At 43.3% G+C, this 288,358-nt stretch overlaps 3 protein-coding genes, 4 long non-coding RNA genes and 3 pseudogenes across 13 annotated transcripts; 5 read left to right on the top strand and 5 right to left on the bottom strand.

Annotated features, from left to right (window-relative positions):
* On the bottom strand, positions 6,014–90,156 carry SWAP70 (SWAP switching B-cell complex subunit 70). Its single transcript, XM_003122981.6, has 12 exons — positions 89,605–90,156; positions 64,785–64,925; positions 44,677–44,850; positions 32,015–32,242; positions 30,083–30,229; positions 28,198–28,306; positions 25,105–25,286; positions 17,978–18,085; positions 15,635–15,801; positions 9,070–9,268; positions 7,716–7,812; positions 6,014–7,192 (listed from the first exon to the last, which is right to left on the bottom strand). Exons 1-12 carry the CDS (start codon positions 89,701–89,703, stop codon positions 7,086–7,088), a joined length of 1,758 nt encoding a protein of 585 aa, XP_003123029.2. The 5' UTR covers positions 89,704–90,156; the 3' UTR covers positions 6,014–7,085.
* LOC106509419 lies at positions 88,146–99,635 on the top strand. 3 transcript variants are annotated; one of them, XR_002341577.1, is made up of 3 exons: positions 88,146–89,212; positions 96,114–96,300; positions 99,536–99,635. It is a non-coding gene; the product is annotated as an uncharacterized LOC106509419 (long non-coding RNA). The 3 variants fall into 3 exon arrangements; XR_002341578.1 differs by lacking the exon at positions 99,536–99,635 and adding an exon at positions 99,208–99,266; XR_001306963.2 differs by lacking the exon at positions 99,536–99,635 and adding an exon at positions 96,760–98,070.
* Positions 98,882–142,306, bottom strand: LOC106509418 (40S ribosomal protein S4, X isoform-like). Of its 2 annotated transcripts, none has more exons than XM_021083337.1 (3): positions 142,173–142,306; positions 127,629–127,768; positions 98,882–100,010 (listed from the first exon to the last, which is right to left on the bottom strand). In XM_021083337.1, exons 2-3 carry the CDS (start codon positions 127,730–127,732, stop codon positions 99,473–99,475), a joined length of 642 nt encoding a protein of 213 aa, XP_020938996.1. In that variant the 5' UTR covers positions 127,733–127,768; positions 142,173–142,306; the 3' UTR covers positions 98,882–99,472. The 2 variants fall into 2 exon arrangements, with proteins under 2 accessions (XP_020938996.1, XP_013850028.1); XM_013994574.2 differs by lacking the exon at positions 142,173–142,306 and adding an exon at positions 130,353–130,530.
* On the top strand, positions 99,933–102,095 carry LOC110259303. The gene is made up of 2 exons (XR_002341579.1): positions 99,933–100,024; positions 101,125–102,095. It is a non-coding gene; the product is annotated as an uncharacterized LOC110259303 (long non-coding RNA).
* On the top strand, positions 131,057–133,000 carry LOC110259567 (annotated as a pseudogene).
* LOC106509420 lies at positions 140,277–143,443 on the top strand. The gene is made up of 3 exons (XR_001306964.2): positions 140,277–141,309; positions 141,774–141,859; positions 142,197–143,443. It is a non-coding gene; the product is annotated as an uncharacterized LOC106509420 (long non-coding RNA).
* WEE1 (WEE1 G2 checkpoint kinase) lies at positions 165,310–179,403 on the bottom strand. 4 transcript variants are annotated; one of them, XM_003122982.4, is made up of 11 exons: positions 178,545–179,403; positions 176,903–177,108; positions 176,375–176,438; positions 176,025–176,197; positions 175,433–175,554; positions 171,153–171,299; positions 169,707–169,802; positions 169,522–169,607; positions 168,250–168,420; positions 168,014–168,159; positions 165,310–166,639 (listed from the first exon to the last, which is right to left on the bottom strand). In XM_003122982.4, the coding sequence occupies exons 1-11, from the start codon at positions 179,118–179,120 to the stop codon at positions 166,486–166,488; spliced, it is 1,941 nt and encodes a 646-aa protein (XP_003123030.1). In that variant the 5' UTR covers positions 179,121–179,403; the 3' UTR covers positions 165,310–166,485. The 4 variants fall into 4 exon arrangements, with proteins under 4 accessions (XP_003123030.1, XP_013850030.1, XP_013850029.1 ...); XM_013994576.2 differs by lacking the exon at positions 178,545–179,403 and adding an exon at positions 177,882–178,494; XM_013994575.2 differs by lacking the exon at positions 178,545–179,403 and adding an exon at positions 177,285–177,846.
* Positions 185,080–204,089, top strand: LOC110259304. The gene is made up of 2 exons (XR_002341580.1): positions 185,080–186,408; positions 202,175–204,089. It is a non-coding gene; the product is annotated as an uncharacterized LOC110259304 (long non-coding RNA).
* On the bottom strand, positions 242,489–254,093 carry LOC110259568 (annotated as a pseudogene).
* Positions 287,130–288,358, bottom strand: part of LOC100511117 — a 1,241-nt pseudogene continuing 12 nt past the window's right edge.

Raw genomic sequence — 288,358 nt, forward strand, 5'->3', positions numbered from 1 at the left:
ACACTAGAAATTAATTACACTTCAAGTCTAAAAGATTTTTTTTAAAAAAAAAATGTTACTAGAGCTGTTCCAAGTCCTTGCCCAGAAACTTCTAACCCCCACTTCTACCAGGAGTGAACAGAAATCTTAAGTTAAAGGGTCCAAAGATAAGAAAGGAAGCTACCAAAACCAAAATAAAACAAATAAAACACACACACACACACAAGGCACCTCAGATGGAACCAGCTGGGACCAAGATGGAGATGAACCTGACCGGCGACAGCTGAGCCTCATTATACATTTTTTTTTACTCTGTTAGCATATTGGATAACACTTACCAGGGACCATGAACAGACATTAAGGATGAATAAGGGATAAAAAGGGGGTGGTACCCCACCCCCAGGAAAAGGCCCTGCCGCTTCCCCAGCAGACTGATGTATAAGCTTCCCCATCATTAACCTCACTCTTCCTCCCTTTGTCTTTACTCTTTAAAATCTAACCCCTCTTGCCGAGTGGGTGAGAAGTTGACTGTGAAATTAGTTCCCGCTTTTCCTTTCTTTGGCCATTGAAAAAAGCTTGCGCTGTGTCAATCTCAGCTTTGGTTTCATTACTGGCTGCCCCAACCAGAACAGAAAAAGAAACTCCCCCTGCCAAGACAGAGAGCCTCAGCCACCAAGTGGGGGCCATATGACTTAATTTGGTAACAGAAGGAACCACAACACAATGGGTCTGAGGAGGGGAGCCATGATTTAATCAAACCCCATACCTCCCAGATGGACAACCCATAAACTGGAGAATAATTGTATTGCAAAGATTCTCCCACAGGAGTGAGAGTTCTGAGTCCCACATCAGGCTCCCCAGCCCGGGGTCCGGCCCTGTGAATATAAGTCTCCAAAGCATTTGGCTTTGAAGGCCCTGAGCGGGGTGGGGGCAGTAACTGCAGGAGCTGCACAGGCCTGGGGGAAACAGAGACTCCACTCTTAACAGGCACACAAAATCCCACACGCAGCAGGACGCAGGGCAAAGCAGTAATCTGATAGAAGCGTGGGCCAGACCTACCTGCTGGTCTTGGAGAGTCTCCTGGAGAGGCCGCTCTGGCTTGCCCTGGGGACACAGCAGTGGCAGCAGCCTTTCCTATGAGCTGCTTCTACAGCCTGGATGTGAATCCAGGGCTGGCGGGCGCCATTTTGAAAATCTCCCTCCAGCTCATTAGCCCAACAGCCTGCAGGTGCTGGGATGCTTCAGGCCAAACAACTAAGTGGGTGGGGACACTGGCCCAGACATCGGCAGGCAGGCTGCCTAACAGCCTCTAGAGCCCACAATTGCCTCTAGACAAAGTCTGTACAGGGCCCTACCCACCAGAGAGCCAGGATTGAGCTCTACCCACCAGGAGGCAGGCACCAGCCTTTCCCACCAGGGAGCCTGCACAGGTTTCTAGACCAGCCTCAGCCACCGATGGGTAGATACCAGCCACTGAGCCCACCGCTGGCAAGATAGGCCCTACCCTGGGACAGCTGGGCCCTGGCCCTGCCCACTAGCAGGCCAATGCAAACTTTGGGATACCCAGGATCCTATCTCCATCTGCCAGGAACTGGTACCCATCTCCCCCCTCCACCCCCCGCACCAATCTAAAACAAGCTCTGAGATCCCTGGATCCTGCAGCCAGACTCCAGGAACCAGCTCTGCCTGCCAGTAGCCCAGCACTAGCCCCAGAATATTCAGGACGCTGGCTCCACCCACCAGTGAGTCAGCACCAGCCCCAAGGTCCCCAGAATTCCAGAACAGCCATGTTATAACCAGGCCCCACTATACAGCAGCCAGCAGCATCCACACAAGGCAGAGCGTGGCAACCAAACAGACCAGGCACCCACCAAGCCTACCAGACCACCCACATGGTCAGCCTGCTACAATGGAAGGACCCACGCCACCCTCTTAGGGGGATTCCCTACAGCATATAGCTTAGGTGACAAGAGGGGAGTGCACCATTGGGACACATAGGACACCTCCTACAGAGGCTACTTCTCCAAGATCAGGAAACATAACTAACCTGCCACAGACATAAAAAATACAAATAGCAACGGAGACAGAACGAGGGGGCAGAGGAACATGTTCCACATGAAGGAACAAGATAAAGCTCCAGAAGAACTAACTGAAGTGGAGACTGGCAATCTACCCCAAAGAGTTCAGAGTAATGATTGTAAAGATGATCAAAGAACTCAGGAGAACAGATGCAGAGAGTGAGGAGTTAGAAGTTTTTAACAGAGTTAGAAAATAAAAGAGAACAGAGATGGAGAATACAAATCTGAAATGAAAAAAAAAAATACACTAGAAGAAATCAAAAGTAAACTAAAATCAAAATCAAAAGTAAAAGTGATTGAGAAGAATGGACAAATAAGCTGGAAGACAGACCCATGGAAATCATTGCCAAGGAATAGAAGAAAAAAAAAGAATGAAAAGAGGACTTCCTGCTGTGGTGCACTGAGTTAATGACCCAGCTTGTCTCTGTGGCGGTGCAGGTTCCATCCCCAGCCTGGCTGGTTTAAGGATCTGGCACGGCTGTGGCTCAGCTTCGATCCCCGGCCCAGGAACTTCCATATGCCATGAGTGCAGCAGCAACAACAACAACCAAAAAAAAAAAAAAAAAAAAAAAAAAGAAATGAGGACAATTTGACACCTGAGATATCAAATGCACTAATATTCATGTTATAGGGGTCCCAGAAGGAGAAGAGAAAGGGCCTGAGAAAATATTTAAAGAGATAATAGCAGAAAACATTCCTAACCTGGGAAAGGGAACAGTCACCTAAGTCCAGGAAGTGCAGTGTTCACACAGGATAAACCCACAGAGGAACACACGGAGACATACAGTAATCAAGAGACCCATCGTGGGCTGTTTGCTGGTCAAAGTAGAGAGTGTTGGCGGAGGGGAAGAGGTGGGGGCAGGAAATGAGAGATTCAGATGGGGAGGAGGGACAGGCTGCTGGGCTCAGAGCTGAACAGAAAGGGAGCTGCTAGACAAAGCCCCCCTCTCCCCACTGCTCACATCCTGCTGGCCCTCAGCCAGGCCCTGAGGACTGCCGTTGAGGAGGTGGAGAGAAACAGGGAGGAGGGCTGTCATTCCTGTGGGTGCACTCGTGTAAGTGCCATGTCTATGTGGCAGGCATGGAAAAGGAGTCTGAGGCTAGCCCTGGAGGGAATTTAGAGTCCGCCACAGATGTGCCCACTGCCCAAGCCCAAAAACTCATCAACCTCAGGAAGGTCAGCGGAAGCTGAGCACAGGACTAGATGGAGTCAAGGCTCCCCCCTCCCCACAGGGTGAAGCAAGGACATGCGACCCCCTGGGTGTTGGGACATGGCAACATGATGAGTTAAAACATGTGACCTCAAATACAAAGGACCCACAAAAAGGACAGTTCTGCTGTCACAACCACGTCCCAGAAGAGGGTCAGGTGTTCCTGAGTAGATGTGGCTCAACCCTTTCCAGGTCCTTCTCTGCAAAGTGAAGGCTTTGTACCAGTGGGCCCCCAGGGACAGGGCAGTCCATCGTTCTAGAGGCACAAGTCACAAACAGCAAACTGTACACATTTTGAGTGTAAAGTTGATATATTTTACTTATGTAACCACTGCCCATTTCCAGGATCTGAGAAAGTTCCCTTGTTTCCAGTCAATCACCACCCTTCCCACCCTGAGGTCACCACAAGCCTGACTTCGAAACCCACAGATTAGCTTTGCGGGTTCTGGAAATTAATATCAATGGTATCACAGAGTATGGTCTGTGGCTCCTTTGCTCAACATCCTATCTGTGAGATTCATCCATGATGCTGCCTCTCTCAGGGACCGTATTTTTAATTAAAAGTATAGTATCCTTGGTCTGAATATTCCACATTCATTGATCTATTCTCTGCTGATAACTTGGGGTGTTGCTGGCTGGGGCCATCCTGAACAAAGCTGCTGTGAACCTCCTTGCAGGGTCTTTTGGTGGCCACGTGCCTCATTTCCCCAGGGGGAACTGCTGCCCCGTAGGGTCTTTAGCCTGAGGAGCTATCATCATATAGCTTCCTAAAGTTGAGGGGGGACTTTACAAGTCTCAAAATGAATATAAAAGCAGAGAAAGTAGAGAGAGAGCAAGAGGAAAGAAACAGATCTTAAAGTATTCGCGAGACTGATTCTTTTACAGAGTCCCTACTATGAAGCGGCAAAAGCTAGGCCATGCCTCTTGTCCATCTCTCTGAGGCCTGAGGTCACCTGATCTCTGCTCCAGGACGGCAGCTGTGCCTCGCTGGCATGACCCCCAAGGCATGATGGAGGCTTTGCCAAGTGGGACAAGGCACCAGCGCTCCACAAAGCACATCCCAGCAGGGCCATAAATCTAAGCGCTCCTTCCTCACCAGCTGCCGAATGGTTCCAGCGGCGCCTCCCTGAGCTGAGCCACTCGTGGGAAGAAATCAAGGTCACGGCAGCTTTCCATTTCATGCCTCAGCAACCTGCATCCCAGGAGGACATTAAAGCACATCCAAAGCAATTCCCTTCGCACCTATGTCAAAAAGGCACTTAAGAGAGTTTCTTTTTTTTTTTTTTTGTCTTTTGTATTTTCAGGGCTGTGCCCGAGGCATATGGAGGTTCCCAGGCTAGGGGTCCAGTTGGAGCTATAGCTGCCAGCCTACAGCACAGCCACAGCCACACGGATCCAAGGCTCTTCTGTGACCTACATCACAGCTCACGGTAACACTGGGTCCTTAACCCACAGAGCAAGTCCAGGGGTCAAACATGTATCCTCATGGCACTAGCTGGGTTCGTTAACCACTGAGCCATGAGGGGAACTCCTAGAGAGTTTCTTAAGCACAAGGCCCCACACAGGGTGAGCCAGGGCTCCTCCCACTTGTGCCCCATTTATACCAAAGAGGTCAACTCCTGGTGCTGCTCCAGGGAAAACCCTGATTCCAAGAGCCTACTGCTTTCTGGACCTAGAACTTGCCTTTCTGCAGAGGCGGCTTTCTCAGCCTGGGCACTATCCACATCTCAGGCCAGATGATTCTTTGTTGCAGGGACTATCTCATGAATTGTAGGATATTTAGCAGCATCTCTGGCCCCCACCCTCCAGGTGACAGAATCACTTCCTTTAGTGACAACCAAAAATGTCTCCGAACATCACCCTTCCAGACATCTGCTAGGGCAAAGGAAAGGCAAAACCATCTCTGGTCGAGAACTACCACATGAGAGAAACAAGTTAGCAAAACACCAACCGATGCGTTCTCTCCTCTAGAAGGAAAAGATCAGCTTTCCAAGACACAATCAGGCTGGACTGAGTGGGCCTGCTTGGTCCACAAGAGGCATTATAATCTTGGCAACTGTATAAAACCCAAACAAAAAAACCCGCACTGTTTACTCTGGGAAAAACCAAAAGAAAATCGAAAGGAATAAAAAGAAGATTCGGGGAAAAGCAGAGGTAAGAGGATTTGGAGGTAAGAGCAACAATGAGGGAGAAGTCATTTGTAAGTTCCCGTTTGTGAGCTGACACATCCGCCATGGTTTCCCACAGGAGTGACTCAAACACCAAACTTGAGGCCATAACTAACGGCGTGATGGCCTTGGTTTGGGGGTCCGAACTGCAAACCCAGTGTTTTCAGGAAGTGTCCCTAAACCCAAGTCCCTCTCATTATGTGAAAATATGCACACAAACACACACACTTATCCTCCTGTTCTATTAAATCAGGTTTTGTGGGGTTTTTTGTTCTTTCGTCTTTTTAGAGAAACATAGGGGTCGAATCGGAGCTGTAGCTGCTCACCTATACCACAGCCACAGCAATGCCAGATCCAAGCCACGTCTGCGACCTACACCACAGATCATGACAACACTGGATCCCACTGAGTGAGGCCAGGGATCAAACCTGTGTCCTCATAAATGCTAGTTGGGTTCATTAACCACTGAGCCACAATGGGAACTCCTCCTATTAAATCTGTTTAAAATGTATGCTCTCTGGTATCTTTTATTTTCTTCTTGAGTTCATTTTGCTAAAAAAAGCAAAAACCAAACAAAACCCATACAAAAGATTTTTAATATATCTTAGAAAATGAGCCAAAAAATTAAGGAAGTTCAGCATATTACATTGTACAATATTTAGGTAGAAATGTTTGAAAAATTATAAATACTTGTTCCCTCTCAACACAGCATGTCACAAAAATACATTTTAAAACTTTTCATGTGTAATTCCTAGAAATGATCAAATCCCTATTTATGAAGGAAAAGGCCTGATGAGGACCAGTGCTCACACACTCCTGAAACGTTCTGTACAGTAACTACAAAACTAAAATCAAAGGGTCTGCCAGCCTCCTGACAGTTGACACCACTTTAAATATTAGGAAGAATTCAGTTAGTATCAAAACATCGTTCCAAAGGGGATTTACTTAGTTCACTTCTGTGTCCTTTGATTCCTAAGTATCTATCTCAGCCAAAGCACTATTTAAAAGACTTCTGCCTCTCTGAGATAGTGCTGCTGGAGCCAGGATGCCAATCAGTCACACTGCACTAGAGAGAAACCTGCACAACCAAACACACAGATTGCAACCACTCAGAGCAGGCTCCACGTGTTGGAGAAGGCGCTTCTCCAGCCGAGCAGCAATGGTCCGAGGCATTCCAGGTCAACCGTGGCCATGGCAGGCAAACCGGCCTCTTTAGAAACAATCACTCGGAGGAGGAAACAGCTGCCAAAAAAGCAACTGCCCCAGCCTGCAGGGGTTCTGATACCCAGGGACCTGAGCACCTCCCCGCTCCTGGCCACAGGCTGCGACGGACGGATGGATGCGGGCACCACTGTACTGTCTGTGCGCTGCCTCCTTCCGACAAGAATCTGCAGGAGCTAAGGGGCATCTTCAGAAGCTGAAGTTTTCAGAGAGAGAGGAAAAGAAAGAGCTTGCCGAGGTTGCCTTTTTTGTTCTTTTCAGGTAAGCCCTGATTTGCAGGCAGATAAATAAAAAGCCTTCTTTACTATACTGAGCCCATAGGAGGCGCTGGAGGAAGAAGAGTTAGAAGCAGCAAAGCCAGGTCCTCTTGCCTTTAGCATAAAGCTTTCCAGCTACACTGGAACCTACATAAGTGACGTGACTTCTGCTCACTCCGTGGTCTTCTTTCCTTTCCAGCTCTTCTCTCTCTCTTCAAGCTCTGCCTGAGTGAAAGCTGCAGGGCCCCAGTTAGTGATCAGGTGAGGGTTTTTTGAACCTAAGAGGCAAACATGCATTAGACACAGGAAGAATTATATTCTTCAGTGAACATTACTATTTTCTCACAGACAAAAGATTACTTTTTTTGTCTTTTTTTTTTTTTTTTTGGTCTTTTTAGGGCCACACCCAAGGCATATGGAGGTTTGCAGGCTAGGGTTCAAATCAGAGCTACAGCTGCCAGCCTACACCCGAGCCACAGCAACGCCAGATCCAAGCCGCGTCTGCAACCTACACCACAACTCACGGCAATGCCGGATCCTTAACCCACTGAGCGAGGCCAGGGATCGAACCTGCAATCTCATGGTTCCCAGTCGGATTCATTTCCATTGTGCCAGGACTGGAACTCCCCCAAAAGATTAACTTTACGACTTTTTTTTCTTCTCTATGAAACATCCATAAAGGTCATGCCAGCCTTTATACAACTGAAGATGTATACAAAGGAGATTAACCAGGCCTCCTTATCTGTCAGAGGGCAGGTTTTTCAAGAAAAACTTATCCAAGTGCTTCCAAGAGTGTGTTACCTGGTTCTATCAATCGAATTAATCCTTCATGCTGGGCCACTTTGTCCTTCCAGCTCTTGGTTTTATTCGTCGCCAACTCAAGCTTCTTTTTAACCCCCTGGAACAAAAGCAGCTTTTAGGTTAGGCAAATGCACAAGCAGCTTAAGACCCAAGTTATAATGTCTGGGCACTTCCCATATACACGGGGGGTTATCTCATTAAATTGTCACCGCCACAAGAAGCAGGAACTATTATTACCCCCAATTGACAGATGTGGAAGCTAGGGCTCAGAGCAGTTAAGTAACCCCCCACATTCCCCAGTCACTCAGAGGACCTAATTCACACAAACTGTAGATGAATGTGTAAGATCCCTGTGTGCTAGTCACGGCTTACTGCCTCTCAACTCCCAATCCACTCTTGGCTGTCCTGCCTGTGACGCCAGGACAGCTCTCCCTTGCCAGCTGGCACCATTTAGGCTTCACCGGTGGAGGGGCTGGCAGGACCCTGGAGGAGGCAGGGGCTTTGCCCCTGGGTTCCACGGTGCTCTTTGCGGCAGCTCCTGTGACACACGGGACACACGTGGTACCCACTCCAGTGGGTTTTCTCAGCACCACCCCTGTGGGGAGCTTCCATCAGTGCCCCAGGGGGTGGATTCTGCGTCAATGGCACCTCGCTGAGCTTTTCTGCCATTCCCTAGGCCAAGGCCATACCCTCTGCAAGGAAGACTGGACCACAGAGCTGGACTTAAGGGGCACAGAGCCAGGGGGACCCTCTTCCAGAGGCATTTCTTCCCCGGGTACTTGGCCTCAGCCCTCCAGGCAGTGGCAGCCTCCTGGGCCTGCCCTCCCTGCATTCTTAGTTTTCTTTGCTGCTTAGCAGGTAATTCCCTGTGGTAGTGAACTGTTGTTTAGATTAAACTTTCCCTGTTTAAATGACCATGTGGTTTCAGTCTCCTGAATTGGACTCTGTGACACCTCAATGCCTGTAAAAACTTCTTACTTAAAGCTAAGCAAAATTCTTACACAGCTTCTTACAGCAAACCAAACATTCCTCTGTTTTAAAACATGTGCGTTGGAGTTCCCTTCGTGGCTCAGCAGTTAATGAATCCGATTAGAATCCATGAGGATATGGGTTCAATCCCTTGCCTCACTCAGTGGGCCAAGGATCTGGCATTGCTGTCAGCGGCTGTGCAGGTCGCAGATGCAGCTCGGATCCTGCGTTGCTGTGGCTGTGGTGTAGGCTGGTAGCTGTAGCAATTCGACCCCTAGCCTGGGAACTTCCATATGTCGCAGGTGTGGCCCTAAAAAGCAGAAAAAAAAAAAAAGTTTGCGTTAAGAATTTCCATGTACAGGTTTGCAGGGATTGGCTTAATGACCTCGTACTGCTCCAGTGCTTGTTTCCGCTCCAGCTCGAGCTGCTGCAGCTGCTCCATGGCTTCCTGAAGGGCCTGCTCTTTGATGACGCGCTGGTTCTCCAGCTCCTGCTTCTCTGCTTCCGTTGTCCGAATAGCCTGCTGCTGCTCCAAGTGCCACTTCTCCAGTTCAGCCCTCTTGGACGACTCTTCCTCCAGCAACCTGCAATGCAGAGAGATCAGGACCAGACCCTCCAAGTCACCACACCTGGCCAGCAGGTGACAAAGCCAGTCAGAGCAGCAGAGAAGGCTGTAGGTCATCTAACCCACTTCTCATTTTTTTTTCCCCCTTTTTTGATCACCCCCGAGGCATATGGAGCTCCCACGCCAGGGATCAAATCCAAGCCACAGTTGCAACCTAAGCCACAGCTCTGACAACACCAGATCCTTAACCTGCATTGCTGTGCAGGGGACTGAACCCCCGCATCCCAGCATTCCCACAATGCCTCCAATCCTATTATGGGAACTCCCCACCTTTCATTTTACAGGAAGGAAACTAGGAGCTGGAGAGGCCCATATTCACAAAGCAGGCAAGGTTCCACTCTATGTTCTGTTTCACCCTTTATTGGAAAAAAAAATTATAAATATAACATTTATGGATGCCTTAATGGGCCCAGAGCAAAGTGTATTTTCTCCATTAATCCTTAAGTACTATGATTATTATTGTTGTTATTATTTTTGTCTTTTTAGGGCTGCACCCATGGTATATGGAGGTTCTCAGGCTAGGGGTCAAATCAGAGCTACAGCCATCGGTTTACACCACAGCCACAGCAACTAGGGATCTGAGCTGCATCTGCAACCTACACCTCAGCTCACGGCAATGCCAGATCCTTAACCCACTGAACGAAGCCAGGGATTGAACCCACAACCTCATGGATACTAGTCAGGTTTGTTAACCACTGAACCATGATGGGAGCTCCTCCTTAAGTACTATTATTATTATTATTATTATTATTATTATTATTTTGTCTTTTCTGGGGCCACACCAGGGCATATGTAGGTTCCCAGGCCAGGGGTCCAATCGAAACTGTAGCAGCTGGCCTGTGTCAGAACCATAGCAATGCCAGATGCAAGCCAAGTCTGCAACCTACACCACAGCTCACTGCAATGCTGAATCCTTAACCCACCGAGCAAGGCCAGGGATTGAACCCGCAACCTCATGGTTTCTAGTCGGATTCATTAACCACTGAGCCACAACAGGAACTCCTTAAGCACTATTATTATTCAGTTGAGAGATGGAGAAAGTGAGGCACAAAGGTAAAGTGACCTGGACTAGGTCATTCACCTGACAGGCACTTCAAAAGGGCCACTTTTGAAGTTTGCCTGGCTGCTACAACATTGAAACATTTTTCATCTAGTAAAAACCTATTACCAAAGAAAAAGCTGACAATTTAACTACAGTGAGAGAAGAAGGAGCTGATAAGAGATAGAATAAAACCAGACACCATTTACTGACCGAGTACCGCATATCAGGCTGTATATCTTCATTAGCACTAACCTCTCACTATTCTGCAAGGTATTATTATCCTTACACAGATGAAGTCCAAGGGTTTAAAAGTATGACGCACAGGTAATAGCGGATTTCAACCTAGGCTTGTGTGACTTCAACATATTATCTTTAATAACAAGCTACCTATCTGAGAATATCTAGCTATGCAGGTATTAAAAAAACTAACATGCAGCCCAAGCCCAAAGTATAGACAACGCCCCCCCCCCCGCCCCGCCCCCTGCTCAGGACAGGACGTATCTCTGCTGGCTTGACAGTCAGAACTACAGTGACAAACCAGTTACCACTACCCAAGAGCATTTGCATTTCTAAAACCAACACCCAGAGAAGTTAAGCACCAGACTCTACAACCCCTATTTGACTCCCTCAACTCCCCACCTCTATAAAAATTCCCTCTGCAGCATCCTGCAGGGTGGTTCTCCAACTCTGTGCAATGGGCTACTGCTTCACAAACCAGGCTGGTTTATTTCTGGGAAGTCTTGATCCTTACAAAGTTCTTCCTCAGCTAAGATGCACTCTCCCTCCCTTTATCCTGAGCTCCACAAAGGGCCAGTCTGCTCCCTTGGAGACATCTCTCGGAGCGTGACATCCACAGTGAACACGACCCTGCCAGTACAGGCTGACCAGCACACAGGGCATTCACTCACTCAGTGTGTAAATAGTCTGCACCTTTCATGTGCTTTTCTTTTTTTTCTTTTTTTGCCTTTTAGAGCTGCACTCACGGCATGTGGCAGTTCCCAGGCTAGGAGTCGAATCAGAGCTGCAGCTGCCAGCCTACACCACAGCTAGAGCAACACAGGATCTGAGCAGTGTCTGCGACCTACACCTCAGCTCATGGCAATGCCCACTGAAAGAGTCCAGGGATTGAACCTGAATCCTCATGGATCCTAGTCGGGTTTGCTAACCGCTGAGCCATGAAGGGAGCTCCCCCGTGTGCTTTTCTACACTGAACAGAGACTGGAAGGACCCGTTTCTGGAAGTCTTAAGGGCAGTGGACATTTGCAGGAGGTTAGGCTGCCCAGCACTGAACCCCCCTTCATGTGTCTGGGGACTCTGCCACCAGTGGGAGTCTTGATGGAAAGTAGTACCCATCTCCCACCCCAAAAGCCAGAGGCCAGGAGTTCTCATTGTGGCTCAGTGAGTTAAGGACCCAACATAGTGTCTTGGGGATGTGGGTTCAATCCCTGGCCTTGCTCAGTGGGTTAAGGACCTGGCATTGCCGTGAGCTGTGGTGCAGGTCACAGATGCAGCTTGGATCCCGCATTGCTATGGCTGTGGTATAGGCTGGCAGCTGTAGTTCTGATTTGACCCCTAGCCTGGCAACTTCCATATGCCACAGGTACGGCCCTAAAACAAAGAAAAACAAAACAAAACCACAGGCCAGACCCCTGCCCTCCTGCCCTGGGCAGTCAGGGTGTGTGGAAGTCTGAGCTAGGCTTGGCTAAGCAGGTGTCCTTCCTGGAACTTAGAGTCCAAAGCAACTGACACAAAGCAGCAGAGACAGTGGAGAATTCATCTTGCTGGCGTCAGCAACATCTAGTGCCAAGTGATGGCAGGAATGACCAGCCGACTGCTGGTGCCCAGCATTAGTGGCACCCTGGCTGGACTCCTCCTGTGCCCTGGTTTGGGCTGCTCAGCTCCCTTGGCTTCTGCCTGTGTTCAAGGCCTGGCCACCTGCCTTTCTGAGGAACTGGCAAACTTCTCAAGAACCATCCAACAAATTCTTTTATTGCTTTAGCTAACCCAGCTAATCCAGTTTCTGTGACTAGCAAACAAGACCCCTGACTAAAGACTTGAACCTCTCTGCCTCAGTTCCTCATTTATGGTAAAGGAACAAGGGACTATGACCACTATCAAAGGTTTACTGATCCATTAAATGTGATGATGCACATAAAGTACTTAGAAAAATACCTAAAATGTTGTAAGTGCTGAACAATATCAGCTCGTATTATTACAGGGGGATTATTACCGCCTTTGCTCTGGATATTTCATGAAGGCTGCTTGAGAGTATATGAGGATGGATAAGCAATGAGATCCTGCTGTGTAGCACTGGGAACTATATCTAGTCACCTGTAATGGAGCATGATGGAGGATCATGTGAGACAAAGAATGCATATATGTATGTATGACTGGGTCACTTTGCTGTACAGTAGAAAATTGACAGGACACTGTAAACCAGCTATAATGGAAAAAATAAAAATCATTTAAAAGAATGACCGCTAGAGGGGGCACATCTGTCCATTTCAAGTTCCAAACACTAGGCGGAAAGAAAAACAATTTAAAGTACTAAAATTCATAAAATGGCCTTACCGCACCAAGAAAAAGTAGTTCGTTTTTGTGCAGTAATTTCAGCTTATTGGAGCAGAGCTGTATGTAGTAATTACACTTGCATTCAAAAGGTTGACACCACTTTGCCATTTACTTAAATTGCTGCGCAAAATAATTAGCCAGAGCTTTTTAAATGACAATACTCATGCCTGGACTCCTACCCACAGATATTTTGATTCAGCAAATTTGTGACAGGCCCTACCTATGTATTTTTTTAAAGCTTTATAGGTGATTCTGATATTTACCACTGGTTAAAAACTATTGGTGTCAATTATCCAAAACTGTCTTACTCAAAACATCACTCAGGAGTTCCTGCTATGGCACAGGGGGTTAAAAATCTGACTGCAGCAGCTCGGATCTCTGTGGAGGCATGGTTTCAACTGTCAGCCGGGTGTAGTGGGTTACAGGATCCAGCACTGCCACAGCTGCAGCTCATATTCAATCCCTGCCCTGGGAACTGCCACATACCACAGGTGTGGCCATTAAAAAATTTTTTTAAATAAATAAGTGCAGTGGTATATGTATACAGTGCATTATTATAAAAAAAATTCACTCATTCTGTAAACAGGAGATACTAAAAGTTTAATCAATTTCTAGAGTTAATTGGTTCTCGCTGTGATCTAATTTCTGCTGTCATAATTAATCTCCCTCAAAACTTCAGAGAAGTAAATATATATAGTGAATTCTGTGAATTCCCTGCATAATGGCCATCTATAAACTCTTGACATGGAGTTCCGGTCATGGCACAGTGGTTAACGAATCCAAATAGGATTCATGAGGACGAGGGTTCGATCCCTGGCTTCGCTCAGTGGGTTGGGGATCCGGTGTTACCGTGAGCTGTGATGTAGGTTGCAGATGCTGCTCAGACCCCATGCTGCTGTGGCTGTGGTGTAGGCCGGAGGCTACAGCCCTGGTTTGATCCTTAGCCTGGGAACCTCCATATGTCTTGGGTGTGGCCCTAAAAAGACAAAATAAATAAACTCTTTACATATCACAGAAGATGAGAAGGCTCAAAACCATCTAGTGCCCCTTGGAATGTCTCTCTTTAGAAGTCACATGGGATCAAACTCTCCTGGGCAAAGGATGATGTGTGAACATCGCTGCCCAGGAATGACTGGGTGGTGGTGCCCAACCCCTGTTTAACACCACAGGACAGAAAACGCACACTCGTGGGACCCATAAGTGCCAGGCAACAGGCCAAGCATTTAATTTTCTACCTAGAAGATCATTTTTTCCTTAACAGAATAAAATTAAAATGTTCAAAACCTAGGTGATTTATTTTTGAAGTCATTTTTGGCAACATATGTAACGAAGAAACCTCCTTCCTCCTTCCCACCTAAAGATTCAAAGAACATTTTTTGCTGCTCCCTGTGTGGAACTGCAGCCACGGAAAATCTACCCCAGGTCATCCCACAGCTGGTCCCCAAAAGGGGGGCACAGCTCAAAGCCTAAGCTGTGTCTGCACTGACAGCTGCTGCCTAGGGAACACAGCTTTTAGTGCTGCCTCCCTTGACCAGATGTCTGGAAAAAAGCAAGTGGGGAAGCACGTTAACTGGGAGAGGGGGGAGTTCCCGCTGTGGCTGGTGGGTTAAGAACCCAACTAGTATTCATGAGGATGTGGGTTCAAGCTCTGGCTTCGCTCAGTGGGTTAAGGATCTGGCGTTGCCATAAGCCATGGTGTAGGTTGCAGATGTGGCTCGGATTCCATGTTGCTGTGTTTGTGGTCAGGCCGGCAGTTGCAGCTCCAATTGGACCCCTAGCCTGGGAGCTTCTGTACGCCATGAGTTTGGCCTGAAAAAAAAAAAAAAACTGGGAGAGGGGAGATCAAATTTGTTCTTTGGGGAGTTCCCATCGTGGCGCAGTGGTTAACGAATCTGACTAGGAACCATGAGGCTGCAGGTTCGATCCCTGGCCTTGCTCAGTGGGTTAAGGATCTGGCATTGCCGTGAGCTGTGGTGTAGGTTGCAGACGCAGCTTGGATTCCGCGTTGCTGTGGCTCTGGCATAGGCCGGTGGCTACAGCTCTGATTCGACCCCTAGCCTGGGAACCTCCATATGCCGCAGGAGTGGCCCTAGAAAAGGCAAAAAGACAAACAAATAAATAAATATTAAAAAAAAAATTTTTGTTCTTTGGGGTCTTCTTTCTACTTTTTCCTCCCTACTGCTCCAAAGACCAAACACCGGGTGTGCTCATCTGAGATCATGACTATTACATAGTACACCTGACTTTAAAAGTTCTAAGAAAAAAAAGAACCTCTTTCAAGGAATAATTATTTAAGGCATGTCACCAATCCTGAAATACCAAATGAAAACTGATTAGTTCTTCATTATCCTGCACAGTGGCTGCAGCTCTGGCCTAAAGAGGGCCCTACCTCCACACAAGGGCCTTCTGGGGCCTGGAACGTGTGGAAGAAAGCAGGTTCTCACCAGGGCTGAGCCTGGGTCCACGGACATTCTAGAATATGACTAAGGGTAACCACCAAACATATCCATCTGACTGCTCTGAAATAGATTAGAGGCCTTTCTTTAGCCCAGAAGTAACGGAGTGGGAATAAATAACCCAGCCAGCCCAGCCTCCGGGATCTCTCCAATCTGGCAGAGCTGCCCCTCCCTCTCCAGCAGAGTCAGTCAATCTGAGAAAGTGTAGGAGCCCAGGCAAAGCACACAAAGCACAGCAGACGGGCTGATCCGGCACCTGGCCTGAAGCTTTCGCACAGTCTCTTCATCTTGCCGGGCCTGCCTCTCATCTTCGAGGGCCTCCTGCAGCTTGAGGTACATGTCTTCCAGCTCCCGGACTCGCTGCAAATACTGTTCCAGTTCAGAGGATTTCTGGGCAACCTGCTCTTCCATCTGCTGCCTGATCTGATGGTATAAAAGGGTTTGATGTTTAAGCTGGGGTTGACTTTGCCCTCAGGGAAAGCCTCCCGCTCCACCACCATCCATCATCCAGAGTAAGGCCACAGCACAGAGCTCCAGCCCATCAGGGTGGGCTGGGCCCTGCCCTTCACTCCTGGAAGCTGAAGGAAGCGAGAGCATCATACCTAAGACCTAAGACCACAACCAAAGAGTCTGGCCACATAAACCACAACCCACACGCTGTTCTCCTGCCCTGGTCTCCCTCTCATTCCCTTCATTCCACATTTCAGACTCAAGAAACAAGTATTTCCCTGTGTAATTTCTCTTTAAAGTCCATCCTGTCTTAAAGCCACAATCTCTTTGCCAGCAGAGTCTTCTCTAAAAGGAATGAAACATTTCCCAGTCAGAACAGTCAACAGGTTAAAACAGAGGGGAAAGGAAAGACTGACTGGGCTGTAGTGAGTCCCCCTACACTTAGCTGGCTGCCTGGCACCCCGTTCTCCCTCCCTAGGGCACCTCCAGCCCTGAGGGACCTCAAGCATGTAACTAGTGTTCGAACAAGTTTATGGTTTCTCTATCTGGATTACGGAGTTCTGAATCTCTGCCTTAAAAGTTAAAAGCCAAAGGAGTTCCCATTGTGGCTCAGCAGTTAATGAATCCGACTAGCATCCATGAGGATGCAGATCTGATCCCTGGCCTCGCTCTGTGGGTTAAGGATCTGGCATTGCTGTGAGCTATGGAGTAGCTTGGATCCTGTGTTGCTGTGGCTGTGGTGTAAGCCAGTGGCTACAGCTCCATTTCAACCCCTAGCCTGGGAACCTCCATATGCTGCAGGTGTGGCCCAAAAAAGACAAAAAGCCAAAAAAGAAAAAAAAAAAAAAAGTTAAAAGCCAAGGACATCCTAAAGGTAGTATCTTACACGATGTTATATGTTTCACTTGCATTAGTGTACTTTACCCTCATAAGCAACACAAGTAGCCACAAGATCATGAGTGATGATGTGGCTACTACCCCCCTCCAATATGAAAAAGAGAAACTCATGCTCATGAGAAGCAGTGAGGACACGAACCCAGATCTTCTGGCCACACAGCGAGGACCCTCTCCCCATCACCTGCAGCTCCCTCTCTCAACATAAACGCCCCTACTTCAAGCCTAAGCAGCACAAAGTTGCTGAAGGAACTGTCACGGCCCCTGTTTAACAGGCCCTGGGCTCAGCCCTCTCCCACACGCTGAACTCAGTGTGAGGAGACCTGGGTTCCAATTGACCAGCTCACCACCTGAAGCAGCATGGCCCTTGGTGATGAGAACCCCTCGGATGAGTCAGAGCTGCCAGCAGCAGCAGTCCAGCTGCATGTGTTTTCATGACTTCAGAACCCCCTCTCTGGCTTATCACAGAGGAGAACTGTCATGGAACTTAGCTTGCTTTTTCCAGAGCTATTGCTTTTCCAAGCCTGGACTCTGAGGGATGAAAGGGATGCTATTAATAATTATACCAGGATGGGAGTTCCTTTTGTGGCTCAGTGGTTAACGAACCCGACTAGCATCCATGAGGATGCAGGTGCGATTCCTGGCCCCGCTCAGTGAGTTAAGGATCCAGCACTGCCATGAGCTGTGGTGTAGGTCACAGATGTGGCCCGGATCCAGCATTGGTATGGCTGTGGCAAAGGCTGGTGGCTATAGCTCCAATTGGACTCCTAGCCTGGGAACCTCCCTATGCTGCGGTGTGGCCCTAAAAAGACAAAAAAGACAAAAAAAAAAAAAAAGAAAAAAAAAAAAGAAAATTATACCAGGATGGCAGGGACAGCCCCAGATAAACCAGGACATATGGTTTCCCTACCCCCATCACATATCACCCCATTCCGTAAATGTCTACTTGGGAGTCTCAAGAGCAAGGTTTACCTTCGCATCCTTTGCAGAGTGCCTAGCACACAGCAGGTGCTCGATAAACTGGTAGTGAATGCATAACAAACGTAACTTCCCCAACAGCCCACTGCCAGCCAGCAGCAGATCCAAGCTAGCAACACGGCCTCACTCCAGCCTCCCAGGTCTTTACCCTCCACCAATTCAGACTGGCTTTGGGTGGCTGGCCCCTTCACCCCCACAGGCTGGCCTCTGCCCCTCTGCCAACCTGGCTGGCTCTGCGAGTTAAAGCAGCAAGTGTCCCCTGGTGTATGGTACTCACAAGCTTCTCCCGCTCCAGCTCCGTGCTGAATCTGGCCTGAAGTTCCACTTGAGTCTGAAGGCGTTTCTTTTCTTCTTCTGCTGCCCGAGATGCTGCTTCTTCCAGTTTCTATCCAAAAACCCATCCAAAGAAAAGCAGGAAATGTTACAGAGGAAATGTGTCTGGAGAGAAATGATCACACCTTAAATATTATGGGGGAAACCAGACATTCTCAAGGTTCAATAAAGAGGGAATTAAAAACGGGCGGATCCATTGGAATTCCACTGCAACAATTTCCCCAGTCAACACGCGAAACAAACTGGGTAACTGAATGACTCCTAATAGGTCTGAACATCTTTCAGGGAAAATTTTAGTCATTTAGTACAGTTATTAAGTTACATTCACTTGCAAATCATTCGTAAGGTCGAATCTACTGCTTGAGCTGGTCCTAAACAATTCTGTCATCTTCCGATCACTCCTTAAAACTATTCCCAGAGCTTGACTTTCCAAAGGGTGGCAAAACAACCACTTAAAGTTTCTGGGAATTATCTGAACAAGAACATTTTTTGCAAGAAAATCAACTAGATCTCAGCAAGAACAGTAAAAGTCTGTGTCACCTGAGCCACACTGCAGCTCCATCTCTGCCCCTCCCACGTCAGTGAGAAGGAGGCGCCACCCCATGGCCACAGAACCAAGGACACAGGGCTCCCTCTCTCCTCAGTTCTCAGTCTAGGGCTATGGTATCTCGAGGAGGGTGCAGGCAGAAAAATGTTGCCTTCCATCAAGCCATCGGCCACTGTAGCTGCCCCAGTGGCACATGCATCCTGAGGGGAACTTAGGATGGAGAAAAAGAGGATACCAGCCCTAAGTAGTTAAGATGCATACCTAAGAAATAATCTTAATGAGCCCAGATCTGTATCTTCCCAAATACAGAAAGCACTCAGATCATTAACTCGAAATATCTTCTATGTGATCAGCAGTTAACTATTCTTTTTTCCCCAACCAAAACTCCTATATATCTAGGCTCTCTCCTTACTTCTTTGGAACCAACCATTCCTGGGGGCTGAGGCTGTCTCCCAGACCAGAGTCCTCAGTAAGGTCCCCAAATAAAATATAACCCTCAACTTTCAGGTTGTGTATATATTCTTTTTCCATTGACAAAACCAACAAACTAAACCACAGGCCAGCTAGAAGTTTTGACAGGGGAAACCAACAGAAGGAAGCAAAGAAGAGGCCCCAAGTAGAAACAAGTCTCAAAGACAGGCCTCCAGGACTATGGGTGGGCCAGAATTTAAGTATCATTCTGTGGGGCAAGTTTAGGCTCCAGGGCATTGTCAAAAACAAAAGAGCAATCGCTGCGCAATCACTGCGAGATGCACAGCAGGGTGTGATACCAACAAAGGCAGCCAGCTTAACCAGGAGATCCGAGACAGAGCCCTGCTGCCATACACAAAAATAAACTCAAACTGGATTAAAGACTGAAATCCAAGACCAGATACTATAAAACACCTAGAGGAAAACATAGGCAGGACACTCTTTGACATAAACCACAGAAACATTTTTTTGGCTTCATCTCCCAGAGTAAAGGCAATAAAAAATTAATGAATGGGGAGTGCCCTTTGTGGCTCAGTGGTTAACAAACCAGACTAGGAACCATAAGGATGTGGGTTTGATCCCTGGCCTTGCTCAGTGGGTTAAGGATCTGGCGGCATGGCTGTGAGCTCTAGCTGACACGGCTCGGATCCCGTGCTGTGGTGGCTGTGCCATAGACCAGCGGCTGGAGCTCTGATTTGACCCCTAGCCTGGGAACCGCCACATGCTTCAAGTGTGGCCTGAAAAAACCAAAAAAATAAATAAATAAACAAATGGGACCTAATTAAACTTAAAAGCTTTTACACAGCAAAGAAAACCATTGACAAAATGAAATGACAACCTACTGAATGAGAGAAAATATTTGCAAATGATACGACCAATAAGGGATTGAAGCCAACATTATACAAACAGCTCATGGAACTCAATATCAAAAAACCAAACCAAACCCTTGTACACAGTAAATTGATGAATGTAAGTTGGTGGGAATGTAAATTCGTGAAGCCACTTTGCAAAGCAGTATGGAAGTTTCTCGGAAAACTAAAAACAGAACTATCATATGAACCAGCAATCCCACTCCTGGATATATACCCAAGAAAAACAAAAATATTAATGCATTCCAATGTTCATAGCAGCATTATTTACAACTGCCAAGATATGGAAGCAACCGAAGACTGGATAATGAAGATAGGGTGTACACACACACACACACACACACACACACACACCCCAGAATACTACTTAATACACTGTATGATATCACTCTGATGTGGAATCTAAAACATACAACTAGCGAATACAACAGAAAAGAGGAAGGCTCACAGATATACTGAACAAACTCACAGTTACCAGTGGGGAGACAGAAGGAGGGGCAATATAGGGGTGATGGAGTGGGAAATAACAAATTACTGGATGTAAGATAGGCTTAGGGATGTACTGTACAACACAGGGAATATAGCCAATATTCTGTAATAACTGTAAATGGAGTGTAACCTTTAAAAATTGTACTTAAGAATACAAGAAAAACATGGAAACAACCTAAATGTCCATCAACAGATGATTGGATTAAGAAGTTGCAGCAACATGGATGGAACTAGAGACTCTCATACTAAGTGAAGTAAGTCAGAAAGAGAAGGACAAATACCATATGATATCGCTTATATCTGGAATCTAATATACAGCACAAATGAACCTTTCCATAGAAAAGAAAATCATGGACTTGGAGAATAGACTTGTGGTTGCCAAGGGAGAGGGGGAAGGAGTGGGATGGATTGGGAATTTGGGGTTAATAGATGCAAACTATTGCTTTTGGAGTGAATAGGCAATGAGATTCTGCAGTATAGCATTGGGAACTGTATCTAATCCCTTATGATGGAGCATGATAATGTGAGAAAAAAGAATGTATACATGTATGTTTGACTGGGTCACCTTGCTATACGGTAGAAAATCGACAGAAAACTATACACCAGTGTTGGAAAAAATAAAAATCATTATAAAAATTTTAAAAAGGAAGAAAAAATCATTTTAAAATCATTATAAAATTAAAAGAAAAGAATATGCAAAAACAAACAAAAAAAAGCCCTGCTGACACCTTGGCCATCCCACGGCATTGTGTACATGCCTGAGATTGGACTTCAGAGGACAGACAGAGGCTACATACCATGAGGAGAACAGGCTTCCCTGAAAGAGCCCAGCCAAGTCACTAAACAAATGAGCAAATAATGACAACCCCTTTGGGGAGGGGAGGACGCTATGAGTCGCTACAATATACCATCTAAAATGTCCAGTTTTGGAGTTCCCGTTGTGGCACAGCGGAAATAAGTCTGACTAGGCACCATGAGGTTGCGGGTTCGATCCCTGGCCTTGTTCAGTGGGTTAAAGATCCAGTGTTGCTGTGAGCCAAGGTGTAGGTCCCAGAGGTGGCTCGGATCTGGTGTTGGTATGGCTGTGGTATAGGCCGGAAGCTACAGCTCCGATAAGACCCCTAGCCTAGGAACCTCCATATGCCTTGGGTGCAGCCCTAAAAAAAAAGACAAAAAAATCAAAATATCCAGTTTTCAGAGTTCCTGCAGTTGTCATAGCTGCGGCTCGTATTCAATCTCTGGCCCAGAAACTTCTATGTGCCATGGGCATGGCCATAAAATTAAAAAAAAAAAAAAAAAAAAAAAGTCCAGTTTTCAACAAGAACTTTTGAGATGTGCAAAGCAAAAGAAAAGTGACTCATACACAAGGGAAAAAAAACAAGCAATATAAAAATGCCTTTTTTGGGGGGCTGCGCCCATGGCATGAGGAAGCTCCCTGCACCACAGCAATAACCAGAGCCGCAGCAGTGGCAATGCTGAGTCCTTAACCCACTGAGCCACCAAGGAACTCCTAGAAACCGCCTTTGATGGGGCCCAGATGCTGGATTTAGTAAAGACTTCAAAGAAGTTATTATATGTTCAAAGAGCTTAAGAAACCATTCTTAAGGAAGGCATAGTTGACATGATGATATCCCATCAAACAGATGACACAACAGTAAAAAAAAAAAAAACAAACAAAAAAAAAACACATTTTAAAAAATACCAAATGGAAATTCTGGAGATAAAAAGTAATTGAAATGAAAAATTCACTAGAGGTCCTCACCCATACATTTGGGCTATAAGAATCAAAGACAGGAGTTTCTGTTGTGGCTCAACAAACCTGACTAGGATCCATGAGGATGAGGGTTAGCTCCCTGGCCTCGCTCAGTGGGTTAAGTATCTGGTGCTGCCCTGTGTGGTGTAGGTCACAGACACAACTTGGATCCCTCGTTGCTGTGGCTGTGGTGTATGCCAGCAGGTGCAGCTCCGATTTGACCCCTAACCTGGGAACCTCCATATGCCACACTTGTGGCCCTTAAAAAAATAAAGAACTAAAAAAGAATCAATCAAAGATAGAGTGATAGAAATTATGTATTCTCAAGAACAGAAAAGAAAGTTCCCTCAGAAAAATGTGGGACACTGTTAAGGACATCAACATTCACGTAACAGGAGTATCTAAAGGAGAAGAAAGAGGGAAAAGAGTAGGAAAAATATTGGAAGAAATAACGACTGAATACTTTTCCAGTTTGATTGAAAACATTACCCTACAAAACTGGCAGACAGGATCAGAACTGAGTTCAATTCTCTGACACCCAGCTAGTGTCTGGGGCACCCCCCCACAAACACACATGTTGGAATTGGTACTACGGCCAATTTATATACATAAACCATGAATCTTACTGTTTGTACTGTCTGTACTGATTTTTTTTTTTTTTTTTTTTTGCTATTTCTTTGGGCCGCTCCCACGGCATATAGAGGTTCCCAGGCTAGGGGTTGAATCGGAGCTGTAGCCCCCAGCCTAAGCCAGAGCCACAGCAACACAGGATCCAAGCCTCGTCTGCGACCTATGCTATACCACAGCTCACAGCAACGCCAGATTGTTAACCCACTGAGCAAGGGCAGGGACCGAACCCGCAACCTCATGGTTCCTAGTCGGATTCGTTAACCACTGCGCCACGACGGGAACTCCCTGATTTTTTTTTTTTTTTTAATTAAAAAGAAAGAAAGAGGAGTTCCTGTCATAGCTCAGTGGTTAATGAACCCGAGTAGTATCCATGAGGATGCAGGATGGATCCCTGGCCTCCCTCGCTCAGTGGGTTAAGAATCTTGCAGTTGCTGTGAGCTGTGATGTAGGTTGCAGACTCGGCTCAGATCCCGAGTTGTTGTGGCTGTGGCTGTGGCACAGGCCAGCACTACAGCTCTGATTCAACCCCTAGACTGGGAACCTCCATATGCTGCAGGTATAGCCCTAAAAACACAAAAGAAAGAAAGACAAAAAAGGGTACCAGAGCTTCTAAAACACTGGCAATATTCTATTTAACCTGGATTAGACGTTTCAGGGGTCTTCACTTGATAATTATTTGTATATGCAATTTGTATATGCAATTATTTGTATATGTATATTTCATTCTCTCCTCTGTTATGACCTACTTCCTAATTTTTCAAAATCACCAAAGAAGGACACCAAGCCCAGCTCCCCATCCCACTCCTCTCCATAACACTTCTGCTATATGCACAGTGGATGGAGGAGGCGTGTTTATCCCAGCCCATTAAGGGAGTTTTTAAAGAAAATGTAAGGCAGTGTAAAGAGGCAAGGTGCAAGAGAGGGGAGAGCACAAGACCTGGGAGCTGTTTTTAGAAAGTAGGTGTGCTAAACAGGAACCACCGTTTCTAAGATTGTACACCCATATGGCTCCTAAGGCTGTAAAACTAGTAGAAAAATATTTTTTTGGCCACACCTGTGGCATATAGAAGTTCCCAGGCCAGGGATCAAATCTGAGCCACAACTGCAACCTATGCTGCAGCTGCAGCAATGCAGATTCTTAACCCACTATGCCATGTCGGGGTTCAAACCCATGTTGTGGCAGAAACGCCAGATCCTTAACCCACTGCGGGGAAAAGGCTTTATTTTCTGGAGATCCTGCTGTGATCAGCAGTGTTGCAATTTCAGGGGCTGCAAAGGGAGAACCCCACCAGGAATGTGGGGTCTTAAACTATGAAGAATCCCCACATCCCAGGGCACAGGTGCTACACAGGAAGACATAAGAGCGTACCTGAGCTTGTGGTTAGCAGGTGCACACTAATTCAAGGCAGACAGGCTCAACCTAAAGGTGCCCCACATAAAGACCATGCCCAGAACCATGACATACACAAGCAAGAACAAGATTTCCCAGTGAATGTCAACTATCCCACACACCCGGTGGTACCTGGCCTCCTAGCCCTGATATGGAAGAAGCAGCTGACCCAGAAAGTATCTTTGACTCCAAATAATAAGTAAAACCCATTATTTCTTCCTTCCCTCCTTTTTTTTTTTTTTTTTGTCTTTTTAGAGCCGTGAGCAAGTCACCGAACCTCTTCTTTTGTTTTGTCTTATGTCTTTTTAGGGCCGCAACCATGGCATGTGGAAGTTTCCAGGCTAGGGATGGAATCGGAGCTATAGCCTCTGGCCTATGCCACAGTCACAGCAACACCAGATCCGAGCCGCCTCTGCGACCTACACCACAGCTCATGGCAACTCTGGATCCTTATCCCATTGAGCAAGGCCAGGGATCGAGCCTGCATTCTCATGGATGTTAGTTCCTGCTGAGCCACGACAGGAACTCCAAAACCCACAATTCCAACACTAAGGGTCTTCCAAGATCCTCATGAGTCAAGATGGGAGCTAAGGGGGAAAACTGAAAAAAGCAATCGATCCCGTCCAGTTCACCGAAAGGGACCTTGACATCCTGAGGGGATTATAATTCCTCGTCTTTCTCTGACAAAATTCATATACTGTCTTCTCTAATCAATGAAAGGCTGCCCTGAGACCCTCATACTCTCAAGGGTTGAGAAACCAGCGTGTCCCAGTAGTGGTCTAGATACACTTCCTGCGAGCACAGTTTACTCAAAACATCTCCCTACAGCTGCATTAACTAGTCTTGGCAGAACCAAAGCTGGTAGATAAGGCAGCTGTGGCTTCAGCAGTGAAGTGAGAGCCCGGCTGAGGTCCACCCCTACCTTCCTCACTGCCTCCAGCTCCTGCTGCTTGTTTTCGTTTGCCACCTGGAGCTCCTTCATTTGTCGCTCCAGCTCCTCCTGCTCAGCCAGCAGCTTCTTCCGGAGTTCTTTTCGACGCTGGCGGGCTTCTTTGTGTGGTGGGGGGCTGCCCAGCTTCAGCAGATGGATGGTAGACTGGATGGCTGTGAAAGATGTAGGAGAAAAAAGAGGAGGACCCCTTAGTCTCTGTGAGCCTAACAATAAATGGCATAGTGGGAAGAAAATCAAAGCCCCAGGATAGATTCTGATCTAGCCACTAAGCAGTGGTGTGGCTGTGAGCAAGTCACAGAACCTCTTTTTTTTTTTTTTTTTTGGCGTATGTCTTTTTAGGGCCGCAACCGTGGCAGATGGAGGTTCCCAGGCTAGGGGTTGAATCAGAACTGTAGCTCAGGCCTGCACCACAGCCACAGCAACTCAGGATCCGAGCTGTGACCTACACCACAGCTCACGACAATGCCAGGTCCTTAACCCACTGAGCAAGGCCAGGGATCCAACCTGCATCCTCAAGGATCCTAGTCAGGATCATTATGCACTGAGCCATGACGGGAACTCCCAAGACACAGAACTTCTTAACAGAATTGGCTTCTCATCTCTAAAATCAGAGAGATCATCTCTGAGGTCCCTCCTGGCTCCAGGGTTCCATAACTGCCTGTCTGTGCTTAAACCGTTGTTTGATTTGAGAAAATCTGACACACATGTGAGGAACTTAAAACAATACTTTCAACTCCCTTCTCTCAACTTCCCAAAAGGCCAAATAAGAACAAGACGTAGAAAGGACTAGGATTCAGAGTTCCTGGTATCTGATTTGCTACCTGCTGTGTTTACCTGCTTCTCATCAAAGCCTTATGAAACCATCTGCCTCTACACTCCCTCCCTGAGGTGATAATGATACCTGCAGTTACCATTAGCACTTGCTATCCCCATTCTTCTCCTATCACCCCAGTACTGGGCTCCCCATTCCACAACTAATGCTAAAAATTTCTTGCGTATCTTTCCTGAGATATTTAAGGGCTATACAAATATGTATATACACACACACACACACACACACACACACCCTTTATATGCATTATTTAGTTTCTAATGGCCACACCTGTGGCATATGGAAATTCCCGGGCTAGGGGCTGAATCAGAGTTGCAGGTGATGGCTACACCACAGCCAGGCAGCACTGGATCTGAACCACATCTGCAACCTATGCCGCAGCTTGCTGCAACACTGGATCCTTAACCTACTGAGCGAGGCCAGGGATGGTACCCACATCCTCATGGATACTATGCCAGGTTCCTAACTCAGTGAGCCACACTGGGATCTCCCGCATTATCTAATCCTCATATGAAGTCTGATTTCTTTCCTGCTTGTTTCAATTTCTCTCTCTCTTTTTTTTTTTTCTTTCCAGTTGTGCCTGAGACATGCAGAAGGTCCCAAGCCAGGGATCAAATCCATGCCACAGCAGTGATCCATGCTGCAGCAGTGACAACACTGGATCCTTAACCTGCTGAGCCACCAAGAAACCCTTCAATTATTTAAATAGGGAATAATTTCACACTCTTCAAATCTAAAAATGTGAAGGGACATAGATGAAGTCTCCATTCTACTATCCCCAAGGACTGAACTCCCCACTCCACAACTAATGCTAAAAATTTCTTGTGTATCTTTCCTGAGGTATTTAAAGGCTACACAAATAAACATATGCATATGCCCTCCACCTTCTGTGGACACATATGTTGGCATAACACACCCTCAGACCTTTGCTTTGCCCACTTACTTTATCTTGGAGAGCTGTCCATATCAGCACATACAGCACTAGATATAAAGTACTATGCCATTCTCCATTGTGTAGCTGTACCAGAAACTGTTCAACCATTCCCCAATTAAGGGACATTTAAGTTATTTGCACTCTATTACAAACATTTTTGCAATGCTGTGTCATTTTTTAAAGATATGCAAGCATATCTTCATTATCTAGTTACTAACCTTCACAACAACCCTAAGAGGTAGCTCCTGTTATTAGCCCCATTCCACAGAGGAGGAAAGCTGACACAGAAGTCCCAACTCACCCACAGCAACACAGAAAAGAGGATTCAGAACCAGGTAGATTTGCCTTAAACTCTGAAACCACATCAAAATGACCACAATTTTTCAATAGAACAATTTTATCTATGTTCAAGAATATAATATTCAGACTCCCCTTCCATGATGAAAAAAGAAAACCACGAATGCAGAGTTTCATTCTTCTCTAATTTTGGAGTGGTACTTTAGTTTAAAAATCATGAAATCAAAAGATTTTATGTTGATTTGTTCAATTATTTGAAAAAAAATTGTTCAATTATTTGAAATAAAAGTTTAGGTAAAAGTTGAATTATTTGAAACTAGTGATTTCTTTTGAAAGCAACAGATCTTGAAAAGTACTTGAAGTAGGTCAAAAGCTACTGCATAATTCCTCTTTTGTTTTACATAATTACTAAATACTCAAAAGGGCCATTTTAAAATTCTTTATGGTCTTTAAAAGGGCAAATTCCAGGAGTTCCCGTCGTGTCGCAGTGGTTAACGAATACGACTAGGAACCATGAGGTTCCGGGTTCGGTCCCTGCCCTTGCTCAGTGGGTTAAGGACCCGGCGTTGCCGTGAGCTGTGGTGTAGGTCGAGGACGCGGCTCGGATCCAGCATTGCTGTGGCTCTGGCGTAGGCTGGTGGCCGCAGCTCCGATTAGACCCCTAGCCTGGGACCCTCCATATGCCGCGGGAGTGGCCCAAGAAATAGCAAAAAAAGACAAAAAAAAAAGGGGGGGGGCAAATTCCATATTCTTTAAATAGTAAGAGTAAATAAAACCTAAAATGTCCATTTTATAACTTCTCCACAAGTTCATTAGACAAACGATATCGACGAAAAATTTGAGAACTCCTCTCAATTTTTTTTTTTTTTTTTTAGCTACTATGTTTCACATAGAAATAACTATAGACTATGAGGAAACAATGCTACATATCTTTAATGAGATTCAAAACCAAGTCAGAGCTCTCAAGTTATATCATGACAGATAATAAAAATTACCTTACCCTGAATCCACTCTTGCTTTTTCTTCTTATCTGAAGCACTGATTTCGAAGGTCTTATCAAAACATTTTATGAGAAAAAGGCACTTCTTTCCATCTCTGTCAGGCAAGGACTAAAATAGAAAGCAAGATGAGTCTTTAGCATTTTTTCCAGGAGTTCCCATAGTGGCTCAGCAGTTAATGAACCCTACTAGTATCCATGAGGACGTGGGTTGGATCTCTGGCTTTGCTCAGTGGATTAAGCATCTGGCGATGCCATGAGCTGTAGTGTAGGTTGCACATGTGGCTCAGATCCCCAAGTTGCTGTGGTTGCGGTGTAGGCCAGCAGCTGTAGCTCTGATTCGACTCCCTAGCCTGGGAACTTCCATATGCTTCAAGTGTGGTGCTAAAAAGACCACACTTAGATTAATTTCAGTCTTGATTATTTACACAAGAAGCACCTAGAAAGGAGTTATTACTGATTTACTACTGCTGCCCCCAGGACATTATTTACAATAAAAATGTCCCCTGGTTAGTATATTACATCTAGACTGGGAGAATCAGCAACACCTGATGGGCCAGGCTTTGGGCCTTCCTGAGTGCAACAACCTTCGTACCTGAGCACACCTCTTACAAGAACCCTGGAGGATACACCCATGTACCTGTCACAGTAGGTACTGACTCCCATGAGAAATGAGGCTTCTAACCCAGGGTGATTCCCACACCTTCCAGATGCGTCTCTCCTATCCTTGCACCAGGGATGCTGTGGCAGACCAGCTCTGGCTCCCATGCCATATCCTTATAAGCAGACTGGTACGGCTTATGGTAATCTTGTATGAGTCTCCATGTTTAGCTGAATCTAAGACCCCTGACTGGGCACTGCACACCCTATGACATTAATACAGAACCATTTCATCCACCAAAACATCTTATCATTTATGAATGGGATCTTAGGTATTTCAAATGTTTTTCAACAAATACAGATGTGGTCATAGATCAGACATAAATTAAAAACTCGGAGTTCCCTTGTGCAGGAGGTTAAGGATCCAGTGTTGTCACTGCAGCAGCTTGGGTTGCTGCTATGGGCGAGGGTTCAATCCCTGGCCCAGGAACTTCCATAAGCCATGGCAAGGCCAAATAAATAAATAAAAATAAAAATTCTAAACTTTATGTTCTTGAGGACTTCACTTCTTTACAGAATTAGCCCCTGTGAATAAAGTATCCTAAAGTCACTCTAACCATTCGAAGGCAACGCTCACATCTTCTTTTGTTCTATTTATTACGCTCAAAAATGGTCCAGATTTTCTGGCATATTCATGATTTCAAATACTGTCTTACTAAAATTTTTCTTTCTTTCTTTCTTTCTTTTTTTTTGCTTTTTTAGGGCCACACCTGTGGCATATGGAGGTTCCCAGGCTAGGGGTCTAATCAGGGGTCACATCTGCAACAACACAGGAACCAAGCCACGTCTGCGACCTACACCACAGCTCAAGGCAACACCAGATCCTTAATCCACTGAGTGAGGCCAGGGATCGAACCTGAAACCTCATGGTTCTTAGTCAGATTCGTTTCTGCTGCACCAAAATGGGAAATCCTGAAATTTTTTTCTTTACTTCCTTTTTTATGACTCCATTTATTCAATAAATGATTCCTTAAATGTACAAATAAATGAGATTAATCACTATACCTTGTCCTCAAGTATAAGACAAAAAAATAAATTCACATTAGAAAAAAAGTTTTTGTCAGGTATCTTTAAGTTTTGGTTCAGAAATTATAGCAACCGTAAGCATATATTATTTTGGAAATGCAAATTTTAAGATTACTTTTAAGGCTCTAGCGTCTAGAAGATGGAAGATAAACTACTTGAACAGCAGGGGGCAGCACTGGACAGAGGTTAACAGTTGACTCACCTCCACACAGCAGTTCTCATCCAAGAGAATGTCTCCCTTCTTATCTTTCAGATCCTCACTCACATAGTAAGAAATTATGTTGGGTTTTAGTACAAACCAGCGTTCGGTCCAGTTTTTCCGTCTATGGCCTTTTTTCATCATGTAACCCTATGAAAGATTAAATCTGATATGAATGCCTGTCCTTTTATTTATAAGAGCTAATACCTCTTCCTTGATATTCTTGCCTACTCCATGATCTGATGTAGGGTCACCAATACATGAATATCAATGGTTCTTACCCTTTGCGGATCATAAACCCTTTGAGGAGCTATGAAGGCAGGGCACTGCACTCAAATTCACGCAAGCACATGCAGAGGCAAACTACTGCATTTGGAGTGGATAAGCAATGAGGTCCTGCTGTATAGCACAGGGAAATGTATCTAGTCACTTGTGATGGAGCATGATGGAGGATAATGTGAGAAAAAGAATGTGTGTGTGTGTATACACATACACACATATATATGACTCAGTCACTTTATTGTATAGCTGAAATTGGCAGGACATTGTAAATCAACTTATAATGAAAAAATAAAAATCTTTAAAGAAAAAAAAAAGTTTACAGGAGTTCCCGTCGTGGCTTAGCAGAAATGAATCCGACCAGGAACCATGAGGTTTCGGGTTCGATTCCTGGCCTTGCTCAGTGGGTAAAGGATGCGGCATTGCTGTGAGCTGTGGTATAGGTCATAGACTCAGCTAGATCCTGCATTGCTGTGGCTCTGGCGTAGGCTGGCAGCAACAGCTCCGATTAGACCCCTAGCCTGGAAACCTCCATATGCTTCAGGTGCAGCCCTAAAAAGACAAAAAGACAAAAAAAAAAAAAAAAAAAAGAAAAAGAAAAAAGAAAAAAAAAGTTTACAGAGACATTTCGACACTCTGAGATAGCCACTCCCCACTTCCCCACCAAAAGCTATACAAAGATAATAAGAGACTCAGGACTCCGAACATTAATAGCACTGTGAGGGTTTTTTAATTCCTTATCATTTAGGGATACCTACTGGAATATTTTTAGATAAAATAAAATGCCTGGGATTTGTTCCAAGATAATAACAGGAGGCAAAAGTAGGTGGGGAGGATTAACTGGGTGTGGCAAAAAACCTCCAAAAAAAAAAAAAAATGCAACTTTACTATATAAAGGTATTTTTTTCCCAAAAGTAAAGGGTATCTTTCTGATTTTATAAAAATAATATATAGGAGTTCCCGTTGTGACTCAGCAGAAACGAATTGACTAGCAACCATGAGGATGCAGGTTTGATCCTTGGCCTCACTCAGTGGGTTAAGGATCCAGCGTTGCTGTGACCTGTGGTGTAGGCTGCAGACATGGCTCGGATCCCACGTTGCTGTGGCTGTAGTGTAGGCCAGCAATTATAGCTTCGATTCGACCCCTAGCCTGGGAACCTCCAAATGCCACAGAGGTGGCCCTAAAAAGATGAAATAATAATAATAATAGATAAAAATAATATATAATAATTATAATACAATAACACTTTGGCACTCATCCTCTGGGCAGCACTATACACAAGTTATTCCATAAAAGGGGCCACAAGAACTTGCTGCTCCATCTGTTTTTTTCACTCAACAACAACACACTATGGGATCTTTAAGGTGAATGAGTATGGATATACACATGAAATCAAAGTACTTTTAGAAATGTGATCATTTAAGCAGGTCTTCAAAAGACGAACTTCTCAAAGTTAACTGTACTTGAAAACGGCACTGGTGATTCTTTATAAAGAGAGTCTAACACAAGACAAGGAAAATGAGAAGCTTTATTCCTATCCTAAATCAGTATAAAAGCATAAGTGACTTATACTCATCTTTGTGATGAAAAATTTGTTTTATTTCAAACACGTCAAAGTCGAAAGGTGAGGAGAAACGGTGTTACAGGACTCTTACCTGTTTCAAAACATCTAATATAAGCTCATTAAAAACTTCATTAATTGCCATGGACACCGTCTGCCGATCCATGCCTTTGCTAAACTGTCCATTTCCAATGAGCTCAATCAGTTCCCATGCAGAAAGGCCATCTTTACTGTCATCAAAGTTGATTTTATAATGTTCAAATTGTTCTTGTTGCCAACCTCCTCCCATAGCTTCTGTAAGTTTCTTAAGCAGGTATTCAATCTATATAAAGATTAAAAAAGTATTATTTCCTAGCCAAAAAAATTGTTTTAACTTAGGTATGTATCTTTATTATTTATACTGATATGGTGAATTCAGGAAATATTCTTTTATAATTCCAAAATATGTCTTTAAAGAATGATGATACTACCAGGGAGAAGGATATGGAAAAAATGCTACTGATTTCTATATTACCTTCAAGTAAAGGAATTTTTAAAAAGGAGGACCCCTTTAACAGTACCACGTATTTGTATATAGAACTAAAGCAAACCACACACATACACTATCATACATAAACTGATGTGATCTGATTACCCTCTGCTGAATTTCAACATATCAGAATATTAATTTTACTGAATCAATATTTGTCTTTTGTGTTTTTAGAGCCACACCGCGGCATATGGAAGTTCCCAAGCTAGGGGTCAAATCAGAGCTGTAGCTGTTGGCCTACACCACAGCCACAGCTCGATCTGAGCTGTATTTGCAACCTACACTATAGCTCATGGCAACACTGGATCTTTAACCCACTGAGCAAGGCCAGGATTGAACCCTCGTCCTCATGGATACTAGTCGGGTTCATTAACCACTGAGCCACAAAAGGAACTCCCCTGAACCAATATTGACACACTAAAATAAATAAGCATCTCAAAGCAGTATGTACAAGTTAGTCCTCAATTTACAAATTTTTGAAATTCATGTTGCTTCTTCCCACTAGAACACTGACAATGTTGTAAAGAAGGAGGAATTACTAGCCCAGGCTGGAAAGGCTTATTAAATCCTGAAACACACAGCTGTGTACAGTAAAATAGTAGAAAATACTGCTATTGAGGAGTTCCCATTGTGGTGCAGTGGTTAACAATTCTGACGAGAAACCATGAGGTTGCGGGTTCGATCCCTGGCCTTGCTCAGTGGGTTAAGGATCTGGCATTGCTGTGAGCTGTGGTGTGGGTCACAGATGCGGCTCAGATCCTGCGTTGCTGTGGCTGTGGTGTAGGCCGGTGGCTACACCTCCGATTAGACCCCTAGCCTGGGAACCTCCATATGCCATGGGAGTGGCTCAAGAAAAGGCAAAAAGACAAAAAAAAAAAAAAAAAAAGACAAGAAAAAAAAAGAAAATACTGCTATTGAAATAATAATAGAGAAAACAGTGAGGCAATAATACTGAAAAGAACTAATTTTCTGAAAAGTCTGGGGTAGTCTACATTGTTCTCTCAAACTCAACATGTCCAAAATTGAAAAAATCATCTCTACCTTCCAAATGGCTTGTCCTATTATTGATTTCAATTGGGAGTAACATGATTCATCCATGCCAGGATCCTTTTCCCCAATCCCTTACATCAAATCAGTGACAAAAAGCCTCCTGTTTTGACTTCCCCTTCATAAACCCCGCCCTGGTTCCCTGCCGCCTAAAGGGCACAGGTCAAGTCTCTGTGTCCTCTGGTCCCTGATAAGCATCCCCTGCCTACTACGTCTAGCATGTTTCTGGCCAAGTTCCACTATAGATTTCACACTCCCATACCACCATCACCACAGATCCCAAGCATGCTCTGTAAAGGGCTGGCTAGAAAACAGTTAAGCCTGAGGAGTTCCTGTTGTGGTGCAGTGGAAGGGAACCTGAATAGTATCCATGAGGATGCTGGTTTGATCCCTGGCCTTGCTCTCAGTGGGTTAAGGATCTGACGTTGCCGTGAGCTGTGGTGTAGGTCTCAGATGTGGCTCAGATCCCACATTGCTGTGGCTGTGACGTAGGCCGGCAGCTGCAGCTCAGATTCGACTCCTAGCCTGGGAACTTCCATATGCCGCAGGTGCAGCCCCCCCCCCAAAAAAAACAAATAAAAGAAAGAAAGAAAAGAAAATAGTTAAGCCTGTGCACATCGCTGGTACATGTTCTTCATTTAGGGGTGTTGTTAGCTTGTTTGTTTTAACAACCCTTTAAACATGTAAGAACTATTCTTAGCATGTGGGCTATCCAGAAACAGGCTATGGGCTGCATTCAGCCAGCAAGCTGTAGTTTGCCAATACCTGCTACAGATTAAAGTACTTTACCCATTTAACACACTTTCTTATGCTTCTGTGCCTTTCCCCAAGCTGTCCTGAATGTCTAGATTACCTTTCCCCATTTCTCTACCTGGCTAACTGGTATTTGTTCAAATCCTACATCATCTAGAATATTCCCCCTCAAAGTGGTTCAAAATGTGGAACAGCAGCATTAGCATCACCTGGAAGGCTGTTGGAAATGAAGGATCTCATACTCCCCCCAAAGACCCCAAAAGGAGAATCTGCATTTTAACAGGAATCCCACATATTTCCAGATGCACATTTAAGTTGCAGAAGCTCTGTTCTAGTAAAACTGCTCTGACCCAGGTCAAGTGTTCCTTTTCTATGTCACTGCACTCAGCATACTGTATCAAAGTTACTGCTACACTTAACATAGTGGCCGCTGGCTAATTTTTCCGAATTCCTTTATAGGAGGGATGATGTCCCATTCATTTCTGAACCTCCAGAACTCAGCATTGTACAGAGAATGCAGTGGAGCTCAATTAATGAAACAGAAATAAACTAAGCTAAGCCTCAGTTTTCTCATCTATCAAATGAGCATAATACTCACATAGAACTACTACGGGAATAAAATAGGACAAATACTGAACATTGTGCACAATGTCTGGCCTACTAGGTACTCCATCAATGTTACTTCTTTCTTTCTGGACATTTAAAAGGAGTTCACTCTGTGACAGTGGGCTAAGAATCTGACTACAGTGGTTTGGGTTGCTGTGGAGGTGAGGGTTCAATCGCCGGCCCGGTGTGGTGGGTTGAAGGATCCAGCATTGCTGCAGCTGTGGCGTAGGTAGCAGATGCAGCTCAGATCCAGTGTTGCCATGGCTGTGGCGAAGACCTCAGCTGCAGCTCCGATTCAGCCCCTACCCTGGGAACTTCCATATGCTACAGGTACAGCCATAAAAAGAAAAAAGAAAGAAAGGGAAGAGGGAAGAAGAGAATGGGACAGAAAAGAGAAGACGGTAAAAAAGAAACAAAGAGAAAAAAGAAAGTCAGTTACATAAATGACCAAAGCAAAACACCTTAGAGGCATTATGATGCACAGAAGTTCAGTCTCTCAAGGGCCAAAAAGAAGGCCCATGCTGCCTGATCAATAACCTGGGATAAAGGTTGTATAAGCACTACTAGAAGTTTTAGTAGTGAGGTCACGGGTGTGACCGCATGGACGGAGAGGATGACAACAAGTAGGCGTGACAAGCTGTTGCATTCAACGGACCATTAGCAGTAGTCCAAGTCAGGAAATAGCTTTGACTTTTCCTCACCCACCCCTGGGAATGAACTCGGGCCCCTCACACTCGGAGCTTCAATTCCTCGTAGTTTTTCACAATGTTTCCTGGTAGAAGCAAGCTCAGCTGTAGAGGCAGCTTCCCAGGCTCATCCTGAACCTTCTGAAGGTGCTCTCCCCAACCCTTCAGAGTCTGCCACCAGCACCCAGCATCTGCTCAGCATTTCCAGGGACTGCAGAGCAACTAATCGAGATTCACTTCCTGTTGACTTCAAACACAAACATATACTTATCATAACCAAATAACTTACGGACCTCTTAGTTCATTCTGTTGGGCCAAGGGGAGACAAACATTCCCATTCTCAACTATTGGAGTATACTAAATAATAAACCACGTGCTGCTGTGTTGGTCTGAGTGGGCTGCATCAATTCTAAGAGCTCATTCAGTTTCAGGAAGCAGCTTACTTCCTCCTTCCAAGGCTAGTTGAACCAAAAATAACAAAGAATAAACTTTCGAGCTGCATGTGGTTTTTCAGGCCTCTGGCTCCAAAATTAACTTGTTAAAAGTTCTTTCCCTATAATGATGAAAGAAGGCCTTTAATGACTAATAACAGTTCGGACTTTATTATACTAAAGATCGCCTAAAACTATTTCAGGTTTTGATATTTAATTGCATAAAGGCAATTCTTCCAAATAAGCAATGGTCACGTCCTGTTTTGTTCTTGGCACTGTAGGAAATGTATACTAATGTAAAAACTACACTTCACAGACACGCATTTTCAGGAATATCATTTGACAAAAATTACATAACCATCTCAAATGGTGACATGCTATTTCTTGACATTTGTATAGGAAGTCACTTTATTTATTCATTATTTTTGATACTACTTTCTAGGTGGTGGGAAACTGAATCAAAAGCAAACTTATTTATACCACCTGTTATTCACATAACTACCACTTATATCTTCCATAGTATTAATTAAAGTTGGAGGATAAAGTCTGAAGTAATGAAAAAAATTAATAAAAATTTAAAAAAGAGAAACACTTTGGACTTAAAATGCAAATAATTATTATGATAAATGACTGAAAACCTAAAAATTGCTTTAAATTAACAAAACCTAAAAATTTTTAGTAATAGGACAAAACAAACTCATGTCAAGTTGAGACATACTTCAAAATTTATTTTTAAATGTATCTGTTTTCATACCAACTTTCATTAAAATCTGTAAGTCTAAAACTAGTTGAAAATACCGTTTTTTTTTTTAAATACTATTAAAGTATTTAGGAAGGAAGCAAAATCTAAGAAAGAATGGACACCTTAAAGAAACACTCTAGTGTTTTTCACAAAATGTGTGACCTTGAATTTTCAGTGATTGAGCAAAGGCCAGGAGATGTGCTAAGAGCTCAATAAATACAAGGCCATATTTTAAACCTTAGGAGGCTGGTTCAACAGCCAGACAAAGCAATTCCACATAAATCTGTTTGTATAATCCCTTCTTTCCCCACAGAAGTACTCCTGAATAATCTCTACAACTCACTCTAATTCCACTTCTAATCAGAAGAAATGCTGAAGGAGTTAAGGACTTCAAAACAACAGAATAGGGAGTTCCTGTTGTGGCTCAGTGGGTTACGAACCTGACTAGTATCAATGAGGATGTGGGTTTGATCCCTGGCCTTGCTTAGTGGGTTAAGGATCTGGCATTGCCACAAGATGCAGCTCAAATCCCGAGTTGCTGTGGTTGTGGTGTAGGCCAGCAGCTGTAGCTCCAATTCCACTCCTAGCCCAAGAACTTCCGCATGCCGAGGGTGTGGCCAAAAAAGAAAAACAAACAAACAAACACAGTAAGTCCAAACAATGACATGACAAGGTATGCTCCCTGGCTATCCTGACTAGGCAAAAAGAGGCTATTCTCAAATGAGATTAACTTGTTTAGGAGAGGACCAGAAATTCCTGATAGCCTGAAAAGACAAAGGCAAGCAAGCTTGGAGCCTTGGCTTGGGCTCTAGGTGGGAACATAAAGTCATGGCCCACATCAAGTCTTATGTGGGTCTCAGTTTTGCAGGTCACCTGGAGCAGCAATGTTTCGAGTGTCTTAAGCACAGGAGTCAGGAAGCTGATACTGACTGGCTCTCTCCACAGCCTGTGACCCAGTGATGATGTAAAATCAAAGACAAGGAGCTCCCTTGTGGTGTGGCAGATTAAGGATCAGGTGTGGTCACTGCAGTGGCTCGGGCTGCTACTGTGGCATGGGTTTGATCTCTGGCACAGGAACTTCCACAAGCCACAGGGGCAGCCAATAAATACATAAGTAAATAAAGCCAGTGACAAGACCTTCACGTCAAGTAAGGGCTGCTTCGAGGAATAAGGTAAGTCTCCTTGCTCACTAATTTCTAATTCTGAAATCAGGACAAAGTCACTTTCAAGTCCACCATGAATATTTTAGTGATGGAAAGAACCAAAAGATGACAAGAGACCCACCCCATCTCCAGTTCCAAAGAAAACACAAATTTTGAACACTGGGTGTAATTACAAAATGCCTTTAAAAATGGAGTTCCCCTAGAGGTTCAGCAGAAACAAATCTGACTAGTATCCATGCCGATCCAGGTTTAAACCCTGGCCTCACTCAGTGGGTTAAGGATCCGGTGCTGCTATGAGCTGCGGTGTTGGTCACAGATGTGGCTCGAATCTGGCTGTGGCATAGGCCGGTGGCAGGGGCTCCAATCTGACCCCTAGCCCAGGAACCTCCATATACCTCAAGTGCAACCCTAAAAAGACCAAAAAAATAAGTCTTAAGAAAAAGACACTAGCAATTTTACTAACGAATTCTTCCAACAGCAGCTAGGTTTTTAAAATACCACTGGTACATCTTTTTCGACATCTAGCAATATTCTATTCCCTTCTACTTCTTTTTTCTTTATTTTTTTCCACTGTACAGCATGGGGACCAAGTTACACATACATGTATACATAATTTTCCTCCCATTGTCCTGTTGCGATGTAAGTATCTAGACATAGTTCTCAGTGCTACACAGCAGGATCTCGTTGTAAATCCATTCCAAGAGCAATAGTTTGCATCTGTTAACCCCAAGCTCCCGATCCCTCCCACCCCTTCCCTCTCCCCCGGGGCAGCCACAAGTCTATTCTCCAAGTCCATGATTTTCTTTTCTGTGGAAAGGTTCATTTGTGCCATATATTAGATTCCAGTTATAAAGGATATCATATGGTATTTGTCTTTCTCTTTCTGACTTATTTCACTCAGTATGAGAGTCTTTAGTTCCATCCATGTTGCCGCAAATGGCATTATGTCATTCTTTTTTATGGCTGAGTAGTATTCCATTGTGTACATATACCACTTCTTCCTAATCCAATTGTCTTTTAATGGACATTTGGGTTGATTTAATGTCTTGGCTACTGTGAATAGAGCTGCAATGAACATGCCGGTGCATGTGTCTTTTTTAAGGAAAATTTTGTCTGGATATATGCCCAAGAGTGGGACTGCTGGGTCATATGGTAGTTCTATGTACAGATTTCTAAGGTACCTTCATACTGTTCTCCATAGTGGCTGTACCAGCTTACATTCCCAACAACAGTGCAGGAGGGCTCCCTTTTCTCCACAACCCCTCCAGCACTTATTTGTGGACTTATTAATGATGGCCATTCTGACTGGTGTGCAGTGGTATCTCATGGTAGTTTTGATTTGCATTTCTCTAATAATCAGGGATGTTGAGCAGTTTTTCATGTGCTTGTTGGCCATCTGTATATCTTCCCTGGAGAAATGTCTATTCAGGTCTTTTGCCCATTTTTCCATTGGGTGGTTGGCTTTTTTGCTGTTGAGTTGTATAAGTTGCTTGTATATTCTAGAGATTAAGCCTTTGTCTGTTGCATCATTTGAAACTATTTTCTCCCATTCTGTAAGTTGTCTTTTTGGTTTCTTTTTGGTTTCTTTTGCTGTGCAAAAGCTTGTCAGTTTGATTAGGTCCCATTGGTTTATTTTTGCTTTTATTTTTGTTGCTTTGGGAGACTGACCTAAGAAAATATTCATGAGGTTGATATCAGAGAATGTTTTGCCTCTGTTCTCTTCCAGAAGTTTGATGGTGTCTTGCTTTACCTGATGAGTGAGGCCAGGGATCGAACCCACAACCTCATGGTTCCTAGTCAGATTCACTTCTGCTGCACCACAACGGGAACTCCTGGCACCTAGATTTTTAAAATACCACTGGTATATCTTTTTCTACATCTAGCAATATTCTATTCCCTTCTATACACCTCCGTATTAAATAAGGCAATTTTCAAGAACAAAAATTCCATAGAATATTTTATTTTTTATTTCCCCTTTAACGTAAGTGCATAATTACATCATCATTATTATTAAGCACTAAGAAAACTGTTCTTACCACAGTAGTGAAACTGCCTTCTCCTTGATTGCCAATGACCACCTTTCTGTTAGATCTAAGTGCAACTTCTCACTCGCTAATTTTTCTATAGCATCTAATGCCTGTAGCTACTTTTCCACTTCTTAGAACTATTTCTTTCTTTGGCACCTGTGACTCAACACTCTCCCACCTCAGGCTATTCGATTCAGCTTCCTTTATCAAATTGACTTCCTTCCTCTGTTACAGAAACGGGCCCAAGATTCTGTCCTCAGCTCTCGCTTCTCCCAAATCCATTGCATCCAACCTACTCCCATGGCTTCCCTGCCCCTGTCTCTAGCCCTGGTCCCTCACACCTCTAGACATGCTCTTCTGGTTGAAACTGGGCAGCTCCACTCAAAATCCCAAAGGTACCAAACCCATCAGCATACAGCATATCCCCAAACTGCTCATCACCCTGCCGTTCATTCACATCCACAGACACATGCTGTTAGTAACCATTTATCATGAGGCCAGACACTAAGTTAAATGCTTCACATACATCAACTATTTTAGTCCTCACAAGAGTCCAAGGAAGGAAGTGGTTATCCCCAATTTCCATAGGGGGAAACCCAAACAGAGAGATAAAGTAATCTGTTCAAGGTCATGGAACTGAAAAGTGGTTGAGGAGGGATTGAAACTTGGCAGTCTGATTTCAAAGACCATGCTTTAAACAACTCTACTACATCAGTGCATCCCACTCGCCCAGATCTGAAACATGTCTCTTCTGCACAGCCATCATGTTCTAGTTAGAAGGGACATGTGTCCTTCTTCTTTTTTTTTTTTTTTTTTTGGTTTTTAGGGCCACACTCATGGCATATGGAGGTTCCCAGGCTAGGGGTCTAACTGAAGCTACAGATGCCGGCCTACACCACAGCCACAGCAACGCAGGATCCGAGCCGCATCTGCAACCTACACCACAGCTCATGGCAATGCCAGATCCTTAACTCACTGAGCAAGGACAAGGGATGGAACCCGAAACCTCATGGTTACTGGTCAGATTCATTTCCGCTGCACCACAGTGAGAACTCCTGTCCTTCTTTTTGACTGCTCAGCATCTAACCCCCTTCTCATGTTTGGGGAATTCCCAATGTGGAAGCTAAAAACACAAATAGATTCTTTCCAGGCCTCCTTAGCAGCCAGCTCATGGCACCTAACCTGGGGCATAAAAATTAGATGCATCAGGCCCTGTGACTGGGAAGCAGGCATAGAAAACGATCTGTGGCACCAAGAACAGTTGCAGAAGATCTGAGTTCCTGGGCAGCACCGGTGTGCAGGGCCAGAGGTACAAGTACAGGGTCCATGGTACAAGCATAACATCCATTTTCCCTGTGATTCCTCACTGGAGTCATTCCAGGCTGCACAGCCTCCACACCTGGTTTTTCAGCCATCTTAGCCATTCTGTAAGCTACCCAGTATCTTTTTTTTTGGGGGGGTGTTAGGAGGTTCCCAGGCTAGGGGTCAAATTGGAGCTATAGCTGCTGTCCTACACCACAGCTCACAGCAATGCCAGATCCTTAACCCATTGAATGAGGCCAGGGATCAAACCTGCAACCTCATGGTTCCTAGTCAGATTCATTTCCGCTGTGCCATGACGGGAATTCCTACCCACTATCTTCTTAAAAAAAATCCTTTTTGGCTTAAATCAGTCAGTCTAGCTGTTTCTAAGATGGGCAATTCAGTCAAGCTGGATACCTCATTCATCTCAGGTATGAGCTTGCTTTGCTTTCCTGCCACATAAAACCTTGCTCACTTTTCCTTCCACCCAGAAATCTTCTCCTCTGCCTTCTCCATTAGTCAAAATTATTCCCATCCCTTAAAGCCTAGGATAAGTGCTATCTTCCCCTAAATATAATAGCTGACACTTAATGAGCACTTTCTAAGGTCAGGCATTCTTCTCATTTGATCTTCACAAACACAGTAGGAGAGAGACACTATCATTAGCCTTATTTCACAGCTGAGGAAAACTGCAGCAAAAACTAATTAAGTAAATTGCCCAAGGTCACACAGCTAGTAGAATTATGGAGCCAAAATTCAAACCCAAGAAACCTGACTCCATACTCTTAATTAGGAAATTCCAAATTACAGCCCATGAGTCAAATCCAGCTCAGCAGCCAAATCTGGCTCTTAGCCTATTTTTATACACCATGCTGTAAGGATAATTCCTACATTTATTTATTTTGTCTTTTTAGGGCCACACCCACGGCATATGGAGGTCCCCAGGCTAGGGGTCGAATCGGAGCTGTAGCGGCTGGCCTACACCACAGCCATAGCAAGGCCAGATTTGAGCTGCATCTACAACCTATACCACAGCTCATGGCAACACCGGATCCTTAATACACTGAGCAAGGCCAGGGATCAAACCTGAGTCCTCATGGATAGGATCCAGATTCGTTTCTGCTGAGCCACAGTGGGAACTCTTTATTTTTTGATATGATTTTTATTTTTTTCGATTATAGTTGATTTACGGTGTTCTGTCAATTTCTACTATCTAGCAAGGTGACCCAGTCGTACATAGATAGATATTCTTTTTCTCACATTATCCTCTATTATGTTCCGTAACAAGTGACTAGATATAGTTCCCTGTGCTATACAGCAGGATAGTTTTTACATTTTTAAGTGGCTGGGTGATGGGAGGAGAATCAAAAGAACAATACTTCACAGTCCATGAAAATTATGCAAAATTCAAACTTCAACATCCATAAATAAAAATCCTATTAAAGTACAACAATATACTGTGGCCTATAGCTGCTTTCACTCTAGTAACAGCAGAGCTGAGTGTCTGTGTCTGCAACAGACACAATATGGCCCAGAAAGCCCACAAAGTCTCAAAAATTTACCGGCTGGCCCTTTACAGAAAAAGGTTAGGACCCTGCTTTTAACCACTACACTATATTGCCTCTCTTAAAAAGCCTTCCCTGATCCCTGACTTTTCCCCAAGCTGGAATAAAGCCTTCCCTTCTCGGTATCTGCATGGTATTTGCATCTCTTATAAGAGGTAGTTCATTTTGCTTTGAACGACACTTGACTTTTTTCTTTTTCTTGAGCAGACTGCAGATTCCTTGAGGGCAGGAAGTCATCTTTTTCACTTTGTATTCCTCTTGCCTCATTTACTCTTGCTAGTCAATAAATGCTTGCTAATTTGAAATAAAATGCTGCAGTGTGAACTTTTAAATGGATTTTCCTAACCTGGACATGAATCGCAGACCAGATTGCTTATTGGCAGGATCGGTAATAACAGGCACCCTCAATCACTGCTCACAGGTGCATAAATTGGTACAGTCTTTCTGAAGGGCAATGCTGCCTCGTTCATCTCTTACCTTGCAAGTGTGCATTTCTTAAGACAGAATTCCATTGCTAGAAATTTATCCTACAGAAATGAGCAGATCAGTATACAAAAATGTACACAATAATATCATAGGAGCTAAGTATATATTACCTGCCAGGAACTAAGCTAAATTCTTCATTTATTTTTTCCCCTCGTCACAATTTTATTTAATTATTATTTTTTTTAATTTCAGATTTCATATTGAGGCAACACTGGTTTATAATATTATATAAGTTTCGTGTATACAATATTGTATTTCTACTTCTGTATACACTAGAGTGTGTTCACCAAAAATTTAGATTCATCATCACCATACAGCTGACCTCTACCTATTTCCCCCTCCCCACCCCCACTTCCCATCTGGTAACCACTACTCTGTTCCCTGTAGCTACATGTTTTTGTTTGGCTTGTTCAGTTATTTTATTTGTTCCACATATGAATGAAATCATATGGTATTCATCTTTCTCTGACTTACTTCATTTACTAAGTCCTATAAATGCAGAGCCCCACAATCCTTAAACACTGTTATGAGCCCTATCTACTTTTTTTGGCCACACCCATGGTGTGTGAAAGTTCCCAGGCCTGGGATCGAACCATACCACTGCAGCAACCTGAGCCGCTGCAGGGACAACACCAGATCCTTAACCTATGGTGCCACAGGTGAACTCCAGGAGCGCTATTTTATGGAGGAGAAAATTAAAACTCAAGAGGTTAAATAATCTGTCCAAGGTTAGGGGATTACAGATCACTTTTTTAAGGGGAGGACAGCAGCTGATTAATCTGTATATTATAGTCTTTTCTAAACTTACTACTGTAATAAGCATGTATTAAATGTATCATTTTTTAGCACAGGAAGGGCACAGAAACTTTACACCTTTATTTTTTTTCCCTCCTTTGGAAGCTCAGGGAAAATAACCCAGAACAAAATAAGCAAATGTCCTTTTTGCATTTACTTTGGGAAGTATTTTTAAAAAGTCTTCATCCTAGATTTTGAAACAAGGGTAGTATTTCCTCTTGCAAAGCAGCTTTGGGGGCAGCATTTTGGATCCTATGTGTTTCCTATGTAGCTTGACTCAGCCAGCTCTTGTGGTTTTGCCAATATGTAAGTCGACAGAAAATTATGTTGTCTTTTATGCTGAATAAAGACTCCTTGAGCATGACTATGGATTCATCCATAATTATAGACATTTAGAAAGGAAGAGTCCCACCCTGTCTGCAATCTTGAGGGTTACTGGGTTATTGCATGACCCCAAATCACTAAGTTTTGGACTTTTTTGGATTTAAGCTATTTTCCCCTTGATCCCAAAACACTAGTACAGGATTTCCTTCCATAACTACAGTGAATTAACACAAATACTTCGAAGTGAGATCTACTGAATGCTAAGATGGCCATGATAAACTTCCCAAAGTCACATCTTACCTCTTCTGGCACAATCACTAGTGGATACTTGTCTTCAGATAAAAAGTTGAAAATAACCCATATTTTAAATGCATCATCTTCCGTAATGAGCAGGGGACTCTTCGTGAGGTTTTTTTTGACACAGAGGGTCCAACACATCCTATTGAATTCAATCTTGTCAAAATTGTCTTGGACCTAAAAAGGAGTGAGGAAAAATTCCAATGAACCAGTCCCGAATAAGCAGTATATAAACCAAGCAAAACAAAAAGACAAAGCCAACTACAGGCTTCCATTTAAATCAATCCGATCAACCAATAACCATTTCCTAAGTAGTTGCTTAGGAAATTCCACTTCCAAAGGCTTAATTAAGAATGTTATATTTAGGGGGAGTTCCCGTTGTGGCTCAGTGGTTAACGAATCTGACTAGGAACCATGAGGTTTCGGGTTCGATCCCCCGCCTTGCTCAGTGGGTTAAGGATCCGGTGTTGCCATGAGCTGTGGTGTAGGTTGCAGACGCAGCTCGGATCCCTTGTTGCTGTGGCTCTGGCGTAGGCCATCGGCTACAGCTCCAATTAGACCCCTAGCCTGGGAACCTCCATATGCCGAGGGAGCAGCCCTAAGAAAGACAAAAAAAAGACAAAAAGAAAAAAGAATGTTATATTTAGGAGTTCCCATCGTGGCTCAGCGGTAACAAACCCAACTAGCAACCATGAGGACACAGGTTTGATCCCTGGCCTTGCTCAGTGGGTTAAGGATCTGGCGTTGCCTTGAGCTGTGGTGTAGGTCTCAGATGTGGCTTGGATCCCATGTTGCTGTGGCAGTGACGTAGGTTAGCAGCTGCAGCTCCCATCTGACTCCTAGTCTGGGAACTTCCATGTGCTGCGGGTACAGTCTTAAAAAGCCAAAAAAAAAAAAAAAAAAAAAAAAAAGAATGCTATATTTAGTCTAACACTGAAGCAACAGCTGCCCATATTACTCATCTGGCACATATTTACTGGCTTGTGAAATAGCTATTTTTTTCATGCATAAACATTATCTTCTAAAGAGATCACCAATTCTAGCACAGAAGAGTTGAGAATGTCAATTACTCAATATCAGCCACATGCAGATATCTCATCATTACCTATATGGTAAATAAGATACCACATATCTTCCCCAAGGAAGATACTTACTTTGGGGAAGAGCTGTTTAACTGAAATTCTAAAAAGACAGCTCTGCCACTCAGTCATTCAATCGTGCATACAACATTCCCTCAATATCAATTATGAGCCAAATAAATCTTGCTACAAATTAAGGCTATAAAGATGAAGAAGAACTGATCCCTACTCTTAGAACATTCAGAGTTCATTAGGAAAAATAGACGTGCAAATAGACAAATATTAATATAACAGTGTATAATTCAATAGTTTTCCACTCATTCAGCAGATAACATTTAGACAGTAATTATTATCTACCAGGGACAAAGCAAAGACACTTAATATACTGCTAGCCCACATCACCAAGGAATGTCAGGACAATTACAATATAGTGTGATAAGTATTATAATAGAGGCAAGCAGAGGATTCTGTGGGAACACTGAGGAGCTAACCAAATCTTAAGAATTTGGGGAGGATTTGCAGAAAAAGTGACATAATAGAGCAAAGTCCTAAAGGACCATAAAGAATCAAAACAGTTTGAGAATGGGGTAAAGAACCTTCCAGGTAGAACTGAATAAGAGAAAGCTCATAGGTGGAAGCTCATGGTTGGTTTGGAAGAACTGCAGAAAGATTAATGTGAATGGGGCACTTGGTACTGCAGGGCAGTATGACTCAAGGCTCTAAGTGCAAATAATCGAAACTCAAGGTCAACAGAATCTTGAGTTCCTTTAAACAGATAAGGAATTTATTGAAAGAGCAATGGGTGACCTCAAAGATCCAACACCAGGGCTGAAAAATCTAGACTCTGAAACTAAGCCATTATTACCAATCCAGGCTAGGAAGTTGGCACTGCCATTGAAACCACTCATGGGATCAGCGGGGGGGAGGCGCCACTGCCAATATAACACAATATAATACTGATGCCTCTGACCCAGTCCTTGATCCTCTGTATCCTCTGTGTCGTTCACTGGAGATTCAAAGTCCCACTGGCTAAGACTGGGTCACATTCCTATGCCCTAGTTGCCAGGGAGCAGGGAGAATGGGTATCTAAACTTTTCAATATCTGAGATGTGAGACAGGTCCTGTCCTCTAACAAGACACTGTGGAATTTCCCAAACACAAGAAAAGAGTTTGGATCCTGGACAGACCCAAAAAATGACAAACGTCCACTGCATGGGGCACAGTGACAAACTGGGTTAGAGAAGTAGGTGAAGACCAGATCATGAAGAGCTTTATAATTCATATTCAGGAGTTAGGATTTATCTCTACTGAAAGAGTAGAAGGGAGAAACATACACAACCTACACTTTAACAGCCATATTGAGAGTTTCCATTGTGGTGCAGTGGAATCAAATCTGACCAGGAACCATGAGGCTGCAGGTTCAATACCTGGCCTTGCTTAGTGGGTAAAGGATCTGGTGTTGCCTCGAGGTGTGGTGTAGGTCACAGAAGTGACTCGGATCTGACATTGCTGCGGCTGTGGCGTACGTCGGCAGCTGTAGCTCCGATTCAACTCCTAGCCTAGGAACCTCTATATGCTGCAGGCGCGACTCTAAAAAGCAAAAAAAATTAAAAATAAAAAACAAAAGCGACATTGAGGATAATACGGAAAATGTACAGGAGGAGGCAGAGGGGGCGACAGGTCAACATGAGCAAAGCAGTTTCTTTTGAGAGAGAGATGAATAAGGTGTGTGTGTACTATAAGGAAATCACTAGTTGGCTGCAAGAAGTAGTTTCTCTCATTCTCTAGGTAGAATTGGTGGTTGGCAAGCCAGTTCCCTTGGAGAGGAAGCTATCCTTTGTGCTCTGCCTTCAGCACCTGTCTCAGCCTGACACCATTTCCCACGCCACCTTCATACACAAATGACCCCACGAAGATAAAGTAATGGCTGCTGCTGCTTTTCTTTTTTCTTTTCTCTTCATTTCCTTTTTTAAAATTAAAAAAAAATTTTAATTAAAAGATTTAAAAAAATTTTTTAAATTATTTTGCTTTTTAGGGCTGCACCCACGGCACATCAAAGTTCCCAGGCTAGAAGTCGCATCAGAGCTACAGCTGCCAGCCTACACCACAGCCACAGCCACAGCCACACAAGATCCGAGCTGCGTCTGTGACCTACACCACAACTCACCTCAACACTGGATCCTTAACCCACTGAGCAAGGGCAGGGATCAAACCTACAACCTCATGGTTACTAGTCGAATTCTTTTCCACTGCGCCATAACGGGATCTCCTACAGGACTAGTTTCAAAAGCCACCATCTTCAACTCTATCCACCCACACTCCTAAGATGCATTAAGTGGAGGACAGGCTACTCTGGGGAAATGACATGTGCACAAAAGCATACAGCCAGAAAGACAAAGACAAATACCATATGATATCACTTATAACTGGAATCTAATATCCAGCACAAATGAACATCTCCTCAGAAAAGAAAATCATGGACTTGGAGAAGAGACTTGTGGTTGCCTGATGGGAGGGGGAGGGAGTGGGAGGGATCGGGAGCTTGGGCTTATCAGACACAACCTAGAATAGATTTATAAGGAGATCCTGCTGAATAGCATTGAGAACTATGTCTAGATACTTATGTCGCAACAGAAGAAAGGGTGGGGGAAAAAACTGTAACTGCAATGTATACATGTAAGGATGACCTGACCCCCTTGCTGTACAGTGGGAAAATAAAAAAAAAAAAAAAAAAAAAAAAAAAAAAAAAGCATACAGCCTTGTCCTGAGGAAGAAGTGATTCTATGTGGATTATGGGTAAATTTTAGAGTTCCTGAGGGGGAGTGGCTGGCTTTATGTCTAGAAAAGCAAACAGATGAAATCACAAAGAGTTTTATAATTTAAAAAAAATGGCCTGGAGGGTACTTACTTGAGCATCACATATACTAAAACTGGAACCATACAGAGAAAATTAGCATGGCCCCTGGGCAAGGATGACATTAATATTTGTGAAGCATTCCATATTTAAAAAAAAAAAGGAGTTCCCTTTGTGGCTCGGCAGAAACGAATCTGACTAGCGTCCATGAGGACACAGGTTTGACCTCTGGCCGTGCTCAGTGGGTTAAGGATCCGGTGTTGCCATGACCTGTGGTGTAGGTCGCAGATGAGGCTCAGATCCCTCATAGCTGTGGCTGTGGTGTAGGCCAGCAGCTATAGCTTCAACTCCCTAGCCTGGGAACTTCCATATGCCTCAGGTGCAGCCCTAAAAAGACAATCAATCAATCAGTATAAAAAATAAAAGAAATATAGCCTGTAGGAAACCCTCAATTTTATTTTATTAAGAATTTATTTTTTGGAGTTCCCGTTGTGGCACAGTGGTTAACGAATCCGACTAGGAACCATGAGGTTGCGGGTTCAATCCCCAGCCTCATTCAGTGATCCGGCGTTGCTGTGAGCTTTGGTGTAGGTTGCAGATGCGGCTCGGATCCTGCATTGCTATGGCTCTGGTATAGGCTGGTGGCTATAGCTCTGACTGGACCCCTAACCTAGGAACCTCCATATGCTGCAGGAGCGGCCCTAGAAAAGGGCAAAAAGAAAAAAAAAAAAATAGAATTTATTTTTTAAAATTACTTAATGAATTTTATTACATTTATAAGTGTATAACAATCATCACAACCCAATTTTATAGCATTTCCATCCCAAACCCTCAGTGCATTCTCCCCCCCCACAACCTGTCTCATTTAGAAACTACAGGTTTTTCAAGGTCTGTGAGTCAGTATCTGTTCTGCAAAGAAATTCATTGTGTCCTTATTTTAGATTCCACATGTAAGTGATAGCATTTGAAGTCAGTCTCATTGTCTGACTGACTTCACTTAGCATGATAGTTTCTAGGTCCATCCATGTTGCTGCAAATGCCATTATTTCTTTCCTTTTAATGGCTGAGTAATATTCCATTGTGTATATGTACCACATCTTCTTGATCGACTCTCTGTTGATGGACATTTAGGTTGTTTCTATGTCTTGGCTATTGCATGTAGTGCTGCAATGCTCAATTTTAGAACAAAGAACAAACAGATCATCTGCAGCCCAGATTAGTACTTTGAAGAAAAGATGGCATTTGAAGCAGACCTTGAAGTATATTGAAGAATACAGGGACAACTATTCCGAAGGATAGGAAAGGAAATGGCATGAGCCAAAGCACAGGAAGAGCAGCATACCAACCACGTTTGGGGAACAGCCACTGGAGGAAGAGGACAAAAAAACAAGGAAGAAAGAAAGCTCAGGTGTTCAGTTATGTGAATCTTCAAGCTGTAGTTCTGCTAAGACACAGAGATGGAGGCGTCCAGAGATCATCTGTAACCTAAGAGGAGAGGCAGATTTGTGAATCAGCTAAATGACTGAAGCCACGATGGTCAATGAGATCACCAAGAGAAAACATAAAATGAGAAAAGAAATGGAATCAAAAACAGAACCTCAAGGGATCGGCATACTTACAAAGAGAGAAGGAGGAAGAGGAATTATGAAGACTGGAAAAAACAGTCAGAGTGGTAGGAAAACCACAAAGCCTGAAAACTGAGTGAGGAAACAGTAAGGGGAAGGTTTGATCAACCCAGTAGTGTCCACTTATCCATGAGTGGTAAGTTCCAAGACCCCCAGTGGACGCCTGAAATCGCAGGTAATTACGAACCCTATACATCCATGTTTTTTCCTGTACATACACATCTAGGATAAAGTTTAATTTATAAATTAGGCCCAGTAAGAGATGAGGGCAATAATCAATAATGAAACAGAACAATTATAAACAATGTAATAAAATTTATGTGCATGTGGTCTCTCTCTCATTATACAAGTTTAATGCCTCTTCCATCCTTAAGCACTTATCCATGTGGCCATAACTTCTGCAGTCTCAAGTGCAACAGCAAAACAAGCAGAATTTCCTTTTCCTTCTTCACAACTTTATGGATAGAAGAATCATTCTTACTATAGACATTAGCAATCTCAGCATACAATGTTTTTTCTTTCCTTATGAAGTGGAGGAGTTTGACCTTTTCACTTAAAGGAAGCACTTTACAGCTTCTCCTTGGTCTATCCAAATTGATGGCATCACTACTCTTGGGCTTTAGGTCCATTTTTAGGTAAAATAAGAGTTACTTGAACACAAGGACTGCAATCCCATGACAGTCAATCTGATAATCCAAGTGGCTGATAATTAAGTGACTAATGGGTGGGATACACTGAACAAAGGGACAATTCATGTCCTAGGCCTGACGAAACAGAAAGGCACAAGGTTTCCTCACACTACTCAGAATACACAATTAAAAGTTTTATGAATTCTTTATTTCTGGAATTTTCTATTTCATATTTTTAGACCACGGTTGACCACAGGTAACTGAACCCATGGAAAGAGAAACTACGAATAAGGAAGGGTTAATGAAGTGCCAAGTGCTACAGAGACATTAAGAAAATCTTTTAAACGTTTTAAGGGAGTTCCCAGGTGGCACAGTGGGTTAAGGATCCAGCATTGTCACTGCTATAGCTTAGATTTGTTCCCTAGCTCCAGAACTTCCACATGCTATAGGCACAGCCAAAAAAAAAAAAAAAAAAAAAAAAAAAAAAAAAAAAAAAGAAAAAAGAAAAGAAAAGAAAAGGAAAAGACTGTTGGTGTTGTAATTCAGTGGTCATTAGTTAGTTACCTTCAAGACAGCCAAGAGGTCTGGGTATAAGTCAGACTGCAATGGGATCCGAACTGCAAATTCTCCATAAGCTAGTTTTCCCAAGAAATAGGTAGTGGCTTTTTGATCTAAGTTTTGTCTTACTTGATTTTAATAAGTTGTCTATTCCGCTTGTTCTCCAAATTCTAATCTTCTATTCCTTAGTTTAATCATACTCAAAGGTAAAAGCATATTAAATGATGACATTTATACCTTTTAAAAAAAGTACAGGAGTTCCCGTCGTGGTGCAGGGGAAATGAAGCTGACTGATATCCATGAGGATGTGGGTTCGTTCCCCGGCTTTACTCAGTGGGTCAGGGATCCAGAGCTGCCATGAGCTGTGGTGTAGGTCACAGACGAGGATTGGATCCTGATTTGCTGTGGCTGTGGCATAGGCTGGCAGCTATAGCTCCAATTCAACCCCTAGCTTGGGAACATCCATATGCCACAGGTGCAGCCCTAAAAAGCAAAACAAAAACAAACAAAAAAAAACAAAAAACAAAACAAAAAACAAACAAAAAACCAAAATCAGATCATATATGAAAAGTCCACAACTAACACAACTAATATTATACTCAACAGAGGGAAACTGAAAGCTTTTCTTCCAAGACCAGGAATAATACAAGGATGCTCACTCTCACCATTTCTATTTAATATGGCTCTGAAAGTCCTAGCCAGAATAACTAGGCAAGAAAAAGAAATAAAGTCATCCAAATTGGAAAGAAAGAAAGAAGTAAAATTAACTGCAGATAAAATATTCTTTCTTATGTAGAAAACTCTAGAGATTCCACCAAAAAACCCCCCCCCCCAAAAAAAACCTATTACAACTAATAAATTCAGAAAACCTGCAGGATACAAAGTCAATACTCAAAAACCAGTGTTTCTATATGCTAACAATGACATTCTGAAAAGAATATTAAGAAAATAATCCCATTTGCAATAGCATCAAAAAGAATAAAATAGTAAGTTCCCTGGTGGCCTAGTGGTTAGGATTCATCACTTTCACTGCTACGGCCCAGATTCAATCCATGGTCTGGGAACTGAGATCCCACATTAAGCCACTGTACACCACGGACAAAATAAATAAATAAATAAATTTTTAAAAAGAATAAAATACTCAGGAATAAACTTAACCAAGGAGGCAAGACTCATTCATTAAAAACTACAAACCATTACTCAAAGAAATTAAAGACAACACAAATAAATGGAAAGACATCCTATGTTCACAGAGTGGAAGGCTTAATATTATTAAAATGTTCATACTACACAAAGCAATTTACAGATTCAGTGGAACCCCTGTCAAAATCCCAATGACATTTTTTTCTGCAGAAACAAAACAGCTCATCCTAAAATTCACATGGAATTTCAAAGATCCATAATAGTCAAAATAATCTTGAGAAGTATGAGGTTGGGGGTCTCATACTTCTTGATTTCAAAACTTATTACAAAGATACAGTAATCAAAACAGTATGTCACTGGACTAGAGAAAGACATATAGGCCAATAAAACAGAATAAAGAGCAGAGAAATAAACCCTCATGTATACAGTTAAATGATCTTTAAGAAGGGTGCCAAGACCACGCAATGATAAAAGGAGAGTCTCTTCAACAAATTGTGTTGGGAATCCTGAGTATCTACATGCAACAGAATGAAGATGGACCCTTATCTTATACCATATACAAAAATTAAGTCAAAATGGAATAAAGATCTAAATGTATGACCTGAAAGCATAAAACTCCTAGAAAAAAATATGGGGGGGAATCCATGACATTAGAATGGACAATGACTTCTTAGATATGATACTAAAAGCATAAGCAACAGAAGCAAAAATAAACAAAACTACATCAAACCTAAAAACTTCTGCACATGAAGGAATAAAAATCAACAGAGTTAGACAGTGGTAAACCAGTCCTTCTCATCACAGAACTCACACTCCTGGGGGATAAGATATGAAACAATACCGCAGTAACACAATCACCTATACGATGAAAATTGTGGTAAGAAGGCAAAGTGCGAAAGGTTGTAAGCATACGTTACAGGAAAGCTGGTTAGGTCTGGAATGGGTGGGGTGCTATGTGGAGAAACCTCCCTGAGAAGTGACAATCAAAACGAGACCTAAAGGATGAACAGGAATTAGCTGCATGTTAAAGGTGGGGGAAACTTAACAGCAGAGGAAGAGCATGTCTGAAGGCTGTGCAGCAGGAAGAGTCTTGGTTATCTGAGGAAGGCCAAGGTAGTCTCACTGAATTAAACAAGAAGGTGAGAGGAAGAAGAAGGTAGAGGTTGCAAAAGCCAAATTGAATATGGCCTTCTGTGCCCTGATAACAAGGGGAGAGGAAGAAGAGGAGGCTAGAGAGGTTGCAGAGGCCAAAGTGAACAGGGGCTTCTGTGCCCTGATAAGGATGCTGGACTTACTTAAAAACAATAGCAAGCCATTGAAGGGTGCAAATTCAACATTTAATGCTACCTCAATTAAAATAAATCTGTAAAGTGAAATGGTCTCCAGGTCCATTCTAACTATAAAAGGTCTAGAAATCCATGATTCCATTCAGCACCTCATCTACAATTACAAACAGTGCTCCGACTTAAAATTCCAGTTTATTTCACACCTATTAAGTCAACAGTCTCATATCTATTAATAATGGCTGCTAGTAGTTTCAAGGTATCCAGAAGGAAGTTAATTTCCTAGAAAGAAATGCGTCAAGTTGTTTTTATTTTTAACATATAATTACTTGACCTCAAAATCATACATATGAAGAGTAAGATATCACCTCAACTTCGACTCAAAGTACTAAAAGTATTTACAAAACTAAATTCATTTGTGTCTCTAAAACTAGACATTTCAAGACACAGAGATAATTCTCAGAAGACAGGGAAATTGGCCAATTTGATGCTTTAGAAATTGATTACAGATTTTTTCCCTCAGAAATTATGAATTAATTCTACTTCAAATCATCTATGCTAACAAGAGAATCGGAGTTAGATAAAAATTTACCTAACATACCTGCTATTATTTATAAGAGTGGGGAAAAAATTAAAAGTCCACCAAAAAGGGAATGGTTATAAAGTCATGGTACAAAGCTATTATACAGTCACTGAATACCACTTAGTAGCTGGGTGACCTTAAGCAAGCAAATTAACCCATGATCCATCTCTTCATCTTTAAAATGGTGGTAATGATAATATTTAACTTACAGAGTTGACATAAAGTAGTAAACCAATCTTGCCTCCCAAGGATTTTACTGCACTTGATTGTGATATATTATCATTTTACATATTGTTAGATTCACTGACCTAATAGTTGTTGTGTATTTTTAAACCTATGTTCATGAGGAATATTGTTCTGTACTTTTTGGTAATGGCTCATCTCATATTTTCATATCAGGGTTATGCTGGCCTTATGAAACAAATCTGCAATTGTTCACTTTTCCTCGTTTTCTGATGGAGTTTGTGTAAGATAGGTGTCATTTCTTCCTTAAATGACTTAGAGTATTCACCAGTGAAACCATCTGGACTTGGAGTTTTCTTTGCATGAATGTTTTGATAATTAATTTATTTAATAGACATAGGGTTATGCAGGTTTTATATTCTGTCCTGTGTCAACTCTGGTAAATTCTATTTCTCAAGTAATTTGTCTATCTCATTTAAGTTCTCAAACTGTTGGCATAAATTTGTCCACAGCATTCTCTTACTATCCTTTTAATATCTGTTAGACCTTTAGGGATGAGCCCACTTTCACTCTTGACACTAGTAACTTGTTTACTTTCCCTTTTTTCTTAATTAGCCAAAATAGAGGTTAATCAATTTTACTGATATTTTAAAATAAATAACTTTTGACTTGGCAACAACGACAAAAAGACTTAATTAGAACACTTGTTTAAAACATTTGGCATAGCACCTGATATACAATAGACTCTAAACAAATGTTAGCATCCTTATAAAGTTTTTTGTAATTGAATGACATGAAACAGGCAATATTATTATCAAGTGTTCAACATGATCCCAACTTAAAAAAATATATATATACAAATGTATTTTTAAAAATAAAAACTCAGGGAGTTGCCTAGTGGTCTAGTTGCCTAGGATTTGGCTCTTTCACCTCTGAGGCCAGAGTCCAGTCCATGGTCTGGGAACTGAAATTCCACATCAAGCCACTGTATAACCTTGGACCCCCTCTCCCTCCCCCCAAAAAAACCAACCCTCAAAGCAAACATATCAAAATGTGAACAGTGACTGCATCTCCTACGGTACAGTTATAGGTGATACAAATTTTCTTAATAAGGTTCTTTTTTCCTTAATTTCAACAACATCCTTTATTACCTTTATGATTAAAAAAAAAAAAAAAGGATCTTTGTTTTTGTGGGGCTGTGCCCTTGGCATATTGAGGTTCCCAGGCTAGGGGTCCAACTGGCGCTATAGCCACCAACCTATGCCACAGCCACAGCAACAGCAACTAGGGGATCTGAGCTGCGTCTGCAACCTACACCACAGCTCATGGCAATGCTGGATCCTTAACCCACTGAGAGGCCAGGGATCGAATCCACGTCCTTCTGCATTCGTTAACCACTGAGGCATGACTCGAACTCCAAAAAATAGGATCTTTAAAAATAGTATTTTACATTAATCATCAGGGAGATACAAATCAAAACACACTAAGATACATACTTCACACCCATGGGAATGGCTATAATAAAAAGAATGTTTGTGAGGATATGAAGAAATTAGAACCCTTATCCACTGCTGATAGAAAACTAAAATGCACAGCTGTTTTGGAAAATAGTTTGGCAGTTCTTCAAAAGGTTAAACAAAGAGTTGGCACATGACCCAACAATTCCACTCCTAGGTATATAGCGGAGAATTGAAAATATACATCCATACAAAAATTTGAACATGCATGCTCACAGCAATAAATTCATAATAATCAAAAAGTAGAAAAACGCAAATGTCTATCACCTAATAAATATGCAAACAAAATGTGGTATAACTACAATGGTATATTATTCAGCCATAAAAAGAAATGAAGTACCATTATGTGCTACAGACATGAATGAACCTTGAAAACATGATGCTAAGTGAAAGAAGACATATATATGTATATATATGTATGATATATATATATTTTGTCCTTTGTCTTTTCAGGGCCGCACCCACAGCATATGGAGGTTTCCCGGCTAGGGCCTGAACTGAAGCCACAGCTGCCAGCCTATGCCACAGCCACAGCAGGTCTGAGCCACGTCTGTGACCTACATCACAGCTTAGGGCAACACCAAATCCTCAACCCACTGAGCAAGGCCAGGGAGTGAACCCAAGTCCTCATGGATACTAGTCGGGTTCATTAACCACTGAGCCACAAAGGGAACGCCAAGACAGATCATATATTATGATTGCAGTCATAGTGTATGAGTCCAGAATAGGCAAATCCATAGAGGCAGAAAGCAGATTAATAGTTGCCTAGGGCCGTGGGGGAGGAAAGAGTAAGTGCTGGTAGGTACGGTTTTTTTGAGGGACAGTAATGAAAATATTCTGAAATTGATTGTAGTGATGGTTGCACAAAAACACGACTATACTAAAAATCACCAAATTGATTTTTGGCGATTGTACACCAAATTGTACACCTTTGTTTTCTTTTTTGGACTCACCCGCAGCATATGGAAGTTCTTGGGCCAGGGATCGAACCTAAGCCACCACTGCGACTTATGCCACTTTAACACACTGCCACTTTAACACACTGTGCCAAAGCAGGAACTGCAAATCTTCTCTGTTTTGTCTAGCTTTTCCAAATTGTACACTTTAAATAGCTAAATTGTATGGTATATGAATTATATCTATTATATCTAATTATATCTAAAGAAAGCTACTATTTTTTAAAACAATAGTTCTTTAAACTACATCGCTCTTAGAGTTACAGTGCTGGCCAAAGTGTTAAATGGTGTTAAGGTCATCCACAGTGCCCAGCATGGAACCTCTCTAATCACTCAGAAGTTTTTAGTTCCGTATAACTTCACAAATATGATGACAATGTTGAATCCAATCCGGCCACTGTATCAAATTAATAATTTTCAAGCAACAGGGAAAGAAAAAATAACATAGACTAAAGGACAATAATAGAGAACCAGGCAAAAGCATTGGTTTGGGGTGTTTAAGAGCAGTACCACTTTCTATTAAACAATACTTGTCAGGCATACATTTGACAATATTTTTAGTGCTGAAGATATACTCATTCCACAAACAGAAAATCTGAAAACTCATTTTATGGAAGAACTATAACTAACACAGGAACGGCAAGCATCTGATAAGAAAGTATAAATGCCCAGCCTAGGAAAACAGAATGCAGAAACTGCTAGACTCTAGAAAAGAGACATTATACTGAAAAAAAAAAAGTTTCTGTGCTTTTCTTTTGAGTGTGTATATGTATGTTCCCCCCCATCAACAAAAAAAAAAAAGAAAAAAAAAAGATTATGTTAGAAAGCAGTGGATTCCCCAATTAGGACTTGGTACTGCCAACAGATTTTTGGTTTTTAATCATATAGCTCAGGCCAACCTTTAATGTGTAGAATCAGGGAAAAGAACTGACAGTGCTTTGGACCAAAAAAGCCTACTAGGCTATTAAATCTCCTGAAAGACTAAGACTGCCTCATAAACATGCAAAAGCATAACACGTTTTTTATGTAGCCTATTTGGGCTCAACAGCAAAAAGGTAACAATATACCACTTTCCTCAATTATTCATTCTCAGATAATCCAGGCATAGTGGGGTTTTTTTGCTCAAAAGGAGGTGGGAAAAGCTAACGAAAAAATTCTTCATAGATATTTACAGAATTCCATTCTTTACTAAAGAAGGAATTTAACAGACAAGCAACAAAAAAAGTTAACAATCAGCGGTCAAAATATTTGATACAAAAACTGACATGTTTATCATCTGACATCTCAGGAAAGCCAAAAACAATTCTGTCAATGTGAAGAACAAGAGGAATTATTCTCTGTGAAGAAGCAAATATAGAAACCAAAAGGGAAAATTTACTTTTTGCAAAGCAAGTTTCACTATAATTTTGCTCTTAGTCTCAACCCCTTCAAAGTAATTCTCCTAGGCAAAGGCAGATAACCTTTCAAATAACCTGGGGAAAAAATGACTAAAATAAACACTAAGGAATACCAAGTACTAATTAAGAGGAAAAAAAAAATCATCTTAAAACACTGGAAGTGAGTTCCCGTTGTGGTGCAGGGGAAACAAATCCGACTAGGAACCATGAGGTTGTGGGTTTGATCCCTGGCTTTGCTCAGTGGGTTAAGGATCTGGCGTTGCCGTGAGCTGTGGTTCAGGTCACAGACTCGGCTTGGATCTGGCGTGGCTGTGGCTGTGGCTGTGGCTGTGGCTCAGGCTAGCAGGTACAGCTCCGATTAGACCCCTAGCCTGGGAACCTCCATATGCCACGAGTGTAGCCCTCAAAAGACAAAAAGGGCAACAAACAAACAAATAAAAAACACTGGAGGAAAAAACTTAGAGAACCAGACAGAAACTCAGATAGTTTGAGATGATCAGAACGGCTCTTAAACCACTCCACCCCTGCCGACACATCCAGGAAAAAAATATTAATTCTGGAAGGGAGTAACTAATCCCTCAATAGTACATAGAGTTAAATGAACACTAGGCTAGAAGTTAAATGGCTCAGGTTCAAAATCTATCTGCCCCTTATTAGCTAGGTAACCTTATGCTCTATTTCCTCCTGAGTTAAATGGGGATAAGAACTCCAGTTACGCATCATAGAATTACCATGAGGCTCAAATGAAACACTGTATATATGAAAGCACCTCTTGTAAGTGTTTGATCATTATTTCATATTTTCTTTGCATAACTGATGACAATCACTAAGTTTTATGCTAACATTCTTCAGTTACTCTTGGCATTTTTTTCAACCAAGTTTCAAAACAAGGCAGTAATCTTTGCTCATTTTAAACCCACACCATGGAAACCTTGGCTGCTTTATTTGGATTGAAGGTCTGGCAAAATTCCACTCCAGGTGGCTAAGCAATAATAAACAAGGGCTCACTGTTTGAGCACATCCTTACTCACTGTGTGAATAAGTTTTTCTCCAAATTTAGTGACTAATTTTGGATTTGTTAAATATTGCTATATTTCCCCCCAGTTACAGAACTTTTAAATACCTAAATACTGAAACAAAAGATACTCTAAAACTTTAAAATTCAAGATGTTTAAAGAAAGTGACATCAAGGAGAACAAAATGTGGTATCAGGGTACAGCACTGTGAGATATTAAACCATGTTTCTCTGTTCACCAGCCAATACAAATTCTAGCACTGAAAAACAAGCAATTTCTAGACTTCTGAGAAGTTCCCGGGATGTTCCATATATTTTAATAGCAGATATAACTCTACTTATTGTCCTTAAATTTCTTTTTTTTTTTTTCTTTTGAGGGCGCACCCGAGGCACATGGAAGTTCTTGGGCCAGGGGCTGAGTGGAGCTGCAGCTAAGGCCCACGCCACAGCCACAGCAACACCAGATCAGAGCCGTATCCATGACCTACACCGCAGCTCACAGCAACACTGTATCCTTAACCCACTTGGCCAGGGACCAAACCCAGGTCCTCACGCAGACCATGTTGGGTCCCTAAACTGCTGAGCCTAATGGGGACATCAATTTTTAAGATTAAATACATGCAAACAGTAGCTCATCAAATAGTTGCTGAATATAAGACATATTTACTGAGTGAACTGATTTTGGTTTTGATTTTAGTTTAAATAAACTGAAGTTTTTTTTAAAAAAAGTAAAAATACAATGAGGTCATAGTATATGTTTTAAATATGTTTTTATATTTTAAAAAGTAGGGAAGACAACAAGTTTTTGTTTTTATTTATTTAAAGTCCATGATGCCAGTGTGCTAATACATACCTTAAAGGGAAAAAATTAGGGAAGTAGATGTTATTTATCCTAAAGACAGAGAGAAAAGGAGTCCCTGGGTTTGACACTCCATTGTAGACTGTCTTGTTTCTAGGTCATAAGGCCTAAATTTGATTAAAATAGGTATTGAGAGAAAAAAAAAATGGGGATATACCTACTTTTGACCCCTTCTGTGGGATCTTGGCATACATCATGCATTAACCACTTGTCTTAAGGGTTGTTAATAGAGTTTAAATGTTCTCACCACTATGATTGTATTCAAAACTTCTAGGCTTCTATTTAAATTAATGGAGAAATATCAGATGGTATACTCAAGAATTCTGAAGCTGTTATAACTAATCATGTTTAAAAGAATTTCTTTAAGATAAAGACAAATACTATACGTTCTCAGTTACATGTAGAATGTATAAAAAAATGAAAGAAATGTGAGAGTAGAATGGTGGTGGTTGTCAGGGGCTGATGAGTAGGGGAAATGGGGAGATGCTGGTCAAAGGGTACAAGTTCTAGCTTTTTTTTTTTTTTTTTGCTTTTTAGGCCACACCCACAGCATATGGAAGTTCCCAGGCTAGGGGTCAAATGGGAGCTACAGCTGCCGGCCTATACCACAGCCAGAGCAATATGGGGTCTGACCTGCATCTGCGACCCACACCACAGCTCACGGCAATGCCAGATCCATACTCCACTGAGCAAAGCCAGGGATCAAACCCGCATCCTCACGGTTCCTAGTTGGATTTATTTCCACTACACCCCAACAGGAACTCCAAGTTCCAGCTTTAAGATGAGTAAGTTTTGGAGTTCCTGTTGTGGCAAAGTGGAAACAAATCCAACTAGGAACCATGAGGTTGCAGGTTTGATCCCTGGGCTTACTCAGTGGGTTAAGGATCTAGGGCGTTGCCATGAGATGTGGTGTAGGTCGCAGACGTGGCTCAGATCTGGCATTGCCATGGCTGTGGTGTAGGCTGGCAATTATAGCTCAGACTCAACTCCTAGCCTGAGAACCTCCATATGCCACGGATGTGGCTCTAAAAAGACAAAAGACAAAACAAAAAAGATGAGAAAATTTTAGGGATCTAGTGCATAGCATTGTTACGATAGTTAACAATATTGTATTACATACTTGAACGTTGTAAGAGAGTAGATCTTAAAAGTTATCACCAGTGGAGAAAAAAGTGATTAATGGGAGGCAATTTAACACAACTAACTTTAATGTGATAATCACTTCAGAATACATACATGTATCAAATCATCACATTGTATATCTTACACTTGCATACATACATTAAGTGTCAATAATATCTCAATAAAGCTGGGGAACACTTTGCTAAATAAAAAGAATTTCTTCACAAACATAATAAAGATGTATTTACTTATAATGCAACCACAGAACACAAATGAGCTACCTAACAATAAACAGCAGCCCAAAGAAGCTCCAAAAAATAGTACAGCATCATGAAACTTTGAAATCTCACACATCAGTATTTTTATAATTTAAGGTTTTTTTTTTTACCATGATACAATTCATATACTATAAAGTTCACCCTTAAAGTGTACAATTTAGCAGTTTTTAGTACATTCACAAGATTTTGCAACCATAGTCACTAACGCTAAAACATTTTCATCACCCCTAAAAGAAATCCCAAAGCCATGAGTCATCACTCACCATTCCCACTTTCTCTCAGCCTCTGAAAACTACTAATCTATTTTGTATTTCTATGTGTTTGCCTATTATGAACATGTCACATAAAATGGATCACACAGTATGTGGCTTTTGTGAGTTTGATTAAGCCTTACATTTCATTATGGTGTGGTTTCTCCCTCTGCAGTCTATTCTAATTAAAGCATGACCAAGGCAATCTCTGCAGAGGAAATACTTAAAAATATATGTTATACATATGTATGTGTATATATATATATATATATATATATACGCATGACATACATACATACAAAACACACACACACAGACACAAATAAAGAATAAAAAAATGGGAGTTCCCGTCGTGGCGCAGTGGTTAACGAATCCGACTAGGAACCATGAGGTTGCGGGTTCAGTCCCTGCCCTTGCTCAGTGGGTTAACAATCCGGCGTTGCCGTGAGCTGTGGTGTAGGTTGCAGATGCGGCTCGGATCCCGAGATGCTGTGGCTCTGGTTAGGCCGGTGGCTACAGCTCCGATTAGACCCCTAGCCTGGGAACCTCCATATGCCGTGGAAGCGGCCCAAGAAATGGCAAAAAGACAAAACAAACAAACAAACAAACAAAAAAAAAAAGAATAAAAAAATGTACTGTGAGGCTGATATGGAATAAAAGACCAAGAATACTATCTAAGGGAACACACTGTAATTTTGACAATCTTTGCTGCAAATTTTCTGAAAAATATAATGTGATTTTTAAAAAGAATGCTGACCAGGAGTTCCCACCGTGGCTCAGTGGTTAACGAATCTGACTAGGAACCATGAGGTTGTGGGTTTGATCCCTGGCTTGCTCAGTGAGTTAAGGATCTGGCATTGCTGTGAGCTGTGGTGTAGGTTGCAGAGGCGGCTCGGATCCCACGTTGCTGTGGCTCTGGTTAGGCCTGTGGCTACAGCTCCGATTAGACCCCTAGCCTGGGAACCTCCATATGCTGTGGGAGTGGCCCCAGAAATGGCAAAAAGACAAAAAAAAATGCTGACCAAATTTTGGCATTTTCCAAACCACTACCTTAAATTATTACTATAAAGTTTAATGACTGTACTTTGCTATTACAAAAAGACAATAAATTATAAAAAGACTTATACGAGTTCCTGCTGTGACGCAGCAGGTTAAGGACCCAATATTGTCTCTGCAGTGGCACAGATTCAATCCCCAGTCTGGCACAGTGGGCTAAGGATCCAGTGTTGCCATAGCTGTGGTGTAAGTTGCAGAAGCAGCTCAGATTCAATCCCTGGCCCAGGAATCTCTATATGCTGCAGGTGCAGGAAAAAGAAACAAACAAACAAAACATAAAAATAGCTACAAAAATCCCCAAAAAGATATAGAAAAAAATGTCAATAGTTACGGTATTTAGGTGATGGAAAAATAGGCACCTTTTTTTTTTTTCTTTTTTTCTTTTTTTTTGGCTGCAGTATGCAGCAGCTTGATGTGGGATCTCAGTTCCCAGACCAGGGACAGAACACAGGCCACAGTGGTGAAAGTGCTAAATTCTAACCACCTGACCACCAGGCAACTCCTGAAAATAAGCTTTTTTAGTTGTTCTGTTTTATTTTGGCTGCCCCCTTGGCATACAAAAGTTCCCAGGACATGGATGAAACTCACACCACAGCAGTAACCATGGCCACAGCAGTGACATCACCAGATCCTTAACCTGCTGAGCCACCAGGAAAAAATTAAAATATATTTTATTTTTAATTTTAAAATATCATCACTGTCGCTTTTTGAAAGCCATTTTTGACAAATATCCAGTATTTCATGCTTGGTGTTACAAATAAGCAAAAGCAGGAATTCCCAACCCTTCACGTCTATCTATGATGACTTTCATATCTAAACTAAATGTACAGGATATGGAAAGATGACACTGATATATCGTTCAGTTAAAAAAATTAAGTTGAACTATATGTAGCATGATCCTAATCGCACAGAAACAAAATACTATGTATTGTATAGGTGTGAGTTTGCATGTATATAAAAAGGTCAGCAAATATATTCATCAAATGGTTAACAGTGGTTACTTCTGGAGAGTCAGACTAAAAAGAGTAAAGACTTTTTCTTTCATATATTTCTGTATTAATTTCCTATTTAATAACAAGCTACCTTTGGTAATTTTTTCACCACCAATGTTTGTAATTAAATGTACCATCAATTTAGATAAGTTCCTTTAAAAAATAAAAGAACATTAAATTCAACACTTTAATGTGTCAATTTCTAATTATCCAAACCAAGAAGAAAACTGAACCCAGCAGAAAATACCAATAGGTTATATTTGACTTCCAAACACATAAGAGGTCTTTGAAGCATCTTTACTTATACCCCAGAGGAAAATCCCAGTGGTACCTGGAAGAGTCTAGGATAAAAACTTTGCTGTATAATATCTATATAAAGACATCACACTTTACCCCATCATAGCTTTAACAATCACTGCCAGTACAGGTGGAACTAGAAATTAAAAAGAAACAAAAGGTTCCTGAGAAAAGAAAGATACAGACTAATACAAAACACAGTTCTATATTTCAAAATATGAGCCAAGGTGCAAAAATGTCAAACCACGTTTTAGAAGACACTGGAGAGGGATCTGGGAAGCACTGTCAGTCTCTCATTCTTTCTTTCCTTTCTGATTTATCCCGTGATACTTTACACCCAAACTGCTTAGTGAACTCACCAACAAGCGGCCATGGGGCCCACTTGAAACGGCAAATCGAACAACACTGTAAGCAGGAAGAGGTTCGAAGCATACCTTTTCCAAAATGAACTTGTTTAAATATGGCATGTAGCCCTGATTGGAGACGGGCCCCTCATCATCATCCCTGAAGTGCTCTTCAAGGGCAACGGGGTCATGCGGAACCTTCAGCACCGTGCACAGGTTATGGGAGAGGACCTAAGAGGGAAAGAGAGTAGGTTAGAGGCATCCACTAACCAGCACTAGGCACCGTCACTGTCCGAACACAACTGGCTGCTCCCTGCTGGGAGAGAGAAAGACGGAGAATGAACTAGCAAACATGGGGAGACCACTGCTCAGATGCCAGCTTCCTACTTGATAGCCACAGTGTCTGTCCTTCCCTCCCCAGTTCAGGTTCACTTCAAATGAGTCTCTCTTACATGCCTACAATGAGCCAGGCTCCATGCAAGACCTGGGACTATCCCACTCCTTGTAGTCTTTTATTAATTGGCCCACACTGGAAAGAAAAAGGGAGGAGAGAGCAAGAGAATGTGTTTAAAATTAAATTTCGGAGTTCCCATCGTGGCGCAGTGGTTAACGAATCCGACTAGGAACCATGAGGTTGCTGGTTCGGTCCCTGCCCTTGCTCAGTGGGTTAACAATCCGGCGTTGCCGTGAGCTGTGGTGTAGGTTGCAGATGCGGCTCGGATCCCGCGTTGCTGTGGCTCTGGCGTAGGCCGGTGGCTACAGCTCCGATTAGACCCCTAGCCTGGGACCCTCCATATGCCGCGGGAGCGGCCCAAGAAATGGCAAAAAGACCAAAAAAAAAAAAAAAAAAAAAGGTTCTGTGATTTGCTCACAGCCACACCACTGCGCAGCCCAAGAAATAGCCACACCACTGCGGCTCAAGAAATAGCAAAAAAAGACCAAAAAAAAAAAAATTATAAAAATAAATAAATAAATAAAATTAAATTAAATTTCCCCTCAGAGCAGTGTCAGGTGATTAGAGCTGTTAGAGAAAAGAGCTACAGCCAGGGCTTCTGGACAAGTGGCTGACCTGAGCCAGCTACCAGCTCTCTGGGCCTCAGCTTCCTCTTTTTGTTGAATATAAAGAGCCAAGTTAATATATAAATATATCAAATATTAATTAGGACTCTCTAAACGTCCAAACATCTCTACAATTCTATGACACCAGGTTAGTTTTCAGAATGAGTATAAAAGAGTATAAATATAAAAAGAGAAAGAAATCAAGGGCCCAGTTTAGAATTATGAGAAAAATCAATAGCAGAAATATGTCAGGAGTCACCAAAGTGGCTGAAAACATTCTGCAGAAAATTTGCATTCTTGTATTTCATAAGCCAAGCGCATACTTCAACATGCAGGCAGCCGAGTGTGAGCAGCCTGGGCTATTTCAGGACTAGTCTTGTTTCACGTGAAGTGAAAATTAAAAAATAAAACTTAAATCCCTTCCATTTCATGTGTGCATTCTAAATAGGTCAAATTACATAGCTAAGGCTATACTTCCTCTAACTGAGAATCTTTGTTAAATCCCTATTCAATATTTTGTTAAATCCCTATTCAATATTTCATTAAATCCCTAGGTTAAAAGACTCCCTATTTTTCTTAGCCCTAGTCATTTAAATCACTTAAGGAGCTACATTCATCTTAATGAACACTTTGAATTCCATTAAGCAAGTCACTTTTTTCTGTACAAACATATTTCGGTTAGAGTTTTTTAAGATGAAAAAATAATCTATAAAAAGAACATTTGCATATCTTCTTTCTACATTTGTTTCTCAAAGCTTCATTTATGTAGAGATCTTTTTCTACATGCTCTACTGGTTTTAAGGAAGTAAGTAAAGTGAAGGAAGTAAACTCACAAATGGTTATAAATGAAGTAATGAAGACTTTTATCAGCCCCTACAAAGCCGGCTGTGTTTCTCAAGAAAACCCTCCATTTGCGAATAGTAGAGCACAGGAAAAGGGCACTGGGCAGCTTGTATTGAATCTTGCATCAGAATCAGCAAAATCCTAAACAGGTATCTCCTTTCTCTATTTAAACTTATACAGTAATTATCTGCCCCCAAAGAAGTTTTGTGAGGATCGACTTCAAGAACGTCAAGTGTTTAAAGACTGCAACATACTATAGAAATATAAGTTTTTAGAGAAATGAGGAAATATAGAGCACAGTCTTCAGATAAGGCTCAAAGGTCATTCAAATTTTAAAATTATTTGGGACTTTACCCACATAAAAATTCCCAACCATTGGTTAACCTATGGTACCTCCATAAAACATGAAGAGCAAAGAGGAACTCGCTGTGTTGTGATAGAAAAAGATCTCCAAGATAAATTAAGTGAAAAAAGCAATGTCGCTAAGACTGAATAGAGTATCTCAACTTTTATGTAAAAGAAAAGGGAAGAATAAATAGAAAGATATATAAGAAATGAATAACTGGCAGGAAAAGCTAGTTTGATTGCAGGCCCGGAGCAAAAGATTTCTCACTAAACCTCCCTTTTTATTAAGTTTTTGAAAAACAATTTACCTATGCAAAACATATAATACCTATTTAAAAAACTGAATATATATACATATTTTTTAAATGGCCAGCTCAAGATCACACAGCTAAATCTACTTATCCTCCAATTCCATACTCTTTCTGCTACATGAACTTACTCCCTAAAGATTTAGGTATAAAAGGAAGACTTAGTCCACAGCAAAGTAACATGATTAACAGAGGAGTAATATGTAAAGGCAATAAATGAGTCCAGAAAGAATCGTGTTGCTACAGTGACTTCGCAGAGGAAGTGAAGTATAACCTAGGCCTTAAAATAAGGAGAACTTTTGGACAGGAAAAGGGCAATGGGAAGGCTCTCCATATAGAGGAAAAACATGAGGAAAGTAATTGATTAATACAAAATCCTCAGGGTACAAAAGGCAGACACCAATCTCTACCCCCACCCTCTTTCTCTTTAAGTATCTTAGATCCTCAACTAAAAACATAGTGTTATTCTTCTTAGCCTCACAGATGGTGAGTACTGGCTCAAAGAGATTAAATTTGTTTTTCTTGACTAAGGTTACTTCACAGTACTGAGATTAGAACTCAGGTTTTGTAATCTTTGGCCCAATACTCTCCAGGAGTAAGGAGCATTATGTTTCTAGTTTTCTAAAGTCAACATCTTTGTGACAAGTGCTTTAGTTCAATCCGGTGATCCCAATGAGGATTGAAACTCCAGACTTTAGCCTTGAACAGTTCAACAGCACTTTTTAAAAATTATTTTTATTTTTTCCATTATAGCTGGTTTACAGTGTTCTGTCAATTTTTGACTGTACAGCAAGGTGACCCAGTCTCTCTCTCACACACGCATTCTTTTTCTCACATTATCCTCCACCATGTTCCATCACAAGTGACTAGATATAGTTCCCAGTGCTATGCAGCAGGATCTCATTGTTTATCCACTCCAAATGCAACAGTTTGCATCTATTGACCCCAGATTCCCAGTCCATCCCCCACCCCAGCAACCACAAGTCTCTTCTCCAAGTCCATGAGTTTCTTTTCCTAAATAGCACTTTTGTTAAATACAGGGGTAACTGAATTCAGTGATCATTTCCTTAACCACCTTTAGTTAGTTGAGCAAATTGTGAGGAAGGCAGCAGATTACAGTAAAGGACCCTGAAGGAGAAGACCTGAGTACCAGCCCTATTCGTCTGTTCCTGTGCAGTGGTCTGCCATTTCCCTTTTTAAAATACTGGAATATTTCACTCCTTTCTGGCTTAGTCTCTGTATCCTCAGTGCAAAATGAAGAGTTGGGGATTTGTCTCTAAAAAAAAAGTTTTTAAGCCCAATCCTTAACTGTCAACCCAAACTCATTTCATGAATTCAGCAGAAGGAACTACAGCTCAGATCAGAAATTCAGCCTTTTTCATCGCTAGTAAGACCTAGAACAAGGAAGTCTTCTTCAAACAAAATAACAACTGAATAACAGCTAATTGGAAAAGGTTTGTAACTAAAAGAGAAAAGAAAAGAAAAAAAAAAAACCCAACAGCAACTGTGTGCTATCTATAAACACTTTAAACAAAAATTATCAGCAATTTTTTTAAAAAGCCTAGACAGAATCTCAACTTTTTTTCAAATTCAAAAGTAGAGGAGTTCCCTTTGTGGCACAGCAGAAACAAATCTGACTAGGAACCATGAGGCTGCAGATTCAATCCCTGGCCTCGCTCAGGGGGTTAAGAATCGGGCACTGCTGTGAGCTGTGGTATCAGCTGCAGACGAGGCTCGGATCTGGTGGCTGTGGTATAGGCCAGCAGCTACAGCTCTGATTCGACCCCTAGCCTGGGAACCTCCATATGCTGCTGGCGAGGCCCTAAAAAGACAAAAAAAGACGACCAAAAAAAAAAAAAAAGTAAAGTTGGAATTTCCACTGTGGGTCAGTGGGTTAAAGACCCAACGTAGTGTCGGTGAGGATTCGGGTTCCATCCCTGGCCTCACTCAGTGGATTAAGGATCCATGTTGCTGCAAGCTGAGGCACAGGTCACAGATGTGGCCTGGATCCCAAGTTGTTGTGGCTGTGGCTGTGGCCTGCAGCTGCAGCTCTGATTCAACCCCTAGCCTGGGAACTTCCATATGCCGCAGGTGCGGCCATTAAAAAAAAAAAAAAAAAGTAAACTGTATGAAGAAAAAAATCCTTGAAGCCCAGAATATAAACCAATAACAAGAAGTCAAAGCTCCATAAGCTTATATAGTAGTTTGTGTTTTTTAAAGTAGACTCACATCACCCATTAGTTGGTATGGTCTTGCCCCTGGAGAGTAGCTATCACTGCTGCTTTATAGATGGTGCGGTTGAGTCAGAGATGAGGTGATGTCCCCCAGTCACAGGGTTTTACGTGCAGTGAAACCAGGAGTAGAACCCAAACCTTGTACTTTGGTGCCCTTTCCATGCCCTGCCACCTTCCTTCTCCTTCTGGAAAAAGAGCCCTGCCTATACAAAAGTGACTGGCCAACCATGCATGTTGCTGCTGAGGTGCAGTGATGGGCTGGTGTCCCTCAGCTCACCCAGTCAGCTCTCCAGCACCCAACAAGATGGCTGGAGCTCTTTAGTGGAGCCAAATTCAATCAGTGGTGAAGAACTACTCTGCCTAGAAATCTGGGACCATTCACTTTCTGGAAGCCCTCACCTCCCAGCAGCCACCTTTGGGCAAAACTGTTCCAAGAAACGCACTGGTCTTCTCCCCAGATGAGGACGCTGGAAAGCAGATGAGGAGCAAAGAGGACCTCAAGTTCTTGATTTGTCCAAGGACTGTGCCTGAATCACTCTAATCAGTGTTCACAAGTTTCTTGAGAAAGTTGAATTTATCCCACTTCAAATGCCTGCTCCTCCTCCAAAGGCCATTCTTTTGGCGCCTACATAATTGCTAGGCAACTTTGCTCTCATTCCCCGATTTGAAGAATAAACTATTGTTACTTTAATAAAAGATCCATGTCCATGCCAGACCCTCATTGCTCCAGTTCCTTCACAGCTGTCTGCTACTGCCGTTGCAGGGCCCCCACTGACAAGAGATGACTAATTAACCGCTCGTGTGGTCTGTTCCTGTTCCGTGGTTTGCCATTTACCCTTTTTTAAGCATTTCGCTCCAACTATCGTGAAAAGAAATCAAGGATGATGAACGACTAAACAGTGTTTGAACACATGTGAGTGCATGATGCTTAACCTCCTCCCTCCCAAAGATGTAGAGATTACAAAAGTTTTCTGACATGAGCCCTCCTCCCCAGTCACACGCTGTTTCCCTTTACAGGATGTGCGTAATGGTTAAAACTCAACACTGAGAAAAAGGGGGTGGGGATCTCTATTCCAACGAGCTTATCTGAACCAACACAATTACAGAACTATAATTCATAATGGGCGATGTTTTCTTAAAACGTGAAAATTCCTGTTGGATTCATAAAATTTCAAGCTAATGGCAAATTACCAGAAAACTCTTCCCAACAATGAACCAGAATGACCAATTTCCTACCAGCGCTATGCCCTGCCTTAAGAGCATTGTCTTCATAGAAGTCCCGCCCCTCATCACAGCACTCCTTTTCCCCTTCCCGACAAATGACAAATGCCTTTGTCCTGTCACCACTTAAGGCTTGCCTTCTCCTATGTTATCTTTATTGTATTCAGCCTCAGAAATCTCAAAGTCATCTTTGACTCAGTCCTTGAATGCAGTCACCATCCTAGACACTTTTACCAAATTACTCTGCAAGCATGGCTAACCTATCACCTTGTCTAAGTCATCAGAAGTCTACAGCAGGAAAAACCAAGAAGGTCGAGTTCCCTTCGTGGTTCAGCAGTTAGCAAACCCGACTAGCATCCATGGGGATATGGGTTCGATCCCTGGCCTCCCTTGGATTCCAAGTTGCTGTGGCAGTGGTGTAGCCCGGAGGCTTCAGCTCTGATTTGACCCCTAGCCTGGGAACCTCCGCATGTCGTGGCTGTGGCCCTAAAAAGACAAAAAGACAAAAACAAAGAAGCAAAAAACCAAGATGGTATTAATCTCCGCTCTGGAGTTAAGTCACTTGGCAAGCCAGCCCCACTTTACCTTTCTAGCCTTATTTTTTCCTTCTGTCCCTACTGTACAAATCCAGCCCAACTAGTGTATTCACTGCACCCCCAAATAAGCCCTGTACCACCCTTCTGCCCCTTCCAAGGCTCTGCTCCAATAAGCCCTACCGTTTCTACCTAATATAAACGCCATCCTTTTCTGACCACCACTCAAAATCAAGATAGTCTGCATTTCCCAAAAACACTGTGTTTCAGGTTTTACACCAGCGCACAAGATTTTTTTGCTCCCATTAGGACTATAAATTTCTAAAAAGCCCATGGTTTACCTACCTTTGCATTCCCACAGCACCTAGCATGCTACTCAGAATGCAGAAAGCTTTCAATACATGCTGAACAAATTCTAAAAATTCTCTTTTAACAGTAAAACCATAATATGTTAATAATGACAATACTCTGAGGCAATATCCTACTCCTATCTTCTTATTTCACAGATAAAAGGACTGGGGCCTGAGACTTGCTTCAGGCCCACACTGATAAGTAACAAATCAGAAGCAAGAGCCCAAATCTCCTAACTGCCCAGCCCACAACCTGGCCCTGTGCTTGGAAACATTCTCTTTTGCCTGGAGTCGTCACAACCTTCAAGTCTGGGTTATTCTGCATAAACTTCAGGAAATCTTTATCACCCTCTCTGTCCACTGAATTCCTATTCAACACTTAAGTGAATTCTGTTTCATATACTAGTAATAGCTCAAATAACTAACTGCAGCTCAATGAGGAAGGAAGCCCTGCCTAACGCTTTTTTTCCATATCCTTCACAGTGACTAGCATATGGCTAAGAGAAGACTCAGGACCATAACAGTTATAGACACATTAAGGCAGGATATCTAACTCGAAACCATCTGCTGTGGGGAGTTCTCCTGTGGCACAGCAGGTTAAGGATCCAGCATTGTCACAGCAGTGGCTCAGGTCGCTACTGTGGTGTGGGTTTAGTCCTTGGTCTGAGAACTTTCACAAGCGGTGGGTGCAGCAAAACAAAACAAAAACCTATCTGCTGTGATGCTATCCACAGAAGAGATGCCACTAAACTACCTTATATGCCACTGGATTACATTTTAAATAGACCACCTTTAATAAGTTATTTTGGATGATTCTCTAATTTAGCCCTCTTTAGGAATCAAAAAGAAAAAAACTGGTAAATTTGACCACATAAAAATTCTTAAATTTCCCTTTAAAAAGAGACACCTTTGGAGTTCCCGTCGTGGTGCAGTGGTTAACGAATCTGACTAGGAACCATGAGGTTGCAGGTTCAATCCCTGGCCTTGCTCAGCAGGTTAAGGATCCGGCGTTGTTGTGAGTTGTGGTGTAGGTTGCAGATGCGGCTCAGATCCCGCGTTGCTGTGGCTCTAATATAGGCTGGTGGCTGCAGCTCTGATTCGACCGCCAGCCTGGGAACCTCCATATGCTGCGGGGGTGGCCCTAGAAAAGACAAAAAAAAAAAAAGAGAGAGAGACACCATAGGGAGTTCCCATGTGGCTCAACAGGTTCAATATCCAGCATTGTTACTACAGGGGCTTGAGTCACTGCTATGGCAAGGGTTCGATCCCTGGCCCAGGAACTTCTAGATTCCATGGGCATGGCCAAAAAATAAATAAAAAGAGACACCATAGAAAAACAAACAAAAAAGACTAAGAGCTCAAATATTCAAATTACTCCTAGGATAAAAATAAAAGATGAACACCTGATTTTAAAAATGGACAAGAGGAGTTCCCATAGTGGCTCAGTGGTTAACAAATCCGACTAGGAACCATGAAGTTGCAGGTTCAATCCCTGGCCTTGCTCAGTAGGTTAAGGATCCAGTGTTGCCATGAGCTGTGGTGTAGGTTACAGACGCGGCTCGGATTCCACGTTGCTGTGGCTCTGGTGGAGGCCTGTGGCTACAGCTCTGATTGGTCCTCTAGCCTGGGACCCTCCATATACTGCAGGAGTGGCCCTAGAAATGGCAAAAGAAAAAAAAAAGACAAATAAAATAAAATAAATTAAAAAAAATGGACAAGAGATGTGAATAGAAAATTTCACAAAAGAAGCTAATGACTAATAGATATAGGAAAAGATGCTTAACCTCACTAGTAATTAATATAACGTAAATTAAAATAGCTACTTTTTTTTTTTGTCTGTACCCACAGCAAATGGAAGTTTTGGGGCCAGGGGTCAAATCTGAGCTACAGCTGCAACCTATGCCACAAATGCCACCTATGTCACAGTTGCAGCAATGCCAGATCCTTAACACGCTCTGCTGCAGTGGGAACTCCAAAGCTACTACTTTTTGTGTGAGAAACAATACCTGGTATTTGAGCAGATATAGGGGAGTTAAAATTGCCAAACCCCCAACACTGGAGAAGGTATAGAGCAGGTTTTCTTCATCACTACTGACATTTTAGGCCAAATAATTCTTTGTTTGGGAAATTGGGGTGGTGTTCTACCCGTTGTAGGAAGTTTAGCAGCAACCCTGGCTGAAAACATCAAAACATCTCAAATATCCGAGAATAGGCAAGTACTTAAATAAAGCATGATTCATCAACACACTGAAATAGCTCTCAGCCGTTATAAAGGATGACGGTGTCTGCATCCATGGGCATTAATATGGAAACATGACCCTAACACTGTTTAAGCGAAGAGGTTACAAAGGCAGATGAAACAGCACCCCATTTATATAAAAGGATATATATCTATGTGTATATACACATGTGTGCATGCATGTGTACGCATGGAGGCAGCAAGGGAGATAAAGGAAAGAGAGGAAGAAAGGATGGGGAAGGAGTGAGAGAAAGATGTTAGCAAGATAATCACTGCAAAGTTAACTGCATCTGCTGTTGGTGGCTGAATTTCAGGTGATAGAATTTATCTTTGTCTCTACACTTTAAAGCATTGTTTGACTATCCTATGCATTATCTTTACAACTGGAAAAAGTGACGGTTTTATATTTATGGAAAAAAAATGTTTTTGTCTTTTTTTTAGGGCCGCCCCTGTGGCATACCAAGGTTCCCAGGCTAGGGGTCGAATTGGAGCTGTAGCTGCTGGCCTATGCCACACTTAACAGCAACGTCAGATCCGAGCCGCATCTGTTACCTACACCACAGCTCACGGCAATGCCGGATCCTCAACCCACTGAGCGAGGCCAGGGATCAAACCCATAATCTCATGGTTCCTAGTCAGATTCGTTTCCACTGTGCCACGATGGGAACTCCAAGAAGATTTAACTCCAGTAAGCTTCTGTATCTCCTTCTCCCACCATTCTATAAGATGTCTCATTAGTTAACACTACCAGAACTAGCAGGCATGACTCATTTGACTTGAGATCTAGTAAAGCCGTCCAGTTTCTCAAGATCCCAGTAAAGATTTTTGAGGAAAGGACTCAAGATGAATAACAAGTATATGGGAGAGAATTCTACAGTAGAAGATGGAGAAATTAGATGGTTTAATTAAGTACACTTTTCTCCAAAAGAAGATGTGAAGCCACAGTGTACATCCAAGGTGATAATAAAGATCACAAGCCTGAGATCTACTTCTGCTGCCCCATCCTCTGACCACTGTCCCCTCTTCCCCTTCCAGTCACTATACCATGGCTGCTTGTTATCCCTATAAATCTCACAAAATTGCCTTTTGAAAAGATTCTGTGGCAGACACAGAGCTGTGCCATTCAAGAAAGGAACTGCTGCCCAGCTATGGGGACTGTGGTTAGCTGAGAACCTCCAGCTGTTGGTACCTTTAGGGTCCACCACAGCCAATGCCTGAGCAAGGTGGTGGTACCATTTCTCCCCAACACAGGCTTCCTCTAACAGGCCATCTTCCCTCCAGAGCTCCAGGTTTAGTCAAGTCTGCATTACGGTTTGACAGCTCCTTTTCCCAATGCTGCTTCCTCTCTTTTTCACTTCTTTTTGACCCTTTGGCACTCCCAACTCTATCTCAGCATCTGCTTCCTGGAGAACACAATGTGGGACAAATACCTTCTAAACAAGTCACTCTCCCAAGTCTCTGGCCCTTGGCACTTGGATCATCCCCTCCTCTTAAGACCTTTTTTGGTCCCATGGCATATTATTTTCTAAATACTACAAAGAACTCTGTTCTGCTCCATGAAGGTACCTTTACGGGGTCACCAATGTTAACCTTCATTCTCCCAATCTGGACATTTTCCAAAGCCCAATTTCCAGCCCCTAGTTCTTTCCCCTTATTCATCTTAAAAAGTGTTATAACTCCGGCAATGTTTGGTCACCTCTATTCTAATGACTCTCAGACCCCTTGCTGGTCTTGACCTTCCAAATGAGCTCTGGTTTACATCACTGAGACTAAAGATTTCTATGCTAAATTTGCCTCACATCCAAAAAATCCAAAGGAGAATCACTACTTTTCTCCCTGAAACAGGTCTCCCACCTGGATTCTGACTTTGGTACCATCATTCCCTTAACAACAAAACTAGGGACTCTCCTCTTCTTGTATTTTTTTAACTTTTAGTTTGTCCTATTTCTGGACCCGATTTCTCTCTACACTGAGTGACCTTCTCTGTTGGTGTAAGGCTAACCAGAGAGCATGAGGCTGGGGAAACCAGAGCTCCCTGCCCTCAGCAGTGATCCCATTCTCCCTCCTGAGTCCCTGTATAACAAGCACTCACCAACAGGATGGTCGTAAACACAGCAAGCCAACAAAGTTAAATCAGAAGGCTAAGCCCTGAAGATCTCGCTCCCCCATCTTTCACAAACGAGGAAAATGAGAGAGTTCCCATCATGGCTCAGCTGTAACGAACCCGACTAATATCCATGAGGACATGGGTTCGATCCTTGGCCTCGCTCAGTTGGTTAAGGGTCCGGCATTGCCGTGAGCTGTGGGGTGGGTGGCAGATGCGAGTTGGATCTGGGGTTGCTGTGGCTGTGGCATACGCTGGAAGCTACAGCTCCCATTCGACCCCAGGCCTGGGAACTTCCATATGCCACAGGTGCAGCTCAAAAAAAGACAAAAAAAAAAAAGAAAATGAAACCCAGCCAGGAGAAGAAACTGCCCAGGGCCACACAACTAACAGAGCCAAGACTAGTCTCCTGACTCTAACCAGTGCTCTCTCTCCTGACACTTTCCTGTTCCGCCAAGGGATTTACTTTCCAAATCTTTCTTCATAGATGTTCCTAGAGAGGAGCTTCACACACACACAAAAGTCACTGGCAGATGTCCACTCCCCTAAAAGCAGTCTCTGACCTAACTCCTCCAATCCTCATCACAGACTAGGTAGGCTCCCTTCTTCTGTGCTCCCCAGCACTGTACACTTTCTTTATCTCACTATATTTGAATTGTTGGTTCGCTGACCTATATTTTCTTTCCTTCTTTCCTTCTCTCTCTCTCTCTCTCTCTCTCTCTCTCTTCCTCCCTCCCTCCCTCCCTCCTTCCTTCCTTTCATCTTTGTTGTCTTTTCAACAAAAGGAGGTTCCCAGGCTAGGGGTCAAATCCAAGTTACAGCTGCCGACCTGCACCACAGCCACAGCAACACCAGATGTCAGCTGCGTCTGCGACCTACACCACAGCTCACGGCAACACCAGATCCTTAACCCACTGAGCGAGGACAGGGATTGAACCTGCAACCTCATGGTTCCTAGTCGGATTTGTTTTGTTTTGTTTCTGCTGTGCCACAATGGGAACTCTCGCTGGTCTATATTGCTCACAAGATGTCAAGCTCCATGAGAGTAGGGAGCATATGGGTTTTGATTCCTGCTGCCACCATCCCAGCCTAGCAATCATCAACTTTCACAGCAACCTCCCATTTGGTCTCTCCATCGCCAGCCTCTTACCCACGTCATCAGAATAATCTCAGAGGAGCTCCCACTGTGGCTCAGCAGTAATGGACCCGACTAGTATCCATGAGACCCTGACCCTGCTCTGTGAGTTAAGGATCCCAAGTTGCCAGGAGCTGTGGCATAGGTTGCAGACATGGCTCGGATCCCACGTTGCTGTGGCTGTGGTGTAGGCTAGCAACTGCAGCTCTGATTCGACCCCTAGCCTGGGGTGTGGCCCTAAACACACACACACACACACACACACACACAGAATAGGAGTTCCTTTGTGGTTCAGTGGAAACGAACCCAACTAATATCCATGAGGACAAGGGCTAGATCCCTGGCCTTGCTCAGTGGGTCAGGGATCCATTGTTGCTGTGAGCTGTGGTGTAGGTCACAGGTGGGGCTTGGGGCTGCAGTGTAGACCAGCAGTTCCAGCTTTGATTTGATCCCTAGCCTGGGGACTTCCATATGCTGCACCTACAGCCCTAAAAAGCAAAAAGCAAATAAACAACAAAAAGAATAATCTCAGAACTCTACCTTTGTCATACATCTACCCAAAAAGTTTTAATAACTTCCCCTCTTTACAGGATCAGTTCTAAACTATTCATTTTAACATTGTCAACAAATACATATTAATCATCTATTCCGTACAAGCATGAATCCATCTAAAAGGTAATCATATTCCTTTAATTCTCAATTTTCCACCACGCCTCAAAACACTCTGCTCTAGTCACATTTCCAGCTTACAGATACTCTAAGCTTCAGCTCTTGCTCTTACCTACAACACCACTACCACATCTGCCACCCTCCGAGACTGTACCGAACAACACCTGCCCATTCCCTCCAGAAGCAGCAGATTTCTATCTCCTCCAGGAAACATTTTTCTCCTTCCCTCCCTCCCTTCCTTCTTTTTCATTTTTTATTTTTTTGCCACACCTGCACGTAGGAGTTTCTGGCCCAGGGATCAAACCCACACCACAGCTGTAACCAGAGCCACAGCAGTGACAACACCAGATCCTTAACCTGCTGAGCCACAAGGGAACTCCATGAAATAGTTCTGTTAAAAAATTTTTTATTATAGTTTATTTACAATGTCTGTCAATTTCCACTGCACAGCAAAGTGACCCAGTCACACACACACACATACACACATACATTCTTTTTCTCACATTATCCTCCATCATGCTTCATCACAAGTGAGTAGATACAGTTCCCTGTGCCACATAGCAGGATCTCATTACTTATCCACTCCGAATGCAGCAGTTTGCATCCTACATCCCCAAACTCCCAGTCCATCCCATTCCCTCCCCCTCGGCAACCACAAGTCTGTTCTCCATGTCCATGAGTTTGTTTCTTTTCTATAAATAGGTTCATTTGCGCCATATATTAGATTCCAGATATAAGTGATACCATGTGGTATTTGTTTTTCTCTTTCTGACTTACGTCACTTAGTATGAAAGTCTCTAGTTCCATTTGTCCTGCTGCAAATGGCATTATTTTGTTCTTTTTTATGCCTGAGTAATATTCCATTGTTTATATGTAACCACATCTTCTTAATCCATTCCTCTGTCAATGGACATTTAGGTTGTTTCCATGTCTTGGCTATTGCGAATAGTGCTGCAATGAACATACAGGTGCATGTAGCTTTTTGAATGAAAGTTTTGTCCGAAATATGCCCGGGAGTGGGACTGCCAGGTCGTGTCATGAAATATTTCTTGTCTACAACTGTATGCATCTTATTCTCTATTCCTTTTAAACTTCTACAGCAGCTCCATCCAATAGAATTATAATGGAAACTACATATGGAATTAAAGAATTTTAATAGCCACTTTTTAAAAAAGTAAAAACAGGTGAAATTATGTTTACTAATATATCCAAAATATTATAACTACAACATATAACCAATATTTTTAAATTAAAAAGATATCCTACTTTCTTTTCTCATACTAAGTCTCTGAAATCCGTATATTTTATATTTGTACACATCTCAATTTGGGCTGGCCACTTTTCAATGCTCAATAGCCAAATGTGCTTAATGGCTAATGTACTGGACAATGTGGCCTACAGCACTCATTTTCCACACTTTCTTGAATTTGCTTATACGTTACCTTGTAGTCATTTCATGTCTTAGCTTCTTTACTAAACCATATTCTCCTCAAAGTAAGGGACAATATTATATATTTTTCACTTTCCCATGGTCCCTAACAAAAGCTATAGGTTAAAACCTTCACATTTTTGCACTGCTTTGTAGATCAATTTTCTTCAACATTCAGTGTTTGTAAGAAATAGGTGGCTAATAATTGTCTTGTTGTCACACATAAAGGTTGTAAGTTCCATCCATTCAAGCAAGCATGTTGTTAACATGTCTTATTATTTTCCCACCTAACAGATAATCTTCAACTACAAGAAGCAAAGCAAATTCCCCAAAGTCACCCAAATGAAGAACTTCAGAATTCCAACCTAGTTCAACCTACTAACAGCCTGATTACCTACAAGCCTTTTCTCAAACCATCGCTAAGGAAGTCACTTGAGAGTTACGTCAGCTGCCCACCAGCTCCTGCTCTCAACTCCAATGTAACAGCACATGGTTGAGACAACCAACATCCAATGAATTAAAAGAACTGGAGTTCTTGGAGTTCCCATTGTGGCTCAGCAGTAATAAACCCGACTAGGATCCATGAGGATGCAGGTTCAATCCCTGAACTTGTTCAGTGGGTTAAGGATCCAGCATTGCTAGGAGCTGTGATATAGGTTGCAGACATGGCTTGGATCTGGCATTGCTGTGGCTGTGGCTGGGATGTGTAGCTCAGATTTGACCCCTAGCCTGGGAACTTCATATGCCGTGGGTGTGGCCCTAAAAAAGCAAAAAAAAAAAAAAAAAAATTGAAAAATAAATAAAAGAACTGGAGTTCCTGATGTGGCACAGTTATGTAATGATCCGGCATTGTCTCTGTGGCAGCGTGGGTTCCATCTCCAGCCTGGTGCAGCAGTTTCAAGGATCCATCATTGCTGCAGCTGTCGCATAGGTCACAGTTGCAGCTTAGATTCAATCCCTCTCCCAGGAACTTCCATATGCTATGGGTGCGCGCAAAAAAGAAAAGGAAAAAAAAAAAAAAAACTCATGAGGATGTGCTGCCTCATTACACAGACAGTGCTCCATCCTCCCAGAGCTGCCTATCCAGTGAAATATGATACCTTCGACATTGTCCATCCAACAGAACAACTTTTATCCTAACTGCTGTCATTTCTGGTTGGCATACCATGGTGACTGTAAAGCCAATTATTCCTAAAGAAGCAAATGGTAGAGAAGGCACGGAAGAATCTGAAGATGAAAAGATTAGTTCTTCCAATATTGCAAAAATCACGTCTTGCTTGAAAGACCTCCTTAGAGTTCCCATCATGGCTCAACGGAAACGAATCTGACTAGCATCCATGAGAAAACAGGTTCGATCTCTGGCCTCACTCAGTGGGTTAAGTATCCCTTGTTGCTGTTAGCAGTAGTGTAAGTTCCAGATGCGGCTGGGATCTGGCATTGCTGTGGCCTTGGCGTAGGCTGGCAGCTACAGCTCCAATTTGACCGCTAGCCTGGGAACTTCCATATGCTACAGGTGTGGCCCTAAAAGGACAACAACAACAAAAATCTCCTTATATGAAATTTTACTACATGCAGATTTACTCCTAAATATCTTTCCGCAATTAAAAAATGAATCAATTTCTGAGAAGCACAATTTCAAGCAGACACAGATTTGGGGTGAAAAAAAAAAAAAGGAATCCAAAGGTAGAATAAAAAGGAAATACAGCAAAAGCAGAGAAGAAAAACAGATTTGTAAAATGAAGCTTTGGGGAACATAAAGGAAGCTGAGGCAAAGGCAACCCTAGACTTAAGTTGGAGGAAGGAACAAGGACACACATCAGAGGGACTGAGGAGGAAAGAGTTCCCAGAGTTCTAACAAGCTAATAATCAGTGAGGGGGGCGGAATAACCCTCCTGTGGGGGGAGGGGGCCGAGAAATACCTACTCTATGAGGGCAAAGTGAGTAAGTAAGAAAAGGTCATTCAAAGCTTCTTCTGTTTCTAGCTTCCAGCCACTATGTCCCTCTGGGACTGCCGGTAAGACCCCAAAGGAAATACAAAATGAGGATCAGGAAGGTTAAGAGCCTCTGAATCATAGGATGAGAAATGTACTGCCTATTAAGATGGAAGGCCACACACATAAAAGTGCCTCACAGATTGTATATTATCTTCAATAAAGCACAAGTTCACATGCATTAAAAAAAAAACAAACAAAAAACATCCGAGCTATCTCATCAAAAAGTTTCTAGCCAGTAAGGAATGGAAAAAGGAAACAATCCAGAATCCATTATTACCATGTTAAGATTTTTTAATGTCTCTTCTACACATTTTATTGGGAGAGCTCTCATTATTGTTTCATTTTGGTGGAATATACAAAATATTTACAGAGAACTTCACAGGCTCACTCATGAGTCATGCTTTGATACTCTAAATGGGGATGTTTTTCAATTAGATTTTTAGAACAGAAGCAATTTTAACCACAGGGGTTAACAGAAACATAACACCAAAGATTAGGGAGGGAATACTACACATGCCAAGTTTACAAGAATTAACCAAATCTTTTACATTATGCTTCACACAATAAAAGCCCTTCACTGCACCTGCTTCCTTTTTATGTTCAACAGACCTGGCTCAATTACTTTTCTAGCTAGCAAAGTGAAAAAACTGTTTAGGCTAAATGCCTATATGGGAATAGAACACATGACGTTATTCACAAGATATGTAAACCAACTGCAGGGCAAAAAAAATCAACATTTAGTTGAAAATCTATCATTGAGAAATGAATCAAGAGTCAAACTACTTGTGTTGTTCCTCAAAATTTTTTCATTTAGATCCTCGCTAGTTGTAAGCGCTTTTCAAAAGAGCACAATTTAGGGGGTTCTCATGTGGCTCAGGGTGTAAAGATCAGGTGTTGCCACTGCAGTAGCTCAGGTCACTGCTATGGTGCAGGTTTGATCCCTGGCCAGGAAAGGTCTGCATGTTGCAGGCACAGCCAGAAAAAAAGAGCACATTTTTTGTTTTTTGTTTTACTACATTCAAGACATTCGGAAGCTCCTGGGCCAGGAATCAAACCCAAGCCACAGCAGTGACAATGTCAGCTCCTTTACCCACGGAGTCACCAGGAAACTCCCAAAAGGGCACAATTTAAAATAGAGGAGTTCTTGCTGTGGCCCAATGGGATTGGTGGTGTCTTGGGAGAGCTGGGACGCATGTTCAAGTCCAGCACAGTGGGCCAAGGATCCAGTGTTGCCACAACTGCGGCTTAGGCTCCATCTGTGGCTCAGATCTGATCCCTGGCCCAGGAACTCCATATGCCACTGGGTGGCCAAAAAAGAAAAATAAATAAATGAATTAATAAAATAAAATAAAACCGAACAAATCCCTGTGTTTCTAAAAACAACAGGATAAAAGTGCAAAGCCAGTAAGTTTATTTCAAGACATATCTAACACTGACATGTAATTCCCACTGCAACCATAGTATATACAAAAATATCACTATATTTTGCTATATTTAATAAGACAACACTTACTGCAACAATAAGAGTTTTAATTTTGAGGTACATTTTGATTTCTGGAGGGAATATAAAAAAACTAATAATAATGGTTTCCTCCAGGGCAGGCAAATAGCGTGAGCCAGGAGTTAGAGGAAACTTACTTTTCACTTTTGTAAATGCCCTTTTGAACTTTATAAAATTTATACCATGCATATATATGAAATTTTCAAAGGGTTTCTTTTACTTTTATTCAAATGATAGGCTTCACCTTTTCATCTTCTTAGAATTGCATATATTTCTAGGTAACACTGGAGATTTAGTATCTTTCTGCAAAACCATTTAAATTCTAAATAATCTGAATATAATTTTTAAATATCAGTGGAGGATTTCCCACTGTGGTGCAGTGGGTTAAGAATCCGACTGCAGCAGCTCAGGTCACTGCAGTGGCACAGATTTGATCCCTGGTCCACACAGTATGTTAAAGGATCCAGTGTTGCTGCAGCTGTGGCATAGGTCCCTGGCCTGAGGACCTCCATATGCCATGGATGTGGCCATTAAAAAACAAACAAAAAACATATAATTGTGTTTAAAAAAAAAAAATCAGTGGAGAAGAAAGTAATTGTTGCCTCTCCTTCAAATAACACATGCCCAATACCTTTTTCACTTAGGACTTTTGCAAATTTACATCATAACCTACAAGTAACAATGTATGTTTCACATGGCATATTAATAAAATGTCCTAAATACAGACTCCACAGACAAATGTCCCTCATTAAAAGAAGAAAAAATACAAACAAAAGAAGGGCACAAACATCAAAACCAAGGCGAAAAGTTGGTGAAAAAAACTTCTATCATTAAGCTCAATGATATTTATTACATAGTACTTTCCTATAGATATAAAGAAAAATTTCCATTAAAATCTCTCTTAATAGTTTTTAATCTCCCAACAGCTACCATAGAGTATACTAAAATTGCATTCAAAATGAATATAGTCTTAAGCTATACAGTTTGTTCTAAGGAAGGAAGGACTATTCAGGAAAACAAGTTTAAAAGCAAGTAAAGAATGTGCCTAAAGGAGTTCCCGTCGTGGCGCAGTGGTTAACAAATCCGACTAGGAACCATGAGGTTGCGGGTTCGATCCCTGGTCTCGCTCAGTGGGTTAACGATCCTGTGTTGCTGTGAGCTGTGGTGTAGGTTGCAGACGCAGCTCGGATCCCGCGTTGCTGTGGCTCTGGCGTAGGCCGGTGGCTACAGCTCCGATTCAACCCCTAGCCTGGGAACCTCCATATGCCGCGGGAGCGGCCCAAGAACCAAGAGATAGCAACAATAACAACAAAAAAGACAACAACAACAACAAAAAAAGAATGTGTCTATAAAGATTTCTTTCCCCACCTTTAGCCTATTGCTGTCTACTTCAGCAGCTGAAAAGTAGATCTCTGCCTACACAATTTGAAAAAGCTTAACTTAAAATACTTAATGTAGTAACTAACCTTCTACATTCCAGGCTGAAAAAAAAAAGTGACAGCAAATCAAAATGACAATTAAAAAAATGAGGAGTTCCCTGGTGTTCTTGCGGATAAAGACTTGGTGTTGTCACCACTGTGGCCCAAGTTTGATCCCTGACTTGGGAACTTCTGCAAGCTGAGGGCACCAAAAAAAATAAAAAAATAAAAAAAAATAAAGAGTTACCTTCTAACAATCCTATTACAAATTAAGCTAATAGGAATTCCCGTCGTGGCGCAGTGGTTAACGAATCCGACTAGGAACCATGAGCTCAGTGGGTTAACAATCCGGCGTTGCCGTGAGCTGTGGTGTAGGTTGCAGACGCGGCTCGGATCCCGCGTTGCTGTGGCTCTGGCATAGGCCGGTGGCTACAGCTCCGATTAGACCCCTAGCCTGGGAACCTCCACATGCTGGGGGAGCGGCCCAAGAAATAGCAAAAAGACAAAAAAAAAAAAAAAAAAAAAAAAAAAAATTAAGCTAATATAGCTGATGACTTCTATGGGGGTGACTTCTATGACTGTGGCAGTGAAGACCTAAACAGCTGCAATTCAGGTGGGGAGCCTGAAATGCTACAACTGAAGCCAAAGAGACTGAGGACCCCTGGAGAGGGTGCGCAGACTGCAAGGAAGAAGCTCAAGGAAATCACAGGTAATGTGGCTGGAAGAGGGAGAAAAAATCAAGGTCAGGAAACGAGGCAGAGGTAGTTTCCTGTTTTTTGGAGGGCATGAAGGTGGGGTAGGGGTACTTTAATAAAGATCAAGATACTGACCTGCAATGACCTTAAGCCTAGTTGTTCTGACAAGGAAACATCTCAGTGACTAGAGGAAAACTCAACAATTGCTTCTATAGTAGCTTATGTAGTAAGTCACAAGCAATTTTTAAATTCTGTGCTCTGTATTTTTATCTTTTTTTTTTTGGCCACACGCAAGGCATGTGTAAGTTCCCAGGCCAAGGATCAAATCCGCACCATAGCAGTGAGCTGAGCCATAGCAGTGACAGCAGCAGGTTCTTAACCACTAGGCCCCCAGGGAACTCCTATATTTTTATCTTATTAAGTTTAATGAAAGTCTGTTTGCAATGAATCCTTCCTACATTAATTTTGTCTTTGTATTTTAAGTCTCAAAATTTACACATGTAGTAATTTTTGTTTTATTCAAAATATGCTATTAGTCAAAAACAAAATTTAGGTATAAAAATTAAGCTTTTTGTACTAAACAGAGGGGCCTCAAGGAAAATATTTACTAATTATAGTAATGACCCAGACACATTTATCTAAATGAGTACTATACTACAAAGTAATCTGTTTAAGAGCAAAAAATAAATTTACTCCCAAGACAATGCGAACACACTAAACTTTTCACATCTTTTTAGAAAAGAAGAAATAGTTTTTGAGCTAAGCAGGGAAGAACCATTGCTTTACAATCTCCAATTTAATAACAATATTAAATTAACTCTAAAGATAAGAGACCATGTCTTCCTTGAGAATCTCTTCTTCCTCAGCACCACTGTTGCTCCAAAGTGGTTCTTATCTCTCTTTTCTGGTCCCCTGGGCTCCCACTCTTCCCTTCACCCCCTACTCCAGCCATTCCCCAAGGCCATCATCAAACCTCTTCTTTTTCCAAGCTTCAACTACCAGATCCCGTACCAACAGCTCACATTAACTAAAGGACATTTTCTACAGCTAAACATCCATCCATCAAGGACCTCAAACACCCATCCATCAAGGACCTCAAAAATTCTTTCTTATATATATACACACAAACATATTGATATCCTACACTCCAATCAAAATATAAGCTCCAAAGAAGTCCATATAAATGCCTGCCTAATTCCTGTTGCCTGCAATAGTTCAGAGGGATCCCAGAGAGCTAAGAACAGTCAATAAACATCCACTGAAAGAAAGAATGAATAAAAGAATGAATGAATGAATGAAGAGAAGGGGCTTACTCCTATTTCCACATAACCACATCCTAGTTTTCTTCAGAGGTCATGTCAAAGCTTTTTGGCATGAAGTAGTTCCACCAGTAAGAAGTCTGGTCTCATGGCCTCTTACTTTCTGTCACATGCAACATCTTCCTTCCAATAGTATTTCTGTAGTTCTTATCTCTCCCACCAGATCTTACATTTTTAAAGGATGGGGTAATGGTCTGAGTAACATAATCTACATGTATACACAGAGAGAGAGAGAGACAGGGACAGAGAAAAAGAGAAACAGACAGAGAGAGGGACTTCTCTAATGGTTACCTATTCTTTTAGTTTACCTACCAAAATTTAAACCATTTAAAGGCAAAAATTTGTGTTTCCCCCCCATCCTCACTACCAAATCTGCCTTAAAATTAGGCATAGTGTCTAACACATGAAGAGTCACCACTCACTGCGTCAAAAATTATGAAGGAAACTTAAAAAAGACAAGTGTCAAGAGTATTTTAGAATATCCATATAGTTTTACAAAATGCTGGGGTTTTTTTCTTTTTGGCCATACCCGCAGAAGTTCTGGGTCCAGGGATCGAACCACCCCACAACAGTGACCCATGCTGCTACAGTGACAATGCCAGATTCTTAACCCACTGGGCCACCAGGGGAACTCCCCAAAGCAACAATTCTTTTTCTTTCTTTCTTTTTTTTTTTTTTTTAATTTTCTTTTTAGGCCCACACCCGTGACATCTGGAAGTTCCCAGGCTAGGGGCTGAATAAGAGCTGCAGCTGCCGACCTAAACCAGAGCCAGAGCAATGCTATATCCGAGCTGCACCTGTGACCTACACCTCAGCTCATGGCATTGCCGGATCCTTAACCCACTGAATGAGGCCAGGGATCAAACCCACATCCTCATGAATATTAGTTGGGTTCATTACCTGCTGAGCCGCAATGAGAATTCCCCCCAAAGCAACAAATTATAACGTCATTTTGGATATGTAATTTTTAGTTAGCTATTTAATAAATCAGTTATATGATATATTCTCCAAAGAGATATTAACTCTCAAGAGTCTAAAAAATACTAATCTTTTGATAAAATTGCATAGTACCTCACACAGAGCAGACACAAAAGTTTATTTGTGAACAAACGAGTGAATGAACAAATTAAGGCAAAAACTCCACTCCTAGCCAATGGTCAAGGAACACAGACCTTTAGAGACAAAACTCCAAAAAGGAGAGAAGTAAATAGAAACTTTTTAATATTTCCAATTCCAGAAATACTGGCAAGATAACCCGAACTGAACTCCAAATCTCTCAGTTAAGCAGACACAGACACAAAACACAACTGCACACTTGCATTATTAATATCTTGTGGGTAAAAGCTATGGATGGGAGTTTAAATACTTCCTCCCAAACCTGCAGTAAAGAATTCTCTGGACACTTTTTCTATATATAGCCACAAAGATGACCTGTACAACAAAAGTAATAGGAAACATTTCGTTTATGTCATTAATTGGAGGAGGAAAAAAATAAAAAAATAGACAAAATAAACAGAAACCAAATAGTAAAACAGTAGCCTTAACCACAGCAATAATTAGATGCAATTGGTCTAAAACAAACCAATTAAAAGACAGATTGTCAGAATTAATTAAAAAAATAAGACCCAAGCAGGGAGGGGGGCTCTGCTGCTTTCACCACCTTGGACTGTGTGATCTTGGGCTGCTTGTTTAACATCTCTGAGCCAAGGTTAATAAATGAAATATTATTTGTGAAAGGTCAGGGTCTTGCAAGACCTTGAGGGGCTTTGGGTGGAACAAGACCCAAATACATGCCATCTACAAGAAACTGACTTTAAACACAGTAGTATAGGTCAATCAAAAGTAAAAACAGTAAAGAGTAAAATGCAACTCTATTCATAATCATCAAAAACTGGAAACACAAATGTTTTTCAAGGGTGAATGGATTAAATATGGCACATTCAAATTGACTACTGCTTCACAATAAAAAGAATTATTGATACACACAACATAGGTGACTCCTAAAGCACTGGGCTGAGTAAAAGAAGCCAGTGTCAAAAGATTACATTGTGTATGCCTCCATTTCAATAACATCCTGGAAAGGACAAAACTACAGCAATCAAGAAGAGGTCACTGATCTGGCATTGCTATAGCTATGGCATAGGTCAAAGCTGCAGCTTAGACTGAATCCCTAGCCTGGGAACTTTCATATGCTCCAGGTTTGGCCACTGGGGGAAAAAAAAAAAAGAACAGAGCATTGATTTTCAGCAGTTGAGGAAGAGGGGGCAGCATGAGGAACTTTAGGGGATGATGGAGCTGATGGAACCCTGATTTGGCAGTAGTTATACAAATCCATATATGTTAAAATTCATGGAACCATCCACCAAGTCAACTTTATGTTGATTTAAAAAAAAAATAAGTCAAATGAAGATTAAGTGGATGATCTCCATGCATCCTTCCAGACTATGATTTTATGAATGAGAAAAAGAGAGGAGAGTGAAAGACAGGCAGAATGCTAAATCCTACCGCCATAAAAGCCACTAGTCATAAGAACCTCCTGATTACTGCACAAAATAAAGCAAATTCAATCCTCAGAAATTCACTCCCAGAAGAGGCTAAGAAAACCAGACATTCAGATCCAAAATGTGTATATTTAAAAATGCCTATGAATGGCTCTACTTGTCCGTTTCCATATTTTACACTTTCAAGAAGGTGCCAATTTCTCCTGGCTAAGTGCCGATTGCCCTGCTTGGGGTTACTCAACTTACAAGCATTTCTTTATTTATACCTTATACTCTCACTTAACGATAAGGTCCCTTTGGCAATCACAGTAAAGGCTCTACAAAAGCAGTTGCTTTTGCAGGGTGCTGAACGGATCAGAGCTCCTCACCCGGAACTAGGGTCCCTGAGGGACGCGACACACCCTTCACTCGTTCCAGACATGAGGACGCTAGGTCTTCCTCATTAATCAGAAAGCGTCCCCCACCGCCAACGCGCCCCAAAAGAGGCGGCCGCTGGGGGCCGGGCTCTGGGGCACTTCTCCCTTCTCGGAACTGCGTGGCTGCCTGGGGTGCAGCTGACCAATTTGAGGACTGCCCCGGGGCGGAACGTGCGCCTTCGAAGGTTCTGCACGGACTCCTTGGGTAAGTCCCTTCTTCTCCCAGAGTAAGAAGAAAACTCTGGATGGGTGTCCTAAGGGAGCTTCCCACCGCCCTGAGTCTGAAACTTTCCGGGCCTCCCGCTCCAAAAGGCAGCCCGGCTCGCGCCTCAGAGCCCTCACCCCCGCAGTGCCTTGCTCATGGGGAGCCCTGAAAGGACTAAGGCACCGGCTGGAGCGCACAGCACGAAAGCCAGGAGGGACGCAAAAAAAAAAAAGTCAAATCCTGGTCTCTTCTCCCTCCACCTCGAGCAGGCCACTCGGCCGCATTCCGGCCTGCCACTCCCTGTGGTCACGCCAGCCTGTCGGCTTCCACCCGGGGGTAGTGGAGCGCGTCGGGCAGGGGCGCATGGGGGACAGGAGGGGGGCGGCACCCACCTTGAGTTGGGACTTGGAAACCTTGCCACTGTGGTCCAGGTCGAGTGCGGTGAAAGCGTGCCAGATGGCCTTGAGCAGCTCGTCCTTCAAAACCCCCATGGCCAAGATCCTGCAATCCCGGCTGCCGCAACTGCCCCGCCAGCCACTTAGTGCGTCTGACGCCCCTTGGCCTCTGCCGCCACCGCCCGCCGCGCAGTCACCTGACCGTGGCAGGCCTCGCCCCCGCCAGGCTCCGCCCTCTGGGCGCCCGCGGGGAATAGCGCTTCGCAGTGTGAGCTCGGGGTCCGGTGCTCTACCTATCCCTGAACCCTGGGAACGCCTGGCCTTCTTTCCCAGCCCGGACGGCAAACGCCACTATGCAACCCTTCAGGGTTCCCAAGACCAGATCGGGCCATTTTCGGAGCTTGCATGCTCCCCAACAAGAGCTCTTACCCCGAGGAAAAATATGAGTCGGGGTAAGCAGCTTCCTAGGCTTCAGCCGGCTTCCAGAAGTGACAAAGAGAGCCCTGGGCCCTCCCCGGATACGGAGTCACTGTCTGAGAAGACCAGACAAGAACCCCAGAAGCCCCCAGAGAAGGGCTCAAATGCAAGCACAGCCTCTAGTGGGAGGGGAGGGAGGAGGGGAAGCAGGGAAGGGCCTCGAGGGAAGTTGGTTCATTAGTTTCGCAAACATTTCATGATGCCTACTGTGTAGTGGACTCCGGTGACAAAGACAAGGTTTAAGGTGGGTTTAGAAGTCAGAGGGTCAGGCAACCTGTTCTTCGTAACCCTCAGCTGTTGAGGGTCTGTTGACAATTTAAGAAGGGTTTGACGTGGATAGTGCTGCTCTTTCCTGGTGTTTTTCTGTGCTTGCATAATAGCAGATCTGGAAGGACCCCAGGAAATCACTCCACCCATCTTACTAATCAGAATGGGTGAACCTTTTAAAAGAGCCTATCTATGCCTAGAAGAGCATCCTCCTCGTTTTAATGTTCACTTAAATACCTGTTAACAATGATCGCTTGAGCTCTTTAGGCTTCAAATTCTCCCTCCATGTATGAAATGAGCATGGTGCTTTAGATGTTCTGGAAGGTTTCTCCTAGGGCTCACATCCTAGGATAATAACTATTGCTGGCTGACTCCAGTCTGATTAAATCACCAGGCACAGTGCCTTGCATCTCCAATGCAAGACCAAATCTGGAAAAAATGGAGAGAAGAACAAATACGGAAAGTTTTCAAAACGGGCTGGTTCTCAGATGAATTTTGGTTTTGTTTTACTCTTTTATGTTCCTAAATGCACATATATGCACTATATTAAAAAGAAAAGAGCATCAAAAGGAAGAGTGATATGAAAAGAGCAGAAACGGAAGGAGCTGCTTCAGTGAGCTTGAGGCCAAGGGAACTTGATGGGGCAAAGAAAAAGGGTGACCCAGTTAAGGGGAAGGGGCAGATGCAAAGGGACATGGGTCTCTCACTGTGAGAGTCCTAGAGGCCCTTCCCACTTCACGATTTGTCAGGGCTTTTCTTGCTCTGCCAGAATCCAATTTCTATCATCGTTCTTCCCCAACACCAGCTCAAGTCTGCCAGTCAACAAAAACACATGATTTAACCTCTAATTTCTTCATGCCAGTTCAGCTTTTTCTGGGTAGTGACAAAAAAAGAAACCCTCCTAATTCTCAAGTTTCAGGTTAACCACTAGATGACACTCCTCCTTTTCTCTCAGTTTCTGGAAGGATCAAAAAGGTATTTCAAAGCTTTTTTTTTGGGGGGGGGGGAAGTGTCACATGACCAGTACATTGGGAACTTTCAAATTCCTGCTTCTTTCACAATGCCCATTCTCATAATCTGAGCAACTGTTAAAGCAAAATGATGGAAGGAAATGCTTTGAAACCTAACGGATTCTATCAATTATCTATTGCTGCATAACCAATTAACCCAAAATTTAGGAGCTGAAAAAAATAACATTATCTCATACTTTCTGTAGGTCCAGAATTTAAAAGCCTCTTAGCCATATGGTTCTGGCTTGAGAGCTCTTTAGAGGTTTCAATCCAGATATGGGTCTGTAGTCATCTGAAGGAGAGGCTGGTACTGTAGAAATCATTTGGAAAAGGCCTCCGCTCCTCCCTATATGAGTCTGCGCAAAGGCAACTTGGATGTTTTTATAACATGTCAGCTGGTTTTCCCAGAGCAAGTGGCCCAAGAAAGAGAAAAGGGAAAGCTACAATATCTTTTATGATCCTGCCTCAAAAGTCATTTATCATTATTTCTGCAATATTCTACTTATTACTCAGGTCAGCCCTATTTAAGGTAGGAGGGGAACTACAAAAGAGCAAGAATATCAGAAGGCAAGAATCACTAAGGGCCCATCTTGAAAGCTGGCTACCACACAGATGTAGGGCAGAATCCAAGCTCCAGCATTTGCTTACCTACGAGAAAATATGAGGCTTCGTTTCTTCCTCTGCAAAATAAGGATGCTAATATTTATCCTGCAAAACCGCTACGAGGCTTGAAAGAGGCAGTACTCTATATATGTGTCTCATATAGAGACACAGCATCATGGTACCTAGCAACTGCTGATAGTTGGTTCATACGGTGGTTTTGAGCTGTGTCAATTTAACTAAACTGAAATTCAGTTCCCCATATTTCCCTCCCCACTCTGCTTCCAGGATATGATTGGTCATAAGAGAAATTTGTGTAAGATTTGAAAAGAGTAAGTGAAGAAGCTGCTGTTGGGAGCTGAAGCTGCTGGATACCAGCTGTGGACTGTAAACTTATTACTGACCTGCTAGCACACTATTGGGGTAGAGCAGCAACTGGTCCCAGCTCCTCCAGCTCCCACTGCATCTCCTATTTCAGCTTCTCCTGCATCTCCTATTTCAGCTTTCCCAAGCCTCTGGGGCAAGGCACATTGGTAGTTCTGTGGAAAAGGCATCAACTTCTCCTGCAGACCACCCGCATCATCAACATGAGATATAACTATGGGTTGCATTTTGTCCCATAGGTTCCAGTTTGTCCTTGTGGATTCCAATTTATCCTCACTTTCCCCCAAGTCAACCCAAGTTGTCTTCCCGACTGCTAGACGTAATGACCTATCAGTTTCAGGCCTATTTCTGGATGCAGAGGCTAGAGCCTTCCATAGACTTTTCACCAGCTTTTCTTTGTATTTTATGGCTGCACCTGAAGCATATGGAAGTTCCCAGGCTAGGGGCCGAATCGGAGCTGAAGCTGCCTGCGTAAGCCACAGCCATGGCAACACCAGATCCAAGCTGTATCTGTGACCCACACTATAGCTTGCAGCAACGCTGCATCCTTAACCCTCTGAACAAGGCCAGAGATGGAACTGGCATCCTCATAGAGACAACATGGGGTCCTTAACCTGCTGAGCTACAACAGGAACTCCCACCAGCTTTCCTTTGTAATCCCTTGTTAGTGATTTTTCTGTTATCCTCTAGCCATCTCCTTCTAGACTTTTTCTTCCTAGCTTTTCCTGCAATTGTGTTGTATCTAATCCCTATGATAAATCCTGTATTCATTAGTGTTGTTGCTTCTCTGAGCAGCCCCTAACTGATATCGACATTTGTGAAGTTAGATACTGCTAAGAAAAAACATGTGCCACTGGCTTTGAACAAAGGGTAGCAGGAGCTAAAAGGATCTCAAGCAAAGGTTTTAAAGGACAGTGAGGGACTTGTTATGGGAGGCTGGTGCTTTGAGTTGAACTGTGTCTCCTCAAAATTCATATGTTCAAATCCTAATCCCTAGTACCTCAGAATGTGATCTTTTTATTTTTATTTTATTTTACTCATTAATTTATTTATTTTTTGCTTTTCAGGGCCGCACTCGCAGCATATGGAGGTTCCCAGGCTAGTAGGGGTCAAATCAGAGCTACAGCTGCCATCCTACGCCACAGCCACAGCAACGCCAGATCCCAGGCGCATCTGTGACCTATACCACGCAGCTCGCGGCAATGCCAGATCCTTAACCCACTGAGCGAGGCCAGGGATTGAACCCAAAACCTCATGGTTCCTAGTCAGATTCTTTTCTGCTATGCCATGATGGGAACTCCAGAATGTGATCTTATTTAGAGATGGAGTTTGTATAGAGGCAAGCCAGTTAAAATGAGGTCATTAGGGTGGGTCCTAATCCAATATGACTGATGTCCTTATAAAAAGAGAAAATTTGGATACAAGCAAACAGGGACAATGACATGAGAATATGAAGATAGAAATTAGGATGATGAGTCTACAAGCCAAGAAACACAAGAGAGAGTCAGCAAATCACCAGAAGCTAGAGGACAGGCATGGAAGAGAATCTTCCCCATAGCTCTTAGATGGGACCAACCCTTCTGGTAGCTTAATTTTGTATTTCTAGCCTCCAGAACCATGAGAAATACATTTCTATTGTTTAGTCCATCTAGTTTGTGGTATCTTATCATGGCATCCCTAGCAAACTAATAGAGTCGAACAAAAGGTTATAGATGGTAAAAAGTTTGGCAGGACTGTTGCCTGAGCTAATGTAGAAAAATAGAAAGCGTATCTATCTCATGAAAAGTAATAAGGATACTTAATGTAGATATAGCTAAGGATATTTCCTTTTTTTTTTTTTTTTTGGTCTTTTTGAAGGCCACACCTAGGAGGTTCCCGGGCTAGGGGTCTAATTGGAGCTGTTGCTGCCAGCCTATGCCAGATCCAAGCCATGTCTATGACCTACACCACAGCTCATGGCAACACCAGATCCTTAATCCACTGAGGGAAGCCAGGGCTTCCTAGTCATTCCTAGTCGGATTCGTTTCCACTGCACCATGACAGGAACTCCGCTAAGGATATCTCCAATCATAATGTTGAAATTGCCAACTGGCTTATTCAATTTGTCCAAGACAAAAATACAAGAATGGAGTTGAACTAAAGATAGAATTGTTCAGTTTTCAAGTAAAATTTAGAAGGACTGTAAAGGAGCCAAGATATGCTCAAAAATAAAAATAAATTAAAAAAAATAAAACTGTTCAAAAATAAAACTGTTTTGGAGTTCCCACTGTGGCACAGTGGGTTAAGAATCCGACTACAGTGGCTCAGATCACTGTGGAGGTGCAGGTTTGATCCCCAGCCTGGTGTAAATGTGTTGAAGGATCTGGTCTTGCAACAGCTGTGGCAGTTGTGGCTCACACTCAGTCCCTGGACTGGGAACTTTCATATGACATGGGTGCAGCCATAAAACTAAACAAATAAAGTAAAATTAAATGTTTAAAAAAATTTGTTTTTAGTTCCCAGTCTCTCCTGATAAAAGATCCTCAAAGCAGGAAATAGCCTAAAAGCAAAGATTAAATCCAGTAACTTCAAGTAAGTGTGGGTAAAAATCATCTCGGGATTTTTTTTTCAGCTTTGGAAACAGATACAAGACTGAAAGGTATGCTTCATAGACACTCCCAATTAGACAAAAAAAGCTTTAATACTTTTAAGAGCATTATCTTAGAGTGTCTTGATTCCCAAAGAAGAGAGGAGGTTGGCTTTAAAAGACTTTAAGATGTGGCCCAATGCAATTACTAGAAACCCACAATGTTGTTAAGAAAATTGTGTTGGTAAAAACACTATCAACTTGGACTGAAAAGAACAGAAATAGTGCAAAATGAAAAGAGGCCTCATGAGTCCCAGATTTATATGCGTGGGAAGCTGGCTGAGAGAGCAATTTGTTTGCAAACACAAGCTATTTCTATTTTTCTATATAAAAGGAAAAATGACTAAGTGCAGAGCCAAAAGCCCAGAGGGAAGAGCCAAGAATCACAGAGAAACATTTATGTGAAGCAGGACTAGGTCTTAATCAAGGAACTAAAACATGTGCCTGGATGGATTTCAGAATTGCTATGGATCAGTGACTGCTACATGCCTCTTCCCTCCATTTTTTTGAATGGGACTGTTTGTGGTAGTTATTCTGTCCCTATATTACTATCACATGTTGGTCAGTATGCAAAAAGAGTTAACAGAGCAGACCTGACTGTTTAACATAAGAAAAATCTGCTTATAATGTTTGCCTTTGGCTTGTAACTGGGAACATAGATTTCGGGAAGGTTCCTACCATTAATTGAATAAAGTGACTATCTATGCCTAAATTGTTTATACAAACAATAGGGTTTATGCTGAAATCTGTCTTCCTTCTGGGTACAATTTAGGTACAGGACAGACAGAGGCTGCCTACTTGACTAACTCTCAATAAATCCTGGGCCTTGGGTCTCTAATGAATTTCCCTGGTTGGCAACATTCCACAAGCATCTTTACAATGCCTTTCTGGGGAAATGAAGGACATCTTGTGTGACTCCACCAGAAGAGAACTCTGAAAGTTGTCTCTGGTTTAATCTGGACATTTCCCCATCTGCTTTTTCCCTTTCTGTATTCTTCTGTTGTAATAAATCTTAGCCATGAGTATGACTATATGCGGAGTCCCATGAGTCCTCCTAGTGAATTATCAAAACTGGGGGTGGTCTTGGGAAATCCCCAACACAGGAAGTGATGGGACAAATAACTTTTCTCTCAAATTCACAGTTCTTCAGAGGCAGAAGAGTTGCAGTCACCCTGATTTTTATGATATCCTGGACTTCAAACCAATTCCATCAAAGATACATGAGTTGTGGTGGCTGGGCTGAGGTGAAGATTCTGGTGGATGGTCTCCAAGATGATTGCCATTAACTCCATCCCTCCCTATAGATGCATATGCTCCTCATAGCAAGAGGTAAAGTCTAATTCCCCTCTACTTGGATATGGGCTGGACTTAGTGACTTGTTTGACCTATAGAACATGGTAGAAGTGACAGCCTGGGACTTCTGAGATCAGAAGTTAATACAGTTAACAATACTGTACTGTATACTTGACATTTGCTTAGAGGCTTAGATCTTAAATGTTCTCACCACCAAAAAGAAAAAAGAAAAATAAAGTATTTGAGGTGATGGATATATTAATTAATTTGACTGTGGAAATTATTTCACAATATATACATATATCAAAACATCCAGTCATACGCCTTAAATATATGCTCTTTTCATTTGTCAATTATACCTCAATAAAGATGGAAGAAAAATCAGCAATGTAAACAAAACAAAAAACCTTCATTCTTCACTATCTTCTTTCCTCCTCCATGCCTTCCTTTCTTTCCTTCTACAAATAAGTATCTTGAGCATCTTCTCTGTATCAGGTATTGTGCCAGGCACTGGGAATCCAACAGTGAACATGCAGGCTGATCCCTCTCTTCATGGACTCTGAGTTGGCTGGAGGTCCTGTCCTTTCTGCTGATGAGCTCAGGAGGCCATGCCACATGGATGCTGCTGAGGACCATTCCAGAAGTGGGCAACAGTATCCTCAGAGTAGCTGCCTGCTCCTTCTCAAATTTCCAGTCTTTCTCCATCTCTCCCTTCCTCTAACCTTTGAAATATTAGTAGAATCATCCAAAGATTTTACTTCCAAGAATTCAAAGGATTGAGACTGTGGAGTCAGCTTACTGTCTTTATAATGTCTGATTGATGCACCATCTTGTAACACATTATCAGACCCCCTTTTTACGTGATTATTATGTGATCATCAGGTTGATCATTTTTTCCTGTACTTAGGACAATTTTTGCTTTTTACATAGTTCTTTGGCTTATTTCTGTTTCCTGTATATATTCTTCCCTCATTATACTGAGAGAAATAGATACTTATACTTTATGCTCTTGGGGAAGGGGAAATTCCTCCCTTTGCCCCTCTTGAATTCCTGTGGGACTAATGATAAAATTGACACAAAACAGGTTAACAGGCAAAAAAGAAATAAATTTTAAATCATATACATGGAGGTCCCATAGGAATGGGATCTAAGAAGTGGCCAAAGCAGGCAACTTTTATACATTTTAGATGAAACCAAATAAATTTGAGAGCAATTGACAGGTCAAAGAAACTTAGGTTTGGGATGCTCAGTTAGTGAAGAATCTAATTGGTCTTGGAGTAGTCAATTAAAGAAGTAACTAGGTTTGTTTATATAACCTTCCTGGTCTGAATGCTTCACCGCTGGTAATAAGGGTGTCCTTCTACCTCCAGAGGCAGCAAGTGTACCTGTCACATAGGAGATTTAGTTTCTCCTTTAGGGGGACAAAGGGGAGGATCAGAGTGTCCCTCTTTACATTGGCTCATCCTTAAGTAACTTTACTTCAAAATCTCTACATGCCCTTGAGGCACATTTTGGGGTAGCTTGCCCTGAACCCCAGAAATGCACAAAATATACTTACTACAAGAAACAAAGCAGCCAAAAATATTAAAACTTACTTTGAAAATTTAAAAGAATTAATTTTTTTATATATTTAGCCTCCTTTTGTGTTATAATTACCTTTTTATGTAGTTTTTAAAAATGTTTCACTTTGACTCATGGACTTTACAAATGTTATAATTAACTGTTATTACTGGAGTTCCTGTCATGGCTCAGCGGTTAATGAACCTGACTGGCATCCATGAGGACTCGGGTGCGATCCCTGGCCTTGCTCAGTGGGTTAAGGATCCGGTGTTGCCATGAGCTGTGGTGTAGGTCGCAGACACGGCTTGGATCTGGCGTTGCTGTGGCTGTGGCATAGGCTGGTGGCTACAGCTCCAACTGGACCTCTAGCCTGGTAACCTCCACATGCCCCAGGTGTGGCCCTAAAAGACCAAAAAAACAACAAACAAACAAACCTGTTATTATTATTATTATTCTGCTTTTTTGTCTCACCCTTGGCATATGGAAGTTCCCAGATAAGAGATCAAATCTGAGCTTCAGCTGTGACCTATGCCATAGCTGTGGCAACACCAAATCCTTCGCCTACTGCACCAGGCTGGAATAACACCCTCACCTCAGCAGTGACCTGAGCCACCACTCAACCCTGAACTGAAGCAGGAACTCCTCTTATACTTTTTTGATGTTCAAAAGAATCACAAGATGGCCAGTGAGAATCCTGTTTATATTGGCTTCATTGTCCAATCAGCATTATTTCAAATATTTTTGGAGGCATCCCTTTCTTGGATGTTACAAGCCTCTCCTCATTTTTTGCTGCTCCAATACTTGAAATTGGTACACTTTATTGGGTTTTTTTTGGGGGGGGGGAGGTTCTTTTTTTTTTTTTTAGGGCTGAACCCTCTGCATATGGAAATTCCTGGGCTGCGGTCAAATCAGAGCTGCAGCTGCCAGCATATACCACAGCCATAGCAAGGCTAGATCTGAGCCATGTCTGACCTACACCACAGCTCAGGACAAAGCCGGATCCTTAACCCACTGAGCGAGGCCTCGTCTTCATGGATACTAGTCAGGTTCTTAACCCAAGAGCCACAATGGGAATTCCTGGAATTGGTTATACTTTAAAAAGACTTTTTTTTTTTTTTAAAGGAGCTTAGTAGAATCCAAAATCTAGATGTTGGGTGTACAAATCAATTAGGTAGTAAACGAAGTTGTTTCCACAAGTGACAAACCTGAAGAATATTTTTCTAAGTCCCCATCAGTTTTCTTTCTAAGTCCCCATTAAATCCTTCCTTTTTTACCCAACTCTAAATTATTCTAATGTAAAAACATAGTTATTTAATATGCCATATACTTACATTTTTTTAATGTAGTAATTTTTTTTCTTTTTTGTCTTTTTGCCTTTTCTAGGGCTGCACCTATGGCATGTGGAGGTTCAGTTGGAGCTATAGCCACCAGACTACACCACAGCCACAGCAGCACCAGATCCGATCCAAGTCTGCGACCTACACCACAGCTCAAGGCAACGTTGGATCCTTAACCTACTGAGAGAAGCCAGGGATCAAACCTGCGACCTCATGGTTCCTATTCGGATTCGTTAAACACTGAGCCATGACAGGAACTCCATAATGCAATAATCTTTCATTAATTAAGTATAAAGACTTTTCCAATCACGTCACCTACAGATCATTTTATCCACTGCTCTATTTGGCTGCCAGTCTCTTGTCTCTCTCCTCAGCAATGGTAAGGCGGATACCCTTTCACGGGGAAGAGAGATCCATGGTTTGTTGCCTTTGCCGATAACGAAAATGTTGGAGAGCTGGGTGGTGAAGCTGTTGCCATTGGCATCTTTCACATGGACTACATCGAAAGAACCAGGATGTCTCTCCCTGTTGGTGATCTCACCAATTCTTCCCAGGTTAGCACCTCCAGTCACCATGCACATGGTACCAGTATCAAATTTGATGAAATCAGTCATCTTGCCAGTCTCCAAATCAATTTGAATGGTGTCATTCACCTTGATGAGGGGATCAGGGTAAGGATGGTATGGGTGACCAGGTGAGGGATTCCTTTTGTGCCCACAAACATCCTTCTCACTTTGCATTAACTTGTACTTGGCCTCCTCAGGTGTAATACGATGAATGGCAAAACGACCCTTGGTGTCACAGATCAGATGGAAATTCTCTCCAGTCTTCTCAATGCTGATGATATCCCTAAAACCAGCAGGGTAGGTTATATCAGTGTGGACCTTGCGTTTATCTTAATGAAACGCTGCATGCAGATCTTCTTTACTTCATTTCCTGTTAGGGCATACTTAAGTCTGTTCCTTAGGAAAATAATGAGGGGGAGACATTCCCTCAGCTTGTGGGGACCGATAGATGGATGGGGAGCAAACACACCAGTCAGTTTATCCAGCATCCAATGCTTTGGAGCTGCTACTAGCTCCAGATGCTTCTTGGGACAAGATGTTTCTTGGAACCACGAGCTATGGTTGCGCTAGGCACAAAAAGAGCTACTTCCTTAATTTTTTACCCCCTCACCAAATCTATGATTATAACCTCTTCTCTTTTATAATCTTTATTTGAATCATCTATCACCATTCAGAAGTCTCTTCACTGATGCAAATTTGTTTGCATTCTTTTTTTGGCCCAAAATAAATTTATTGCTCAACTGTAAAAATATTTTCTTTCTCTTTTGTTTCTTTTTACGGCCTCACCTGCGGCATATGGAAGTTCCTGGGCTAGGGGTTGAATTGGCGCTGCAGCTGAAGCCTATGCCACAGCCATAGCCACAGCCAAGATGCATCTGTGACCTATACCGGAACTTGTGGCAACTCCGGATCCTTAACCCACTGAGTGAGGCCAGGGATGGAACCTGCATCCTCATGGAGACAATGTCGAGACTCCAGGAAAGCTTTTTTATCCGTTAATATCTATAGCTTGGCTATTTATAAATGACCTGTGTTTTGCTTCAATTTTAACTTTTGGGGGGAAGATTCTAAGTATAAATATGAGACAAATGAATAGTTTAGTGTAATAAGCAAATAAAACTTGGTAACAAAATTTCCTGGTGGCTCAGGGGGTTAAGAACCTGGCCTTGTCACTGCAGCAGCTCAGATTGCTGCTGTGGCGCTGGTCTGATCCCTGGCCCGGGAACTTCCGCATGCCGTGAGCAAGGCCAACAACAATAACAAAAACTGGGTAACAAAGCAAATCTGATATATGAGTTGTTATTGTGATAGTAAGATAATTAAGCACATATGGAGACGTTTTCATAAACAGTTTTAATTATATACCTGAAGATAGTATGTCAATGGTTTGTTGGTAGGAGAGATGAGGAAAGACTGGAAATGTGAGAAGGAGCAAGAAGCTACTCTAAGAACCCACTGAACAGTTCTGGAGTGGTCCTCAGCAGCGCCCACATGGCATGACCTCCTTAAGTCATCAGGAGGAAGGGCAACCTCCACCCAACTCAGAGTCCATGAGGGGAAGAGCCCACTTGCATGATCATTATTAGATTCTCAGTGCCTGACACAATACTTGATTCAGAGAAGATGCTCAACACTTGTTTGCAGAAGAAGAAAGGAAGAAGGAAAGGAAGGAATGGAGGAAGAAAGGAAGGGAGCAAATCCTTAATATATAAGGCACGTTTATATATCCAATCATTCCAAAGGCAGTACAACCAATCATATAATACAAGCATACCTCAGAGATACTGTGGGTTGGGTTCCAGATCACCACAATAAGGAATATATTGCAATAAATATGGCAGCAAAGCGAGTCGCATGAATGTTTTGGTTTCCCAGTGCATAGAAAAGTGATGTAGACACTATACTGTAGTCTATTAAGTGTGCAACATTCTTACGTCTAAAAAACATACTTGCATTGACTGCAAAATTCTTTATCGCTAAGAAATGCTAACCATCCCTTGAGACTTCGGTGAGGCATAATCTTTCTTCAATGGTGATATCAAAGATCACTGTTCACAGATCATCATGCAAATATAATAATAATGAAAAAATTTGAAATGTGACACAGAGACATGAAGTAAGCAAATGCTGCGGGGAAAATGGTGCCGATAGACTCGCTCAACACAAGGTTGCCACAGACCTTGAACTTGTAAAAAGTGCAATATCAGTGAAGCGCAGACAAAGCAAAGTACAATAAGATGAGGTATATCTGTACTAAGCACAACTTTAAAATACATAATTTCAGGAAATCCACTGTAAAATGTATAGGCATGACAAGTGCCACTGATGGAGAGAATACGTTTAATGATTAAAAGTGTCTCAGTCTCCACATAGCGTATCATTCCATTTGTATGAAACATCCAGAACAGGCAAATCCTTAGAAACAGAAAACAGACTGGTGTTGCCTGGGGCTTGGAGGAGGTGTGGGGATAGGGAGTGACTCCTAGTGGGTTCCCTAGTGGAATGATGAAAATGCTCTAATTTTTTTTTTTTTTTTTTGTATTTTTAGGGCCGCACCTGAGGCATATGGAGGTTCCCAGGCTAGGGGTCTAATTGGAGCTTTAGCTGTTGGCCTAAGCCACAGCCACAGCAATGCCAAATCCGAGCTGCATCTGTGACCTACACCACAGCTCACAGCAATACCCGATCCTTAACCCACTGAGCGAGGGCCAGGGATGGAACCTGCGACCTCATGGTTCCTAGTTGGATTCATTTCCACTGTGCCACGATGGGAACTCTAAAATGCTCTAAAATTTATTGTGGTGATGGTAGCCCAACTCTGAGTAAACTAAAAGCTATTGAATTACATCCTTTAAATGATGAACAGTATGGTATGTCAATATTATCTCAAAGGTGTTATAAAAGATGGGAGGACTGCCTGATACACATCAGCTCAGGTTTATTAGGTGCCACCAAATCTTCTGCTCCAGCCAAGATGCAATTATAAGTAACCCCAACCTATATAAATTACCTACAACCTCGGCCAGTATGAAATAGCGTTATTTTAATTTGGAGTCTAGAAAAGCTACAGTAACCCTAGAAAAGTATTCAAGTAAATATTACTTCTTAGTAGAGAGGTAATGAAAAAGAAATTAAATCCTTGGTTTTAATATTTTAATGGACTTAATGTAATGATTTTATCTTCGGGTTTCTGTCTGCTATTTGGTACGCTGGGATGTTTGAAATGTGTGAGGAATCAGTCTTATTGGATTTGTGATTATAGTTTGGATTGTTTAAGGGAATTTAAGTAAGTCACGTGGGAGTTCCCATCATGGCTCAGCAGTTAACGAACCGGATTAGCATCCATGAAGACATGGGTTCAATCCCTGGCCTTGCTCAGTGGGTTAAGGATCTGGCATTTCTGTGAGCTGTGGTGTAGGTCACAGATGCGGCTCCACTCTGGCATTGCTGTGGCTCTGGCATAGGCTGACGACTATAGGCCCAATTCAACCCCTAGCATGGGAACCTCCATATGCTGTGGGTGTGGCCCTAAAAGACACACAAAAATTTTTTTAAAAAAGTAAGTAATGTGATCATCATAATGGCACATTGCACTCTGAAATAATTAGTCAAAGCCAACTGGTGGTCCCATTCTCCTTGCCAATACAGTGATGGGCTTAGGAATAGGCACATGACACAACTCTGGCCAATGAGATGGGATTTGAAGCCTACTCTGGGGCTTGGGGGAGAGGTTTCCACAGTCCCCCCAAAGAGAAACAAGAGTCCTACTTCCTCTGAATTTTTGCATCTGGATATGATAATATCAATGCAGCAGCGACAGTGCGACAAGCCTGAGGGTGCTGCTGGTACCGCAGAATCAAGAGAATCAGCCCACGTCAGGGCTTCATGTTATGTAAGATAACACATTTCCTTACTATTTAAGCCATTTTGAGTCAGGGCTTTCTGTTATTTTTATTCCCAAAGAAACAATTTATAACAGGATTTAAATGTAAAACTGCAGTTTAAGAAAATCTTTTTAATGTATTAGTTTTGTTTTTGTTTTTTCATCTTTTTTGCCATTTCTTGGGCCGCTCCCATGGCATATGGAGGTTCCCAGGCTAGGGGTCTAACCGGAGCTGTAGCCACCGGTCTACACCAGAGCCACAGCAAGGCGGTGGTGTGACCTACACCACAGCTCACGGCAGCGCTGGATCCTTAACCCACTGAGCAAGGCCAGAGATCAAACCAGCAACCTCATGGTTCCCAGTCAGATTTATTAACCACTGAGCCACAACGGGAACTCCTTAATGTATTAGTTTTTTGATGAGGCATATCAATTGGATGAGCATCTAGTGAAGTCAGCCATACAATGAGACACCAACATCAAATGCTTTCACTGACATGTGGAATCTGAAAAAAGGACAGACTGAACTTCTTTGCAGAAGAGATGCTGACTCACAGACATTGAAAAACTTATGGTCTTCAGAGAAGACAGTTTGGGAAGGTGGAGGGGATGTGCTTGGGTTGTGGGATGGAAATCCTGTGAAATTGGATTGTGATGATCATTATACAACTACAGATGTGATAAATTCATTTGAGTAATAAAAATAATAAATAAATAAATTGGATGAGCATCGGTTAGACTGGAAGTTGTAGAGAATGTTCCTCTGCACAGACAAAAGCCCTCCTGGACTTTGAGGAACCTAGAAACAGTGGTGAGGTGAATTTCAAAGAGAGGTTCATACTCTTAACCTCATGTGAGAGCCCACCTGTAACATGATACTTGTCATCACCTGTGGCATTTATTACAAAGTCAGGGAAGACATACCTGTAGGAATCATAAACGTTGGCTTCTGCTGGAGAAAGAGAGCTAGAGTGCTCCAAGGAACAGATCATCAGCAGCTGTGCTCTCTATCAATGACCAAAGGGGACTTTATCAAGCCAGGAGCCCCCAATTCAAATGCCTTCATAACCCAGACAGGGTCCACACATAAAGGAAACTGAAGGGGAGTGAAGCAGGAGGAAATGGTGGTCCATCTACAGGGACCCACAGAGACCAGGTGATGCCACTATGAAGAAATGAAGCTTAAGTGTTGCCAGATCTTCCCTCTTTCAAGAAGAGCCAGAAACCTGGATCAGGTGAATCATGTGATGCTGTAGATTAGGGTAACCTACTCAAACAAAACAACAGGGGGCCAAAGAGAATACATCTACAGGCTGTCTGTGGTCCGCAGGCTGCCAGTTTGCAACCTCAGTGCATAGGTTAGAGCACATCCACAGAGTGGACATTTGGCAAGTTTGCAAACCTTTCCCTCCCGCAGGTGCTTCTTAGACACTTAGATTTGGGGACACATAGCTGAAAAGATGTAATTCATAGCAATAGCCCAGCAAGAAGGATTAGCTGTCAAATGCACACACAGAGTTTAACAAAATAATCAGTTGCATGGGACTGGTTAGTGTCATCTGCTTAAATGGCAATGATAGATGTGCAATTTTCATTTCAGTCCTTGCTATTAGAACCAAGTTGCCTTTATGTCATTGGCTACCAACATGATCAGTTCTACTAAATTCTTTTGCCACGTTCCCAGGCTTTATACATTAGGATCAATTATTCATTTGCAACCGAAAAATTAAAAGCGAGGGAGAGAGACTGAAATCACTGGTCCAAACAAGACATGGGTCTCCAGAGATCTTGCCAAACCTCTTTGAAGCTTCCCAGGAGAGCCTGGTCTTCAGGAGTCCCACAACAAATATCCCCTGGTTTCTTAAAGATAAGAGTAAAACCCGAGGCCTGTGAATGTTTCTGACTCATAGAAAAATCTGCTCATTTTCATGGGTTTCTTTGTGTGTTATTTTTAAATGATTGTGATATGACACATGGCAGCAGAAGGAACTTAGGCTAGATATTAAGAACAATTTCCTGACTCACAGACTGTGAAACATTAGGGCAGGTTACAAATGAGGAAGTAGAGGCTCCCTCTATGCAGGACTTTTCCGCTACGGTAAACGCCTGATTCTGTTGGTCAGATGCTATCACTGGTGAGGTGGGAAGGTGGCGTTTGTGTAATGTGTCTATCTCACCCTGCTCTGCACTCTTCATAATAGCTGCCATTTAAAAGGGTCAACTTGATCACTGTCCTCGGTCCTTCTTCTTATCAAATCCTCAGGGAAACCCAGTAAGATAAACTATCCCCATTTTACAGATGACGAAACCGAATGTCAGAGAAATGAAATAACTTGCTCAAGTGCATGCTGTTAATAAATGGCAGGATTAGAAGCCACCTCTGTGTAGCTGCCAAGACCAGGCCCTTTCCCTAAGGTCATGCTGCTGCAGGTGGCTGGGCAGAGCACCTGTGGCTACCTGTGGGGAAGAGAGGCCAAACAGCAGGTTCAGGCAAGGAGAGCATTATGCTAAAAAGTTATCGAGAACATGGCTGAGCCCTGAAGAGGAAGCCAGTGTCAGGAAGAGAGATGAAATGCCAACTGGGGAAGTGACAGAGACACAAAGGGGAGGTCAGGTAAAGGGATATCCTTCCAGAAATGAATGTGCACTGACTTGGATAGTCCAGGAAGTGAAAATAGTGAATAGGGAGTTCCTTTTAAGCAACACCCAGCTCGGACTGTCAGGCTTGCCAAGGAGCAGGCTGGAGGCTCCTGACCTGCCCAGCTCAGATTTTCCTTTAGTGACTCCTGACCTAACTGTGCCCTTGGACAATTTTCTTTCCCTCTTCCTCACTGGCCCTCCAGCAATCTTCTGTGATATACAGGAGCTGAAACACTGTTTCCAACAACACTGAAATTAGGTCCAGTGCTTATGTCCATGTTCAGAATACCTGTAATCATGTAACTTTCCTTCTCTAAAAAACATATTCCTGTTGTTTCTCCCCTGCTAGTGCCCAGGTTCCTGGATTAGCATCATTGCTACAGCAAAAGAGAGGGGAGGTGGAAAATTAGTGGGCCTCTACAGCCTCCATATATTATGTGTTAAGCCACATCACCTTGCCTACTTAACACTCGTGGCTGAAAAGAGTTAGTGTCTTTATTATAAAATCAGCCAAAAAGCAGGTCCAGGCCAACTCTGGGGCAGAGGTCACCTGTAGACTATTTCAAGAGGTGTTTTGTGTCCTCCATCCCCTCTTTTTTTTAGTGTCACGACCATGGTATGCTGAAGTTCCTGGGCCAGGTATCGAACCTGAATCACAGCAGCAACTCAAGCCACAGCAAAGACAACACCGGATCCTTAACCTGCTGCAACATCAGGGAACTCCCATCCTCTTTTTTAAGAATTTATTTCCTAAACTCCAGTATGGCCTCAGTAGCTCCAGTCTCTGTGTTCAGATAGGAAATCTAAGGAAATGAATACAACCTTGGAGACACAGGAGACCAGATTCGCTTTCATTAAACTCAAAGCTTCTTGGAACTTCAGGCCTCAAGAAGTGGGAGGGCACACTTTACTGAAGCCCAATCCCCCATAGTGAAGGCAGGAAGAGAAAAATAAACCAGAAATCAAATAAATAAATAAATAAGCAAACCAGAAGGACTTTTCTCTAGAGAGCCTTAGGTTGGCCAGGTCAACAAATAATGCAAGGACAAACCTTCCTGAAATTATTTCTCACCCCACCCCCCACCATGAAAAAAAGGTAGGGCTGACTTACCTATGACTGTAGCAAAAGGGTAAAGTTCTCCCAAGCTTTTAAGAGTTTAGCCTAGGGATTAGCACAATTCTGGGGAATGCTTTATGTTTTAGGCTCATTCAGTTATTCCACAGTCATTTATTGCGTACTTTCTATTTTCTGGGTGCCAAGTTAGAAGTATTAAAATGTTGCATAGATGACTAGGACTCAGACGCTGCTCTCTAGCTGCTCAGGTTGCAATAGTGGAGATAAAGCATGAACTTGATGACTGTAATAAAATAAAGTGCTACATGCCACAAGAGAGATATAACCAAAGAATAATCATCATTTGTATTTGAATGGGACTTTCTGAAGTCACTTTCCCTATATCATTTGATTGTTAGCACATTTGTGGTGGACATCTGCTGTTATCATCAGCATCATTTCCCTCTTCTGATAAGTGTATCCTAACTTCTCATTGAAGAACCTCCACCCACCCACTCCGATCCCATGTGCTGTCAGGGCTGCACCCCAGGGTCTGCAGTAGAATAGTTTCCTGGGCTCTAGCCAATCCAAGCATCAATTTCTCCTGGCCGTAGTGACCACCTCAGGGATGGAAACATGACCTGCTGAAAGCAATGAGAATTTAGTTGGGACTTCTGAGAAAGAGATTCTCAAGTTTGTTTGCTGGATTTGATACACAAAGACTATGAGTCCTGGGATTCCTGCCAGTCATCATGCCACTCTTTGAACCTGAGCTGAAGCACAACAGAGCAAAAGGCAGAGCTGAAAGGAGAAGAGATATAGAGTCTTGATTATACGTTGTTGTATTCATTTATTTATTTTTATCTTTTTAGGGCTGCACCCACAGCATATGTAAGTTCTGAGGCTAAGGGTTAAATCAGAGCTGCAGCTGACAGCCTCCACCATAGCCACAGCAATGCCAGATCTGAGCCGCATCTGTGACCTACACCACAGCTTGAGGCACTGCCAGATCCTTAACCCACTGAGCAAGGCCAGGGATCAACCCACATCCTCATGGATACTAGTTGGGTTCATTACTGTTGGGCCACAACAGAAACTCCTTGATTATATCATTTAAGCTTTGACTTCGCCCATGCCTGAAGCCATCTCTGCCGCTAGACTTTTCACCTATATGACCCAATAAATGCCATCTGATAATAGGAGCCAATTTGGATTGGGTTTTTCTGTCACTCAAAAACAAAGGAGTCCTGGAGTTCCCTGCTGGCTAAGTAGATTAAGGATCCAGCATTGTCACTGGTGTGAGGTGGGTTTGATCCCTGACCTGGGAACTTCCACATGCTACAGATGCCAAGAAAAAAAAAAAAAAGGCAAAAGAGTCATAAAAGAAACTTTAGCTCCATGGGGTAGATATTTCCATCTCTGTTTTATATAAGCAAAATTGAGGCTCAGAAAGGTAAAAAGAGAGCTAAGGAGTAGCAGAACCAGGTTCTGATATCAATTCAGTCCTTTATACCACAGATGCCTCCCTTAGTGACAGAAATCCAGAGGAAGGACAGATAACTTTAGGCTAAAGATTAGCCAGTTCTTTGTAGGAGTACCACTTGAGCTAGACTTTGAAAGACAGGTCAGGCCCTGAATAGCCAAAGCAATCCTGAGGAAAAAAACAGAGCTAGAGGAATCAGGCTCCCGCCCTGACTTTAGATCATACTACAAAGCTACAGTCATCAAAACACTATGATACTGGCACAAATACAGAAATGAAAGACCAATGGAAAAGGATAGAAAGCCCAGAGATAAACCCAGGCACCTATGGTTAATTAATCCATAACAAAGGAGACAAAAATATGCAATGGAAAAAAAAGACAGTCTCTTCAATAAGTGGTGCTGGGAAAACTGGACAGCTACATGTAAAAGAATGAAATTAGAATATTCTCTAAGAGTCCCCATTAGTTAAGAACCCAACTAGTATCCATGAGGATGCAGATTCAATCCTTGGCCTTGTTCAGTGGGTTAAGGATCTGGCATGGCTACAAGCTATGGGATAGGTCACGAATGTGGCTCAGATCTGGGTGGCTGTGGCATAGGCTGTCAGCTGAAGCTCCAATTTGACCCCTAGCCTGGGAAATTCCATATGCTGCAGGTTCATCCCTAAAAAGAAGGGTGGGGGTGGGGGTGGGGAGGGAACATTTTCTAAGACCATGTACACAAATAAACTCAAAATGGATTGAAAACCCAAATGTAAGGCCAGATACTGTAAAACTCTTGGAGGAAAACATAGGCAGAACACTCTCTGATATAAAGAGCAGCAATATCTTTTTGGATCCACCTCCTAGAGTAATAAAAATAAAAACAAAAATAAGAAAATAGGACCTAATTAAACTTAAAAGCTTTTGAACAGCAAAGGAAACCATAAACATGGGATAGAACATGATGAAAGATGAAAGAATGTATATGTATGTATGACTGGGTCACTTTGCTGTACCGCAGAAATTGGCACAATATTGTAAATCAACTATAGCTCAATAAAATTTTTTTTAAAGAAATAAAAAAGGATAACAGGAAACAGAGTTAGGAATGTATTTAGGATCAGAATGTTTGAGGAATAATCTGTAAAAATATTGAATTACTATGCTAAACACCCAAAACTGGAGCTCCCATAGAGGCTCAGCAGTAACGAACCTGACTAGTATCCATGAGGATGTGAGTTTTTTTGTTTTGTTTTTTTTTTTTTTTTTGTCTTTTTGCTATTTCTTGGGCCGCTCCTGCGGCATATGGAGGTTCCCAGGCTGGGGGTCTAATCGGAGCTGTAGCTGCCAGCCTACGCCAGAGCCACAGCAACGCAGGATCCGAGCCGCGTCTGCAACCTACACCACAGCTCACGGCAATGCTGGATCGTTAACCCACTGAGCAAGGGCAGGGACCGAACCCGCAACCTCATGGTTCCTAGTCGGATTCGTTAACCACTGCGCCACGACAGGAACTCCAGGATGTGAGTTTGATCCCTGGCCTAGCTAAGTGGGTTAAGGATCTGGCATTGCTATGAGCTGTGGTGTAGGTTGCAGATGTGGCTTGGATCTGGCTTTGCTGTGACTGTGGTGTATCTCTGTATCTCTGATTTGACCCCTAGCCTGGGAACTTCCACAAGCCTTGGGTTCAGCCCTAAAAAGAAGAAAAACAAAAACAAAAAACACCTGAAACTAACATAATATTGTTAATCAACTATACTTCAATTTTTAAAGAAAGACTGGGGAACTTGAACTTATCCTAAAGGTCAGAAATTCCCAAACCCCACTGTACTAAACATTGGCTTCAATTGACTGAAGGTCAATTTGGGCCAACTTAGTGGTACCAGATCTTGGAGATGAGGTTTATTTATTTTTTTTAAATTTATTTATTTATTTATTTATTTTGTCTTTTTGCCAATTCTTGGGCCACTCCCGCAGCATATGGGAGGTTCCCAGGCTAGGGGTCTAATCAGAGCTGTAGCCGCCGGCCTACGCCAGAGCCACAGCAACACAGGATCCGAGCCGCATCTGTGACCTACACCACAGCTCACGGCAATGCCAGATCCTTAACCCACTGAGCAAGGCCAGGGATTGAACCCACAACCTCATGGTTCCTAGTTGGATTCGTTAACCACTGCGCCACGACGGGAACTCCCCCGGAGATGAGGTTTATTGACACAGGTAAGTCAACCCAAAAGAACCCAGTGAGGAGTTCCCACTGTGGTGCAGTAGGTTAAAGATCCAGATTATCTTGGTGCAGGCACCGCTTTGATCCCCAGCCTGGCACAGTGGGTTAAAGTATCCAGCACCACTGCTGCTGTGGTGTAGGTCACAGCTCCAGCTTGGATTAGATCCCTGGCCCAGGTATTTCCATATGCTGCAGATGCAGCTGAAAAAGAAAAAAAAGAAAAAGAACTAGTGAGGAGAAAGAGTTAAATTCTTGGCTTTGAGTTCCAAAACAGTGTCTTGAGACTAAGACAAGCTGACAGAACTGAGGCAGGACTCACTGTTTACACAAAGAAAAATGCAGGATCATTTTTTCTCAAGATGCACCTGAGAGTGAGAGCAAGAAAGGGGAATTCCCAGATGCTAGAAGTGAAAAGGGAACCCAAAGTTAACATGGTAAATAGAATGTAAAGTTGAGGCAGGACATGTCTTAGAGATCAAGGACAGGATTTTTTTTAATTTTTTTAATTTTTTTGGGTCTTTTCAGAGCCATACCCACAGCAAATGGAAGTTCCCAGGCTAGGGGGTGATTCAGAGCTATAGCTGCTGGCCACAGCCACAGCCACAGTCACGCCAGATCTGAGCTGTGTCTGCAACCTACACCACAGCTCCCAGCAATGCTGGATCCTTAACCCACTAAGTGAGGCCAGGGATCAAACCTGTATCCCCATGGATACTACTCAGGTTCATTGCCTCTGAGACATGTCGAGAACTCCAAAGATGGGATTTTAATGTTGTTGTGACAACAGAAAATGAGGCCTTAAGTCCTGACAAGAGCTGGAATTGGAATAAAGGTCTTACCTACTCTCCACAGGAAGACAGAACAACTCTGCTTACCAGCCTGGGGAAGGAGCAAGAAAGTCTGCCACTGGCAGAAAAAAAAGAAGAATCATTGATGATAAACTGAAACCCCAAGCTTGTCCTTGGTGTGGGACCTGAATTCACACTATCCATCAGGTGTGGGTCACAAAATATTGATCAAAATATAAATAAATTCATACCTAGACATCATGGTAAATTGGAAAACGTCAAACATAAGAAAAAAAAAAAAAAACTGGAGTTCCCCCATGGCTCAGCAGGTTAAGGATCCAGCATTGTCACTCCTGTGGCTCTGGTTATAGCTGTGGTGCAAGTGTAAGAGTTCGATTCTTGGCCTGTTAACTTCCACATGCCAGAGATGTGGCCAAAACAAAACAAAAATCTTAGGAGTTCCCATAGTGGCTCAGTGGTTAATGAAACCAACCAGCATTCATGAGATTTCGTGTTCAATCCCTGGCCTCACTCAGTGTGTTAAGGATCCCACGCTGCTGTGGCTGTGGCTCTGGCTCTAGCACAGGCCAGCGGCTACAGCTCTGATTGAACTCCTAGCTGGGACCCTCCATGTACCTCAGGTGCAGCTCTAAAAAAAGACAAAATGACAAAAAACAAAGCAAAAACAAACGAAGCAAAAATCTTAAAAGCAACCTATGGAAAAAGAGAGACTACTTACAAAAGATGAACAGGCTTTAGCAAGCCATCATCAACAGCAATAAATGCTGGAAGACAAAAGTATCTTAAAACTGTGGATCTTCTGAGCTACAAAGGACAATGAAAAAGGGAATTGGTAGAATGCTGGGTAGCCAAGAGAGGGTTTTGAAAAAAGAGCAGGCAGTTGTGTCAAAAGCTGCCAAAGAGCCAAGTATGATTAGGACAGAGAAACATCCACTGGATGTGGCAACCTGGACATCATCAGGGGCTTTGACTTTGTGGTTTTAGTAGAGGTGTGGGGGACAGAAAGCAGGTGTGAGGAGACTGATGTCAATACAAGGAAGTGAGTGTTTATCTCCAAAAACCCCTTCACTTCAACCATACAGCCAGCCATGACATTTAAAATATAAAAATGATTCTTTAAAAAGATATAGCTGGGAGTTCCCATCGTGGCTCAGCAGTAAACGAATCCAACAGTATCCATGAGGATATGGGTTTGATCCCTGGCCTCGCTCAGTGGGTTAGTAATCTGGCGCTGCCATGAGCTGTGGTGTAGGTTCCAGATGCAGCTCGGATCCCAAGTTGTTGTGGCTGTGGCAGAGGCTGGTGGCTGTAGCTCCGATTCGACCCCTAGCCTGGGAACTTCCATATGCTGCAGGTGCGATCCTGAAAAAAAAAAACAAAAAAAAAACGGTATAGCTGGACTCTTACATATTTTCATGAGCCAGAAATGAAACAGAAACATAGTAAGATCAGTGGGGCCAGTGTCTCGGGCGTGTGGGCTCCAAGTCTGGAAGCTAGACCTTGGTAGCTGAGTGAGCATCTAGCTCCTTATAGGCATAAAGTGCTCACCTCAGTGTGGGAGACTGAAACTCACAGCTTGCTCTCAGAGGCTGATGCAGGCTCCACTGCTTGTGAGAAGAAGCTGAAGAAAACAGCTGTCAATCTGTGGATTCTTAATTAGAACCTGAGGAGATGAGGACACCTTGCTACCAGGTATTGGCAAGTTGTCTACTGGTCCACGACTAGATACGCCATATTCCTTATATGTGGAGATGGAGGACTGTAATCCACAGCCCTGACTCTTGGGTGAGATCCAGAGAGCCAGAGAGTAGCATACAGAGAAGGAATGAGAGAAAGTAGAAGAGAAATCAAACAAAAATCTTTTCTGAATGGATGCATCTTTATGTATAACTGAATCACTCTGTTGTACAGCCGAAATTACTACAACGTTGTGTATCAACTATACTTCAATAAAACTTAAAAAAAAATTTTTTTTTTCTCACTCAAAAAGGTCTTGCAGGAGTTCTCGCTGTGGCACAATGGGTAAAGAACTGGAGTGGCTTGGGTAGTTACAGAGGCTCAGGTTTGATCCCCAGTCAGGCACAGTGGGTTAAAGGAATTGGCACCGCAGCAGCTACTGTGGCTCAGATGCAGTCCCTGGCCTAGGAACTTCCATACGCCTGAGTGTGGTCATTAAGAAACAAAACAAAACAAAAACAAACAAACAAGAAACAGTGGGGGCGGGGGGGGGGAGCTTGCAAACCGTAATGCCAAACCATATGAAAGAACCTACTCTGTGAGAAAGATGGCTTTTGAAATTAACAATCAGATCAGAAATTTTCTCAAATTTCCACTGGAAATTCGTAAAAGAATATAGAAAGACTTTAAAATAGGATGTTGAAAATGTTCATAGATGAATGCACACCTCCCATTTCAAAAGGAAATTAGTAAGCAAAAATAGAGTGACACAAAACAATAACCAAGTAGAAATCCTTGAAATGAAAAATACCCTAATTGAAATCTAAAAGGCTGTAACAGAAGAAACTTCAGAATGAAAACGCTCAAAGAGTAAATTAGAATTGGAAGAGAGAACTCAGGAGCTCACAATAGAGCCTGGGATAAACAGAAAGAAACAGTAGTTAAAACATGGAGAACAGATTAAAAAGTTTATATAATAGGTGTTCCTGAGAAAGAAATGGCAGGAAAGAAATGGCAGAAAAAGCAATATATGAAAAGTGTTGGGGAGTTCCCGTCGTGGCTTAGCAGAAACAAATCCGACTAGGAACCATGAGGTTGTGGGTTCGATCCCTGGCCTCGCTCAGTGGGTTAAGGATCCAGCATTGACGTGAGCTGTGGTGTAGGTCGCAGACATGGTTCCGATCTGGCGTTGCTGTGGCTGTGGCTTAGGCTGGCAGCTACAGCTCCAATTAGACCCCTAGCCTGGGAACCTCCATATGCTGCAGGTGTGGCCCTAAAAGGACAAAAGACATTAAAAAAAGGAAGGAAGGAAGGAAGGAAGGAAGGAAGGAAGGAAGGAAGGAAGGAAGGAAAAAAGTACTGGGGTTCTTTTTTCTCCAGAACTGAAGAAAAAGCCTTAGGAATGAAAGAAACTTAGACTTAGTCAAATTAGTATTCAAGTGTTAGGGAAGGTAAAATCTCAGAATGTTAAAAACTAAGACATTCTTACCACTCACAGGCCCTTCCTAATGAACAACTGGATTTTGATTCTAACAGGTATATTTGGTCACATTTTAACAATTCAGAGACTTTATCTCTGAAATCATGATGCATATTATAATCAACTGGCAATTTTTAATTTTAGCTTTGTTTGCTCTTTTTTAAAAATGCCTAGTTTTTTGTTTGTTTGTTTGTTTGTTTTTTAACTTTAGGGCTACACCTGTAGCATATGAAGGTTCCCAGGCTAGGGGTCAAATTGGAGCTGTAGCTGCTGGCCTATGCCACAGCCACAGCAACACAAGATCCAAGCCATGCCTGTGACCTACACCACAGCTCACGGCAACACTGGATCCTTAACCTACTGAGCAAGGTCAGGGGTTGAACCTGTGTCCTCCTGGATACTAGTCAGATTCATTTCCACTGAGCCAAGACAAGAACTCCAAAAGTCTAAAATTTTATTTGCTTAGTTGTCTATGTCCTTACCCTGATGTGTCTTCAAGCGTTCCATCAATTGTGTAAATCTTCTCTCAAGCGTAGTTTAGGCAGGCTATCTATCGGATCTCCTTGAACTTTCCCCCGGAGCCTTCTGACTTCTTCCAGAATGAGCTGGCTGTCCTCTAAGCCTGCAGAATCATTTTCATCTTGGATCCTCCACCGTCATTTTAGGGATTTCCTTCACCTCTCGTGATGAAGACCAGATGTTGTGGTTCCCATTCATCCTCCCTCGTGTTTTATGCCCTTGTTTTAGTGGAGCAGATTCTCCTGTTGTGTCCCAAGAGTACAATGGAAGTAACATTTTTTTGACTTGGCATGTCTAAAAATATTTTTTCTACCTTCTTTTGATAGCTTGGTAGGGTTAGAATTCTAAGTTGAAAATTATTTTTTCTCAGTAATTTGAAGGCATTCTTCTATTGTCTCCTGGCTTCCCATAAGAAAAGTGAGAATTCAGATGCCTTCTGATTTTTTTTTTTTTTTTTTTTTTTTGGCTTTTCAGGGTCTCACCCATGGCATATGGAAGTTCCCAGGCTAGGGACTGAATTGAAGCTGTAGCTGCCAGCCTACACCACAGCCACAGCAACTTGGGACCCGAGCCACCTCTGCAGCCTACACTACAGCTCACGGCAACACCAGATCCTTAACCCAGTGAGTGAGGCCAGGGATCGAACCGGAATCCTCATGGATACTAGTTGGTTCATTTACCACTAAGCCATAATGCAAATTCCTAGATGACTTCTGATTTTTTGAGGCTTGTAGAAAACTGTTCTTTCTCTCTGAAAAATTTTAGGAATATTTCCTTGTCCACACTGCTGTGAAATTTGTCCATAGAGTACTAATTTTTATTGACTCTGCTAAACTTTTAGTGGGCTCTTTCATACTTTATCATGGGACCTTCATTCCAGCTCTAAGTCCAAAGCCTCATCTCCTGTTGCCATAACAACATTAACATTCGCATCTTGGTACCTGAAACCTATCCTGTCCCAGCTTTGTTGTTGGTTGTCGTTGTTTTTTGTTTTTTTTTTTTTTTTTTTTTTTTTTTTTTTTGTCTTTTTGCCTTTTCTAGGGCTGCTACCATGGCATATGGAGGTTCCCAGGCTAGGGGTCGGATCAGAGCTGTAGCCAACAGTCTATGCCAGAGCCACAGCAATGTGGGATCCAAGCCACATCTTCAACCTACACTACAGCTCACAGCAACGCCAGATCCTTAACCCACTGAGAAAGCGCAGGGATCAAACCCGAAATCTCATGGTTCCCAGTCGGATTTGTTAACCACTGAGCCACGACAGGAACTCCTCCTGTCCCAGCTTTGAATTCTGCTCACCATACTAGCATTGGGCTCATTTTTGATTTCTGCCTCCTGGAAATGTCCCTTTCTTGCTTTTAAGCTGTCTCATAGCCTTAAATACAATCTATACACTGACTTAAAAATTATATATCCACACCAGGCTTCTCCAAACCCATATATTGAACTGCTCCTTGATATCTCACTTGTATATTCAATAGAAATCTCAAATTCAAAAATGACAGGTTGGGAGTTCCCGTCGTGGTGCAGTGGTTAACGAATCCGACTGGGAACCATGAGGTTGCGGGTTCGGTCCCTGCCTTTGCTCAGTGGGTTAACGATCCGGCGTTGCCGTGAGCTGTGGTGTAGGTTGCAGACGCGGCTCGGATCCCCCGCTGCTGTGGCTCTGGCATAGGCCGGTGGCTACAGCTCCGATTCAACCCCTAGCCTGGGAACCTCCATGTGCCGCGGGAGCGGCCCAAGAAATAGCAACAACAACAACAACAAAAGACAAAAAAGACAAAAAAAAAAAAAAAAAAAAAAAAATGACAGGTCGGAACTCCTGACAATCTCTTTAACCCTGCCCCTCCCTCAGTCTTCTCAGTAAAAGGCATCCTTCCAGTTGCTCAACCTGAAAACCTCAGAGTGATACTCCATTCTTTCTCACACTTGCATACAATGTCATCAAATCCTCTCACAACATATCCACAAACCAGGAGTTCCCGCGTGCCTCAGCAGGTTAAGAACCAGACATAGACTCTGTGAGGATGTCGGTTCCATGGCGTTGCCATAAGCTGCAGCATAGGTACTTCCATATGCTTCAGGTGAGCCATAAAAAGAAAGAAAAAAAAAAAAAACATACCCAGAAGCCAGTGAATTCTTACCATCTCCATTGCTAACACATTTCTTACTTTCTGTTCAGTGTTGCTGGTCCATCCTTTTGGGGCCTTTAGGGAACGAGAGCTCCTATATGCATGCCCTTGAATGGCTTCTCCCCTTGAATCTTTCAATAGGAGAACATGGCACAGTGGATGCCAGTGTTGGGCCTAACCTTTCAGAAGGCCTGCCAACTTTTGCTTCTACATTTTTTTTTTTTTGTCTTTTTTAGGGCCACACCCACGGCATATGCAGGTTCCCAGGCTAGGGGTCTAATTGTAGCTGTAGCCGCGGCCCTACGCCACAGCCACGGCAACTCGGGATCCGAGCCATGTCTGCAACCCACACCACATCTCACAGCAATGCTAGATCCTTAACCCACTGAGCGAGGCCAGGGATCAAGCCCGAAACCTCATGGTTCCTAGTTGGATTCGTTAACCACTGAGCCACAAAGGAAACTCCTGCTTCTACAATTTTGGAAACCCTTCCCTGCCATGTAAGAAGTCTGGCTACTCTGTTAGACAGGCCACATGAAGAGGGAGAGGCTATAAGACCACCTGGAGGTGAATCAAGAAATCCAGCCAACAGCAAGAGCCAAGCTGCCAGGTGTATGACCCCAGCGTGGCTGTTGCAGCCGAACTCTGGCTATTTGTGAACACATGTGAGTGAAGGAGCCATATGGGACATTCTAGGCCCAGAAGAGACTGTTAGCCCTGCTATGCTTTGTCCAAACCCCCGACCCACAGAAGATGAGTAACAATAAAAGTTTGTTGTTTAAGACTTTAAGTTATATGGTAGTTTATTTTGCCCCATTATAACCTAAATTCTTGTGTCCCTGATTACTCTGTCACATACAACACCCCTCCCTGCCTCATCAGCCTATTGGCCACACAACAGGAGGAGAGATTCTTTTTAAAATCTAAAAGAGGAGTTCCCGTCGTGGCGCAGTGGTTAACGAATCCGACTAGGAACCATGAGGTTGCGGGTTCGGTCCCTGCCCTTGCTCAGTGGGTTAACGATCCGGCGTTGCCGTGGCTCTGGCGTAGGCCGGTGGCTACAGCTCCGATTGGACCCCTAGCCTGGGAACCTCCATATGCCGCGGGAGCGGCCCAAGAAATACCAACAACAACAACAACAACAACAAAAATAAATAAATAAATAAATAAATAAATAAAAATTTAAAAAGGTTTAAAAAAAAAAAATCTAAAAGAGGCCCATGAAATTCCCTTGTGGAGTAGCAGGTTAAGTGTCCAGGAGAGTTGCTGCAGTGGTCTGGGTCTGTGGCAAAGGTTTGATCCCTGGCCCGGGAACTTCCACGTGTTGCAGGGACAGCCAAAATAAAATTGAATATAAATAAATAAATGGGGAGTTCCCATTGTGGCTCAGCAGAAATGAACCCGACTAACATCCATGAGGACATAGGTTTGATCCCTGGCCTCGCTCAGTGGGTTAAGGATTTGGCATTGCCGTGAGCTGTGGTGTAGGTCACAGATGCAGCTTGGCTCTGGCGTTGCTGTGGCTCTGGCGTAGGCTGGCAGCTACAGCTCTGATTAGATCCCTAGCATGCTGTGGGTGCGGCCCTAGAAAAGACCAAAAAAAAAAAAAGGGGGAGTTCCTGTTGTGGCAAAAATGAATCTGACTAGTATCCATGAGGATGCAGATTCGATCCCTGGCCTCACCCAGTGGGTGAAGGATCTGGCGTTGCCATGAGATGCTGTGTGGATCACAGATGCAGCTCGGATTGCCGTGTTTCTGTGGCTGTGGTTGGCAGCTGCAGCTTCAGTTCAACCCCTAGCCTGGAAACTTACATATGCCACAGGTGCGGCCCTAAAAAAGCAAAAAAAAAATTTTTTTTTTAAAGGAAGAATAGGTATCAGAGACCATGGGTGGCCTGCAAAGCGTAAAATATTCTCTATCTGGTACTTTATAGAAAAGTTTACCAAATTCTGTCCTTCACAATTTGGCTCCTTGATGACTCTTGGTCATTCCCTTTGCTCACCTAGCTCCAGGCCAACTCCTTTTCATTCTTTGCAGTTTCTTGCAGTTACTTCAACCAGCCAGGCATGCTCATGCCCCGAGGCCTTTACTCCTACTCTTTTCTCTGCCTGGAATGTCCTTTCCCGGATATTTGCCCAGCTAGCTCCTCTCTCTTCCTCAAGTCTTCACTCAAATAACCTTCTCAGTGGGGCCTTATCTAACCATCTTATTTGCAATTACAACCCTCCTGGATATACTCCCTAACTCTCTCTGCTTTATTTTTCCTTATATCACGTATCATTTATAGATATACATATATATATTTTTTTATTTTTAGGCTGCACTTGTGGCATATGGAAGTGCCAGGCTAGGGGTCAAATTGGAGCTGCAGCTGGGCCCACGCCACAGCCATAGCAATGCTGGATCTGAACTGTGTCTGCTAGCTATGCTGCACCTTGTGGCAATGCCAGATCCTTAACCCACTGAGTGAGATCAGAGATCGAACCCACATCTTTATGGAGATTCCATTGAGTCCTTAACCAGCTCAACTACAATGGGAGCAGCTCCCATTATATATATTTTTTCCTTCTTATTGTCCTTGTTTATTTTCTATATTCTCCAGCTAGAATGTAAACTCCATGTGGAAAGGAACTTTAGCTTTTTCGCTGATGTATCCTCAGTTCCTGATGCACTATAGGTGCTCAATATGTACTTATTGAATGTCCTTATGAGTCATGAAAACCACCACTTTGCTTTTTTTTTTTTTTTTGTATAGCTCTTGTCACTAGCTCTAAATGCCATGTTTAGGGATTTGTCCATGAACTCATGAGAATGGGGACCACCAAGTAACGCTCAACAGATGTCAAGTATGCAATGTAATAGTCAGTCAACAAACAAATACATTTCCTATGCATCTTTTCAAAAAGTGAATGGGAAGTGAGGAAGAAGAAACACTTACTACGGTTTCTTTTACTTACAAAACTTCTGCTGTGAATGGGAGAGGAGAAATGTGATAGTGGCCAGGAGACATACAGGATCAAGGGAGGGCTAAAAATGGAGATTAGGAGAGGCGTTCCCACTGTGGCTCAGCAGGTTAAGAATCTGACTAGTATCCACGAGGATGTAGGTTCCATCCCTGAGCTTGCTCCGTAGGTTAATGATCCAGTGTTGCTGCAAACTGCAGCGCAGGTCACAGATGTGGTTCGGATCTGGTGTTGCTGTGGTCGCGGCATAGGCCTGCAGCTGCAGCTTCAATCTGACCCCTTGCCTGGGAACTTCCACAGGCTGCAGGTGCAGCCCGAAGAAAGAAAATGAAAAATAAAAAAATAAAAATGGGGATACAGGGAATCACCAGATTGACACAATCCCTAGCATAGGGGAAAGGAGGAGATTAAAGAAGCAGAGGTCTTGGAGAGGTGAGGGCAAGAGGATGCTGAGTAGGAGAGGTTTGCTGGTGATAGGTGGAGACCTATCTTTCTATACAAGAGAAGAGAAGAAGCAGCCTCCAGCAGAGTTAGAGCTTTATTAGTGGGAAGATGAGGGAGTTCCCATCTCCTGGCTTCTACTTCCTCAATGAAGTATAAAAGGTTGAGGTTATCTGTTGAAACTAAGGGATGAGGGCATATTGGAGGATTGAGAAGAGAGGAAAGTTAGAGACCTTCTTAGGGAAATGTGAAAGGACAGCCAGACAGTTGTTAAGAGCCCATCGGGCATCTGTAATCACAGATTTAAGGTAAAGCAGTAAGTCCAGATGGTGATTTCTCTCTTCAGCAACATACAGCTACTTGGTTGCAGGTGCAGAAAAGAGGGTTGAGTTCAATCAGGGAGATCGTAGCAAAGCAATGGTTCTCAATGTGTGGTCTCCAGACCAGCAGCAACAGAATCACTAAAAACTGGCAAGAAATGTAAAATCTTGGGCCTCATGGCAGACCTCTTGAATCAGAAACTCTGCAGGTAGGGCCCAGGTGTCTGCGTTTTAACAGGCCCTTCAGGTGACTGTGAGGCTACGCCCCGTCAAATCTGAGCAGCACCACAACAGAGGGAAAGAACAAGAGAGCTGAGAGTGCTTCTAAGGGAATAAATATAATGGCAGACCAAAGAGTCTAAACTGGAAAAGACAGGAAGTAAAGACATGAGAGACTGACCCATAGTGACAAAGTGGTGGAGATCAATGTCTTTGAATATAATGTAAATCATTGTAGTACAATGTATTCATTTTCTATTGTTGCCATAACAAATCACCACAAACTTGAAACAACTTGAAACAACACCCATTGATTATCTCACAGTTCTGTAGGTCAAAAGTACAGGTACAATGGGGCTCAACTGGGTCTTCTGCTTAGAGTCTCCTAAAGGCTGAAATCCATGACTGTGTTCCTTTCAGGAAAGTCTAGGGATAAATCTCCTGAGACCATCAGGTTGTTAACCAAATTCAGGTAGGAGGTGTGAATGGCTAAGGAGGAAAACCCTGAGCTCAATCCCACCCACAGGCACACAACTGTTGACAGAGCAATGAGCTGAAGACAAGTAGAAAAGATTTTCCACAACTAAAGATATAAAGGAGGAACTACAATGAGATGGGTGGGGAGGGTGGAGACACAGTGTAGCAAGACCCATGCTCCCAGGGAGGAGACCCACAAACGACAGGATCATCACAAATGCAGACATTCTCCCTAAGGAGTGAAAGGTCTGAGCCACACGTCGGGGTCCCCAGCCCAGAGGTCCTGTACTGGAAGATGAGCCTTTAGAACATCTGGCCTTGAAGGCCAGCAAGGCTTGGGTACAGAGAGCCAGAAGGATGTGGGAAACAGAGATTCCACTCTTAAAGGACACGTGCAAAATCTCACATGCAGTACTTTTAAAGGATCCTGGGTCAGACTACTTGCCAACCTTGAAGAGCCTCCTGGAGAAGCAGGAAGCAAATGGAACTTCCCCTGGGGACACGGATGCTGGCCACAATCAATTTGGGGAGCTTGTTCTATCGCAAGGACACTGGTTCTGGCAGGTGACTATTTGGAGTCCCCTCTCTATCTTATTAGCCCTATGAACTTACCTGCCCACTAGCTGGCCAGGACCAGTCCTGGAACCCCTGAGCCACAGAGCCTGCCCCACCAGGGCTGGTCTGCCAACCAGCAGGCTGTCACCAGTCACACAAGGACCCATCCCCTCCTACCAGTGTGCTGACACAGCTCACACAGAGAGCACCCCTAGAGCATATAACTTAGGTGACCAGAGGGTAGTGTGCTACTGGGTCCCATAAAACATCTCCAACAAAAGGCCACTTCTCCAAGATTGACAAATGTACCAACCTACCTACAACATAGAAATAAACACAGAGAATTAGGCAAAATGAGGATACAGAAGAATATGTTCCAAGCTAAGGAATAAGACAAAATTCCAGAGAACTACTAACTGAAACTGAGATTAAGCAATCTGGGTAGATAAAGAGTTCAAGGTAATTACAATAAAGATGCTCAATGGAAGTTCCCGTCGTGGCTCAGTGGTTAATGAGTCCAACTAGGAACCGTGAGGTTGCGGGTTTGATCCCTGGCCTCGTTCAGTGGGTTAAGGATTGAGCGTTGCCATGAGCCATGGTGTAGGTCGAAGACGTGGCTGCGGCATGGATCCTGTGTTGCTGTGGCTGTGGCGTAGGCCAGACGCTATAGCTCTGATTAGACCCCTAGCCTGGGAAGCTCCATATGCTGCAGGTATGGCCCTAGAAAAGCCAAAAAAAAAAGATGCTCAGTGAACTTGGAGAAGAGTGGATGAACACAATGAGAAGTTTAACAAAGACTTAGAAAATATAAAGAAGATGTAGGCTGGCAGCTACAGCTTCAATTCGACTCACAGCCTGGGAACCTCCATATGCCATGAGTGTGGCCCTAAAAAGAAAATATAAAGAAGAAACAAACAGAGCTGAAGAATATAATAACTGAAAAATTTAAAATACACTAGAAAAAAAATCAACACAGATTAGATGACACAGAGAAATGGATCAGCAATGGAAGAGTAGTAAAGATCACCCAAGCTGAACAGAAAAAAAAAAAAAAAGAATTTTTAAAAATGAGGATAGTTTAAGAAACCTCTGAGATAACATCAACTGTATCAAGTGTACTGACGTTTGTATTTAGGGGTACCAGAAAGAGAAGAGAGAAAGAAAGGGGCAGAGAACTTATTTGAAGACATAATAGCTGAAAATTTTCCTAACCCAGGGAAGAAAACAGGATCCAGGAAACAGAGAGAGTCTCAAATAAGATGAACCCTAGGAGGTTTACACCAAGACACATTACAGTTAAAATGGCAAAAATTAAAGATAAAGAAAGAAAAAAAAGATAAAGCAAGAATCTTTTTTTTTTTTTTTTTTTTTTTTTTTGTCTTTTTGCTATTTCTTGGGCCGCTCCTGGGGCATATGGAGGTTCCCAGGCTAGGGGTCGAGTCAGAGCTGTAGCCACCAGCCTACGTCAGAGCCACAGCAGCGGGGGATCCGAGCCATGTCTGCAACCTACACCACAGCTCACGGCAACGCCGGATCATTAACCCACTGAGCAAGGGCAGGGACCAAACCCGCAATCTCATGGTTCCTAGTCGGATTCGTTGACCACTGCGCCACGACGGGAACTCCAAGCAAGACTCTTAAAGGGAGTAATAGAAAAGTAACTAGTTGTCTAAAAAGAACTCCCATAAAGCTTTCAGCTGACTTTTCAGCAGACACTCTGCAGGCCAGGAGGGAGCTGCTTCATATATTCAAAGTGATGAAAGATAAAAACTACAAGAATACTCTACTGGGTAAGGCTATCATTCAGATTTGAAGCAGAGATAAAGAATTTTACAGACAAGCAAAAGCTAAGAGTTCAGCACCACTAAACTGGCTTTACAAGAAATATGAAAGGGACTTCTCTAAGTGGGAAAAAAAGATCACAAACAGAATTATGAAAATTGTAAAAAGACAACCTCATTGGTAAAAGCAGACATATAGTAAAAGTAGTAGATCAATCACTTATAAAGCTAGTAGGAAGAGTAAAAGACAAAAGTAGTAAAATCACCTATATCCACAAATTATAATTAAAAGATATGCAAAAGAAAAAGACGTAAAATATGTTGAAAACATTAAACATAGGAGATGTGTGTAAAAATGCAGGGTTGTTAAAATGTGTTCACACATAGATTATTAACTTTAAATAATCACATATATTCATAGGTCATTATATATGAACCTCATGGTAACCACAAGCCAAAAGCCTATAATAGATACACATACAGAAAAAAAGAAAGGAATCCAAATATGACACTAAAGAAGGTCATCAAATCACAAGGGAAGAGAGCAAAAGAAGAAGAAACAGAAAAGAGCTACAAATACAGTCAGAAAACAATTAATAAAATGTACAAGTACATACCTATCAATAATTACTTTAAATGTAGATAGACTACACTCCAATCAAAAGACACAGAGTGGCTGAATAGATAAAAACACATATATACTGCTTATAAGATACTCACTTTGGATCTAGAGATATGTACAGACTGAAATCAAAGTGACTGGGAAAAGGTATTCCATGCAAATGAAAAGAAACAAAAAAAAATGCTAGGGTAGCAACACTTATATCAGACAAAATAGACTTTAAAACAAAGACTGTAAGGAGAGATAAAGAAGGACATGACATTATGATAAAGAGACAGATCCAATAAGATGTAACCATTGTAAATATATATGTGCCCAACATAGGAGCACCAAATACATACAGCAAAAATTGGGAGAATATAAGAAAAAACTGACAGTAAAACAATACTAGTAAGAGACTTTAACACCCCCACTTACATCAATGGACAGATTATCCAGACAGAAAATCAATAAGGAAACTGTCACTGTTTGTAGATGATATAATACTATATATAGAAAACCCTAGATTCCACCAAAAAAAAAACTGTTAGAGCTAATAAATGAATTCAGTAAAATAGCAATTCATCTACAACACAGGGTATTCAATGGGAAAAGACAGTCTCTTCAATATGTGGTGCTGGGAAACTGGACAGCTACATGCAAAAGTATCAAACTAGACTACTCTCTCATACCATGCACAAAAATAAATTCAAAATAAAGGCTTAAATGTAAGAACTGAAACTTTTGTAAAACTGAAAAGAAAACATAGTCAGTAGTTTCTTTGATATAAATTGTAGCAATTTTTTTGGGCTATATCCCCTCAGGCAAGAGAAACTAAAGCAAAAATAGACTAAAGCAAACAAGACTACATCAAACTAGGAATTCCTGTTGTAGCTCAGCAGTAACAAACCTGACTAGTATCCATGAGGACATGGGTTTGATCCTTGGCCCTGCTCAGTGGGTTAAGGATCTGGTGTTGCTGTGAGCTGGGGTGTAGGTCTCAGACACGGCTGGGATCCCAAGTTGCTATGGCTGTGGTATAGGCTGGCAGCTGCAGCTCCGATTCAACCCCTAGCCTGGGAACGTCTATATGCCCAGGTATGGCCCTAAAAAGACAAAAAAAAAAAAAAAAAAAAGACTACAAAAAAGCTGTGCACAGTGAAGGAAACTATTGGCAAAATGAAAAGACAGACTTGAATGGCAGAGGATACCTGCAAATGATATATCCTCTAAGGGGTTAATATCTAAAATATATAATGGGTGTTCCCTTCATGGCTCAATGGTTAACCAACTTGACTGGGATCCATGAGAATTCAAGTTCGATCCCTGGCCTCACTCAGTGGATTGGGGATCTGGCATTGCCGTGAGCTGTGGTGTGGGTCTCGGACACTGCTGGATCCTGCATTGCTGTTGCTGTGGTGTAGGCGAGTGGCTGTAGCTCCCATTCAATCCCTGGCTTGGGAACTTCCATATGCTGCAAGTGCAGGTCTAGAAAAGAGAAATAAAATAAAATAAAATATATATCAAACTCCTACAACTCAATATTTTTTAAAAATCCAGTTAAAAAATGGTTGGATCTAGAGGCACGTACAGACATTTTCCCAAAGAAGACATATAGGTGGCCAAAAGACACATGTAAAGACGCTCAACATCACTGATCATCAGGAAAATGCAAATCAAAACCACAAGAAGATATCACTTCACACCTGTCAGAATGGCTATTATCAAAAAGATAACAGATAACAGGTATTGGTAAGGATAGATACTGAGAAAAGGGAACACTTGTGCATTGTTGGTGGGAATATAAAATGGTATAGCCCTATGGAAAACAGTATGAAGTTTCCTCAAAAAAAATTAAAAATATAACTACTGGAGTTCCCTTCGTGGCTCAGTGGTTAACAAACCCTGACTAGGATCCACGAGGATTCGGGTTCAATTCCTGGCCTCGCTCGGTGGGTAGAAGGATCTGGTGTTGCCGTGAGCTGTGGTGTTGGTCACAGATGTGGCTCGGATCCCTCATTGCTGTGGCTGTGGCACAGGCCAGCAGCTGTAGTACCTCTGATTCGAGCCCTAGCCAGGGAACTTCCAAAAAAAAAAAAAAAAAAAAATAGAACTGCCATGTACTCCAGCAATTCCATTTCTAAGTATTTTTTCAAAGAAAACAAAAACACTAATTTGAAAAGATATATGCACCCCTATGTTCTCTGCAGCATCATTTACAATAGGCAATATAATGTGAGCCACTTAAGTGTCCATTAATAGGTAAGTGGATAAATGAGGTGTGATATATACATATATGTGTGTGTGTGTCTCTCTCTATATATAATATAAATATATAGAGAAGCAGCAATATGATTGCTTTATGGTAGCCCAATGTAATTGCTACAATTGCTTCACAGTAGTCTAGCTTATACAGTAATGAATGAATCATTATAAAGTTTCTATGGCATAGTGTATTACAGTCACATTCATAATACAGTACTGGAAACATTGTTACTTAAAAAAAAAAAAACCACTAACCTAGGATGATATGCTGATATCCAGGTTCTACAATTATGAGAGAGACACACTATACAGGGAAGTGACTCTTTGAAAGCAGCTATAAAACAGTAAGAAAACTAACACCTTATGACTTTTATATGAAATGTTAACTCACCTTATGCCTACGTAAGGACAGGCTGTCCTCTTCAGTACAGGTCTTGCCCACGATGTTCTATGTGATGGACACATAGGCGATGAGGACGATGACACAAAAAACATCTCCAACAGTTCTTGCTGTGCAGCTTTTAGATTTTCCTACAAAGACACACATACACAGCAGATAATGCTTATTAACTGTACAGCATGATGATTATTTACTATTCATTAAGTGGAAGTGGATCATCATAAAGGTTTTCATCATCTTCCCATTGAGTCGGCCGAGGAGGAGGAGGAAGAGAAGGGGTTGGTTTTGCTGCCTCAGGGGTGGCAGAAGTGGAGGAGGTAGAGGAAGTAGAAGAGGTGTAAGGGGAGGCAGGCACTCCGTGTAACTTTATGGAAATACAATGTATTTGTCTGATATTTTTGTTTTCTCATTTCTCTAAAAATGTTTCTATATGGTACCAATCCTTTTTTCACCAGTTGCTCTAGTTTCAGGCTTCTGTCATACAAGGGTCAAAAAAAGAAGTCAGAAGCAGTCAATTAATCAGAACCCTTCTGCCAGATTATCTAACGTCAATTTGTTTTCTGGCACTGCTTGTTCTATTTTGTCTTCACACCATCTGATGCTGGTTTAGAAACAATCTCCATCAAGTCATCTTCTATCAATTCCTCTAGTGTGATGTCTATTAGCTCCATTTTTTTTTTTTTTTTCTTTTTAGGGCTGCACCACAGCATGTGGAAGTTCTCAGGCTAGGGGTCAAATCGAAGCTACACGTGCTGGCCTACACCACAGCCACAGCAACTGTGGGATCCCAGCCACATCTGTGATCTACACCACAGCTCATGGCAATGCCAGATCCTTAACCCACTGAGCAAGGGCAGCGATCAAACCTGCATTCTCTTGGATCCTAGTCGAGTTCGTTAACCTCTGAGCCACGAAGAGAACTCCCTCTATTAGCTCTTCAATTTCTCCAAGATCCATAACCTGATACCCTTCACTCCTCCCTCACCCTTTTTTTTTTTTGCCATATCCACAATCTCTTTCATGATTTCCTTGATTGGCCCTGTCATAAATCTGTGAAGTCATACACAACATCTGGGCATAGTTTTCTCCAGCAAAAATTTATTGTTTCAAGCTTTGATGGCTTTCACAGTTTTTTCTATAATAACAACGGCATCTTCAATGGTATAATCCTTCCAGACTTTTATGATGTCCTACTTGGGTTTTCTTCCATAGTGTCGACAATCCTTCCCACAGAACACCATGCATAATGAGCCTCAAAGGTCTTTCTGGCCCCTTGATCTAGAGGCTGAATTAGACACGCTGTGTTTGAGAGCAAGTAGACTGCTTTGATGCCTTCCACGAGTGTTGAACTCATGGAGTTTTGGGTGGCCTAGGGCATTGTCCAATATCAAGATAACTTGAAAAGGCAATCCCTTACTGGCAAGATACTTCCTGACTTCAGAGACAAGGCATCAATGGAACCAATTCAGAAAAGGTGTTCTCATCAAGATCTTGTTGTACAAGCAAACAACTGGCAGCTGGTGTTTATCTTTTCCCTTCAAAGCTCAGGGAGTAGTATCACCATAGATAATGGCTGTCCTGGTTATAATCCTCACTGGATTTGCACAAAAGAGACCGGCTCAAGAGTCAGCCTGTCTCTTCCTGCCTTAAATTCTGGTGCTCACTTCTATTCCTTACTAACAGTCCTTTGTGGCATTCTCCCCCCCCACCCCAGAATAGAGCAATTTCATCTGCATTAAAAAACTGTTCACCTCCAACACAGCTGGTAGGAAGGTAAATTGGTGCAGCCACATGGAGAGCAGTATGGAGTTTCCTTTAAAAACTAAAAATAGGAGTTCCCATCGTGGCTCTGTGGAAAGGAATCTGACTAGTATCCATGAGGACACAGGTTTGATCCCTAGCCTCTCTCAGTGGGTTAAGGATCTGGCATTGCCGTGACCTGTGGTGTAGGTCACAGATGTGGCTTGGATCTGGTGTTCCTGTGGCTGTGGTGTAGGCCAGCAGCTGCAGCTCTGATTCGACCCTTAGCCTGGGAATTTCCACGTGCTGTAGGCATGGCCCTAAAATGCCAAAAAAAGAAAAGCAAACCATCTAAAAAGAAATCTCCCATGTGATTTAGCAATCCCACTCCTGGGCAGCTATCTGGAAAAGGCAAATACGTTAATTTGAAAAGATACATGCACCCCAATATTCATAGCAGCACTGTTTACAACAGCCAAAACATGAAAGCAACTTAAATGTCCATCAACAGAGCAATGGATAAAGAAGATGTGGTTTATATTACAATGGAACCTAAAAAAGGATGAAATAATGCCATGGACAGGAATATGGATGGACTAAGGATTATCATACTAAGTGAAGAAAGACAGATAAAGACAAATATCATATGATATCACTTATATGTGGAATCTAAAAAAGTGATGCAAATGAACTTAATTACAAAACAGGATAGACTCACAGACATAGAAAACAAACTTATGGTTACCAAAGGGGACAGGGGTAAAATTGGAATTTTGGGATTAATAGATTCACACTACTGCATATAAAATAGATAAATAACAAGGACCTACTTTATAGCATGGGAACTATATCTAGTATCTTCTAATAACCTACATTGGAAGAGAATTGGAAAAAGAAGATAAATACATAAAACTGAATCACTTTGCTGTATACCTGAAACATTGTAAATCAACTATTTTTAAAAATAAAACAAACCTGTTTCTCATGGATATCCTTTTTCCTCAGTGATTTTCTTAATGCATCTGGGAATTCATCTGCTGCCTCTTGTTGCCAGAAGATGCTTCTCCCGATGTCTTGGCATTTTTAAAGCCAAATAGCTTTCTACATTTATCAAACCATCCTTTGCTGGCTTTAAATTCTCCAGCCTTGGATCCTTCACCTTCCTTTTGCTTTATTTATTTATTTTTTGTCTTTTGTCTTTTAGGGCTGCCCCCGCAGCATATGGAGGTTCCCAGGCTAGGGGCCTAATCAGAGCTCTAGCTGCCAGCCTACACCACAGCCACAGCAACTCCAGACCCAAGCCTCGTCTGGGATATACACCACAGCTCACGGCAACACCGGGTCTTTAACCCACTGAGCGAGGCCAGGGATTGAACCTGCAACCTCATGGTTCCTAGTCAGATTTATTTCCTCTGCGCCATGATGGGAACTCCTCCTTTTGCTTTAAATTGTCATGTAATGACTGCTTTTTCTTGAATCATATTTGAGTTTTTAGGTATGATTTTCTTATAGTAATCTTGCACCCATGTAAGAGCTGTATCTTCAATACAAGATAAAACCTTGCAAAAAGTGCAGGGTTTTCGCTCCTACTGGAGTTATTGCAGTGATGAGCTTCACAGAAAAGAAATCGCTTTTTTTTTTCTTACAACGGTCCTTACACAAGATTCATTTGTCTTGAAATGGTGGGCAACTGCAGCTGCAGACCTCAATCTATGGTATGTTTCAAGAAATTCAACTTTTTCTTGTGATGTCATGACTTTGCTTCTTGAGAGCACTTCCAGCATCACAGCATACTTTGTATGAGTCCTATGCTGTTACTCAAGCTTCACTTTGCACTAAACACAATGAAAAACATGTGATTAGCCTCACAAAGCTTTTAAGCAGATACAACTCTTGAGCTCCCTGCAACAGCAACAGGATGTGGCTACAAAATTATTACAGTAGTGCAGTGTGTACTCTGATTAATTTTATGCAGTTATGACTTTTTTTTTTTTTTGGCCTTTTAGGGTCCCATTCGCTGCACATGGAGGTTCCCAGGTTAGAGGTCGAATCAGAACTACAGCTGCCCGCCTACACCACAGCCACAGCAATGCTGGATCCAAGTCAAGTCTGTGACCTACACCGCAGTTCACGGCAATGCCAGATCCTTAAACCACTGAGCAAGGCCAGAGATCGAACCCACAACCTCATAGTTCCTAGTTGGATTCATTTCTGTTGCACCACAACAGGAACTTCCAGTTGTGATTTAATACTGCATCTTTACATTTGTTACATTTCTCTGGACTGTGTGTGGCGCCAGGTATGGTCTGTAAGGGTTTATGGACCTAAGTTTTGATAAATTGTAACTAGTTATAACAGACTTGTATAAATTTTATGGTAATAAATGGTAAAGTAGACTAGTACCTACATATCTTTTATGCATTCATGACATAGCTATCTTTTGAAAAATGTTTCAATATTTCTAGACTATGCGGTTTGAGACATTTTTCAAATTTTCTCATAACTCCAAAAATGTTTGCAAATATTTATTGAAAAAATCTGCGTGTAAGAGGACCCACACAATTCAAAGACATGTTGTTCAAGAGTGATCTGCAGCAATGAGGTCCTGCTGTGTAGCACTGGGAACTATGTCTGGTCACTTATGATGGAGCATGATGATGTGAGAAAAAAGAATGTATACATGTTTGTGTAACTGGGTCACCATGCTGTACAGCAGAAAATTGACAGAACACTGTAAACCAGGTATAATGGAAAAAAATTCATTATATTAAAAAAATAAAAGAGATTTTGAAAAAAAAAAAAGAGTGAGCTGTTTTGGCAAGGTATATTAAAGTTAATATTTTTATTTGGCCACATCTGTGGAAGTTCCTGGGCCAGGGATCAAGCCCATGACACAGCAGTGACAACACCAGATCTTTAACCCATCGAGCTCTATGGAACTTAAAAATTAATATTTTTATGTTCCTAATTCTTTCTGAGTACACTGGGTTAAATAAGTGGCCCCTATCTGACAGAATACAAGATATAAGTACTATTAATTTGTTAAGTCTTGATAAAGCCTTTCTTGGTATGCTTCCCAGAAATTGAAAAGTGAATGCTAGCGCTGCCTCTAGCTTGTGAAGCTCCAGAACAAGGACAAGGCAGGTAAGTAGGGAGGTCTCTATACCCTGGCTTGTGCAAAGCAGACTGTCCACAAATCAAAGGGTGGTAAAGCCCTAAGGAAGCCGCTGGCTACAAAAGCCACTTGCAAGAGTGCGCCCTCTCCTGGAGGGGTGAAGAAACCTCATCATTACAGACGTGGTACGGTGAAATTAGACATCGTCAGCAGTCCACTGAACTTCTGATTTGCAAACTTTTCTTTGAGGGTTTGGTGCCAGAAATTGCTCAGGACTTCAAAACAAATCTGTGCTTCCAGAGTGCAACTACTGGTGTTTTGCAGGAGGCAAGAAAGGCCTATCTGGCTGGCCTTGGTAAAGACAACAGCCTGTGTGCTATCCATACCAAACGAGAAATGATTATGCCAAAAGCCATCCAGCTAGCATGCTGCATAGGTCAGGAATGTGCTTAAGAATCCACTGTAGGAGTTCCTGTTATGGCTCAGCGGTTAACAAACCCAACTAGTATCCGTGAGGCCTCAGGTTCAATCCCTGGGCTCACTCAGTGGGTTAAGGATCCAGTGTTGCTGTGAGCTGTGGTGTAGGTTGAAGACAAGGCTGGGATCCTGAGTAGCTGTGGCTGTGGTGCAGGCCAGCAGCTACAGCTACAATTTCACCCCTAGCCTGGGAACTTCCTTACGCCAAAGTTGTGGCCCTAAAAAGAAGAAAAAAAAATTGTCACAGGAGTTTCCTTGTGGTGCAGCTGGTTAAGGATCCAGTGTTCTGACTGAAGCAGCTTGGGTCCCTACTGTGTATCAGATTGAAGCCCTGGTCCAGGAATTTCCACATGCCTGGTATTGGCAGTGTTTTCCATTTTCATTTATGTGGGAATTTTTATTCTTTATTTTATTTTTTTTCTTTTTAGGGCCACACCCATGGCATATGAAAGTTTCTAGGCTAGGGGTCAAATCAAATCAGAGCTACAGCTGCCAGCCTACACCACAGCCACACGGGATCTGAGCCATGTCTGTGACCTCCACCATAGCTCATGGCAATGACAGATCCCCAAACCACTGACCGAGGCCAGAGATCAAACCTGCATTCTCATGGATACCAGTTGGATTCATTTCCACTGAGCCACAACAGGAACTCCCTGTGTGGGAATTTTTAATATAAATATAGGGACGTAAAGCATTAATAAAGTAAAAATGTTTCAGTGAACAAGTTTCAGCAGTTCAACGCTATAAAAATTAGGTATAAACTTGTTAAAATTTTCTGGACAATGCCAAATGTTGGATTGATTGATTGATTGGTTGATTTTGCTTTTTAGAGCCACACCTGTGGCACAGCAATATTCCCAGGCTAGGGTTCCCATTGGAGATGAGCTGCCAGCCCATGCCACAGCCACAGCAACACAGGATCTGAGCTGTGTCTGCAACCTACACCAAGGCTCACAGCAACACCGGATCCTTAACCCACTGAGCGAGGCTAGGGATCAAACCTGCATCCTCGTGGATACTAGTCGGGTTCATAATCCACTGATCCACAATGGACACTCCTCAGATTTTTTTAGAGCAAGTAAATTTCTCGTTGACTGCAAAAAATAAAAACAAATAAAATAAAACATAGGCCCAATTATCTCATTAAAACATTTTCATCATGGCTCAGTGGAAACGAATCTGACTAGTATCCATGAGGACACAGGTTCAATTCCTGACCTTGCTCAGTAGGTTAAGGTTCTGGCATTGCTGTGCCTGTGGCATAAGCCAGTGGCTACAGCTTCGATTCAACCCTAGCCTGGGAATCTTCATGTGTTGTGGGTGCGTCCCTAAAAAGCCAAAAAAAAAAAAAATTTTTTTTTAAGGAATTCCCACTGTGGTACAATGGGATCAGCGGCCTCTTAGGAGTGCTGGGACATGGGTTTGATCCCTAGCCTGGCACAGTGGATTAAGGATCTGGTGTTGCCATGGCTGCAACTTGGGTCATGACTATGGCTTGGCTCTGATCCCTGGCCCAGGAGCTCCATATGCCATGGGTCAGCCAAAAGCGAAAAAAAATTTTCTTACTAAATTTTTTCATGTGTAATAATTATCATAATTTATAACATTTATATTGTTTTGACCAACTATGTGCTACTAATAATTATAATAATTCAGTCCAAAAGAAATTTAACATCTATAATCTGATAATCATAGGAAATATTTTTAAAATTTAAATTCATATATATTTTTTGGTTACAGAAAAGAATAATAAGGTAATTAATAAAAGACTTTCAAGGATAAAAATGTTACATCAGGATAAAGTTCCTTGAGGAGAAATGCAACAGATTTTACAAGTTAAAAAGATGAAGAGACAAGATAAAATTCCAGCTTTAAAGAAGATCTTGTTTGGAGTTCCTGCTGTGATGCAATGGGATCAGTGGCTTCTTTGCAGCACTAGGATGCAGGTTCGATTCCCAGCCCAGCACAGTGGCTTAAAGAATCTGGTGTTGCTGCAGCTCTGGTGTAGGTCCCAACTGCAGCTCAGCTCTGACCCCATGGCCTAGGAACTCCATATGTTTTGGGATAGCCAAAAACAAAAATAGAAAAAGGTGAGGAAAAAAAAAGACCTCGCCTATTTTTTTTTTTTAATGAATAATGGTGGGCATCAAAATGATTCTATTAATACATTTTTAAGGTTTTATACCAGTTTAACTGTCAATACATGTAATAAGCCAGAAATTACATCATTTGAAGTTATTTCAACTTATAATACAAATTCTAAAAATGATTGTGGGGAATATGGATGCTCAAAAGTTTGAAGACTGCTGGCCAAAGACAACAGCAGGAATTGTCTGCCCATAGTATGGGTATCAATGAATTCTTTGTTGAATTTAATTAGCTGCAAATCTAAGGCTAGAGGCAGGGAGACCAAGAGGAGATTGTGGCCAAAGTCCATTCCCTTTTTTTTTCCCATCATGCCTGAGCATGCAGAAGTTCCTGGGCCAGAGCAGCGGATCGATCACCACAGCAGTCACTTGAACCAAAGCAGTGACAACACCAGATTCTTAATTTGCTGAGCCACCAGAAAACTCCACATAGCTTCCTTTTTAAAAAAATAAAACTTGGGAGTTCCCACTGTGGCACAGTGGGTTAAGAAACTGACTGCAGCAGATCAGGTTTCTGCTGAGGTTCAGGTTGGATCCCCACCCAGCACAGTGGGTTAAAGGACCCAGCGCTGCCACAGCTGCAGCAATCAGTCACAGGTGAAGCTTGGATTTGACCCCTGACCAGGGAAATTCCATGTTTCGGGTGTGTCCATAAAAATAAATAAATATAAGTAACTTGCTAAAAGTCTAAGTCCAAATACTAAGGACTCAATTACAGGGCCTCCTTGCCTCACACGTGGCATATGGAGGTCCCCAGGCTAGGTGTACAATTGGAGCTGTAGCCATCGGTGACTTTATTTCCCAGGCCACAGCCACCACCAACACTTTTTAAATAACAAAACTGACTCATTTTAAGAATTCAGCTAACACTAAGATGTAAAAGTGAAAAGTGAGTCTCTCCGTCCGATCCAATCTCATTTCCATAAAGCAACTGCAGTTGCAAAACAGGATGCTTTTTATGATACCAGACCTCCAAGTGGGAGAAGACATGGACAGGAGTCAAAGGTGAGGGTGCCAGACTCCTGCATCACGCTGGCCAGGATCCAGCTCTTTGCTTGCCTTGAAGGTCTAAAGTAACGTGACAAGTTATGCAAACACACATACACTCAGGACTGTAAAGGATGAAACTGCACACGTCCAGCTGCCTCTGGACTCCAGGGTCCTGTGAATTTGCCTGCGTGTAGCCCCTGCGGGCAGATTCCCCAGCCTGGGGTTCTGCTAACCCCAGTTCTCATTCATCCCAGTTTCCATTCATCTCAGTCCTTTCAGTGATTTGCTGGTTAACTGAGATGCTTCTCAAAATTATCTAATTGGTTGGTCTTTCCATCACTCCCTCCACTGCCCCAGGAGTTGACCGCCGTAGACAGTTCACAGCAGTAAGGGAGAGAGCAGGTTAGTAAGCAGGGTCTCAGCCTACACAGCTTCCCAATACAGCTATCTGGGAACATTTATTATTATTATTTTGTCTTTTTAGGGCCATGCCCATGGCATATGGAGGTTCCCTGGCTAGGGGTCCTACTGGAGCTGTAGCCACGGGTCTACGCCACAGCCACAGCAACGCAGGATCCAAGCTGAGTCTGCAACCTACACCACAGCTCAGGACAATGCCGGATGCTTAGCCCACTGAGCGAGGCAGGGACTGAACCCGAGTCCTCAGGGATACTGGTCGGGTTCGTTAACCACTGAGCCATGATGGGAACTCCTATCTGGGAAGCTTTAGGGCTCCGTTCCAAATTTGTGTCTCCTTGACCAGAGGCAAACCCAGAGACCCTGAGTAGCAAAAGAGCAAGTGGATTTGCCAGAGAACTACCAGCCAATTCAGTACTCTCTGCTTTCATTTTTCCCACCTATGAGATGCTTGGCAGCTCATGTACTGGGTGAGTAACCCTGTGAGGCTGAGACAAATACTCTGCTCAAGAAATATACTACCTCGTTCATCCACTTGGACACTTTACCTCTTAACTCAGGAAGGCTCTGACTGGGTACAGCATTGATATTTCTCATATTTTCTACATTGTAGGAACAGAGAAAACATTTGATGAATGACCGAGTAAATGAATGAATGAACAAATAACTATGTGGTTTCTGTAACTTCCATTTTTTCATGTGTGTGTCTTTTTAGGGCCCCACTCGCTGCATATGGAGGTTCCCAGTCTAGGGGTCCAATCAGAGCTGTAGCTGCTGGCCTACACCACAGCTACGTCAGATCCGAGCCGCATCTGCACCACAGCTCACGCCAACACTAGATCCTTAACCCACTGATCAAGGCCAGGGATTGAACCCGAATTGTTACGGATGCTAGTTGGGTTCATTAACCACTGAACCACAAAAGGAACTCATGTAACTTCCAGTTTTTCAGCCTGTCGCTTTTTAAATATGCTTCTGTGGTCTAAGACTGTAAATGAACTATACTTTAAAATACACACACACACACACACACACACACACACACACTTCTACTCCCTGTCTTGGTTCAGGTCCTCATAATCTTTTACCTGTGCCCTTTACCTAGCCCAGAAGGAGTCTCAGCATTATACCTATACCTCCTCTTGACATGCTCCATCACTCCCACATTCCAGCTTCACCATCACAATCTGCCTTGGAGGCCATCAGACTCATATCATTACACTCTACATTCAATCACTGATTCATTCAACAAACATGTATTGAGCATCTGCCTTGTTCCAGGCACTGTTCTGGGAACTCTGGGACACAGCGGCAAATAAAAGAAGACAAAGATTCCCGCTCTGCAAGGGCTCATATTTGAATAAATACATTAAATCATATGTTATAAGGTAAAAAGTTAGATGAAAAAAGAAAAAGAGCAGGGAAAGCAGGATCAGAGGGCAGGGTGAAAGACGCTTGCTGAGAAAGTGAAGCAAGCAAAAATCTTAAGGTGAGGGAGGAGTTCCCTTCATGGCTCAGTGGTTAACGAACCCGACTAGGATTCCTGAGGATGCGGGTTTGATCCCTGGCCTCGCTCAGTGGGTTAAGGATCTGGTGTTGCCATGAACTATTGTGTAGATTGCAGATGCAGCTCGGATCCCACACTGCTGTGGCTGTGGTATAGGCTGGTGGCTGTAGCTCTGATTGGACCCCTAGCCTGGGAACTTCCACATGCCTCGGGTGTGGCTCTAAAAAAGCAAAAACAAAAACAAAAACAAAAACAAAACAAAACAAAAAACTGCAAAAAAAAAAAAAAGATAAGGGAACAAGTCAAGGGTAGCTGACAGAAGAGCGTTCTGAGTAGAGAGAAGTGAGGTGGGAGTGTGTCAGGCATGTTGGCGACACAATAAGGAGCCCTGTGTTGCTGGACCAAAATGAATGATGAGGGAAACAGGAGAAACAGGGGCACTCCTTGGGGTCAGGTCACACAGGGCCTGGAGGGTTATTATAAGCACTTTTTGGAGGGTTTTGAGCAGAGGAGGGACTTGCTCTGACATGTTTTAAAAGTCTCCCTTGGGATCCTGTGCTGAGAACAGCCTGCTGGGGCTGGGGGTGGGTGTGGAGCAGAGGAAATTGTAGGAGTCTACGGCCGTAACCCAGGCAAGAAATAACTAAGTGGTTCGGACCAGGATAGTAGCCGTGCAGGTGGTGAGAAGTTTTTGGAATCGATCCTGGATAGACTTGGAAGTCAGAGCCAACAGGATTTCCTGATGGGCTGCATGTGGGAGGTGAAAGAAAAAAAAAGTAAAAGTTCAGGCTTTAGTCTGAGCAATGAAGAATGGCATCCTCATGGACGAGACAAAGGAGGCTGCGGGTAGACCAGTTTAGCAGGTAAGATCAGATGTCTTTGTATGGACACACTGACCTTGGGTTGTCTTTTAGGCTTTTTTTTTTTTTTTTTTTTTTTTTTTGGTTGTGCCCTTGGCATGCGGAAGTTCCCGGGCTGGGGAGCGAACCTGTGCCACTACAGCAACCCAAGTCACTGCTGCAGTGACAATGCCAGATCCTTAACCTGCTGTACCACAGGGAACTCTTATCTTTTAGACATTTAAATGGAGATGTCAAGGATACACCTAGATAAAAGGCTGGGGAGAGAAGTCTGGGCTGAAGGCTTCTTCTGCTTTAAATATTATGAGTTCACTGACATCTCCAAAATCAGCTCTGACTCCTCCCCTAAGCGGCAAGCTCTTATATTCAACTTGACTTATTCATTTAGCTTTGTAACAGACATCTCAATTTTCACAGGTCCAAAACTAAGTTCCCAATTCCCTGCCTCCCTCTACAAAAGACAAACAAATGAATAAACAACAAAATGAAACAAAAAAACTGGCAATTCCATTCTTGCTAAAACTTTTAAGTCATCACTGACTCCTCTTTCAACTTCATGTTCAAACCATCATCAAATCCTGCTGGATCCATCCCCAGGCTATCTGTATCGCCTTTACCACTGCAGCCTCGGTCCAAAGTACTGTATCATCCCGGACTTCCCTTGTGGCTCACAACAAAGCACTGGATCATCTCTTGCCTGGATTAACAACCTCCAAAGGCTGACAGTCTGTTCTCCACAACTACCAAATTGATTCTTTTAAATGGTAAATTAAAGCATCTCATGCCTCTGGCCCAAATCCTCTAATGGCTCCATTATTCTCACAGAATATGGTCTCCTACAGGTACAATCCAACTTTCTGCTCACATCCTCTTTCATTCTTCCTAATCACTTCCATCACAGTGACCTCTCTCAACTGCCAAGCACGTGCCTCTGCCTCAGGACCTTTGCACTTGTGTTTCTTCTGCCTAGAAACTCATTACCGGATGTGCAAAAGGACTGCTCCTTCATATCTCTGCTCAAATGTTACTTTATCAAAAAAAAAAAAATCTGTCCTAATTACTCCCCCAAAAAAGAATACATCTGATCTCCCATAACTGACTTCATTTCTCTCTGTTGCACTTATAATTAATTTGACAATATTTATATACAATGCTGAATATTTAATATGTACATTTATGGAGTTCCCATCGTGGCTCAGCGGAAATGAATCTGACTAGCATCTATGAGGATGTAGGTTTGATCCCTGGCCTCGCTCAGTGGGTTAAGGATCCGGTATTGCTGTGAGCAAGTAGGTCGCAGACGTGGCTTGGATCTGGTGTTGCTGTGGCCAGCGGCTACAGCTCCTGATTCAACCCCTAGCCTGGGAACCTCCATATGTCGAGGGTACGGCCCTAAACACACACATACACACACACAAAAAGTATGTTTACTGTCTACTTCCTCTAACTAGAATATGAGTTCCATGGTAGCACTGGCTAGGGGTCCAATCAGAGCTGTAGCTGCCAGCCTACACCATAGCCATGGCAATGCCAGATCCCCAAGCCACGTCTGTGACCTACACCACAGCTCATGGCAACGCTGGATCCTTAACCACTGAGCAAGCCCAGGGATCGAACCCACAACCTCATGGTTCCTAGTGGGATTCGTTAACCACTGAGCCATGTTGGGAACTCCCAGACTTTGTTTTGTTTACTTCTCTATTCCTCAGTGATTGGACCAGTGCCTAGCATGTAATAGACATCCACTAAATATTTTCTGGATGAAGGAAGGAGAGAAGGAAGAAAAGAAGGAGGGAAAGATGATTTCTTTGGAGCTTACAGGTTCATCAAGACACGATAAAAAGGGCTGGAGAAAAAAGACCTCAGCATGAACTCTCTGAACAAAAGTTCACGGCATAACCACCCTGCCCCAATAACCTGAAACCCACAAAAACATACAACAAAGGGAGATGATGAAATGTACCTGTGGGGTGAAAAAGTATACAGCCATTAAAAACACTAATTATGAAGATAGTAAAATGTTAATGGTATGTTAAAGGAAAATAGTAGACTGTGAAACAGAGCAGCTCTCAATATGTAATTACTGTGTTGCCATAATCACGGCAATGCAAAATGTGTGCACATTAAGTGAGCCGACATTTAAAGCAAAACAAATTATTATTAGGCCTATTAGTGGGATTATGGGTGGTTTTGCGATCTTTTTTTTTTTTTTTTTTCCTTCACAATTAAAAAAAAACAAATCTTGTATACTTTTTTCCTTAAAAGGAACACGTGTTAACTCCCTGGGCACATTGCCTGAGGAAAATCCCAGCACAGTGAGGTCAGCACCCAAGTTCCCCCAGACACTCCTTTGCAAAGGCAGAGGGGTCCCAGGCCTGCCTGTGCAGAGGGCTGCCCCAGAGGCTGAAACCCAGTGGTAAGTGATGCATAGAGCGTTTGCATGACTAACTGGGGGAAAAAACCCACCAGAGAGATATTTCTATTTAAGCGAAGAGAAATGCAGAAGTAAATCTGCTTGAACCTAACTTGGCCTTAAAATGAAACCAACTGTGCCCCAAAGGGTTTTTTTTTGGGGGGTGGGGGGTAAGGGGCTTGTCTTAAGGAGAGTCAAGTCCAGGCTCTAATGACCAACTCTTCCATGGGGGAGTCCAGATTCATGGGTCTCTGGCCTCCTGTTAGTATCAGGACTTCTCAATCTAGAAACCCACCTGAATGTTAACTTTAGACCAGTTTTTCTTAATCAAACTAAGATTCCAAACAACGGGAATCATAAAAGCTAAGGAACTTACCACCAGAAAAAAAGGCACATCAGCCCCCCAAGTGGAAACAATTTCAAGGTTTTCATGGACCCCTAAGTCCTACTTGGCCCTGAACCCCTAGATTAAGAACCCCTGCTGGACCTGAATAAATACAATGCCTTACATACCAGATGGACAACGTGGATGCTGTTTTTCATCTGCTGACAGGTTTGTGATAAATAAATACAAACTAATTTAAAAGAAATACTAATTCAAAGACTTGTTGCTCTGTATATTCTCTAGAGAGGCGGCAAATGTCCTGCCGGTCCAGGAGCACGTGAAAAGGGGTCTTATGTCCCAGGGGTCCCCTATAACTGCAGCAAGGCTGTCCCCCAAGTGGCTACAAGGGAGTGGACCCTGCTGCCTCTCCCTCCGCCCCAGGGCCCATGCACTGGAGGGCGCAGGGCTCCGGACCGGGAAGCCCACCCCTGCTTTTCGGGGGGTTTTCTCACGGAAATGTTGCAACCGCTGCTTGGCTCACCTGTATTTACGTTTTATTCTCCAGTTATCGCCGGGTTTTCCGGACGTGGACTGTCAGCCCGTGACTAAAGAATAACCGGGGCGGGCCCGAGGGCGCGGCGAAGCCCTTGAGGTCTCTCAGGGTGAGCGCCCCTGGGTGGAGTTCCGAGGGGCCCGGGCGTAGGCGGCCGTCACCGCCGCGGCGAGCCGCGGAATGTCCTGCCTGTGAGCTCCCTCGCCTGGACGCGATGGAAGCCTGGCGGGGACCGGGGACCGCGCCGTCTTCCTGCCCGGGGGCGGGTGGGCGTAGTACCCGGCGCCGCGATGGCGGTGGCGCTGTCGGGTCGCGCTCTCAACCCGCCCCGGGCTCCGGCGGGGTGGCGCCAGGCTGGAGGCCGTGGGATTCCCGGACACCCTCCCCTTCCACAGTGGCTGGAGGATTGAAGCCGAGACAGTGGCGAGAGGGGCGCACAGCCCAGCCCATTCCCCATCCCTGACGACTCCAGGACGATCCCCTTCCCGGCTCCTTATTCATTCCCTGAGATGCTCAAAGACCTGATTTCCACTTTAACATCCAAATTTGGTGGGTTCTAGGAGGCCTGGGCTGGCTCAGTCCAGGGGCTGTTGACTCATATAACAACAGTATCTGGCACACAGTAGGTATGTGTGCATCTGTTGAATAAATAAAATATTTGAACTGTGTCTGCTTCAACAATACTTCAATAGTGAGCTTGTTAGGAGTGGGTACAGTCACTGATGTGCTGAGAAGGATGGGGGGACGGTCGGGGAAGTGGGGGATGGGGGGAATACGTGGGCCCAGCGAGCAGCTTCTGAGTGAGCTGGAAAGTCAGCGCCCAGAAACGACCAGGGCACAGTGCCTGGGTGCCGCCGAATTCCTCGCAGGAGGCCAGAACCACGAGTCATGGGCCATGGGTCACGTAATTGGAAAGAGAGACGCTAAAGGGAGAACCCGAAGGAGACTGTCTCCACGTGACAGCTACATAAAGGCTCAGCTCTACTGGGTACTAGAGACATGCGATCCCGGAAGCTGGAAGCCTCAGGAGACCTGGACAGAAGGAAGCCGGTCAAAAGGGTCCGAAATCCTCCTGCAAAGACAGAGCAACACATCCATTCCAGCTCTCTCCCTCGAATCCGGCCTAGTGTTAGGTAGCGAGCGCCCCTCCGCCCTGCCGCAAGCTTTCCTGGTCCTGTGAGACCACTGGCAGCCTGCAGGGGGCGAAATGTCTCTTTGTACTATTAGGGCTACGGCTGAAACCAGAGCCAAAAATAGAAGCTGAGGTCAACTGAAAGGAATGAAGCTGAATAAATATACGTATGCCCCTAAAATCCTGATGGGACACACAGTAAAGTAGTATTTCCAAACACAGGTTTAAGGTAGGATTACTTAGTAAGGAATGCTTGGATAAATGAATGAAAATTTGGAGGGAAAAATGTAAATTCCACTTATACATCAAAATAAACTCCATGTGGATTAAAATTCTACATATTTTAAAGAACAGTCATAGAAACACTATATTAATAAGTATAAGAGAGATTTATGGCTAAATGTCAACATTCGCAAAGCTTTGAAACAATAGAAGACACTGCAGAGGAAGACTAACATTCAAAAATGTAAAAACTGGACAAGATTTTAAGAAGGAAAATGCACCAAATAACAAGCAGAAAATACTTCAAACATATAAAAGCTTGTTTGAATACATAAAAACAAGCAAGAGGAGTTCCCTCAAGGCGCAGTGGGTTAAGAATCCAACTGCAGCAGCTTGGGTCTTTGTAGAGGTGTGGGTTCCATCGTTGGCCTGTGTGCTGTGGGTTAAAGGATCCCGGGCGTTGCCATGGTTGCTGCGTAAGTCACAGCTGTGGCTCAGATTCAGTCACTGGCCAGGGAATTTCCATATGTTGGGGGGTGGCCATAAAATTTTTTAAAATTTAAAATTAAAACAAGTAAGATGCTAACAGCTAAATAGACAAAGAAGTTAAGTATGCAACTCACAAGGAGAAAAAAATTAGTACATGAGTACATGGGGAAATGTTCATTGTCTCTTTCAATACTGAAACTTTTTAAAACAACCTTGAAAAATATTGAATCAGTATGTTGTACATCTGAAATTAATATACTAGTGTAAATCAATTATACTTTAATTAAAAAAAAAAAACCTTGACATAGCACCTCATGTCTACTAAAGTTGCAAAACTGTTTTTATTTATTTATTTTTTGTCTTTTTGCTATTTCCTGGGCCGCTCCTGTGGCATATGGAGGTTCCCAGGCTAGGAGTCGAATCGGAGCTGTAGCCACCAGCCTACACTAGAGCCACAGCAACGCGGGATCTGAGCCGCATCTGCAACCAACACCACAGCTCAGGGCAACGCCAGATCGTTAACCCACTGAGCAAGGGCAGGGACCGAACCCGCAACTTCATGGTTCCTAGTCGGATTTGTTAACCACTGCGCCACAACGGGAACTCCCAAAACCGTTTTAAAATTGTAGTGCATGACTGGGAATTTGGGGTTAATAGATGCAAACTATTGCCTTTGGAATGGATAAGCAATGGGATCCTGCTGTATAGCACTGGGTCACTTGTATGGTTACTTGTGATGTCTGGTCACTTGTGATGGAGCATGATAATATGAGAAAAGAGAATATGTACATGAATGTGTGGCTGGGTCACCTTGCTGTGCAATGGAAAACTGACAGAACACTGTAAGCCAGTTATAATGGAAAAAATAAAAATCATAAAAAATAAAATTGTAATGCATAAAGTTACCAAATCAATAAAATAATAGTCACTATTGCTTCATACAACTTTCCAACAGGAATATTATGATCTTCATTCCTTCCACAAATAGCTATTGAGTTTATTGTAATGGAGAGGAGCAGATAATAAACAGATATACACAGTACAAGATGCTAAAAGGAAAAATAAATAGAGCAGGAAGTGATGGGATGTGCTATTTACATTTGGTTAGTGTCTGCCTCTCTAATAAGAAAACATCTGAGCAGAGAGACATGAACAAATCTTGTTCATATCTGTGGGAGACTGCTCCAGTTTAGATGGAACAGAAAGTAAGGTGACCCTGAGGCAAAAGCATGTGGGGAGGGGAGTAACACTTGATTCCTTTTCTCCCATACCATAATATTTTGAATATTTTATTTTTTTATTTTTATTTTTTCGTCTTTTTGCCTTTTCTAGGACCGCTTCCCGTAGTATATGGAGGTTCCCAGACTAGGGGTCTAATCGGAGCTACAGCCGCCAGCCTACTCCAGAGCCACAGCAGCATGGGAACCAAGCTGCATCTGTGACCTACACCACAGCTCATGGCAATGCTGGATCCTTAACCCACTGAGCAAGGCCAGGGCCTGAACCTGCAACCTCATGGTTCCTAGTTGGATTCGTTAACCACTGCACCACGATGGGAACTCCAACATTTTGAATATTTTAAAAATGATTTATTTTATATATTAATACAATGATAAACTAAGCTAAAGTGATCTAGTCAAATGTATGCTATTTTTTTCTTTAGTAAACCAACAAAACCTTAACTTCTATGGATGGTGACATTGCAAAGACTGCTTCACCCCGTCCTTCTCCCAGAGCTGGAGTTAACCAGACATAAAATGCCACTTCTTCATTTTCAGTACATTCAATTGGTTTCAAAATAAAATATTTCTTTTTCTTTCTTTCTTTCTTTCTTTTTTTTTTTTTTTTGTCTTTTGTCTTTTTAGGGCCTGCTGCATATGGGGGTTCTCAGGCTAGGGGTCCAATTGGAGCTGTAGCTGCCGGCCTACGCCACAGCCACAGCAACGCTGGATCTTTAACCCACTGAGCGAGGCCAGGGATCAAACCTGCAACCTCATGGTTACTAGTCGGGTTCGTTAACTACTGAACCATGACAGGAACTTCCAAAATAAAATATTTCAAGATACAAATTAAAGTACTGCCACACTTTGGGGAAAGGATCTTCAAAGTACAAGCAAAATAGGGTCTTGAGAGAGTTTTTCCAGGCTTGTGGTTTTAAATACCATCACTGCAATGATTCTCAAACAGATCCCTAACCTGAACCTCTGCCCTGAGCTCCAGACTCAAACATTTGTCTGTCCATCTGACCAGTGCAAAGGGATGGCAAATAGAAAAGTCCAGGTGTTTCTGCTGTGGTGCAGGATAAGGTGTGGGTTAAGGATCAGACTGCAGTGGCTTGGATTGCTGGGGAAGCTGCTGATCCCCAGCCAGGGCAGTGGGTGAAATATCCAGCGTTGCCACAGCTGTTGCACAGGACACAGCCAAGATTTAGATTCAGTCCCTGGCCAGGGAACTTCCACATGTTTTGGGTGTGGCCAAAAAAAACCCCCCAAACAAAAAACAAATGTCCAACACTGACCAACTCTTCTCCATCCCTCCCCACCCCAAACACACACACACATACACACACACACACACCCCATGCACAAAGTAATTTCTCTAACAGACACCATATCAGTTAATAAACAAGTTAATTCTTCTGTTTGCTCAAGCCCCAAACTTGGAGTCACACTTGAATCCTCTCTTTTCTTTAAAAACCGAGTCAGGCTACATCAGTCCTCTACTTAAAACCTACCCTTGTTTCAGAAAGAGAAAGATAAATACCATATGATATCCCGTGTATCTGGAATCCAATATGCAGCACAAACGAATCTTTCCACAGAAAAGAAACTCAAGGACTTGGAGAACAGACTTGCGGTTGCCAAGGGGAAGGAAGAGGGAGTGGGATGGACTGGGAGTCTGGGGTTAATAGATGCAGACTATGGCATTTGGAGTGGATAAGCCATGAGATCCTGCTGTATAGCACAGAACTATATCCAGTTACTTGCAATGGGAACATGATGGAGGATAATGTGTGTATATATGTGTGACTGGGTCACTTTGCTGTAACAGCAGAAATTGACAGAATGCTGTAAATCAACAATAATGGAAAAAATATAAAAATCATGGAAAAAAAAACCAAAACCTACCCTTGTCTCTCCACCTATCATCAGCTATAAAAGTTGAAGTAATTGCCATCCCCTGAAGACCCCAGCACCTCTCTGATCTTTTATTTATCTTTTTTTTTTTTTTTTTTGCTTTTTAGGGACACACCTGCAGCATATGGAGGTTCCCAGGCTAGAGGTTGAAATGGAGCTGTAGCCACTGGCCTATGCCACAGCCACAGCAACACAGGATCTGACCCGAGTCTGCGGCCTATACCACGGTTCACCGCAACGCAGGATCCTTAACCCCCTGAGCCAGGCCCAGGACCGAACCCACAACCTCATGATTCCTAGTCGGATTCGTTTCTGTTGCGCCACGGGAACTCCCTGCTCTGCCTTTCCATCACTCCTCTTGGTCAGGCTGGCCTCCTTGCTGTTCCTCAAACACCCAGGCACATGCGCACCTGAAGGACCAGTTTCCTCCTCCTGGAATGTTTTCCCCTCTGTACTCACTTGTAGTACATGCCTCACGTCTGTCAGATCTTTACTCAGAAGCCAAAACAACTTTCCTAGGCAAACACACCAAAAATTCCCTGCTTTGGATTTTCTACTTTAAGCGCTATTTAGATCTAGATCTCTGTATTTCTTTCATTTGTGTGTTTTGTTTACTATCTATATTTCCTTAGAATGTAAGCCTCTGAGGACAGAGGTAGTCGTTTTGTTCACTGACTTATCCCCAGTGCCAGGAACAGTGCCTGCCACCTGGATCCGGTGGCAGTGGGTAAATATTCACTGAATAAACAGGGAGAATTGGAAGGAAAAGCAGGTAATACAATGTGGTAACGATCAGAGATAGGAGGAAACAGTCTCATTAACAGAAAACTAGCTTAGGGACATGGTTAAGAATACAGGTGTGGGATGGAGTTCCTGCCGTGGCGCAGCAGAAAAGAATCTGGCTAGGAACCATGAGGTTGTGGGTTCTATCCCTGGCCTCGCTCAGTGGGTTGGATCTGGTGTTGCCATGAGCTGTGGTGTGGGTCACAGACGCGGCTCGGATCCTGTGTTTCTGTGGCTGTGGCATAGGCTGGTGGCTGTAGCATAGGCTGGTGGCTGTAGCTCTGGTTGGACTCCTGGCCTGGGAATCTCCATATGCCATGGGTGTGGCCCTAAAAAAGCAAAAAAAAAAAAAAAAAAAAAAAAAAAGAATACAGGTGTGGGAGTGTCTACTGTGGTGCAATGGGATTGGGGTTGTCTCTGGAGCACAGGGACCAGGGTTCAATCCCCAGCCTGGCCTGGGATCTGATTTGATCCCTGGCCTGGGAACTCCATATGCTACAGGCAGCCAAAAAAGAAAAAATAATTCACACACACACAAAATTAAAAAAAATAAATTTAAAAAAGGAATACAGGTGGAACAGTGCAACATGTTCTACAAAGTATAAATAGGTGTTTAAGTTACCAAGATAGAAGCTGGAGGCCAAATATTCTCTGACAAAGAAGACTGGGCCCCTCTCTGGTTCGTAGTTGACATCAGGCTCCATCTTCAGAATCACAGGCCCCTGAAGGGAAAGAATGCCAGAACCTGCACCATGCCCTGCCCACAGACACACCTTGGCCCTGGAAGGTGGCATGGAGGAGCTGATGGGACAAAGGGATGCCTGAGATAGGTTTCTCTCAGTTGGAATGCTCTCAGGCAAGATGAGGAAACAGAAAACTCAACTCAAACTGGTTTAAATAATTAAAAAATATCTTGCAGTTCCCACTGTGGCACAGCAGGTTAAGGATCCGAAGCTGTGGCATAGGTTGCATCTGCAGTTCCAGTTTGATCTCTGGCCTGGGAACTTCCAGAAAGAAAGGGAATTCTCTTTGTGGCTCAGTGGGTTAAGAACCCAACATAGTGTCTGTGAGGATGTGGGTTCAATTCCTGGCCTCGATCAGAGGGATAAGTATCTTGTGTTGCTGTGGCTGTGGTGTAGGCCGACAGCTGTGGTTCCGATTCAAGCCCTAGCCTGGGAACTTCCGTATGTCACAGCTGCAGCCCTAGAAAGAAAGGAAGGAAGGAAGGAAGGAAGGAAGGAAGGAAGGAAGGAGGGAAAAATAATAATAATGAAAAGTCAGTCTTATCTCAGAAGCAATGAAAATTTGACCAACTATTCGATCTAGACGTTCTCAGCAGTTTCAGGGGCTGGTTTCTCTGCACTTCCCTCTCAGCTCTGCCCTCCTCTGTGCGTTGATTTTATTCTTAGGTAGTTTCCCCTCGAAGGAGCAGGAATGGCTCCGGTATTTTCAGACTGTACATCCTGTCACCATTCATACAGGTTCCCAGGCTTCAGGCTGTTTGGGCCAATGTCTGTCATATGCCCACCCCAAAACAACCCCTATGGCCAGAGAAGCCAACATGTAGAGTAAGGAAGAGTCAGCTTAGGCCCCTCCCTGAGCCAGTCAGGGGGATGGGCTTTCTCTAACTGCTTGAGGACACAGTGCTGGGGTGGAATGAAGTCAATGCCATTTAAAGAGCATGGCTCCTCCATCAAGAAGTGAGAGCAGCATGGATGGGGGACCAGCCCTTAGAATCCATGACAAAGGCATATCCACTGAGGCTGGGGTGCAGGAGACCACTGCCTACTTCTATCCTCATGCAGGTCTAATCACCCATCCCTTCCCCAGGGCCAGGTCCTGCAGAGGCTCCTGAAAAACATCGTCAATTTGTTTTTTTTTTGTTTTTTTTTTTTTCCTGTCATGTGGAGGTTCCCAGGCTAGGATTCAAATCAGAGCTACAGCTGAGGGTCTACGCCACAACCACAGCAATGTGGGATCCCAGTTGGGTCTGCGACCTACACCAGAGCTCATGGCAATGCTGGATCCTTAACCCACTGAGGGAGGCCAGGGATTGAACCTGAATCCTCATGGTTCCTAGTCGGATTCATTTCCTCTGCTGCGCCACGACAGGAACTCCAAACATCACCAGATTTTTTCTTGCAACAAAAAACCTTTTGCAAAGCCCTAAATTGCACCTCAGGTTGTCTAGGGCCTTGGTCTGTACAGCCTGGAGGCCACTTCAATCTTGGTGTCCTTTGGCCCTGGTCAATCAGTCCCATTGTGGCCCTCCCTCCCCTGTCATCCAGGCTAACTCCCAAAACACAAGTCAGTCCAGTTACCTGGCCCCTCCTGTAATCTTGATTGGTGCTGCCCACTGTCCTTTCTGTTGTGACTCTCAGCCTGCTGAGCCTGTATCACCTGCAACCTTTGTTCACCTAAAACAAAGAAAACCTTGAAACCTAGAAAAACCTAAAAAAGAGCTCCCGATTGGAATTCCCATTGTGACACAGTGGAAACAAATCCAATAAGAACCAGGTTTCGAGTTCGATCCCTGGCCTCGCTCAGTGGGTTAAGAATCTGGTGTTGCCCTGAGCTGTGGTGTAGGTGGCAGACACCACTGAGATCCTGTGTTGATGTGGTGTAGGCTGGCAGCGGTAGCTCTGATTCAATCCCTAGCCTGGAAACTTCATATGCCATGGCTGCAGCCCTAAAAAATAATAATAATATTAAAATAAAACAGAAAGAAAAGAGCTCCCTCCATTTTCTGCCTTTACTGCAGTCTGGCTGAGGACCTGGCTTCCCTCGATGGTCTCTTGAGAGATGCCAACTCATTCCCAGCTGTCACCCAGCTACCATGAGACAAGGAGGAGGGTGGTCAGCAGCTTTTCACCTCCCCTGCCTCTTGTGGACCATTACTCTGCTTTGAGTCTCCCTTCACTGGCATTTTCATCTTCCCACCTCCCAGTATTCACTGAGGACCTGGGCCCCTGACTCACAGGTTTCCCAGGGGAGATGTTGTCATCATCCTGGATAACATGTGCTGCATCTTAATCTTAAGGTCTCTGACTCCCTTTGTCTCCAATGACCTTTGCCCTTCTTGCCACTTGGGCCACTGTCCCCTTGACCATTCTCCGAGCCTTGGCATCACTGAGAAGTGCAACGCTCTCTGAAAAAGTCCCATTCTCTAAACGTAGCTGTACTCATAGCTCTGCTTTCCTTACCTCGCCACTTCCTTTGTCTCCTTAACCTTTCACCTTCTTGTCAACACCTACGGCTAAGCAGTGGCGGGTAAATTCCATTCCCCCGTGGACTGAGGCCAGGTCTCCAGTCCCCTGACATCTGGATTCTCTGCTGCACCTCTGGAGCTGCCTCTCCAACGTCGCCAGTGACGTCAGTCCTTATCATCTTAGGTCCATTCTCTGTTGACCACTTCCTCATTCTTGAACTTCTCTTCTCCTGGGGCCACTGAGATACCATTCACCCCTCATTTTCTTCTGTCTCCTGGGATGCTCTTCCTCCATCTGTCTAATTCCATTTCCTGTATCAACCCCAAATGGTGTTCTCTGGGTTTTACTTCTCTTTTCATCCTACAAATTCTTCTCAGATTCTCTCTCTCAGGCCCAAAGTTTCAATGACCACTCCAGCACCAGTGATGCCCAAATCTAAGACTTGGGTGTGGTAATTCCTGTTGTGGCACAGCAGAAACGAATCCAACTAGTATCCATGAGGATGCGGGTTTGATCCCTGGCCTCGCCCAGTGGGTTGGGAATCCAGTGTTGCTGTGAGCTATGGTATAGGTCAAAGACGCATCTTGGATCCTGTGTAGCTGTGGCTGTGGCTGTGGCCAGCAGCTGCATCTTGATTTGACCCCCCTAGGCGGGGAACTTTGATATGCCACAGGTGTGGCCCTAAAAAGCAAAAATTAATTAAATTAAAATTAAAAAGAAAAAAACTTGGTCATGGGTATATAGCTGACTGCTCGTTGGCTATTGCCACCGTGGTGCCCCTCAGGGACCTTGAACTCAACATGCCCAAAACTGAACTTTCTGTTCTGTAACCTGAAGGCCCCTTTCTCTTCACTAAAACATTATCCTCTGGAGTTCCCGTTGTGGCTCAGTGGTTAACGAATCTGACTAGGAACCATGAGATTGCAGGTTCGATCTCTGGCCTTGCTCAGTGGGTTAAGGATCCGGCGTTGTCATGAGCTGTGGTATAGGTCGCAGATACAGCTTGGCTCTGGCGTTGCTGTGGCTGCGGTGTAGGCCGGTGACTTCAGCTCCGATTCACCCCCTAGCCTGGGAACATCTATATGCCACAGGTGTGGCCCTAGAAAAGCCAAAAATTAAAAAAAATATAAAAATAAAATAAAATAAAACATTATCCTCTGTGTGAAACAGCAGAGTTTAAATTAAGACCAGTAGAAGTTCCTGTCTTGGTGCAGCGGAAATGAATCCAACTAGTATCCATGAGGATTCAGGTTCCATCCCTGGCCTTGCTCAGTGGGTTAAGGATCTGGCATTGCCATGCATTGTGGTGTAGGTCGCAGATGGGGCTCTGATCCCTTGTTGCTGTGGCTGTGGTGTAGGCCAGCAGCTGTAGCTCCAATTCGACCCCTAGCCTGGGAACTTCCATATGCCACAGGTGTGGCCCTAAAAAGCAAAAAATAATCATCATAATCAAAATAAATAAATAAATACCAGCAGCTGCTGCCTCTCCCCTGGACAGAAAAGGAAACTTGAATAATATTCAGTCTTACCAATTTAAATGCATTCAAATGTCCAAAACATTCTTTTATTCAGCCCATTGGTGAATATAAATACACATATAATCCTATTTTCCTCTTCAAGTCCTGAGTTGCTGAACTGTGAGTTCTTGTCCCACAGATGATTTAAGGGGGAAATACTGTGCCTTGGCCAGTTGCTCGTCTTGGGTTAACAGGTGACATGAGTCACGGAGTACGGAGCAGGGCCTAGATGCTCAGGTACAGTGCATTAGTCTGCAAGGCTAGAAACAAGTTTTGCTTTATTGCAGATATTCAACTTTCTACAAGAAGAGGCCAGGTCACATAGACATTTAAAAACAGATGTCCTCTGAGGATGCTCCAGAAAAGTGCCTAGGTTTCTGGATCTCATATTGTCTCATGAACTGTGGTCTCTTGGAGGCAGGTCCCAGGTCTTATGTAAGGTGACTGAGAGTTTCTTAGAAAGGCAGATGCAAGCTCTGATAAGGGAGCTTTCAAAACTGGCTGAGAGCAAAACAGTCCTTACTGACACATCTCCTCTTGGGTACCACTGTGACTGAGGGATGCAGAGAAATCTGAGATCTGAGAATGAAGAAATCTTTGGATAATATTAATTTAACCTACTCAATTTGTCATCTGTGTAAGAGAGAAGTTTAGGTATACAATGCAAGAAGCCAAAAACTAACCAACTGGAGTTCCCACTGTGGCACAGCAGGTTAAGGATCTGGCCTTGCTGCAGGTGTGGCGTAGGTCACCCCTGTGGCTTAGCTTCAGTCCTTGGCAGGGGAACTTCTATATGCCATGGATGAGGCCAGAAAAAAGAAAAGAAAAGAAAAGAAAAGTAAAGAAAAACATTTACTTTGAGAAAGAAAAATGGGGGAGGGGGGTTTTTACTGGGAGGAAAATTGATTGTTTCAAGTAGCAACTAAACTAAAGGGATGGTTGGAGTTCCCGTTGTGGCCCAGTGGTTAATGACTCCAACTAGGAACCATGAGGCTGCGGGTTCGATCCCTGCCCTTGCTCAGTGGGTTAACGATCCGGCGTTGCCGTGAGCTGTGGTGTAGGTTGCAGACGCGGCTCGGATCCCGCGTTGCTGTGGCTCTGGTGTAGGCCAGTGGCTGCAGCTCCGATTCGACCCCTAGCCTGGGAACCTCCATGTGCCGCGGGAGCGGCCCAAGGAATGGGAAAAAAAAAAAAAAAAAAAAAAAAAGACAAATAAATAAATAAATAAATAAATAAACTAAAGGGATGGGAGGGAAACCCTGAGTTTGGGCCTCAGCCAGATATAACTGGGACCAAGGATTCAAAGTTGATTCTCTCTGAGTGCTGGTTTCAACTCTCCCCACTGTAGACCAAGCTCCTTAGAGTGGCTGAGTACCAATAGCTCTCTGGCCTTTCACACTCCATCTGCCCCCTGCAGCAAGGAATTGGCTTATTCTCGCTCTGCTCTCAGAGGGACTCTGGTCTGGCTTAGGTTGGGGACTGACCCTCATACTGAAACTGAGTGGCGGGGGAAGGGGGGCATGTAGGGGCCTTTCCGGTGACAGACAGATCCCTCTGTGTCCCTGCTTATTGTTGATTGGGAAAAGAGGCTATGGAAATATACTACAACCTCCTAGGGCCTCCATGTGGAACAAAGAGCAGGTCCCAGCAGTTAATGTTTAGGGAGGTAAAGAATGCAGAAACAAAGGGCAGACGGCAGGAGAATAGCTATAACTTAAACCATAAATCAGCTACAAGGACCCCGGTTCTGTTTCAAAGGTAAAGATAAGTTTGATGCACATTCCTAAGTTGTTTTGCAGATACTGAAACCCCCATCACGTGAAGGAAATTGACTGCTTGCTGACTACCAGCACGTAGCCCCCAGACCGGTTGGACCCAGAAAGTTGATAATGTTGACTCGTGAAGTTACCCTGTTACCTCACCAGCAGCCAGTCAGAAGGATGTTTACAAGCTGATCACTCACCTGCCAGTCCCTCCCTCACTCTGCCTTTGAAAACACTTCCAAAAAAAAAAAAGGAGTTCCTATTGTTGCTCAGTGGTTAACGAGCCGCACTAATATCCATAAGGATGCAGGTTCAATCCCTGGCCTCACTCAGTGGGTTAAGGAGCTGGCATTGCCATGAGCTGTGCTGTAGGTCGAAGATGTGGCTCAGACCCCGAATTGCTGTGGCTGTGGCCTAGGCTGGCAGCTATAGCTCTGATTCAAACCCTAGCTTGGGAACTTCCATATGCTGCAAGTGTGGCCCTAAAAAGCAAAAAAAAAAAAAAAAAAAAAAAAAGAAGAGAGAGAGAGAGGGAGAAAAAATACTTCCCCCAAACCATCCATGAGTCTAGGACTTTTGAGCATACACTGCACTTTCTCCTTGCTTAGCACCTGCAAAAAATGCCACAGTTGCCTTCACCAAGACCTGGTGCCAGTGGATTGGCTGGGCTGCATGGAGGGCAAGCAGACCTAAGTTTGCTCTGATAACAACACCACCAATGGCTGGGCTGTGAATAGATCTGAGAGCCCTCTTGTGTCAAGTGTCTGTCACAGGACCAATCAGGTTTGCCAAGGAGACAGACTTTCAAAGTACAGACCTACTCACTGGGCACCCACTCCATGTCATAAGGACATTTCCCAGGGCAGAAGAAAGCATAACAGCATTATAATTATGGAGTTCCCATTGCCATCTGGTTAAGAATCCAACTACTATTCATGAGGATGTGGGTTCAATCCCTGGCTTTGCTCAGTGGTTTAAGGATCTGGCATTCCTGTGGCTGTGGTGTAAACTGGCAGCTGTAGTTCTGATTCAATGCCTGGCCTGGGAATTTTCATCTGCCATGCAGCCCTAAAAGGAAAAAAAAAAAAAGATGTTACAATGATAACACTATAATTAGGAGCTCTCTCTGTGCTGCAGTAGGTTAAGGATCTGACTGCAGCAGCTCGGGACATTGCAGAGGCAATGCGTTTCATCCCTGGCCTGGTGCAATGGGTTAAAGGATCCAGCATTGCCACAGCTTGCAGCCATGGCTCAGATTTAATCCCCGACTTGGGAATTTCCATATGCCATGGTATGGCCATAAAATTTAAAAAACAAACAAAACTATAGTTAGAATATAAGCAGCCACCCCCAGTAAAGATTACTACTAATCATTGCTAAATAAATGTTTTTCAATCCTTACCCGAAACACAGTCAAACAGCCTTAACACATTGCCCAAGCTCAGTTCAGGGGTTAAAGCACATGGGAATATGGCTGAGCCTTCTCTCCTTGCTCAGTCAACACTCTCAGGCCCATCAGCTGCCCTCGCTCGCTCTGCTGCACTTCTAAGGCCTCAGCCCCTCTCATCTCTCCCAAGTTGTCTCTTCACGTTTTCCCTCCCACTCACCCTCTTACCTCTGAGTTGCTCTCTTTTTATTATGCCCAAAGGGAGAGCCTTGAAGTTGCCTCCTTGAGAAAGGAAAATGCAAACAGATGTAACTTGGATTGTGCTCCAGTTTCACAGAAAGAGCCTGGTGGTGGAGGAGGAATTTCCTTCCAAGACCAAGTGCAGGAGAAAGGATCAGCAGAGGGTGAAGGAGTGGGTCTGGGTCTTTCCTCGGATGAAACTGGGGATTTTCTGGCTTCCAGATGTGTGAGCCAGTGCGTGTGTGAACTCATGCAGCCAGTGTCACACACTAATCACACACACTGACCACCAGTGAAGTGGCAGATGGGATTGTGCTGCTTCCTCCTCACTGGGGATCTGAGCCGGGAGCCAAACCTCCCGCCTCTGGCTTGCAGTAGAATCTGGTTTTCTCCACTGACCCTTGTGGCACCCTGAGACTGAGCTCTTACTCACCCTCTAGCCACTTTTGGTTAGGATCTGCCCCTCGAATTTCAGTCTTTACATAGAAACCCCCACTCCAGCCTGCTTGGCAAGCATTCCAGCCAAGATCATAACAGCAATACCGTGGGGGCTCAATAGCAGACATGCATCCAACATTAGATGGGGAGGCTGCTAGGTCCTTCCTGGTCCTCTCTGGACACCAAGGAGTAAGAAAGGAAGAGAAACAGCTGCCCCTGCCAAAGGGGAAGAGATGCTTAGCTCCAAAGCACAGAACTGTCTGCCACCACCTGCCCCACATCTGTCTCTGCTGGGGCTGCTCAGCATTCAGGAGCCAGGAGCTAGGAGGGGGCATGGGGGTGGCAATGACCAAGGATCAGGCAGAGGGGCCTGGGCCCAGAGGAGGCAGCACCAGGAACAATGGAGGCAAGAGGATGGTATAGGGATAGGAGGAACAATGTCTAGAACCGACCTGCTAAAGGAGCAGTCAGCAGGATGGATATTGCCTTAGGAGCAAACTCTGGGCCCCTCCCAGAAGATGGGGCTCAGAAGAGGTGATGGTAGTTGAGCTCTTCTCTCCTTTTTCTCCCAGAGTTGATGAGGCTCATAGTCCTTGACTGATAATGCCTAGGATCTATTATACACCTTTCTTTCTCTGTTCATTCATTATTATTTTCGACACTTCCCTGAACAAGAATAAACAGAAGTCCATATTCCTCAGCATTTTATCACAGAACTGAAACCCAGAAATGGAAAACATAAACCTGACAAAGCGAAGCTGGGTTCCCAGTGCAATTGTGCAGAATAAGCTTGCTTCCTCTCCTCTTAGACACACAATATGCCCTCCCCATCCCAATACCCCCATGTAGTTTCGTTCCTCTGGGTTCTATTTATGTTAGTTCCTCTAAGAAATCTTTCTACCTTACCCACTTGCATATTCTTACTCATCTTTCTTCAGCAAGGCCAAAGATTGGACCCATATCCTCACAGAGACAACAGTGGGTCCTTAACCCACTGAGCCACAATGAGAACTTCCAACTCTTGTTTTTTTTTGGGGGCAGGGGTGCTGCACCTGTGGCATGTGGAAGTCCCCAGGGTAGGGGTTGAACTGGAGCTGCAGCTGCTGGCCCATGCCACAGCCATAGCAACGCCAGATCCAAGCTGCATCTGTGACCTTCTGCATCTGTGACCATCTGCAGCTTGTAACAACGCCCGATCCTTAGCCCACAGAGCGAGGCCAGGGATCAAACCACATCCTTGTGGATACTAGTCAGGTTCATAACCTGCTGAGCCACAATGGGAACCCCCAACAACTTATTTTTTTTTAACCAAACATTAGTGTCATCATTCCATATCCTGTACATTTGATTTAGATATGAAAGTAATCAGATATGCACATGAATGTTTGGGAATTCCTGCTTTTGCTTTCATGAAGCATGAGATTTTTGGATATGTCAAAAACGGCTTTCAAAAAGTGACAGAGATAATACTTTTAAATTAAAAATAAAATACATTTTGGAGTTCCTATTGTGGCTCAGAGGTAATGAATCCCACAGGTATCCATGAGGACTCGGGTTCAATTGCTGGCCTCGATCAGTGGGTTAAGGATCTGGTGTTGCCGTGAGCTGTGGTGTAGGTTGCAGATGCAGCTCGGATCTGGCATTGCTGTGGCTGTGGCATAGGCCGGCAGCTGCAGCTCCAATTTGATCCCTAGCCTAAGAACCTCCACATGCTGTGGATGCGGCCATTAAAAATGGTGGGGAGAAAAACAAAAGAATAGCATCTTTGACATAATAGCAACATCACAGCAATAGTGTGTGGCAGACAGGAAAAAAAAATTGTGCTTGTCCAAATCACCTGACAGCGAAAGTGTCTTTAATAGAACTGTGTGGTATCTAATCCTGTTCACAGTCTAGGTCTATCAGCACAATTCTTTCTGCAACTGCTATGCATGGTGTTTCGTACAAAGTAACCACTAGAAAATTGATGCTGTAACCACATGTAACCAGGAAAACACCGGGTGAGGGGGTGGCTGGACAGGAGATACTGCTGTCACAGCAGGGGCCTCAACAAAGGGATTAATTAGGAACCCTAGGATCATTGGCCACATTTCTCAGCCATACAATGTCTAGAGTATTTAATTCATGATTGTCAGTTTGGAGAAACATGTTGTGCCAGTCAAGCTCTTTTAATTGTAAGCAACAGAAACTCCCCTATATACAGTTTAGGACAAAAGGAGAAATGAATATAGTAATGGAACCAAACTAAGATTGGCTTCAAGGACAGATAAGTCCATCAGAGCATGTGCTCCTCTTTTCTCAGTTCTGCTTCTGTGCTGGTTCATTCTCTCCTTTGGCAGACAGGTATTTTTCCAAGCAGTGGGAAGACTGGCTTCCCCATCTTTGCCAACATAGCAATTAGAATACCTATAGAGTTCCAGGAAAAACTCTTTTGGTCCAGCCCAGATCACATACGTACCCCTTGTATTCAAGGGAGTGATCTCACTATCAGAAATTTTGGGGCACAGAGGCATGATACCCACAAACCAGTTAACTTACCCATTTTGTAGTGATTGTAGATAAGTTCAAATATTTTTTCCTTACTTTTTTTTTTGTCTGTGCCTGTGGCATGCAGGAATTCCCAGGCCAGGGATTGAACCTACAGCACAGCAGTGACAACGCTGGATCCTTAACCCGCTGAGCCACCAGGGAACACCCAAGTTCCTTTTCTTTCTTTCTTTCTTTTTTTTTTTTTTTTTGGCTGCCCTGCATATAGAGTTCCTGGGCTGGGGATAAGGTCCGAGCCACAGTTGTGACCTATGCCACAACTACAGCAATTCGGGATCCTTTAACCCACCATGACAGGCCGGGGATAAAACCTGCACCCTGGTGCTGCAGAGACTCTGCCAATCCCATTGCACCATATCGGAACCCCTCAAACATTTTTAAAGAGTATTTTTTTTTTCTGATTACAAAATAAAGGCTCATTTTTTAAAATACAGAAAGTTCAGAAAGGAAAAAGGAAAGATCCCATAATCCCACCACTCAAATAACAGTCATTGTGGAATTCTCTTGTGGCTCAGTGGGTTAAGTATCCGGTGTTGTCACTGCATGGAGTGGGTTGGATCCCTGGCCCAGGAAATTCCATATGCCATGGGTGTGGTCAAAAAAAAAAAAAAAGTTACAGTCATTGTTAGCCCTCCAATCTCTGGTTTAATGCTAAAAAAAAAAAAAAAAATTCCTTAGGAGTTCCTGTCATGGCACAGCGGAAACGAATCCAACTAGAGACCATGAGGTTGCAGGTTCGATTCCTGGCCTTGCTCAGTGGGTTAAGGATCTGGCGTTGCCATGAGCTGTGGTGTAGGTCGCAGATGCGGCTCCAATCTGGTGTTGCTGTGGCTGTGGTGTAGGCCGGTGGCTACAGCTCCGATTAGACCCCTAGCCTGGGAATCTCCATATGCCACAGGAGCAGCCCTAGAAAAGGCAAAAAAACAAAAACAAATAAAAAAATTTAAAAATCCCTTATATACAATTTTGCTTTCTGATTTTTTCAGTATAACAGTATATTACATACATTTCCCCAAGTCATAAAACTCCTTGAAATCTTGCTCCAAATAACTACACAGTGCACACTTTCTATATATTTCGCTCATTCAGAAGGAAAAGAATGCATTGGAGTGAGGCAGCATTCCTCCCCCATATTATGAGGATCTGTCCACAGGCGCTTTCAGTTCATGTGATTTGATAAGAGGCCTCAGCCTGGGGAGGGGGAGTTCTCCTCCCCCACTTCCTGCATTCCCCCCAGACACTTCTAAGTTGTCTCATCCACACTCATTCTTCCTCTGCTCCAGGCTCAAAGGATGGGCTCTGCATTTGGCTAGCTGTTCAGCCAAGTGCTTTAGGTATGAATGCTGAATGAAGCTTTGTAGCCATGACATCTGGACTATTTCTTTTACTTCTCTAAACATCATATGTAAAATGGGGATTTTGGGTAGAGTTCTTATGAGAATTAATGACATTATGTATGTAAAATGTTTAGCACATAATAAGTGACCAATAAATGATAGCACGATAAGACCCAAAGATTCCTCTCTAGCCATATGGCCCTTTCCCCCCTTACCCTGCTTTTTCAGCCATGTTTCTTTTTTTTCTGTGTGTCTTTTTAGGGCCACACCTATGGCATATGGAGTTTCCCAGGCTAGGGGTCGAATCAGAACTACAGCTGCTACAGCAATACCAGATTCGAGCCTCGTCTGCAACCTATACCACAGTTCATGGCAACGCCAGATCCTTAACCCACTGAGCAAGGCCAGGGATTGAACCTCTCCTCATGGATGCTTGTCAGATTCGTTTCCGCTGAGCCACAACAGGAACTCCCAACCATATTTCTTAAAAATAGTTTATACTTGCTATCTCTACTGTTCATCTCCCATTTACACCCAGCTCACTCTAATCTGGCTTTTGTTCCTCCCCTGCTGACACTGCTTGCCAAAGATGTAATGAACTTTAGATCATTCATGGAGTTTTGAGTCATTTCTTAATCTTTCCCATATAGAGTCACAGTTAACCAATTTCCCCTGCAAACTTCTCTCTTGGTCTCCATGACACCAGAGTCTTCCCAGTTTCCTCATTCTCAGACTGCTCCTTCCTATTCTCCTTTGCTGCCTCACTCTGCTATTTAATTGATGCTGCCCTCAACATTCAGGTGTCTGGAAAAAAGCATGATTTTTTGCTATGAGATCTGAGTAGGAATTCTAGCTCTTCTACTTACCAAATTGAGTTCCTAAGTTACTTAACTCACTGAGCCTCCACACGCCATATTCCATACTCTAAACTGTGGAAAGGTTGAATTACCTGTCATGGCTCAGTGGACATGAATCTGACTAGCATCCATGAGGACTCAGGTTCGATCCCTGGCCTCCATCAGTGGGTTGAGGATCCAGCATTGCTGTGAGCTGTGGTGTAGTTTGCAGATGTGACTCAGATCCCGTGTTGCTGTGGCTGTGGTATAGGCCAGCAGCGACAGCTCTGATTCAACCCCTAGCCTGGGAACCTCCATGGGCCTAGGGAGTGGCCCTAAAAAGACCAAAAAAAAAAAAAAAAAAAAAATTAAATTAAATTAAAAAAGCCCAAAAAACTGCGGAAAGGTGACTCCTCTCCTGGATAACCACCCTAAATGGAGCCATGGTACACTTAACTTGCATTTCCTACTGGGCTAATGGAGTAGTAGGCATAAACTGGATCCCAGGCCTGGAAACTCATTTCATAGCTTTAAGAAGTCAAAACTGGAGTTCCTGCTGTTGTGCAGTGGGTTAATGACCAGGCTTGTCTCTGGTTGCTGCTTTGATCCCCGACCCAGTGTAGTGGGTTAAAGGATTCTGCATTGCCGCAAGTGTGGCATAGGTCGTGGCCGTGGCTCCAATTCAGTCCCTAGCCAGAGGGTTTCCATATGCCACAGGTGTAGCTGAGAAAAAGAATGTCAAAACTCAAAACAAAGAATATGCTCTTAGAAATATTTATTAACCATATAAAGCTTAACAATATGAACTATGATATAAATGTTCCTTTGAGGCATTTTTCTTCATGGGCTGGACTGGCCGAGGTTTCTTAGACTCTTAGTTTAATGAAGTTTGGACAGAACATGCCATCTTTTCCTGGTAACTCTTCCTAGAGCATACATAGATAATTTCCTTACTCCAGAGACCTTTCAACTGCATTGAAAATTAGGGTCATCTGCCACAAAGAAAAAGAAAGTTCAATGATGTTCAGATGAATGCCTCTCAAAGTTTTTGAAAGTTAATGTTGGGAGAGGGACAGTTTCAATGAGGTCTTACTCTTCCATATGTATAAAAGTCTACTTGCTGAACTTCTGAGAAATGTCTAACAATACAACCAAGTTTGCAGGAGAAATTTCTAAATCCACTCACTCTGTAATGCCAATCAGTTTCAGTGATGCTTTTTACAGTTATACAAATGCCTTCAAAATACTGAGGCAGTTTCCTCCAAATTCCTAGGTCCAGGCTTCGCTTATGATTATCACAATATCCAAAACACTTCCAAAATTCTTTTTTAATCCATCGTCTTTGTTGACTGCTTTAATTGGCCTTTAAAATTTTCACAAATAAAAACACCTTAAGGATGCCATCACTTATTTGACTTGGCTAAAGTCAGTGAGATGCTTTGTGCAGGTGAATTGGGAAGGAAGAAAAGCTAATGTCAGGATACTGCTGCTTAAGAATCAGGAGACATCCTGAAGCATAACACAAATCCAGCTGTTATCAAGTTTTTAAAGTAACATTTCTTGCCCTGGAACAAAGTAGAATGAAAATCAAAGAACTGCCTCTTCATAAAACATTAGCTCATTAATTAAAGGGGAGTGTCTTGGATTCTTGGCAAGATTAAGTTAAAGGTAAGGCAATAGTTTCACTTTGTAGGCAACTGCAGTATTGTGATTCTTCCTACCCAACTGCAGTCAATATTTTAAAATTTTCTTCCTTACTAAAATTGGCTTTCAAAAAAGTAGTTTTTATCAATGTCAAATATCTGTCCCAAACATTAATAGGTCTTTGCATTTTAATAAATTTTTCTGGGAAATTCTTCAATGCTTCCCTTTTAGCACTTGCAGCTTTGCCCAACACTGATGTTTTACTAATAAATTCTCATTTGGAAATTTATGAAAATTCTCATACAAAAATTTTTATGAAAAGACAAAAACTGTTCAACATGAAGTATTCCCATCTAATGAAATACTATCCCCTTTTTTCCATCCATAGTGGCCTAGTTTGGGCCCTCCATACTTTTAACTTTAATCTAGTACTGCAATGGCTTTGAAACTAATCTAAACATAACTCCCGGGATCCATTCTCTAACCTGCCACTAGTATCTTCCCAAAGTATGCAATTGTCCTTTGAGCCATCCCTCCAACACAGCACTTACTATATTTTATTGTCACTGTATGTTTACATGAGTCTCCTTTATTTTATCCCGAGACTATTTTTAATAGTAAAGACTATTTCTTTGGTCTATCAGTTAGCACATAAAAGGCACTTAACATAAGTATTCTATGTTGAATATGAACCCAACTCTCATATCAGCTTTCAGGTAGCTTAAGAATTTCATCTCTGAAAAATAAAAAAATTTTTTTCTACTCAATTGACTATTCTTAAACAATATATGAAGCATTTACTGCAAACTTCATGAAAAACACCTGATTTGTTTTCTTTGAAGCTAGTACACTAGAAAAATTTACCTTAATGACTTGGTGAGTGATGCTAATAAACACCAATTATTATATTTTTTAAGAGCACTGTCCTTAGAGACTGAAATGTATTATCTGCTCCAGCCTATGCAGCTTGTTTAGTTTTGCTGTCTCGGCTATAACAGCTTTTGCTGTATCAGTTTTTCTTTTTTTCTTTTTTTTTTTCAAGGGCAACACTTGTGGCAAGTGGAGGTTCCCAGGCTAGGGGTCTAATTGAAGCTAGAGCTAGCTGCCAGCCTATGCCAGAGCCACAGCAACATCAGATCCGAGCTGCATCTGTGGCCTACACCATAGCTCATGGCAACGCTGGATGCTTAAACCACTGAGAGGGGCCAGGGATCAAACCCGCAACCTCGTGATTCCTAGTCAGATTCGTTTCCGATGTGCCATGATGGGAACTCCTATATTAGCTTTTAAATCCATGTTTGCATCAATTCCTCTTGCACCTCTAAATTATGCTTAACATGCCATGGGCGTAAAAGCTAAAATAATCAAGCTTGTTAGAAATGTTAATAGCAGAAATAGACCCTAATCAAGAGAAACGATGTACCCATGATCAAAAAAGCACAAGAATCTTGCAACATCCATTTTTACTTGCTAAAAGGCCTTCAGTGCTTACTCTGGTTTTAATATACATCAGAAAAAGATGTCATATAGAATTAGCACTGTCGATCACTTAAAATTTGCACTCTTAATGCTAAAATCCAGCCCAGTTTAGTGAGTTTAAACCCTCCCCACTTCAAAGCTTTCTTCTGTGACTCAGTTCAAATTAGAAAGTTAGGAGTCATAGCCATTATACTAACTTAATAATCTAAAGCTATTTTAAACTGCATCTTACATTTCTGCAGATGAAATGAATAAAATGCAATGTGGCAGTTCCTGCTATGGCACAACAGGGTCATGGCTTCTCTGCAGTGCCAGGACACAGGTATGATTCCCATCCAGGCAGAATAAGTTAAAGGATCCAGTGTTGCTACAGCTGTGGCATAGGTCACAACTGTGGCTGAGATCTAATCCCTGGCCTGGGAACTCCATATGCTGTGGGGCTGTCAAAAAAACCAAAGAAAAATAAAAGGCAAAGTGATGTAAAAATACTACTTATAATGACAAAATACATTAAAGGTTGATAGGTAAATTTTTCTTAAATCTCAAAATGTAACTAATGTGGACTAAATCATTGCTTCAGGAGTTTCCTTGTGGTACTGGGTTAAGGATCTGGCAGGCTATATTTCTGGCCCAGGAAATTCTACATGCCATGGGTGCAACCAAAAAAAAAAAAAAAAAAAACCCAAAAAACCCCCAATGTTTCATATTCTATCAAAAATGTGCCCTCTGCTTTTAGTACTTTAGATACATACATCATACTCTATATTTTATTTTAGTTTTGGCTGCTCCTGCCAACATGTGGAAGTTCCTAGGCTAGGGATTGAAGCTATGCCACAGCAGCGACCCAAGCTCCTACAGTGACAACACAAAATCCTCAACCTATTGAGCTACAAGAGAACCCATATATTTACATTTTAAAATGCAGTGATAATGGAGATAAAATAGAAAAACAGGCACCACAAAAATTTAGACAATTAAGATAAGCTCAGAGTGACTTTTAATATGCCAATCAATGTTAATAAAACACAAGTCAAACAGACAAGTGCAAACGTTTTAAACCAAAATTAATAGGAAAACAGACAAATTTTTTTTTTGCAACATCTGTTAGCCAGTATTATTAGTCAAATGGCTAATCACAGATAAAATATATTTTGTGAAAAGCTTGGAATAGTCAGAAGTCATTCTGGCATTTCAAACAGCTATGTACAGTATCACCAAGATTAGTTTATATACACAAACATTGAAGAGAAACCAGGCAAAACATTTAAAAACAGACTAACAATACAATCAAGTACAAAACTTGGGTGGAGGGAGAAAACATTTTTTTTAAAAGAGTCAAGGGAGGATATTATCAGGAAAAATTACAAAACCAGGAATAATTATACTACATCAATACAGCATTCCAAAGGGGGAGGGAGGTGCATTTCTCCAATGCACTAGCTTCAAAGTTCAAAGAAAAAAAAGGCAAATAGCCGCTTTTCAAGAGCAGCTATACATTTCACATAATTGTTTTAAAAAGAGAGCCTATTAACAACAATGATTGTTTAATGCTACAATTTTACAGCAAAGACAAAACTAAAATAGCAGCAAATTCACAAGGCAATACTTCCACAGAATTCTCATTCCATGGTTCAGGAAATGCCTAAAAAGTGCTCCCAGTTGGATATACAAGTATAATTCACAATTAAAAAAAAGAAATATAAGATTGACACACAGGTACATTGAAGGCTGAGGAGTACTGAGTCTCTTACACTTCCCTTTTCAAAGGGAAAATATGTTTGTAACAAAGCCCTTGCATCCTTTTTACAGGTCACTACAGGGAAAGATACCTTTTACTACAATGCAATAGCGAACTATAAGCAGCACACCACCACAGTGGTTAAACCCTGGAAAGGCTGGTGTAACATCCGACAGTGACTGACATCCTACAGAAGACAGACTGGTAAGACTAGATGAAAGCCTGATACAGCACTGGTCAAAATACAGTTTTCAACTGTAACTCACAAGTACAAGTCCTAAAAGGTTTCTCAGTAAAACTACTGACACCGATTGAGAAAGTAATTTGCAAACTGGATTTTAGCAGTGATTTCAACCTAGCTTCCTCTTGTCACAGTTTCTGGGGGAGGTGGGAAATGAGTAGTTCAGTATATGGTAAGGCTGACAGAGCGGTTCATTTTCTTTCCAATAAGTCGAGATGTTCTATTACTCTGGGTGGTGGACCTGGTGGCCATCCGGTCAGTGAAGAGTGCCCTTTCCTCAGCTGCAGCTTTTGCCATCTGGGCTTTCTTGAGTTCTCTAAGAACATAAAAATAGAAAACAAGACTTTTTACCTACTGTATTAATCCTGGGAAGGGGTCCTAAAGAGACAAATAAAAGCGACATTATCAGTTGAGAGATCTTTGCATGCTATCATTACTCTAAGATGTAACCCAAGAAAGAAAAAATACAGCATGAAACTTTAGCTTCTGCTCAAACAAATTTATGAAATTATTTTATTGTATACTTTCAGGATTAAAATACCATAAACACTTGAACATAAGTAATAAAGATGCTAGTAATGACTTTGGGTCTTAATAAAAAATGATTTCAAATAGAACTCTAACTCCTATTGTGAAAATATCTACATAATAGAGACAAGGGAGTTCCCTGGTGGCCTAGCAGGTTAAGGATCCAGGATTGTCACTGCTGTGCTGTGGGTTTGATCTCTAGCTCTGGAGCTTCTGTATGCTGTGGGCATGACCAAAAGAAAAAAAAAAAGACAACGGAAAATTCTACTTCTTTATATAAATTACGATGGCTATCAAACTAAAAACAAATAAATCTTTAAATATTTCAAGTAGGTTTTATTAGGTTAGAATCAAAATGGTAGCAAAAAAGCAAATGAATTAGAATTATCATTGCAATCAATTTTAAAAAAATATCAGGAGTTCCCGTCGTGGCGCAGTGGTTAACGAATCCGACTAGGAACCATGAGGTTGCGGGTTGGATCCCTGCCCTTGCTCAGTGGGTTAACGATCTGGCGTTGCCGTGAGCTGTGGTGTAGGTTGCAGACGCGGCTCGGATCCCGCCTTGCTGTGGCTCTGGCGTAGGCTGGTGGCTACAGCTCCGATTCAACCCCTAGCCTGGGAACCTCCATATGCCGCGGGAGCGGCCCAAGAAATAGCAACAACAACAACAATAGCAACAACAACAACAAAAGACAAAAAAGACAAAAAAAAAAAAAAAAAAAAAATATATATATATATATCAAAGGTCATTCAGATCAAATATGAGAATCATGTACTAACCTAACTGACATTATTAAAATATCATAAAAATAAGTAGAATAGAATGTTCCCAGGAAAATGCTAATATTCAATAAGAGTTTGGAAGGAAAAAAGTAATAGCTGCTCATTTTGCCTTGTGCTGCAATATGAGGCTTTGGGATTATCATCACTTGCAAATATATGCTAGTCTTAAAATTTTTTAAGCCCATAATTTCGAAGTTTAGAAGCAATGCAAATTTATAGGTCAAATACCAATATAAGGCATTAAGTCCCCAAACTTTAACTATGTAACATGCCAAGCCAGTGTATACTTTCCTAATGGAAAACCGCAATCATTACTCATTAAAATTTGAGAATAAAAAAAAGAAAGTAAAACCAAAACAAACAAAAACCCCTCACTTACTTCTGCAAAAGTGAGTTTTTGAACTTTTCAGCATTCAATTCTATTCGTAATTGTTCTGCACTCTTCCTAGAAGCAGATAGCAATACTGAATGCTTTACCAGTGCCATTGCTGAAGGTCTTCTCTCTGGATCTGGATGAATCATAACCTTAAAAAGAGAGGTAAAATTAAGGTAAAGATATGCAATTTAATAACACTGAATTGTGTCAATAAAGTTCTTCCTATATAAAACGCTCACTTTTAGCAACTCTGTAAATTCTTGAGAAAGCACTTGTGGAATCCGAGGTAATCTCCCCTGCCTGATTTCATGCCATTGGTCTCCATTTCTGGGAAGAGGCTCAGCACCAGCAGCACATACCACTGTGAGGGCAAGGGCAAAAATATCCGCTTTTGGTAGATGAGTATAGTTCTGTAAAATTAAAAAAAATGTTTAAGGGAATATAAAAGTGTCTGAAATAAAGTAAGATTATACCTTAGTGATGATCTAGGTGAGAAGACTAAATTAAAATGTCCAATGTCACATTTAAGTTTAGGACCTATTCAGAGAACAAGCTAAATTTGAAGAGATAGTTATTTTTTTAAATTGCAAAGTAATATATACTCTGGGATGGGATGGTAAATACATTCCTAAAAGTACTTAAGATTTCTAAAAGGCTTCCTCTTTACCACTAGCCCAATTCAACTCTCAGAAGAAACTCCTATTCTTCTGGGGCATTTATATGAAAATACAGAACACACATACATCAGAGTCAGAAATATGCGTAAACATATAAGACACAAATATATACATAAAAAAACATTTATTCTACTTGTCCTATTTGTATTCAAAACCCTTACCAAGAAATATTTTGTTAACACTTTTTATTTGTATATGAATATTTCTATAGGAGAGACTCCTAGAAATGGAAATTCTGGGTAAAAGAGTACATGATTTTAAAATGTTGATAGACCCTAGCACTTTGATCTCCTAAAAGGCAATGCCATTTTATTTATTTAATTTTATTTTTTGTCTTTTTAGGGCCGCCACTTGCAACACATGGAAGTTTCCGGGCTAGAGGCTGAATCAGAGTTGCAGCTGCCAGTCTACACCACAGCCACAGCTATGCCAAATCTGAGCTGCATCTGTGACCTACACCACATTGCTCACAACAATGCCAGATCATTAACACACTGCGAGAGGCCAGGGATTGAACCTGCATCCTCATGGATACCAGCTGGATTTGATACCACCAAGCCACAATGGGAAGTCCCGGCAATGCCATATTAAAGTTTCACAAGTAGTGTTTGGAAACTTCTCTTTTACCACAGCTCCAACCAACTATTGAATATTATAAATCTTTGCCTGTACTGACTTTTGCTAGATTAAATACCCCCACAGCTAACAGTTTAGACTTTGTATTTTGTATTACCTTTTTACTAGTTATTAGCTTAAAATTTCAGTGTATCTGCATTTAGTCTTCTATAAACTGGTAAGTGCTACAAAGCAAATGGCTTAAAGAACAAAAACTACCTCCTGCAAAACTTCATTTGCAAGAAAACGGCTATCACCCTCTTCAACTTGTGGACTAGAGATTCTTGTTACATGCCCAAGGTCACCTAGAAGTATTAAAAAAAAAAAACAACAAAAAACGGTCAAGAGTTAAAACAGCCTCTCCTTTATTTTAAGAAAATAATCTGGTTATCTTTCCTTCTTACCTATTTTAAACATAACTTTGTTGGATGCCCAGTCATCTTCATCTCCTTCTTCAGAGGCAGCATTTGGGATTGAAGTTCGAGATATGAAAATATTACCTGTCAAGGAGTTATTTAGTTAAACCACATTAAAAATGGTAGAACCAAAGTCACAAAGACATACAACAGAATCATCAAGAAAGACTTTAAGAAGTTCTCCTGTGGTGCAGCTGGTTGAGGATCCAGTGTTGTCACTGCAATGGCTTGGGCTGGTGCTATGGTGTGGGTTTCATTCCTAGCATGGGAACTCTTGTATGCTTTGGGTTAGGCTAAAAAAAAAAAAAAAACCCAGAAACAAAAACCCACTACAGAAAACTTTTAAATGCATAGATGTTCATGTGCTCTACACTAAACCCAGTGAGAATGAGAATCTCAGGGGATAAGAACTGGGCTATATTTTCTGGCAGTGTATTTTTTGGCATAGCACTGATCCTTGAAGAAACCACTGCATCAGAACCTTGTCAGCTACACATTGATCTTTAGCAGTTTTAATTACTTAGAAATAATACAATAGGCAATTTACATACTAATTTGTGATGCTGTCAAAGCATAAATTTTAATCTAATGCTACAAGGCTCATGTGAAAAGAACAAGTCATGGTGCTAATGAGTTTGCAACCCTTTTTATACATTTATAATCAAGATACATGTGTCATTCTGCCTCTTTTCTGGGTTATACAGTAACAATTTTATTATTTATTTACTTATTTTTTCAGCCACCCTTGTGGCATATGGAAGTTCCTAAGCTATGCGTCAAATCTAAAGAAGCTAATGCCTACACCACAACCACGGACAACAGTGGATCCAAACCGCATTTGCCACCTATGCTGCAGCTAGCAGTAACACTTCATCCTTAACCCACTGAGCAAGGCCAGGGAATGAATCCTAATTCTCACAGAGGCTGTGTTGGGTCCTTAACCTACTGAGCCACAATGGAAACTCCCTATACAGTAACAATTTTATTATTTCTTTTACAGACCAGAAATACCACCAGGTTTGTATAGTTAGTACCAAAGTTTTTGAAACATTTTAACATTTCTCATTTTATTCTAATAACCCTGTTTGCAGGACCAACATTAGTTTGTAATTATGGCTCTACAGCCCAGTATAAGAGGGGCTTTAAACACAGGTTCTTAGTCTTCCTATCAGAGTCCTACTCCAAGGCTATGTGGTTCCCATAAAACAAAGAAAATTTTTCCAGTTTTTAATAAAAATGAGTTACTATTCAAATCTTTTGGGATAACGAGGGAAGAGATGATGGGAAATAAAACAATACTAACAAGTAGACTAAAAAGTCTTAAAACTAACAATGAAAAAACAGTAAGATGTATATGTTTTCATATTGCTTTAACAAAGTCATTTATTCTCTATAAGCCTAGACAACACAGGTCAGATAATCTATAATACTTACTAGGCTTTATATCCATGTGAACCAAAGACATTGAATGAATATACCTCAAGCCCCGGCCAACTTGCAAAAGGAGATCTTTCAACTCAGCTTCTGTAAAGTAACTCATTCTTCTGTAGTTTTCACTTATGGCATCAGCTAAACTTCCACCTAGAAACACAAGAACAATCAGCGTTTTCTTCTTCCTGAAACACCTTTCTTCCTTCCACCTTTACTGTATGACCACATGCAACCAAGAAAGTGATATTTAATAGGACCTATTCCCTTCAACCTGCTTGTAAAATCAAATATTTATTTATTCTTTCAATAGGTAATATACCGACATGGGTTCAAAATATAATGCAAAGTCTCTAGGAGTTACCCTTATGGCTCAGTGGTTAACAAATCCAACTAGGAACCATGAGGTTGCAGGTTTGATCCCTGGCCTTGCTCAGTGGGTTAAGGATCCGGCATTGCCATGAGCTGAGGTGTAGGTTGCAGACGAGGCTCGGATCCGGCATTGCTGTGGCTCTGGTGTAGGCCGGTGGCTACAGCTCCGATTAGACCCCTAGCCTGGGAACCTCCATATGCTGTGGGAGTGGCCCTAGAAAAAGCAAAAAGACAAAAAAAAAAAAACAAACACAAAGTCTCTGTCTTTGGTATATACCCCAGCAACCCATCTGGTTCTCTTTCTTAGAGCAAATCAATGTTATCAGTTTCTTACATATTCTTTTCAACTCCTTTTTACACAAACAAAAACATATTCTCATTATCTTAAAGATTGTTCTTTACCAATGTACAAAGCCTCCCCCTTTTTGTGTCTACAGAATTCCACTGTATAGTTGAATGGAAGTACCCCTAATGTCCCCTGATTGATAGACATTTTAAAAGAATTTCCAGGCCTTTAATACTATATACTCTGGTCTCAAGAATGCTCTGTACATTGGTCATTTCACACATATTTAGCATATCTTCCAGAAACAAATTCCTGGGCCAAAGGGTATGTATAATGTAATATACACATGCATATTTTGTATGTGAGGTACTATTTTATCACATATAGAATAGATTTCTGTAGCTGAGAGGGCCATTTCTGTTTAACCCTCTGCAAGAGAGCTTAGGGTTGGTATTCATACCATCAGTGCCAAGACTTGATTGCCTCTGAAAATGCACATAAAATAATACTGCATTAAGTTTTTGATTTCAAAATGGCTAAGACTTAAACTCTGCTAGCATATGCATATGTAAATCTGGGGATTTGGAAGACAAATCTGGGGCAGTTACACACACACACACACACACACACAAGCAGTCCCCCTTAGAGAAAGGCTGTATCAATTCATACTCATATCACTAATGCATAAGAATACCTGTTTTCACAACCCCTGACAACACAGCCTACAAATTTTATAAGTAAAAATCAGTATCTTAGTAATTTTAACTTATACTACTCTTACTATAAGAACATAACCTACTTTTATAGGATCAGTCAAACCAATCAGCTAATCTGTTTATACTTTTAAAAAACTACATTTATACTTTGTAAGTCTTATTAAAAACTTTTTTTAACTTTTTTTATTTTTGGCCATGCCTGTGGAAGTTCCTGGGCCAGGGACTGAACTGACACCACAGCAGTGACCTGAGCCTTTGCAGTGACAGCACTGGATCCCTAACCTGATGTGCTGAAAGAGAACTCATAAAAACTTTATTTTTATACTGTCTCAGAGGAAATGAGGAGTTATGTTTAAAAATAAATAAAATAAACCACTTCTGCTTAAAGCTCAGTTAGAAATAATAAAATCAAAGCCAAAGTAATAAAATCAATGTCAATGATATACTATTAAGAAAAGGAGGTTCTACAATTGGAATAAGACTGAATAACAAAATGTCAAATGTGTTTTAAAGTAAAAATAAATCACACACCTGGATCACCTGGATATCTTAGGCTTAAGCAGGTTTTCCATATTTGTATAAATATCGAACTGCAGGAAAAAGAGGGCTCAAGAAGGGAGGAGGTCAATAAGACTGTCAGACAGATGAACTTGAAGTTCTAGATCAAGTTTACCAAGAAATAATATGGCTGCTTTCTGGAGGTTCTAGCAACTATTGCTGGGCCAGTTCCTTCTATCTTGCTGAAAGGGCAAGAGGGGTGAGAAGAGACCACACATCTGACTATCTCGGGTTCTCCTCCCCTATTCAGCAACATTTTTCTACACTGTTTATCTCGAGTAGAAATTCAGTCTATCACCAAACCAAGAAAAAAGGCTCAAAATGCAAACTGTTTAAGATAAGGAAACTCAGTTAAGATAACATCCAAATGAACGATAACAGAACCCTTTCCTGTGAAACTGTAAAAAGGATTAAAGATCAGGCCTATTAGGACATTTAAGGGTTTCTGTGGAGAGAGAATGGTGGAAAAGGGAAACAAAAGAAGAGCTTACAAATGCATCTAGATAGCATCATATCCTTTCGCCTAAGCAAAATAAACAAACACATTAAGAGGCAGCCCTGTTCTACACAGGTCTATTTATTTTTTTAAGATCTATATTCCTTAAGTGTTTTATACTGCTCCAAAATAATAAACTATTTCAAAAGATTATTTTGTTATCTAACTTTATTGAATAAGATCTTTGTAATGCGAGAGGGTAACAAGATGGCTCATTCTCTCCCCACCAACTCATAGGTCTGAGTTTTCTCAAAATCATCTGAATGACACAACCATGAATTTGGTTTGTTGTTACAAATTTGTGATCCCTGAACTATGGCTGAAATACTTGGTAAGAGTCAGCCACATCAATAAGGTTAGAGGGAGGGAGTTCCTGTTGTGGCTCAGTGGTAAGGAACACAACTAGTATCCATGAGGGTGCGGGTTCAATCCCTGTCCCTGCTCAGTGGTGCAGATCACAGATGTGGCTCAGATCTGATGTTGCTGCTGCTGTGGCTGTGGTGTAGGCCGGCAGCTGTAGCTCCGATTTGAACCATAGCCTGGGAACTTCCATATGCCGTGGGTGAGGCCCTAAAAAGACAAAAAGAAAAGAAAGAAGGAAAAAAGGTGAGAGGGAGAAAGAAACTAAAAGGAGACGACATCTAGTAAATATGGAGGGGAGAAGGTATTATGGTCAAGTTGTACTACAGTAAATGCAATAACTAAAAAAACGGAGGTTAAGAAATAGAATAGTCCATAAGGTCATGGGTGATAGCTACATAAATGTTTTAATGGTAAGAATAGAAACATTTCAAGAGATGTGTGAAACAAACTAGCAGCAACACCGTATTCTGAGCACTTCTTCCAAGTATAGAGAATAAAATGACAACTCAATGGAAATAAAGAAATGGATCTTTTACTTCTGTTTTGTTCACTGTTTTCAAATACAGATAAACCTTAATCTACTACCTATACCACTTACCTATTCACAAGCTATGAAATAGCTGGTCTTGTTTAAGAAAAAAGTAAATATCAACAAAAATAATCTTTGCCCCTCAAGTGTTCATTAAATCTAAATTTGATAATATTCACCAAAGATACACAGAAATAGAAATCCATCATATAAATATATATTTGGGTATGTAATAACAGATGTCTGTAAGAATCAGAATTGAGAGTAGGACATTGGTAAAGGTTTAATGAAAAAGAAAGTACCCATGTTGATTGCTGAAGGACTTGCTAAAATTCAAAGTTATACAAAGATCCAAAGTTAGACCTCTATAGATGCATGTTTTGAGGGGGATGGGGGGAAGAAGGCATAGCTAAGGAACTGAAACAGCATAACTCCTATACTATAAAGACATTTCTATGGATTCTGGTGTTAAACTAGGTTGGATAGATGGGAGTTGGGAGCAAGACTGAAAAAATGGCTGATTTTCTATCAGTGGAAGGTCCCTGTCATTTTATGAGTAACCAATATCAGTTTAAGAATCACACAAAATGAAATGGAAAAGGAAGGCTAAATGCAGGGAGCCTGTGTTATTAACTACTATATCCCACACACACTATGTAAAGTGCTAGGAATACCAAGTATATACAAGGTTGCTGTCCTCTCAAGAAGATAAGTTTAATTTGAGTTACAGGCACATAAGTAATATGAACAGTTCTACTATCCAGGCAGAAGGAACCAGGTTTTCCATCTTAACTTCCACGTAATGATTACTTGCAATTGAAATTCATGTTAGGCTTCTGATCTTTAATTTACAAGAGTTATAAAAGACATAGAGCATTTGAGCAAGACTTTAGGTGACAATAAATATCTCTTCGGTATTCATTTTCTCCAGCTTACAAGTTTACAGGGAACCATTACATTACTCACCATTACAATATTCATTCTGTATAAGCATATGATCATCTTCTGCCCAGGCAGAGAAATATCGAACTACATGAGAATGTTGTCCAAGCACTGCATGAGCATATACTTCTCTCAAAGCGTTCTGCCTAGGAGAAATTTGAGATTAACAGGATGGTAAATCATTTTTATTCAAGACTAAACTGATTTAACTGATAATTCATAAAAGAATCTTGACTTCTGCATCTATCATTATGCCAAAGGATAACTTGCTTAAGACAGAGGAGGTTAAGACTCTACCAGATTTTTTCAGACTTCCATTAAGAAGACTCTGAGAAAGAAGGAACCTTCCTGGCCCTAGGATTCAGGAAAACTGAAACTCCCAATTTACTGTGAATTCATGGATGACACCAGAAATAAGAAACTTAAATTTGGCTCCAAAATCAAACTCTTTATATCTACAAGTCTAATAAGAACTAATGCACAAAATGGATCTGATTAAATCATTATAACTTCTCAAATGTTAGAGAATAAATTAAGTGCTTGACGACCTAAAACTTTAATATTTGTAACACCATACTGAACAAAAAAGCAAAAGACAAAAATATTTAACACATACTCGTCAACAGAGCCAGCCAATGGCTTTTTTGATCGCTTAATGGCATAAATGCATCCATCCAGCCTCTTCACACATTTAAAAACAGAACCAAATTCTCCAGAGCCAATCTTCTCTAGCTCATGAAATTCTGTTGTATACCGTGACTTCATATTGCTTTCAGTAATTGTAATTCTCTGTAATAAAAAATATATCCATGTGCACAAAAGCATGAAAATGATTTTTTTCACTGTGTGTGAAATTTAAAAATCATTGTATCTTGTTTTAATGCTTACTTAATATGCATATATGGTAGCTTGTTAAGAAGTAGAAAATCAAGTTTCAAAAACAATAAAAAGGAAAAAGCTATTTACTTTAGCAGGTCTGGTTTCATCTTCAAACTCATAATCACTGGCTTCCATGTCTTCACCACAGGAACTGAAAAATAATTATTTTTTCCATCAACCTATCTGATGAATATATCGACTAGAGATCCAAAACTATCTGATATAGTGAAATTAAATTTTAATAAATGAAAACAAAAGAAAGCATTTAATTCTGTAATCACAAGAATACAGCTCAGCTGATGTAAACGTTGTTCTTGCTAAGATACGCCAAGACCACTACACGTCAAAATTAAAGCCTTTCTAAGTCAACTCTCTGCCTGCCTCACTTTCACACCAGTAGATTTCTAGACTCTATCTAGGCTTTTTTATTCCTTTCTTTTCCACGTCACTCCTTTCCCACAGCTGATGACTTCCCACCATTCTCTCTTTAGAATCGCTGGTAGTAGAGAAGTGCATAAACTTCCAAGTCATTCAGTTGAAATTAAATTTTGATAAGTATACCAAACCAATCTTGGGTGGGTGAGGAACCAAACTGTTCAATAATAAATAACTTACTCGTTCCAGTATGTTCTCTTTCTTCTACGACACTGTCCTGAGGAATGAAGCAACACCGAATCTGGAGTAAAAGGATTAATATTCACTTGTGGAGTCTGTCGAACATCAAATTCCCTTTTTCCTGATTTTTCTGTATCCATGAATAGAGAACCACCACGGAGTTTAACAGAGTTGGAATCAATTCCTCGAGCTTTAGAGAGCAAACTCTAGGAGAGGAAAAAAAAATGTTTAGGACCCAAGTGCTACAGAGGCCTTCTCAACCTAACTTTCAAAACGCCTTTCACATGGCCGAATGTGTAGGTCAAAGCAACACACGAGCCTCTGTTATCTTTCAAGCAAAATAAACAGTGGTTAACTTAGGAGTTTGAAGCTCGATACTAACCACCTTTTCTGAAAAGGCCAAGTAAAATAGGTCTCTAACCCTAAAAAGAACATGAACGCAGACCAAAATTAAGTTCATTCTGGAGGCTAAAAGTTAACAAATCCTTTCAATCCATCTAAAAATGGAAAGCAGTCAGGGAGCCCCATAAAAGCTCCCCTCCCCCATCCAAGTAAGGCTTCGAGAGCCACCTCAATAGGACTCCTCCCCTCACTTCCAGAGGGATCTTGCCTTGGGCAAGTCGGCTAATAAACAGTAAGGCACAATAGCACACATCTTCCAGAGGTTTATGACTAACGGTACTGAAAGCTGACTCACTTAGGTACTTTTTCCACATCAATCTCATAAATGCCATACTTGTCTTAATTTCGGGAAGTGTCCGTTTTAAAACCTGCTGTTACTTTTACAGTTCTCACTTGTCAATAGCCAAACAGGTACTGAATACCTATTTCTTTAAGATACCTTATCGATCATAGGAAAGCCTGAGGGTCCAGGCAACAACACCAACGCTGGTTTTTAACAGTTGGATGTTCCTAATCAGGACACTTAGGGTAACCAAACTTGGGCAGTCCAAACTCGAGAGTATAAAGAAACGCTTACCCAATAAATATTCTGTCCGTAAGGAGGCTTAAAGGCTACCCTGAGTTATTTACGAGTCTTTAAGACTGTAAAGGCTTGAAAGCCAGCCTTTTCTCCCAAGTCGAAGTGCAGTCTCCCTCCGTATCTCAAACTTTCCCCCATAAGACCACCTGACACAAAACGATAAGCGCATGATTTTTTTTTTTTTTTCAACCGAACTCCTGCGTGCGCCGCCCAAATTACAGGACCGATCACTGCGTTTAAAAGGCACCAGATGGCTGCGGCGCTCGGGAGTGTCAGGTGGCCGGGCCAGCACCACTCGAGCATCCTTCCAAACCACGTTATCGGTGCTACACTCCCGGCTGCCGTGCTCGGGGCGGCCCCGACTGCGGGCGTTAAATCGTCAGCCACCTGGACGGCGCCGATCAGCCCTTTGAAAGATGAAGAAGTTCCAGACGAGGGCCATTGTTCAGTTACATAATCTTTAACGGACAACTGCTGGGCAGGGCCCCAAAGAGGGGCTGCCAACTTTTTTGTTGCGGCGCAGGAGAGAGAGCGGGGGTGCGGCCAGGCGGTTATGTAACTGAACCCGGGCAGCGCCGCGCTCGGCTCCCAGCGCCGCGGCCTTTTTAAAAGGCTGGGCCGGCAAGGGCTCGGGCTGCTCGGGCCGCCGCGTCCTCTCACCTTGGGGGTATGCGGCGTGTCGAAAAGCCGCAGCTTGCGGAAGGTCTTGTGCGGCGGGGTGCCCGGGTGGTCGGGCAGCGGCGAGCAGGGCCCCTCGGCCGCCCTGCGCGTCGCGCAGCCCCGCGGGGACGCATCCCCCGGGCCGCCACAGCGCACGGGCGAGAACGAGCTGCCCAGAAAGTAGGCGGCCGCCGGGGACTTGACCGGCGACGAAGAGCCGAAGCCCTCCTCCTCCCATGAGTCGCCCTCGGCCCCGCCGCCCGCCGCGTCGGCGCCGGAGCAGGCGCCCCGCAGCAGCAGGTCCTCCTCCAGCTCCCCGGGGCTGCCGGGGGCCGGGCCGGGCGAGCGGCGGCGCTCGGGCCCGGCCTCTGTGGGGCTCCGCGCAGGCGGCAGCGGCGAGTCGGGCTCCTGAAAGGCCGAGTCCTCCCCTGTGCTGTGGCCGCTGCCTTCTTCCTCCTCTTCTTCCTCCTCCTCCTCACAGTCGCTGCAGGGCGAGAAGATCAGTTTCTGCCGCAAGGTGCAGGAGGCCCCAGCGCGGCGGGGCGGCGGCGGCTGCTGCCGGCTCAGGAAGCTCATCGCGCCCCTAGGGCCGGGGCGAAGGACCGGAGAATCGGGGCCCGCGGAGTCCAGGACACTGCCGGCCCAGGGGGCGGGTCCGCCACGTGCGACTGGGCGCGCCTAGCGGCTTCGGCGGCGGGCCTGCGCGGCGGCGGCGGCGGCCTGCGGCTCCGGGACGCTCGGGACGGCGGATGGTGGGGGCGGCAGCGGCGCGAACTGTCCGGCAGCGGAGGGGCGGCCCGGGCGCCGAGGCTGGGGTCTCCGCAGGTCCAGCCACAGGTTCGGGCTCCGCGGCTTCCCGCGACCGTTAACCACGTGAGTGCCCAGCCCACCAATCCCCGCCCAGCTCAGGGTTTGAAAAAAATGGAGGGCGCGACGTACCCCGCGGGGGAGGGATCGGCTACGCGATTTTGGCGCGAACTCGCTGGCTCCGCCCACCCTGCTCGGCGCCCAGCCAGGCCTGGGCGGGCGTGGCGCCGCGGGCCTATGAGCGAGCGGGATCACTCGAGCCGCGGGTCCGGAGCCGCCCGGACCGGGCCAAGGTGGAGCCGAGGCCGCCCTCTGGGTGGGACCAAGGGTGAGGGCTTGGCTAGGCTGATCCCAGCGCGGCCCTGGACGCGTTCGCCGCCCGCAAGGCTTCCGCGAGTCTGGAATCGGACGGGCGGCGAGAGAGCGCCTCTGGGTCCCGGCAAGTCTGGGCGAGCGGGGGACTGCAGTGGCCCTCGGGCGCTGTCCCTGGATACCAACCTACTGCCCCGCGTCCCTTTGGTGCCGGCCCCTGAGGCAGTGTGGGCGTGGCTGTGGGAAGTCACGTTCCCGGGTCGAGGTCTCTCAGGACAGTTCTGAACTGTAAACAAATTGGTTAGGGGGACACCAAAGTCAGCAGGAAGGCGGACACTCGAGTTCTCCAGGCGAGGTCACCAGCTGCGGGGCAGCCTCTGAGCCTCAGCTTCCACCCCAGAGTGGCTGATAGGGTCCAGTGTGTCCATAGGGAGTTGAGCGCCCCCAGGCTGTGGTCCCCTCAGATGTCCCGGCTCCCGCAAATTGTCCACAGTAAATAAAGCCGCCCCAAGTTCGGCCGTAAGCACAAAACCGAGCGCCCACCACCAGGCCACGCTGTTTATATTTGTTTGCCAGCTCATGGGCAAGTGTTGGCAAAATAGAATGGCTCAGCTCGCTGCAAACTTCAAAGGGACTTGAGAAAATTTCTCTAGCACCACGTTAAATTGTGATTTACTCCATCCCTTACTGTCACACAGAGAAGATTCCAACAATCTTTTACTTGTCAATAACCCCATAAAGAATATTCTTCCTCCTTGCGTTTTTTTTTTTTTCCTGTGTTTTATTTTGCCGTTTTTATTCTTTAGGATTGCTGGGTCAAAGATATAAACTGCCACACCGCTCTTCAGAGAGAAAAAAATTACGTTCTCACTAGTATTGGCTTAGAATACACCCTTTGTGAATTCTGGACATCAGTGGATAACATTCGTTAACGTGGGTTTTTTTGTTTGTTTGTTTGTTTGTTTTTATGGCCACCACACCCACGGCATATGGAAGTTCAGGCGTCAAGGATTGAATCCCAGCCACAGCCAAGACAGTGGTGGCAAAGCTGATCCTTTAACCTACTGTGCCTGGTGGGGGATGGAACCTGCACCTCCTCCACAAGCAGAGCTGCTGAAGTCAGATTCTTCACCCACTGCGCCACTGCAGGACCTAATGTTTGTTAATGTAGTTTTGCTGTTTTGATTCATATCACTGGACGGTTTTCATGGGCCTAATAGCTGTTTACATTCATTTCTATGAATATTAACACGTGGACATATACATTATTCTAACACTTTTCAAAGGTAAAGTTCAAGCTGGATTTGTAATGGAAACACATTTTTTTTTCTCCCTTTTGGGCCACACCCTCAGCATTCTGGGCCAGGGATCAAACTGGGGCCACAGCAGCAACCCAAGCCGCTGCAGTGACAACGAGGGATTCTTAACCTGTCGTGCCGCAAGAGAGTTCTGGAAACACATTTTAGCACTTATCACATCGGGAATTCCCTGAGTTTATATAACTGAAGATGTAATGAAGGTTAAACAGCTGTCTCTCCAGTTAACGGATGTATAAATGTGTGGTCTTTTTTGTGTACTAATCCAAACTTAATTTTAAGCTCTTTGAAGACAGGAACTCTACCCTTTTGTATGTTTCAAGGAGAGGCATTCTCTGATCCATGCTGACCAAAGCCAAGGAGTGTTTTTTTTTTTCTTTTCTTTTTAGGGCCATACCCGCAGGATATGGAGGTTCCCAGGCCAGGGTTGAATTGGAGCTGTAGCTGCCGGCCTACACCACAGCCACAAAAAAACTCCACATCCGAGCCTCATCTGTGACCTACACCACAGCTCACGGCAATGCCAGATCTTAACTCGCTGAGTGAATTCAGGGATTGAATCCGCAACCTCATGGTTACTAGTCAAATTCGTTTCTGCAGCGCCACAACTCGAACTCCCAGGAGTGGTTTTTAGCACCTTCCCTCCAACACCTCCTCTCTCCTAATGAGAAATATAAATTCTTCAATATGAATAGTTGATATTTTCTCAATTTCACGTGAAGTGTAAATAAAAATAACTTTAGAAAACTTCTACTCTTTATTGATCTGTTAGCATGAGTTGTATCCAAAAATAGCGTGCTGGCAATTCCCATTGTGATGCAGTGGAAACCAATCTGACCAGTATCCATGAGGTTTCAGTTCCATCCCTAGCCTCTCTCAGTGGGTTGGAGATCTGGCATTGCCCTGACCTGTGGTGTAGGTCACAGCTTGGATCCTGGGTAGCTGTGGCTCCAATTCCACCCCTAGCCCGTGAACTTCCATATGCCGTGGATGCGGCCCTAGAAAAACAGGCAAAAATAAATAAATAAATAAAAATAGTGGGATTCCTAGGTAAGTGGGAACTTTAAAGCCGAGTATACACCTTTCCCCAACAAGATTTTTGCTCCTAAGCCCGCCTATATAGGAATTCTGCATCCCCCATTGCCTCCCCACCCTCCCTTTACTCTTTCGCACCATGCTGCTTTATTTCCTTAACAGGCTTATATCTACTTCAAAGTGTGTTGATTGTCTTCCTACTATTCCCACCTATAAAACGAGGTTCTTGAATATAAGGACCTATTCCATTTGTTTACTGAGGTATTCTGATGTGGCGTAGGTGAGCAATATCTTCTGAGCAATAATAGAGCTCTAACTTAAATATTTGTTGATTAGGTTATTTTTTTCTCTCAATATTATTATTATTTTTTGTCTTTTATCTTTTTAGGGCGGCACCCACACCATATGGAGGTTCCCAGGCTAGGGGTCTAATCAGAGCTGTTGCTGCTAGCCTACGCCACAGCCACAGCAATGCCAGATCCGAGCTGTGTCTGCGACTACACCACAGCTCACGGCAACGCCGGATCCTTAACCCACTGAGTGAGACCAGGGATCGAACCCTCAACCTCAAGGTTCCTAGTTGGATTCATTTCCGCTGCTCCACGACGGGTACTCCTCTCTCAATATTATTCATTCAAATGGTACTGAAGTATTTCACTTACTCTTGCAACCCCCAGCCCAAGTCCCCTTCCTGTAGGTAAAGACTCTTCTAACATTTTTCTTGCTTTTGTCAACTCTTAACTTTACCACCTGTCTGCTTCTCTAAACTGGGAGGTCCTTAAAATTGGCTGAGGCAAAAGGGCTTGGGTTCTGGATGGGAAGGGAAGAGTGGTTCACACTCAGGTCCTCCCACAGAATGAGAGAGGTAAATTTCCAGCAAATATGTAGAACGACTAGGGGAAAGAAGGAATTTTTTAAAAGTAGTGTGGTAAACAGTACAAAGTGCAAGAACCGTTTGGCTTTCTGCAATTCCATGTAAAACAGAAATTCCATGCTCCAGGTTTTCCATTGCACTGGACCTGCCCAATCTCTGTAACACTCTTTGTTTACTTGTCTGGCTTCTCTCCCAGCCAGGGCTGAGATCAAGTTTTATTTGTCTTGAGAGCTCCAGCAACCAGCAATGTGCCTTAGCCTCAGAGAAGGTGCTTCATCAATGTTTCTGGAATAATTAAATAAAAATATAGTGTTCTGTAAAACAAAAGTGTCCTGCTTCCGCCCACTGAGAATATGGCACAATGTTATGGTTTAACTGCAGCAATGTCCTAACTGAATTTTAAATGATTGTTCTGATGATTTTTAAAATTTCATGCTCTTCTCAGAGTACAGCACTCACTGTACTGAGAGACGGGTTACGCCCACCTGCCCCAGGGCATATCTAATTCAGATTTCCTGTTCCTTCCCTACTCTGTGCTGTTTCTTACTGTAATGTTGCTAGGCAACTTTTGCAGAATCCACAGGCTTGTGGTAATGTTGCAATAACTGAGTAAAAATCTTGCCCCTAGGTATTAGGAGAACAAACCTGTTTATTCCCTTTAGACTGACAATTTAGCAAGTGAAGTCTTTAATGCCACTGTTGTCAGCCCATTCACATTCCTTAGCAGCAAAATAAGCAAGGTTCCTGCTCTGAAGATTTATAATTGATATTCCTAAATCACTCTCTCAAATACTTTTAATATATATAGCACATAAATATATGTGCATATTCTCATTAACATAAGCCCTGGACTTTTTTTTTCCTTCGGCTGTGCCGGAGCATGTGGAAGATCCGGAGCTAGGGATTGAACCCTGGCCACAGCAGTGATGACACCAGATCCTTAACCCCACTGAGCCAACAGGGAACCTGATTTTTGCTCCTAAGCCCCTCCTATATGGGAATTTTACTATCCATGCAAGTCCCACTGCCTCCCACCCCCGCCCCCAGCCCCTTCACTCTTTTGAATGAATAAAGCCCTGCACTTTTGAATAAAAGGTCCTTCAGAACCAGGAACTAATTTTCACAGTGGTGTACCCTAGGAATGTTTCTTAAGACTAGCCAGATTTTACCCAAAGCTGAATCCTTTCCAAGTTATGCTTTTGATTCTAGAGAAGTAACTTTTTTCTAAACATGAGCCTACGCTGATAGATTTTTAGTTAAAAAAACAAACAAAAACCATGTTAGTCAAATCTGTTTTTTACTTAAAAACCAAATAATACACTTTAAAAGTTCAACTGGGTTTTGCTTTGGCTCAGTGGGATCCTGTGGACTCTCAGGAGCACTGGGAGGCAGTTCAATCCCTGGCCTGGAACAGGGGGTTAAGGATTCAGCGTTGCTGAAACTGCAGCAGGAATCTGATTCCTGGCCCAGGAACACCATGTGCTGCGGGGCGACCAAAAAGAAAAAAAAAAAAAGTTCAACTGTCTTCATCTTCCTTGTTATCTTTACTTTTCCCCTTCTTTCAGCAAGCCTCACCTCCCTTCAACCCAGCTCAAACTTACCAACTGCCACTTGGCTCCAGGAATCCAGTTCTCAGGCTACAATGTGGAAACTCCTACCACTGCTCCTGTTTGACTTTTCAGGTACAGATAAATTTCTCTGCTTTGTCACTTGCCTTAATATCTCTGATGAATGACATTGTTGGACTGTTTCACCACATATTCATCAGCCCACTCTATGAATACAGAATAATCAAAGGCAGTTCCTCCTTAGTTGTTCAGCACATTAAATGTGAGACTAGCATTGTCCCTTACAAATAGTATTCAGTAAATGTTATGTGTGCTTTTAATTACAGCAATGTTATTCGAGAATGCTCATTCTCGTTAATGGCCTTATAATCAGTAACTGAAACATGATTCCTGATATCTCCAAAATAAGTTTGCACAATTAACGTGGATAAATAAGTTTGTGTACAACCAGCAAGGATAATCAAATCGGGACAGAGGTATTAGTGATAAAATAAGAATTTGAAAATCATAGCTAGGGAATAGTGACCAGTTGAAAATGTGTATTTTAATGAGCAGAACGTTAGTTATTGTCATGCCTATTTTTTTTTTTTTTTTTTTTTTTTTTTTTTTTTTTGCCGTGCCCATGGCACACAGAAGCCCCTGGTCCAGGTATCCAACCTGAGCCACAGAAGTGACAATGCCAAATCCCTAACCACTAGGCCACCAGGAAACTCCTACTGCCCTAATTAATCTTTAAGGATTACTAAAATATTATTTTTATTTGCCCTTCTAACATTTATATAAGATCAGGGGTAGATTCCATTATACACAATTACTGCTGAGCCACGACAGGAACTCCTCATTCAGTTTTTCCTTGAGAGCTTCAGCTCTGAAGGACCATGCAATAATATTAAAAGTTGTATACACCCAAAACCTTGACTCTAACCAGTCTTATTAGTGAAAGAAGTCTCTGGGTCTGCTCATAATTATCTCAGCCTTTGCATAGGCCCCCTAATCTTCAGAGATTTGATAGTCCAAGGCAGTCAGTAAGGCCTGTGGCAATGATAGTAACTTTAAGACTTTTCCCAAGAGAAAATACTGACCACTGGCCCTATCATTCCTAGATAAGAGAAAAGATCTCAACTAACATTTAAAATTATTGCTCTGTGAGGCATTTGGCCGAAACATCATGCTTCCTATTTATGGCTTTAAAACTTCTCTCTATTGGAATAAATCTTTTCTCCAAATTCTCCAATATTACTTTTTTTTTTCTCTTTATAGGAGGGCAAAGAGCTGCTCTTCTCTGTACTCTGGGCGAGTTTCAACAACTAAAAAGGCCACTTAACAGAAATGTTATAAACAGGAGGAATCTTAAGTGAGCGCCCAACATAAGGCCGGTGCTAAATACACAGTCCGGATAATTGATTAATTGCCTCTCCTCCTGGGTTAGTGACATACACAGGAAATGACCTGGATGACTACAAGGACTGCCAGTTGTCTGCTGACCACACTGTGATTATCTAAATCAGCTTTGTTCAGATTACTGCAACACAAAAGTTGTGATGACTCCTGTGCAGTGAGTCAAGGGGCCCTGTCTCAGTAGGAGAGGGAAAGGAGATAAGGCAGACATCCCATGCTGATCTTTTGTGTAGCAACAGGAGTGTGTTTGGGTATCGCTATGTTTTGATGACTCAGTGGTGAGTCAGTTTTAAAGTTCTGTAAAAGGCCTTGTTGAGCTCAGACAGGACTGAGAGATGAACTCACACAGCAGCCAGCTGGGGAGAGAGTGCCCAGCAGAGTGTGATCAGCTGATGGGTGGTGTAACTATGTACATGGAAAAAAACATTCCAGTGAAGATGAACTCGTTCCTAAAGGCAGAAATCGACTCAATCTGGCATCTTCCGTTGAGTGCCTGTGCCTGCTATGTTCAAGCACCATCCACATGCCACCTACTGCCCCTTCCCTTTCTACAGGTCAGAATAAATGTCCCAAGTGCCACGAAAATCTGGGTTGCTTTGGAGGGAGCTGGGAAAGCTATAGTGCCCACTAGCTATATGGTAGGCACTGAGCCAAATGCTTTACATATTTATGTTACTTAATCTTTTAGGAACCATCTGAGAGAGGGATTTTTATTCGCCTTTTACATATGAAGAAAATGAAACCCAAATAGATTATTTGTTTATTTATTTTAATTTTTTTTGGGGGGGAGCCACACCCATGGCACATGGATGTTCCCAGGGGTTGAATCGAAGCTGCAGCTGCCGGCCTACACCACAGCCACAGCAATGCCAGATCGGAGCTGAGTCTTCGATCTACACCACAGCTCATGGCAATGCCATATCCTTAACCCACTGAGCAAGGCCGGGGATGGAACCCGCATTCTCATGGATCCTAGTCGGGTTTGTTAACCGCTGAGCCACAAAGGGAACTCCTGAAACCCAGTTAGGTTAAATGCTTTTATCACACAGCAATAGAGCCAGTATTACTGAGACAGCATTACCGCTGACTTAAAGACTAGCTGTTTCTACCCCAGCAAGAATTGGGTAAGGTGAGGGTGAAAACTAACTGGGAGACTTGATGAAGAAGACAGGGTCACAGATGGGGTCTTACTTACTGTACAGCACAGGGAACTATGTCCAATCTCTTGGGTTAGGACCTCTTGGGAGATAATATGAAAACAAAGAATGCATATAAATGTATGACTAGATCAATTTGCTGTACAGCAGAAATTTAAGGAAAATTGTAAACCATTTATACTTAAAAAAAATAAAAGACAGGGTCATAGGACCCAGCTTGTAGGCCAGGTTAGTTATGTGGTGAGCTGCTGGACAGCAGGGCACAGGTCTTGCATGGTGTGTTTGAAGGCAGTAGGCGGCAGAGACAGTCAGATTTGGTACCTCTACTTTTTTGTTATACCATAAAACCCACATGTATTTTAAATTCTAAAATTAAGAGGAGGAGTTCCCTTGTGGCTCAGCAGGTTAAGGATCCAGCATTGTCACTACAGTGGCTCTGTTTACTGCAGCACTGTGTGTTCCATCCCTGGCCTAGGAACTTCTGCATGCCACAATTGTGGCCAAAAAAAAAAAAAAAAAAAAAAAAATCAGGTAGTGATAAGGCTCTAAGAGAAAGTGAAGGTGTAAAGCATTAAGAAATGGTAGAGAGTTGGAGAAAAGTACAATTTTTTTTTGGCTGCACCCCCAGGGTGTAAATCTAAGCTGCAGCTGCAACCTATACCACCAAATGCTGGATCCTTAACCCACTGTGCCAGCTGGGGATGGCACCTGTGCTTCAGCAATGACCCTTATGCCACTGTGCCACAGAGGAAACTCTGAGGTGCTATTTTAAATAGGTGGTCTAGGAAGGTCTTTCTGTGGAGGCAGTGTTTGAGCAGATGTCTTGATGAAGTGAGGCCATCTGCCGAATGGAGATCTGGAGGAACTGTGTTGTAGGCATTATTATTATTATTGTTATGTGTTTTTGCCTTTTCTAGGGCCACACCTGCGGCATATGGAGGTTCCCAGGCTAGGGGTCCAATTGGAGCTGTAGCTGCCGGCCTTTGCCAGAGCCACAGCAACTCTGGATCCGAGCCGCATCTGCAACTACACCACAGCTCAGGGCAACGCCGGATCCTTAACCCACTAAGCAAGGCCAGGGATTGAACCTGCAACCTCATGGTTCCTAGTCAGATTTGTTAACCACTGTGCCACCATGGGAACTCCGGCATTATTTATAATACCCAAAATTGAAAGCCACCTGAACGTCCATGAACTAGGTAACCATACCTGGCAAAATAATGAGATAGAGCTATCTGTACAAAATGAAAAGATATCGAAAATATAATGAAAAAAGGTTTCAAAACTACATAATGATTCCTTTTGGAAAATTTTTAAAAAAATTTGGGAGTTCCCTGGTGGTCTAGTGGTTAGGATTCAGCGCTTTTATCACTATGGTCTGGATTCAATCCCTGGTCTGAGAACCGAGATTCCCACATCAAGTCACTTTGCACCACAGCCCTAAAAAATTAACCCAGAGTAATTATATTTACTGCAGGAAGACATCTGGAGAAATATACAAAATAATAAAAAAAATCTCACTTCTAAGGGTTGCTATCTGGACTGAAAGAGTGGACAAAGCAAAGTGCCTAGTTACCAGCTAAAGAGAGAACTGGAAGAAAGGCAGTATCATTGCTCTAAAACAGGATGGAGCAGGTGGCAAATGGCACAAGTCCTGGAAACCCATACATACCCTGCATTTTCTGACACACTGGAAATCTCCTCTCTTTCTAGTGACGGATGCCTGGGCACTCCTTCCCTTTCCTTACTTCCCCACCTCACCTTCTCTCACCTCCAGCTTTGCTCTCGGGAAAAGAGGCTGTGCTCCTGTTTTCTTAGCCTGCTTACTCCATCTGGGCTGGTCTTCCTGCTGGTCTCAGAGCAGCAGCTCTGTGCTCTGACCGCAGTCCATGATGAGGTGCTGATCAGGAAGGGGCTTCCAGGATCCTTCTGATTTATTACAGGCTCACTTCCAAGTGCAGAATGAAAGGCTTCATCCCTGCTTACCAATTTTCAGAATATTAACTGAGCCAGGAGCTCAGTTTGGGGCATAGGATCGCTCACACACACTTCTGCCAGTTCTGACTGGAACAACTGCCTCACCTTTGAGGTTTTTGAAGCAGCCAAGCCTTCTGTTTGATACTTACCCCCTGGTCCCACCCACCACTACCAAACTCTGCTGACATCCAGGGCCCTGTGTGTCTCTGTATGCTTGTCAGGCAGTTGTTAGAAACAAGAGCACAGGAAAAGGGTGAGGATAAGATAAACACACAAAACATGTTCTGTGCTCCTGTATTGTTTCTAACAATTTTTCAGTTGATTGATTGATTTTTTGTCTTTTTTAGGGCGGCACCCGCCGCATATGGAAGTTTCCAGGCTAGGGGTCAAATTGGAGCTGTAGCTGCTGGCATACACCACACCTCACTCCTTAACCACTGAGTGAGGCCAGGGATTGAACCCACATCCTCATGGATACTAGTTGGGTTGATTACCACTGAGCCATGACGGGAACTCCCTTTAGTTGATTATTTTGGATTTCTAGATAGACTATCATATAATTGATCATTCTTTCCTTCTTCCTGGTATTTATGACTCTTGCTTTGTTTTATTGTTTAATTGCATTAACTAGCACTTCCAGAACAACATTAAATAAGAGGGTAAGTATTCAATGGCTGGATAGCTCATTTGGTTAGAGCATGATGCTAATTATAGGAGAGGAAGTAAACATCCTTTTCCTGTCCTGGATTTTAATGGGAATATTCAGAATAATAATTGACTGGTAAGATGTGTATATGTGTATGTGTGCATGTGGACATGATCTATATCTCATGTTATACTAGAGACATAATCGCATAATCTTTCCTTTTGTCAGAATATTTATGAGGGATGAATATTCAATTATATCACATTTTAGTATTTCTCTGAATTGCTCTGCTTTTTTTCTCTTTTTAATTATGTGGTGAATTCGAATTCAGTTAATGAATTTCATTTTTTTTTTTTTTTTTTGGTCAGTCTAGCTGCATGTGCTGCATGTACTCCATGCAGAAGTTCCCGGGCCAGGGATTGAACCCATGCCACAGCAGCAACCTGAGCCACATCAGTGACAACACTGGATCCTTAACACACTGTGCTACCAGGGAACCTCTGGATTTCCTTATATAATGCCACTCTATCCTTCCTGGCATAAACTATAGTCATGTTGTTTTCAAAATCATGTTTGCATATTTCACTGAGGTATTTTGCTTCTGTATTTATAAATGGAAATGGTCCATCGTTTTTCTGTTGTACAATCTTTATGAGATTTTGGCTTCATGAAACACTGGCATGTTTGCCTCTTTCTCTGTGTTTTGGAACAGCTAATAGTATGAGAATGGTTGATTCTCTGAAAGTTTGAAAGAATTGCTCTGTCTAGTTTCAGTGTTTTTTGTTTGTTTGTTTTTCCGTGGTATGGCTTTTCACAGCTTTTTCCATGATTATCTATCTGTTTATATTTTACCTCCACTCCCACCAAGGGTATCCACTATCCTGACAGAAGAATAGTTTGGCCTGTCCTCTTTTGCATCCAGCTTCTTTTGTTCGGCATTGTTTTTATGAGGATTATTCATACTTTTACATGTAGTCGACGATCGTACGTTCTCATTGCTCCATGGTTAAAACTAGTCTATAATTCAGTTTGGGTTTGTCACTGATTGAAGACCTGTTTAGGAAAATTTGAAAAATTCTCCTAGTGGTTAGTGCCTTTGGCTGACTGAATTCTAACTTCATAGTTTCGGAGGTGGAGCTAGAAACAGGCTTTTCTGCCTCTGAATGAGCAAGTCTTTAGTCACAGCACATATGGTATGAGTAAGAAATGGTGAGCTTTGGAATCAAATGCTCCTCCTCGTCTTCTTCTGATACCCAGTGAGGAAGAAAGAAGAAGAAAGCTAGCCAAAGAGGGTGGTTAAAGGCAACAGTTTTTTTCTGAACTTCTCCAGAATAGTGGCACATGCTGATTATAGAAAAGGGGCTGAAGTTGTCTCGTTAGCCTATGGGTTCCCAAGGAAAATGGAAGGAAATTAGGTCCTTTTTTGTTAAGGTCAGGGATCTGAACAAGAGGTAAGGTCCTTTGCCCATGCACGTCCATTACCTCAGGCTGTCCCTGAAGTGATCAGTGAATGACTCTCTCTAATAATGGGGACAGCTAGGGCAGTCATACATGGAGGATGGCTGGATATTCAGGGATAAGTAGCCCAGATGAGTAGTCCACCAGTCATTAGGGAATGAAGCTATTGCTAAAAGTCAATTGTACTCTTACGTTTCAACCTAATGTTGAAGCCTAAATTCAGACTATTATAATCAGTCAGCCTTATGTTTAATGACTATAGGTTAAATTTGATGACCAAAAATAGAAAATCTTTTAATGAAGTACTATTTGCTTGAGGTAGAGGACGTGTCATTGAGATTCTCTCTTGAAAACAGATAATAATTTAATTTATTTAAACTAGATAATAAAAAGCTTACAATACCAAGCTCCAAGGCAAAAACAGAAGAAAAAACAAACAAACAAACAAACAACAACAACAAAAAAAACAAAACAGTTCCGGTTGTGGTTCAGGGGGTGACAAACCAGTGAGTTGCCATGAACTGTGGTGTAGGTGCCTGACACAGCTCTGGTGTTGCTGAGGCTGTGGTGTAAGCTGTCAGCTGCAGCTCCGATTCCACCCCTAGCCTGGGAATTCCCATATGCCGCAAGAGCAGCCCTAAAAAGCAAAAAAGTGAAAAAGAAAAAAAGAAAAAAAAAGAGAGAGAGAGAGAGAATTATAGCTAAGTTGGAGAAGATGAGCAGGCATCTGTTCTCTGCCTCCATAAGACAACTGTCATAATAAACCATAGCTGTGGACTTCCCTGAGAGAAGTGCCAAGTAGAAAGCAGGTGACCACTCCCACATTTCTTAACACACCATCTGGAACAAGCCTTTACCCTTCATCTGGCTGATGGTCACCAGGGCTGATCAGAGAGTGTGTATCTTGTTCTTCCCATAACCCATGGCAAGCGTTTATACCTGCATGTAATAGATGGCAGCAGAAGGACACACGCTGGAGAGAACAGATGGTGGCAGCATCATCATATGGTCCAGGATGTGAAAATGTTATTGGATGGTCCATTGCTGTGGGTCTGTATTTCTTTGCACCTTCCCTCAAAATAGAGACCTAGGTGGAGTTCTCTTGTGATGCAGCCAGTTAAGGATCCAGCGTTGTCCCTGCAGCAGCTTCGGTTTCTGCTGTGAGGTGGATTTGACCCCTGGCCTGGGAACTTCCACATATCCAAGGTGCAAAAAAAGAAAAGAAAACAGAGGCCTAGGGGAGGAGGGAGGAAGAGCTTTTGTGCCTTCTCCACTGTGCTGGCTATCAGCAGGGTATCTGCACTCCCACACTGTCAAGGGAGAAGGTGCATCTGCAGGAGGAATCTGGCATTGTCACTGTTGTGGCTTGGCTTGCTGCCATGGCACGGGTTTGATCCTTGGCCCTGGAACTTCCACCATGGGCATGGCCAAACAAAACAAAACAAAACAAACAAACAAACAAACAAACAAAAACAACAAAAACAACAACAAAAAAAACAACCAGACAAATTTACTCTATTACACTTCCGCAGGTCAGAAGTCAGAAATTTGTTTTACTGGGTTAAAGTCAAGGTGTTAACAGGGCTGGTTCCTTCTGGAAGCTCTGAGGGGAAAATCTGTTTTCTTTGCCTTTTTTATTTTTGACTGGCCACCTGTATTCCTTGGCTTGTGGCCCCTTCATCTTTGAGGTATGTCATTCCAATCACTGCTTCTCTCACCACAGCGTCTTCTCCTCTGACTGTATCTTCCAGGATCCCTCTGTATCCATCCAGATAATCCAGAATAATCAAACTATTGCCTTTGGAATGGATTAGCAATGAGATCCTGCTGTGTAGCAATGGGAACTATGTCTAGTCACTTATGATGGAGCATGATAATGTGGGAAAAAAGAATGTATACATGTATGTGTAACTGGGTCACCATGCTGTACAGCAGAAAAAAAAGTTGTATTGGGGAAATAACAATTTAAAAAAAGATCCTTAATAGTCATACCTGTGAAGTCCCTTTAACTTTAAGAAATAGCATTCCTGTTGTGGTTCAGCGGGTTAAGTACCAACGTTATCTCTTTGAGGATTGTGGGTTCAATCCCTGGCCTTCCTCAGTGGGTTAAGGATCCGGCATTACTGCAAGCTGCAGTGTAGGTCAAAGATATGGCTTGGATCTGGTGTTGCCATGGTTGTGGCATAGGTCAGCTGCAGCTCTGATCCAACCCCTGGCCCAAGAACTTCCATATGCTGTTGGTGTGGCTGTTTAAAAAAATAAAAAGTTCACAGATTCTGGGGATTAGGACGTGGCCATATTTGCGGGGACATTATTCAGCCTAGAATATCATATGATCAGTCCATCCAAGGACTCCCCAGAGCATCCCACAAGAACCCTCCCACACAATTGCTGAGGCCTAGAGGAGCCTGAGGCAGTAGAACTGTCCCATACTTTATGCCATTAGGCTGTTTTCAGACTTTTGCTATTATGAGCAATGCTGCAATGAGTATTCTTCCCCCCCCCCAAATAAATAGAGCTTTTATTGTATCTTTAAATGTCACAAATGAATCTGACATCTTGCTGATCCTATAGCCGGACAATTTAGATTTTACTCATCGGCCTGCTTAACTCTTCCTTTTTCAGAAACATAGATACTATCCAAAATTTTTATGATATCTTTAACTGTTGTGACTTGCTGAATCAAAGCAGCTGAATTCAAATTCAATGTTATCTCCTTCAAGAATTAACTTATTTTTCTGGGTTTGAGATAACCCAACCAGCAATACCTGGCCTTAGCTTGTCGACTGCTCCCTGAACCTAAGTAGCACTCCTGCTGGTGGCTGACCCCAAAGCTCACCAGAATGCCTTTCATTCCTTAACTAAATCCTTACTCACAAGGTTTCATCAGCTTCAGAGTAGTGAAGATCACCTTTGCAGAAAAAAAATGACCCACTTTTCTGTTGATCATGATTTTTCTGTTACAAAGAACAGAAATTAATTTCAGGATGTTAGAAAAGCTCAAAGAGGAGTTCCCATTGTGGCTCAATGAAAAGGAATATGACTAGCATCCATGAGGATGCAGGTTCTATCCATGGCCTCACTCAGTGGGTAAATGATTGGGTGTTGCCATGACCATGAGCTGTGATGTAGGTTGCAGATGTGGCTCAGATCCCAAGTTGCTGTGACAGTGGTGTAGGCCGGTGGCTACAGCTCCTCTTCTACCCCTGGGAACTTCCACATGCTTTGGGTGGGACCCTAAAAAAGGCAAAGAACAAAAAAGAAAAACTCAAAGACAGTGGGAAAACTGCTTGGCTGATCAGTTATCTTTGGGTAAAAGGTCTGGCGAGTGTAAGAACTGCTCCCAGATGGTCTCTATAGCCCTCCAAAAGTTTGGCACAAAAGTTCTGTCCTATGCTATACAGAAAACATAGTCAAACTTATTAGTTCTTTAGGTGAGTGGCAACCTTTTATAACTAGAGCTAAGCACCTTTTGGCAGTGTGTTCTCAAGTGAGGGAAATAGTGTTTGAATAAGAAAACCTGAAGTTTGTTGGTTAAGTCATGTCAGAGTACTCAAAACAGATGAACAGCCTAGCCTGCTTAGGATCTGTGTTTCCACTTTGGGTTTTTTTTTTTTTTTTTAATTCTAAAGGAAATTTTTTTTAACTTAATGCATTTTATTACATTTAGAGGTATACAAAAATCATCACAACCAAATTTTACAGCATGTGTTTCCACTTTGAATAAGAGGTGGCAGTCTTGTTCCCAGAGAATACTTCTGGAAGGAGCTTCCTACCCAAGGGCTCAAGAGGACAGGATTTCTTTCTTAGGTTTTAATTCCTAGTGCAGACATATTCTTGCTGTTTGAGCTCCTCAGTATGAATAACTGAATGTTATTGAATGCTGTGAACTTTTTCACCCTTATACAATGTATTCATTACCAGAGAAACCAGAAACTGTTTCCAGTATCTTCCTAAATCAGTTTATCCAACAGCGTTCTTCTATGAAGGGGAGTGCTATACCTGGTCTGTGTTGTCTGGAGTGATAGGTAAAATCTGGCGGGCCTGCTCGCTTTTGTACTTGGCATGTGATATGGAGCGATACTCAGAGAGCATGGCATTTGAAAGGTTCACTTCACAAATAGCTTAATCAAATGTGCTATTTCTTTCAGGGATGAGGCAAAAATTTTCAGTGAGAGCAATCTACCCATATGCCTTGTGTTCTTCCAATGAGTGAAATAGAGGTTTGTACAAGGAAGCTTGAAGTTTGTTAAGACATGTCACAGTACCGAAAGCAATTGAATGGCTTAGCCTGCATAAGATCTGTATTTCCTCTGTGAATAAGATAGGGCAATATTCCCCCAGAGAATGCTTCCTCTGGAAAAAACTTCCTCCCCAAAGTTCAAGTGGGTAGGGTTACTATCTTAGGTTTTAATTCCTACTGCAGGTATATTCTTGCTGGCTGCTGTCTTCAACGTCAATACCTAAATATTAAGAACTATGAAGTTTATCACCCTTATACAACAAATATTGAACAAAAGAATCCAAGAGCCCTGTTGGGGTAGTTCTCAAATGAGTTTCTTTAACAGTGTGCTTCTATGAATATGAGTAGTATACCTGGGGTGTCAGGTCTGGAGTGTTGGTAAAATCTGACAGTCCTGCTCACTTTTGGACTTGGCCTGTGCTATGGAGCTAAACTCAGAGTGTTCAGCATTTGAAAAGTTCACTTTACAGAAAGCATAATCAATCGTGTTACTTCTTTAGGTAAGTGGCAAACCTTTATAGCAGAGCAAAGCTAGAGTGAGTAAAATAGTTTTGAATAGTTTCTTGTTTTGAAGAAGCAAGCCTGAAGTTGGCTGTTTAAGTCATGTCACAGTCCTCAAAGCAGATGAATGGCCTCGCCTCAGAAGATCTGTGTTTCCACTTTGAATAAGAGATGGCAATCTTGCTTCCAGAGAATATTTTTTTTCTAGAAGGAGCTTCCTACCAAGGTTTAAGCGGACTGGATTTCTTTCTCAGGTTTTACTTCCTCGTGCAGGCATATTCTTGCTGTTTGCTCCCCTCAATACCAATAACTAAGTAATATTAAAAGCTGTGAACTTTTTCACTTTTGTACAATGTATACATTCCAGAAGAAACCAGAAACCATTTCCAGTCTGTTCCTAAATCAGTTTATCCAACATTGTTCTTCTATGAAGGGAAAATATCTGGTCTGAGATATCTGGAGTGATTGGTAAAATCTGTCAAGCCTGCTTGCTTTTGTACATGTGATAATGGAGCTAAACTCAGAGTGCTCAGCATCTGAAATTTTCACTTTATAGAAAGCTAATCAAACTTGCTAGTCATTTAGGTACATTACAGATGTTTTCAGCAAGAGCAATCCCCCCTGATGTTGTGTGTTCTTTAAGTGAGTGAAATAGAGTTTTGAACAAAGAAGCCTGAGGTTTGTTATTTAAGACATTTTGTTGACTTTGAGGTCTCTCAGTCTCGGCTGATCTGTATGACTGGGTCACTTTGCTACACAGTAGAAATTGACAGAACACTGTAAATCAAGTATAATGGAAAAAATAAAAAACTTAAAAAAAAAGGACATTTCACATTACTGAAAGCATATGAACTGCCTATCCTGTTTAGAATTTGTATTTCCTCTGTGAATAAGAGAGGGCAATCTTGAACCCAGAGAATACTTCTGTGTTGGAGACTACTGAACAGCTGAACTCTGCAGAAGGCAAATATCTGTGGATGCAGAGTTCTAAAGTACGAGTCTCCTTTAAAGATGAAGATATTCATGTTATTCTATAAACAACTGCATTATGTCCTAAGGGTACCCCTTTGATATCACTAAGAAGATAACTTCATCACTGCCTATGCCTGTTCTTGCCCACTAATCTTGTCACTTTCCTTAATCCCACTAATACTAATCTCATCACCTTCCCCAGTAATCCCATCACCTTCCTTATAAAAGTCATGTAGGCTAAAGCCTAGGCACCTTTGATTCTGGAGAAGAGAGAGCCTCCTGGTCCCCCACTTTCTAAATGTAAAGTGTGTTTTGTTATACTGCGCTGCTGTCTCCCTTCCAGGATTCTCCATTGCCCTGCAGAGCTGGATGCAGCACTTCTGGAAAGTTCTTCTCACCCAGGGTTTAAGCAGGAAGGATTACTATCTCAGGTTTTAATTCTTACTGTAGGCATATGCTTTCTGGATGCTATCCTCAATACCAATACCTAAAGGATAAAAAGAAGTGTGAACTTTTTCACCTTGTACAACAAATACCACAAGATTCCAATAGCCCATTCGACTCAACTCTCAAAAGAGTTTCTCTAACATTGTTCTTTTATTAAGGGACGTGCCATACAGTATGTGATGTCCAGAATTGCTGGTAAAATCTTGCAAGCCTGCTCACTTTTGGACACGGCTTGTGATATTGAACGATACTCAAAGTGCTCAGCATCTGAAAGGTTTGCTTCATAGAAAGCATAATTGAAGTTGTTAGTCCTTTTGGTCGGTGGCAAACCTTTATAACTAGAGCAAAGCATCCTTAGGCAGTGTATTCCTGAGTGAGTGTTTTGAATAAGGAAGCTCAAAGTTTGTTGTTTAAGACATGTCACAGGAGTTCCTGTCATGGCACAGCGGAAACGAATCTGACCAGGAACCATGAGGTTGCAGGTTTGATCCCTGGCCTTGCTCAGTGGATTAAGGACCTGGTGTTGCCATGAGCTCTGGTGTAGGTTGCAGACGTAGCTCGGATCTGGCGTTGCTGTGGCTGTGGAATTGTCCAGCAGCTACAGCTCCGATTAGACTCCTAGCTTGGGAACCTCCATATGCCGCGTGTGCAGCCCTAAAAAGACAAAAAAAAAAAAAAAAAAAAGTCACAGTACTCAAAGCACATGAAAGACCTAGCCAGCTTAAGGTCTGTGTTTCTGCTTTGAATGAGAGGCAGAAATCTTGCCCCCAGATAATACTTCTTCTGGAAGGGGCTTCCTACCCAAGGCTCAAGTGGGCAGGATTTCTTTCTCAGGTTTTGATTCCTAGTACAGGCATATTCTTGCTCTTTGTTGTCCTCAGTACCAATGACTTAGTAATATTCAAAGCTGTGAACTTTTTTACTTTTGTACAATGTATACATTCCAGGAGAAACCAGAAACCATTTCCAGTCTGTTCCAAAATCAGTTTATCCAACAGCTTTCTTCTATTAAGAGAAGTGCTATACCTGGTCTGTGATGTCTCTAGTGATTGGTAAAATCTGGCAGGCCTTTTGGATGTGGCTTGTGACATGGAGCCATACTCAGTGTGACTGGCCTTTGAAAAGTTCTCTTTACAGAAAGCACAATAAAAGTTGTCAGTTATTTAGGTAAGTGGCAAACCTTTATAGCTAGAGCAAAGCTCCCTTATGCAGTATGTCCTTGAGTGAGTGAAACAGTGTTTTGAATAAGAAAGCCTGAAGTTTGTTGTTTAAGACTTGTCACAGTACTCAAAGCAGATGATCGGCCAAGCCTGTGTTTCCACTGTGAATAAGAGGGCAATCTTTTGCCTACAGAGTACTTGTTCTAGAAGGAGCCTCCTTCCCAAGGCTCAAGTGGGTAGGATTTCTTTCTCAGGTTTTATTTCCTAGTGCCAGCATATTCTTGCTGGTTGCTGTCCTCACTGCCAAAAATTATATTGAGAGCTGTGAACTTTTTCATACTTATGCAGTGAATACATTCTAAGAGAAAACAGAAACTCTTTTGAGTCAGATGCCAAGTCGGTTTATCTAACAGCATTCATGTAGGAATGGAAGTGCTATGCCTGATCTGTGAGGTCTGGAGTGGTAAGTAAAATCTGGCAGGCCTGCTTGCTGTTGTACATGGTGTGTGATTTGGAGCTAAACTCAGGGTGCTTGACATCTGAAAGGTTTGCTTTTTTTTTTTTTAATTTTAATGATTTTTATTTTTTTCCATTATAGCTGGTTTACAGTGTTCTGTCAATTTTCTATTGTACAACAAGGTGACCCAGTCACACATACATATATACATTCTTTCTCTCACATCATCATGCTCCATCACAAGTGAGTAGATACAGTTCCCAGTGCTATACAGCAGGATCTCATTGCTTATCCATTGAAAGGTTTTCTTTACAGGAAGCATAATCAAACTTGTCAGTTCTTTTAGGTAAGTGCAACACTTTCAGGGAGAGCAAGCATCCTTATGCTGTGTGTTCTTTGAACTAGGGCTTTGAACAAGAAAGCATGGAGTTTGTTGTTTAAGGCATGAAACAGGACTCAGAGCATGGGAATAGCCTAGCCTGCTCAAGATCTGTGTTTCTACTGTGAATAATATTGTGACCACATATCCTCCTAAATCTCGAGCAGGTAGGATTTTCTCTCGGGTTTTATTCTGCAGGGTGGGCATATTTCACTGGTGGCTGTCTGCCATAAATATACCTAACTCTTGTTGGGAGCCGAGGAGATTTTCACCCTTATACAACCAATACTTTCCTGAAGAAAGCAGAAGCCCTTTCGAGTCAGCTCTCAAAACGATTTTTCTAACTGTGTTCTTCTATGAAGGGAAGTGCTACCCATGGCATGTGATAGCTGGAGTGATTGGTCAAATCTAGCAGTCATGCTCACATTTGTACACGGCATGCAATATAGAGCTAAATTCAGAGTGCTAGGCATTTGAAAGATTATATTTACAGAAAACATAATCAAACCTGTTAGTTTCTTTAGGAAAGTGGCAGACCTTTTCAGCCAGAGCAAAGCATCCTTATGCCATGTGTTCTTTGAGTGAATGAAATAGAACTTTGAATAAGGAAGCATGAAGTTTGTTAAGTCATGTCACAGTATTCAAAGTGGACAGATGGCTTAGCCTAGTTAAGATCTGTGTTTTCACTGTGAATAAGAGATGCCACTCTTACAACCCAGACAAAACTTCCTAAGGAAGCTGCTTTCTACCCAAGGCTCAAGTGGGCAGGATTTCTTTCTCAGGTTTTAATATTTAGTGCGGGCATATTCCTGCTGGCTTCTGCGTCAATAAAAATACCAAAATGTAATTGCTAGTGGAGAGCTTTTTCACCCTTAAACCAAGATTACTTTCCAAGAGAAACTAGAAGCCTTTTTGAGTCATCTCTCAAAACAGTTTTTCTTTCTTCTTCTTCTTTTTTTTGGTCTTTTTAGGGCTGCACCTGCAGCATATAGAGGTTCTCAGGCTAGGGGTCCAATTGGAGCTACAGCTGATGGCTTATGCCACATCAATGCCGGATCTGAGCTGTGTCTGTGACCTACAGCACTGCTCACAGCAACACAGGATCCTTACCCACTGAGTGAGGCCAGGGATTGAACCCGCAACCTCATGGTTCCTGGTCGGATTCTTTTTAACTACGCCACGTTGAGAACTCCAAAGTTTTTAAAGACATATCACAATACTTAGAGCTAATGAACAGCCTAGCCTAGTTATGCCAATTTTTAAACTGTGAATAAGAAAAAGTATGATAAAGGTGCTCTTGCACCCAGACAATAGGTCCTCAGGAAGGAGATATTTACCACAGGCTCAAGTCAGGACAACTTCTTTCTCAGGTTTGGAACCCTAGTGCATGCATATTCTAGATGCCTGCTGTTCTCAATATTAATACCTAACTGATATTGGGAGTATTGCAAGCCAACTTCTCTTCCAACCTTATACCACCCATACTGTGCAAGATAAATAAGAAGCCCTTTTGGGTGAGCTTGCAATACAGTTATTCTAACCATGTTCTAACCATGTTCCTCAATGAAGGAAAGTGCTCTACCTGATGCGTGATGTATAGAGTGATCGGTAAAATCTGCCAGGCATGCTCACTTTTGTACCTGACATGTGATATTGAGCTAACTCAGAGTGCTGGGCTTTTGAAAGTTTAGCTTTACGGAATGCATAATCAATGCGTTAGTTCTCTTAGTAAAAAGTGGCATCCATTTTTAGCCAGCGTAAAGGATCATCATGCCTAGTGTTCTTTGAGTGCGTGAAATAGAGCTTTGAATGAAAAAAAAAAAGAGTTCCCTTCATGGCTCAGTGGTTAAGGAACCCTACTAGGAATGATGAGGATGCAGGTTCCATCTCTGGCCTCACTCAGGGGGTTAAGGATCCAGCATTGCCATGAACTGTGGTGTAGGTTGCAGACATGGCTCAGATCTGGTGTTGCTGATGAATGATATATGAAATCAGAAATTTTGAAAGTTAAAAAAAAAAAGAAATGCCATGATGATATAGTTATGAGATGTATATCATCAGAATATCAGGAAAGGCCTAAAGCACAAGAGAATAAGGAATATGCAACCCTGAGAAGGTCAACCATATTAAACCTTTGTAAAGTGTCTACTTTGTGAAATGCTTTGAGATATCACATTGCCTAAACACATGATTCCTGTGGCTATTGTGAAGAATGTTCAGTTCTACAGGCCAGGCTGGTATCTGCTGTAGCTACATTTATGAAGGAAATCCATAATTCTAAGAAAAGAGCATACTGTTACCCTGAGGAGTATAAACTCCTCTTAGCCTGAGAGGATGGCAAATAGATTGAGGATCTTGGGATTGAAGAAGAGATGTTCTGTGTAGTCACGTCAATAAGATATGTACTTCGCAGTCCAAAACAACACTCCTCATATTTTATTTTTTTGGGTTTTTTTTTTTTTGCTTTTTAGGGTTGCACTTGTGGCATTATGGAGGTTCCCAGGCTAGGGGTCTAATCGGAGCTACAGCTGCCAGCCTACATCACAGTCACAGCAATGCCAGATCCGAGCCACGTCTGTGACCTACACCACAGGTCCTTAACCCACTGAGTGAGGCCAGGGATAGAACCTGCAACCTCATGGTTCCTAGATGGATTAGTTGCCACTGCACCACAGCAGGAACAATATAATTTATCTCTTTTGTTTATTTATTGTCAGTGTCTTCCACTAAAATATAAGTTCCATGAAGGCAGGGAGCTTTGTTCTGTTTTCTGCTCTATCCTCTGTGCCTTGGCACCTAGTTCCTGGAAGGTTTGTGTATGTAATGGATGAGCTAAGAACAAAGGGTGAAAATATGAGAAGGCATACTTTGACTCAATGCAACGACTCTTTAAAGTTACTATGTGCTTGAACACTGTCTGCAGGCTGTGTGGTCTTCACCAGGAAGTGGTGCCTTCTCCAGAGCTCCAGCTAAATCCAGATGACTGTTTGCCCAGGATGTATTTGAGGATGACACATTGGAGCTGTAAGGCCAGCAAATTAACTTCTAGCCTTGTGCTTCTAAGGATGGGCCTGTGCCAAAGAAATTATGACGGAGGAGAGTTCCCATCATGGCTCAGTGGTTAACGAACCCAACTAGTATCTATGAAGATGAGGGTTTGTACCAAAACAGACATGCAGACCAATGGAACAGAATAGAGAATCCAGAAATAAATCCAGACTTCTACAGTCAGTTAATTTTTGACAAAGGAGGCAAGAATATAAAATGGGAAAAAGACAGTCTTTTCAGCAAGTGGAGTTGGGAAAACTGGACAGCTGCATGTAAATCAATGAAACTGGAACACACCCTCACACCACACACAAAAATAAACTCAAAATGGCTTAAAGACTTCAACGCAAGACAAGACACCATCAAACTCCTAGAAGAGAACATAGACAAAACATTCTCTGACATCAGCCCTACAAATGTTTTCTTAAGTCAGTCTGTCAAGGCAACAGAAATAAAAGCAAAAGAAATGCTTGTTTGTAGGCAAACTTTAAATAATGATTAGATATTCTGAGTTTAATATGTTAGTGGATTTTGTAGGAGACATCTAGAAGGTGATATTCAGGCAGATATGGAGCTCAGGAGAGGCTGTGTTAGGTCACACCTATTTGTTAGAAAAATCCACACCCCTCTCTATGGGGAGGTAGAGATCTTCAAGAAAAGCATTGCTTAGCTCTTCTTTAAAAGTTTATATACACCCATCTTTACTAAGTAATTAGCCCCAGTATTTAAAACCATAGGAAGCAGAGGAATTCCCGTGGTGATACAGGGGAAATGAATCTGACTAGTATCCATGAGGATGTGGGTTCAATCCCTGGCCTCACTCAGTGGGTCGGGGATCCAGTGTTGCCGTGAGTTGTGGTGTAGGTTGAAGATATGGTTGAGATCCCATGTTGTTGTGGCTGTGGCATAGCCTGGGAACTTCCATGTGTCGTTTGTGTGGCCCTGAAAAGCAAAAGCAAACGACAACAACCAAACCAAACCAAATAACCCCCTCCCCCAAAGAACCCAGAAAGCACAATTCTCAGGTTGTTACATCAAGAATGTTCCTTGAAAGTTGTAATCTTCGTTTTGTTTGAAGGTCCTATAGTGGATTTTGAAAGGCTTTCTTTAGACTCCATAGTACTTTAATATGTGTGCATTAATAAAACTGAATGGTGTTTAATGTATTTAAAAAGTCATGCTTAAATGATGACATATGCGAATAGTCCATTCAGCTATATAATTTCATATTAATTTTGTAGAATGTATGTATTATAGCTTCATTTTGCAGATGAGAAAACAGAGGCCCAGAGTGACTTTATTGCTTATACAGAGCAGAGCTCAAACTCGAATCCTTGCCTTCAGAGCCTGAGTGTAAAGCTCTTTCTCCAGTGTTCTGCTTCAGGGAGCTGTGAGGCACCAGACTGAGACTCTGCCTTACCCTGGGATTGATCAGTTGACTGCTCGTTGGCAGTGAAAGTGTCTACCACTTGTCCTCAACTCAGCTGTGGGCCCCCAAATCCAGTTCCAGTGCTTACTACCTGCTACCAGGGAGCCTCACAGTAAGACTCCAAGTGAGTGATGGCTTCTGTAAAATGTGCGCATGGCTGCCCGGTGAACCCCAGGGGAACTCAGGAAAGAAACAAAGAATACCTGCTACTTAGCAGCCATCACACTGCAGCCACTCCTAACAGGGAGCCCTGAAGAAACTCAGGCTATAAAACTACAGGAAGCTGAGGTGTATATCAAAGGCATGATTTCAGTGAGCCTAGACCTTTGCATCTTCCCATAAATAAAAAAGCACAAAATTCCTTAACTTGAGATATCTGGTTTTTTGGCAGTAATGTTTTGTTCCTACTACCTGCCCTTTGTTGCAAAACATCTCTAAATCCTGACTCCCCCCCCTCACCTCCTTGGAGCAGTTTTCTCAGGGCTACTTGAGCTGCTGCCTCTTGGACTTAAGCTCTCATTTTGCCCCAAATAAAACTTAACAATCAACTTTTAGGTTGTGTGTGTGTGTGTGTGTGTGTGTGTGTGTGTGTGTGTTTAAGTCCCCAATCAGCATCTCTCTGCGGTAATCAGAGGGAGAGCGCTCTCCCTCCATCCAGCAGCACTGCCATCAGGCAGAGGACCACAGGGACACTGACCCACGTGCACAAGCCCTACTCCCTTGCCCCAGCAGCATCAGTCTTTCACCCCACTGCATCCAAACAGGAGACGGGCTCACACTGGATGGGTCAGGAGCTGCTTTTACCACACACATTCACGGAGGGATTTGCTTGGATCATTTATATATACATTAAAGAACCACCATTAGGTGCTGGTGTTATGAACTGGAGTTTGGCACTTGTATCACTTGCCATCTGCCTCTCCATGGATTTAATTATACGCCACCGCAGCTGCTGACATGCATCACCCCCTGAGCAGAGCTCAGGGTGGAAATCAGGAATGAAGCACTCTCTGCTCTCAGAAAACTGGAAGAACAGGTCTTCTGATAGATAGTTTTTAGAAGATTTTATGTGCCCCATTCTTGCAACTCCTCATATCTAGAAAAACACTAAAATCCTTCATGGTGATGTCTGTTCCTTGTGACTGGTAGTAACCTTCATGAGACCAGCGACAGACTCCTCCTCACCTTTATCATATTTACACTGATATTATTTACCCCTGAAATACCAACTTCCCAGGCTGTACTTAAGTGGACATAACGAAGGATGTCACAGTCATCTGAGAATGCAGCCATCTCCAAAGGTGAGCTGTTGAGCCCCAAGGGCTATGAAAACTCAGGATTCTGGCCCAGATGGCTGAGGAGCATATCAAAGGAATGTTTCAGTAAGCCCAGGCCTCTTTTGTTCCTGCTACCTGTTTTGTTGCAGAAACTCCTATATATCCTAGCTCCCCCCCACCCCCCGAGTTTCTCAGGGCTACCTGACATGCTGTCCCCTGGGCTTAAGTCCTAATTTTGCCCTAAATTAAATTTCTCTCTCAACTCTTAGATTATGTATTTTTTTAAGTCGACAGTGGGAGGCCCTACTCTGCCTGAAGCTCAGTCCCTGGCCCGCACACAGTACCTGATGGCTGCCATTGCTCTCCTGAAGCCTGTTCCCCTAGGGGTCCCTGAGCATCTCTCATTTCACATCTCCCCCTTCAAGCACAACTCAGAGGGTTGGCAGGCAGTGCTTTTTTTTTTTTTTTTTTTTTTTTGTCTTTTTGCTATTTCTTTGGGCCGTTCCCGCGGCATATGGAGGTTCCCAGGCTAGGGGTCTAATCGGAGCTGTAGCCACCGGCCTACGCCAGAGCCACAGCAACGCAGGATCCGAGCCACGTCTGCAACCTACACCACAGCTCACGGCAATGCCGGATCGTTAACCCACTGAGCAAGGGCAGGGACCGAACCAGCAACTTCATGGTTCCTAGTCGGATTCGCTAACCACTGCGCCACGACGGGAACTCCAGGCAGTGCTTTTGAATCTTCTACAGCTGGTGGGGTTCCCTCAGCCGCAGGGCAGACAGTACCTGCCCCAGGAGTCCAGGATCTCTTGACCCAGGCTGGTGGCACCTGTGGCACAGCTCCCTGGAGTTTGACTCTCGGGCGGAGTCGCTGGCACGGAGCCACAGCGGGGGAGCGAGGGGAGCCCAGCTGCTGGCCCTCCACGCTGCGCTTCTATTGGTCTCTCTCAGACAGTGCTGGATGAGGCTCGGCTGCGGGCTGGCTGAAGAACCGGTGCACCTTGCCAACCGGAGTCTTGGAGCAGCCGCAGAGGATCACAGCGCGGAGAGCCAGGCAAGGTGCAGCGGTCGGGCCAGATTCCCCCCCCCCCCCCCCGTATGGTAAAGAGGCTCTCTGGCGACCGGAACTTTGCTGCTGGCCCCTCAGCATGGCCCCTGAAGGCAGTGCAAGGCCCAGTGCCGGGCGGGCAGCCGGGGAAGCGCGCCGGGAGCAGTGCGGGGAGGATGCCAGAGCGGCTGGAGCGCTTGCAGGCGGTGGGGGCAGCAGCTGCGGAAGAAGATCATGATGAGGGTCTCCAGCGCACAGGAGGCCGCCTGGCAGGCTGCGCCCCGCCTCTCCCGGACCAGCCGACCAGCCAGTGGCTCTGGGAGCTGCCTCACTCCTCTTCTGCTCTCCTCCCCGCCCCCTCCTGGGAGGCCTGCATCTCCTCCCTCGCTCGTCTCCTCCCCGCCCCCGCTGCCTGCCTCTGGGCGGAGGGGCGTGGGGGCAGAGAGCGGATTTGCAGGATTTGCATGCGGCCTGCGGGGCGCCAGGGCCAGTGAGACCCCAGGCCTGCGCGAGGCCTCCAGGCACCGCCCTAAAGGTGGGGGTGGGGGTGGTGAAGATGCAGACCAACTCTTCGGATGGGAGAAGGGGCCACGCTGACTCCCCACCTGGAGCCGCTTCTGCAGCAGCCGCCTCCGTGGAGGAGGGCATGGGGCAGCGGCTTAGGTGGCATGGCGGCAGGGACCAAGGGAAGGCCAAGCCTGCTTCCCCCACCCCCCTTGTTAAACCTAGTGACTGTGTGCTCTGGAACCGGCTGCACAGGTGGCTGTGCGTGGCCATGCCTTGGTGATCTGAGCACCCCCTATGGTGTCCTATATGCCACTGGGAGACCCGAGACTCATGACAGAGCCGAAGCTACTCTGGGCAAAACTTGGAGGACCTAAGCTCTCAAACTGGTCCACCACTCAATGACATTAGTAAAACTTTATCTCTGACCAATTCAACTTAGAATCTCTCAAACCAAAAAACGAGGGGTATCAGGAAGCTAGCCTCTACCACCTAAGCCACGTTTACAAGTATCTACTTCCTTAAAAAGAGAAAATTTTGCCCTAAAAATAGCCAAAGTGAGCTCTTTTATTGCATATACAATTGTTAGAGAAGGCTAGCTTGAAAAAGAAAAAATTTTTTTTTTTTTTTTTTTTTTTTTTTTTTTTTTTTTTCAGAATTCTGACCTGGGGGATTAAAATCTTGCTAGGAGAACTTGCTTCCTGTCTTTGAGACCAGGGCTCTCAGGAATGCTTATCTTACCCAGACAATCTCTAATTCCTGGAGCTGAAGGAAAACAATGGGGAGAGAAGTCTTTTTAAAACTTATTCCAACAGTTATTTTTTATTTGTCTTTTGTGTTTTTAGGGCTGCACCAGCAGCATATGGAGGCTCCCAGGCTAGGGGTTGAATTGGAGCTGCACAGCAACACAGGATCTGAGCTGTGTCTGTCACCCCTCCCCTCCCCCAACGCTGGATCCCTAACCCTGTGATTGAGGCCAGGGATCCAACTTGCATCCTCATGGATCCTAGTAGGGTTTCCAATGGTTATTTTAAACTAGTGAGTTTTATTTGTGATATCTGACTCATGACTAAGCTTAGTGAATTTATAAGATCTCTGGTTGTGTCCGTATGTTTGTATATGAGTTATATATGTCAACCTTTGGGTGGTATTATCCAAAAATAATTGGTAAATGAGCTCTAATTAATTGGCTTAAAGGCAATTAAGTGCTTATATAAATTCTCAAAATACAGAAAGTACTTGGCCAGAATTAATTTTAGATTCATTGTGAACTTGGAAGTATTCAATGTTAATATCTGGTATTGAGATAGGAGGTAGATAGGCCCCTGGGCTGAGAACAGCTGGGACTTGTTAGGCTGAGTAAACTGGGCCTTGTTTTTCCGACACCTCAAGGAGAAAGTTAATGGCAGGAGCTGAGCTCTGCTGGAGTAGAAAGATAAGAGGACCACTTCAATCACGCCTGGGGTCAAGGAAATCTCCCCAATCACACATGCACAGTAAGACTCCAGGGGCTTAAAAAGGGAGGGCACACCAGGCCATGAGTTCTGGAATCCATCTTTGTCAAAAGATGCGGGAGGGTCCTGTGTCCAGACAAATAAAGCAAGATATTTGGCTAAAGGTAAACAAAGACTCAGAAAAATTGTGCTATATAAAGGAATTAGATCACCTCTCTGGTTCGCTCCTCACTCAAGGGGACGCCTGCTCCTGTAGTCCTCTTTAGTGTGTGTATTACTTCTTTGCTTCTGACTGAAATAAACAAACTGCTTCTCTGTGTGCTCTCCCACATGCTTAGTGTCACTCTAACAATAAACTTTATACCTGGTTTTACAGTCTTTGCCTCCCTGAAACAGTCTTGCCTTCAACAGGGGGCAAGAATCAGGGCAATTATGCTTTTAGCCTCCAGTTCGTCTAGTGGCTAGGATTCCTGGTTTTCAAGCAGGCTGCCCAGGTTCAATTCCCGAGCTCCAAGCCATCACTCACTGCTGTCTCTCTGAGATCAGTGTTAATGTTAGTTTGTTGATGTAATTAATATAGACATATCTTGAGAGTCATCAACATTAAGTATAATGCCTTTATTGTACGTAGGTTTAATAGAAGTTAAATAAGACTTTGTTATATCTGTTGCAAAATTATCAGCAGGAAAAATAACTTGGTATGATGAAATTTTTATAAGTAAATTAAATGCAAGTGAAATAAGAGCTTCTGGATGACCTTTTAGGAATAATTATATCTTAAAATATCTACTTAAGAATGATCTCTCCAGATATTGATAATGTAAAAATTTAGAGTTTTGCTAAATAATTAAATGATAGAAGTTTTTTTTTTTTTAAATAACTGGATCATTCCCAAATAAAATAGGAAACATCAATTACTAAACAGAGAAACTGAAGGTATTAAGAGCTACTAACATGTTTTGGTGCCACCCTGAGATGTTCTCTACAAACAAACAAACAAACATGTTTTTTAGAAATTGTTGGTATTTTTGGATACAGAAGTTGATGAAAGGTTTGTGGAAAGTGAACCCTGATAAAAGTTTTGTGCATAGTTAGGACTGACTTAAGTTTATAATAAATTTAATTGAGTAAATTAGTTTTAAAAGTAAACTGGTGCAAAACTTGAATTTGGTTTCTCTCTCTGTTAAGAGAACAAAGTTTCCTTGGAATGCAGCATTGATAACAGATTATATAAAGTTCTTTGCCTTTAAATAATCTGCTGTAGGAGTTCCTGTCATGACTCAGTGGTTAACAAATCTGACTAGGAACAATGAGGTTTCGGGTTTGATCCCTGGCCTTGCTCAGTGGGTTGAGGATCTGGCATTGCTGTGAGCTGTGGTGTAGGTCACAGACGTGGCTTGGATCTGACGTTGCTGTGGCTATGGTGTAGGCTGGTGGCTACAGCTCTGATTAGACCCCTAGCTTGGGAACATCCATATGCTGCAGGTGCAGCTCTAAAAGGACAAAAGACAAAAAAAAAAAAAAAAAAAAAAAAAAATCTTCAGTTCTCTTGTAACTTTGGTTAAGGGAAAAGTACTGTCCACAGTGACAAGATTCTATCTGACCAATTTTTGTGGTTTTTTGCATTTTTAAATTACTCAAAGAATTTTATTATATTTATAGTTGTACAACAATCATCACAACCCGATTTTATAGCAATTCCATCCCAACCCCCAGCACATCCCCCCACCACCCAACATGTCTCCTTTGGAAATCATAAATTTTTCAAAATCTGTGAGTCAGTATCTCTTCTGCAAAGAAGTTCATTGTGTCCTTTTTTTAGATTCCACATGTAAGTGATTTTGTAAGTGATTCCACAGCATATGATTTTGGTGTCTCACTGTCTGGCTAACATCACTTAGCATGATAATTTCTAGGTCTGTCAATGTTGCTGCAAATGCCCTTATTTCTTTCCTTTTAATTGCTGAGGAATATTCCATTGTGTATATGTACCACCTCTTCTTGATCTACTCTTCTGTCAATGGACAATTAGGTTGTTTCCAAGTCTTGGCTATTGAAAATAGTGCTGCAATGAACATCGGAGTACATGTGTCTTTGCGAGTTGTGGTTTTCTCTGGATAGATGCCCAAGAGTGGGATCGCTGGATCAAATGGTAGATCTATTTTTAGTTTTCTGAGGAATCTCCATTCTGTTTTACACAGTGGTTGCACCAATTTACATTCCCACCAACAGTGTAATAGGGTTCCCTTTTCTCCACACCTTCTCTAGCACTTATTGTTTGTAGACTTTGATGATGGCCATTCTGGCTGGTTTAAGGTAACATCTCATAGTGGTTTTGATTTGTATGTCTCTAATAATTAGTCATGTTGAACATCTTTTCATGTTTTTTGGCCATCTGTATGTCTTCTTTGGAGAATTGTCTGTTTAGATCTTGTGCCCATTTTTTGATGGTTTTTTTTTTTTGGTATTGAGCTGCAAAAGATGTTTATAAATTTTAGAGATTAATCCCTTGTCAGTTGATTCACTTGCAAAGGTTTTCTCCCATTGTGTGGGTTGTCTTTTTGTTTTGTTTAGGGTTTCCTTTGCTGTGCAACAACTTTTAAGTTTAATTAGGTACCATTTGCTTATTTTTGTTTTTACTGTCAATACTCTAAGAGGTGGATCTGAGAAGATGTTGTTGTCATTTATGTCAGAGAGTGTTTGGCCTATGTTTTCCTCTAAGAGTTTTATAGTATCTAGGTCTTTAACCCATTTGGAGTTTATTTTTGTGTATGGTGTTAGGAAGTGTTCTAATTTCATTCTTTTCCATGTGGCTGTCCAGTTTTCCCAGCACCACTTATTGAACAGGCTGTCGTTTCTCCATTGTATATTCTTGATTGCTTTGTCGTAGATTAGTTTGCTATAGGTGCTTGGGTTTAATTCTGGGCTTTCTATCCTGTTCCACTGATCTATATTTCTGCCTTTGTGCCAGTACCATACAGTTTTGATGACTGTAGCTTTGTGGTATAGTCAGGGAGCTTGATTCCTTCAGCTCCATTTTTCTTTTTCAGGATATCTTTGGCTATTATGGGTCTTTTGTGCTTCCAAACACACTTTAAAACATTTTGTTCAAGTTCTGTGAAAAATGTCCTTGGTAGTTTGATGGGGATTGCATTGAATCTGTAGATTGCCTTGGGTAGTAGAGTCACTTTGATAATTCTGACTCTTCCAATCCAAGAGCATGGTATGTATTTCCATCTGTTGTGTCATCTTTGATTTCTTTCATCAGTGGCTTATAGTTTTCATAGTACAGGTCTTTTGTCTCTGAGGTAGGTTTATTCCTAAGTATTTTATTCTTTTTGAGGGGATGGTTAATGGGAATGTTTCCCTAATTTCTCTTTCTGATATTTCGTTGTTAGTATATAGAAATGCAGTTGATTTCCCTGTATTAATTTTGTATCCTGCAACTTTGCCAAATTCATTGATGAGCTCTAATAGTTTTCTGGTAGCGTCTTTAGGATTTGTCTAGGTATAATATCATGTCATCTGCAAATAATGATAGTTTTACTTCTTCCTTTCCAATTTGGATTCCTTTTATTTGTTTTACTTCTCTGATTGCCATGACTGGACTTCCAAAACTATGTTGAATAGTGGTTGTGAGAACAGACATCCTTGTCTTGTTCCTGATCTCAGCGGGAATTCTTTCAGCTTTTCACCATTGAGAATGATGTTAGCAGTGGCTGTGTCATATATGGCCTTTATTATGTTGAGGGAGGTTCCCTCTATGCCCACTTTCTGATGGTTTTTTTTTTTTTTTTTTTTTAATCAGAAATGGGTGTTGGATTTTGTCAAAGGCTTTTTCTGCATCTACCGAGAGGATCATATGGTTTTTATTCTTCAGTTAATGTGGTGTATCACACTGATGGATTTGTGGATATTGAAGAACACTTGCATCCCTGGGATAAATTCCTCGTGTTTATGGTGTACAGTCCTTTTTAACGTATTGCTGGATTCTGTTTGCTAGTATTTTGTTGAGATTTTTTGCATCTACCTTCATCAGTGAAATTGGCCTGTGGTTTTCTTTTTTTGTGGTATCTTTGTCTGGTTTTGTTATCAGGGTGATGGTGGCCTCATAGAATGAGATTGGGAGTGTCCCTTCCTCTGCAATTTTTTGGAATAGTTTCAGAAGTATAGGTGTTAGTTCTCTAAATGTTTGATAGAATTCTCCTGTGAAGCCATCTGGTCCTGGATTTTGTTTGTTGAAAGTTTGTTAACTACAGTTTCAATTTCAGTTCTTGTGATTGGCCCATTCATCTTTTCTATTTCATCTTGGTTTAGTCTTGGAAGATTGTACCTTTCTAAGAATTTATCCATTTCTTCTAGGTTGTCTATTTTATTGGTATATAGTTGCATGTAGTAGTCTCTGGTGATCCTTTGTATATCTGTGATGTCCGTTGTAACTTCTTTTTTATTTCTAATTTGATTGATTTGAGTCCTCTCTTTTTTTCTTGATAAATCTGGCTAAGGGTTTATCAATTTTGTTGATCTTCTTAAGGAAACATCTTTTAGCTTCATTGATCTTTTTTATGGTTTTCTTCATTTCTATTTCATTGATTTCTGCTCTGATCTTTATGATTTCTTTCCCTCTGCTAACTTTAGGTCTTGTCTGTTCTTCTCTCTTGAACTGCTTTAGATGTAAAGTTAGCTTGTTTATTTGAGCTTTTTCTTGTTTCCTGAGGTGGGCTTGTATTGCTATAAACTTCCCTGTTAGAATGGCTTTTGCTGCATCCCATAGATTTTGGAGTGTCATATCTTTGTTGTCCTTTGTTTCTAGGTATTTTTTAATTTCCTTTTTGATTTCTTCAGTGAGCCATTGGTTGTTTCATAGCATGTTGTTTAGTCTCCACATGTTTGTGTTTTTTGAAGTTTTTTCCTTGTTGATTTACAGTCACATAGTGTTGTGGTCAGAAAAGATGCTTGATATGATTTCAATTTTCCTAAAGTTACCAAGGCTTGATTTGTGGCCCAGAATGTGATCAATCCTAGAGAATGTTCTGTGTGCACTTGAGAAGAATGTGTATTCTGTTGCTTTTGGATGGAATGTCCTATAAATATCTATTAAATCCATCTAGTCTAATGCTTCATTCAGGGCCTGTGTTTCCTTGTTGATTTTCTGTCTGGATGATCTGTCCATTGCTGTAAGTGGGGTGTTAAAGTCCCCCACTGTTATTGTGTTATTGTCAATTTCTCCTTTAAGGTTGTTAGCAGTTGCCTTATATAGTGAGGTGATCCTATATTGGGTGCATATCTATTTACAATTTTTCCATCTTCTTCTTGGATTGATCCTTTGATCATTAGGTAATGTCTTTCCTTGTCTCTTATAATATTCTTTATTTTAAAGTCTATTTTGTCTGATATGAATTATTGCTACTCCAGCGTTCTTTTGATTCCCATTTGTATGGAATATTTTCTTCCATCCTCTCACTTTCAATTTGTATGTGTCCCTAGAAGTGAAGTGGGTCTCTTGAAGACAGTATAAATATGGATCTTGTTTTTGTATCCATTCAGCCAGTCTATATCTTTTGGTTGGGACATTTAGTCCATTCTCATTTAATGTAGGTAATTATTGATATGTATGTTCTTCTTGCCATTTTATTAACTGTTTTGGATTTGTTTTTGCTGGTCTTTTTTCTTTCCTTCTTCTCTTGTTCTCTCCTCTTCTGGTTTGATGACTATCTTTAGTGTTGTATTTGAGTTGATTTTTCTTATTTGTTTGTGTATCAGTTGTAGATTTTTGGTTTGCAGTTACCCTGAAGTTTTGATATAGAAGTCTATATATAGATGAAATTGTTTTACTTTGTTGGTCTCTTAACTGTCCTTGCATCTCCAGTGTCTTGAGATGACCTTCCTCTTCTCATGATTTTTGACTTTGGTAGTATATTTGTGTGTAGATGATTTCCTACCTTTACTGTATATATGCCTTTAATGGTGAGCCTTGTCATTTGTGGTATTTTTGTTTCTAGTTGTAGCTTTTTCTTTTCTGTCTAAAGAAGTTCCTTTAGCATTTGTTGTAAAGCTGGTTTAGTAGTGCTGAATTCTCTTAGCTTTTGCTTATCTGTAAAGCTTTTGATTTCTCTTTCAAATCCTGAATGAGAGCCTTGGGTAAAGTAATCTTGGTTGGAGGTTTTCTCCTTTCATCACTTTAAGTATATTGTGCCACTCCCTTCTGGCCTGCTGAGTTCTAGCTGAAAAATCTACAATAACCTTATTGGGGTTCCCTTGTATGTTTTTTGTTGTTTTTTCCCTAGATGCTTTCAGTATTTTCTCTTTGTCTTTAATTTTGGTTAGTTTGATTAATATGTGTCTTGGGGTATTCCTCCTTGGGTTTATTTTATATGGTACTCGTTGTGCTTCCTGGATTTGAGCGAGTGCTTCCTTTCCCATGTTAGGGAAGTTTTCGGCTATTATCACTTGGAATATTCTTTCTGTTCCATTCTTTCTCTCCTCTCCTTCAGCACCCCTATAATATGGATGTTTGTGCATTTAACGTTGTCCCAGAGTTCTCTGAGACTCTCTTCATTTGTTTTCAATCTTTTTTCTCTTTTCTGTTCTGCATCCATAATTTCCACTAGTCTGTTCTCCACCTCACTTATTCATTCTTCTGCCTCCTGTGTTCTGCTGTTGGTTGCTTCTAATGAATTTTTTATTTCAGATATTGTACCTTGCATCCCTGCTTAAGTTTTATATCTTGTATCTCTTTGGTGTTTCTTATAAGTTATCCCTCTTTGCCTCCAGTTTATTTCTAATGTCTTGCATCATCTTTAACATCATCAATCTAAAGTCTTTTTCCTGGAGACTGATAATCTCCAGATCACTTAGCTCTTTTTGTTTTTTGTTTTTTGTTTTTTTTTCCTTTCTCCCTTATCTGTGTTATAGTTCTCTGCCTTTTCATTTTTATAGGTTTTTGGTGTGGTCTCCTTTTTGCAGACAATAGAGTTGTAGCCTCTCTTACTTCTGGTGTCTGCCCCCCTTGTGGCTTAAGTTGATATGGGGGCTTCCTGACGGGAGGGACTGCCCACTGGTAGGTGGGACTGATTCCTATCCCTTTGGTGGTTGGGGCTTTGTCTCTGGGTGAAATTAGAGGCAGCTGTGTGCCTGGGGGCTCTTTAGGCAGCCTATTTACTGATGGGTGGGGCTGTGATCCCACCTAGATTATTGTTTGGCCTGGGGCTTCTCAGTACTGATGGGTGTGGCCAGATTTTCCCCAGATGGCCACCTCTAGAGGAACACAGGCTGATGAATATTCCTGAGAACTTTACCTCCAATATCCTTCCCCCACAATAAGCCACAGTCACCTGCCACCCTATTTTCCCAGGATATCCTTCAAGAACTGCAGTCAGGTCTGACCCAGATTCCTATGGAGCCTCTGCTTTGCCCTGGGACATAGTGTACATGAAAGCCAGTTGGTGTCTTTCAAGAATGGGGTCTGTTGGAGTTCCTGTTGTGGCTCAGTGGTTACCTAATCTGACTAGGAACCATAAGCTTCTGGGTTCGACCCCTGGCCTCACTCCATTAAGGATCTGGTGTTGGATCTGTTGGGTTAAGGATCTGGTGTTGCCGTGAGCTGTAGCATAGGTCTCAGATGTGGCTTGGATCCCATGTTGCTGTGGCTCTGGCATAGGCTGGTTGCTATAGCTCTGATTAGACCCCTAGCCTGGTAACCTCCATATGATGCACGTGCGGCCCTAGAAAATACAAAAAAAAAAGAATGGTGTCTCCATTTCCCCCAGTCCATGGAGCTCCTGTGCACAAGCCCATTGGCCTTCAATGCCAGATGCTCTCGGGGCTCTTTCTCCCAATGCTAGGGGACCTGACATGGGGCTCAGAACTCTCACCCTTGTAGGTGAGTCTCTGTGATACAGTTACTTTCCAGTCTGTGGGCTGCCCAGCTGGCATGAACAGGGTTGCTTATATTGCATAATCGCCCCTCCTACTATCTTGATGTGGCCTCCTCTTTGTCTTCTGGAGTAGTGTTAACTTTTTGAAAGTTTCTAGTCCATTTGGCTGAAGGTTGTTCAGCATTCGGTTGTAATTCTGCTGTTTTTATGAGAGAAGGTGAGCTCCAGTCCTTCTGTTCCACCATCTTAATCCCATATCTTACCAATTTTTTTTTTAACAACTGGAATATTTGGTATACTTCCTGATAATTAAAGTTATATTGACTTCAGCTAACTTTGGGATGCTTCAGTGGGCCCTGAGGCATCCCAATGAGGAAAAAGAAAAGGGTTAAATTAACTAGGTGGCACATTAAAGTTCATGGTGAGCATTATCAAATGTGTGATAAGCCTCCTCAGATTATACAGATGAAAAAATGTTTTTAATATAGGCATTCTAAAATTTATAGTTTTTGAAATTTGCATATGTCCTGGTTGTATGTTATAATTCTAGTTATTATTTGAGAATATTATATGTCACAATAGTAACCAAGTTTCTTTGTCAATTTTCATTTTAATCAGATTCTAAATGTACCTTCTTAAGTCTTTTGTCACTATGTAAACAGTTAATGGCTCTACTCTGATGCCTTTGCAAAAAATGCAAAAATGCTTCTTCTTCAAGGAAGGTCCTATTGAAAGGAACTTTTAATTTTATTTATTTATTTATTTATTTTTTGTCCTTTTTTTGCCATTTCTTGGGCTGCTCCCGTGGCATATGGAGTTTCCAAGGCTAGGGGTCTAATCGGAGCTGTAGCTGCCAGCCTATGCCAGAGCCACAGCAACGCAGGATCCGAGCCGCATCTGCAACCTACACCACAGCTCATGGCAACGCCGGATTGTTAACCCACCTAGCAAGGACAGGGATCGAACCCGCAACCTCATGGTTCCTAGTTGGATTTGTTAACCACTGCGCCACGACAGGAACTCCTGAGAGGAACTTTTTAAAAAAATTTCTAGAAATACAAATAAATCTGACTTCTAGACCATAATGCCAAACTCCGTCAGAAATTAAAGAATTCCAAAGGGAAATCTGATAGCTTCATATACTGTTAACAAAAAGGATTAGGTACACTTAGTGAGTGAACTGATAAATGTGGTTATTATTTTATGGTTTCTATTTGAAATAGCACTAGATTTTAATCTGTGTTTTCCAGGTATAAATAAACTCTCCCCCTCAAGCTAGTTATGCCTTACATCAATTTGGTAAATTATACATTTTTAAGCAGAATTGAAACATTTCTCTCTTCTCTCTATGTGATCCTTGCAAAGACCGAAAACTCTTAGATTCCCAGCAGCTTTGTCAGATAAATTAGGAAGGCCCCATGAAGGCCTGAGAAAATCTCAAGATATTTCAGCAACTTGAAAAAGGAGGAATTCACCTAAATATGTAAGGTAGAATTTCTGACAAGCCCTTGTCATGATTTTCCTAGCCCTGAGATGCCTTTAAGGCTTCATCTGAGATTCCTTACAAAAGTTCGAGCAAAGTGTTTTTTCTTTTTCTTTCTTTTTTTTTTAGAAAATCATATGTGATCAATTATATTTATATAAAGCAACAGGTCAAGTATGTTGAGACCAGACTCAATTGGCAAATAATAGTCTTAGTTTGGCTATATTTGATAAAAATGAGTAATTTTAGAAAGAGATGTTTCAATGTACACCTGTTAAATGTTAACTTAATTCCGTTAATTGTGGTCTGTATTCAACAAGACTTCCCAGATAGTTCTTTGCTATTATGCTATATTGTTGCAAAATTTAATTGAGCTTCTTGGAGTTCCCATCGTGGCTCAGAGGTTAATGAATCTGACTAGGAACCATGAGGTTGTAGGTTCGATCCCTGGACTTGCTCAGTGGGTTAAAGATCTGGTGTTGCCCTGAGCTGTGGTGTAGGTCATAGATGCGGCTTTGATCCTGTGTTGCTGTGGCTCTGGTGTAGGCTGGCGGCTATAGCTCCGATTCGACCCCTAGCCTGGGAACCTCCACATGCCATGGGAGTGGCCCAAGAAATGGCAAAAAGACAAAAAAAAAAATTAAAAAAAAATTTAATTGAGCTCCTAAAAGGACATTCTAAGCTTGTTTCTAAAATTTATCACAGTGATCTATTTTTGGATGAAGATCAGATGCCCCAGAACTTGCAACAGTGAACTATGCATACTGGAAAAGACATAATTTAAAAGAGTATTTCCAAGCCAGATGGAAAGGTCCTACCTCACCAGGTACTCTGAACTAGCTCATGTGCAGCAAAACTAAAAGGAATTGACTCTTAGATTCATATTTTCACATTAAAAAAAAGAAAGGCCCCTGCACAAGCTTGGTTTATAGGGAGGACTGCTGTCCTCAAAATCATCTTAAAACAATGCTCACATGGAGGAGAAACTATATCAGGATGAAAAGAAGATGACATCAGAAGTGGACAGCTGGCCCAAAATGCTGGACCTTGACTTGTATGATGATTATGTTTTCTTGATTTCTTGAACTTTTGCATATGAATCAAATGTTTTTCCATCAGGAGCAGGATGATAGGCTAATTTTAAGGACCAGTGCAATTGTTGGTTTGTGGCCAATTACCTGTGTCTTGTACTTCTGGTTTACATTGGTGGATCTTCCCCTCCATGTTTCTAATTGAATAGCCCTTAGGAAATGTATTTTATTACTAGGTGGGATTTTCTCACCCAACCAATTAATACCTGCTCCTACCCTGACCATAAATATAAATTTTCTTTTAGGGTCACTCAGAACAATAAGCTAAGTCTCAATTAAAACTGTAATCTTGGAGTTCCCATCATGGCTCAGTGGTTAACGAATCCGACTAGGAACCATGAGGTTACGGGTTCGATCCCTGCCCTTGCTCAGTGGGTTAACGATCTGGCGTTGCCGTGAGCTGTGGTGTAGGTTGCAGACACGGCTCAGATCCCGCATTGCTGTGGCTCTGGCGTAGGCTGGCAGCTACAGCTCCAATTTGACCCCTAGCCTGGGAACCTCCATATCCCATGAGAGTGGCCCAAGAAATGGCAAAAAAAAAAAAAAAAAAGATAAAAAACAAAACAAAACAAAACAAAAACCCCAACCCCCCCCAAAGGCCCTGTAATCTCCTGCTTATTAAAAGAAAACCTCGCAATTGTGGTTGGATTTATATGGTAAACACCAGGCTACGACCATTTAAGTTTAATGGCTCCTCTGTTGGGAACAATTAAATCATACAAAGAATGATCAACCTGGCCTAGTAACATTAGGAAATCAGGCTGGGTGCCTTATAAGTAATGCCTACATATTATTAACTTTAGAGTTAGTGGCTGGTATGGAACAGACTGGGTCAGCCATCAGAAGATTCACTGGGTTGGACCTAGTAAAACTCAATGGATTGTGGTACTAATTTATGGCCTTGGCTTCCACCATGAAGGATAGAAAGATGTACTCTAGGATTCAAGGTCATGAACAATCTAAAGATGAACCCAACCAATCTAGCATTGGTAGGAGCTCAATGAGTCAAGAGATGTGTATTTGGCTAGTACGATAATTTAACAGCCATTTTTGTACTTTCAATAGTATTGGAACATGTACATCAGCTATATAGATGCCTTCATGAAATCACTCAACAGATTTTAAATGATAGTAATCAGACTATTAGCCCACTAAATTTTGAGGTCTCTGTGATGCTTTATGTGACCCACTCCCAAGTTTTGATAGCATTGTCAAAAACCTGTTTGATATAAGAAGTTCTTGAATCTTCTGTGGCTTGGGGTTCCCTCAGCAACCCACCAGCCGGTTGGACAGCACCTGCTTCCGGTGCACCGCATGTCCCTGCCACCTGACTAGCAGCACTACAGCACAGTCCTCCTTGCGCTCTGATGGGTCTCTCCTAGACACTGCTGGCAGAGGCTTGGCTGAAGAATAGGTGCACCTTGACCCCCCACTGGCCTCCTGGAGTAGCTGTCTAGGGGCACCAGGCAGAGAAAAGTGCAGTGGCCAGGCCAGACTCCCTGCGTTTGCTGCCGGCGGCTGGCCCCTGAAGGCAGCTCCAGGCCTGGTGGCAGTGAGAGGTGAGCAGGTGCCCCAAGGATGCCTGAGCAGCTAGAGCGCTTGTAGGCAGTGCGTGCGGGTGGCAGCAGAGGCGGCAGCAGCAGCAAAAGAGCAAGGTGGCCCCTGGGCACCAGGCTGCTTGGAGGTAGCAGACACATCACACCGCCTTTTCCACATGCGCATATGCTGCAGGAGCAGTGCTAAAAAGAGAAAGAAAAAAAGAAAGAAAGAAAGAAAGAAAGAGAAATGACAACAGAAGGGAATAACCTCAGGGTTCTACATCAGCTCAGGGCTAAATCACTGTGGTAACCATTTCCCTTCTGGAATATTGTGTAGCCCAGTGAGACCTCACTCCTGATCTGGTGGGGCCATGGGGGGACGTGTTTCTGGGGACAGCAAGTTGCAGAGCAACAGACACAGGACCATAAGCCCCATGCCATTTGGGGTAAAAACATCCCTTACTGATCATGGGGGTCATGATGTTACGACTTGTAAAAGGTGTGGAAAGATTGTTAGGCAAATGGCAACTGTCTGGGGATAAGAGTTGAAACCAGAAAATCTCTAGAAAAATGCCAAAATACTCTTGACAAAATGTGAGGCAAAATCACATAAAAATCACTTTTCTGAAAGTCCTACAAATATGTGGACAATGACTTTGCATCTGGTCAAGTCAGGGGCTAGGAAGTGGGGACCCAGAGTCCTTTGGGCTCAGAACTTAAGGAGGGAGCCCACCAGAGCAGCAGGGCATCCTGGCCCTCCTTGGCTGGATCAGCACCGTCGGTGTTGAGTCTCCTCAGCCCCTGCCTACATCCTGAGTCAGCAGTGAACTCTGGTGGTGGCATGGACCACCTGCCCCTCCTGGCGGGAGATGGTTAAAGCATCCGAAATCAGCTCCTGTCCCATCTCCTGTGTAGGGCTCTGTAAAGACCATGCCCAGCAGCCAGATGGAAATCCTCAGAGCCCTGTCTGGCTGCCTTTGCTGGTTCTCACACCTGTGTGACTCTTTCCACTCCAGACACACACCACAGCCTACAGAGACATCTACGAAGGAGGAAAAACTGAAGACAGCCTGTCAGCTCTGTCCTGGGGTGTGAACATGACATGACAAGTAGGTGAACATCACCCACCTACCTGTTCCTGACCAGGGCAGGGGCCCTCCCGTTGTGTCTCTCTTCCCTTTCCCTGAAGAAGAAGGAATGGGTGCTTCCCAGGCAGTACTCACAGGGTGATGAGGCCTGGCTGGGCCTGCAGAGGCCACCTTGTGTTACCTTAGGGGGCTTGCTGATAAATGACCAGAGATGTCAGAGGTGAGTGAAGCACCTCTGTAAGTTATGATCTAGCAGGAGAACGTCTTTCACTATCAAGTATCTCTGGCCAGGTGAGCTGGGTATGGGGCTGTCATTAGAATGTATGACTGGCTACAGGGGTTCCAAGTTCTGTGGGGGTCTATTGTCAGGGAAGCAACTTCACTTCCTGGGATCATCTTACCTGAGTCCCCTCCTTGGAAACACCTATCCCAGTGTCCTCAGGTCTGCTGACTGCTCTTTGCCAACACACGCCTTGCACAGTTTCCTGGGAAGGTCTGGGTGCAGCCAGGGTCCCAGCTTTGAGGTGACAGAATTGAGTTCAGGCTCAGCTCCTCATTTTTCTCTGTTTCTTGATGCTGGATAGGTCATTTTGCCTCTCTGGGCTGGTCTGTTTCCGGCCGGCACAAGGGGGATTATTCTAGCATATACTCCCTAGGGATGTCCTCAGGAAAATGTAGGATAAAACCTATAAAATTGGAGGAGTGGAGCAGGTAAAGCCTCCAACCTCTTTTTTTTTTTTTTTTTCCACTTGTCATTTCTCCTGTGCCTCCCCCTCTTCCCGACGCTCCCCCATCATTCTTTTATCTAAAAATTGTGTGTGTTTACATTTGCCAGGGCTTCAAAAGAAAGCCCTGGATGCTTAGAAGAAAAAGGCCATACATAGGGAGAGAGCAGCAAGAGCTTCCAAAATCTTAGGATTTCTAATGTCCAAAGCAGACCTGAAGGGAGGAGTTCTAGCCTTGGCTTAGAAAGTCAGAACACACTCTTACCTCTGGACTCTGCCTATCTTGTGCCTTGAGCTCCTGCCTCTCTGCAGGCCTCATTTCCCCAATTAGCCAATGAAGGATGGATTCTGAACTGCATACATGTAAGCTTAGTATAAATGTGGCCCTGGCTCTCTCTCCCCTGGGTAGGGTATGGATAGGGGTACACCCAAGGGGTTCCCTTGACCTGACCAAATGTCCATCTTGCCCTCAGGCTATATCCACATCTGTACACAGTTGTACCAACACAGCCTTTGCCAGTGCCCCCCCCACCCCGAGAAAGCCTGGGTGCAGACAGGGCCCCAACTTTGAGAATGCAAAGCTGGGTTCATAACCGGCTCCCCCTTTCAACCATCTGTAATTCTGGGCAAGGCATTGACCCTCTTGAGGTCTTCCCCTTCTCTGCTCAGTGGCTCCCACGAGCCCCACCTCTTGGTGTCCCTACTCTTGCATAATTCTTTCCCCTTGGGGATGACCTGGACTTAGTGACTCTGTGGAAGATGCCAAAAGGATCCAAAGTCAGTTCCAAGATCTAGTTATGAAAAGGCATTACCTAATCACTTCCTCACTCTGATGTGTGTTCTCTGTCTGTGTCTCTGTGTCTCTCTCTCTTTCAGGTCCCTCTCTCTCTCTTTCAGGTCCCTCACTCTGGGGAACACATGAGTTGTGATATAGAGAGGCCTACATGGCCTAGCACCGAGGGAGCCCAATGGACAGCCAGGAACTCAATCCTTCAGTCCAAACTGAATTCTGCCAATACCCCTGAGTGAGTTCAGATCCTGAGTGAAATAGACCTTGCCTCAATTGAGCTAGCAGCCACCACCTCCTGAAAGACTCTAGCCAAACACCCATGCTGAATTCCTGGTCCTTAGAAACTGTGAGGTGATGGATATTTGTTGGTTAAGACACTAGTTTTGAGGTAGTAACACACAGAAATAGATATAGATCATTGATATTGTCTTCCTTCATCAGGCCCTGGCCTTGACCTCCCCGCTCCCTCCCCTCCTCTTCTCCCCAGCTCTCTCCAGCCACACTGGCCTCCTTTCTACCCTCCTCTCTGGCCAAACTCACTTCTGCCTCCAAGTGTCTGCACTGTTGTGCTCTGCCAGGCTCAGCATAATCTGGATATGTGCAGGGCTGGCTCCTTTTTGCCCTCCTGCTGGATAGATAAATGCCACCTTTTCAGAGTCCCTTCTTCACCCAGCTCTCCATTCTGGAGTCTTGCTTCCCTGCTTTGTTTCCATATGGTATTTGCTTTTTTCTCTTCTTTTCTTTTTCTTTTCCTTTTGGCAGCCCCTGTGACATGTGGAAATTCCTGGGCCAGAGACCAAATTCATGCCACAGCAGAGACTCAGGACACTGCATCGACGACACTAGATACTCTACCCCCTGTGCCACCAGGGAACTCCCTAGCATTTTCTCTATTCATTTGCATGGTTTTGTCCTCCTTCTTCCCCTCTAGACTATGAGGTCCTAGAAGGCAGAGACCTTGTTGGATTTTTATTTTGGCACAGGTATTACTTGATTGCTCAGGAAACAGACACTGAGTGAATAACTTCAGCAGCTATCCCACCACTCATCTGCTCAATTTTAAGGGCTAAATTGACTTTTTAAAAATTTTATTTTATTTATTTTTTATTTTTTTAAATTACTCAAATGAATTTATCACATCTGCAGTTGTATAATGAGACTTTTTTTTTTTTTTTTTTCTTTTTAAGGCCACACCTGTGGCATGGGGAAGTTCCCATGCTAGGGGTTGAATTGGTGCTGCAGCTGCCAGACTAATCCAAAGCCACAGCAATGCCAGATCCAAGCAGCGTCTGCAAACTACAGCACAACCTCCTCATGTCAATGCCAGGTACTATATAACCTACTGAGCAAGCCCAGGAATTGAACCCACATCCTCATGGATACCACTCAGTTTTTTAACCCGCTGAGCCATGATGAGAACTCCTTGACTTTGTCATTTTATTTTTTGAAAATTTTAAAATGTTTTTTTCAGAAGTATGTTCACTAAATTCTTTTTCTTCTTTTTAAATTTTGTATTATAGTTGATTTACAATGTTCTGTCAATTTCTGCTATACAGCAAAGTGACCCAGTTATACATACGCATATATCTGTTTCTCCCATTATTCTCCATCATGTTCCATTACAAGTGATTGGACATAGTTCCCTGTGCTACACAGCAGGACCTCATCGCTTATCTACTCCAAAAGTAATAGTTTGCATCTACTAATCCCAACCTCCCATTCCACCCCATTCCCTCCCCCTCCCCCTTGGCAACCACAAGTCTATTCTCAATGTCCATGAGTTTGTTTCTATTCTGTAGATAGGTTCATTTCTGCAATATATCAGATTTCAGATATAAGTGATATCATGAGGTATTTGTCTTTCTAACTTATATGAGAATCTCTACTTCCACCCATGTTACTGCAAATGGCATTATTTGTTTTTTTTTAATGACTAAGTAGTATTCCATTGTGTATATACACCACATCTTATTAATCCATTCATCTGTCAAGGGAAATTTAGATTGTTTCTAGATCTTGGCAATGAACATAGGGGTGCATGTGTCTTTTAGAATGAAAGTTTTATTGGGATTTATGCTCAGGAATGGGAAGCTGGATCATGTGGCAGTTCTATACTGAGTTTTCTGAGGAATATCCACACTGTTTTCCGTAGTGGTTTTACCAATTTACATTCAGGAGAGTTCTTTTTTCTCCACACACTATCCAGCATTTGTTATTTGCAGTCTTATTAATGGTAGCCATTAATGGTGTGAGGTGGTAACTCATTGGGGTTTTGATTTGCATTTCTCTAATAATTACTGATGTTGAGAATTTTTTTCATGTGCCTGTTGGTCATACTTATGTCTTCTTTGGTGAAATGTATATTGAGGTCTTTGGCCAATTTATCAATTGGATTGTTTGCTTTCTTGCTGTTGACTTGTATAACTTGTTTGTATATTTTGGAAATTAAGACCTTGTCAGTTTCATGGTTTGGAACTATTTTCTCCCATTACGTATGTTGTATTTTTTTTTTTTTTATAGTTGCCGTCCCAGTGAAAAAGCTTGTAAGTTTGATGAGGCCCCATTCATTTATTTTTGTTTTTATTTTTATTGCCTTGGGGGACTAACTTAAGAACATATTTGTATGGTTGAAGTTAGAGAATGTTTTGCCTATACTCTCTTCTAGGGGTTTTATGGTGTCTTGTCTTATATTTAAGCCTTTAAGCCATTTTGAGTTTATTTTTGGGCATGGTATGAGGGTATGTTCTAGTTTCATTGATTTACATGCAGCTGTCGAGTTTTCTCAGCACTACTTGCTGAAGAGACTTTTTTCCATTGTATATTCTTGTCTCCTTTGTTGAAGATTAACTGGTCAGAGGTGTCTGAGTTTATTTCTGTGTTCTCTATTTTGTTCCATTGGTCTGTGTGTCTGTGCATTTGTACTAGTACCATACTGTCTTGATTACTATAGCCTTGTAATATTGTCTGAAGTCTGGGAGACTAATGCCTCCTGCTTGCTTTTTGTTCCTTGGGATTGCTTTTGGCAATTCTGGGTCTTTTGTGGTTCCATATACATTTTTGGATTGTTTGTTCTAGTTCTGTGAAAAATATCCTGGGTAACTTGACAGGGATTGCATCAAATCTATAGATTGCTTTGGGTAGTACAGCCATTTTAATGATATTCATTCTTCCAATCAGGAGCATGGGAAGATATCTTTCCATTTCTTTGAATCCTCTTTAATTTCCTTGATGCATGCTTTATATAGCTCTCTGCATGTAAGTCTTTCACCTGTTTGGTCAGGTTTATTCTTAGGTATTTTTTTTGGGGGGGAGTGCAATTTGAAAAACTATTGTATTTTTTATATTCCTTTTCTAATATTTCTTTGTTAGTACTGAGAAATGTAACTGATTTCTGAATGTCAATCCTGTAGCCTGCTACTTTGCTGAATTTTTTGATCAGAGATAGTAGTTTTTGTGTGGAGTCCTTAGGATTTTCTATATAGAGTATCATATCGTCTGCAAAGAGTGATAATTTTATCTCTTCTCTTCCATTTTGGATGCCTTTTATTTTTTTTTTTCTTGTCTGATTGCTGTGGCTAGGACTTCCCATACTATGTTGAATAAAAGTGGTGAGAGTGGGTGTCCTTGTCTTGTTCCAGATTTTTTGTGGGAAGGCATTCAGCTTTACTCCATTGAGTTTTATGTTGGTAATATATTGGCTGTTTGTTTGTCATAAGTGGATTTTATTATGTAGAGATATATCCCCTCTATACCCACTTGGGTAAGAGTTTTTTATCATGAGTGGATGTTGGATTTCATCATATTCTTTTTCTGCCTCTACTGAGATGATCATGTGCTTTTTTTGTCTTTTCTTTTAATATGGTGTATGACATTGCTTGATTTGTGTATGTTGAACCATCCTTGTGAACTTGGGATGAATCCCACTTGGTTGTGTTGTATGATGTTTTTTGATGTGTTGTTGGATTTGGTTGGCTGAATTTTTGTTGAGAATTTTTGTGTCTATATTCATCAAGGTTATTGATCTATAATTTTCTTTTTTTGGTAGTATCTTTGTCTGTTTTTGGAATTAGGGTTATGATGGCTTCATAGAAAGTCCTTAGGGTTATTTCTTCTTCTTCAACCTTTTGGAAAACTTTAAGAAGGATGGGTATAAGTTCTTTGTATGTTTGGTAGAATTTGCCTGTGGAGTCATCGGGTCCTGGACTTTTGTTTGTAGAGGGTGTTTTTATTACATATTTAATTTCATTTCTAGTCATGGGTCTATTTAAATGATATATGTCTTCAAGATTCAGTTTTGGTGGGCTCTATGTCTCTAGAAAGTTGTCTAGTTCTTCTAGGTTATCAAATCTGTTGGCATATAATTGTTCATAGTAACTTTGGTCATATGAGATGTTGTAGGTTGTTACTGTTTAAATTAATCCTGCAATCTAAACCTTTTGCAGGTATATTATTTATGATGAATTACCAAATAAAGCCTAAATTTTAGTAGCATATCACGGTATATGTTTTCCCCATAACAGTGCTGGGGGAGGAAGTTAAGTTGGAAAGACTGCACTCTTTGATGTGGTCATTCAGGAACCCAACGTTCCTCCATTACATGTCCAACTCCAGGACTTCATCCACATTTGCACTGAATGACAAAAAGAAAGGCATGAGAAGGGATTTTATCAGCCAGTTCAGAATGTCATACATCAGTCCTTTCCTCTTCCATTGGCAAGCACATGGTCATATGCTCCAAGTGCTGCCAGGTAATGGAGCCCAGCTGTGTGCTCCCAAGAAGGGGAGAATGGATTTTTGCAGACAGTTCTCTGCAAAAAGATGAGTAACTCATATTTATTGTTTTAAACATCATTGTTATTATCTTTGTTGAGTTTACCACATGCCAAGCACAGTACTAATAGCTGGATGGAGAACTGATTGAGCAGCATCTTGGCCTGGGAGTAGCTTCCAATATAAAGAAGGAGACTAGACTTTAAGTGCCTGCCATCCTGAGAGAAATGGATAAAGTGAAAATGCTCTGGAAGTTCAGCAAATAACCCTACATTTGGAAGCTACCTGGAGCTCATAGCCACTGAACTTCATTTTCAGACACAATCAAGATATGGTTGCAGGAGGAGGATGACCACAGGATGTCTAGAAATAGATTAAGGTTATGTATGTGCAAGATACAATAAAGAACATTGTGCACCCATTAAAACCCTATAGTCCAACATATTTGAGGATGGGGATAATTATTCATACCAAATAAGAAGTGAATCAGAATATATGATGATACCTTTTTGGAATAACTTCAGATCTAAATGTAAATGATGGTACATAAATATGCTGATTAATAGTTTTCCAATTTTCAATAACACAAGAGGTTGTTTAGTCAGAAAGATGCCATAAATACGCTTGATTGTGATATACTATTTTCTTTAAACCAGATATACAATGCTGTGATGTAGATCAGTTATCCTAATACCTCCCTATCCCCCACCCTGTGTGGCAGTGACCTCCCTATCTTGGAACCTGACTCAGATTCCTTTTTTTTTTTTTTTTTCCCACTGTACAGCAAGGGGGTCAGGTTATCCTTACATGTATACATTACAATTACATTTTTCCCCCCTGACTCAGATTCTTAATAAATACTTCCTGAAATATTGCACTTGGAAAGGGACCTATTTTTTTCATACTGCAAAATGACTATGAGAAAATGAATTCCACTAGAAGTCACCCCACATGCATCAGATCTTACAGGCTTTATTTCGTTCTAACAGTAAGCTTAGGAAGATAGCTGAAGTCAGCAATACCTGACAGAACCTGGGAGCCTTGCAGCACTCATGCATTTCTCTTTGAGCCACAAGAGGGCACTGTGTAGCTGTTTATGACAATGACATTGTAGCACATCCAAAATTTTGTAAGTTGGCTTTCTTCAAGTCATATTTTATAATCTTATAGGATTTCATTAAGAAATGTTTGTTTAATTTCACTCTCCCAGTTTATTTAAATCTAATAAAAGTCCCCTAAAATAAATAGAGGGTAAGTCACTGACAGAAAATTATTCCTTGTGTGCACTGGAGTCTGGCACTTGCCACCTGCCTCTACATGGATTAAATCGTGGGCCACTGAAGCTGCTGACCCACAACATCCCCTGAGTGGAGCTCAGGTTGGAGACCAGGAGTGAGGCATTCTGTGCTTTGGGAAAACTGGCCCAACAGGTCTATAGCTAGTTAGATATTTTTAGGAGAAGATTTTATGAGCCCAATCCTTGCATCACCTCATATATAGAAAAACAGTAAAATCTTTCATAATGATGTCTGCTCCTTGTGACCAGTAGAAACCTTCATGAGACCAAAGAAAACTTGTGAACTTGTGTGCATGGCTGCATGCACCTCCCCCTTCACCTTGATCACAGATACACTGATATTATTTCTCCCTGCCTCTTTGAAGCTCTATTTCAGAGCTATCTGAAAAATAGCCTGGCCATTTAAAAAACAAAACAAAAGCAAAGGATGTCCCAGTCATCAGTGTCTGCAGCCACTTCCAAGTGTGAACATGTGAGCCCTGAGGGGTCTCAGGAAGGAAACAAAGAATACCTGCCCTCTAGCAGCCATCACACTGAAGCCACTCCTAACACTTTCCCTGAGGAAACCCTGGCCCCAGATAACTGTCAAAAGAATGATTTCAGGGACCCCAGACCTTTGCATCTTCCCAGGGAAAAGTGCTTAATTCCTTGAGATATCTGGTTTTCTGTTAATAGTAGTAAGTTTTTCTTCCTACTGCCTGCCCTTGGTTGCAAAAACTCCACATAACCTAACTCCTTCCTTACCTCCTCTGAGCAGGTTTCTCAGGGTTGCTTGACATGCTTGCTGCCTTCCAGGCTTAAGTCCTCATTTTGCCCCAATTAAAACAACTCTCCACTTTTAGGTTGTACTTTAGTTTTGTTTGAAGTCGACATCCAGACTCTCTCAGAAAGAGGGAAAGGGCTCTCCATCCAGCAGCCCTCACAGTCAGGCAGAGGAGCTCTGGATCACCCTCCCACCATACACTGCAGCCTGCAGTGTCTCTGACCCCTCACCCCTGCTTCTGCATGGGAGACTGGCTCAGGGGCTCACACTCAGTGGGTGCGGAGCTGCTTTTGCCACACACTTCCAAGCAGGGGTTTGCTTGGATCATTTATATATTTTGTATGCATTAGAAAATCACCATTAGGAAGTTCCCATTGTGGCTCAGTGGTAACCAGCCCAACTAGTGTCCAGGAGTATGCAGTTCCATCCCTGGACTGGCGCAGCGGATTAAAGGATCCAGCATTGCCCTGAGCTGTGGTGTAGGTCACAGATGCCCCTCATATCCCAAGTTCCTGTGGCTGTGGCTCCCATTCAACCCCTAGCCAGGTAACTTCCATATGCTGCAGGCATGGCCCTAATAAAGGGAGGGAGGTGAAGAAAAACAAACAAACAAACAAACAAACAAGGAAAGAAAACTACCATTAGGTGTTGGTGGGAGGCGCTACTGAGCCTGAAGCCCAGCCTGCGGTGGCTAGGAGCACACCACACCCACTGACTGGCTCCCCTATCACCTGGAGCCACCTACCACCCCAGGGTCCTTGTTCCCTGGGATCCCCAACAGAGGGCTGTCCTTTCATATCTCCCCTTCAAGCCCAAAGGAGCAGAGGCGCCAGGCAGTGCTTTGGAATCTTCTGTGGCTGTTGGGGTACCCTCAGTGGCAATCGGTTAGCTTGGCCTTGGGCGCAGGGCTGGTCCCTGCCCTCGACCTGCGGCGCCAGGCGGCGCTGTTCACACGAGTTTGACTTGGACCAGGACCCAGTGTGGAGGCTGAAGCGGGATAGTGAGCGCAGCCCTGCCGCTTTCCTCCGAGCTCGGATTGCTCTCTCCCAGACAGTGCAGACCGAAGCTTGGCGGCAGGCGGATGGAGGACCGGTGCAACTTGCCGGGGACTCACGGAGCAGCACCTAATGTCCCCGTTGCAGCGGCCCGGCCTGCCGCCCCCGGCTTCTGTATGGGAATGACTCTCTCCTGCGCGGCGGTTCGCAGCCAGCCGGCTTGGCCTGGGAGGAGGCTCAATACCCAGGCCGACGTAGACAGGCTTCCGCGGATGCGGGTCTGCCTCGGCGCCCCCAGGATGCTGGAGAGGCTGGAGAGCTTGCAGGCAGCGGGTTCGGTGGCGGCATCATCAGCAACAGCAGCAGTCGCGGGCCGGCGGGCAAGAGGCTTCTTAGCTGGCTGCAAAAGCGCCCCACGGCTCCCCGACCTGCTGGCTGGCCTCCCCTCTTCCACACCACTCACCAACCCTCCCTGGCCCGTGTCCCCTCCACAACCCATCTCCTAACTGCCCGCGGACCACCTCTCTTGGGGAGGGGTGTGAGGGCAGGGAGTCGATTTGCAGGCGGCCGCAGAGGGCGCTGCCTGAGCCCGAGGCCGCCCACCCGCCTGGGAGCTCGTGATGGCGGGAGAGGGGCGAAAGGAGACGATGGAGGGGCAGCCTAGCCCTCACAGGCGTTATGCCCTTATGCTGCAGCGACTGCATTGTGTGAAACCCGCAGCAGATGTGGCCTCGGTTTGTTGGCTTCATCAGCCTCAGAGGCTCATCAAATAGCTCATGGTGGAGTCCACTACGGTATAGGTGCCCACGGACCTGGTGGACTCCAAGGGAATGGGCCAGCATTCCTTCTTCCTTTCCAAGCCCAGCTCCTTCCCCATAGTCATGGAGGCCACCACGATTACCTTTCCACCACGCCCCTCTGTCACCTCCTCCTTTGGTGGTGCCACTTCTTCCAGGATGAGCAACTGGATTAGCCCCATGCGACCACCATCACAAAGGTGACCACTCGCTTCCCAGGACACTCCACCACAGCACTGAATGCTGCGGAGTCTGCCTACCCAGGGTCCTGTCAACTCAGCCCCTTTCTTCGTTAGCAGCACTCCAGACTCTGGAACCCCATTTCCCAGGCCATGCCCTCCTGGCCACTGCTGCAAATGCTACCTCTTCCTCCCTTCATGATTCTACTACTTCCTCATCCTGTCTCCCTTTCCAGATGCTGTCTCCTCCCGATCTTCCTCCTCCTCTACCACCATCATGCCAGCACTGGCCCCAAATTTCGAAAGTAAACACTGCGTCTGAACTCTAATTTACTACTGAGTATCCTTTTTGCCTTCTTGCTGTCATTTTCACTTGCCACCTGTCTCCTGGAATCCTTCAGCCCCCACCCACTGCAGATTTGGCACACAGAGTGGGAGCAGTAAAAGTGGCCACAGGGATGAAAAAACGGTGCCGGCCTGGCCTTTTTCCGTGTGTAACGTAGGGATGATGTCAAGTGGAGGGAGATTGTTGGTCAGGCTCCATGGGTCCCAAATGAGAACTAACTCCCTTCAAAGGGTCAAAGCCAGTGCAGTCTGTCCTCACTGCAGACCTGCTGGGTCGCTAAGGGATCTGTCTCCTGATAAGAGCTGGGGAGGAAGGGAGGGCCTTCCCAAAGGTACTGAGCAAATCCGCCTAGATTATACCACGAAGGGAACTTGTGTCCCCCTGGGGCTGGGCTGCCATGGGGGGTGTGTGTGTGATGCTTTGATGGAGATGTTGGTACAGTGAAGCTGGAGACACTTCCAGTGACCTTGACCCGGGCAGGGACCAGGAAAGTTTAATTAGAAGCCATTGTGGGAGGTGGGGAAAGGAAGCCATCCATGGTTAAGGGCTAAACTGATCACCCCCTACCCTGCCCCTGGCCATTCCAAGCCACTCTGTGGCTGCCCAGAGTGAGCTGAGGAGAGGGAATTATGAAGGGAGCCCTGCAGAGCTGTTGCCTCTAGGTTCTTGACTAAGGAGGACTTTTTTTCAGCTCTGCCAAGCACTTGCTTTGTTCATTTTCCAAAGGTGGGGTATGGACCTTGTCTCCCCTCCCCATATGCCTGAGAAATTAGGAAGTAGGACAGAGTTCTCTGCACTGGAGGCTGAGAAAATCCAACTCTTTGAATCTAGCTCCTTCGACTTGGGCTCTGTTGCTGCCAGTACTGGCGAGTTTCCCCAAGCATGCTAGTTTTCTCTCTGTCTAGGAGGTGTAAGTTTTCTCTATAAATGTTATAAATGTTTTAGAGGACTAACTGACCTCCTAACACCCCACTGTGTTCTTACACTAAGGGAATCTTAGGAAGCTTCTTAATCTGACTGTCAGGATCAGAGAACAGCTTGTACAACCTGTGAAGGTTATTTAGGACACCCCCTGCCCAGCCTGCCAGTTCAAGTTCAGTGTAATGCTCTGCCTGGTTAGGTCTTCTTTATGATGTATTTCTGTTTTGAGCCCTAACATCTGGAGGAGAAGGAAGAGTGCCCATCATTGAGCAGGAAAACCAAGACTTCAGTCATCTGGGAATTTCTATTTCCCTGACCTGCAATCTTATCTGGGGTGCTACTTAACCTTTTTTTTTTTTTTTTTTTTTTTGTCGTTGTGGTTGTCTTTTGTCTTTTCAGGGCCACACCTGCGGCATACGGAGGTTCCCAGGCTAGGGGTCAGATCGGAGCTGTTGCCGCCAGCCTATGCCACAGCCACAGCCACAGCAACATCAGGTCCGAGCCGAGTGTGCGACCTACACCACAGCTCATGGCAACACAGGATACTTAACCCCTGAGCAAGGCTGGGGGGATCGAACCGGCAACCTCATGGTTCCTAAGTTGGATTTGTTTCCACTGCACCATGACGGGAACTCCCTATTTAACCTTTAAAACTATTGTTGTTGTTGTATTTGTGGGTAGACATTTCTTATGCTTTTACTCTGCTTCAGGAAAAAATAGGCTCAATGATAAATTGTGAGACCAGGAGAAGAGGGAGAGGGAGGGAACATGGCACAGACCAGCATGGCACTCAAAGCAGTCATTGCTGCTTCTCTCTCCTGTGGTTGAAGCAGTCATTTTTGAGGGCACATTTTCTCAGGATGTGTGTAGAAGTTTCTCACAACAAATCTAGCTGCTTGAGTTTTGTGGAGCGATAAGGGTGGGCAAGTGTATGTGTGAACACAGTCAGTGGATTGAAAGCATATGCACCCCAAATTCTTGAAGACCCCAAATTCCTAATGTTTTCTTGTGATACACTTGATATGAATAATGGAGTGTGGGTGTATTTCTCAGCCGTGTGTGTGCGTATGTGGGGGGTTTGCACATGGGATAGTTCATGTTCTTTCTCAATTGATTTCCTTGCTTTCCACTCCACTGGTCTTTATTTTATTATTATTATTATTTTTTAAATGAGAGTTACAACATTTATTTTGTTTTTGTTTTTGGTATTTTTTTTTTTTTTCTTTTTCTCTTTTTTGCCACACAGGCAGTATGTGGGAATTCCTGAGCCAGGGATTGAACCTATGCCACACAGTAGCAACCAGAGCCACAGCGGCGAGAATGCAGGAGCCTCAACATGCTAGGCCATCGGAGAACTCCCCAGTGGTCTTTAAATAAAAGCCCAAGGTAATTATTTCTCCCCCTCCATGCTCCCTTCCTACATTCTGTGGATGGGAATGGCAGCCTGTTTAATAAGTCATGATTATTGACAGGGCTCTCAGCCCCAAGGAAAAGGGGAGGAGAATCTGTAAATGGTGTCAGTGTTCACTTAGACATATTAGCAGTATTTGTTTTACGTGTAGCTGAGGTCAGCTGTTGTTTTGTAAACCTTCAACAAAGAGTTGAATTATGGGATAAAACACAAGTATGCAAATCCAGCAGAAACTGAGCTGGTTTGCTGACATCAACAAGGGAAATTCTAATGAAAGGGAGATTATGTATTTTCCATAAAGGATGAGTTTAAATAGGTAGGTTGTATGATAATTAAAAAAAAATAGCTCAATTTTTTTTTGGTCTGAGATTGCAGGATGATTAACAAAAGTAATAAAGTTTTTATTTGAGGGATCATCAGAACTGCTGAAGAATGGCCTGGATAGCTTGCATTTTTTATCCACTTGTTTCATTTCTATTTCATTTTTTTTTGTTTCAGTTTTTTTTTTTTGGGGGGGTTTCATTTTTGTTTTTGTTTTTTTTGGGTGTTTTTGTTTCACTTGTTTTGATAATGTCACCAATGTTCCCAGGAGAGAAATTCTCCTTTTTTTTTTTTTTTTTTTCTATCTCCTACCTTTAGACTTCAGTAGATTTTTTTTTTCTTTTTCTTTTTTTTCTTCTTAAATGAAAGGATAGATTATGTTGTAGCACCTGAGGACAGCTAAGAATGACATTTTGGAGACTAACCCACTCATTCTGTAATTGCCAGGATCTTGCTTTTGAATTGAACACAAAGCTTATAGAATGAATGTCTTTGTGTTCATCTTAGGTCTGTCAGAAGGATCCTGTCTGTGAAGGCTGCACAGCTCTTTGGAGTGGAAGAGGCTGGTTCACTCCTAGAACAAATACGCTTGTCAATAGATAATGGGATATTTGCAAGCAAAAGCTGTGTTTGCTCTGGGGAATCCCAGTTAAGGGACTGTTTGTTTCTAACGTTCTATAGGATCAAAGGCAAAGAAAGACTGAACTTGAACACAGAAGGAGGAGAAGGGCTTGGGAGTTGATTCTTATACTCCAATCTAAAAAACATTTGTGAGCCGACCAAAACTTCATGTGTCACTGGGATCTCTTGGGTACGGAGGGCTCCAAACAAGTTGAATTGAAACAGGCCCCCACCAAGACATAATAAAAATGGCAAAAGTTAAAGAGAGGATTCTACAGACAGCAAGAGAAAAAGAGAGTTAATTATAAAGGAAACTCCATAAGGCTATCAACTGATTTCTCTACAGAAACATTACAGGCCAGAAGAGCATGGCACGATAGATTAAATGTTCTAATAGGGAAAAATCTGCAGCCTAAAATAATCTACCCAGCAAGCATAATATTTAAAATAGACAATGAAAAAAGAGTTTCTCCAACTAAGAAAAACTAAAAGAACACAGCAACACTAAATTCATTCTATAAGAAATACTGGAAGAGTTCCTCTACCAAAAAAAAAAAAAAAAAAAAAAAAAAAAAAAAACAAGAAGAAGTAAGAAGAAATAGGATGGAGGAAATCATAATTGGAAAATAATCACTCAAATAAGCCAGTATAGAGATCTAAAAGAGGGAAAAAAACTCCGTCAACTAGTGTAAAAGCAATGATAAACACAAGGAACAGCAAAAGGATAAACATGAAGACATTAAAAAATGGCATCATGGAGTTCCCATCGTGGCACAGTGCAAACAGATCCTACCAGGAAACATGAGGTTGTGGGTTTGATCCCTGGCCTCGCTTAGTGGGTTGAGGATCCAGCGTTGCCATGAGCTGTCATGTAGGTCACAGACGCAGCTTGGATCTGCTATTGCTGTGGCAGTGGTGTAGGCCAGCAGCTGTAGCTCCAATTCAAACCCTAGCCTGGGAACCTCCATATGCTGCAGATGCGGCCCTAAAAAAAAAAAAAAAAAAAAAAAAAAAAAGAACATCAAAATCATAAAATGTAGGGAAGGAAAGAAAGGAAAAGAAAATCTAACATTTTTTTTTTTTAAATGTGGTTGGGCACATATGACTATCAAGCTAAAGCAAATAGATATAGTTAACATACTTGAAAAACAGGGCAAACACAACTCAAAACCAAACAATAATTCACAAAACTAAAAAGAAGAGTATACAAGGAGTTCCTGTTGTGGCTCAGTGGTGACAAATCTGACTAGAATCCATGAGGATACAGGTTTGATTCTTGGCCTCACTCAGTGGGTTAAAGGATCTGGCATTGCCACGAGCTGTGGTGTAGACTGTAGATGCAGCTCAGATCTGGTGTTGCTGTGGTTGTGGCATAGGCTGGCAGCTACAGCTCTGATTTGACCTCTAGCCCAGGAACTTCCATATGCTGTGGGTGAGGCCTTGAAAAAAAAAAGAGGACACAAGCAGAAAATAAAAGGAAATCATCAAATCACACACACACACACACAAAAAAAAAAAAAAAAAAAGGAAAGGAGAAACATAGAATCAACTGGAAAACAAGGCTTAAAATGGCAATAAATACATATTTGTCCATAATTACCTTAAATGGACTGAATGCTCCAGTCAAAAGGCATAAAGTGGCAGACTGGATTAAAAAACAAGAGCCTACAATATGCTGTCTACAGGAGACACACCTTAGGGTGAAGGACACATATAAATTGAAAGTTAGGGGATTGAAAAAGATATTTAATGTGAATGGAAAAGACAGAAAAGCAGGAGTTTCAATACTCACATCAGGCAAAATAGACTTTAAAACAAATGCTGTAAAGAAAGACAAAGAAGGATACTATTTAATGAAAAAAGGATCAATTCAAGAAGAGGACATTACACTCATTGATATATAGGCCCCTAATATTGGAGCATGCAAATATAATAGATGTAAAACAACAAACACTAATAGATATAAAAGGAGAAATGGATGGGAATATGACAATAATAGGAGATTTTAACACCTCACTCACATCAATGGACAGATCCACTAGAGAGAAAATCAATAAGGCAACAGAGATCCTAATGACACAATTGAAAGTTAGAATTAATTGATATTTCCAGGATATTATATACAAAACAATCAGAATATACATTATTTTCAAGTGCACATGGTACATTCTCAAGGACCGACCACTACTGGAGCACACAATTAACCTCAAAAAATTAAAAGGCATAGAAAAGAAATTCAACTATTTTCTACGACCACAATGGCATGAAACTAGAAATCAACCACAGGAAAAGAAATGAGAAAAAACTGTCTACATGGAGACTGAAAAACATGCTACTAAAAAACCAATGGGTCAAAGAGGAAATCAAAAGGCAAATTTAAAAAACACCTCAAAACATATAATGAAAACACAACTGTTCAAAATCTATGGGATGCTGCAAAAGCAGTGCATAGAGGGAAGTTCATAGTGATATAGGCCTTAATCATAAAAGAAGAAAATTCTCAAATCAACGACTTAACCTACCTCCTAAAATAATTAGAAAAAGAAGAGCAAATAAAACCTAAAGTCAGCAGAAGGAAATCATAAAGATTAGAGAGGAAATCAATAAAACAGGTTCAAAAACTATAGAAAAAATAAATGAAACCAGAGGTGGTTCTTGAAAGGGTAAACAAAATTGACAAACCCCTGCCCAGACTCACCAAGAAGAGGAGAGAAAGAACTCAAATAAATATAATAAAAAATGAAAAAGAGAAATATCAATGGATAACCCAGAAATACAACAACAACAAAAAACTATAATGGAACACTCTGAACAGTTATATGCTAACAAATTTGATAACCTAGATGAAATGGACCAACTTTCTAGAGACATACAGCCCGACAAAACTAAATCACAAAGAAATAGATCATTTAAACATATCCATGGCTAGAAATGAAATTGAATGTGTAATAAAATTCTCCCCACAAATGAACATCCAGGACCAGATGGCTTCACAGAAAAATTCTACCAAATATACAAAGAAGAACTTATACCCATTCTCCTTCAACTTTCCAAAAGGTTGAAGAAGGAATAATCCCAAAGACATTCTATGAAACCACAATCACCCTAATACCAAACCCAGACAAAGTTCCTGCAAAAAAAGTTACAGGCCAATATATATGATAACTATAGAGGCAAAAATTCTCAACAAAATTTTAGCCAACTGAATCCAACAACATATAAATAGATCACATACCACGACCAGGTGAGATTCATTCCAAATCACAAGGATAGTTCAACATAGGGAAATAAATCAATAACACACACCACATTAAAAAAAGACAAGTCAAAAACCACACAATCATCTCAATAGATGCAGAAAAAGTATTTGACATATACCAGCATGTATTCATGATTAAAAACTTTTACCAAAGTGGGTATCAGGGAACATATCTTCATATAACAAAAGCCATTTATGACAAACCCACAGCCAATATAATGCTCAAAGAGAAAAACTGAATGCCTTCCCTCTAAAATCTGGAATAAGACAAAGGATGCCCATTCTCACCACTTTTATTCAACAAAGTATGGGAAGTCCTAGCTGCAGCAATCAGAAAAGCAAAAGAAATAAAAGGTATCTAAACTGGAAAGGAAGAGGGAAAATTGTCACTCTCTGCAGATGACAGGATACTATATATAGAAAACCCTGAAGACTCCATATAAAAACTGCTATTTCTGATCAATGAATTCAACAAAGTAGCAGGATACAAGACTAACACTCAGAAATCAGTTGCATCTCTGTATACTAACAGTGAAATATTAGAAAACAAATATAAAAATATGATACCTTTTAAAATCACACCTCCCCAAAATACCTAGGAATAAACCTGACCAAAGAGGCGAAAGACTTACATGCTGAGAGCTATATAAAATATTTATCAAGGAAGTTAAAGAGGATTGAAAGAAATGGTAAAATATCCCATGTTCCTGGGTTAGAAGAGTTAATATCATAAAAATGGCCATGCTACACAAAGCAATGGACAGATTCGATGCAATCCCTACTAAGTTACCCATGAGATTTTTCACAGAACTAAAAACTTCCAAAAATTTATATGGAACCACAAAGGACCCTGAATTGCCAAAGAAATCCCGAGGAATAAAAACCAAGCAAGTGGCATTAGCTTCCCAGAAGTCAGCTACAGTAATCAAGACAGTGTGGCACTGGTACAAAAATAGACACACAGACCAATGGAACAGAATAGAGAGCCCAGAAATAAACCCAGACACTTATGGTCAATTAATCTTCAGACAAAGGGGAGAAGAATATAAAATGGGAAAAAGTCTCTTCAGCAAATGGTGCTGGGAAAACTGGACAGCTGCATGTAAATCAATGAAACAAGAACATAACCTCACACCATGCACAAAAATAAACTTGAATTGGCTTAAAGACTTAAATATAAGACAAGACACCCTAAAACTTCTAGAAGGTAAAACATTCTCTGACTTCAACTATAGGCATGTTTTCTTAGGTGGTGGCCTCCATGGCTTTGTGAAAGAAGCTGGGCTTGGAGAGGAAGAAGGGTTCCTGGCCCAACCCCTTGGAGTCCACCAGGTCAGTGGCCACGTATATACCTGTGGTGGAGCCCACCACAGCCATTTGATGAGCCTGAGGCTGAGCCTCAGGCTGATCAAACCAACAAACAGAGGCACAGCACATAGCAAACCAGTCTGCTGAGGTTTCACACAACGCAGTCAATACAGCATCAGGGAACACCACCCCCGCGCCCCAGAAGGGCTAGACTGCCCCTCCACCGCCGCCAAATGGCCCCTGCCAGCCAGTGCTAGCTCCTGGGCCGCCTTGGGCTCCGCCCACCACCGCCGCCTGCAAATCAGCTCCCTGCCCTCACGCCCCCCGCTGGGAGAGGTGGTCTGCGGGCGGAGCGGTGTAGGGGACAGGAGCAAAGGAGTGGGTGGTGAGTGGCGCGGTAGAGGGGCGGGTCCGCCAGCGGGTCAGGGAGCCGAGGGGCGCTTCTGCAGCCGGCTAAGCGGCCTCCTGCCCGCTGGCCCCGCCGCTGCTGCTGCCATCACCGACCCCTGCTGACTGCAAGTGCTCCAGCCTCGCCTGCATTCTTGGGGCGCTCAGCCAGGCCCACGTCTCAGGCGTCTGCCTGCACCGCCCAGGGCCTTGCTCCACCTTCCAGGCCAAGCCTGCATGCAGGCTGCGAACAGCCACTCAGGACAGCCGCATTATCAAGGGAAGTGGGGGGTGGGGTTGCAGCTAAGTCCTAAGGTGCTGCTCTGAGAGTCCCTGGCAAGTTGCACCGGTTCTCCATCCCCCTGCAGCCAAGCCTTGGCCAGCACTGTCTGGGAGAGAGCAATCTGAGCGGACACAAAACTTTTATTTCTAATCAAGGAATTCAGCAAAGTAGCAAGATACAAGATTAACATTCAGAAATCAATTGCATTTATGTATACTAAAAATGAAATATTAGAAAATGTGTATAAAAATATGATACCTTTTAAAATACAACCCCCCCAAAATATGTTACCATTTTCCAACATATGAAATATGAAAACCCAGAGACACTAAAGATAAGATCAAATCTGAAAACTAAATCCTGGCACCAAACTGCATCACAAATATATGCCAACAAGAATTTAGGGCTGTGGCAACTAGAGAATATCACTGATGTATTGTGTTAAAGACTGCAGTTCCAGCAATTAGATGCTAACAGTGTCCCATGTGATATCTAGCCTGTACATTATTTTCCTAAAGTCTTAGGGCATTTGTATAATCAGCTCCAGTCATTTAGTCTTAAGAAAAATAGACAAGACTACATATCTGGACATAAGACATATAAATATGTAAGGGAAAACCATCTATATGACAATATTCTAGGGAGAGCTTTTATTAATCCAAGTTTAATTTACTTATCTATTTTCTTATGAGGGTATGTATATGTATGCTCTTATGTTTCCAAACATAGAAGGGTCAAGAGAAAGGGTCTCTTTGAACTTTTCACAGACTTTGTCCTATGTATCTCTTACTTTGGGTAGGATACTGATCTGCATGCTTATCCCATGATAAATTATAATTGCTAGTGTAGTTTTTGGTAAACTGCTTGAACCCTTTTAACAAATTAGCAAATTAGGTTTTGTGAATTCTTCAGACTTGAAATTTATATCTGAAGTGAGTGCAATATTAGGTATTGTGCTCTCAAACCTCAAAGCATATCTAACTCCAGGTAGTCAGAAATTCCACTCCTAGGTATATACCAACTAGAATTGATGACAGGTATTCAAATAAATACACACAGCTCAATGTTCATAGCAGCACTATTTACAATAGCCATAAAGAAAAATGGCCCAAATGTCCTTCAAAATATCAATGGCTACATTAAATATGGTATATACAGTGAAATATTACTCAACTATAAAAACAAAGTACTAGTATATGGTGTAATGTGGATGAGCCTTGAAAACATTATGCCAAATGAAAGAAGCCAAGCACAAAAATCCCATACTTTATGATTCATTTTATATGGAGTATACAAAATGGGTAAACATTACATATAAACACAAAGAAGACTGGTCATTATCAGGACTTGGGGGCAGAAGAAAGCAAAAAATTCCTTAATAGATACAGCACTTTTTTTGAGGTGATGGAAATATTTTGGAGGTAAGTACAGGTGTGGTTGCACAGTATGGTTTAAATCTACTGACCTTTTTTTCTTTTATAATGGTTAATTTTATATTATGAGAATTTGCTTCAATTAAAGCCAGCTACAAAAGGAAATGAGACTTGATCCTAATTTTTTTTTTTTTTGTCTTTTGTCTTTTTGTTGTTGTTGTTGCTATTTCTTGGGCCGCTCCCGCGGCATATGGAGGTTCCCAGGCTAGGGGTTGAATCGGAGCTGTAGCCACCGGCCTACGCCAGAGCCACAGCAACGCGGGATCCGAGCCGTGTCTGCAACCTACACCACAGCTCACGGCAACGCCGGATCGTTAACCCACTGAGCAAGCGCAGGGACCGAACTCGCAACCTCGTGGTTCCTAGTCAGATTCGTTAACCACTGCGCCACGACGGGAACTCCTTGATCCTAATTTTTATCTTTATTCCTCAGTCTCTGAAGTAATTCATTCAAATTTTTCTAAGGAAAAAAGCTTTCCTCCTTCTAACTAAAATTCTAGGGCTTCCAAGTTCCATGCTATTGATAATTAACAAAAAACAAGTCAGTTAATTCTTCATTTTAACCTTCTATCCCTAGTTTGTTGAGCATTTTTATAAATATTTGCTTAATATCATTAACTATTCTCCACATCTGTTGAGGTGACTGGTATTTCTACTTTATTAATGTGGTGAAATATATTGATAAAATAGAAATGATATACCAAACTTGCATTTTGTTCATTTTTGAATTGCTTTACTTTATTACTGTTACACCATTTATATAATTACATACAATTTCAGTGTATCCATTGCACATATTTTGTTGTTCTTTTCTTTTTTTTTTTTCTATTTTCCAATGAGTGATATGTTGGTGTCTGTGACACAGAATGGATGAGAAACTGGAACTGCATTCAATGAATGCAGGCTTTTTTTTTTTTCCTTCATTTCCACTGACCAATGAACAGAACTACAGATGCACCCAAACCTGGACATGTTTTAACATGTCATAAGAAATCTAGGGGAGCTGAGTAGGATGAGAGAATGTTTGTTCTTCCCAAAAATACCTGGGGCGGAAGCATGGAGTCTTGGTGTGGAGATACATGTGGACAGGCTAAGGGGCCTGTCTGAAAAATGGCATTCATCCGTAGCATTAAAAAAATATATATCAAAATAAGAAAGGCTGTAAATTAAAAAGAAAACTCAGAAAATACTGCCTTCATCAAGATCTGATAGACTTAGCATGGGCTCTGCGGGCAGAGTCAAAATGCTTCATTCCCAGTTCCCCCTTGGAGAAGACGAGATGTTTGGGATCTTAGTGGCAGAGTGCATGTAACAGCAGTTCAGATACAAAGAGAGGTACTGTACTTTCAGACATTTCAGTACTGAAATGGGACATTCAGTGCTGATTGGGAGAGGTGACTGAAGGTATATTAGATATTCCCCCACAAAGACACTATTTGAATTCTCCCCACCCCCTCCCTCCCTCGATGGGACCACATCCCTTTTCTCAGACAATACTTATCATTACTTCCAATTTGAAACCAGTTAGTGTAGGAGAGGAGAGAGACAGAGAGAGAAAGAGAGACAGACAGATCATGGATAAGCTGCATTTTTTTCTCCAGAGTCTTTGTTACTTTGACTCCTATGGTTTGAACTGAATTAGCTCAGGGTCTCAGATTTGACCTCATCTGCGGGGCTGTGGGGGCTTCGGGGGCCGGGCCTTGTGCATGGAACTGGGTGCTTGTGGCTGCTGGGGTCTCTTTGGTGGATGGGGCAGCCTCAGGGCTGCTGGGTTTTGAGTCTGAAGCTGGGGCCCCATCACTTTTCTTCCCCAGCAGAACCTTGGGGAGCCTCAGTCTAGGTGGGTTCCCCTGCCTCCTTGCTCTTGTCATCCTTGGTGGGGCCATGGGCTCCACCATCACCTCAGCCTCCAAAGCCTTGGAGGCTTCACTGCCCGCCCCTGGGCCTAGGCAGCAGCCCCCTCATGCTCAGCATCCCTTGGGGGCTCCTGCTTCCCCTCCAATCCCTCCTTCTGCTCCGTCTCTGCCTTTGGTGCTTCTTCCTTGGCTGCCTAGATGGCATCTTCCTTGCCCTCCTTCACCTCTAGGGTCTCCGCAGCCGCCTGGATCTCATTGTCCTTCGGAGTTCCTTCCTCTTCTGCCCCGGTTCCTTTGGCCTTCTTGTCTTTGTCCTTGGCCTTCTCATCATTCACACTGTACCCCTTCTTCTTCTTGCTCAGCTTGCCTCCTATCTTGGAGTTGGGGTCTGGGTGCCTATACTGCCCCTGGGTGAACAAGGTGCCACCAAGGGGCTTGGGTCAATGGCTTCGCCAAGCTGGATGCCTGGCTGCTGGCTGAGGACCTCTCTCAGGCTCAAAATGTCCATCGACAGAGGAGTGGATCAAGAAGATGTGGTACATATATACACAATGGAATATGTGTATATATATATATACACTCTGACATTAAAAGGAAAGAAATACCGGCATTTTTTGCAACATGGATGGACCTAGAAATTATCATGCTAAGTGAAGTCAGTAAGACAATGAGACACCAACATCAAATGCTTTCACTGACTGACATATGGAACCCGAAAAAAGGCCACAATGAACTTCTTTGCAGAATAGATGCTGACTCACAAACTTTGAAAAACTTATGGTTTCCAAAGGAGACATTTTGGGGGGTGGGGGGATGCGCTGGGGTCGTGAGATGGAAATTCTTTAAAATTGGATTGTGATGATCATTGTACAACTATAAATGTAATAAATTCATTGAGTAATTAAAAAAAAAGGTGGAGTCTGCATCAAATAGAGAGTTGGAGCACTGCTGCAGCCATCGCCACTGCTACTACTCAAAGTTCCACTTTTTTGATTAAATACTTCTTGGATAAGATGTATTATCTTTTTTTTTTTTTTTTTTTTTTTTTTTGCCATTTTAGGGCTGCTTCCCATGGCATATGGAGGTTCCAAGGCTATGGGTCTGATCAGAGCTGAAGACGCCGGCCTACACCAGAGCCACAGCAATGCCAGATCCTTAACCCAGTGAGCAAGGCCAGGGATCAAACCTGAAACCCCATGGTTCTTAGTCAGATTTGTTAACCACTGCACTACAACAGGAACTCTGTATTATCTTTTTTATATATCAAGGAAATGATTTAATGTCAAATATTTGCCTATATATATACTTACTTATTTATGATATACTTCCCTTTAATTTTCTTATCTGGTGATGCTGGCATCATACAATGAACTATAAAATGTTCTTATTCCATGTTTGGGCTAAGATTATGTAGGACTGAAATGACATCATCTCTAATGTGCCATCTAAATGTGATGGCACAGCTATAAATTTATAAGGATTACCTGGAATTTTGATAATAGCAGTAGGAAATAAAGACCAACTATAGCTAGAAAATCACTCTTAGATATTATTACTCAAGCTCAGGAAGATTTTTATGTATTTTGGGTTGGATTTTATCTTTGTACTTAGAATGAAACTTTTTTTTTTCTTCATTTACAGGACTGTCCTTGACCTCAAATGAACCATGGATGTATCTAGGCAGCGATATCCAGGAAACACAAAGCATTGATGTAGGTTCTCCACCACCCCTTCCCCTCTCTGCCCATCACAATTTTATTTTTTCTTTCAGCACCATCTTTTTTTTAAGATGATGAAGTGTAAGGAAGATAAATTGCACAATAAAATACCGTCCCTGGAATACACATGTCTATCATAAGACAATTGTCCAGCACCAACAAATTTCCAGAATTCATGTTACTATTAAACATAATATGAAAATTAGATTTACATAATGTGGTTTATATCCAACTTATAATATTGTCTCTATTAGATGACTCTTTTGTATAGTCTTATTTTATTTTGTGAATAATTTCATCAAAAAATCTTGCCCCGGCATTGCCATGAGCTGTGGTGTAATTTGCAGCTGTGGCTCGGATCTGGCACTGCTGTGGCCATGGTGTAGGCTGGCAGCTGCAGTTCTGATTCAACTCCTAGCCTGGGAACTTCTATGCCATAGGTGCTGATCTAAAAAGTAAACAAAACAAACAAACAATATATATATAGCCTTAAAAAAAAGAGAAAGAAATCAAATAGAACTGAGTATCTACAATGAAAAATATGTACAGGACAGTGATCTTGTGTAAGGCTAATCAAGTAACTCTCTCTTCTCTATTTCTCCCCTTGCCACACACTTCCTGTCCTTTCATCTGAGTGTCCAGAGGAGATTGAGTCCAGTAGGGAGTGAGAGGGTTTTCATACTCACAGCAAAGGTGGGAACAAGACATCCCTCAGAGTAATTCCATCTCTTTTCCTCCTCCCCTCCAAGTTCGCATGTGGCATCCCCTCCTGGGACAGACTCACCTCCTTCTCTGTCCAAGTGGATTATTCTAGAAGGGACCCAGATAAATGACCCTGGAAGGACCAAAGTCCAGTGGCCACAATTTATAGAAATAAAAATCAAGCTGCAGTATATGATGAAGAACATCAAAAGTGGTCCAAGGGATGGGGCCAGGCCCTAAACCCTCACATTTCCAGGACATGTTGCTGTGTGATGGGGGTGGAACAGAATGTTTGATGTTGACTTACCCTTAGGACCTCAGGTTCACCGGCAGGAAATTCTGGGACAGACACTTCCACAGATGGGGGACAGAGAGTGTGGCAGCTAGAACACAAAATTAGAACCCACTTCCAGTGTGCTCTGGACCATTCCCTAAAGTGTTGTTGGAGCAACCATGGCAAAGCTTGAGATAGAAGAAAAAAGGCTGATTAAGACTAGGTCTTGGGAAGGTTACTTCCAGGCATAATTTCCCTGAGTGTAAGTTACATCCTCATTTCCTGCCTGGGATCTGGAATCCCAATCAGCAGTCAGGAGGTTGTTGTGTGAGGAGGGGGGACACACATGTGCCTGGGCCAAAAGAACCCAATGCCCATTTGGTCAGGAAGAGTCTATGCCAGCTGGCCATTGAGCAATAGGGCTTAAGCCCTAGCCTCCCTTCTACCAGCTGGATGAGCTTGGTTACATCTGTGAGTCAAGGAAGCCTTCTGTATACTAGCCCCATATTTTTTACTTCTGCACAGCTGGCCAGGACCCATTAGCTCCAAGCCCATCAGCATAATACTTAATTTCACACACCCAGTTGTTACAGTGTCCTAATAAGCAGATTTTTAACCATTTAGAACCTGTCTGTTTATCATACTCCACTGCACACAGCATCTGCTAGTCATAGATAAGACAAACATCTGGCTGTCAAAGACCTCAAGCCACAACTCCCACTGGTGCTCTCTGATGCAGAGGCTCCTCCCATGCTGCTGAATGATGTCACCTAGACCCACAACCCCCTGTCATTTCCCTCTACCCCAGCAGCTCCCCTGCTCTCATCACCTTGGATGGTACTCCCTGTGATGTAGCTTCTAGAAGGTCTCATATTGTGAGGGACATCCCTTAGCAACAACCTGGCGGAGTGCACCCTGGTAAAGCTCATTATGGACACCTGCCATCTCATGGCCACATCATTCTTCTTGATCAGTCCACAAGTCTGTAAAACCTTAACTCTTGGTCAGGTGACCCAACACTTCCTACTCCACATCCTCATCTGAAAAATGAAAACACTTGTAGACCTGTTTGGAGGATCAAATGGCATAAACATCAATCAGTTGAAGCACCACCTGGTCCATTACACTTCATAATGCGGGAAAGAACATTGGTGCATAATGCCTCATTGTCTTCTCCTCATGCAGATCTGCCTCCTGTTCATCCTTTCCTTTTTGTTGTCTCATTCTTTGTTGCACAAGACCTGACTCACAGGCCACAGTGACCATGCCTTTGACTAGGGCCTTGACATTGTGGTATTCTGTAAGAATAATAGACTCTGGGTCAAGATGGACACAGGTTCTCATTTAGGTATGTTACTTATTTCTTATGAATAAAGCAAGCATCAAGAGTAGCTGCTAATGCAGCATGAAAACCAGGATGACCTCATGGAAGTCACTGGAGAACAAAGTTTCAAGATGGAATGCATGCTTATCGGTACTAGGTGTCTAGACATGGGGAAGATGGGGAGAGGAATTGCCATCTTCCACTTAGGCACTGTGACTCCATGAGCTCTTCTGTACTAACTTTCTTCCATGTGGGAAGCCTCTTTTAGGGAGAGCAGGGCCCTTGCATAATCTGGATTTGGTTTTGTTCCTGATCTAGAGATTGGTCTACTGCCACCTAAAGGCCAATGCAGGAACTGCTTTTTGGCTGCTGTTCTGGGTGGAGATTCTCAAGGCTTTCCTGACTCTCAAAAACCCTTTTCTAAACAGCCCCCTGGGAGTTCCTGTCGTGGTGCAGTGGTTAACAAATCCGACTAGGAGCCGTGAGGTTGAGGGTTAGATCCCTGGCCTTGCTTAGTGGGTTAAGGATCAGGCGTTGCCTTGACCTGCGGTGTAGGTTGCAGATACGGCTCGGTCCCCACGTTGCTGAGGCTCTGGCAGAGGCCAGTGGCTACAGGTCTGATTCGACCCCTAGCCTGGGAACCTCCATATGCTGCAGAAGTGGCCCTAGAAAAGGCAAAAAGACAAAAAAAAAAAAAAAAAAAAAAAAAAAACCCAAAAAACCCAGCCACCTGGGGTGGGAGTTTGAAACCACAGAGCACCAACCCTCACTCTTCACCATGCCTGTTTCCATGATTCTCTATCTGCATCTCCCAGTTGCATACTAATGCTTGCACATTTTTCTGACCATGAAAACACAAAGAGTAAAATATCAGAGCGAGGGGAACAGCTGATGAGGGGGAACTTTCCAGAGAATAAGGGAATTCTAGTTATCCCAACAACTGAAACAGTCACAGCCAATCACTGTAACTGAGCAAGGCCTTTTGGGGCTCCTGGCACAAAAGATTGTCTGTGTCCCACATTTCTTGTTTTTAGGAAATGGGCCTCATTCAGCCTCCATGGCCTTCCCTGAGTTCCCAGGGGCAGATTCAGACAATTTCTGGTTAGGGAAGGAAGGAGATGCAAAACCAAAGGAGGATCAGTGAAAAAACAGTACAGCCTTGGGGCAGGATCCTGCTTCCCTCTCAAGGGATACACAGAATGACATAGACATCTTATGCACCTAAGAGAAAAGTTATATTCCTTATGGTTATTTTAGAAAGGAATACTTAAAACTGAATGCATAGAGTCTTTCATTGTCCTTCTCACCCATGGCTTTACTCAATCACCCATAAGCTAAAGATTAGGCACCCTGAGCACAATTGCCTGTGGGTTAAAGATGATTAGCACATGATGTTTTTTTCAGGATATATCCTAGTTTTTTTCTAATCTGTGATCGATATGCCCATTTCTCAAGTACTGTTATTCTAGGCAATAACCCAGAAGACAACCACCCTGATCATGCCGAGATCTCCTGACACCAGCTTTGATGACAAACAACCCCTTAAAAAAGAAGAATGCATGTTTTTTCCCCTCAATCCTGATTTCTCTCTGAAAGCCTGTTTTGTTTCGTTTGCTTTTTACTATAAAACTCCCCACAATTCTCTCAAAGGGGGCACAGTCTTTAGAGCATTAACCTGCTGTGGGCTACTTTGCCTGGCAAAGCAATAAAAGCTGTCTCTGCATTTCTATTGAGCACTGGTGGACAGAGGCTGAGTTTTGGCAACAATAAGGGTCATCTACCTAAAACTACAGCTTATATGACATATAACAGCAAAAGATGGATTAGTAACAAAACAAAGAAATCTAGTCTTACCAATCTTATGCAACATCATACTGGAAGTCCTAGCCATCCCAGTGAAAAAGAAATAAAAATGCATGTACTGGAAAAGGTGAACTATAACTCTCTTTATTCGCAGATGACATGATTATCTGTATAAATAATTCCAAAGAATCTCTAAGAGAAACTTGTAGAACTATTCCACAAGTTTGGTGAGGCATCAGCATGCAAGATTGCAATGGAAAGATTAATATTGGGAATGAGAAATTTTAAAACTAACATTTATAATAGCTCCAAAAAATCAAATACTATGTATAGATCTATTGCAGTGGCTTGGGTTGGGTCACTGCAGAGGTGCAGGATCTCCCTGCCTGGCAGAGTGGGTTAAATGATTCTGAGTTTTGGCAGCTGTGGCTTGGATTTAATCTCTGGCCAAGGAACTTTTATATACCTCTAAATAAATAAATATATTTTAAAATAAAATAAAATAAAACCAACTGAAAGACTGCATTTCTGCATTATCTGCACACTCACATGTCAGAGGGAGCACTTGTAAAGTGAAATGATGGAAAAGACAAACCCTGGCCAGTGGAAGTGCTGCCCAGGTGCCCAATTTCAGCAGAGCACAGGAGGCACAAGTCCCTGACTCTGAGTACCCTTCAGGGGGGTGTGGGCATTGGGGGCCCTGCCTGCACCTCTTAGGTGGTCAGCCTTCCAGTGTGGTGGCCTTCCTGCCTGCCAGGTGGGCTCTGCCCCAACAAGTAGGGCCTGCCCTCTGCCCGAAGATGCTAAAGGACTTTAAGAGAAACAGGGTCTTTTAGGGTAAAATCTCTATTTCCACTATTGGTGGGTTTGGAAGGGCTGGTTCATTTAGATACTGTTAGGCACCCAGCATGGCACTGAGCACACAGTAGGTGCTTAATAAGTGTAAAGGTGCTTAATAAATGTAAATGAGTGGCACTTAGGGTATCATGGTGTCCTGGGCACAGGGTGGCAGGGGCAACCCACAGGAAGGTCTGATGTGGCTGAGGGTTCACAAGAGGCAGCACAGGATTCACTGGGGATAGGGTGTGGGGATGGCCACCTGCACCACAAGGGAGGTCTGGAAGTCGGCCTGTAAGAAGCTCTTTGCAAGTGCTAGTGCAACCTTGAGAAAAGGTAATTTTATCCTCAGGCACTGGTCCTCCCCTGGCAAGCCCTGGTATCTGCAGCTTCCCTACAGCCAAAGGCAGATTTGACTTTCCACGAGGGCACAGGCTGCAGGAGGCTGGCTGTTCTCCTGTGCCTTGGGATTGAGGGCATCCAGGAGGCAGCTTTTTGCAGCCATGCAGGATCTCTAAGGTCTCAGTTTCCTAAAGGCCCATATTTGGAGATGCTGCTTTTGTCAAGGAAGCTCTAAATAGAAAACTCATCTTGAGCTCACAGCTCAGCCTGACCTACTTCTGCCTCAGAACTGCTGGCTTGGTTGCTGGGTCTCTGCTATAGGTGCTGGTTTTATAAACACAAGACTTGGGAATGTGAGTCACTCCTTCCCTTCTCTTCTGCTGTTTGAGGACATGGCCATGTGGTCAGCCCCGGAGCACCAGGACTTCTTGTGCTCAGAACTGCCTCCACGATGGGACACTGGGGCAACCGTTTGCCTGAAGACTTGGTTTAAAGAGGTCTAAGAGTTCCTGTTGTGGCTCAGAGGTTGACAAACCTGACTATTATTCATGAAGATATGGGTTCGATTCATGGGATCACTCAGTGGGTTAAGGATCTGGCATTGCTGTGAGCTCTGATGTAGGTTGCAGATGTGGCTCAGATCTGGTATTGCTGTGGCTGTGGTGTAGGCCGGCAGCTTCAGATCCCATTTGACTCCTAACCTGGGAACTTCAATATGCTGCAGATGTGCCCTAAAAGCAAATAAAATAATAAAATAAAATAAAGTAGAATAGAATGAGGAGGTCTAGAATGCAGCCTTACAATCCAACCACCTCTTTTATTCTTCAGGTCACCATAATTCTGTGTCAACCAGTGGGAAGTTAAAAATCAGTGAAGATATTCCATGCTCCTGGGATGAAAAAGTTAATATTGTAAAAATGGCCAAAGTACCCAAAGCAATCTACAGATTCAGTGCAATTCCTATCAAATTACCCATGACATTTTTCACAGAACTAGAGCAAAGAATACAAAAATTTGTATGGAACCACAGAAGATACAGAATTGCCAAAGCAATCCTGAGGAACAAAAACCAAGCAGGAGGCAAAACTCTCACAGACTTCAGGCAATATCACAAAGACACAGTAATCAAGACAGTGTGGTACTGGTATCAAAACAGACATACAGACCAATGGAACAGATTTGAGAATGCAGAAAGAAACCCAGACACCTACAGTCAATTAATCTTTGACAAAGGAGGCAAGGACATAAAGTAGGAAAAAGATAGTCTTTTCAGCAAGTATTGCTGGGAAATCTGGACAGTTGCATGCAAATCTATGAAACTAGAACACACCCTCACACCATGCACAAAAATAAACTCAAAAATGTCTGAAAGACTTAAATATAAGACAAGACACCATCAACCCTCTGGAAGAGAACATAGGCAAAACATTCTCTGATATCAACCTTACAAATGTTTTCTCAGGTCAGTCTCCCAAAGCAACAGAAAGAAAAGCAAAAATAAACCAGTGGGACCTAATCAAACTGACAAGCTTTTGCACAGCAAAGGAAACCAAAATAAACCAAAAAGACAACTTACAGAATGGGAGAAAATAGTTTCAAATGATGCACCTGACAAGGGCTTAATCTCTAAAATATACACACAACATATACAACTCAATGGCAAAAAAGTCAACAACCCAATTGAAAAATGGGGAAAAGACCTGGATAGACATTTCTCCAAGGAAGATATACAGATGGCCAACAAGCACATGAAAAAATGCACAACATCTCTGATTATTAGAGAAATGCACATCAAAACTACCATGAGATACCACCTCACACCAGTCAGAATGGCCATCATTAATAAGTCCATAAATAGCAAATGCCGGAGAGGTTGTGGAAAAAGGGAACCCTCCTGCACTGTTGGTGGGAATGTAAGCTGGTACAACCACTATGGAGAACAGTTTGGAGGTATCTTGGAAAACTATACATAGAACTACCATATGACCCAGTAGTCCCACTCTTGGGTATATATCTGGATAAAACTTTCCTTGAAATATACGCATGCACCTGCCCCGAGATTGTCTAGTCAGCCATGTCCTCTGCAAATTGGGAATTTGATTCTTCCCTCCTAGTTTGTCTGCTTTTTCTTGCCTTTGGAAGCAGCTGGGTTTCTCGGGGCTGCTTTGCAGCGGGGAGCAGACTTACTGGGTCACTCCCACTCCAGGGAAAGGCTGGGGCCAGAGCTGGGATCTGTCACACTTGCCATCCAAAGAGAACACAGATGTGGCATCCAGTGTCACTTGCAACACAGAACTGGTCCTTATCTGCAGTGATCATGGTGCAGCTGGCTCCACAGATAGGAACAGATGGTGACACTGGATGGGCACCACAGGACCAGGTGACAGAGCTCTGGTGGTTAGAGTGAGGGACCTGGGCTCAGTCCAGGAGCTGGTGGAGTTCAAGACAGAGAGAGACAGAGACAGAGAGACAGATGGACAGAGAGAGACAGAGACAGAAGATGTGGCAGCAAAGGAGGTCCTCTTTTGTGACTCTGTCCCTTTGCAGTGTGACCTTGGGTGGGACTTATACTGACCAGCCTTAACAGAGCTTCTGGACAGAGATCAAGTTCCCACTGCTCACCCACCCCAGCTGGGTCTCAGCACTCCTGAGGTACCAGGTTCTAGGACTCCTCCTCCTCCTTTGATTTTCATTGGCACTTTCAACTCTGTAAGGATCAAAAAATCAGAAGTGGTAGATGATCACACACAGTAGTGAACTGGATGTGTCCTTGTGGCATCCCCTCAGGACTTTCCGGCCTGGGCCAGTCTGGGAACAGTCAGGAGAGTGGAGCTTTGGCCAGCCTCCCAGTGCTGGTCATTGGTAGGGCAGAATATGCAGAGGGATGGAGAGCCTGGTGCCTCTGCAGGGACCAGGCAGGGTGGAAGGGAGCCAGGCACTCTGGCTGCCTGGGTTCACAGCCCTCGGGGACTTGCTTGTCACTGAACAATCACCTGTCCTGCAGAGGCCCCCAGACTCCCCTCACTCTCTGCAAAATTCCATGGCATCTGGTGGCCTGGTGGGCATCACTGGCGCACATCCATGTGGCCAGGACCACAAATGGCTTTCTGCCAATGACAAGGCTCCCTGCCAATGACAAGGCTCCCACTATGTCCAGTGAACTCAGTGAAAACTATCAGTGAGGCTGCATCCACTGGACCCCCCTGGCATAGCTCTTGAGCCTCAGGTGAGCAGGCTCCTGGGGAGTTTTCATCCACCCCCAGGCCCTTGAGCTGTGTGCTCACCTGCATGGTCATGGGCTCCAGGCCTTTTGGAAGGACCAGTGCCTGGGCCCTCCTGGGCCCTCTTCAAACCTGTTCTACTGCCCTTGGCTCAGCCCATTCTGCATCCAGTCCCATGAGTTCATGACCTGCTGATGGACTTGCAGTGTCTCTTGTCACCTGGTTCAACCACACTGACGCTACTCTTCTCCTGAAATCCACTTGAGCTGCCTCCCACATGACGGTTGGTATAGTCACTTGAAGTATTTCTAATTCCCATTGTGAATTCTGCTCAGACCTGTGATCCACTGAGAAATGAGTCTTTGTTTCCAAATCTGTGGGTTTTTAATCCATCAACAAGGAAGAATTGAGGGCACCACAGAGCAGTCATTGTGTTCTGGGTCTGAAATACCCAAGAGGGCACTCCCCACTAAACTTGTATATTTTTGGCCATACATGTGTTTTGCTTTGTATGTTTCTATTTATTTTTTGTCTTTTTAAGGCCACACCTGCAGCATATTGAAGTTCCCAGGCTAAGAGTACAATTGTAGCTACAGCTGCCAGCCTACGGCACAGCCACACCAATGCCAGATCTTTATTTATTTATTTATTTATTTATTTATTTATTTATTTATTTATTTATTTTTGTCTTTTTGTCTTTCAGGGCCACACCCACAGCACATGGAGTTTCCCAGGCTAGGGGTCCAACCAGAGCAGCAGCCACCAGCTCATGCCAGAGCCACAGCAGTGCCAGATCTGAGCTGCATCTGCGACCCACACCACAACCTCTGGCAACACCAGATCCTCAACCCACCAAGCAAGGCCAGGGACCAAACCCACAACCTCATGGTTCCCAGTTGGGTTTTTTAACCACTGAGCCATGACAGGAACTCCCCAATGCCAGATCTGAATGGCACCTGCAACATATGCCATAGCTTGTGCCAATGAGGGAATCTTAACCTACTGAGTGGGGCCAGGGATCAAACCTGCATCCTCATGGATATTATTTTGGTTCTTAACCTGCTGAGCTACAATGGGAAATACATACACATATGTTTCCGAAATGTTTTTTTTTTTTTCTTTTTTGGCAATGTCTGCAGCATGCATAAATTCCTGGGCCAGGAATCAAACGTGTGCCACAGCAGCAACCCAAGCCCCTGCACTGACAACACAGAATCCTTAACCCCACAAGAAAATGTCAGCCTTATCTGCATTTAGGTAGAACTTATTGTTTTTGCTTAAAATCACTGCTTTCAAAGAGTAAGTGAGGCCCTTTTACAATTATTGTAGTGACTGGCATATTGGCCTTTATTTTTACTGTCTTAATTTACATCATGTGCACCTCACTTTTCTTTATTTTTCTGTAATGTAATCATGAGATCTACCCTTTTGACTTTTATGTGCATAGGGCAGTGCTGTTAACAAGGGGCATCTCTAGAACTGATGCTTTCCAGCCACACATATTTAAACTGATTTCATTTTGGGGCCTGCGCTCTGTGTCCAGGAGCTGTCCAGGGCACAGAGACTAGAACAGAGGCCACCCTGCCCACATGAACTTGGGAATAGGGGAAATCAGTAGAATGTTTTAAAGTGGTTCACAGGTGCCAAGTTAAGAGAAAACTGGAGCAGGGGAGTGGGAGCAGGGCCCCCTCAGACGCTGTCCCAAGCAGGGTGGTGACATGATGGGTGTGGTCAGTAGGGGGTCTCCAGGCCTGTGTGGCTGCTGTGCTGGGGCCAGACTATAAGTTGAAGGGCAAGAGCCCAAGGCAGGAGGGCTGGCTGAGCAGGATCAACCCCATGGCCATGGTCAACCTCAGTTCTCCTGTTTCCTTTCCAGTGGGGAGCCCCATCTGACACCCTTGGGGGCAGAGGCAGTGAGTTGATGCTCCAGGGCCCCCAGCCATTCAAGCCTTGGGGGCTGGGCCACCACTCCTACTGGCTCATGCAGGGCTGAACTTCCCTCATGTGGTCTCCATATCCAAGCCTTGCCAGCCAGGAGGGAGGGTGATGGGAAGGGCTGTGGATTCCTGCCCTGCTGGACAGTCCTGAACCAGTGCCCATGCCCCTCTGTACCCTCAGCACATACCTAGGTGAGGTGGGGAGCAACCATACCTGCTCCACCCCATGCTGTGGGTAACAGTGATGAGATGCTTGTGTTCAGGGTGGGTCATTTGGGCCCAGAGGAGGAACCAGATGCCCATGCACATAGCACATTTGCATGGTCACATGCACAAAGCATACACGTGCCACTGTGGGAGGCAGAGCTAGAGGGGACACCTGTACCAGGTGACTGCTATAATCCAGGCCACCAGCACGGACTGGCATGGGTCCACCAGTGGCCTTATTCACTTTGCTGTATATTTTTTTACTTTTATTTTTTTAGGGTCTCAGGTGTGGCATGAGGAAGTTCCCAGGCTAGGGATTGAATCAGAGCTATAGCTCCCAGGCTATGCCACAACCAGAGCCAAGTCTGCAACCAACACAAAAACTTTCAGGAATGCTGGATCCTTAACTCACTGAGCAGGGCTAGGGATCAAATCCACATCCTCATGAATACAAGACAGGTTCATTTCCAATGAGCCACAACAGGAACTCCCAGGTTGCCATTCTTTAGGAGTTTCTTGGTGTCAGGGAAGTTATAGAGGCCCCCTAAACCCACGCCTCTCGGTAGGAATGTGACTGTCTGCCCAGCCTGCCAACCCCACCCCAGGCCCAGGAAGGAAACTCTCAAGCCCACCACCATCATTGTCCACTGCCAGGGTGGCTCCTCCATGGACCTGCTTCTCCCTAAGTGGACAACACAGATGAGCCCTGGGAAAATGTCATGCCAGCTCTTTTGAGGCCTGCTTGGGTGGCTTCAAAAGTTCACATGCAGAGTAACTAAGCAACCATAGCTAGAAAAACTGAAAAAATGTTAAAGAGGGGTGGCCATGGCAGCTAAGAAGACAAATAAATCTTACTACAAGGCTAACATATATAGGAAAAGCCTTGCTAAGTCAGACAAAATCCTAGAGGCTACTTAGAAAAAGGGACAGATTCAAACACACAGAAATCAAGTATGTGCATGGGGGGGAACCCTCAAAAAGTCAAAGGAAATTTGAAACAAAAAACATTTGCATTTCTAAAGTCCTTAATGAGTGAAGAATTTCTACAAATCAACTTTTTAAAAATTATTTATTTATTTATTTATTCATTTATTTTTTGTCTTTTTGCTATTTCTTGGGCCGCTCCCACGGCATATGGAAGTTTCCAGGCTAGGGGTCGAATCAGAGCTGTAGCTGCCAGCCTACGCCAGAGCCACAGCAACGTGGGATCCGAGCCGTGTCTGCAACATACACCACAGCTCACGGCAACGCTGGATCGTTAACCCTCTGAGCAAGGGCAGGGACCGAATTGGCAACCTCATGGTTCCTAGTCGGATTCGTTAACAACTGCGCCACCATGGGAACTCCTTTTTTTTTTCAAAATCAACTTTTTAAAAGCAAACAGATGGGAAATGATGTGACCTATAGGTCACAATACAAAGGGAGGAGAGATAAAATATGCATATGGACCTCACTCCTAAGGGATATGCAGATGGAAAGCAAAAGCCATGGCAGCAGGCACCTCTTACCTCAGTAGTATTCAAGGTCCCAGCTGGGAAGGAAGGTCTGAGGGTTAGATGGTCTCAGAGAATGCAGCTGGGGTCAGTGGGCACCACCAATACCCTGAGTTAAAACCACAGGCACAGGTGACTGACATCACCTCCACATGGGGGAAAAGCAGGGGACTGGGGCTTCCCCTGGGCTCCTGGGTATTTGCCAAAAGGAAAGACCTGAGAGCTCAAAAATAAGGACCTTTAACAAAATCATGATGGATCCATAATACGCATGTTACACAGCCACTGACACTGGCCCCCAAGGTAATGATGAAGATCTCCAGTGGTGGTTTAAGTGCAAAAGCTCTGCAGTGCCCTATGGGCAGGAGCAGTGCACAACTGTGATACACAGCTCTCCGAGGGGCACTGGACACATGGGAGGGGGTGGAATGAGGGGCAGTGGGACAAGGCCAGGCCTCCCTGGGGGAGATGGGCTTGGTCATAGGACCCTCTCCTGAAGGCAAGAGCTTCCAGGTAAAGGGCTCAGGGCCAACCAATGAGATAGGCTCTCGTGTGGATGGAATGACAGTGACCTCAGAGTTCTGCAGATGCCTGGCACCCACTCTGCTTTGTGTCCAAAGGCAGTTGGGAGCCCTCGTGGTGTCTGACCTGCCCTGGAGTTTGTGTGTTTTTCCTGTTGTGACCCACTGACCCTCTCATTCACCTTGTTACTGTTTCTTGGGGAGAGGTGTGCCTCCAACAGCGAGAGGTCAGAAAGGTGAGCAAGACCTGAACCCTCATTCCTAATGGGCTCCTTGGGGACAGAGACCACTTAGCTGGTGACTCCCTTCCCCCTGAGCTGTGGCTAAGCTGACATCAACACTGGAGCACTTAAGGTAAGCAAGGGGGATGCAGCCCCTCAGGGAGCTGAGGGCTTCCAGCTGCAGCCAAGGGGCCCAGGCTCATGAAGGAGGCCAAGGTCAGAGCTTAGATAACTGGAGTGGGGAAGGGGGGGTAGGTGAGAGCAAAATGGAGATGAGAAGAGATGGAAGTGGGAGGATGGAGCAGCAGGAGGTGGCACAGGGGAGAAGGAGGAAAGATGAACAGTGAAGGAGCAGGGCAAGAAGGATGAGCAGGAGGAGGACCAGCCCAGAAAGGGGGAGCAGGAGGATAGGAGGCCAAGACCAGCCCAAGCCAGCTCTTTGGGGGTTAGGTTGGGGTCCCTGCAAATGTTTTACTTGTGTGATCCCCTGGTTTGATGCTCAGACTCAGGGAACCTCAAGATGCTGAGTGAGGCCTGGGTGGGAAATCGCTGGTTGATTCAAGACCAACCACAAGGGCTTAGTGTCCGCATCAGTATCCTCCTGACACTGCTAATGAGCAGGGGGAGAGGAGAAGTGAAGGAAGATCAGGGTTCAGGGACAGCTGGTTGTGAAGGTCCAGGTGCCCAGGTCCATCCCATCCAGTATCCACCAGCCCCTGGTCTCCCTCCCCTGTGTGGAGAGAGGACCCTCCCCCAAAGGGAAGTCAAATTACAGGTCAATGGTTCAGGGCTGCTCCTAGCCAATGGGATGGGCACAACTGTGGGTGGAATGGCGGTGACCCCAGAGTTCTGCCTGTTGCTTAGCACCCACTCTGCTTCATGTGCCTAGGCAGTTTGGAGGCCCTCGTGGTTGTTGACCTGCTCTGATGCACTCACTCACCTGCCTGCCCTGCTCTGACCCACCTGATCCCCACACCTGCCTGGTTACCCTGTTACCATTTTGAGAAGAGTGGCCCACATCCAACAGCAAGTTCAGAAAGGTGAGCATGAGCTGTGCCCTTGACCCCTAACAATACCTCAAGGACAATACCTCAGAGAGGCCACTGGTGGGTGCCTGGACCACTCAGGTCTGGGGCTGAGGTAACAGGGACCTCCAGCACCAAACACTGAGTGTGCAGCCCACTCAGGGCTCTGTGGGGTGTGGGCTTATGCCAGAGATGTGAGGAGCCTGAGGTGAGAGCTCAGACCTCTGGCCCAGAAAAGGAATTGGGGGAGGAGGACCATGGGGAGATGATGCAGGAAGAGGAGGAGCAAGATGGGGAGCAAAGGAGATCTAGCCAAGGAGAGATGAATGTAGAGGAAAGGTGGATACAGAGGATCGAGGGTGGAGGAGGTGAATTAGGAGGAGTTAAAAAGACAGGAGTGAGAGCAAGAAGAGTAAAGATGAAGGAGGTAGAACAGGAAGATGGAGGTGGAGGAGATGGAGGAGGAGTAGATGGAGGAGGGGGAGAACTAAGCAGGACAAAATGGATGGATAAAGTGGTGGATGAAAGAGGAAGAAGGAGAGATGGAGAAGGGGGTGGAGGGGAAATAGGGGGTCCAGCCCAGCCCAGAGTAGTTGGTTTGGGATCCAGATGAGGTTGCTTAAATGGCGTATCTGAGTGAGCCCCAGTTTTGATGCTTGAACCCTGGGAACCTCAGGGAGCTGTGTGAGGGCTTGGGTGAGAAATCTCTGGCCAATTCAAGTCCATTGGCAAGGGAGTAGTGTCCACATCAGTACTGTCCTGGAATCCCTAATAGGGAGGTGGAGAGGAGGAGAGAAGGAAGGTCGTGATCAGGGGACCAAATGTTTCTGAGGGTCCCTGTGCCTGGGTCCATTGCCTACGTGGCTACAACTGGCCCAGTCACCTTCCCCGGCCAGCTGACAGCCTGTCCCTGGAGAGGATGACCTCCTTGGTTTTGGATTCAGTGCTAACATTGACCTCTGACCTCTGCCCTATTTTGGGTGGAATGGCGGCGACCTCTGAGTTCCACCCTCTGCCCAACACACTCTCTGCTTTGGTCCCCAGGCAGCTGGAGGCCCTGGTGGTCTCTGACCTGCTCTGACACTCACCTGCCCTCCCTGTTCTGACCCATGGACCTGGGTCCATTTGTACAGCGAAGACCAGCTCTAACAGAAAAATAAGCAAGACCTGCACCACATACTGACTCCTGGGGACAGAGGCAACTGGGTGGGTGACTCAGTCCTCCCTGGCCTTGAGCAAGATGATGCCAAACCCATCCCTGACCATGAGCCAGGTGCATGCAGCCCCTTATGTGTCCAAGGGGTGAAGGCTGCTGCCCACAGTGCCTGATTCCATGTGAGGAGCTCAAGGTCAGAGATCAGAAAACTGGCTCTAGGTGGGGGGCACATCCAAAAGAGGAGTAGACAGGGAGAGGTTTTAGGAGGAGAAAAAGGAGGGGGATGAAGTGGAGGAAAGATGGAGGGGAATGGAAGGAAGGAAAGAAGGAGCAGGAGGAAAAGTGTAGCAGGAAGAGGAGAAAGGAGCAGGAGGAGATGGATAGATGGAGGAGGAGCAGGGGGTCCAGGCCAGCCCAGAGCCAGTGCTATGGGTTTCAGGAAAGGTCCCTACAAAGGCTGTGCCCAAACAAGCCCCTGGCTTGATGCTTGGACTGGGGAATCTCATAGAGTTGGGTGAAGACTAGGTGGGAAATCACTGGTCTGATTCCAGTCCAATCACAAGGGCTTAGTGTCCACATCAGTATCCTCCTGGTACTGCTGACAAGTAGCAGGAGATGAGGAGTTAAAGAAGGTCAGGGTTGGAGGACCAGCTGGTGGTGAGAGTCTGGGTGTCCATGTCCAGCTCAGCCAGGTTCCACATGCTCCTGGTCACACTCCCCTGAATGGAGAGAGAACTCTTACACCAAAGGAAAGTCATTTTAGAGGTCAAGAGTTCAGTGTTGCTCCTGGTCAATGGGACGGCCCATTTCCACTGTGGGTGGAAAGGCAGTGACCCCAGAGAGGGGAGGCCCACATCCAACAGCAAGAGTCAGAAAGGTGAGCTTGAGCTGTGCCCTTGACCCCTAACAATATCGCAAGGACAGAGAGGCCACTGGTTGGTGCCTGAACCACTCAGGTCTGGGGCTGAGGTGACAAGGACCTTCAGCACCAACCACTGAGCATGCAGCCCCCTCAGGGCTCCCTGAAGTGTGGGCTGCTGCCAGAGGTGTCTGAATCCCTGTCAGATGTCTAAGGTGAGAGCTCAGACCCCTGGCCCCAAAAAGGAAGAGGGGGATTTGAAGGTAGGGGAGCAGATGCAGGAGGAGAAGGATGGGAGGAAGGAAGGTCCAGCTACACCAGAATTGGATGTAGGAGGATGGAAGGAGGAGGTGGTGAGTGGGGAAAAGGAATGAAGATAGGAATGAGAGGAAGAAGGGAAAAGATGAGTGGAGTGTTAGGTGATTGATGGAGGAGGAGGAGTAGGAGGAAGGGGAGGACTGAGCAGATGGAGATGGATGGTGGAAGAGGTGGATGGAAGAGGATGAAGGAGAGATGGAGGAGGGGGGAAGGGAAGCAGACTGTCGAGGCCAGCCGAGAGCAGGTGGTATTGGGAGTTGGGTGGGGTCACTTAAAGGGTGTACTGAGTGAGCTCCTGCTTTGATGCTTGGATCCAGTGAAATCTGGCAGTGTGGTGAGGCCTGCGTGGAAAATCACTGGCCTGAGTCAAGTCAAACTTCAAGGGCTTAGGGTACTTTCCTGGAAACCCTAAGTGGGAGGGGAGAGGAGGAGTGAATGAAGGTCAGGTTTGGGGTCCAAGTGTTAGTGAGAGTCCATGTGCCCAGGTGACACCTGCTCCTGTCACCTTCTTTTGCAGGGTTACAGCCCTGTCCCTGGAAAGGATGACCTACTTGGTTATGGGCTCAATACTGACCCTGACCTCTGACCTTTTTCCTATTGTGTGTGGGATGGCAGTGACCCTAGAATTCCACCTTTCACCCAGCACCCTCTCTGCTTCATGTCCCCAGGCAGTTGGAGACCCTCATGGTCACTGACCTGCTCTGAGACTCACCTGACCTCTTTGGTCTGACCCACCAACCTGACCCCTGGTCCATTTATACAGCAGAGACCCAGCTGCAGCAGCAAGAGATCAGAAAGGTCAGTGCTGCCCCTGGTGACTGAGCCCATGTGAGGAGCCACATGTCAGAATCAGACACCTGGCTTGCTGGGGGGCAGTGCTGCATGGGGAAGAGGAGTAGGGAGGGGAGAGGATGCAGGAAGAGGAGGAGGAGAAGAAGGAGGAGACACAGGATGGGGAGGAAGAAGAGGAAAGGTGAAAGGAGGTTGAGGGGAGGAAGGAAATAAAAAGGAGCAGGAAGAGAAGTGGAGGATGGGTTGGAGATGGAGGATGAAGCAGGAGTAGATGGATGGATGGAGGGGGAGCAGGGAGTCCAGGCAAGCTCAGAGCCAGCTCTATTGGGACCCAGATGGGGTCCCTCCAATGCTTGTACCCTATTGAAACTCTGGGTTGATGCTCAGACCCGGGGACCTCAGGAAGCTGGGTGAGGTCTAGGTGGGAAATAGCTGGCCTGATTCAAGTCCAATGGCAAGGGCTTAGGGTCCATATCAGTATCCTCCTGACACTGCTATCAAGCAGGGGGAGAGTAGGAATGCAAGAAGGGTTGGAGGACCAGCGGGTAACAAGGGTCCAGGCCAGCCAGTCTCCACCTGGCCCTGCTGATGCTCCCCTGTGTGGGGAGAGGACCCTCCCAGAAAATAAAGTCACTTTTAGCTCAAGGGATCAGTGCTGGTCCTGGCCAATGGGATGAGCCCCATAGTGGTTGGAATGGCACTGTCCCCAGAGTTGTCCTCATTGCTCTGAACCCACTTTTTTTCATGTGCCCAGGCAGCTGGAGGCCCTTGTGGTCACTGACCTGCTCTGATGCTTCACTCACCCACCTGATTCCCACACCCACCTGGTTACTTTGTTACCTTCTTGGGAAGAGGGGTCCACATCCAACAGGGAAGGTCAGAAAGGTGAGCATGAGCTGCTCCCTCACCCGCTACTGACACTTCAATAACAGAGGCCTGTGGTGGGTACATGGACCACTCTGGTCTGAGGTCAAGGTGACAAAGATGTCTAGCACCAACTAGTATGCATGCAGACCCCTTAGGCCTCTGTGGAATGTGGGCTACTGCCAGAGGTGCCCAAGTTCCTATTAGGAACCTGAGGTCAGAGCTTAGAATCTTGGCCCAGAAATGGAAGAGTGGGAGTATGAGGGAGGGGAGAGGTTGCAGGAGGAGGAGGATGGGGAGGAAGGAATGTCAAGTCAGATGAGAGATGGATGTAGGAAGACAGGTGGATGCAGGAGAATAGAGAAAGAAGGTAAGTGATGAAGAGCATTAAAGACAGGAGTGTGAGGAAGAAAAATTTTGATGCAGTGGGAGGGGGAGGATGGAGGAGGTGTAGATGGAGGAAGGAGAGTGGGAGGACAAAGCAAGAGGAGATGGAGAATAGGGAGGTGGATGGAAGAGAATGAAGGTGAGATGGAGAATGGGCTGAAGTAGAGCTTCAGGTCTGGGCCAGCCAACAGCTTGATCTATTGGGATTCAGATGGTGTCACTTAAAAGTGTACGCATGTGAGCCACTGGTTTGATGCTCAAACCCAGAGAAATCTGGGAGCTGGTGATGCTTGGGTGGTCCATCCCTGGCCTGGGTCATGTCAAACACAGGGGCTTAGGGTCCACATCATTAACTTCGCTGAACTCCTAAGAGGGATGGGGAGAGGAGTGAGGAAGGTGAGGGTTGGGGTACCAAGCCTTTCTGAATTTCCATGTGCCTGGGTCCATCTACTGACAGGGTACAGCTGCCCCTGTTATCTTCTCCTGCTGGGTTACAGCCCTGCCCCTGCAGAGGATGAGTCTTTAGTTATGGGCTCAGTCCTAACTCTGACTTCTATTCTCAGCCCTATTATTGTTAGAATGGCAGAGCCCTAAGAATTCTGTCTGCTGCCTAGCATTCACTTTTTTCTTGTCCCCAGGCAGTTGGAGGCTCTGTGGTCTCTGACCTTCTCTGATGCTCACCCGTCTTCTCCACTTCTCCTGCCCCATCCCTGGGTGCATTTCCACCAAAGAGGCACAGCTCCAGCAGCAAGAGGTCACAAAGGTAAGTGTGACTTGCACCCTCACCACATACTGACAGTAGGGGACAGAGGCTACTGTCATGGACCACTCTGGTCTGTAGCCAAAGTGATAAGGACCTCCAGCACCAACCTGCCAGAGGTGCCTGAATACCTGTGAGGAGCCTGAGGTCAGAGCTCAGACACCTGGCCCAGAAAAGGAAGAAGGGTAGGAGGAGGAGCAAGGGGAGAGGATGCAGGAGGAGGAGGAGAATGTGCAAGGAAGCTGGATTGGGTGGAGAGATAGATGTAGGAGGTGGAGGGAGGTGGAAGGTTGGATGGCTGGTGGAGGAGCAGTGGGTGAGGAGGAGGAACGTGGAGGAGGACCATTGTGGAGGAAGACAGAGGAGACATGGGCCTGGGGAATGGGAAGAACACAGCATTGAGACCATCGTGGATGAGTGTGGATGTTGGAGGCAGAGATTAGGGATGCAGAGGAGGAGGTCAAGAGGAGTGGGTGGAGTGAGGAGGAGCAGCATGGGGCAATTGTGGAGGAGAAGGTCTGAGCTTGGGCAACTCTCCACTGCCCACTGGTCCCTCCAAGTCTCCTTGGCCTGAATCCTGTAGGTTTTCCATCCATCCTGCCTGAGATCAGGGACACTGGCTGGCTGATCACGTGTGGGCAGTGGGCTGCAGTGGGGACATAGAGACTCACCCAATTCAGCAACCTGTCCCCCCATTGTTACATGTGTCATCTGACCCACAGACCCCAGCCGTGTTTCCCACTGGCTAGAACTTCTTTGTGTTACCCCAGAACAGATGTGTCCCACCACTTGAACAGGGAAAATTAGGCCTTTCCCCCTGTGACTTGTTCACAAAGGCTAGGGATGGTCTCATAAGCACAGAGGCTGCCTGTGGTCAAGTACCTATCCTTTCACCAATCCCACCCCCACCCGATGGGCTGGCAATCTTCTCTGATTCACCAGCCAGAATCAGCTGAGTGTTAAGAAGACTGTAGCAGATGGGAGCCTCTTGTCCTAGAGATCCCTGGTCCCCACATCCCACCCTGCATCCCTAGTGGGCTCATCTAGGATGGGCACATGGTCAGGGAAGAGCTTAGTGAGCAGGAGCAAAGAGCTATCCTTGGCTGGGAGAGCACCTGGTGTTATTTTCACCTGTGCACCTTCCACTCCCAACTTCAGAGTGTCTGGGGGCCCAGAAGTTAGGGAATCTGGCTCAGAGCTTTTTTCTTAAAATTTACACATCAAATGTAGGTGCTAAATTATACCACTGAGTGGTATTTAGTGTATTTGCAGAACCATGCTACCATCACCACTATTTCCACCTTCCACTACCTTGTCAAGAAAATCTCCTATCAGCAGATACTGCCACTCAGCCCTCATGCAGCCCTGGGGACCACTGACCTCTTCCTGTCTCTCTGGCTCTGGCCTGGCTCTGTTGGACAGGGCACCTCCTCGGAACCTCACAATAGGCAGTCTCTGTGCCTGCTTTCTTTCCTGAGCATCATATCCATCCATGTTGCAGCACGTGGCAGTGTTTCATTCCTCCTCTGGTTGGGAATGAACCATATCCTTGACCTCCAGCCACCTGTACAGGGCTTCTTAGATGGGGCCCTCCTTTTTGCTTTTGAGAGTAGCTCTGCTATGGATATGCATGTACAGATATCTGCGTTCCTGTCTTCTTCTCTCTTGGGTGTATACCTGGGAACGGAACTGTTGTAGCCTGTGGTGACTCTTCATGTAACTTTTGGAGAAATGACTGGTTTTCCGTAGAAACTGTGCCATTTTACAGTCCTGCCAGGCATACAGGAAGGTGCCAGCTTCTCCACATCCTTATTTGATCGTAACAGCCACTCCTGTGGGTGAGAAGTTTGGTCCTCTGGTGGCTTTGATTTGCATCCCTGTGATGCTAAGGTTGAGATTTGTTTCCTGTGCCCATCGGCCTTGATCTTTAAAGCTCAGTTGATTTTGGAGAAATAGTCTATGCAGGTCATCTGCCCATTGTCTACTTGGACCATTTCTATAGTGGAGTTAGAAGTTTGGCCATATTCTGTATACTGGGCCCTTATCCATCAGGTCATTCTCATATTTTTATTCATTGTGTGGGTTGTCTTTTGCTTGACAGTGTCACTTGAGGCACAGCTGTTTTAATTTTGATCAAGTCCAGTTTATTACTGTTTATCTCTTGTTGCTTGGGTTTTTGATGCCTAAGCAAAATGTGAGTCCCATGAGCCTGTGGGGCCCTCCGCAGCTGGCAGATGCCCTCCCCTCAGCACCCCTGGGCCAGGAATGCACCCCCCTCAGCTGCAGGACAGCCATTGGTCTGGGCCTCCTGGACCCCTTCCTGTTCTTCCTCATCACATTGTGACCGGATTTCCTGACTGCTTAGAGGGGTCATAAGTGGAAGAGTTAGGATGTATGAGATGTCACCTACCAGGTGGCATGGTTTTCTCCCCTCTGATCAGACGGATGGGGAACTGCCAACAGGGAACCCATCCCAAACTGATGGTTCTCTGAAGCTCTTCCATGCACTGGAATATTTGGATTTTTTTCTTTCAGCATCGGACATGGTAAAGCTCGAGACCCTGCTGGCCCTGGAATGAGCAGAAATCATTGCCAGCTATGAGCAGGTGAGGCCCCAGATGGAGCAAAGCCATTAGGAGCAGCTACAGCCCTGGCAGGGGTCAAAGTGAAGGACAAGCAGGGATGCCTGGTGGGGAAAAGAACCAGGTAGAACAGGTGAGGCCCAAGGGTCATCGTCATCAGCAGGAGCAGGTACATCCCCCAGGTGTGGACCACTCCCTGAGGGAGAAGGTGAGGCCCAAGGTGGGGAATCACAACCAAGGGGGCAAGTATGTGGGATCAGAGCAAAGGCTGATCAAGTGAGGCCCAGAGGCAGCAGGAGCAGGTGTGTCCCATGCAGGATGAGAACAGGTAGGAGCAGATGAGATACAGGTGGCTCCCCTTGGAGCAGGTTCTCATGCTGGGCCACCATCAGAGGTTCCTGGGCTCCTGAGGACACTCTGCTTGTACTCTCACCTCAGTACCCCATCTGAGTTTCAGGGGCACAAGTCAGGGTCTCCAGCAGACCCATGGGATGATGCTGACCTCTTGCTCTACAAGGTCACTGACAGGCTAGGTTTTTTTGCCGTGAGTCATCTGGACACCCCCTTGCTCTCTCCCTGGGGAGGGTTACCATTTGCAGAAACACCTCTGGAGGGAGGACCCTTCTGCCTAGCTCAGGGCCTCAAGCCCTAGGGGCCACTGGGGACCAGGGTCCACACTAGGCTTGGGACGAGAGAGCTTGGGGAGGTGGTACAGGCAGAACTGGGTGCTGGGCCAGCCTGGGCCTCAGCCCTGTGTCCTCCACACCCGCATAGGGTATCCATCCAGTAGAGTCAGGGTCAGGGCTCAGCCTGGTCTGCAATGGCTCTACAGAGCCTGGCCACAGGGGGAGGGGCACCTGGCCAAGAGGTCTCTGAGGGCAGTGGGCCCAGCCAGGGGGCCATGTGGGGAAAGGATGAAGGACAGTGAGAAGTTGCTTCAGGCATTGTTTGGATGGTTAGGATGTGGTCATATAGAACCTGAAAGCTCATGGGAAGGTGACAGAGACAGGTGGAGTTTGACCCCTTGTGTGGTGCCAGGAGGAGACCTGGGGTAGAATGCCCAGCCTGGCTGTGGTGGGGGAGTGGAGACTGGGTTGAAACTGCTGGGTCTGCTTTGGGTGGGGACACACACCTGGCAGGGCAGGAGTGGGAGTGCATGGTGCAGAGGGGGTGGCCAGCCTCGGTGGAAATAGGGGCACTACCTGGGGTGCTGCAGTCTGCTCCAGAGCTGGCACTCACCTGGGGTCACTCCTCTGTTTCAGGGTGTCTCTGGTTAAGATGGGGGGGCAGGGGCTGGGGGCCTCCGGGCACCTGGTCCTCATGGCTCTACTTCTCTTGCCTTGCAGTTGGGAGCAGCCTAGCCTCAGCACCCAGGGCCTCAGCATCCATGGCCTCAATACCATGGCGAGGGTGAGAGCCAGTCCATTCTATGCTGGTGGGATATGGGAGGTGGCCAAGGGGTGGCTGTGGTTCCCCGCTGCCTGACCCCAGAGCTGTTTGGGGGTCCTTGGGCTGTGAGGGGTCTGTGCCTTCACTAGCTCTTATAAGATCAAGGCCCTGATTCAGGGCCACTTTAGGGAAGTGGGAAGCTTGTCTGCCATGTCCCCTTTTCCAGCAAAGAGCCCAGGAAATCAGGTGAGCCACTAAGTGGGTGAAGATGCTAAGGAATTGGAGTAAATACCAGGGCAATCAAAAGGTAGAAAGCTGAGCATCCTGACCCTGAAGGGGGCTGGTCTGGGTCCCCAGGGGCTACTCTAGCCCAGGACCCCACAGGGTGGACCAGCCATGCTCACATCACAGCCTATTCTTAGTTGGGGGGGATGGGCACAGATTCAGGCAGAGCCAGCCTCTCCTAAGCATCTTCTGGATGAGTCTTACTCCATCTTACTGGGTATCACTTGCACCTGTCTTAGGGCCCCTACTTTCCTGCAGATGCGCCAGTGGGTCTGCAAAGGGATTCCTCCACAGGTGAGAGGACAGGCATGGTCTCTGCTGTTGGACCTGGAGAAGGTGAAGGTGGAGACCCAAGGGAAATACCAGGTACAGCCCCTCCACCTGTGCCTCGGGGACCCCTCACCTGTCTCCAGCTTTCCTGGTACCTCCCACCTAGCATCACACTAAGGCCTCCCAGACCCCTGAGGAGGACAGACTCACAGAGAAAGGGACAAAAGCCAAGAGGAAAGAGCAAGGAGACCCCTCTCACCAGAAACCATGGAAGGAGATGACCAGGCCAGATGAACAGAGTCCTGATGGACTTGGGACAAGAAACAGGTCTCAACCCATTGACCCAGAAGCATCCCTGCCCCTGTCCAGTTCCTGCTGCTCAGCCCCTGTCCCCACCATGGGTACCCCAGGTCCCAAGGCCCAGGGTGGTTGCTCTTTGCAGTTCATCCTGGACTACCTTGTATGGCCTTGGGGAGGAGGGGATCTGGTGGCCTGGATGGTGTGTCACTAATGGGTGGGGGTCTGGGCCTGGAGAAGCCAAAGGCTGATTATCCACAGGCCGGCAGCCCCTGCCCAGGACTGCTGGGCACAGGCTGTGACCTGGGCCCCCTTGTGACCCTGCCTGGCTTCTGAAACAAGCAAAAGAAAGGTTTCTCTAGAAATATTCACATTGAGCTGGCAGCACCTGCTCTTATGTGACAGGTGGTTAGGGTTCAAGGCCTCCAACCTCATCACCCGCTAACCCGTGGCTCCACCCACATAGAATGAAGGAGCAGGCCAGGCTCTTCTCTCTGGACATCAAGTTTATTGACATGGACATGAGCCACACCTTCCAAAACAACATTATGCTCAGGGAGCATTATGGCATCAAGTGAGGATGCTGGGCCACTGGTCCCCAGGCAGGGGGACAGGGGCATGGTAGCCAGGCATCCTAGGAGAGGGGAGGCATGAGGATGAAGGCTGGACCTGAGGTGGTGACAGTGGGGCCTGTGCAGAGTGCCTGTGGGAGTTGGGGCACACAGGGCTGGGGTGGCCCTGAGGGTGGTCGGATGTGCCCTCAGAGGTCAACAGACCCCGGTGGCGGGGGGAGCACTGGGCAGCAGAGAGCAGGCTGGATCAGGACACAGGAAGATGAAGTGAGTTGTCAGAGGGTCAACGTGACACTTCATTTTGACGTTTGTCTGCTTTTTTAAACAATTTGTATCATTTATAAAAGTGAAGTGGTATGGAGCCCCCAATTCTATCACCCCATCCTACATTAGCCATCCTTGCCCCATCCAGTGTCCCACACTCACCACACACTTGACCAGTGGCAGGTGTTTATAGCGAGCCCATTGTCCCCTTTCCAGGCAGCAGGCGCTCCTCAATGTGCTCACAGCTTACTCTGTCTACAAGAAAGGGAGTACCTGCCCCTGGTCAGCCATCCCACAGTGGCCTGTTTCTTAAGTGGCCTGTTGGCACCAATCAGGATGCCAGCTCCCACAGCCACAGAGATGATGCAAGGGGAACTCTGCTCTCAAACTGACATGGATGGCTGGGGTGCAGGCCCCACTTTTTTTTTTTTGTCTTTTTGCCATTTCTTGGGCTGCTCTCATGGCACATGGAGGTTCCCAGGCTAGGGGTCTAATCAGAGCTGTAGTCACTGCCCTACACCAGAGCCACAGCACCGTGGGGTCTGAGCTACGTTTTTAACCTACACCACAGCTCCCGGCAATGCTGGATCCTTAACCCACTGAGCAAAGAAGGCCAGAGATCGAACCCGCAACCTCATGGTCCCTAGTCGGATTCGTTAACCACTGAGCCACAATGGGAACTCCCAGACCCCCCCACTTTTAAGGACAGAAATGGCACATAAGACCTGGGCTGCAGCAGCCTGCAAGCTTGGAAATGTTTTATAGAAAGTTCACATGGGCCTAAAAAGCATTGCTGTGGTCATGACACTTGAGTTTGGATCCTGAAATGCCATTTTATGAATCAGACTCTTAGCAGGGATGAGTGTTCCCAGCAACCCAACTCATGTGTGGACCACGGGAGGCAGCTCCCCACCCCATCTGCTCTTTCCAGAACATTACCTCAAGGAACACAAGCTGAGATGACCCCATAGGCTGCCTACAGTGGGGTCTGGGGCAACCCACCTACCACCATGAACTGTCCCAGGCCCACACAGGCCACAATCAGCAACCCACTGCTTCCCCTCACAGAAGGACCTCCAAACCTTGCTGGCCCACAGCACCCAGCATGCCTCATCTGGGAAAGGGGGCCCCAGGATGGTGCCCAGGCATGAATGGGAGCTGAGGTGCAAGTACGAGGGAGGGAGCAGTGGAGGCCTCCAAAGTGGTCCCTGTAGCCATTCTGATTCTTGTAGGAGGTGGGCTACTGCCAGGGCATGAACCAGATTGTCACCATCCTGCTCATGTTTCTTAATGAGGAGGATGCTTTCTGGGCACTGGCCCAAATGATGGACAACAAAAAACATGCCGTGCATGGTAGGTGACTGCCATGGAGCACTGGATGTGACTCAGGGTCAGGAGTCTTCCTGCAGAGTTCCCCCAGTTGGGCTGGTAGGGATCAGCCTGGTCTATCTCACCATCAGCAAAGGTCACCGGTTCCCCCCCTGGCTCTCTGGGTCCTGCAACTATAGCCCTCAGCCCTGGCCTTGTCCAGACCACTCCATCCCTGCTGGTTCCTCTGCCTCTCTTCTGCCACCCACTGGGTCACCTCTAACCCCGCCCCAAGCCCCTGATCAGAGAAGGCCTGCTGTGTCCCCCACCTGACTCCAAAGCCCAGGAGATGTTTGTGCACATCCCATCCCCCACCCTTTGGGCCACACTCCTTGCCCCTCAGTACTGGGACCTTTGTTCCCCTGCTGCAGCCACAGTCAGGAGAGCCTGTGCCAGAGACAGATGTCTGCCTGGGCACCCATCAAGCTGGGCTTCAGGGAGCAGATTCTCAACCCTGGCCCACCCCAGGCCTCAAAGGCAACCAGTCCTATCTGGGAAGAGTCATCCAGCCAGACTGGGGTGGGCCCTGCACACTGGGGTCACTGCATAGGGAGGAGGCCCTGGGTTCCCAGGGCATAAAAGCCCCTGCCAGGCACCCCTCTGACTTTTGGGTGGGTGATTCTTGTGGCTTCTCAGGCTTCTTCATTCTGAGGTTCCCCAAACTGCAGAGATTGCAGGCCCATTATGATAATGATTCTGGACAGGACCCTCCCAAAGCTGAAGTGGCACCTGGTGAGTAGAAGTGGCCCTCACAGGGCCTGGCCTGCCTGCACTTTCATCTTCCTGGTCCTGGTGTGGCCAGGCCCGAGCTGGGGTCCACTGGCCATGGGGGCGGCTTCATGGGGCCCCCAGGTAGGGAGGTTTGGGGCCAAGCAGGCTGGCCCCAATCACTTGTGCCTCTGTCAGGACAAGGAGTACATGTTCACAGCAAGTTACACTATGTTGTGGTTTCAACAATGCTTCACTGACCATGTAAGTGTGCCCAGGGAGACCTGTTCTCTGAGGGGCATCCCAGGGGAAGCTCAGAGCCCTGGGGAGAGGGAATCTGGGGTCCTCAGGCAAGCCGTCTTCCCCTGGGCTGCTGGAAGGAAGGCTGGGTCAGCCCAGGAGGAAGGCAAGCCTGTGCCCACCCTGCAGTCATCCCCAGGCTCCTTGGAGGAACTCCTACAGAACCTGGGGCAGTCTTTTATCTCCAGTTCTGTGGAGGTGCAGGCTAGGCCCTTAGGACCCCAGATGGCCTGGTGGGGACCTCCTCAGTCCACTCAGTTAAGAGTTGTAGGGCCTTTTTGGAGGCAGCCTGTAGGGCTGCAGGACCCAGAGGCAGTGGGGTCTCCTACACTGTGCTGGGAGACTCCCCCCGCCGCCCCAGCACCTTGTGCCCTGCTCAAACCATGCCTCCTGGGCCTGCTGTCCCCACAGACACCATTCTCACTCACATTGAGACTATGGATAAATACATCCTGGAGGGCAAGTGAATACTCACACCATCGCCTATACAGTCATTAAGCTGCACAGAAGTAAGTAAGCCTGAGCCTGAGTCACTCAGGCCACAGAGTCAGGCCAGGTGACACAGAGGCTGGGCAGGGGCCCTGGGAGAGGTGGCAGGATTGGGGCCAGCCCCTGGCCATGGCAATGCCCTGGCTCTCCTGGGCCCAGAAGAGGATACCTGTTGGCCTGATGGCATCCCCACCCCGAGAATGCCTCCTGAAGCTGCCCCTGGATGGACTACATGAGTTTCTCCAAGACACGCTCTCCAGGCCCTGGGCCCTAGATGATGATGTGATGATCAAAGGACTACAGGCCTCGATGACTGAGTTGCACAGGGGGAAACACGGCAAGTCCCCCCGAAGTGGGCTCAGCAGGGGTCCCCTCCCAATACTCCCTCCAGGGCAGTGACCTGTGGAGCATCCAGGGTCTTTCTGCTTATCCCATCCACCTGCTCATCTGCTCTAAGGCTCAGACAGCATGGGTTGGGCCCCAGGGCAGCCTCCACAGATACTGACCCTAACCTTACTTGGCCTGAGGGATGTTCTCAGGGTGGGGCCAGGGTGGCCATTCACAGACCACACAGACCACACAGCCTGGGGGAGACACTGACCTGGTGTGCTCACTTCCAGCAGAACCTGAGGAGTTCCCCATGAGGCCCCTGGGCCTGGAGCAACCATCCCTGGAACCCAGGCCTTGCCCCACCACTGCAAGCATCAAGGAACTCTCTGGAGAGGATGGGTAAGCTCTCCCTGGCCCACCTGCCCAGCACCAGCAGCCCAGAACCTCAGCCAGCCAGGCCTGCCTAAGGGCAGAGGAGCAGCAGCAAGAGGCGGCCATGGCATCAGGACTCCCCCAGAGGCCCCAAGAGTCTTTGAGTCTGTTCTGCCTGTTCCCATCCCTCTGCATACCTCAGGACTGGATGTGGCCCTGGAGATGGACCTCCCTTCCCAACATCCCCAGGAACTATGACTGTCCAGTGAAGTGGCCAATCAACATAGGATTCAAGCCTGAATGTTGGGACCTTTGCCCTTCAGCACAGGCCAAGGTCACTCTCAGGGGGCCACACTGCAGGCCTATCCCTGCAGTCCCACCAAGGCCCCAGACACAAGTCCTGCTTGGGCCCATTGAACATGCAGCCACAGGGCCCAGGACACTCCTTCTGACCCATGGCATTTGCAGCCAATGCCCCTCCTGGAGCAGTGACCAGCACAGCCAAGATAAGATATGTTATTTCAATTTCATTAAGATTTGTAATGCTACTCTATCATTTTGCTAATGACCCTTTGACATTATCCATGACATAATGGGCATTTGTGATGAAGTTAAGTTTTCGACAAAATCCAGTGACTTCTAAGATTTGTCTTTCAAATGAGCCACTTGTAGCAAGAAATTATTGAATCCCAAATCCCAGTGTTCACCACAGGGTGGCAGAATTCATCTTCTGCCTCAGTCATCAGGCTCCAAGTATTCAGAGAGCAGACACTTTGAAAAATATGTAAGCTTTCACATTAAGGAGCTCCAATGGCAATGCATGAATAATTTCTGACTATAACTCTCCTAGAGCTACTTTCATTTCTTTCTTGTTACTATGATGAAAAATGGTAGTGGTGAATTTGGTAGGGTTTGTAACATGTCTCTAATGATCTTGGACCATGTTATTCCCATAAACTTGCCTAATTGCTCCAAGCCCTTTAGTTTGGCTATACTGAACAGTCCTACTTGGCTAATTCTATTTACCGTAGCCTGCATAGTCTCCTGAGTGTCTCTCTTTGAGACAGAAACTGTCATGAAATTGTCAATATAATAAATTAGCTTATTTTAGATATGGTCACATATACATTTTTGTTTTAAAAATACAGTATGTTAAATTTATATCTTTGGGGAAAAATGGTAAAACTATACTGTATTCCTTTCCACACAAAAGTGAACTATGCCTGATAGTTGTTTCTAAAAGTTCATCTAAAAGCATAAATGTATGCAAATTGCAATTAACTTTTAAAAAAGTAATTAATTAGTCATTCTAGAAGACAACACAAATTATAATGTTACAATTAAAAATCATATAGTGACTCAGAAATAGAGAATGTAAATGCTTAACAAGACATAAATTAGCCCAATTTCACTTATATATTTAAAATAAGGATATTTTAATATAAAATATGGAATCCTTACTGTGGCACAATAGGATTGGAATCACCAAGGGCACAGGTTTGATCCCCAGCCTGGCACAATATATTAAAAGAGCCTGTGTTGCTGCAGCTATGGAGTAGGTTACAACTGCATCTCAGATATGATCCCAGGCCTGGACACTCCATATGCCACAAAAAATATGTTTCAATTAGGATATTAGTTGTAAATGAAAGAAAAATCAAATGAAATTGTTTTTAAATGTAAGGATATTTGTTGATTGGCTTATGTAACTGCAAACTCCAAAATCCTGGAAAGCCTCAGAATGAGCTGATAAAAATTATGTATTATACTATAATAAAATCCTTTACTTTCTTCTTCTCATCCCATCTGTCAGTGTTGGATTTAGCTTAAAACTTACTCACCCCTAGAAGGAGTGCAATTGTAATAATTCAGAGATGAGGCTCTTTCTATGATACTGGCAGAGGTAATTGCCCTGAATATTAGGTGGAAATGGAGATGCTATAACACAGTGGTGTCAGGAAGAATATTTTTGAAGAAGTGATTAGACCTTGAATGGGTCAGATTTTGGACTAGACCTCCAGCTAAGGTATGCAGATCAGTTGAGGTGTGGGTGAAAAGCAAAGCCAGAATAGAATTGACAGTGAAGGAAGAAGATGACAAGCAGAAGATGCAGCTCTAAGATCAACTGCAGTAGCCAAGGACAGAGTTCATCCCTCTAACCATCTCTTCTAAGTTACTCTCAGAAACAGGACTCTAGAGGTGCCATGCTCACAATGCATATAGGAAATGGATTCAGGCGGCATAAGGGGTGGACTATGGTGACTATGGTAATGTAGTACCAATCTCCCATTTAGAAAAGAATAGTTTATTGCTCCTATTGCTGGGGGTGCTGTTAGCAGACAACCTCTTAAAGATTTGCATATGCCTCCTCATGTCCTTATCCAGAGCTGTCTCTCATGGCTTTTGGACCAAGAAAGTTTCAGGCGTCACTAGAGCTCAAATAGGAAACAGGGTCTTATTCCAGAAGAAAGTAGAGTGTTCAATCAAAAATGGCAGAATCTTAGGATCCTACATGGAAATGGATCTTTTTGCTACTGGAATGAGAAGGGACAATATAAGGATTCATTTGGGAAATTTCATTAGCATGGGGATCTTCCTCTATGCATATGGCCAGCATGAAGTACAAAATGGCCAAAGCTGACTGAGCACATACTGTATGCTAAACATATAGGAGGATATTCCAAAGTTTCAGTGTAGGGTGTCCCACGTGGTACTACAGCTCAGCCTTCAGCAGGAAATGCCAATTTTCCACTTGGTTAATGATTCTTGGTAATAGGAGGTATAATGACACTGGTGAATTCTATGATGGCAAGTAATTTGCTTTATTTACTATATAAGGTGTGAACTTATTAGAGATAATGGTGAATGGAGTAGCATGACAATGGATCATGCATTCTGCTCCATGAATAATAAAGCAGATGGAAGAACTACAAGTAGAGGGAACAAATATAAACCCAGAATATATTATGGCAAGATGCTGTCTCCCTCAGGTTGAGAGGGTTTTGCTTTTTGTTTCTGTTTGTTCATTTGTTTGCTTGTTGGCTGTGCCAATGGTAGGTGGAAGTTCCTGAGCCAGCAATCAAACCCACACCATATCTGTGACCTGAGCCACAGCAGTGAAAACACAGGATCCTTCACCCATTTTTCCACAAGAGAACTCCCAAGTTGAGTTTTAATGATCTAAAATGCCACCAATTTTTGGTTGTTTTCTCTGTAGAATTATGCCCTATAAGGGAGTTAGTGGTGGACTTTACTAATGGAATTTTGGAAACTCAGCAGTGACAGGAGCCAGACAAGGATTGGGAACAGATCTTGTTGCCCATTATGTCTATACAGAGCTTTCTTCTCTGCCACAGTGCAGAGTGACCATAAAACTGAATGAAAAGAATGACCAATATCTCATTCTGATTTAAATCACTTTTCCTTTCTACCAACTTTTGCAAAAACTGATTTTTTTTTTTGTCTTTTTGCTATTTCTTTGGGCCACTCCCCGCGGCATATGGAGGTTCCCAGGCTAGGCGTCCAATCGGAGCTGTAGCCACCGGCCTACGCCAGAGCCACAGCAACACGGGATCTGAGCCACGTCTGCAACCTACACCACAGCTCACGGCAACGGGCAACGCCGGATCGTTAACCCACTGAGCAAGGGCAGGGACCGAACCCGCAACCTCATGGTTCCTAGTCAGATTCGTCAACCACTGCGCCACGATGGGAACTCCCCTGATTTTTTTTTTTAAGGGGCAAGCAGCTGAATCTTATTCCATAACAATCCTTCTGTTTCCCACTACCCACCAATACCACTGCTTCCATATATAAACCCTATTTTCCTATTTTTTTCAGCTTTCCATCTAGTTCAATTAATGTATCTAATACTAGAGTGTCTTAATTATTGCAATATTTCAGACACCACTGCCTTGTAAAAAAATCACCCCCAAAATAGTGGCTTAAGACATCAAAATTTACCATTGTTTCAGATGTTTCCAGTGGGTCTGGAATTTGATCAGTTCACTTGGGTACTTTGATGAGGTTGTGGTTAGAAATTTTCTAAGGTGTGAGTGCCACTGAGGAGCAGCAGAAATGAGTCCAATCCATGATGATGTGGGTTTGATCCCTGGCCTCTCTCAGTGGGTTGGGGATCAGGTGTTGCTGTGAGCTGTGGTGTAGGTCTCAGATGTGGCTCAGATCCCATGTTGCTGTGGCTGTAGCATAGACCATCAGCTGCAGCTCCGATTGACCCCTAACCTGGGAACTTCCATATGCCTCAGGTTTTGCCTTAAAAAAGAAATGAATGAATGAATAAATAAATAAAAGAAATTGGGTGAGGCTGAAGTCATCTAAAAATTGTTTATTCATATACTAGATGTTTAGGCTGGAAAGCTTTGAACAATGGAGAGTGAAATAGGTATTGCTTCTTAATATAAGGGTGGGGTAATAGCAGAATAGCATTAGTGTCTGCATGTTTGCTTGGAGGGAAGGCCATGTGAGGACAGAGTGAGAAGCTGGCCATCTACAAGCAGGGAAGAGAGGACATACTATAAGCTCACCTGTTGTCATCAAATTGATCTTGGAGGTCCAGCCTCCAGAACTGTGAGAAAATAAATGCGTGTTACTAAACTTCCCTAGTCAGTAGTGTTTTTTTTGTGGAAACCCTAGCCAAATAATCTGACAATGATGATGATGATGAAATATAATCTGAGTTGGTGAATACAGAGGGATGAATGAATCACCAGATATGGTTCAGAACAATCTTCACTCTCAACCCATCATCAAAGGTAGATATTTTCCATATCCATAGATTTTTGAATAAATAACACAGCAGATATTTTTGAATAAAAAATCTGTAATATCATCCAAAATAAGTGGTGTACATCTTCAACCTAACCTTTCTCTGAGGAATCTGAGAGCATTTATCAAAGGAATTGTGCTCTATGCAAATGGAAATGCTCAAATCATTCAGGAGATTCCATAAAGTAGGCTCTAAGCTAACACTCACTCATGGGTGGAAGAATACCAGCATCCTCCATTGGCTGTCGACCTGAAACAAAAAGAATGCTAGATATTTTTGCACAAAGATGAGTTTATTTGGGGTCAGCAATAACTTCAGTTTGAGGCCTGAAACCATGACAAACCATATGCAATCCCCCTCAATGCAAGAAAAGGGGAATGCTTTACAGAGGATAAAAGAGTTTGGAGAGCTAAGTAAATAAAGAGCCCATGGTTCTTCATTGGCTGAACAACTTGCAAGGGAAGAAGGCTATCTTATTCCTGTTGGGCTCTGCTATGTTATAGGGTATAAAAGTTCTTCCTTCTGATCTCCCAATTCCACTGAATTGAGTATATGTTAATTTTTTTAAAGGGAGGGAAAGATGCAGCACTCTCATATTGGAGAGTGCTTCATATCTAGTAGACTATGTGTTTTCTTCAGAGAGCATAAATTTCCATCTTGGGTCCCAGATGCCTGATTAAACTTATTGTTGTAAAGGACTGACTAGAAGTATTTGGAACAAATCTCCTTTTCCAAAATAGGAAAAAGCAGCACCATATTCTTGTGATACCAAAAGTTTTGACAGATGCAGAGAGTAAGTCTTGTCATATCCTCACACAATTTACTTTTATTATTTAGCAATAAAATGGAGACACAGGTTAAATTTGTGTGGAAAATGGAAGCTTAAAAAAATCCTATATTAGGAGTTCCCATCGTGGCGCAGTGGTTAACAAATCCGACTAGGAACCATGAGGTTGCAGATTTGGTCCCTGCCCTTGCTCAATGGGTTAACGATCTGGTGTTGCTGTGAGCTGTGGTGTAGGTTGCAGATGTGGCTGGGATCCCACATTGCTGTGGCTCTGGAGTAGGCCGGTGGCTACAGCTCCGATTCAACCCCTAGCCTGGGAACCTCCATATGCTGCAGGGGCAGCCCAAGAAATAGCAAAAAAGACAAAAAAAAAAATCTTGTATTATAAATTTTTTCTTTGTGTGATTTTTCTTTATATTATAAAATGCTGCAAGGCAGTATCTAAGAATGTGTTTGATTATCATCTTTTAACATCTTCTTTTCCCTAGGCAGGTCTCACTTAGAAAATGATAAGGTTCATTAAAGTAATTACATAGGTTGGTTGGGGAAACAAAACTATACCTTTTGTTTAAATTACTCTATAACAAGTTGGTACATCAGTGATTCCAGGTAGGGGAAAAATAAAGAGGCTGGGATTTAGGAAGGCTGAATAGTTTATTCTGCCAGCATCAGAATGTGCAGTTTTAGAAATGTTCCTTTCCTTTCCCATGTTGCAGTTTCTTTTGATGCAATATAAAGAGAATGAAATAGATACTCTTCCATAAAACACTCAATTCTCAATGCCTAATATTTTATTGTTTATGTGTAGGTCAAATGCTGAGCTCCATGTAGATGAATCTCAGAAAGCTCATTTATAACATGATCTAAAATACGGGATGGATATCACCTCCTTGTGGTGAATCATGGCCAATGCTTTGCAGAGACTTGTGCTTTTGAAGATCTTGTAAATTAGGAGGCTAAAAGTTTGAACTGAAACATCAGAATTAGCCTTTCAATTCCACAACTTACTGGTTACAACATCCTGGATAAGTGAAATAAATTATTCTAAGCATCAGCTTTCATCTCTATGTATTGGAAATAATGTATTCATGTCATAAAGTTACATTGAGATGAAATATGAAAAGGGATTGCAAATAATAAGAGCTCAGTGCATGATACTTCTTTTTACTAGCAAATTTAGGGCAGATTAGAAAGGCACAGGGTGAGACATAGATTATAAACCTACCTAACAAAGTAAAGAAAATAACTATCTTATTCTAAATTCTCCTGGGAGAAGAGGTAGGGAATTCTCAGAGGGAAATAGTGGACATCTTTTGAATTTCTGTGTTTTTATTTGTTTGTTCACTTGTTTTAGGGCCACACTAGTGGCATATGGAAACTCCCAGGCTAGGGTTCCAATTGGAGATATAACTGCCAGCCTACACCACAGCCATGGCAACACAGGATCTGAGCCACATCTGGACCTACATCACAGCTCATGGCAACACTGGATCCCTGACCCAGTGGAACAAGGCCAGGGGTCAGACCTCCAAACTCATGGATACTAGTCAGATTTGTTTCTGCTGTGTCACAATTGCAACTCCCCCAAGTGTTTTTTGAATCAATTTCTAATGCCTTATGATGAGAACTAGTCTTCTGATAGCTTTTGTTGAAAGGGTATGTTAAATAAACCTGATAACTCTTTGGTAAATTTTTACTTGGGAAAGTTCAAATCTCTGATGTCAGAGATTCTTGAATTATATCTTCAAGTCTGATCTCACTAAACGTATGTCCTGGGGAACAAGGCTTAATTCTCATGTCTCAATTTTTCTTAAAGAACAAAAACAAAAACAAAAAAACCATTAGATGAGATAATGTATGTAAAATTCTTTGCACAATACCTAGTATATATGAAGCAGTCAATACTAGTTTTTGAGCATCACGTCATAATAATCTGATCTTCAAAAAGAACTTCATTAGTTAGCAAATTTCGACATCTCTCAAGAGGAAAGTAGGCTTACTTTCCTTAGTCCTTAACCATCTCAGAACTTGTAATATTTCAATGCTACAAAAATGGAGAGATGAGAAAGGGCTATTGGAACATTTGACTTCAAAGCAAATTTTAAAGAAGATTTTTACAAATGCATTAAATAGAAGCAACTCCCCCAATAAAACAGAAAACCTATGGTAAAATAACACATGGGGTAAGCATATCTAGATTGTTTATAAGTATCTTAAAAAATCTCTAAACTGATCTTTATTCTAACATCAAAAGGAAAAAAAGACTTTTTTAAAAAGTGAAATTATGACTCATAGAAATGTCAAATAGACACATGACAATGATTTTATTTAGCTCATTGATTAATGAGGGGACTAGTAACATATTATAATCCAACTAAAGGAGAATCCAGTATACTACCCTTACATTATTCAGCCAGGGATGTATAAGGATCTTACAAATAAATGTGAAATTTTCTTTTTCTGTAATGATCGGAGATCTCAATCAAACTTTTACTACACAGTTTTGCATTTCTACAGACAAGATTTATTTGCATCTTTATCAGTTTTCTCCAACTGAAAAGATTTTTGAAATAGATAAAAGGCAAAAAAATGCATACTTCATGAAATCATATGTCAACAAAAATTAGTCAACCTAAGAAAGAATTGGAAAATATTATTAGAGACAAATTTGAGGATTATAATCTGTGAACAGCATCTTAGAAAACTGAGAACCATTCTGCTGTACAGAAATCAAGTCACAATTATAAATGTTATTTGAGACAGAAAGTTGTACATCAAATGCTGTATTATGGACAGTTTATATAATCCAGATCTAACCTGCATCATAGTCAGTCATTTGACCCCTCACAATATCCAGAAAGTAGGCTATATTTTAAGGTGTTGTCTTGATGCTAGGAGAATGTTGCTCTTCATGTGGAACAGTACTCCAAGCATAATGCAAATACACAATGTACAGTGTGGGGAGAGATGAGGCCAAAAGGCAGAGAAAACTTTTTACACTTAAACTCCTCTTGTTTTGCCATAAAATATGACTTTTTTCCACATAAAACTCCAAAGTGAGTGCTACAGATAATGCACAGAATCCCAATTAAGATACCAAGAACTCTTTATGTTTTGGTCATTCATAATACATTTTCCGGACAAAATTTTAATTTATTTAGCAGCTATAGATCATGCATAGGTGCCTTACAGATAAAACAAATTTACTAAAGGGAAAAATATTTTCTCATTTATTTTATTTTACTTATTTCTTTACAAAGGAAAAAAATACAAATTTTCTGCATATGTTGGAAACCTGACAAGAAAGAGCATACTGAAAATGGGAGATTAAAATGTTTCATATGTTTGCATATCAAGGTATGAATAAAGTGGAAGGAAATAAATAAGGGCTACTACAGCACCCCTGGTAACAGAGGAAGCCATTACCACAAAATAGCCAGGTAAGGTAGGGGAGAGAGGGATCTCAGGAATTCAGAAGGTACATCCAAAAAGTGCAGCCTCAGTTAATGGCACCCAGACATTGAACAACCACAACAGTGAAACAGGACAATAGGCACTATGGCAATTTTTCTTCCCCCCGCCCCCAACCTTCCCTCTAATATTCAGCTAGTACACATGGCCAGAAAGTAAGGTTGTTGGTTGAAGCAGATCTGCAAAGACAGCTGCTCAGTGTCTTATGGAAAGAGTGAGAGATCTCACTGGGTGAAAGGAGTATGTCTAATTGTCATTCCAACCACTTATTCAATTTTCATAAGTAAGAGAGTAAATGTGGCTTAAAGACCTAAATGTAAGATAAGACTTCATTAAATTCCTAGAAGAGAACATAGGCAAAACATTCTCTGACATCAAATATACAAATGTTTTCTTAGGTATGTCCCCCAGAAATAAAACCAAAAATAAACCAAGGGGACCTAATCAAACTGGCAAGCTTTGCGCAGCAAAGGAAACCCTAAAAAACCCAAAAAGACAACCTATGGAATGGGAAAAATAGTTTCAAATGATGAAACTGACAAGAGCTTAATCTCTAAATATACAAACAAGTTATACAAATACAACTCAACAGCAAAAAATCCACAACCCAATTGAAAAATGGGCAAAAGAACTGAATAGACATTTCTCCAAAGATGATGTACAGATGGCCAACAGGCACAGGAAGAAATGCTCAACATCACTAATTATTAGAGAAATTCACATTAAGCTACTATGAGGTGCCACCTCGCACTTGTCAGAATGGCCATCATTAATAAGTCAACAAATCACAAATGCTGGAGAGGGTATGGAGAAAAGGGAACCCTACTATCCTGTATTCGGGAATGTCAATTGCTACAACCACTATGGAAAATAGTATGGAAGTACCTCAGAAAACTAAATATAGAACTATCATATGACCCAGCAATTCATCTCTTGGTCATAAATCCAGGAAAAAAAAACTTTCCATGAAAAAGATACATGCACCCATATGTTTATTGCAGCACTATTCACAATAGCTGAGATATGGAAGCAACCTAAATGTCCATCAACAGATGAATGGATTAAGAAGATGTCATATATATACACAACGATGTACTACTCAGCCATAAGAAGAACAATATTGCCATTGCAGCAACATGGATAGAAATAGAGGCTCTCATACTAAGTTAAATGAGTCAGAAAGAGAAAGCCAAATACCATATGATATCACTTATATCTGGAATCTACTATACAGCACAAATGAACCTTTCCACAGAAAACAAACTCATGGACTTGGAAAACAGACTTGTGGTTGCCAAGGGGGAGGGGGAAGGAGTGGGATGGACTGGGAGTCTGGTGTTAATAGATGCAAACTATTGCATATGGAGTGGGTAAACAATGAGGTCCTGCACTACAGCACAGGGAACTATATCTAGTCACTTGTGATGGAACATGATGGAGGATAACATGAGAAAAATGATGTATATATATGTGTGTGTGTGTGCGTGTGTGTGTGTGAGAGAGAGAGAGAGAGACTGGGTCACTTTGTCATACAGTGGAAAATTAACAGAACACTGTAAACCAAAAAAATTGAAAAAAATCATTATAAAAATTTTTTGAAGATAACAGGAAAAAAAGAAAATGCAGGCAAAATGAGTCTCCAAATTGATTTATTCACTTAATTTTACTGAACGTCCATATGAGTCACACTGAAACAAATGCTGGCTATAAAGAAGTGAAGAAGCTATAGAGAGACCTATGTCTCTTAGATGTATTGAACTGGTTTTTAGACGGAAGAGGGGGAGAATTCTTCTGTGTATCAACAGTGTGTAGAAGCAGAACCAATAGTTTTACATTTTTAAAAATATTTATGGAAGATTTTTCAACATTTCTTATTGTCTGAGTATCAGCCAGGTTTATTACATGGTGAGTTCCCGTGCCTGGTTGTCCTCCACAAAGGCCCAGGGACTAACTGTCAGAAGGTGGTGAAGAAGGATTTGAGCATCCTTGTAAGTAGCAAAACCAGACAGTTTCAAAATTCACTCTTTTTATAAAATAGAAAAAAGTCACATGTTTATTCTCCTCTTGCACACCATGGAAGAAAATAGTTTCTATGATTAAAATGCTTTGGTCTTGTCTAAAAACCCTAAATACATACATCACTTCACCTTGATATTGAAAATGTTGTCTTTACAGGTTAACTCCCCACTTCTGAATTCATCATAAGCATTGAAATGAAAGAAGACAGGATGAATGTAACTGAACTGATTCTTTTTGTGTGTTTTGTTTTTGAGGGCCACACCCAAGACATATGGAGATTGAATTTGAGCTGTAGCCACAGGCCTATATCAGATCCTTAACCCACTGAGCAGGGCCAGGGATTGAACCCGCAACCTCAATTGGTTACTAGTCAGATTTGTTTCCACTGCACCAAAACAGGAACCCCTGAATTGATTCTAATAGGACTTAGGACCCTCATATGCAGAAAACTCTACTTTCAGGGTTACTTATTATTTATATTGTCACTGTTGTTGGCAACCGGCTTACTGGGGTTACTATAATCTGCACCCAGACTTTGGACTTCCTGGAATTTTTGTCTTTGATAGATGCCAGCTAGTCCTCTTCCAAATAAAAAAAAATGTTAGCTGATTAGTTCTATTATTCAAAACATTTCTCCTTCAATGGCTATGTGACACAGCTGTTTGTTGAAAATTTCTTGAGGGCTTCAGAGATCGTCCTCCTTGTGACCATGGCCTATGACCTCTACATGGCCATTTGTTGACATTTGTACTATGTGATCATGAGGAACCTCTGCATATACTGCCTCCTGCTCTCTGGTATCTTGGGCAGTAGGTTTTCTCCACTCCATTGCACAGATCCTAGTCACTTTCTTGTTTCCATTCTGTGGTCCAAACATGATAGGTCACTTCATGTGTGACATTTTCCCCCGATATAATTTGTCTGCGATGACCCTTTCCTTGTTGGTCTCTTGGTTGCTGCAATGGTGGAGTAATCCCTGTGATCACTTTTGTCATGTTGATGGTATCCCTTGTGGTCATCCCATGCCCCTTGAGGACTCAGAGCTCTGCAGGGAGGTCAAAGCCCTGTCTACCTGATGCTCCCACATCTCAGTTTTATTTTGTTCTTTGTCCCTGTATTTTTAAGTATCTGAAACCATAGCTACATTGCCCATAGACAAATCTACAGCAATATTCTTTTTTTTAAATATGCACTTACCACTTTTAATTAGACATCTTAGAGATTAAAAACCCACATAGCAACTGAGATAACAACAATTTATGCATAACTCTCACCAAAGAAAATACACAGATTGCTTATAATCTGGCTGAATTTACTGAAACTATTAGGATTTTAGGGGTAGCTGAGCAGTACTCCTCAGAATATCTTTTCAGGGGTGTTGAGGATAGCCTGAGAATGCTTGGTGAGGCAGATTCATGCACATGGCTTTCAGTGATGGTCAGACTTGCACATGGCACCAGAAGGAAGGTCTTCCAGGACAGTCCCCATCACTGGGAACAGTGGGGACACCACCAGAAGTTCACAACACAACTCTCAGACCCCAGCCACCTGTGAGTGATCTGAGTCAGCACTACATGGAGCTTGCCTCCCAGCCACAGTTCCAGAGACCTGTCGCCTGTGCCCACCCACCAGGGCACACCAGGGCACACTAGGCGTTAGTTTCAAACTTGGTAGAAGTCAGTCAATTCTTTTTTTTTTAATAATTTTTTTATTTTCCCACTGTACAGCAAGGGGGTCAGGTTATCCTTACATGTATACATTACAATTACATTTTTTCCCCCACCCTTTCTTCTGTTGCAACATGAGTATCTAGACAAAGTTCTCAATGCTACTCAGCAGGATCTCCTTGTAAATCTATTCTAAGTTGTGTCTGATAAGCCCAAGCTCCTGATCCCTCCCACTCCCTCCCCCTCCCATCAGGCAGCCACAAGTCTCTTCTCCAAGTCCATGATTTTCTTTTCTGAGGATATGTTCATTTGTGCTGGATATTAGATTCCAGTTATAAGTGATATCATATGGTATTTGTCTTTGTCTTTCTGGCTCATTTCACTCAGTATGAGATTCTCTAGTTCCATCAGTCAATTCTAACAACAAATGGCTCAGTCAGTAGAAACCTCATTTTAGGAAAGAGGACATCAACTCCATACTTAATCTAGTTCAAATCTAATTGTTTTTCCTTTAGAATTAATTTTATATTGAAGAAAGGAAAATGTGGTTTGAGCTACATCATCTATGACATTCAAGAGAGAAAGCAAATGACAATCATAGCCCCAAATAGAGGTGGTGTCCTGTTTTCCTTTTACCGCAGTATATTCATAAGGTTCATATCTTATTTAAAAAGCAAATAAGAAAAAAAAAGTCAATTCTGTGGTACAAACTTTGTTGGGCAAAATAAGTACTTGTACAAATGTTGAAAAATATTTTTACTGCAGCTATTTCAATATGCAATGTTAGTGAAACTGCCCCTGCCATGATGAAGCTACATTCCTATTCTATAACAACATTCAAGTCACACCCTAGCTGTTTTCATGTTACTCTCTCTTTTACTATCCAGGGGTTTGCCGTGGCTAGGTTTTCTAGTTTAAACCACACTTCTCATTCATTCATTTTCAGCTTCTCTTTCAAGTTCTCTGCCTTAAACCGCTGGGTGCAGAAGTCAAACAGTTTCTGGTTCATCTCCATGAAGAGTTTCAGTAAGATGTATATCAAGCCATGTATCCTCTTGTACCAGTGTGTCTTTGAGTTGCGGTACAAGGATGGAAACATGATGGGCAAGGATCTTGGCTGCATTGTCGCTGGTCAGACTTACTATGCACTCATTATTCCAGTAATAGAGCACTCAATCGGCCACCCAGAAGTGTGGACTGGAGACACACTTGGCCACCTGCCAGAATAGAGGCCCCATGAACTTCACAAACACGGATGGCTTGATGATATCCAGAATCTCTTCTAACTCATTTAGGAACATTACTTCTTTTGATCTGTGTGTCTTTGGCCAGTACTTGATAAGGGCCATTACCACTGGTTCAGTGAAGGTTCTGTCCTTTTCTAAAAAGTGTACTACACCGTAGCCAGTTGAGGATTGAAACTTCACTCTTTACAAAGATGGTAACACCTTCAGTAAGAAAATCTTGTGCTCTTCTTTTAGTGGTAAGGCAAATCTATTATTTATACCTCCTAATATTTCCAGTTATTCTGCTATGACATTGTGATGCTCTGTTTCATAAATAAATCTATGAAATATTTATCTGTTTTCTGATGTAAGCTCTTGAGCCTAAGAATTTTCCATCAATTCTGTGAAGGGTAGTTTTAGGAAAATCTCTCTCAATGATCTTCACTGTCAAAGAGCTCTAAAAGCTGCAATACAAACTTCTGATCAACGTATTTCTCTGCTATACTAGGTTGGAAATCTGGAGACTCTAAAAATCTTAAGAAAAATTCATAAACAAGTTGGAGGTGAGGTCAGCCTGCTTATAAATTTGGCTTATCTTCCTCTGGGTCAAATTCTACCCCTGTAGGGTTGGAGGAAGGTGGTCATGTTCAAAACATGGTAACTGAAAACATATGGACTACTTCTGGGTAAATAAGCTCTGTGATTACATTCCAATTATGGGTGATATATTCTATAATTTCACTTAAATCAGCCCATTTGATTTCCTTCCACTTTAGGTCACTTAGTGGATTGGAAACAAAGTCAAAGAGGATACAATACTGAGGTAACTTCTGGATAAAATCTTCACTTGATCAGCAGGAAG

Source organism: Sus scrofa, chromosome 2 (assembly GCF_000003025.6).
Source record: "Sus scrofa isolate TJ Tabasco breed Duroc chromosome 2, Sscrofa11.1, whole genome shotgun sequence".
Lineage (NCBI taxonomy): Eukaryota > Metazoa > Chordata > Mammalia > Artiodactyla > Suidae > Sus > Sus scrofa.

Coding starts and splice junctions, on each gene's coding strand:
- SWAP70 (XM_003122981.6), bottom strand. CDS start 89,703: ATGGGGGTTTTGAAGGACGAGCTGCTCAAGGCCATCTGGCACGCTTTC. Junction 15,802..17,977: donor AGCTGGAGCGGGAGAAGCTT/GTGAGTACCATA, acceptor TTATACCATCAG/ATCAGGCAGCAGATGGAAGA. Junction 7,813..9,069: donor AAGCACTGGAGCAGTACGAG/GTCATTAAGCCA, acceptor CTTTTGTTCCAG/GGGGTTAAAAAGAAGCTTGA.
- WEE1 (XM_003122982.4), bottom strand. CDS start 179,120: ATGAGCTTCCTGAGCCGGCAGCAGCCGCCGCCGCCCCGCCGCGCTGGG. Junction 168,421..169,521: donor CAAATGAAGTTTTGCAGGAG/GTAGTTTTTGTT, acceptor TTAATTTTACAG/AACTATACTCATCTACCAAA. Junction 166,640..168,013: donor AAAAACTCACTTTTGCAGAA/GTAAGTGAGGGG, acceptor TTATGTTCTTAG/AGAACTCAAGAAAGCCCAGA.
- LOC106509418 (XM_021083337.1), bottom strand. CDS start 127,732: ATGTTTTTTGTGTCATCGTCCTCATCGCCTATGTGTCCATCACATAGA. Junction 100,011..127,628: donor TGTCCTTACGTAGGCATAAG/GTGAGTTAACAT, acceptor TGCTGGTTTTAG/GGATATCATCAGCATTGAGA.